The 280,262-nt window shown below is 42.8% G+C and overlaps 2 protein-coding genes across 3 annotated transcripts in view; one reads left to right on the forward strand and one right to left on the reverse strand.

Annotated features, from left to right (window-relative positions):
• The first annotated feature begins 58,301 nt into the window (after positions 1-58,301).
• PIK3CB (phosphatidylinositol-4,5-bisphosphate 3-kinase catalytic subunit beta) lies at positions 58,302-233,606 on the forward strand. 2 transcript variants are annotated; one of them, XM_056564542.1, is made up of 24 exons: positions 58,302-58,358; positions 119,915-120,048; positions 169,614-169,795; positions 170,618-170,843; positions 181,851-182,074; positions 183,418-183,600; positions 187,901-188,068; positions 191,220-191,303; positions 192,435-192,683; positions 194,904-195,000; positions 195,082-195,212; positions 197,283-197,336; positions 205,621-205,809; positions 213,888-214,009; positions 215,103-215,246; positions 219,379-219,478; positions 220,066-220,244; positions 220,485-220,594; positions 221,393-221,471; positions 225,847-226,014; positions 226,162-226,285; positions 230,254-230,399; positions 230,696-230,828; positions 231,837-233,606. In XM_056564542.1, the coding sequence occupies exons 3-24, from the start codon at positions 169,649-169,651 to the stop codon at positions 231,972-231,974; spliced, it is 3,195 nt and encodes a 1,064-aa protein (XP_056420517.1). In that variant the 5' UTR covers positions 58,302-58,358; positions 119,915-120,048; positions 169,614-169,648; the 3' UTR covers positions 231,975-233,606. The 2 variants fall into 2 exon arrangements, with proteins under 2 accessions (XP_056420517.1, XP_056420518.1); XM_056564543.1 differs by lacking the exon at positions 58,302-58,358 and adding an exon at positions 78,059-78,076.
• A 39,510-nt stretch (positions 233,607-273,116) lies between these two features.
• The window catches only part of LOC130360977 (uncharacterized protein C17orf50 homolog), a 112,932-nt gene continuing 105,786 nt past the window's right edge, over positions 273,117-280,262 (reverse strand). Inside the window, exons 2-3 of the mRNA XM_056563537.1 lie at positions 276,863-277,048; positions 273,117-273,336 (exon numbers count right to left, since the gene is read on the reverse strand). Of these exons, the coding sequence (XP_056419512.1) occupies positions 273,117-273,336; positions 276,863-277,048 (406 nt within the window). The remainder of the gene's footprint in view (positions 273,337-276,862; positions 277,049-280,262) is intronic.

The raw sequence follows: 280,262 nt of genomic DNA on the forward strand, positions 1-280,262 counted from the left end.
TAAAAGGGACACTGCGGAGTTGGAAAGGGTGCAGAGACGCGCGACTAAACTAATATGGGGCATGGAACATCTTAGCTATGAGGAGCGATTAAAGGAGTTACAATTGTTTAGTCTTGAGAAGAGACGTTTAAGGGGGGATATAATAAACGTATATAAGTATATAAATGGCCCATACAAAAAATATGGAGAAAAACTGTTCCAGGTTAAACCCCCCCCCCCCAAGGACGAGGGGGCACTTCTTTACCGTGAGGACTGTGAATTTATGGAACGGTCTACCTCAGGAACTGGTCACAGCAGGAACAATTAACAGCTTTAAAACAGGATTAGATACATTCCTGGAACAAAATAACATGAATGCTTATGAAGAAATATAAAATCCCATCCCTTCCCCAATATCGCGCCACACCCCTACCCCTTAATTCCCTGGTTGAACTTGATGGACATATGTCTTTTTTCGACCGTACTAACTATGTAACTATGTAACTATGTGACAAAAAGCCTGCCATTACATTGGCCAGGACAATAACTGGTCCAAAACGAGAATTGAATCTCCCTAAGATAATCAAATAACCCAAATTGACCCACAAGGGGACATACGAGGCCAATATACAATGAATCACCAAACCCTAGGGCCGTGGCCCAGGGTGCAAAAACACCTCAAGTATTCCCCTTTAAAAATTTACTTTTATTATATCCTCTAGTATAAAACATAATCCCAGCAAAACAAATATTTTAAAATCTCATGTGTCGAGAGGGATATTGACAGTAAACATGGAGCCAAAGGCCTCCAGGATAAAAACCGACGCGTTTCGTTAGCCTTTGTCAAGGTATGATACCTTGACAAAGGCTAACTGTCACGATGCCGGCTGGCAGGTAGTGGATCCTCTGTGCCAGAGAGGGATTGGCGTGGACCGTGCTAGTGGACCGGTTCTAAGCCACTACTGGTTTTCACCAGAGCCCGCCGCAAAGCGGGATGGTCTTGCTGCGGCGGTAGTGACCAGGTTGTATCCACTAGCAACGGCTCACCTCTCTGGCTGCTGAAGATAGGCGCGGTACAAGGGAGTAGGCAAAAGCAAGGTCGGACGTAGCAGAAGGTCGGGGCAGGCAGCAAGGATCGTAGTCAGGGGCAACGGCAGAAGGTCTGGAAACACAGGCAAGGAACACACAAGGAACGCTTTCACTGGCACTAAGGCAACAAGATCCGGCAAGGGAGTGCAGGGGAAGTGAGGTGATATAGGGAAGTGCACAGGTGAACACACTAATTGGAACCACTGCGCCAATCAGCGGCGCAGTGGCCCTTTAAATCGCAGAGACCCGGCGCGCGCGCGCCCTAGGGAGCGGGGCCGCGCGCGCCGGGACAGAACAGACGGAGAGCGAGTCAGGTAGGGGAGCCGGGGTGCGCATCGCGAGCGGGCGCTACCCGCATCGCGAATCGCATCCCGGCTGGCAGCGGAATCGCAGCGCCCCGGGTCAGAGGACGTGACCGGAGCGCTGCCGCGGGGAGAGTGAAGCGAGCGCTCCGGGGAGGAGCGGGGACCCGGAGCGCTCGGCGTAACAGTACCCCCCCCCCTTGGGTCTCCCCCTCTTCTTAGAGCCTGAGAACCTGAGGAGCAGACTTTTGTCTAGGATGTTGTCCTCAGGTTCCCAGGATCTCTCTTCAGGACCACAACCCTCCCAGTCCACTAAAAAAAAATTTTTCCCTCTGACCTTTTTGGCAGCTAAAATCTCTTTGACCGAGAAGATGTCCGAGGAGCCGGAAACAGGAGTGGGAGGAACAGATTTGGGAGAAAAACGGTTGAGGATGAGTGGTTTGAGAAGAGAGACGTGAAAGGCATTAGGGATACGAAGAGAGGGAGGAAGAAGAAGTTTATAAGAGACAGGATTAATTTGACACAAAATTTTGAAAGGACCAAGATAGCGTGGTCCCAACTTGTAGCTAGGGACACGGAAGCGGACATATTTAGCGGAGAGCCATACCTTGTCTCCAGGGGAAAAAACGGGGGGAGCTCTTCTTTTCTTATCCGCGAACTTCTTCATGCGTGATGAAGCCTGTAAGAGAGATTTTTGGGTCTCTCTCCATATGATGGAAAGGTCACGAGAAATTTCATCCACAGCGGGCAGACCAGAGGGCAAGGGAGTAGGGAGGGGGGGAAGAGGGTGACGGCCGTACACCACGAAAAATGGGGATTTGGAGGAAGACTCAGAGACCCTGAAGTTATACGAGAATTCGGCCCATGGGAGGAGATCTGCCCAGTCATCCTGGCGGGAGGAAACAAAATGTCGCAAATAATCACCCAAGATCTGGTTAATCCTTTCTACTTGTCCATTGGACTGGGGATGATATGCAGAAGAAAAATTTAATTTAATCTTGAGTTGTTTACAGAGAGCCCTCCAGAATTTAGACACGAATTGGACGCCTCTATCCGAGACAATCTGCGTAGGCAACCCGTGAAGACGAAAAATGTGTACAAAAAATTGTTTAGCCAACTGAGGCGCAGAAGGAAGACCAGGAAGAGGGATGAAATGTGCCATTTTGGAGAATCGATCAACGACCACCCAAATAACAGTGTTGCCACGGGAAGGGGGTAAATCAGTAATAAAATCCATACCAATCAGAGACCAAGGCTGTTCGGGGACAGGCAGAGGATGAAGAAAACCAGCGGGCTTCTGGCGAGGAGTCTTATCCCGGGCACAGATAGTGCAGGCTCGCACAAAGTCCACAACATCCGTCTCCAGAGTCGGCCACCAATAGAAGCGGGAGATGAGTTGCACAGATTTCTTGATACCCGCATGACCTGCGAGATGGGAGGAGTGACCCCATTTGAGGATTCCGAGGCGTTGGCGAGGAGAAACAAAGGTCTTTCCTGGAGGAGTCTGCCTGATGGAGGCAGGAGAAGTGGAGATCAGGCAGTCAGGTGGAATGATGTGTTGCGGAGAGAGTTCAACTTCTGAGGCATCCGAGGAACGAGAGAGAGCATCGGCCCTAATGTTCTTATCGGCAGGACGAAAGTGAATCTCAAAATTAAATCGGGCAAAGAACAGAGACCACCGGGCCTGGCGAGGATTCAGCCGTTGGGCAGACTGGAGGTAGGAGAGGTTCTTGTGGTCGGTGTAGATAACAACAGGAGAACTTGATCCCTCCAGCAGATGCCTCCATTCCTCAAGTGCTAATTTAATGGCTAGAAGCTCTCGATCCCCGATGGAGTAGTTCCTCTCCGCTGGAGAGAAGGTCCTAGAGAAAAAACCACAAGTGACAGCATGCCCGGAAGAATTTTTTTGTAGAAGAACAGCTCCAGCTCCCACTGAGGAGGCATCAACCTCCAATAGGAAGGGTTTGGAAGGGTCAGGTCTGGAGAGGACGGGAGCCGAAGAAAAGGCAGACTTGAGTCGTTTAAAGGCGTCTTCTGCTTGAGGAGGCCAGGACTTGGGATCAGCATTTTTTTTGGTTAAAGCCACGATAGGAGCCACAATGGTAGAAAAATGTGGAATAAATTGCCTGTAATAATTGGCGAACCCCAAAAAGCGTTGGATAGCACGGAGTCCGGAGGGGCGTGGCCAATCTAAGACGGCAGAGAGTTTGTCTGGATCCATCTGAAGTCCCTGGCCAGAGACCAAATATCCTAGAAAAGGAAGAGATTGGCATTCAAACAGACATTTCTCAATTTTGGCATAGAGTTGGTTGTCACGAAGTCTCTGAAGAACCATACGGACATGCTGGCGGTGTTCTTCTAGATTGGCAGAAAAAATTAGGATATCGTCCAGATATACAACAACACAGGAGTATAACAGATCACGAAAAATTTCATTGACAAAGTCTTGGAAGACGGCAGGGGCGTTGCACAGTCCAAAGGGCATGACCAGATACTCAAAGTGTCCATCTCTGGTGTTAAATGCCGTTTTCCACTCGTCCCCCTCTCTGATGCGGATGAGGTTATAGGCGCCTCTTAAGTCCAATTTAGTGAAGATGTGGGCACCTTGGAGGCGATCAAAGAGTTCAGAGATGAGGGGTAAGGGGTAGCGGTTCTTAACCGTGATTTTATTAAGACCGCGGTAGTCAATGCAAGGACGTAGGGAGCCATCTTTTTTGGACACAAAGAAAAATCCGGCTCCGGCAGGAGAGGAGGATTTACGGATAAAGCCCTTTTTTAGATTCTCCTGGACGTATTCGGACATGGCAAGAGTCTCTGGGGCAGAGAGAGGATAAATTCTGCCCCGGGGTGGAGTAGTGCCCGGGAGGAGGTCGATAGGGCAATCATAAGGCCTGTGAGGAGGTAGAGTCTCAGCTTGTTTTTTGCAGAAAACATCCGCGAAGTCCATATAGGCCTTAGGAAGACCGGTTACTGGAGGAACCACAGAGTTACGGCAAGGGTTACTGGGAACCGGTTTTAGACAGTTCTTGGAACAAGAGGACCCCCAACTCTTGATCTCCCCAGTGGACCAATCCAGGGTAGGGGAATGAAGTTGAAGCCAGGGAAGTCCAAGGAGAATTTCCGAGGTGCAATTGGGGAGGACCAAAAGTTCAATCCTCTCATGATGAGATCCGATGCTCATAAGAAGGGGCTCCGTGCGGAAACGTATGGTACAGTCCAATCTTTCATTATTTACACAATTGATGTAGAGGGGTCTGGCGAGACTGGTCACCGGGATGTTGAACCTGTTGACGAGAGAGGCCAAAATAAAATTTCCTGCAGATCCAGAGTCCAAGAAGGCCACTGTAGAGAAGGAGAAGGCAGAGGCAGACATCCGCACAGGCACAGTAAGACGTGGAGAAGCAGAGTAGACATCAAGGACTGTCTCACTTTTGTGCGGAGTCAGCGTACGTCTTTCCAGGCGGGGAGGACGGATAGGACAATCTCTCAGGAAGTGTTCGGTACTAGCACAGTACAGGCAGAGGTTCTCCATACGGCGTCGTGTCCTCTCATGAGGTGTCAGGCGAGACCGGTCGACCTGCATAGCCTCCACGGCGGGAGGCACAGGAACAGATTGCAGGGGACCAGAGGAGAGAGGAGCCGAGGAGAAGAAACGCCTCGTGCGAACAGAGTCCATATCTTGGCGGAGTTCCTGACGCCTTTCGGAAAAACGCATGTCAATGCGAGTGGCTAGGTGAATAAGTTCATGTAGATTAGCAGGAATTTCTCGTGCGGCCAGAACATCTTTAATGTTGCTGGATAGGCCTTTTTTGAAGGTCGCGCAGAGGGCCTCATTATTCCAGGACAATTCTGAAGCAAGAGTACGGAATTGTACGGCATACTCGCCAACGGAAGAATTACCCTGGACCAGGTTCAACAGGGCAGTCTCAGCAGAAGAGGCTCGGGCAGGTTCCTCAAAGACACTTCGGATTTCCGAGAAGAAGGAGTGTACAGAGGCAGTGACGGGGTCATTGCGGTCCCAGAGCGGTGTGGCCCATGACAGGGCTTTTCCAGACAGAAGGCTGACTACGAAAGCCACCTTAGACCTTTCAGTGGGAAACAGGTCCGACATCATCTCCAGATGCAGGGAACATTGGGAAAGAAAGCCACGGCAAAACTTAGAGTCCCCATCAAATTTATCCGGCAAGGATAAGCGTATCCCAGGAGCGGCCACTCGCTGCGGAGGAGGTGCAGGAGCTGGCGGAGGAGATGACTGCTGAAGCTGTGGTAGTAACTGTTGTAGCATAATGGTCAGTTGAGACAGCTGTTGGCCTTGTTGCGCTATCTGTTGTGACTGCTGGGCGACCACCGTGGTGAGGTCAGCGACAACTGGCAGAGGAACTTCAGCGGGATCCATGGCCGGATCTACTGTCACGATGCCGGCTGGCAGGTAGTGGATCCTCTGTGCCAGAGAGGGATTGGCGTGGACCGTGCTAGTGGACCGGTTCTAAGCCACTACTGGTTTTCACCAGAGCCCGCCGCAAAGCGGGATGGTCTTGCTGCGGCGGTAGTGACCAGGTCGTATCCACTAGCAACGGCTCACCTCTCTGGCTGCTGAAGATAGGGGCGGTACAAGGGAGTAGGCAAAAGCAAGGTCGGACGTAGCAGAAGGTCGGGGCAGGCAGCAAGGATCGTAGTCAGGGGCAACGGCAGAAGGTCTGGAAACACAGGCAAGGAACACACAAGGAACGCTTTCACTGGCACTAAGGCAACAAGATCCGGCAAGGGAGTGCAGGGGAAGTGAGGTGATATAGGGAAGTGCACAGGTGAACACACTAATTGGAACCACTGCGCCAATCAGCGGCGCAGTGGCCCTTTAAATCGCAGAGACCCGGCGCGCGCGCGCCCTAGGGAGCGGGGCCGCGCGCGCCGGGACAGAACAGACGGAGAGCGAGTCAGGTAGGGGAGCCGGGGTGCGCATCGCGAGCGGGCGCTACCCGCATCGCGAATCGCATCCCGGCTGGCAGCGGAATCGCAGCGCCCCGGGTCAGAGGACGTGACCGGAGCGCTGCCGCGGGGAGAGTGAAGCGAGCGCTCCGGGGAGGAGCGGGGACCCGGAGCGCTCGGCGTAACACTAACGAAACACGTCGGTTTTTATCATATTTTCCTGCCTTCTATGCATGTTTTTTACCTCCACGGAGATTGAATAAATTCTATACTTTTTTATCCACTCTGGAAGTGCTGGAGTTTTTTACTATGGATTTTTTTCAAGTGATCTCTTCCTGTATAATAGACTTGACTGAATATAGTGACAGCAGACAGAGATGACTTTACTTACTGACTTGTGGCTGTAATTTAGGCTTGAGGCCTCCAGATGTGCTGGACACTGGCTCTGAGACGTCTGGACTGGACTTGACCTCAGCAGAAAGTAAAGCACAAGAGAGAGATTGTAGAACCTCCCCCTCCCATAAAGGGGGACTGAGCAAGGAGCCAATAGGCTAGCTGCGGGTCATCTGGTCACCTGGTGCTCTCTTGGTAACAAAACATGTGACTTTAACATGTGACAACTATTATCATTAACCATGTGACCATATCAAAGGTCCTTTACACATAATATACAACTATACAGATTATAGGGGTACAGTGCTGGTGAGCCCTGGGGACGTGCAGGGACTCAAGCTGATAGGACTGTGAGATGCATATCCCGTACTGGGACATCACAGGGGGTTCTAACACTACAGGATTTCTAAAGAATCTCTACTGAATCACTAGGACCTAAGAACTGTTTGAAAAACACTGTTAGGGTATGTTCACACCCGCAGGATTGATGCTCAGGATTTGATGAACAGGATTTTCTGCTGCAGATTTCAATGTAAACTAAATGTCTGTGCACAGCTTCTAATCTGCAGTTACAAATCCTGTGTATCATATCTGCACAGGATCCTGTATGTGTGCATGTACCCTTATAAAGTAAAAATTGTGTAAAAATGTTTACAGTTAATCTCCTAACAGTTTTTACCTTTTTTTGTTTTGGTGTGCTGTACACTACACAACATGAGTGCATTACACTATATGAGAGCCACTTTGAGGCTAGGAAACGCCAGGAAAAAATGCCAGAAAAAATGCCAGAAAAACTGCCTCAGCTTTTTCCTGCATTTTGGCAGTTTTTCTGGCGTTTTCCCTGGTGTGTGGAAACAGCTAAATTTGTCCCCTGTGGCAGTTTTCTCACTGCCTTCTGGGTACCCTTCTGTGGGTCGGATGCTGAGTGCCGGTCCACAGAGTGTAAGGAGATGAGGGGTGATGTATAGCATCACTACTTACCTCCCCGACCGTATAGTATACAGCGGTGCATAGTGTACCCGTATATACTATACAGGAGCCGGGAATCCCATCACCAGACTGACAGGACTTCCTGCTCCTATAGCACCTTTGGGCGGTATACAGAATATACAGCTATCTATTGATAGCTGTATATAGTGTATACAGAAGACGAGGTCCACTTACCTCCCTCGCTCCCTGTCCCCGCAGGGTCCATGTAGCTCCGCCCCTAGTGATAACATCATCAGGGGGCGGCGCTACAGACGGGAGCCAGGCTGGTAAGGGTGTGAGGCTCTGTTCACGTTTTACGTTTTGTATAATGTGAACAGACCCTTCTGCTAGTGTCTTCCCAGACAGGGAGACTCCAGCTGTTGCTAAACTACAACTCCCAGCATGCCCAGACAGCCAAAGGCTGTCTGGGCATGCTGGGAGTTGTAGTTTTGCAACAATTGGAGGCTCCCTGTTTGGGAAGACAATGTATTATGGGCACTCTCCCCAGTGGAGAGTGGCAAAAATGTCCTAACCCATTTTTTGTGTTTCTTTTTTTTTTCTTCTCGTTTCAGATCCGTGTATGCAGAGGATTATGGCGGATTTGTAGGACTACTGTGGATGAACTGGATTTTTTTTTCTTTTAATAAAATGGGTAACAAGGGCTGTGGGGGAGTGTTTTTTTAAGTAAAATAATTTTTCCAATGTGTCGTATATTTTTTTAAGTTGAACTTTCAGGCTTAGTAGTGGAAGCCGTCTTATTGACAGCTTAGTAGGCTTTTCATGCTTAGTAGTGGCAGCCGTCTTATTGGCACAAAACTACAACTCCCAGCATGCCCAGAAGGCGTTTGGCTGTCTGGGCATACTGGGAGTTGTAGTTTAGCAACAGCTGGTGTCTCCCTGTCTGTGAGGACACTGGCAGAAGGGTCTGTTCACATTATACAAAATGTACAATGTGAACAGAGCCTCACACCCTTACCAGTGTGGCTTCCGTCTGTAGCTCCACCCCCTAATAATGTCATCAGTAGGGGCGGAGCTACACAGACCCAGCCAGGACTGGAGGGAGGTAAGGGGACTTCTTCCTCTTCTGTATACACTATATACAGCTATCTATAGAAAGCTGTATATGGTGTATACCGCCAAAAGGGTTAACCTACACTGTCCAGCAGTGTAAGTCAACTCTTTCCTTGCCAGGCTGGTGCATAGCGCACAGATCAGCAGTGGTTAAGTGAGCCAGCAATGTGTATACTGTATACACATTGCAGGATCACTGTAAGTTCTTGCTGTGCAGCAGATATACGACGTATATCTATTGCTCAGCATCAGATTTTCTCCGGGCTCTGTAGCTATGAGCACAGCTGAGTCCCGAAATTCAAATCAGGACGATCGCAACAGGTGACAGGAGTAACACTTGCTGTGATCTGTCCCTTACTGCAGGTACTACTGCTCCCAACATGGAGCACACTTCTGCTCCATGCTGGGAGCTGTAGTATCTGTACTAATAGACAGATGGCCCGGGTGTCACTTCTGAAACTGTTTTGATCTGTCTATTAATGCAGGTACTACAGCTCCCAGCATGGAGCAGAGTGTGCTCCAAGTTGGGAGTAGTAGTACCTGCAGTTAAGGTCAGATCACACTGGGTGTCACTCTGGTATAAGCTATAGAAGCAGGTGGCAGCCACACTTCTCCGCTTCACTGCCCGGCACTATACTCCGTTGTGATGTGAGGTTATCTTCACATCACAGATTCGTATATGCCGCTGAGAGCTGTGAGTAGCCAACACCATCTAGCCAATCACAGCTCTCAGCGGGTAATATTAATCTGTGAAGTGAAGAGAACTTCACATCACAGCGGAGTATAGTGCTGGGCACTGCTGCCCGCTTCTATAGCTTATATCAGAGGATCGCAGCGGGTGTAAGAAGTGACACCCGCTGCAATCTGTCTATTAGTACAGGTACTGCTACTCCCATCATGGAACAGTCTGTTCCATGCTGGGAGTAGTAGTACTACCTAAAAAATTAAAAGTTGAAAAAGTAAAAAAATAGTTTTACAAAATTAATTATAAAAAATATATTATTTTTATAATTAAATGGCTCCTTTCTAAATTTTTTACATTGCCGGCTAGATTTTTAGTTCTCTGCCCGCCCACATAAATTGATCCCTGTTTAAAAATGAATAAAAATTCTGTTCTAAAAAATATCAATTTAGTTAAATACAATTTATTCCATCACTACTGTATATATATATATTTTTTTATGGTACTGTAATGTCCCAGTAGATACCCTTAGGCCCTGTCAAGTTGAGTCCCTCAGTGACCTGGGGGCTCTCCTGCAGTGTCTCCCCTGCTGTTATTATAAGTGTCATTTATTGTCATAGGATTATAGTCAGTGCATTAATGTATAGCTAGTCTAAAGGTCCTGTGAGATGTCTGAAGGAGCTGTGAGATGTCTGAAGGACCTGTGGAGTGTCACATGTTATGTTGTCACATGATGTTACCAAGAGAGCACCAGGTTAACCTATGACCCGCAGCTTGACCAATGGGCTTTGGCTCAGCCCCCTCTATATAAGGGGGTGGCCATTACTGAACTAAAGTCTTGTGTTGTCCCCTACTGCACAGATGCGTTGTGCCAGAATTCAAGGCTGCAGCACACCTGTCCAGGTTGAGAGGGGAGGAGTTCACCTTGTGGTCACGGCCCATGATTGGAGGGTCATAAGGTGTACTCCCCATAAAAAGCCTGTACATACCTTATACCTTATACTCCAGGGCCGAAACGCATTACCTGTGTCTTTGTCATCTATGTGCTGAAGTTTCCACAATAAAGCATTACGTTACCACATACCTGCGCTGGACATCCTTTTGTTATACATTCCTGAACTAAAGTCTATTGCAATAACTACAAATCCCAGCAAGCTGCAGGGCTCTTTCCGTGTTACTGGTCGACTCTCTGGGAATCTGGCCTAGCTGTGAAGATAATAACAACACCTTACCTCAGTAAAGCCTCCGTTAAACCATAACTTGGTTGTGGACTCTCCTTTCACTGCCTAGCTATTGGAAAAGCGGAGATACTGTTTGTGTAGTTCCGGTACCCAAAATTCACTCTGGCGTCACGAACATTAGGGGTTAATAACACCTTGCCCATGGGGTTAACACCATCTTGCCCCATCCACCTACACCGCTACACCCTGTGGTCCCGTCATCACCGTGGGTCACCACAGTACCCTACGAAATTTTACAAAAAAAGGTATCTCCATCACTTTTTTGGATCGCTGCAAAACCGCCTGCAAAAACGCCAAAGTTAAAGCACACATGGCATTTTTCTTGGCGTTTTTTCACTCCCATTGACTTCCATGGGAGGAAAACGCCAAGATTTTCCCCCAAAAAATGCAATACTCTGAATTTGAGGGCATTTTTGAAAACCAGCCTCTGAGCCCAAAAGAGCTGAAAAACGAGGATAAAGAAAAAATGAGCGTTTTTGTAACTGCGTTTTCGCATGATAAACCTCAGTGGAATTCTAGCCTGACACCTCTTCCAATGATAAAACTGGTGAGGGACATTCATTTTGTGGGAATCACACCCACTTGTTTGGTTTCATGTTGGTCTCATCTCAATCTGCCCTCATTTTGGGTAATAAATGTGTAAAAAAAAAAAAAATAAATTATAAAATATCTTAGTCTTCCGTGGATATAACAAGTCTACACACCCTTATAAGATGTCAGGTTCTTGGCTGTTCGGGCATGCTGGGAGCTATAGTTGTGCAACATCTGGAGGGACACAGTTTGGAGACCACTGACAGAGAATATAGGACGCCTAACAACCTATGCAAGACCCCCTTTAGACCACCAGAACAGTCACCACCACCATCAGATAAACACTACAATGAGCTTTCAGCTTTGAACTATAGGAGATTAGTAAGATTCGCACCAGCTTCAAATCTGAGAAAATACACAGATGTTTCTGTACATCCTCCAAATGTGAGAAGAAGGATGTGTAGCTGTCAAGAACCTGGTATTGAGGAAAGGAAATAGAGGAGAAAAAAAAAGAACTGTTGATACCGAATAGATACTGGACATCTTTATTAAAGGGGTACTCCGTCCCTGAGACATCTTATCCCCTATGGCCGCTGGGGACCCCTGCAATCTTGTCACCTGTTTGAGCTGCATGCCGCGGTGCCAGCTCCCAAACAGCCGGGTGGCAACCATGGGGCCGGAGCATCCTGACATCATGACTCTGCCCCAAGTGACATCACCCCCCCGCTATGCAAGTCTATGGGAGGGTATGTGGGAGCGGCAAGACAACTCAAAATAATAGAGGTTGTAATAAAGGCAGAAGGAGGACACTGCAAGTCAAGGGCGAAACATTCTTGTTGTAAACACTTTGTGTAATTTTCAGCTTTTTAATAAACTATACTTTTCAATACAGTACAGAGTCCAGGCTCTCCCCTGGAGCGGCGTGTCACGACCCCTGCCTCACAGCTCTAGTGGAGAGCCAGGGCTCCTTACAGACCCTCCGTGATCTAAAGCGTATCCCCTATTTTGTGGATAGGGGATACGTTTTATTCAATGAGATATCTCCTTTAAGAGGACCTGTGGTTATTTTCTGTAAAGTGGCATCTATAGACAGGCAAGGGGCGGGGGGGGGGGGGGGGGGGGGGGGGTGCTGATCACATACCTGTACCCAGGGCTGTTTGAAGGAATTTGCCCCCCCCCCCCCCCGCCTTGATGTTCATGCACGTCACACTCTAGGACCGGCGTCAGGACGTAGTAACGCCGGCCCTTGAATTCTGGAAGCGCGACATGAGCGAACGTCGATACGGCGCCCCCACATTAGGTGCAGCAGAGTTCCCACCACATTAGATAGGCAGTGTTCCCCCCCACATTAGGTGCAACATAGTTCCCCCCACATTAGGTTGGCAGTGTTCCCCCACATTAGGTAGGCAGTGTTCCCCCACATTAGGCTGGCAGTGTTCCCCCCACATTAGGCTGGCAGTGTTCCCCCCACATTAGGCTGGCAGTGTTCCCCCACCTTAGGCTGGCAATGTTCCCCCACCTTAGGCTGGCAGTGTTCCCGGGACCGGAGAAGCGGTGGTCGGAACACCGAAGATGACGTCCCACCGATCACTTACCAAGCTGGCCAGCGCGCGTCTTCCTCCTCCTTCGGGACACAGGGATGTCCTTAATAGTGATAATAGGAATTGCCCCGTCGCTACAGGACGGGCAAGCACCGGCTCTGCTCGGGGCCCCGGGCCAGCTCGGGGCCCCAAGCAATTGCTTGGTTTGCCTGTCCTGTAGCGACGGGCCTGCCTGTACCTGTTTATGATATACTGATCAACCTTAATTGATGAATTAACAACCAAATACATGCAAACTGTTTTGGAATGCTTTTGGTTAGGAAAAATTCCTGATGTATATGTTATCGTTAAAGCCCAAATGTAGTGTGAACATAGCCTTACACTATGTTCACAAAGTGGAAATTCCACCAAAATGTACTGCCCATTGATCTGAATGGAATGCACTGAAATTCTGCATAATTTGAAGACCTGTCATTAATTTTTGCGGACTTCCACAGCGGATTCCCATTAAAGTCAATGGGGCTTTGAATTTCAGCAGAATTCTGCATTTTGACAACACAGAAATTCTGCGGAAATTCTGATCAAATTCCGCAAACCTGCCAAAATTCAGCCAGATTCTTTGCAGCGTGGATTTTGAGCAGAATAGCAGAATTTTCGCAGTGAAAACATACCCTAAGTGGGTATATCTGAGGATTTCCTCATGGGCTTCTTTTAAATGCACACACATGTATTTGTACTTTATTAAGGTCTTTAATTCTGTTTACATCAAATTGATAATGTTTATTTGCTGGCTATGTTTAACCCCTTAAGGACCCTGGGTATTTCCGTTTTTGCATTTTCGTTTTTTCCTCCTTACCTTTAAAAAATCATAACTCTTTCAATTTTGCAGCTAAAAATCCATATGATGGCTTATTTTTTGCGCCACCAATTTTACTTTGTAATGATGTCAGTCATTTTACCCAAAAATCTACAGCGAAACTTGATCTGAAGTTTTTAGCAGTACCATTTTTGTATTCATAGGACTTATTGATAATTTTTTCATTATATAAAAAATGACCAAAAAGACACTATTTTGGACTTTTGAATTTTTTTTGCGCGTACGCCATTGACAGTGCGGTTTAATTAATGATATATTTTTATAATTCGGACATTTCCGCACCCGGCGATACCACATATGTTTATTTTTATTTACACAGGGGTGATTCAAGGGGGGTGATTCAATCTTTTATTAGGGAAGGGGTTAAATGATCTTCATTAACTTTTTTTCCCACTTTTTTTTTTTTTGCAGTGTTATAGCTCCCATAGGGGGTTCTAACACTGCACACACTGATCTTTTACATTGATCAATGGTTTCTCATAGGACACTACTGATCGATGATTCTGCCGCTTGACTGCTCATGCCTGGATCTCAGGTAAGGGTAAGGGACCCTCCTGCTTTATGACAGCTGTTCGGGATGCCACGATTTTGCTGCGGACATCCCGAATAGCCCCCTGAACTAACCGGCAAACAATTTACTTTCACTTTAGAAGCGGCATTCATCTTTGAACGCCGCGTCTAAAGGGATAATAGCGCACGGCACCGCACCGTGGCCCCACGTTATAGAACAGGAGCGGACTCATGACGTATCGGTACGTCATGGGTCCTGTAAAGGTTAAATGGGGTACTCCGGTGGAATTTTTTTTTTTTTTTTTTTTAAATCAACTGATGTCAGAAAGTTAAACAGATTTGTAAATGATTTCTATTTAAAAATCTTAATCCTTCCAGTACTTATCAGCAGCTGTATGCTCCACAGAAAGTTGTGTAGTTCTTTCCAGTCTGACCACAGTGCTCTCTGCTGACACATCTGTCCATGTCAGGAACTGTCCAGAGCAGTTGAGGTTTCCAGTGGGGATTTTCTATTACTCTGTTCCTAAAATGGACAGAGGTGTCAGCAGAGAGCACTGTGGTCAGACAGAAAAGAAATTCAAAAAGAAAAGAACTTCCTCTGTAGTATACAGCAGCTGATAAGTACTGGAAGGATTAAGATTTTTTTACTTTCTGGCACCAGTTCATTAAAAAAAAAACATTGTTTTCCACCGGAGTACCCCTTTAAAAGGGGTATTCCGGTGGGAAAACATTTCTTTTTTATTTTTTTCCATATCAACTTGGTCTACAAAGTTAAACAGATTTGTAAATGACTTCTATTAAAAAATCTTAATCCTTTCCGTATTTATCAGATGCTGCATGTCCCAGAGGAAGTTGAGTTCTTTGTTGTTGTTCTTTTCAGTCTGACCACAGTGCTCTCTGCTGACACCTCTGTCTGTGTTAGGAACTGTCCAGTGCAGGATAGGTTTGCTATGGGGATTTGCTCCTGCTCTTGACAGTTCCTGAAATGGATAAAGGTGTCAGCAGAGAGCACTGTGGTCAGACTGAATAGAACAACAACAAAAGAACTGTACTTCCTCTGGATCATACAGCAGCTGATAAGTACTGGAAGGATTAAGATTTTTTAATAGAAATAATTTACAAATCTGTTTAACTTTCTGGCACCAGTTTATTTGAAAATAAAAAAAATTGTTTCCCACTGGAGTACCCCCTTAAAGTGTCTCCAAAAGTGAACATCAATATACTCTTTTATATTAGCCAAATGTATGTCTAAAAAATTAACTATTTCTTATCCAGTGAAGACTGTTAGGACATGATGGGAGTTGAAGTTTTCCAACAGCTGGAAAGCCACGCATTGAGGAGCGCTCATATAGGCACTAGGCCTGGGATTTGCATTTATTGACCCTTTTCAAAACTGTGCTATGGGCATATGAATCCAGAACACAGTGTGAACAGAGCCTTATCTAGCAATGGCTGCATAGTGTACAAATTAATAAATCAGTGGTGTTCAACCTGTGGGCCTTTAGTGTTGCAAAACTACAACTCCCAGCATGCTGGAAGTTGTAGTTTTGCAACCTCTGGTGCGTTACAGTTTGATATTCATCACTGACTGTTAAAGGGGTACTCCCGTGGAAACCTTTTTTTTTTTTTAAATCAACTGGTGCCAGAAAGTTAAACAGATTTGTAAATCACTTATGTAAAAAAAATCTTAATCCTTCCAGTACTTTTTAGGGGCTGTATACTAAAGAGAAATCCAAAAAAGAAATGCATTTCCTCTGATGTCATAACCACAGTGCTCTCTGCTGACCTCTGCTGTCCATTTTAGGAACTGTCCAGAGCTGTAGAAAATCCCCATAGCAAACATATGCTGCTCTGGACAGTTCCTAAAATGGAGAGCAGAGGTCAGCAGAGAGCACTGTGGTCATGACATCAGAAGAAATGCATTTCTTTTTTGGATTTCTCTTTAGTATACAGCCCGTAAAAAGTACTGGAAGGATTAAGATTTTTTAATAGAAGTGATTTACAAATCTATTTAACTTTCTGGCACCAGTTGATTTAAAAAAAGTTTTCCACGGGAGTACCCCTTTAATATGAGATATAAGATACATTTCAGTAACATTAGGCGTAGCTTCAAATAAATTTAAGGCCACGTTTAGTAGCAGTTTTCAACTCAATGTAGACTAAAAAAAAGTCTAAGTAACTAGCTAAGCAAATGTGACTTATTTTAGGACCCTTCAGTCATCACGTGTCATTATAAGGCAATTATTTTAACCGAGTTCGGCTTCACTTTGTGTCCCGGCATCACTTAATCTCATGTTAGGAAGAGGGATGGCCTTTGGGTACACTGATGGCTACGAGAGAACTTTTTGGGTTGGTACATGTTTGTTTGACGTAAAGTTGCTGAGTGAAATCCAGGCCACATCTGATGAACTTTCCAAGAATCTTTTGTTCTTTGAGACTTGTGGAAGTTCCTTAAAATTAACTTCCTGCTTCCGGAAGAACCGGAGTAAATGGACAAGAGAGAAAGAAGAGAGGATGTGGGGATGCAAGGAGGCTTGGAGAGAAGACAATGACGAAGAAAGAACACATGCAAAGATAACATTTTTACAGCGAAGAGTAATCATTGCTCAATGGGAGTCTAAAATAGGGTCTGTCGTAGCGTGGCTAATGCTCCGGAGTAATGAAAAGAAGGCTGCGGCGCCCCCCTCCACAAGTATTTATAGTTTACATCTCTTTCCAGCAAAGAACCATAAATGGATGTCAAACAGATCAGAGTATGAATATGCTGAGCTCCTGCTGCTGAAGACACACGGAAGAAGGAGAATTGTTTAGATCGATTGTAACGTAAGAATATATGGAGTAATATAAAACAAAACAACAGGCACGCAAAGTAACATACAAAACATGTAACATATGCATAAAGTAAGATACATAACAGGCAACATACATGCAAAGTAACATACACGCAAAGTAACATACATAACATGTACATAAAGTAAGATACATAAAAGGTAACATACATGCAAATTAACATACACGCAAAGTAACATACATAACATGTACATAAAGTAAGATACATAACAGGCAACATACATGCAAAGTAACATACATGCAAAGTAACATACATAACATGTACATAAAGTAAGATACATAACAGGTAACATACATGCAAAGTAACATACACGCAAAGTAACATACATAACATGTACATAAAGTAAGATACATAACAGGTAACATACATGCAAAGTAACATACACGCAAAGTAACATACATAACATGTAACATATACATAAAGTAAGATACATAACAGGTAACATACATTCAAAGTAACATACACGCAAAGTAACATATATAACATATAACATATATGTAAGGTAAGATGCATAACAGGTACATACAATCAAAGTAACATAAACGCAAAGTAACATACATAACACACATATATCAGGCGTCCGGCATAGTTTCTCTCAGGCGAGCATCGGTGGGAAACTGATGCTAGAACTGATCCCATTCACTTGAATCAGTTCACAATCATCCAGCGTCTCAATTTTGATGCCGGATGGTCTGACACGCCAGAGGGCACCGGACATGTAACATGTAACATACACGCAAAGTAACATACATAACATGTAACATACAGGCAAAGTGACATACATAACATGTAACATACAGGCAAAGTAACATACATAACATGTAACATACACGCAAAGTAACATACATAACATGTAACATACACACATTAACATACATAACATGTAACATACACCCAAAGATATTTCTCTGGGAAAATGAATACTTGCCCCCTGCTAAAATAATGGACACTAGTGCTGGAATAATTAAAGAAGTAATCCATGGAAAAAGTATTAATGGCCTATTCCCAGGATAAGGCTATGTTCACAGGTCAGGAATTTCTGTGTGGAATTCCGCATGAGCTTCCGGAGCCGTTGAGTCCCATTGCATTCAGTAGGATTCTGCTGTGCTGCGCACACGTCCGGAATTTCCACATTGGTGTTCATGATGCAGAAATTCCACATAAAGAAAGGTCATGTCCTAAATGTGTGAAGAATTCTGATGTGGAAGCACAGAAAATGTAACAAAAACAATGAATGTAAATCCCCTTTTTCTGTGCAGAGTACCTTAAGAGGACTCAGGGCGTACCTGTACACCCTGAGTCCTGTTACCGGGATTTAAAGCATTCTAACGAATGGAGAACGCTTTAAGCCCGGTGAGTCCTGACTGCTATCAGCAGCCAGGACCCAGAGTTAATGCCGAGTATCACCGATCGGGCCGATGCCCGGCATTAACCCTTTAGATGCCGCGATCAAAGTTGATTGCGGCATCTAAAATGAAAGTGAAAGAATCCCAGCAGCTCAGCAAAGCTGATCGGGACTGTCGCAACTAAATCGCGATGTCCCGATCAGCTGAGAGGAAGGCGAAAAGGCCCTTACCTGGCTCCTCGCCGTCTGATTGGTGATCTATTGCTCCAAGCCTGCCATGCAGGCTGGAGAAGCAGAGCACCGATAACACTGATCAATGCTATGCTATGGCATAGCATTGATCAGTATATGCAATCAGAAGATTGCATGGTATAGTCCCCTATGGGGGCTAAAAAAAAAAATTGTAAAACGTGTAAAAAAAAGTTAATAAATGTGAATAAGCTCCTCCCCTAATAATAGTTTGAATCACTCCCCATTTCCCAAATAGAATTATGTAATAAAAATAAAAATTATTATATGTGGTACAGTCGCATGCGTAATTGTCCAAACAAAGGTTAGCTAAACTGCATGGTTGATGGCGTACACGTAAAAAAAATACGTAAAAAAAATTATGCATTTTTGGTCACTTCATTTACCATAAAACTATTAATAAAAGTGATAAAAAATTCCCATCAAAACATAAATAAAAATAAAAAACTGCAGATCAAGGTGAAAAAAATGAGCTCCGTATGCGGAAAAATAAAATTATAGAGGTCACAAGATGACAATTTTAAAAATAAAAATGTTGGTGCATGTAGTTATAATTTTTGACCTCTTAAGGACTCAGGGCGTACCTGTACGCCCTGAGCCCGGTCCCAGTGTGAAAAACGGGGTCACATCGCATCACACCAGGTCGGTCACGGCTCCTAACGATAGCCGGGACCCTGGGCTAACAGCGTGCGGCACCGATCGTTGTGCCAAGAGCTGTTAACCCTTCAGACGCGGCGATCAATGTTGATCGCCGCGTCTGAAAATGAAAGTAAACGCTTCCCGGCAGCTCAGTCTGGCTGATCGGGACATTGCGATAAAATCGCGATGTTCCGATCAGCTGGGACGCAGGCGGAGGTCTCCTTACCTGTGTCCGCAGCGTCCGATCGGGGTTTGATTGCTCTAAGCCTGAGTTACAGACTTGAGCAATCGAGCCCCTATCTCACTGATCCGTGCAAAGCTATGGCTTTGCAGGGATCAGCTTAAGAGATCAGTGTGTGCAGTGTTATAGGTCTCTATAGGAGCTATAACACTGCAAAAAAAAGTAAAAAAAAGTTAACAAAGGTCATTTAACCCCTTCCATAATAAAAGTTTGAATCACCCCCCTTTTCCCATAAAAAAAACTGTGTAAATAAAAATAAAAATTAACATATGTGGTATCGCCGCGTGCGTAAAATGTCTGAACTATAAAATGATATCATTAATTAAACCGCACGGTCAATGGCGTACGTGAAAAAAATTCCAAGGTCCAAAATGGCGTATTTTTGGTCACTTTTTATATCATAAAAAAATTAATAAAAAGCGATCAAAAAGTCCGATCAATACAAAAATGATACTGATAAAAACTTCAGAACACGGCACAAAAAATGAGCCCTCATACCAGCCCGTACACGGAAAAATAAAAAGTTACAGGGGTCAGAAGATGACAATTTTAAACGTATACATTTTCCTGCATGTAGTTATGATAGTTTTCAGAAGTACGACAAAATCAAACCGATATAAGTAGGGTATCATTTTAACCATATGGACCTACAGAATAAAGAGAAGGTGTAATTTTGACCAAAAAATGCACTGCGTAGAAACGGAAGCCCCCAAAATTACAAAATGAAATTTTTTCTTCAATTTTGTCGCACAATGATTTTTTTTTCCGTTTCGCCGTGGATTTTTTGGTAAAATGATTAATGTCACTGCAAAGTAGAATTGGTGGCGTAAAAAATAAGCCATCATATGGATTTTTAGGTGCAAAATTGTTCTTAAGGGGTTAAAGTGGTAAATTTAAATAAAACCTACATAAATTGGGTATCCTTGTAACCGTATGGACCTACTGAATAAAGATAAGGTATAATTTTTTGCCGAAAAGTGCACTGTGTAGAAATGGAAGCTCTAAAACTTTGAAAAATTGCATTTTTTTCTTTTTAATTTTAACCCCCCATAAGTACTGAAAGGATTAAGATTTTTTTTAATAGAAGTAATTTACAAATCTGTTTAAAGGGGTACTCCGGTGAAAACCTTTTTTCTTTTAAATCAACTGGTGGCAGAAAGTTAAGCATATTTATAAATTACTTCTATTAAAAAATCTTAATCCTTCCAGTACTTATTAGCTGCTGAATGCTACAAAGGAAATTCCTTTCTTTTTGGAACACTGATGACATCACGAGCACAGTGCTCTCTGCTGACATCTCTGTCCATTTTAGCAACCAAGCATAGCAGATGCATAGCAGATGTATACTAAGGGCAGCATGGTGGCTCAGTGGTTAGCAGTGCTGGGGACTTGGGTTCAAATCCCACTAAGGACAACAATAAATAAAGTGTTATTATTATTATAATAATAACGTCAGCAGAAAGAACTGTGCTCGTGATGTCATCGGAGAGCATTCCAAAAAGAAAAGAATTTCCTCTGTAGTATTCAGCAGCTAATAAGTACAGGTAGGATTAAGATTTTTTAATAGAAGTAATTTACAAATATGTTTAACTTTCTGCAACCAGTTGATTTAAAAGAAAAAAGGTTTTCACTGGAGTACCCCTTTAACTTTCTGGAGCCAGTTGATATATATAAAAAAAGGTTTTTCCTGGATAACCCCTTTAATGCAGAAATGTATATATATGCAGAAAGATGCAGAATTCCACATCCGCATCATTTGACTGGAATTTTAAATTTTTATGCAGAAACTCCTGACATGTGAACATAGCCTAAGCCATTAATAGTTGATCCATGTGGTGCCAACACTTGACATTCCTACTGATCAGCTGTCCAGTGCTTGCATTGCTCTGAGAACAACGCTTGAAGTATTAAATGGGCACTGTCAGGTTCAAAAGCATTTGGCAAAACCTTAACCTTTCTAATATATTCATAAAAAAATGTATCTAATTTTCATCGAAATCATGCTAGTCCCCATACCAGAACCATAATCCTGTCTGGCTGCAGCATCGTCTTTTCCAAGCTGAAGCACAGGCGGTGGGCCAAGCACTCCTCTGTGAACTCCTCTGTGCTCACTCCTGTCCTATCATACTGCAGCATGAAAACAGAGAGGAGGGGGTTACAGAACTGCATGCAGTGATTGGATGAAGAGACCCAGGACAGCACAGCAGAATAAGGACTATGCATGCTGAGTGAAGGTAGACACTCCGCAAATAGCAGGCGTTGGCTGGAATCGCTAGGCCCGCTTGAAAATGCATTGTCCCTATAGACGGCAATGCATTTCAGAGTGGATTCTGCTGAAATAACTAACATGTGCAGCAGAATCCCATTGAAAACAATGGAAGTCTTCTGCAACGGACTTTGGATTCCACTGGATTGCGCCCGGAAATTCTGTCACGTGAACACAGCCTAAAACCCTTTTTTGAAGGTGCAGTTCATTATTGAAATGTATTTCATATAAAATGGACGTCTTCTTTTTTAATGATTTACACCTGTGAAAAAATACATGTTGGCAATTAAAAAAAAACTATTGTATTTATAAAAAAAAATAAAGAATGCATTTTCAAATGAGTAACATGTCACGAATTTTTGCTAAAGCAAAAAAATAAAAAATTACCATTTTTGTATGCTGCGTGAATAGGTGAGCACATTTTTAATAAATAAATAAATAAAAAAAAAAGGAAATTTGCCAGCACAACACCTTATACTTCAATATAGCTATACACCTTTAGTATTTGTACACTTTTTTTTATATGATGTGATTTGTAGAGCAGTAAAAGCACAGTGCACTTTGAAGTAGCTTGCTCCTATTGGTATACTCTACATCAGTGGTCTCCAACCTGCGGACCTCCAGATGTTGCAAAACTACAACTCCCAGCATGCCCGGACAGCCGTTGGCTGTCCGGGCATGCTGGGAGTTGTAGTTTTGCAACATCTGGAGGTCCGCAGGTTGGAGACCACTGCTCTACATAACATTGTTGTTTCTGAATAAAAACTCTGACAGTGATGTAGACCTGGTGGCATATTTCTGGATTCCTACTAAAATCTGGATGTATAATTTTTAAATAGGATTTTGAAAATAAAGTTGAAATTAATTTTTACAATGAGTGTTCAGAAAGACAAAAAATTTTCTGGTGTAAAAGCTTTGTGAACATAGCCTTACTCTTGTATATGACCTGAGACAACAAGGCAGGGGATGAAGAGCTAACTGGGAAGTGTCATTATATTATCAGTCACTAGAGGGCAGCAGACACCACACACTTACTGCTTCTTGAGGCATTGTTAGTGCCACTGTAGGGTCCTGTGCCACTTTATGTCCCATGGTGGGAACAAGCACAGAGGACACTACATGTAAAATAAAAACACTACTCCAATGAGAACATGTCTGTCCTAGCTGCAAAAAATATGTATTCCAGTATACTTCTAATAAGCTTCTTATTGTTCTAAGGAGAAGTAGTGGCATACAATTGTATTTGTCATAATGTAAATATCATGAATAAAATACCCAATACCCTATGCCAGTATTTCCCAACCAGGGTGCCTCCAGCAGTTGCAAAACTACAACTACCAGAATGCTGGGAGCTGTAGTTTTGCAAAGTATTCTATGGGATTCCGCACTCCCATTCACACTTCTGTGTAATTTCCACACAGATTCCGCACCAATTCCACAGAAGCGGAATTGGGGAGGATGAGCGGAAATTCTGCTGTGTGAATAGACCCTTAGGGTCTATTCACACGGGTAGAATTTCTGCTTGCGGAATTCTGCCTCAGATGAAAGCCCAATAGACTTCTATGGGATTCCGCGCTCCCATTCCCATCCACATTTCAGAATTTCTGCATGCGGATTTCCAGCATGGATCCTGCACTAATTCCTCGCAAAATCTACACAAGCCAGAAACCACCCGCAAAAGCGGAATTGGTGTGGAAATTCTGCTATATAAACAATTCAGCCCATCTAGTCTGCCCAATATTCGGAATGCTAAGGAGGGGTCCATTCAAATTACCAGAACTATGCTTGCAGTACTGTGACTGTACACATCTGCTACTAATCGTACGGTGATGCAAGCAGAAATATATATAGATCCTAGACAAAAAGCTGATCGGTATAGGTGATATGTATATCACCTATTAGGCATTAGGTATAGGTATATAGCCTATTCTGAGAACGGGACATCAGTTTTTAAAGGGGTTATCCACCATAAGGTGATTTTAGTACGTACCTGGCAGACAGTAATGGACATGCTTAGGAAGGATCTGCGCTTGTCTTGGGGCTAAATGGCTATGTTGTAAGATTACCATAACACTGTGGATAGCTTTTTGTGAACTTGTATTTCCTGTTTGACTTATGTTTTTTGACTACAAATCCCGAAATGCCATTTTCCTCCTTCCCACACATCAGCCACCCCACCCATTGAAACAAAAGACCTGTGGTTTTCAATCAGGGTGCCTACAGCTGTTGCATTAGCTGCAGATTGATCTCTCTCCCACCAAGCGATCCCTCCACCCATTGAAGCAGACAGGCTCCCTGTCATCAGCTGACTAGTGAGTCAGGTCTCGGCCGCATTGCAACCTGGGAAAAATCTAAGACAGCAGTCATTTTGTATGCTGATAAAAATAAATAGTGGGGTGAAAACCACAGAAGAATTGTGAGAAAACCCTCACACACAGGTACAGACACTGTATTATGAACTACACTAACTTTACAGCCCCTGTAGCATAGTCACATAAAAAAAATTCCTCGAATACCCCTTTAAGGTTTGATAACCTCTTAAAAGATAAAACCTAAACAAACCCCATAAAATACAGTTATTACACTGCTGGCCTCCTGATCAGTATTATTCAAAAGTCTCCTAAAATTGGGAGATTTCTCATCCGTTCCTAAAAGAGTCTTCCATGAACGACTGCAGAGAGATGCCACAGGGGGATGCTAGCCAGAACAGTAACTATACAGTGCTGGGACCCATGAGAAATTTTTGGAATATCTCTGACCACCCACAAAGTTCTGGGGTGCATATTTACATTGACAATGATGCACGGCTTGATCTTTGGCTGCATAATAAAAGCTAGAAACTGTACTAAATGGAGAAACATTTTAGTGGCCCAAGGAGCAATTTGTTTAGCGAAACTGAGCCAAATGACCCAGCTCCCTAAAAAGAACGGAAATTCCCATCACTATGTGGTAGCCCTTGGGGGGTGTATGGTAGTGGTGGTATGGTATAGGTATAGAAGGGGTTAATGTTAACCCTAGAGTTCGTGATGCCAGGCTGAGGGCTGGTATGCTGAATCAATGTTCCAGCCTATCGCCGCCCTTCCCAGTAATGATAAGTGCATAAAATAACTGAAGGTCCACAAGCAGATTGAACTTGAACTTGAATAACTTTTACTGAAGTGCTTGCAATATCCACGGCACAGTAACAGTCTCATATAAACAGTCCTTAGGTTGCTTAGTGACTGGCAGTTGTAGCGGACCTGGAGCTAGATATACAGTCTCTGAATTTAGGGAGAGATTTGCAGATCCGTCCGGATTGAGGGGAGTTATTAGGTCCGGTGATGCTGCAGAATGTCTGGGAATTGATACACTCTATTATTAGATTGTTCAGCCGTCGCCGCAAGGCTCAGGCCTAACTCACTGCGTTAGCTGCTGCGCAGAGCCTTCTCTCATGACAGCCCACGAGGTAAGAGAGATCCTTGCAGCTTGGCTGCGCAGGAACAAGAGAGTGAAACATGGCCGCCGCTCCCTTATATGGGCAGGGGGGGGGGGGCGGATCTGATTGGTCCGAACATCTGCCATTCACCATTACATGGTATAATGGGATTGTTTACATCACAGGGCCTCCAAAGGTCCTTAAGCTCAATACCATAGAGTTCACCTAGTCACATGACCCACGGGTCCTGCAACGCTATGGAAACAAGTAATTAACCATTTATTTACATATGTTATTCTATTTACATTAACCTTTGAATAACTTAGTGATTTATACACTAGAATAGAGGCGACTAGAGGTTAAATAAGTGACAGGGATCCCTATGTCCTAGGGACTCTGGCTATGGGGACCCATACATAAATAGGTACCGTATATAATGCGGTACCTGGACACCACAACTAGTTTTCTGCTTAGATTGGCGCTGCTTTTGTGATGTAACCCCTTGCTTGTTGTGAATTTAAGTTCTGCTAGGAATCCGATGACGGTCAGGTTAGGGTATGGAGGCCTTGTGGTCAATCCTGCGCCTTGGCTGTGGAGAGAAAAACACTGTCCCATCTGCTAGTGTGATGATCTGGAGGCCATCGCATACAACAGCCGGAGACCCCTAGTAGTGATAGTAGTATTGATATAAGGGACAGTAACATCATAGTGATATGTACAGGGAATTCTGCGGCCACATATGGTCCCATCTAAGCCTTTATCGTGGTTGTCTTATGTGTTTTGTTAAAACCACATCAATAATTTATTACCATAGGGTACCACAGTGAGGTGCAGAACATAAAAATAAGACAGAGACAGAATGGTTAGAATAAAAGCCACATTTCTTACATTAAAGGGATACTCCACCCCTAGACATCTTATCCCCTATCCAAAGAATAGGGGATAAGATGTCTGATCGCGGGGGTCCTGCCGCTGGGGACCCCCGCAATATAGCATGCAGCACCCACCTGTTTCTGCTCTTGAAGCGCTGGAGGGTCTGGGTCTCGGAAGTCCGTGACATCATGACTCCGCCCCTGTGTGATGTCACGCCCCGTCCTCTCAATGCAAGTTTATGGGAGGGGGAGTGACGTGATATACAGTACTGTGACTGGATAATATCCCCATACCAGTTAAAAGCTCAAAAGCTTTAGACTGGATAAAAGCACCATGATTAAAAGAGTTATACTGTGACTGGATAACAGGGTTGTATCATGACCAGATAACAGCGCAATATAACAACAATATACTGTGACTGAACAACACAGCCATACTTTTAATGGATGACAAAGCCATACCATGACCTGTTAAAAGCACTATACAGTGTACTAATACCAACGCCATACCGTGACCTGTAAAGAAAAATCATACTTTGGCTGAATACAATGACTTTATAACAGCATCATACCCTGACCTTATACCAGCAACAAATCATGACCAGATAACAGCGCTATACAGAGAACTGACAACAGCACCATACCATCACCTAAAAACAGTGCCATTCTGTGACCACATAACAGCTCCATCCCATGGAAAAACAGCACAATAATGTGTGTAAAAGCGACATACCATGACCTCAAAACAGCATTATATGGCAATATACTGTGTCTGGTTAAGAGCGCCATTCTTTTGTTGGATGACTGCGCCATACTTTTATCGGATGACAGTGCTGTGAATGGTTAACAGCACCATAATAGGACAGGAAAATGTTCCATACCAAGCAAAATACTGTGACTTGATAACATTACTAGATAACAACTACCGTGACTTGTTCACACCACCATTTAGTGATCGAATAATGCTGGGTTCACATATGACCAACATCCGGCATTGGTGAACTAAATCTTGACGCAACTGATGCCACAACTGATGACAACGTGCATCAGTTGTCATCAGTTGTATGGCATCTGGTGTCCATTGTTTCTGGCACTGGACAGGAAAACGCAGAAAGCTTTGTTCCTCTGTCTGGTGCTGTCCGGCATGTCCAACTCTTCAGCATCAAAATTCACATACTGTAAATGATTTGTGGTGAGGGTGTGATGAGGGCAGATGGAATTACCCTAGGGGCAGATGGCATTAACCCCTTGTGTTCATGATGCCAGGGTGTGGTTTATCCTCTACACCACCCGAAGGAATACCGCTGGATCCTGGGCCAGGCACAGGGGCAAATAATGACTCCGACACCAAGTTACGGAACAACGGCAGCTTTACTGAGTCAGACAGGTGTAACAGTCTATACAGCTTGGCTGGGCCCACGGAGGTGACCAGTGACTTTAGAGACCTCAAGGCTTGCTGGGACTTATGGTGACTGAAGACAGATTGACTTGGACTGACTTGCCTATGGCAGACTATGACTGACTTCACCCCTTCTATAGCTTACCAGGCTTTGACTTGACCTGTGGGTACTGGACTTTAGGATCTGTGGCTGCGTGATAGACTTCAGGCCTCCTCTGGACTCCAGACACACTCTTACAGGACTTAACCTTAATGCAACTCAGCTAAGCAGAAAGAGAGCGAGCAAAGGCTCCACCCAGGGCTTATATGGGGCAGTCTCTGAGTTGTCCCCTAGGTCACCCTGTAGGTCACATGGTCACTGGTACCTCACTGGGTTACAATCACATGACAAGAGGTCTTAAAGGTATAACACATTTTATATGCAATACACTATAAAACACAGGCACTTAGGAATATTCATAGGTTACAGGTGCAGGGGGGCCCAGGGGTCACACTGTATAGAGGCTGCCTGACAGGGCAGCAAGGGTACAGGGGTGCAACTCCTGTACTGGGCCACCACAGATTTTATCTTTTTTATTGAGACGCTAGATGATTGTGAACAGTCCAATTCAAATGAATGGGATCAGTTCTAGCATCAGTTTCCCTCCGGTGCACGCCGGACGTCTGATATATGTGAACCCAGCCTAACAGTGACATAATATAAACTAATAACAGTACCTTACCATAACCAGATAACAGCACCATACAATGACCAGATAACAGCGCCATACAATGACCAGATAACAGCGCCATACAATGACCAGATAACAGCGCCATACAATGACCAGATAACAGCGCCATACAATGACCAGATAACAGCGCCATACAATGACCAGGTAACAGCGCCATACAATGACCAGATAACAGCGCCATACAATGACCAGATAACAGCGCCATACAATGACCAGATAACAGCGCCATACAATGACCAGATAACAGCACCATACAATGACCAGATAACAGCGCCATACAATGACCAGATAACAGCGCCATACAATGACCAGATAACAGCGCCATACAATGACCAGGTAACAGCGCCATACAATGACCAGGTAACAGCGCCATACAATGACCAGATAACAGCGCCATACAATGACCAGATAACAGCGCCATACAATGACCAGATAACAGCGCCATACAATGACCAGATAACAGCGCCATACAATGACCAGATAACAGTTCTATAAATTGACTTGATAAAAATGTCTTTTGTAACTGGATAAGGACATTATACATTACCAGATAACAGCACCATACTGAGAACACATAACATTAATGTGACTAGAAATGCAGCGCTATACAATGGCTGAAATAAAAGCAACATATTGTCACCTGATTACAATGTCATAATTTAAACCGACAACAGCACAATACTGTGACTAAATAAAATCGCAATACTGTGACCATATACCTGCACCATAACAAAACCAGACAGCAACACCATACCTTAAATAGATGACAGTACCTTAATGTGACAGATAACAGCGCCATACCGTGAACAGATAACATCACCATTATGTAATTAGATAAAAGCGTCATGCCAGGACCAGATAGAAGAGACAATCTGTAACCTGATAACAATAAACTGTACCATTAATGATTACAGCACCATATTATGACTGGACAACAGTGATATACAGTGTATAGATAACACTACCTTACCATAATCAGATAAAAGTGCCTTACCATGAATAGATAAGAGTGCGATACTGTGATGTGATAACAGCGCCATATTGTGACTGCATAACAGCAACAAACTATGAATGGATAACATTTACTGACTATGACCAGATAACATCACACTACAGTTACCTGATATAAGGGCTATACAGTGAACTAATAATGGCACCATACTGTTACCAAATAACAGCACAATACTGTGACTGAATGAAAGCGCCATACTGTGAACAGATAACAGAGCCATAATGTGACTAGACAACAGTGTCATACCATGAACAGATAACAGTTCCATAATGTGACTCAATAAAAGCACCATACCATGACCGGTATAAGGGTCATTCCGTGACTGAATAAGAGGGCTATACTGTGAACCGATAAAAGCGTCATACTGTGACCAGATAACAGCGCTAGATCATGAACTGAGAACAGTGCCGTACTGTAAATGGATAACAGCTCGATACCATGACCTGATAACACATAGTGTGAGCTGCCAGCACTGCTTGTCCTCAGTGCACAGTTCCCTGCTTGTCCTCAGTGTGCAGATCCCTGCTTTTCCTCAGTGTACAGAGCCCTGCTTGTCCTCAGTGTACAGAGCTCTACTTGTCCTCAGTGTACAGGGCCCTGCTTGCCCTCAGTGTACAGGGCCCTGCTTGCCCTCAGTGTACAAGGCCCTGCTTGTCCTCAGTGTACAGAGCCCCGCTTGTCCTCAGTGTAAAGAGCTCTGCTTGTCCTTAGTGTACAGAGCCCTGCTTTTCCTCAGTGCACAGTAGTGTTGCTGGCAAATATTCGCAATGCAAATTTTATTTGCGAATATCGCATATTCGCAAATTCGCGAATATTCGTGAATATAGCACTATATATTCGTAATTACGAATATTCGTATATTATTATTATTTTTTTTTTCACAGTACACATCACAGTGATCATCCCTCTCTGCTTCCAGCTTGTGTGGTGTAAAGAAGGCTCTAATACTACTGTGTGAGACTGGTGTGCGAATTTTGGCATATGCGAAAATGTGCATATGCTAATTTTGGCATATGAGAATTTTCACTTATGCTAATTTTTGTATATGCAAATTTTCGCATACGCGAATTTTCGCATATGCGAAAATAAAACGAGAATATTACGAATATGCGAATGTAGCGAATATATGACGAATATTCGTCCATATATTCTCGTATATTCGCAAATTCGAATATGGCCTATGCCGCTCAACACTAGTGTACAGAGCCCTGCTTGTCCTCAGTGTACAGAGCTCTACTTGTCCTCAGTGTAGAGAGCCCTGCTTGTCCTCATTGTACAGAGCCCTGCTTGTCCTCACTGTACAGAGCCCTGCTTGTCCTCAGTGTACAGAGCCCTGCTTGTCCACAGTGTAAAGGGCCCTGCTTGCCCTCAGAGTATAGGGCCCTGCTTGCCCTCAGTGTACAAGGCCCTGCTTGTCCTCAGTGTACAGAACCCCGCTTGTCTTCAGTGTACAGAGCTCTGCTTGTCCTCAGTGTACAGAGCCCCGCTTTTCTTCAGTGTACAGAGCCCTGCTTTTCCTCAGTGTACAGTAGTGTTGCTCGCGAATATTCGCAATGCAAATTTTATTTGCGAATATCGCATATTCGCAAATTCGCAAATATTCGTGAATATAGCACTATATATTCGTAATTACGAATATTCGTATATTATTATAATTTTTTTTTTCACAGAACACATCACAGTGATCATCCCTCTCTGCTTCCAGCTTGTGTGGTGTAAAGAAGGCTCTAATACTACTGTGTGAGACTGGTGTGCGAATTTTGGCATATGCGAAAATGTGCATATGCTAATTTTGGCATATGAGAATTTTCACTTATGCTAATTTTTGTATATGCAAATTTTCGCATACGCGAATTTTCACATATGCGAAAATAAAACGGGAATATTACGAATATGCGAATTTAGCGAATATATGACGAATATTCGTCCATATATTCTCGAATATTCGCAAATTCGAATATGGCCTATGCCGCTCAACACTAGTGTACCGAGCCCTGCTTGTCCTCAGTGTGCAGAGCTCTACTTGTCCTCAGTGTAGAGAGCCCTGCTTGTCTTCAGTGTACAGAGCCCAGCTTGTCCTCACTGTACAGAGCCCTGCTTGTCCTCAGTGTACAGAGCCCTGCTTGTCGCCAGTGCCCAGAGCCCTGCTTGTCCTCAGTGCACAGAACCCTGCTTGTCCTCAGTGTACAGAGCCCTGCTTGTCCTCAGTGTACAGAGCCCTGCTTGTCTTCAGTGTACAGAGCCCTGCTTGTCCTCAGTGCACAGAGCCCTGCTTGTCCTCAGTGTACAGTAGCCGGCTTGTCCTCAGTGTACAGAGCCCTGCTTGTCCTCAGTGTACAGAGCCCTGCTTGTCCTCAGTGTACAGAGCCCGGCTTATAATCAGTGTACAGAGCCCTGCTTGTCCTCAGTGCACAGAGCCCTGCTTGTCCTCAGTGTACAGAGCCCTGCTTGTCCTCAGTGCACAGAGCCCTGTTTGTCCTCAGTGTACAGAGCCCTGCTTGTCCTCAGTGCACAGAGCCCTGCTTGTCCTCAGTGTACAGAGCGCCGCTTATCCTCAGTGTAGAGTACCCGGCTTACCCTCAGTGTACAGAACCCGGCTTATAATCAGTGTACAGAGCCCAGCTTATCCTCAGTGTACAGAGCAGCACTTATCCTCAGTGTACAGAGCAGCGCTTATCCTCAGTGTACAGAGCCCTGTGGGGTATGAGGGGGAGCACAGCGCTCCCACCTGTCTGATTGACAGGCGGGGAGCTGCACTGAGCTCTTCACATGCTCAGTCAGCGCTTCGATTTCGGACTCACTGCCAGGCTGGTGTTAGACCGAAATCAATGTAAAAGCTTGCGGCCAGGGACTCTTTGGGAGACCCCTTGTGGCCACATTTTCAAAATGGAAATACACATAAAAGGAAGCATTTTTTTTTTTTTTTTTATTAAATCCAATTACAAAGTTTTTTTTTAAAATTAAATGTACTCTTTAAATATGTGCCATTTGTACCTTAAAATGCCCAGAAGAAAATCTACACAAAGGGGGAGAATTATGAAAACCTGTCTAGAGGAAAAATAGCCCAGTTGCCCATAGCAATCAGGTCGTTTTTTTCATTTTTCAGAGGCCTTCACAAAAATGAAAGAAACAATCTGATTGGTTGCCATGGGCAACTCAGCAACTTTTCCTCTGGACAGGTTTTGATAAATCTCCCCTAAAGTCTTGTGGGGGTTTTTTTCTCCCGCAGATTTTGGTGCAAGTTCTGTAAATAAATGTGAAATATAACACACGTGTAGATTGTTCTGCAATACTACAAATTTATTGTGGATTGTGACCTCTCTATTAGACACATATGTCCACTGTAGGGACACGGATTGTACAGCTGATCTCATTCATTTGAATGGGGCAGTTCACATTCATCCGGCATCTCTAGTTGGACCCCAAGTGGAACACACTGCATGGGCACTGGACAGGGGAACCCATCTTGCTGTGTTCCCGTTTGACATGCACAAATAATGAACGCCAGATCTTAAATAACTTACGCACTTTTATCATCACTTGTGGCATCAGTTTTGGTAAGTTTAGGTTGGCTTCACTGAGCCTAACGCCAAACATATGTGAACCCAGCCTTATGGTACGTTCACATGAGCGGATTTTTTTGCGGGTTTTCCGCTGCGTATTTGAAAGTGGGCGGGCTCTTCTCGGCTGTCCCCAGCAGATTTTCCGCGGTGGAATTTACGCTGCATAAAATCCGCCGCAAGCCCCATTGAAGTCAGTAGGGACTGTGGCGGATTTTCCGCAGCGTAAATTCCACTGCAGAAAATCTGCTGCGGACAGCTGAGAAGAGTTCGCCCACTTTCAAATACGCAGCGGAAAACCCGCAAAAAAATCTGCTCGTGTGAACGTACCCTAATAATCAATGGCAAATACATTCTCTGCAGTGTGTGCATGAGATTTTTTAAAGAGTTAATATTAGTCATAAACTTTTGACTTGTCATCCAGACTTGTGAAAGGTTATGATCGGTCGGGGTCTGGATGTTTTAGACCCCCACTGGTTTAGTTGGGAGATGTTTTCTCCCCATGTCATTGTGGAAGATGGGCTCCTATTGAACACCCAGACCCCAACGGATCAATATTTTTGACATTTCTCTCTTTTTTTCTTGTAATGATAATAATGCTTTAAATCAGTAGTCTTGTAAAAGTATACAGTATCTCCCAGCATGCCTGGGCAACCGTTGGCTGTCTGGGCATGCTAGGAGCTGCAGTTTTGCAACATCTGGAGCGCCGCCATTTGGAGACCACTGCTTTAAATGAATACCATTGCCTCTTGAACGGGTAACTAGTGTTTTTTGATTCCTGACCATAGCCACTATACCGTCATACTTGTTTTATTTAAACTGGTAGATTTTTCCATGCTGTAATGACAATCATTTAGAAACCACTACAAACAGTCTCAAAATTACTTTGTCATGTACTGTACTATGTCTTTTGCACAAACAACCACATTTTATGGGTGGAAACATACAAAAATATTGATGGATACATGTTTGCAATTTCTTCTTTCTTCATACAGGAACAAGGCCAAGGCATAAGATGCCCCAGGCTGAATTATGTTTGTATTACAGATGGACAACTTTGATCCTTCATGGACTTGGAGTTTATTCAAGACTATCAGAGTACCCGTTGCCCGGTCTTCCAACCTAAACAATGATGCTCTTGTTCTCATATCCTGAACTTCTATCCCGACCTTACAGACAGTTCTTTAAACAAAAATTCTGACCCTTGCAATTGGGGGTTGGTTAGAGTTAATTTAACTATCCTATATTTTAGTTTACATAAGTAACGTGTACCAAGTTTCATTAAAATACGGTATCTCCAGCATTTGGAAATAATAAGTGATGCTGAAACATACACACATACATACATTGAATATGAACAACAATGATGCTCTCGACCTCATATCTCGACCTTGGGTAGCAAGCTGGACCGACAGTTGTGGAGTAAGGTGGGGCTAAGCTGTGATGAAGAGATTGTGGGACTTGTGATGCAGGTTTTTTTCTTTTATAGAAGTCGGTGGGTGAAAAAACGCCAAAAATGTCATGAAAAAACACCATACCCTCAGCATGTTGAGTTTTTGGAAAACTGCACTTAGGCTAAGTTTCCACTTGGGTTTTTTCTGGCAGTTTTTGGATATCTGAAGTTTTTGAGCCAAAGTCAGAAGTGGATCCATAATGGAGGAGACGTGTAAGTCCTTCCTTTATATGTCCTATTCCTTTTGAATACACTTCTGACTTTGGCTTAAAAACTGCAGTGGCAACTTAGCCTCAAGCCTAAAAATGCCACATAAAGAGTAATAAAAGGCAACACTCCCAGCCAACATCTGGCCACAGTGTTTTTTTGGCCTTAAAAAAAAGGCATGCAGCAAGTATCACATTTTTTGACAATAATGTCAAGTTTACTCCCAGCCTTAGTCAACTGACTGCAGAAGGAGCCTCTCCCCACTCACCTTGAATTAACTCGCCCTAACCCATCCACCAGCCAAAGCTGAAACAAATTGCAGTAACCAAGATGTCTAGCGGTATGAAATTTATCCCCTATCCACAGGATAGAGGATACATTTTTGATCGTGGGGGGTCGACCACTACGGAGGGGGGGTGAGGGGTGAGGGGGACACACACAGCTACGGGGGGTGTCGTCCAACCTGTTTGGTGCCCCCGCTCTGCCCATGGAAGTGACATTTCTTACCCAGCACATCAGCTTATGGAAACATGCCCCATCCATTGCCCCTCCATTCATCTCTATGGGAGAGGCAGAGACATGGTGTTCGCGAACCAAGCCGAGTCCCAGCCAGAGCCCCGTACGGGAGATCGCGGGGGTCGGACCCCCAGCAATCAGACATTTATACCCTATCTTGCGGATAGGAGATAAACTTCTTACTGCTGGACATCTTCTTTAACCTAGGCCCATATAGATCATACACTTGTTTTTTTTTTTTTTTTATCTGGCAGTTCTTGGATTGCTGCCACTGCAGTTTTTGAGCCAAAGCCAGAAACGTATTCAAAAAGAATAGGACATATAAAGGAAAGACTTATACTTCTCCTCCCTTATGGATCCACTTCTGACTTTGGCTCAAAAACTGAAGTGGCAGTATTCCAAAAACTGCCAGAAAAAAACCAAGTGGAAACTTAGCCTTATAGAAGTTAATTAATATTGGGGAACATTTGGTAAGCAGAGCTGGTTTATTCAGCCTCCAACATTAGTCTACAAGGGGCATTCCTGATGAATTCTGTCATTTTTTCATTCCCAAGTTATGTTTTTACAGCTGTTCCTACATTAAATAGTCACATGTAATCATCCTCCAAAAGACAAGCTGATGTCTATAAAGGGCAGTGAACTGTAATATAGTTAGAAATAAACTGTATTTGCAATAGCGACAGGTGTTTTAGCTAAGATTAATATAAATGTTATACATATGTAATAAATGTTTTAAAAGACAGCATATTACAAAATCAGATCTACTCTACTATTAGCCAAAATGACATTTGACTATTAGGCCTCGTTCACTAAGCGAAATTTCAGAGTTGTTTTCAGTGGGATTCTGCTTCACTACACACGGCAGAATTTCCGTGGCTGAAACATCTGCATGGATATTCTAATTCTGACCTCTGCAGAAAGAATTGACATGTCAGCATAATCCGCTCAGAAATGCATTGCCGTCTATGGAGGCAGAGAATGTCCAATAAAAAATAAAAGTCCCAAAAAAGGCCATTCTAGTTAGTTAGTTTTAGGCCATAAACACCAGAGCCACATAATGTTTATTCTTTTGGAATTTTTTTTCACCCTTTTGCTGCGTTTTTATGCTCAGTGTCAGTTCTCCAAAATTGCAGCGTGTTAAGGGCACGGCATTTATTTTAGGTAAAAGCCACAAGCACTTAGTCACAAGTATTTTTTAAGCCAAAGCCAGAAGTGGATCCAACTGGTAGGAGAAGTCCTTTCTTTTCCATTCCTTATGGATACACTTCTGACTTTGTGGAAACACAGCCTATAGTATCCCCTCATAATACAAATCATTTTTTTTTTTCATGATAAATGTGACTTTATTTTCATGTCATTTTATGTTAGTAATTTTTTATTTTTGTGATATTGGGGGAAACTGTGAAAAAAAATTATGGAAATATGTCTGTTTTTTTTTTGTTTTTTTTTAAAATAATAGCACAAATATGCAAATCATGAAAAAATAATGCTTTAGTTTGCATCCCCTTTCGGTTACAATCATTACTATATAGGGGGTGTATGTAGAGGGCAGGGCTAGGGGTCAGGACCATTTGTTTGTTTTTTATTTTCCTATATTTATTTTTTGTATTATTTTTCACTTTTATATATGTTTATATTCCTCATATGATCACCTGACTATGAAGCTGTATTGATTCCTGTAGGGCTGTATACAGCACTCATTGAGTACTGTGTATACAGCAGTCATTGTCAGCTGGTCATCTGCTGGTCATATAGCATCACAATTTCTGGGCTGCTGCGATACGTTTAAAATGAATTGCCAACCACCGAGACATAAAGAGGACCTGCCATAATCACATAGCTTTTTACAAGATATCAATAACACCTCTTGGCAATGAACATGGGACCCTCAGTGCACCACAAAGTAACCCCTAGGTAACATGCATGGGACCCTCAGAGCACTAGATAGCTGTCCTAGGCAACAAGCATGGAACCCTCACTGCCCTTCATAGCAACCTCTAGGTCAGTGTTTCCCAACCAGGGTGCCTCTAGCTGATGCAAAACTACAACTCCCAGCATGCCTGGACAGCTGGAGGCACCCTGGTCGGGAAACACTACTCTAGGTAATGAGCATGAGACCCTTAGTAAACTACATGGCAGCTCAAGGCATCTAGTATAAAACCCTTAGAGCACCTTATAGCCTCCTTGGGGCAATGAGCATTGACCCTCAAAGGACTACAGCACCCCTAGATAATGAGTATGGGACCCACCAAACACTACATAGCACCTCTGGGAAGCAAGCAAGAAACCCTCAGAGCACTAAATAGTTCCATGGGGCAACAAGCATGGCAGTCTCAGAGTACTACAGCACCCCTAGGGAAAAAGAATGGGACCCTTAATGCACCACATAGCCCCCGTAGACACAAGCATGGGACCCTCAGGTCAGTATATAGCCACTTGGCGATGACCCTTAGATCTGTTTATATCCCCCTAGGCATCAAGCATGGACACTTAGGGGGAGATTTATCATTGCTTTTAGAGCATTTTTTTGGTCTATGTTTTGGCGCAGTTCAGGCGCAAGCAGAATATTTAGCGACTTTTATGCGTCTTTTGATATAGACAGTTTCACTCTTTTTGCCTAACCATAGAACTTTTTCTTTTTGACCATGCAGTGGTCATGTATTTATCATTTGTGACTTTTGTCAAAAGTCGCTATTTTGTGTGCAAAGGTACTTTTTTTTTTTAGGTGCAAAGCTACACCACCTACCAGTAGGCATGAGAATCCCTTCTACCTTCCGAAATTCAACCTTTAACCTCTTGTGGATGACAGCATCCCACTCCCCTTCTATGACACGTGCTCAGGAGCTGAGTGCCGTTCATAGCTGGGTGGTCCTGGTGGCTATCTGCTACCAGGACCCATCTCTAATGCCAGACATCACCAATCACGGTGATGCCCAGCTTTAACCCCTTAGACACCGCAATCAAATTTGATTGTCTAAAATGCAAGTAAAAATGTCCCAGCAGCAGTGAAAGTAAGTAAAAACACCTAACCTGCCAAATTCAGGACCCAGGAAAGTGTCTACTTCCCTCCCTTACAAGCATCTAGAAAAAGTGTATGTGGTAGAGCTTTTCCCACAACAGCAGAACTGCGCAAACTTCATCATCCTGCTGCACCTTCGTGATAAATAAGATGCGCGCTAGTCAAAACCACCACCCAAATAAAAGTGGGCAAATAGCTCTACCGTAGACATTCTTTGATAAATCTGGGCCTTAGTGTACTACATAGCAACCCCCTAGGCAATGAGCATGAGGACCTCATAGCACCACATAGCGCCTCTATGAAATGAACATGGAACCCTCTGAGCATTAAAACTTCAAAGCAGTATACAGCCTCTTGAATCCTTGGCAACCAGCATGGGATTCTGGGGAGCAGTAGTGGTAATGATTTTGAGAGACCAAGTGCACTATACACGTCCCTTCAGGCAAATTCTCCATATACCCTCTTCCCCTTATTTTTTTGATCACTTTCTTTTTAGGCTAGGTTGTTTTTTTTGTTTTTGTATTTTTTTACTTGAAACACCTTAATTATTTTTGTTTTCAATTAATTAAATGGTCAAAAAGGGTTGTGTGGTTGTTTTTATTTCAATAAATTTATTGTTTTCTGGTGTGTTTTATTTATATGCACATTAAAGGTTTACTAGTGGAGTTATCTAATGGACAGCAAAGAATCAGTAACCTAAGTGCAATTCTGGGCGGGTGATGCTGGCTAAAAAGCAAAACTCCAGTTGTGCTATTGACAAATTTTTAGGGATAGATTTTTCAAAACTTGTGCAATGAAAGAATGATGCAATTGCACTTAGCAATCAAGCAGATTAATTGGTAAATTTTTAGGGGCCTCTTTTATCCCTTAAGGACACAGCCCCTTTTGGCCTCAAAGGGGTACGCCACTGATCTTTTTGATTTTTTTCCATTCTACCCAGTTGTAAAAATAAAAATAACAAACTCACTCCTACATCTCCCCCAGGATGCCAATATCGCTCTAATGTCTTCTGAGCCCCAGGCTTCTTTCATATTCTGGAGCCTTTTTTTAACCAAAAATGTGGGCTGAATAATCAATCCAAACTATATGGCGTCCATAAATCAGAACAGAAAAATCTATCACTGGACACTAAGACGTGTATTAACAATAGTGATCTTTATTGAACAAAAATATATACAGACACGATAAAAACATTAAAAAAAACAGCAACAGTCAGACTGCAAGACTTACTGAAGCAGAGGAAATACCACATAAGTAATATTGCACATAAATTGTTATTGCACAAATAGATGTAACACAATATTGCACATATCACACTATTGCACCTCCATAGAGAGCCCACGTATGGGCATATACACTATAGACTATTTAAAGCACCAGTGAGCAATAAATAAATATGTTAAGTGGTAACACAATGAGGGACACCAAAAGAAGACATGAAGTCCAAGGATGGAGAGAGTCACAAGTGTGAATAGGTCCCAGCTGAATGATGGAGCATACACTAGGCAACCCAAAGCCTGCCCCGTTCACATGTCTCCAGATTCCAGACTGAAATCAGTCAATCACTTGGGGCATTCACACAGGTAACTCACCACACTCCTAGGACAGGTCCCTCTTACCAACACACAGCAAGTCAACCCCTACACCGTTTTGCACTTAATGCTTCATCAGGGAGTATCATGGGTATTGATGTACACACGTATTTATACGCATCATGACCAATAAGAAACATAGAAAGAAAGCGGATCTGTTACGCCGAGCGCTCCGGGTCCCCGCTCCTCCCCGGAGTGCTCGCTACACTCTCCTCACTGCAGCGCTCCGGTCAGATCCACTGACCCGGGGCGCTGCGATACCGCCTCCAGCCGGGATGCGATTCGCGATGCGGGTAGCGCCCGCTCGCGATGCGCACCCCGGCTCCCGTACCTGACTCGCTCTCCGTCGCTCCTGTCCCGGCGCGCGCGGCCCCGCTCCCTAGGGCGCGCGCGCGCCGGGTCTTTGCGATTTAAAGGGCCACTGCGCCGCTGATTGGCGCAGTGGTTCCAATTAGTGTGTTCACCTGTGCACTTCCCTATATCACCTCACTTCCCCTGCACTTCCTTGCCGGATCTTGTTGCCATCGTGCCAGTGAAAGCGTTTCCTTGTGTGTTCCTAGCCTGTGTTCCAGACCTCCTGCCGTTGCCCCTGACTACGATCCTTGCTGCCTGCCCCGACCTTCTGCTACGTCCGACCTTGCTTCTGTCTACTCCCTTGTACCGCGCCTATCTTCAGCAGCCAGAGAGGTTGAGCCGTTGCTAGTGGATACGACCTGGTCACTACCGCCGCAGCAAGACCATCCCGCTTTGCGGCGGGCTCTGGTGAAAACCAGTAGTGACTTAGAACCGATCCACTAGCACGGTCCTCGCCAATCCCTCTCTGGCACAGAGGATCCACTACCTGCCAGCCGGCATCGTGACAGTAGATCCGGCCATGGATCCCGCTGAAGTTCCTCTGCCAGTTGTCGCTGACCTCACCACGGTGGTCGCCCAGCAGTCACAACAGATAGCGCAACAAGGCCAACAGCTGTCTCAACTGACCGTTATGCTACAGCAGTTACTACCACAGCTTCAGCAATCATCTCCTCCGCCAGCTCCTGCACCTCCTCCGCAGCGAGTGGCCGCTTCTGGTCTACGACTATCCTTGCCGGATAAATTTGATGGGGACTCTAAGTTTTGCCGTGGCTTTCTTTCCCAATGTTCCCTGCACTTGGAGATGATGTCGGACCAGTTTCCCACTGAAAGGTCTAAGGTGGCTTTCGTAGTCAGCCTTCTGTCTGGAAAAGCCCTGTCTTGGGCCACACCGCTCTGGGACCGCAATGACCCCGTCACTGCCTCTGTACACTCCTTCTTCTCGGAAATCCGAAGTGTCTTTGAGGAACCTGCCCGAGCCTCTTCTGCTGAGACTGCCCTGTTGAACCTGGTCCAGGGTAATTCTTCCGTTGGCGAGTATGCCGTACAATTCCGTACTCTTGCTTCAGAATTATCCTGGAATAATGAGGCCCTCTGCGCGACCTTTAAAAAAGGCCTATCCAGCAACATTAAAGATGTTCTGGCCGCACGAGAAATCCCTGCTAATCTACATGAACTCATTCACCTAGCCACTCGCATTGACATGCGTTTTTCCGAAAGGCGTCAGGAGCTCCGCCAGGATATGGACTCTGTTCGCACGAGGCGTTTCTTCTCCCCGGCTCCTCTCTCCTCTGGTCCCCTGCAATCTGTTCCTGTGCCTCCCGCCGTGGAGGCTATGCAGGTCGACCGGTCTCGCCTGACACCTCAAGAGAGGACACGACGCCGCATGGAGAATCTCTGCCTGTACTGTGCTAGTACCGAACACTTCCTGAAGGATTGTCCTATCCGTCCTCCCCGCCTGGAAAGACGTACGCTGACTCCGCACAAAGGTGAGACAGTCCTTGATGTCTACTCTGCTTCTCCACGTCTTACTGTGCCTGTGCGGATATCTGCCTCTGCCTTCTCCTTCTCTACTATGGCCTTCTTGGACTCCGGATCTGCAGGAAATTTTATTTTGGCCTCTCTCGTCAACAAGTTCAACATCCCGGTGACCAGTCTCGCCAGACCCCTCTACATCAATTGTGTAAACAATGAAAGATTGGACTGTACCATACGTTTCCGCACGGAGCCCCTTCTAATGTGCATCGGATCTCATCACGAGAAGATTGAACTTTTGGTCCTCCCCAATTGCACTTCTGAAATTCTCCTTGGACTTCCCTGGCTTCAACTTCATTCCCCAACCCTGGATTGGTCCACTGGGGAGATCAAGAGTTGGGGGCCCTCTTGTTCCAAGGACTGCCTAAAACCGGTTCCCAGTAACCCTTGCCGTGACTCTGTGGTTCCTCCTGTAACCGGTCTCCCTAAGGCCTATATGGACTTTGCGGATGTTTTTTGCAAAAAACAAGCTGAGACTCTACCTCCTCACAGGCCTTATGATTGTCCTATCGACCTCCTCCCGGGCACTACTCCACCCCGGGGCAGAATTTATCCTCTGTCCGCCCCAGAGACTCTTGCCATGTCTGAATACGTCCAGGAAAATTTAAAAAAGGGCTTTATCCGTAAATCCTCCTCTCCTGCCGGAGCCGGATTTTTCTTTGTGTCCAAAAAAGATGGCTCTCTACGTCCTTGCATTGACTACCGCGGTCTTAATAAAATCACGGTTAAGAACCGCTACCCCCTACCCCTCATCTCTGAACTCTTTGATCGCCTCCAAGGTGCCCACATCTTTACCAAACTGGACTTAAGAGGTGCTTATAATCTCATCCGCATCAGAGAGGGGGATGAATGGAAAACGGCATTTAACACCAGAGATGGACACTTTGAGTATCTGGTCATGCCCTTTGGCCTGTGCAACGCCCCTGCCGTCTTCCAAGACTTTGTTAATGAAATTTTTCGTGATCTCTTATACTCCTGTGTTGTTGTATATCTGGACGATATCCTGATTTTTTCTGCCAATCTGGAAGAACACCGCCAGCATGTCCGTATGGTTCTTCAGAGACTTCGTGACAATCAACTCTATGCCAAAATAGAGAAATGTCTGTTTGAATGCCAATCTCTTCCTTTCCTAGGATACTTGGTCTCTGGCCAGGGACTACAAATGGATCCAGACAAACTCTCTGCCGTCTTAGATTGGCCACGCCCCTCCGGACTCCGTGCTATCCAACGTTTTTTGGGGTTCGCCAATTATTACAGGCAATTTATTCCACATTTTTCTACCGTTGTGGCTCCTATCGTGGCTTTAACCAAAAAAAATGCCGATCCCAAGTCTTGGCCTCCTCAAGCGGAAGACGCCTTTAAACGGCTCAAGTCTGCCTTTTCTTCAGCTCCTGTGCTCTCCAGACCTGACCCATCTAAACCCTTCCTATTGGAGGTTGATGCCTCCTCAGTGGGAGCTGGAGCTGTCCTTCTACAAAAAAATTCTTCCGGGCATGCTGTTACTTGTGGTTTTTTTTCTAGGACCTTCTCTCCGGCGGAGAGGAACTACTCCATCGGGGATCGAGAGCTTCTAGCCATTAAATTAGCACTTGAGGAATGGAGGCATCTGCTGGAGGGATCAAGATTTCCAGATATTATTTACACCGATCACAAGAACCTCTCCTACCTCCAGTCTGCCCAACGGCTGAATCCTCGCCAGGCCAGGTGGTCTCTGTTCTTTGCCCGATTTAATTTTGAAATTCACTTTCGGCCTGCCGATAAGAACATTAGGGCCGATGCTCTCTCTCGTTCCTCGGATGCTTCTGAAGTTGAACTCTCTCCGCAACACATCATTCCTCCTGACTGCCTGATTTCCACTTCTCCAGCCTCCATCAGGCAAACTCCTCCAGGAAAGACCTTTGTTTCTCCACGCCAACGCCTCGGAATCCTCAAATGGGGTCACTCCTCCCATCTCGCAGGTCATGCGGGCATCAAGAAATCTGTGCAACTCATCTCTCGCTTCTATTGGTGGCCGAGTCTGGAGACGGATGTTGTGGACTTTGTGCGAGCCTGCACTATCTGTGCCCGGGATAAGACTCCTCGCCAGAAGCCCGCTGGTTTTCTTCATCCTCTGCCTGTCCCCGAACAGCCTTGGTCTCTGATTGGTATGGATTTTATTACTGACTTACCCCCTTCCCGTGGCAACACTGTTATTTGGGTGGTCGTTGATCGATTCTCCAAAATGGCACATTTCATCCCTCTTCCTGGTCTTCCTTCAGCGCCTCAGTTGGCTAAACAATTTTTTGTACACATTTTTCGTCTTCACGGGTTGCCTACGCAGATCGTCTCGGATAGAGGCGTCCAATTCGTGTCTAAATTCTGGAGGGCTCTCTGTAAACAACTCAAGATTAAATTAAATTTTTCTTCTGCATATCATCCTCAATCCAATGGACAAGTAGAAAGAATTAACCAGGTCTTGGGGGATTATTTACGACATTTTGTTTCCTCCCGCCAGGATGACTGGGCAGATCTTCTACCATGGGCCGAATTCTCGTATAACTTCAGAGTCTCTGAATCTTCCTCCAAATCCCCATTTTTCGTGGTGTACGGCCGTCACCCTCTTCCCCCCCTCCCTACCCCCTTGCCCTCTGGTCTGCCCGCTGTGGATGAAATTTCTCGTGATCTTTCCATCATATGGAGAGAGACCCAAAATTCTCTCTTACAGGCTTCATCACGCATGAAGAAGTTCGCGGATAAGAAAAGAAGAGCTCCTCCCATTTTTTCCCCTGGAGACAAGGTATGGCTCTCCGCTAAATATGTCCGCTTCCGTGTCCCTAGCTACAAGTTGGGACCACGCTATCTTGGTCCTTTCAAAATTTTGTGCCAGATTAATCCTGTCTCTTACAAACTTCTTCTTCCTCCTTCTCTTCGTATTCCTAATGCCTTTCACGTTTCTCTTCTTAAACCACTTATCATCAACCGTTTCTCTCCCAAATCTGTTCCTCCCACTCCTGTTTCCGGCTCCTCGGACATCTTCTCCGTCAAAGAGATTTTGGCATCCAAAAAGGTCAGAGGGAAAACTTTTTTTTTAGTGGATTGGGAGGGTTGTGGTCCAGAAGAGAGATCCTGGGAACCTGAGGACAATATCCTAGACAAAAGTCTGCTCCTCAGGTTCTCAGGCTCTAAGAAGAGGGGGAGACCCAAGGGGGGGGGTACTGTTACGCCGAGCGCTCCGGGTCCCCGCTCCTCCCCGGAGCGCTCGCTACACTCTCCTCACTGCAGCGCTCCGGTCAGATCCACTGACCCGGGGCGCTGCGATACCGCCTCCAGCCGGGATGCGATTCGCGATGCGGGTAGCGCCCGCTCGCGATGCGCACCCCGGCTCCCGTACCTGTCTCGCTCTCCGTCGCTCCTGTCCCGGCGCGCGCGGCCCCGCTCCCTAGGGCGCGCGCGCGCCGGGTCTTTGCGATTTAAAGGGCCACTGCGCCGCTGATTGGCGCAGTGGTTCCAATTAGTGTGTTCACCTGTGCACTTCCCTATATCACCTCACTTCCCCTGCACTTCCTTGCCGGATCTTGTTGCCATCGTGCCAGTGAAAGCGTTTCCTTGTGTGTTCCTAGCCTGTGTTCCAGACCTCCTGCCGTTGCCCCTGACTACGATCCTTGCTGCCTGCCCCGACCTTCTGCTACGTCCGACCTTGCTTCTGTCTACTCCCTTGTACCGCGCCTATCTTCAGCAGCCAGAGAGGTTGAGCCGTTGCTAGTGGATACGACCTGGTCACTACCGCCGCAGCAAGACCATCCCGCTTTGCGGCGGGCTCTGGTGAAAACCAGTAGTGACTTAGAACCGATCCACTAGCACGGTCCTCGCCAATCCCTCTCTGGCACAGAGGATCCACTACCTGCCAGCCGGCATCGTGACAGGATCAATTACCTACAGAGAGGGAACACAGGTGTGCGTATCATGGCGGCCGCCATCATTGTCAGGACTGAGCAGGTGCCCCCAATGTGACGGAGTGCGTCCACCCACGTCACCATGTACACACAGCGTCCGTCAGCAACGCTGTGTGCGATAGAACAGGTGGCGTATGCGCAGAGCCAAGCCACTCTGCCAAACTTTATTAAAACACCGCAAACGGAAAACACTGCTGCCTATGCTAAAACAGACAAGGATGGAAGTGGTGGAAAGAATTAAAAAAAGACATGAATAATTGAGAACAAAGCAGTGAAAGAACATACGTAAAAAACATAAAAACTAAATGTGACAGACACGATAAATAAGGTGGAAAACTAATAAGTGACTAAGTGCTCAATTGTATTGACAATATTTTTATTTATAGAGACAAAGAAGGCCCTATAAATAATATGTGTAAGGGGCAAATCACTAACAAAATGGATAGTAAAATTAATAAAAATGAAAATAAGGTGAAAAAATTCAGCTGGGACCTATTCACACTTGTGACTCTCTCCATCCTTGGACTTCATGGCTTTTTTTTGTGTCCCTCATTGTGTTACCACTTAATATATTTATTTATTGCTCACTAGCACTTTAAATAGTCTATAGTGTATGGAGGTGCAATGTTGTGATATGTGCAATTTTGTGTTACATCTATTTGTGCAATAACAACCAATTATGTGCAATATTACTTATGTGGTATTTTCTCTGCTTCAGTAAGTCTTGCATTCTGAGTGTTGCTGGTCTTTTATTGTTTTTATTGTATCTGTTTTTATTTTTGTTCAATAAAAATCACTATTGTTAATATTCTGGAGCCTGATGCATCAGACAGCATTTAGTTTATCGCCGGCCGCATTGATGTACCGCCTCATCCGGTGATATGCTCCGCGGCAGTGTCATATAACTGGCCCAAGCACCAAGAAGAGGGCAGGCCCTTTACCTGTTATTTTTATTTTTGCAGCACTGGCAGAATGGAAACATAAAAAAAATAACAATCAGTGGAGTACCCCTCCCGCACTGGGACATATGCATACATCCAAGTGATCTCCTGCTGGAGCTGGAGTCCTGCTGCAGCTGCCGTGGCCGCGATCACGCCGGTCCCGGCAACATTAACCCCATAGATGCCGTGATCAATCCTGATCACGGCATCTATGGTGTTGACAAGGGGTACAAACTCCCCCTGTTCACCAACGGCGGCGCCGCAATACGATCGCGGGTCGCGGTTGGTTGTTATGGCAGCTGGAGGTCAGATCATGACCTCCTGTCTGCCTGCTACGGAAGCCTGTGAGAAACAGCCACAGGCTGGTTCGCACAGGCTGTACAGTGTGCAGCTGATCGGGTCATACTGTGCTGTAGTACAAATGTAGTGCAGCATAGTATAACCTGTAAAAAAAAATGTCTTCAATCAAAGTATGAAGTGTAAAAAATAAAATAAAATAATAATGCCCCTTTCCCAAGAAAAGCCCTGTATTATCACCTAAAAAGATCAAAAACACAAATCATATACATAATAGGTATTGCCACATCCGTAATGACATGTACTATAAAACTATAATGTAAAAATTTATAATGTATGTATAATGTAAAAAAATCAACAGCAAAAAAAGCGCAAAATTCGCCAATTTTGGTACAAATAGCGGAATAAAAAAGATCAAAAGGTAGCATGTATCGCAAAAATTATACCAATGAAAAGTACAGCTCATCCCACAAAAAATAAGCCCTTACTCAATGGCGTCAGATGAAAAATATAAAAGTTATGGCTGATGGAAAATGAATGGCAAAAAAGTAATTTTGATCATAAAAGGAAAAAGAACATAGAAAGCTATATAAAATGGGTATCGCCATAATCGTACTGACCCACAGAATAAATATAACATCACTTTTACCGCACAGTGTACACAAAAAAAAAAACGCCAGAAATCTTTTTCACAATCTTTTGAAGTTTTTTACAAAAAAATGCTTCATGTGTCAACAAAAATGCACCAGTTATATAAAGTACAAAATGTCCCAAAAAAAGGATATCAGAATCGTTCCGCATTCTAAAGTTATTACCATTTAAAGAGACACATGTCAAATTAAAAAATAAAGAGCCTGGTCCTTAAGGTAAAAAATGGGTCCGTCCTTAAGGGTTAATAGACACAGACAATTTCATTTTTGCATTTTCGTCATTTCTTGTGCGGAGGGAAAGTTACCCATAGCAATAAGTCAGATCGCTTCTTTCATTTTTGAAAAGGCCTCTGAAAGAAGCAATCTGATTGGTTGCTATGGGCAACTGGTCATCTTTTTCTTTACACAGGTTTTGATAAATCTCCCCCCATAACTCTTTATTTTTCCATCTACAGACCCATATGAGGGCTTGCTTTTTGCAAGACCATTTGTACTTTGCAATTACATAACTAATTTTACCATAAAATGTACAGCTAAACAAAAAAATATATATTATTTGTTTGGGAAAATTGAAAAGAAAATCAAAATTTTGCCACTTTTTGAGGGTTTCGTTTTTTTTACGCCGTACACTTTCTGGCAAAGCTAATATCTTTTCTTTATTCTGTGGGTCAATCCAATAAAAATTACACCCATAGTTACATGCTTTTCTGCTTTTCGAAAACAAACTTTTTTATTTTTATTTTTTTAACAAAATAAGTATGTTTAAAATTGCCCTATTCTATTCTCATTCTAATACAGGCTGTATAAAGGCTCATTTTTGTGCTGTGATCTGTAGTTTTTATCGGTAACACTTTTGCGTATATGTGACTTTTTAATAACTTTTTTAAATAAATTGTAATGTTTTCTAAGAATTGTTATCAAACAGAGGAAGTACATGAGAAAAATAAGACGTAAATAACTGTAAAATGCACAGGAGCACATGACAGAAAGTCCCAAAATAAAGAGCATCTGAAATATACAGTATTCCATCTCAACCTAGTGAAAAGGGTAGGGTGATATAATCACAAATGAAGAACCAAGGAAATATGTAGAGGCAGACATAGAAAACATACACAGAAACAATACAACATAGACCACGTACACACACGATGACAGGAAGACAAAAAGACAAGACTTTTTAAATACCTTTTTATTCATTTTCTTGGGGATATAAGGTGACCAAAAAGCAACAATTTGGACCTGCAGGAACCTGCTTACTCTTCTAATAAACACGACTGAACTCACTATTACTGTGGCATTATGTGATCTAACCTCGGTGAATGCTTAAAGGGGTATTCCAGGCAAAAGATGAGATAAGATGTCTGAGCGCGGGGGGCGCGGGAGACATGAATGGAGGGGGCGTGGCGTGATGTCCACAGTCCCGGAAACTCGTAGGTTTCCGAAACTGGAGACGCAGCTCCCGCATAAAATGCGGGTGTTGCAGGGAGATCGTGGGGGGTCCCAGCAGCGCCCCCACGATCAGACATCTTATCCCCTATCCTTTGGATAGGGGATACAATGTTTTTGCCCTTGCCCGGAATACCCCTTTAAAGCCAGAAAGTCGGCTTCCAGGACCACTCCTTTACTCCGATTCTTGTCACCGCTCCAGAATGGACAGGGTACCATTGGCCAGCAGGTCCTATTCCCAGAAACAAATACATTGGTTTACAATAAAAGCTATAAACAGTGTTGTGCCTGCAGCACAACCTATAATGTGAGCACCTTTTACCATCTTTTACCATCAGAATCAATTTGGAAAAGGGTAAAGGCACTATAGAGCACCACTCTCTGTTCTTCCTTTTTTTGTACATTTGCCTGTTCGAACTTGTATTATATTCTTCCATAGGCCCCAGAACACAACCAGATTCCACCATTTGTTACTTTGAGGCCCGCTTGTGCACCAGTTTTGGTAAATCACCACCATTTCCTCCATTTTTATAGGAGCCAGGCTGAGTTTGCAAAAATCCTGCTCAATTCCCCACTGCTGCTGTTCTTACAAGCACCCGACCCCTGCCAATCTCCACTCTGCAGTGGCCTGTTTTTGGCTGAATGGGCATTTGAAATGAATTGGGAGTTTAAAGGGGTACTCCGCTGGAAAAAAAATTAAATCAACTGGTGCCAAAAAGTTAACCCCTTAAGGACCCAGCCATTTTACACCTTAGGACCCGGCCATTTTTTGCACATCTGACCACTGTCACTTTAAACATTAATAACTCTGAAATGCTTTTAGTTATCATTCTGATTCCGAGATTGTTTTTTCATGACATATTCTACTTTAACATAGTGGTAAAATTTTGTGGTAACTTGCATCCTTTTTTGGTGAAAAATCCCAAAATTTGATGAAAAATTTGAAAATTTAGCATTTTTCTAACTTTGAAGCTCTCTGCTTGTAAGGAAAATGGATATTCAAAATAAAAAATTTTTTGATTGACATAAACAATATGTCTACTTTATGTTTGCATCACAAAATTGACGTGTTTTTACTTTTGGAAGACACCAGAGGGCTTCAAAGTTCAACAGCAATTTTCAAATTTTCACAAAATGTTCAAACTCACTATTTTTCAGGGACCAGTTCAGGTTTGAAGTGGATTTGAAGGGTCTTCATATTAGAAATATCCTACAAATGACCCCTTTATAAAAGCTGCACTCCCCAAAGTATTCAAAATGACATTAAGTCAGCATTTTAACCCTTTAGGTGTTTCACAGGAATAGCAGCAAAGTGAAGGAGAAAATTCACAATCTTCATTTTTTTACACTGGCATGTTCTTGTAGATCCAATTTTTTTATTTTTACAAGGGGTAAAAGGAGAAAATTTATACTTATATTCGTAGCCCAATTTCTCTTGAGTAAGCACATACCTTATATGTCTATGTAAAGTGTTCGGCGGGCGCAGTAGAGGGCTCAGAGTACGTTTTTCTAAAATGGTTTTTGGGGGGCATGTTGCATTTAGGAAGCCCCTATGGTGACAGAACAGCAAAAAAAAAAACACATGCCATACCATTTTGGAAACTAGACCCCTTGAGGAACGTAACAAGGAATTAAGTGAGCCTTAATACCCCACAGGTGTTTCACGACTTCTGCATATGTAAAAAAAAAAAAATGTCACTAAAATGTGTGTTTCCCCTCAAATTTCAAATTTTTGAAAGGGTTAATAACAGAAAAGACCCCCCAAAATTTGTAACCCCATCTCTTCTGAGTATGGCGGTACTCCATAAGTTGACCTGAAGTGCACTATGGGCGAACTACAATGCTCAGAAGAGAAGGAGTAATATTTGGCTTTTTGAGAGCAAATTTTGCTAGGGGGGCATGTCGCATTTAGGAAGACCCTATGGTGCCAGGACAGCAAAAAAAAAAACACATGGCATACCATTTTGGAAACTAGACCCCTTGAGGAACATAACAAGGAATTAAGTGAGCCTTAATACCCCACAGGTATTTCACGACTTCTGCATATGTAAAAAAAAAAATCACTAAAATGTGTGTTTCCCCTCAAATTTCACATTTCTGCAAGGGTTAATAACAGAAAAGACCCCCCAAAATTTGTAACCCCATCTCTTCTGAGTATGGCGGTACCCCATAAGTTGACCTGAAGTGCACTATGGGCGAACTACAATGCTCAGAAGAGAAGGAGTAATATTTGGCTTTTTGAGAGCAAATTTTGCTAGGGGGGCATGTCGCATTTAGGAAGCCCCTATGGTGCCAGGACAGCAAAAAAAAAAAACACATGGCATACTATTTTGGAAACTATACCCCTTGAGGAACGTAACAAGGAATTAAGTGAGCCTTAATACCCCACAGGGGTTTCACAACTTTTGCATATGCAAAAAAAATTTATTTTTTCACTAACCTGTGTGTTTCCCCCCAAATTTCACATATTTGCAAGGGTTAATAGCAGAAAATACCCCCCAAAATTTGTAACCCCATCTCTTCTGAGTATGGAAGTACCCCATAAGTGGACGTCAAGTGCACTGCAGCGGCGCCACAATGCTCAGAAGAGAAGGAGTCACATTTGCAAACTTTGCTGAAATGGGGGGGACATGCCGCATTTAGGAAGCCCCTATGGTGGCATACCATTTTGGAAACTAGACCCCTTGAGGAACATAACAAGGGGTAAAGTGAGCCTTAATACCCAACAGTTGTTTCACGACTTTTGCATATATCAAAATTTTTTTTTTTGCTTTTTCACTAAAATGTGGGTTTTCCCCAAAATGTTACATTTTTACAAGGGTTAATAGCAGAAAAGACCCCCCACAATTTGTAAATACATTTATTTGGAGTAAGGACATACCTTATTTTTTGATGAATTTGGCATGGTGGGTGCACAGCAGGTTTTGCTTGAGTGGGAGCGCAGTCAGGGACCTTGAGCTTGATATGGAGCCAGGATGTGGGACCCCCCCTCAAAGAGCATTAATGGGGGGGAGCACTGAGCCCTAAAATAGGGGAACACTATGGGGGACAACGGGCCGTAACTGGGGTAGACAAGTGGGATACAGAGGCCCGTAATATGGGGTATAGTGGGCCATAAAATTATAAATCATAATAAAAAAAAGGATATATTCCCAGAATGATGACCCAGAGCATAGCCAAAACAGAGCTGCGCATTTCAGGCAACATAAAAAGTCCCCGATGATAGTGACTCAGTGACCTATGACCCATTTCTGAAAAAAACACCCCCAGAGGTCTTATCAGGTTTTTTTTTTCCTCAGGTTTTTTGGGGCAATTTATTGATTTATAGGGGTTAAAGTGTGTATGTGGTGCTTGGTGTAAACTTTATATAATAACGGTGTGTGATTTACAACCACACACTGTTATTAGAAACAAAAAAAAGCTGCGGCCCAATAAAAAAAAGGGGTGGCAAACGCAGCTCCCTGAACCCCTAATAGGACCCGGGGTAAGGGATCAGACCCTAATAGGACCCATGGGGACCTATTAGGGGGTCAGGGGGGGGGGGTTACTTTTTTTTTCACTTTTAATAACTTTTATTGACACTTTTTCACCTATCTATCCCTGCAAGAGACTATCCCTATTCTAACGGCTCCTGAGGGGGCTCCGGAGCTCTGATGGGGGATCCACGGTCCTCTCTGGGCTGCTGTACCCGCTGACTGAACGCAGCGAGCGGGTACAGCGGCGGGAAGGACCATTAACCCCTCCTCTGCCGCGCTACTATTGGCCAGACGATCGCTGGCCAATAGTAGCGTTGCTGGGGCGGTGACAGTATTGTCACCGCTCCCCAGCAACGGCAGGTGATTGGTGGTGTATGGTACACCCCTGATCACCCTGTATTTCGCAGTCATCGGGTCACAAGTGACCCCAATCGCCAAAGATCGCTTGCGTGAATTCCCGGGACCCCCCTCGGCATATGGACGGCAAGCCTGCTGAAAGATTTCAGCCGGCCAGCCGTTCCGATCTCTGCCCGGGGCGCGGCAGAGACCGGAGAAACACCAGGACGTACTAGTACGTCCTGGGTCCTTAAAGCCCAGGGTGCCAGGACGTTCTAGTACGTCCTGGGTCCTTAAGAGGTTAAAGGGGTTAACCAGGAAAAAAACTTTTATATATATATATATATATATATATATATATATATATATATATCAACTGGCTCCAGAAAGTTAAACAGATTTGTAAATGACTTCTATTAAAAAATCTTAATGCTTTCAGTACTCAGGAGCTGCTGAAGTTGAGTTGTTCTTTTCTGTCTAAGTGCTCTCTGATTACACGTGTCTCAGGAACCGCCCAGTTTAGAAGCAAATCCCCATAGCAAACCTCTTCTACTCTGTGCAGTTCCCGAGACAAGCAGAGATGTCAGCAGAGAGCACTGTTGCCAGACAAAAAACAACAACTCAACTTCAGCAGCTGATAATTATTGAAATTATTAAGATTTTTTAATAGAAGTAATTTACAAATATGTTAAAAGTAAATGAGGCTCAAGGGTCAAAGATATCTGGTTTAAAATAATTAGTATTTATTAATATAGAATGCAAAATAGATTAAATAGGGATGTACAGGGCCCTTGTACTCCCCTAATTAATTCAATACACAATAATAAAATATAATAATCCCAATATAAAAATAACAAAAAATAATAACAATTATAAAATTAATATGTGATTTGAGCCTGTGTTATCAATATGGCGATCTACTAATCCTGTGGAACAGCACAGTACAAATGTTCATTCAAATGTTCTTGTTCCCAGAGATCTTCAATATAAAGCAGATACAATGTAGCAGCTACAGATAACAGTTAGTCAATTGATGCAGTGGTATTGTATCTGTCCAGACAGTGGCAACTCAATCCCACCGATACAGTGATAGAATGTAGCGCTTTGTAACCAGTGAACAGTCACTTAAAATCAATCTTTAAGCATCTCTGCGTATACCGTATATCAAAATATCAAATCAGCCAGTTTGCAATAAGCTCCATACAATGCTCACCACTCCGGGGTGTCACGGATCTCCCTTCGTAGTCCTGGGGGCCGGCTGTATAGCGTCTTTTGCCCGGTGCCTTGCCTCAGTCAGGGATCGTGCTGCTGGAGTCTCGGCCAACTCCTAAGAGCGCAGCACTTGGTGGTGGGCACCGTTTGGCGGGGACTGCAGCGCTGTCAAGCTGAGTCCCTTGGTCGGACCAGCTGGGAATGATGGTGGTCTGCAAGCATCAAGTCCTTATTGTAGATGGCCCGATTGGCTTTTCACTAGTAGTTAATATAACGGCTGTATGCGGTAAGCAGAGTGAGTAACCCGGCGGCGTTCCTCATGCACAGGTCGCGCGCTCGGGAGATAGCGCACTGTAATAAATGCCTTGGATCTGTCGGATGATCGCTAGTATTGTCATGTCAGAAAAGTATTCTATATTGTCAGGCTCAATATCGCATATTTTAGAATCGCTGGATGCGTGCCGCACGTTCCGCTGCTGAAGAAAAAACCGAGGATGGTTTTGAAACGCGTCCAGTGATTCTAAAATATGCAATATTGAGCCTGACAATATAGAATACTTTTCTGACAATACTAGCGATCATCCGACAGATCCAAGGCATTTATTACAGTGCGCTATCTCCCGAACGCGCGACCTGTGCATGAGGAACGCCGCCGGGTTACTCACTCTGCTTAACGCATACAGCCGTTATATTAACTACTAGTGAAAAGCCAATCGGGCCATCTACAATAAGGACTTGATGCTTGCAGACCACCATCATTCCCAGCTGGTCCGACCAAGGGACTCCGCTTGACAGCGCTGCAGTCCCCCCAAACGGTGCCCACCACCAAGTGCTGCGCTCTTAGGAGTTGGCCGAGACTCCAGCAGCACGATCCCTGACTGAGGCAAGGCACCGTGCAAAAGACGCTATACAGCCGGCCCCCAGGACTACACCGAAGGGAGATCCGTGACACCCCGGAGTGGTGAGCATTGTATGGAGCTTATTGCAAACTGGCTGATTTGATATTTTGATATACGGTATACGCAGAGATGCTTAAAGATTGATTTTAAGTGACTGTTCACTGGTTACAAAGCGCTACATTCTATCACTGTATCGGTGGGATGGAGTTGCCACTGTCTGGACAGATACAATACCACTGCATCAATTGACTAACTGTTATCTGTAGCTGCTACATTGTATCTGCTTTATATTGAAGATCTCTGGGAACAAGAACATTTGAATGAACATTTGTACTGTGCTGTTCCACAGGATTAGTAGATCGCCATATTGATAACACAGGCTCAAATCACATATTAATTTTATAATTTTATAGTTGTTATTATTTTTAGTTATTTTTATATTGGGATTATTATATTTTATTATTGTGTATTGAATTAATTAGGGGAGTACAAGGGCCCTGTACATCCCTATTTAATCTATTTTGCATTCTATATTAATAAATACTAATTATTTTAAACCAGATATCTTTGACCCTTGAGCCCCATTTACTTTTAACATATTGTTCCTATTTTTATACACCGTGGCTATAGGTGTTTGTTGGGTTGCTCGGGTCCTTAGTGATGGTCAGACAGACAGGAGCCTCTCCATTGTGTTTATATTAATTTACAAATATGTTTAACTTTCTGGAGTCAGTTTATATATATATATAAAAAAAGTTTTTTTCCTAGATAACCCCTTTAAATTTTAGGCAGGTAGAGCAAAAAGACCCCAATAGGCGCTGCAGATTCCCATGAAGTAAACCAAACCAGAGATGAAGTGGTAATAGTGCAAAACACTGGAAGGTTTATTGTAGTAAAAACAATAAAATACAGATTACGCGTTTCGGGGGAGCCACCCCCTTCTTCAGATCATACTCTGATCTGAAGAAGGGGGTGGCTCCCCCGAAACGCGTAATCTGTATTTTATTGTTTTTACTACAATAAACATTCCAGTGTTTTGCACTATTACCACTTCATCTCTGGTTTGGTTTACTTCGTGGGAATCTGCAGCGCCTATTGGGGTCTTTTTGTTCTACCTGCCTAAAGTTTCATCAGGATTGGTTGTCTTTCCTCCCCTGTGACCTCCGGCTTGGCAGCAGTCCTACCATCTTTGCCACTTCTGGTAACCCCATTGTGGGTTGACATGCAAGTTTTCACTTGCTCTCAGGTGAGCAGCCACTACCAAGGGGTGTGTCTTAACCGACCCCCAAGTTTTTCATGTTGCTTACCCATACGGTATCACACGAGGCGCCTCCCTCCGGTCTCTCTTTTTTCTCTTTTACAGGCTAACCCCTTTAAATAGATTTGTAAATTACTTCTATTTAAAAACCTTAATCCTTCAAGTACTTATCAGCTGCTGTATACTATGGAGGAAGTTGTATAGTTCTTTTCAGTCTGACCACAGTGCTCTCTGCTGACACCTCTGTCCATGTCAGGAACTATCCAGAGCAGGGACAAATCCCCATAGCAAACCTCTCCTGCTCTGGACAGTTCCTGACATGGACAGAGGTGTCAGCAGAGAGCACTGGGGTCAGGCAGAAAAGAAATTCAAAAAGAAAAGAACTTCCTGTGGAGCACAGAGCAACTGATAAGTACTGGAAGGGCTAAGATTTTTAAATAGAAGTAATTTACAAATCTGTTTAACTTTCTGGCACCAGTTGATTTGAAAAAATAGTTTTCCACTGGAGTACCCCTTTAAAAATATAACCCCCCCAATAAAATTTTAATCCCCCTCTCTGATTGAAAAAAAAAATATCAAAAAAACACATATTTGGTATAGCTACGTGCGTAATTGTCTGAACTTTTATATTATTAAATTCCTAATCCTGCATGTTCCACATTCCTTAAAAAACTGGAATAAAAAGTGTTTAGAGCCAGAACTGCGTAAAAGTGGTACATTTACAAAATATAGCTCATAGCACAAAAATTAAACCCTGACAGAGTTATACAAAAAGTTATAGGCGTCAGAACACGGAAATTAACAGTTTTTTTTCTTTTCTTTTTAACCCCTTAACGACGCACAACGTATATTTACGCCCAACGCCAGCTCCCGTTATTTGAAGTGCGCTCAGGGGTTGAGCGCGCTTCATACCTGGTGGGTCGTGGTTGCTATAAGCAACCTGGACCTGCAGCTAATACCGGACATCATCACCGATCGGGCTGATGTCCGGTATTAACCCTTTAGACGCCGCAATCAAAGTTGAATCGAGGCGTCCCGAACAGCTGAGAGGACAGCGAGAGGCTTCTTACCTTGCTTCCCGCTGTCCGATCGTTGCTCTGCTGCTCCATGACTGAAATCCAGGCTGCAGCAGCAGAGCACCGATAACACGGATCAATGCTATGCTATGGCATAGCATTGATCAGTGTATGCAATTACATTGCATGCAAAAAAAGTTAATAAATATGATTTAACCCCTTCAGTCATAAAAGTTCAGCAATCACCCCCCCCTTTCCCATAAAAAAAAAATGTAAACAATAATAAACATATGTGGTATCGCCGCGTGGGTAAATGTCCCAACTATAAAAATATAATGTTAATTAAACCGAATGGTCAATGGCGTACACGTAAAAAAAATTCCAATATTGCATATTTTTGATCACTTTGTATAATCTAAAAAAAATTATAAAAAGTGATAAGAAAGTCCCATCAAAACAAAAATTTTACCGATAAAAAATTAGCCCTCATACATCCCTGTATATGGAAAAATAAAAAAATAAGTTATAGAGGGTCAATAGATGACAATTTTAAACATACTCATTTTGGTGCATGTAGTTATAATTTTTTTTATGTAGTAAAAAAAAAAAAAAACCTATTTAAATTAGGTATCCTTGTAACCGTATGGACCTACAGAATAAAGATTATGGTGTCATCTTTACCAAAAAAGTGCACTGCATAGAATAAGATGCTCCCAAAAGTTCAAAATGGCGTTATTTTCTTTCTCAATTTTGCCCCACAAATATTTTTTTCCTGGTTTCGCTGTAAATTTTGTGGTGAAATGACTGATGTCATTACCAAGTACAACTGGTGGCGCAGAGGTTATCAACAGCATCCCTAGCAACCGATAGTAAAGTTGCCCACCCCCTCATTAGAATACGCGAATATTAACATATGTAAATATAACGAATACGCGAAATTCGGGAATATAGGACGAATATTCGTCTATATATTCGAGAAATATCGCCAATTTGAATATGGGCAATTATCTACCCCTACTCCTGAAAATGGGAACGGTGTTCCTGCTGTGAAAAAAGTGCAGGAACTCGGTTCCCATGTGTTCCTGCAGGACTTGAGCCCTGGTTGTCACCCTCCAGCTTTCCTAGGCACCGATATGGCAGCAGGGGAAGGAGTCACTAACGCCAATCAGGAGCCTGAGAAAGCTGAGTGGAAGAAGTTACAATGTCCAGATAACCAAACACTGGTCACAGTGTAAGCATTGGAGACCCCCAGAATTAATTACACATGGGGGGGGGGGGGGGGGGGGGGAGATTCTATATGATTTCATGATGTCGCGGGGGATTATAAAAAAATAAGTTGTGTCACGACTACAACAGCAGAGCCGAAGCAGGAAGAGGAACAATGGTGGAGCAGGAAGAAGAAGAAGTCTGAGGAGACCGGAGCGAAGGAGCAAGAAGGTGAGGAGAGGAGGGGAGAGGCGGGAGCGCGCAGGAGGCGGCGCGGGGCGGGGACGCGCACAGACTCTTGAGCTCCGGTCTCCGCAGCTGCCGGTAAGTAGATAACCGGGGGTCAGTCCGGGGCTCCCCGGTTCTGTGCAGGCTCATGAGTGTGGGGATGTGGTGAGGTAGTGTTAGTGATACACTGTGTGTTACCCGCCCTTCATGTGGGACAGTGTCCGGCGGGCACTCTATGTGATTGTATGGTAAGGAAGAGCCTGGCGTGCCTGACAGAGAGAAGGGAGCAACCTGTTCCCTCTGTGCCCCAGCCAATGGCGTAGCTTCACCTGTGCGTCATGTGTGTGATCCTTGCTGCTGGGACTTGTAGTGCCCGGTGTGCGGCGGCGTTGGTCAGCCTTTACACTGTGGATGTGTTCACACACGTCTTGTACAGCTCCGCATTCCTGCTGTCTCCATGTTATGGTTCCCACACTGATGGTGCTCATCTATTAGTGTTACATTGCTTTATGGCAGGGTTTCCCAACCAGGGTGCTTCCAGCTGTTGCAAAACTACAACTCCCAGCAAGCCCGGACAGCCTTTGGCTGTCCGGGCATGCTGGGAGTTATAGTTTTGCAACAGCTGGAGGCACCCTGGTTGGGAAACATAGATATATACCATGTATCCAGTATATTTTACATTAGATGTTATGTACACAGTATTGTGTATATTACATTACATGTATCCAGTTATCTTATACATTGTATATGTTACCATGATGTGTACACAGTATTGTGTATATTACATTACATGTATCCAGTTATCTTATACATTGTATATGTTACATGATGTGTACACAGTATTGTGTATATTACATTACATGTATCCAGTTATCTTATACATTGTATATGTTACATGATGTGTACACAGTATTGTGTATATTACATTACATGTATCCAGTTATCTTATACATTGTATATGTTACATGATGTGTACACAGTATTGTGTATGTTACCATTACATGTATCCAGTTATCTTATACATTGTAGATGTTACCATGATGTGTACACAGTATTGTGTATATTACATTACATGTATCCAGTTATCTTATACATTGTATGTTACCATGATGTGTACACAGTATTGTGTATATTACATTACATGTATCCAGTTATCTTATACATTGTATATGTTACCATGATGTGTACACAGTATTGTGTATATTACATTACATGTATCCAGTTATCTTATACATTGTATATGTTACCATGATGTGTACACAGTATTGTGTATATTACATTACATGTATCCAGTTATCTTATACATTGTATATGTTACCATGATGTGTACACAGTATTGTGTATATTACATTACATGTATCCAGTATATTATACATTGTATATGTTACATGATGTGTACACAGTATTGTGTATATTACATTACATGTATCCAGTTATCTTATACATTGTATATGTTACATGATGTGTACACAGTATTGTGTATGTTACCATTACATGTATCCAGTTATCTTATACATTGTATATGTTACCATGATGTGTACACAGTATTGTGTATATTACATTACATGTATCCAGTTATCTTATACATTGTATATGTTACATGATGTGTACACAGTATTGTGTATGTTACCATTACATGTATCCAGTTATCTTATACATTGTATATGTTACCATGATGTGTACACAGTATTGTGTATATTACATTACATGTATCCAGTTATCTTATACATTGTATATGTTACCATGATGTGTACACAGTATTGTGTATGTTACCATTACATGTATCCAGTTATCTTATACATTGTATATGTTACCATGATGTGTACACAGTATTGTGTATGTTACCATTACATGTATCCAGTTATCTTATACATTGTATATGTTATGATGATGTGTACACAGTATTGTGTATGTTACCATTACATGTATCCAGTTATCTTATACATTGTATGTTACCATGATGTGTACACAGTATTGTGTATATTACATTACATGTATCCAGTTATCTTATACATTGTATATGTTACCATGATGTGTACACAGTATTGTGTATGTTACCATTACATGTATCCAGTTATCTTATACATTGTATATGTTACCATGATGTGTACACAGTATTGTGTATATTACATTACATGTATCCAGTTATCTTATACATTGTATGTTACCATGATGTGTACACAGTATTGTGTATATTACATTACATGTATCCAGTTATCTTATACATTGTATATGTTACCATGATGTGTACACAGTATTGTGTATGTTACCATTACATGTATCCAGTTATCTTATACATTGTATATGTTACCATGATGTGTACACAATATTGTGTATGTTACCATTACATGTATCCAGTTATCTTATACATTGTATATGTTACCATGATGTGTACACAGTATTGTGTATGTTACCATTACATGTATCCAGTTATCTTATACATTGTATATGTTACCATGATGTGTACACAGTATTGTGTATATTACATTACATGTATCCAGTTATCTTATACATTGTATGTTACCATGATGTGTACACAGTATTGTGTATATTACATTACATGTATCCAGTTATCTTATACATTGTATATGTTACCATGATGTGTACACAGTATTGTGTATGTTACCATTACATGTATCCAGTTATCTTATACATTGTATATGTTACCATGATGTGTACACAGTATTGTGTATGTTACCATTACATGTATCCAGTTATCTTATACATTGTATATGTTACCATGATGTGTACACAGTATTGTGTATGTTACCATTACATGTATCCAGTTATCTTATACATTGTATATGTTACCATGATGTGTACACAGTATTGTGTATATTACATTACATGTATCCAGTTATCTTATACATTGTATGTTACCATGATGTGTACACAGTATTGTGTATATTACATTACATGTATCCAGTTATCTTATACATTGTATATGTTACCATGATGTGTACACAGTATTGTGTATGTTACCATTACATGTATCCAGTTATCTTATACATTGTATATGTTACCATGATGTGTACACAATATTGTGTATGTTACCATTACATGTATCCAGTTATCATATACATTGTATATGTTACCATGAGATATATATGTATGCACACATTGTATAACTATCCTATAAATTGTATATGTTACTACACTGCTCAAAAAAATAAAGGGAACACTTAAACACCACAATGTAACTCCAAGTCAATGACACTTCTGTGAAATCCCACTGTCCACTCAGGAAGCAACACTGATTGACAATCAATTTCACATGATGATGTGCAAATGGAACAGACAACAGGTGGAAATTATAGGCAATTAGCAAGACACCCCCAATAAAGGAGTGGTTCTGCAGGTGGTGACCACAGACCACTTCTCAGCTCCTATGCTTCCTGGCTGATGTTTTGGTCACTTTTAAATGCTGGCGGTGCTTTCACTCTAGTGGTAGCATGAGACGGAGTTGACAACCCACACAAGTGGCTCAGGTAGTGCAGCTCATCCAGGATGGCACATCAATGCGAGCTGTGGCAAGAAGGTTTGCTGTGTCTGTCAGCATAGTGTCCAGAGCATGGAGGCGCTACCAGGAGACAGGCCAGTCCATCAGGAGACGTGGAGGAGGCCGTAGGAGGGCAACAACCCAGCAGAAGGACCGCTACCTCCACCTTTGTGCAAGGAGGAGCAGGAGGAGCACTGCCATAGCCCTGCAAAATGACCTCCAGCAGACCACCAATGTGCATGTGTCCACTCAAATGGTCAGAAACAGACTCCATGAGGGTGGTATGAGGACCCGACGTCCACAGGTGGAGGTTGTGCTTACAGCCCAACACCGTGCAGGACGTTTGGCATTTGCCAGAGAACACCAAGATTGGCAAATTCACCACTGGCGCCCTGTGCTCTTCACAGATGAAAGCAGGTTCACACTGAGCACATGTGATAGAGTCTGGAGACGCCGTGGAGAATGTTCTGCTGCCTGCAACTTCCTCCAGCATGACCGGTTTGGCGGTGGGTCAGTAATGGTGTGGGGTGGCATTTCTTTGGAGGGCCCTCCATGTGCTTGCCAGAGGTAACCTGACTGCCATTAGGTACCGAGATGAGATCCTCAGACCCCTTGTGAGACCATATGCTGGTGCGGTTGGCCCTGGGTTCCTCCTAATGCAAGACAATGCTAGACCTTATGTGGCTGGAGTGTGTCAGCACCACAGACTGTCCAGGAGTTGGTGGATGCTTTAGTCCAGGTCTGGGAGGACATCCCTCAGGAGACCATCCGTCACCTCGTCAGGAGCATGTCCAGGCATTGTAGGGAGGTCATACGGGCACGTGGAGGCCACACACACTACTGAGACTCATTTTGACTTGTTTTAAGGACATTACATAAAGTTGGATCAGCCTGTAGTGGGGTTTTCCACTTTGATTTTCAGTGTGACTCCACATCCAGACCTCCATGGGTTGATAAATTTGATTTCCATTGATAATTTTTGTGTGATTTCGTTGTCAGCACATTCAACTGTGTAAAGACGAAAGTATTTCATACGATTTAGTTCATTCATACAGATCTAGGATGTGTTATCTTAGTGTTTCCTTTATTTTTTTGAGTAGTGTGTGTGTGTGTGTGTGTGTGTGTGTATATATATATATATATATATATATATATATATATATATATATATATATATATATATAAATATATATATATTTTTTTTTTTATTGTGACGTATGGAAATGCATCTAAATGTGCAAAAATTTTGCAGCTGTTTCTGCAAAAAGAAATTGTGACGTGAACTTAGTCTTACCATGACGTGTATAGCATCATCTCTGGGTAAAGCTGGGTTTACACAGTGTTAATGGTTTACGTCCAAAAAGGAATTCTGGTGTATACTGTGGCGCACAATAGTGGGTCCATCTGCTGACTGTTTGGGCCGCTTCCCACTCCTACATGTTTGTTTTGCTGGGTTCACTTGCATGGTCTGCTGCGCAAATGACGACAGCAAAGTAAATCGGTGGTAAGTGGCCTAAATGTAATCACCGGTTGACTACGTTCTGGCTATTAGAGTGAATAAACCAGCTGCTGTGCACTACAGTATATGTTGGCATCCCCTTTTTTTTTGGGGATAGGATGCTGATGTATAGCTGGTAAGTACAGCATTAACACTGTAAACCCAACCTTACCATGAAGTGTGTATACAGCATCTTATACAGGTTTACCATGACATATCCAGTATCTTATATATTGTATGTGTTTACCATATGGTGTATTCAGTATTTTATTCATTGTTACCAAGGACAGATTTGTTTATTATTTGTTACTACTTGTAACAAGTTCCTTGGCGTGTTTATCCTTTTAGCACTTTTCTTTGTCTAGGCTCTGGGCTATGATTCCTTAGTGTCCATAGATTCCATAGATATTCAGCACTAACTATATATATTAGCAGGACCCAGCAGAAAAAGGTTTTATTACCTCCTACATACTGGCCTAAGGGAAATTTATCAGCAACATATAACAACCTGTGGCTCTCAAGCTGTTGTAAAACTACAACTCCCATCATGTCTTAACAGCTGATGTGGGGGACAATGCTGTATGCCAAGTAGTCCTGATGTACAGCTCCAATGGAAGGTAAAAGGATTTGGGGACATCAGATTGTACATGCTGCAGAAACCACTCCATTCCCTTCTGGAATGACTGTTTAGTTGTAGAAGTTTCTGCAACAAATATGCCAAACACAAACCTATTCTTAAAGGGATTCTTTGAGGTGTCCAGCGAGAAAAAACAACAACTTGTGTACAGTTTCAAAAAGTATACTAAAGCAGCTTACTGATATGTTATTAGCCATACTACACAGACCTCGCCATATCAGCTGAGCTGTCTGGCTTGTAGTTGTGCTTTCCTGTCACACTCTAAGCTCCCATCCCTGCTCCCCCTCCCCTCCTGTCTGCTGAGACAAGTGATGTAAAAAAGGGAGTTCATATAACTGCTCATTAGATGTTTAGGCAGCAGGAAGCCTTTCTCAGATAAGACGGCAGTGAGCCTGTTTTGACAGACTACTGTGACTGACAAAGGCTTCCTGCTGCCTTCAAAAAATATCTAATGAGCAGTAACATGAGCTCCCCTTTTCAAATCACTGGTCTGGTCCTGAATAGACATGAGGGGACATGGGAGCTCTGAGATTGATGTCTCGGCTACAAGGGAGAGAGCAGAGCTGATATGGAGAGATCTGTGCGCTATGGCTAATAACATTATATTAGTAAGTTGCTTTTTACATTTTGACACCGTACACAGGTTGTTTCTTTTGCTGGACAGCTCTTTTAAAAAAGATATCCTGAAGACTGGGAGTGACATAAAAAAAACTTTTACTTGCCTCTGCTGCCATTCCAACACTGTCACTGCTCCGAAGTGCTGCAAAGTACATAAGGCTTGTGATGCCTCAAGCCATTTACTGGTCTCGGGGAGGTCACTTTTGTATGTAGCGCATGTGATTGCAGCATCCGTGTATGGCAGTGTTTCCCAACCAGGGTGCTTCCAGCTGTTGCAAAACTACAACTCCCAGCATGCCTGGACAGCCTTTGGCTGTCCAGGCATGCTGGGAGTTGTAGTTTTGCAGCAGCTGGAGCCACCCAGGTTCGGAAACACTGGTGTATGGGATACTATTACTTCCGGTGGGCGAATCAGCGTAGCGGCGAGTTCAGGTGTGAATAGTGTTTTTATATTTTTTTCTATGCCACTCCCAGCCTTAAAAAAAAAAAAAACCCCTATGAAACGATAGCCCTGTTGCTGGTCCTGGTTGACCTTTTTGTTGTTGTTGTGCAGATGGGGTGATAACATGGTGTCCACAGAGGCAGGACCAATGATGTACCTTCCATAATACACAGGCCATATAACAGCTCTCAGAAGACTAGTCACCTAGCTTTTCTAGAATCCTGAGTGACATACTACTCTAGTTATGGAGCAGTAGCTGGGAAGAGGATGGGTTATATCACAAAAGCAATGTGGCAGCTGTATGTGCAGCAATAAGTTTTACCAAAAACATGATGAAATGACTGACTGGTTTTAATAAGAGGACAACTTTCAGAATGTATTTCTTTTCTGGGGAAATAATCTTAAAACAATCAGATATTTGGAAAGCAGAGATTTTTCGGGAGTTGAAGTGCAGGCTGTGCAATCTCTTCTATTCCCCCACCCACACAGAGAAGAATGGGCAGTCATTGTTCTGTGCCAACCAAAGTCCTGGCAGTGTTTGTCAGTAATGAATCCTATGTCACACAGGATGAGGTGGTGTTACCAAGTGCTTATCATCTTCCTCTCTTCCTCTGCTCACTCCTGCAGTCATACTTCCTCTTCACACTTCTTCTTTTCAATAAACATGTGTCTTAATGGAATTGGCTCAGAGAGAGATCGCTGAAGAAAGCTTTGCAAGTATCATAACCGAAAGTAACGTTCATGTAGTCCCACTGGGAACTGCATACTGCGCAAGTGCACTAAAACAGTGCTGTTTAAACTGGACAATTCTTTCCTACATGGAGGAAATAAAGGGTACCCCCCTATTCAAGACCCTTCTTGGTTAGCCACAGCAAAAAATCTCTTCATCTGGAGGGACGCTGTATTTAGGCCCCTTCCTTTCACACTATAAAATGTATCCATTTTAAAGATCCGTTTAATGTTCTGTTAAGAAAACCCTTAAAATCGGCCTTTAAACGGCCGTTACAAAATCCCATTATAGACTATGGGATTTTTACATTATCCGTTTTAATCCGTCATAGCCCGTTATTAAGGATGTTATTCTGTGACGGGAGAAAGTAACGGGAGAAATGATGAACAGCACAAGGACTTGCAGTCTCATCATTCCTCTAGTATCCAGCAACACTTTTGAGCCCCGTTCACTCAGAAAAATGTAGTTTATGTTTTCCAAATCAACATAGAATGTGTCTGCAAATAAGAGCTGATCGGCCCATCTAGTTTTCCCAATATCCTGAATAGTCCCTGGCTCTATCTTATCTGAAGAATAGCGGGTAGCAAGAGACAGAGAGCCGGCACTGTAGTGTGATGAGCAGTCTTTTAATGATGAGGTTAGCTGTGTTGGCAAAAGGGCGGGTGGTGCGGCAGGGTCGGGGGTGCGCTTACATGGAAGAAATAGTACACAACATAGGAGGAAGAAAGAAATGTCGCACTCACCCAGTTTATTGCCAAAGAAAGATAGCTTTATTCCATCATGTACATCAATTGAGCTCCCGTTTTCTTCTCCCCAACCTGAACCCTTATTCCTGATGTACATGATGGAATAAAGCTATCTTTCTTTGGCATTAAACCAGGTGAGTGCGACATTTCTTTCTTCCTCCTATTATCTGAAGAATAGCTTTATGTCTATGCTAATCTTATATGAAGAATAGCCTTAGGTCTATGCTTATCTTATATGAAGGATGGATAGCCTATCTCATGCATGCTTACAGGGGTACTCCAATGGAAAACAAGCAAATCCCCATAGCAAACCTATCCTGCTCTGGACAGTTCCTGACATGGACAGAGGTGTCAACAGAGAGCACGGTGGTCAGGCAGAAAAGAATTTCAAAAAGAAGAGAAATTCATGTGGAGCATACAGCAGCTGATAAGTACTGGAAAGATTAAGATTTTTAAATAGAAGTAATTTGCAAATCTGTATAACTTTCTTGCACCAGTTGACTTATTTTACTTTTTTTAATCCACCGGAGTACCCTTTAAACTCCTTCACTGTATTTGCAGCTACCACTTCTGCAGGAAGGCTATTCCATGCATCCACTACTCTCTCAGTAAAGTAATACAGTGACCCCCCGACCTACGATGGAGTAATACAGTGACCCCCCGACCTACGATGGCCCCAACATATGATCAAATCGACATACGATGGCCTCTCAGAGGCCATCGCATGTCGATGTCAGCATCGACATATGATGCTTTTTTATGTCGGGGCCATCGCATTAAGTGCTATCCGGCAGCGCAAAATGGTTAAGCTGCTGCCGGATAGCAGCTTAATGTTCCCTGTGTGGTGCGGTAAGTATTACTTACCCCTCCACGATGCTCCGGGGTGCCCTCCGGGTCCAGCGCTGGTCTTCCGGTGTCTTCTCGGCCCTCTCTGATGACGTCAATACGCTGCTGCGCACGTCATCCAATAGGAATGGCGTACGCAGCAGCGTTATGATGACGCTACGCAGGCCCAGTAAGGCCTTGCGGAAGACAGCAGAGAGCCCAGCGGAGGCCCGGGGTCACCATCGGGAGCGACGGGGACACCATCGCGAGCGGCGGGGACAGGTGAGTACAGCTTCCTATACTTTACATTGCACGAATCCCTCAACATACGATGGATTCGACAAACGATGGCTCGTTTGGAACGAATTACCATCGTATGTTGAGGGACCACTGTACTTCCTGATATTACTGCAGAAACCTTTCCCCTCTAATATAAAGATATGTCCTCTTGTGGTAGTTTTATTTCTTTTATATATACTCTCCTCCTTTACCGTGTTGATTCCCTTTGTATATAGAAAATTCTATCATCTCCCCTCCACCTCATCTTCTATACATGTTAAGGTTTTTTAACCTTTCCTGGTAAGTTTTATCCTACAGTCCATGTACTAGTTTAGTATCTTCTCAGAACTCTCTCCTACATATCTATATCCTTCTGGAGATACAGGGGGAGATTTATCAAAACCTGTTGCCCATAGAAACCAATCAGATCGCTTCTTTCATTTTGCAGAGGCCTTGTTAGATTGGTTGCTATGGGCAACATTTCCTCTGGACAGGTTTTGATAAATCTCCCCTCTAATCTCCAGAACTGCGCACAATACTCCAAGTGAGGTCTTATCAGTACTGTACAACGCATTGAGCATTTCCCTCTTTCTGCTGCTTATACCTCTCCCTATAAACCCAAGCATTCTTCTAGCATTTCCTGCTGCTCTATGACATCGTCTATCTACCTTTTTAAGTCTTCAGAAATAATGACCCCTAAATCTCTTTCCTCAGATACTGAGGTTGGGACTGTATCACATATTCTATATTCTGTCCTTTGGTTTTTACATCCCAGGCGCATTATCATGCACTTTTCTACATTAAATTTTGGTTGCCAGACTTCTGACCAATCCTCTAGTTTAGGGTGCATGCACACTACGTTTCTTAAGATACGGGAGCTTATACGACTGGGGAGAGGGGGGGCGGAGATTCGGGGGCGGGGCAACCGCACGCTGCCATATGCGGTCCCGTATCTAATGTATTTCAATGAGCGACCGGAGTGAAACGCTGCCACCGGTTGGCTCTGTTTTGCCCCGCATGCGGTTTCCCGACCGGACCTAAAAACGCTGTTGACAACAGGAAACCGTATACGGGCTAAAACGGAGCAAACCGGAGGCAGCGTTTCACTCCGGTCGCTCATTGAAATACATTAGATACGGGACCGCATATGGCAGCGTGCGGTTACCCCGCCCCCGACTCTCCGCCCCACTCTCCCCAGCCTTATACGGTCCCGTATCTTAAGAAACGTAGTGTGCATGCACCCTTACCTAAATCCTTTACACCTGTAAACTGCCTCCTGTTGATGTAGTGAGAAACATCTTGACAGTGCACACAGTGCCGATTGTTCTGTGTATTGTTTTGAAAACAGAGATACTAAATTGTAAAACGCTGAAAATATTAACCTGACATTATTGGGCTAATGTCCATATGGCTTTTTCCTATTAAAATTAACAGGAGCTTTTAAAATGTGTCAGAATTCAACATCAAAATTGGCATCCGACTGTTAAATGGGTCAAAAATCATCACAGAATTCATCTTATTTTCCAGCATGAATAATCTGCCATGAACATGACTTGTCTTGTCACTTTAGTGAAAAGCAAATGCATCACAGTTTTGTCTTGGAACACAAGTGATTTTGATGTGCTGGATATTTCTGGTTCCTGTTTAGTGTAGTCATTGTTGTATAAATCTGCCATACAAAGGACAGATCAGTGCTATCCACTGTGCACCGCTATTGTCACTTCCTCACTAATAACTTGTATCTCTGCCATGATCTAAGATTAAGAGCAGTGGTGTTTTAGTAATAAATAGCATTGTTATCCATAATGACATTGTAACCAGATTGACTACTATGAATGACTAATGTATGACTAGTTTATGGGAAACCTGTCTGCTTTGCTGACTTGTCTGTTATTATCGAATAATAATAATTCCCTGTAAAATAAAATTGTCTGAAGCCTATTTTTGTAGAGCTCTACATTGTGCAGCTCCTCTGTTATTCCCTCTGGAGCTGTATAAATAATTTGGTAGCTAGGTGTTAGTATTTCCCCTGTAGTAGGGGTATGTACCTGCACTGAATGCACCAAATCAGTATGTAAAAGGGCCTATACACCTGTTATACTTAAAGGGGTAGTCCAGTGCTGAAAAACGTATCCCCTATCCTAAAGTGGCGGCCAACGCGCCCCCTCAATACAGCGCTATGGCAAAGCCGGAGATTACCGAAGGCACCGCTCCGGCTCTGCCATAGAGTTGTATTGAGGGGGTTTGTCAGCCGCTGCTTCGTGTGGTGGTCGACACCCGCTATCTGGCCAGCGAGCCGGGGCCCCGTACAGGAGATCGCGGGGGACCACAGCGTTCGGACCCCCTGTGATCTGAAACTTAACCACCATCCAAAGGATGGGGGATAAGATGTCAGATCGCGAGGGTCCCGCCACTGGGGACCCCAGGGATCTCGGCACCCACCTGTTGCAGCTTCCGAAAACGCTGGAGGCTTCAGCTCCCGACTTGCATTGAGGGGCGGGGCGTGACGTCACACGGGGGCGGAGTCGTGACATCACGATCTCCCGTCACCGTGGTCGTGAGGTGTTAGGATGAGAGCCTGCAGCGCTGCCGGAAGCCGCAACAGGTGGGTGCTGCAGCCGAGATCCCGGGGGTCCCCAGCGGCGGGACCCCCGCGATCTGACATCTTATCCCCTATCCTTTTGGATAGGGGATAAGATGTCTAGGGGCGGAGTACCCCTTTAAATCCGACAGACCCACCCCTGACTGTATAAAGTGTATGCTGCCTGACCCTTTTGTTCTTAAAGGGATGAGCAGCAACCAGATCAGTCTGGCTGTTCCTTACCCCGTCCCCCTCATATGCCCCCCCCCCGGCCGAACATCGAACATTCATATGTATGCGGAGGTTGGGGGAGAGAGAACTATTGTCCATTTGGTCATCCATTATTAAAAATGTATGGGCACCTTAAAGGGGTACTCTGGTGCACCAGCGTTCAGAATGCTCAGAGCCAGAGGCCGTGATGCAGAGTTGTAAAGCCTCCTTCACGACGGCGTGTTCCTCTGGCACAGTATAAAAATCACTAGCAGTAAATATTTAATATAACTTTTATTTAATTCAATGAGACAGTTCGCATTCATTCTCCATCCCAATTTGGATGCCAAATTGTCGGATATGCTGTTTAAGTGCCAGATGGGGGGAACCCATGTTTCTGTGATCCCAGCCTAAGAAAAGCTGCTCCAGAATTATTTTCAGGCCTTTTAACACTACCGATTTTCCGAGTGGAATATCGCTCCGATGTTCCACTTGAAAAATATGATGTAGCAGTCTCCCAATGTTCTTAGTGGGCTTTTGCTGCACCATTTACACTACAGAATTTCTGCTACGGAAATTCCGGACGACAGACTACGCAAAAAGAACAGAGTTCATTATTTCGGCAACATCTGCTCTAAAAATGCATCGTCTTCTACTGAGACGCATTTCGAAGTAGTTCTAGTGCCTGGTTGTTTTACCAACGCCTGCTCCAGACAGAATCTTTGCCTGGAATATCTGAGCAGAGATTCTGTAGTGTGAATGAGTCCTTATAATGAATACAAGTTTAGTACAAATACTGGAACTGATTGTTTGGTGTGCGGACAGGTCTTTATATGCAGTCAGATTTACCTAGCCCTGTTTCCTGTGTCTTATAGACTCGCCATTGCTTTAACGCTTTGTTATATTGATAACAGCGGTTATACAAGTGTGCAGTGCCTCTTTAGATATTCTATTAAACAGTGGTCACAATATCTGGAGTGTGTTGCCCCTGATACCTCTGAGTATTGTACACAAGTGGCTGGTGCTTAGAAGATTAGTGGTCCCTTATCTGGGCTCTGTGTGGACGGATTGTTTGTTTGCTTCCTACATGATGAAGTGTTGTGACCCGCGCCAATTGTATAATACAGGCAGGTGGTGGTTATCAGCCCAGCAGCAGCACTCGTGGCTGGCATGTAGGACTTTATTGTGCATGTTTTCTGCCCTTTTACACTGTATTTATCAGACCTCTTGACCAGACTAAATATACTATGTAGAAGACAACACATGGGAAATGCCCATACAGACTGCCAGTTGAGTAGTATACAAGTGACAGCCTCTCTAAATGCCAGATTATCAGTATAAGTAAACTGAAGGGCACTGGCTGAGATGCAAATGCAGTAAATTTCTGTAGTCAATCAATGGAAGGACGACAGAAGGAAAATTGGATTGTCTTTGGTGCTTGTTCTTTATGTTAACCCTTAGGCTTTCTCTGATAAACCCACTAGTGCCAAGTCATATTTTCTCCAAACATAAGTGGAACAATACATTTAGCTGCGAAGCAGTGTGCGCCTGTAATGACGGTCCCTAGACTGCAGAACTAGGCTTTACCTTTAGCCATCACCTTAATAAAGTATCTGTAGTATGAACATCTTATGAAAAACTTCTCTTTATGCAAGATACCAAGTCATATTGCAGTCTTAGTCTATGTTCACACACAGCTTTTAACCTGAAGAAAAGAGGCCATGATTTTACAAGATAATCTATTGCGTTCTATTGTACGGTAACTGTAAAAAAGACAGATTAAGACAGACAGTTTTTTTTTTTGTATTTTTTTGTATGAAAGACTGGGGGGTTGATGTGTGAACATAGCTTAATATTGGATATTCAGATTCTAGATTTAAATGAATTGCCAGTCCTCATACAACCCCTTGTTTACCTCTATGATCCATCAAATGGGGGGTCCCAAACCTTTTGTTCTTGACCAGACAGCAGGAAGTGCATCCTTCTTCATAAAGATAAGTAGAAGTGTTGGATGAGGCCAAACAAGATCTCTATGACAAAGGGCATGAACTAACTTCATGACCTGATTTTATTGACAGGTCAAGTAAGTAAAAAATAAAGGAAATCCTGTCAGCATTGGTTTATGTCCCGCCATATAGAACATGTGGTTGGGAAATCACCATAGAAATAGGTGTAATAATGTTAGGCCCCTTCACGTATGTCCGGTGGCGTTTCCCTTCAGCATTAGAAAAAGCTCTGGACGGAAACAGATGATCCCATTCATTTGAATAGTATGACATATGACGGTTCTCATTCATCCAGGGTCTCAATTTGAACACCACGTAGAAAGGAACACCACACTGTGGCTGGACAAGTGGAAATGCATCTTGCTGCCTGGGGTTAGAAATAATGGACACTGCACCCTAAACAACTGATACATGTTGTCATCAGTTGCGGCGCGTTTTAGGCTGGCTTTTCTGAGCCGGACATATGTGAACCCAGCCTTAAAGGGGTACTCCGCTGTTCAGCGTTAGGAACAAACTGTTCCGAACGCTGGAGCCGGGTGATCGTGACGTTATTGCCCCGCCCCCTCATGAATTTACTCCCGCCCCATCAATGCAAGTCTATGGGAGGGGGCGTGACAGCCGTCACGCCTCCTCCTATAGACTTGCATTGAGGAGGCTGGGCGTCACATCATGAGGGGGCGGGGCTATGACTTCACGAACTCCCGACTTCAGCGTTTGGAACAGTTTGTTCCTAACGCTGAGCAGCGGAGTACCCCTTTAATGAAAATGTCCATCGGTAGGGAACATGTTACTTTCCCATCAGGACTTTTAGACACAAACTTTGATGTTTTTTGGCCAAAAATAAATAAATAAATAAATAAATAATGCCCTTTCTGCTTTCTCCTCCAAGATGCAGTTTTATGGCATTAAATTCCTAAATCATGTATACTGTATTATATAGGCATTTTTTTTACCCTCTCGGGTTTTTCCCATTCTGTCATCATGTGATTCAAGGATTTCTAATGAAGAATGTTGAGGGGGAAAAAAAACGCCCCCATATATGTACACCTATGTTTTTTTTTCTGGAATTTTTCTTTTAACCTATAGAGGCCTATGGGAGGGAAAAACTATAAAATCAATCTAAAAAAGAAATGCTGGAGCATGAGATAATTATGAAAAACTGCCACTGAGCAAAAAATGCCATCATATTCCTATTGACTCCCAGCTAACATCTGGCTACAATGTATTTGACCCCAAAAAAATAATTCAGAGCGGTCCTAGTACTGGCTTGTTCTGCTGCCATTGGCTGCCAATGGAGTCTCCGCCCAGGTCACGATTCTAATCTATAGTGTGAATGGACCCTTGTCTAGAGCCATAATACATTTTTTTTTATATTTCATCAACATATGCTGCAGACTGTTCTTGCTGTATCTCCATAAGCCTCCAATTTCATGGGGAGTTTTTATCTGTCACATTCCATACATATTTGACAGTAGACATAACTGTGGCACGATCCTTAGGATGTAAACGTATTTTCCTCTAGAAGTGATGCTTGTTTGGAAGAATATATCAGTGCACACAGCGGCACTTGGTGGGACCTGTATGTATGCACACAAAAAACAGGTGCATATAGGTTGTCACCTCCATGTGCTCCCGTACAGGCTATGAGAGCACAAATCTGCAATGTGCATGAACCTTAAAGGAGAACTCCAGAGTATAAAAAATTGTCGCCCATACTGCCGGCAGTAAAAAAATAAAGATGTACATACCCTCCTCCGCTCCCCCGGGGCCTCCGGCTCCGGTCTCCGCCGTGATCCACTTCCTGGTTGCCGGTGGTCGGATGAATCAGCCAATCACCAGCCGCAGCGCAGTTTGACTCGGCCGGCGATGGGCTAAGCGGCAGTGTGATGTTTTCGGCCCCGGCCGCAGGTGCCGGTGTAGTGAAAAATTTTGTGTCCTGAAGCGTTATCACACTGCCGCTCTGCCTATCGCCGGCCGAGTCGGATTGCGCTGTGGCTGGTGATTGGCTGATTCATCCGACCACCGGAAACCAGGAAGTGTATCGCGGCGGAGACCGTTACCGGAGGCCCTGGGGGAGCGGAGGAAGGTATGTACAGCTTAATTTTTCTACTGCCGGCAGTGTGAGCGACAATTTTTATATTCCGGAGTTCTCCTTTTAAAGGAAAAATATTCTATATTCAGGTGCAGTGTGAGGTGCCTGGGCCATGAGGCCACATATAATGTTTGCACTGAGCTTAAATTTACCAGGAAAATGCATGATAAACATTGGCTCATGATGTGTGCAGGTTTGATTTTGTTGTGTCGTTTTAATTCTTAGGACAGGCTGCAGGTGAAATGCAAGATTCACATCATGTTCTTGAAGTACTTGTATATGTTGGGACACTGGATAAGGGTATGTTCACACAGCATAAAATGTGCGGAATAATATTCCGGAGGGCACTAGGACCGCTCAGAAATGCGTCATCTCGGCAGTGCATTTCCGAGCAAAATCCACAGAAAGAATAGACAAGTCTTTCTGCGTATATCTGAATCGAGATTTCTGTGACAGAAACTTCTGCTGCGGAAATTCCACTGTGTGAACAGTTCAGCAGAATCCCATTAAAATCAATGGGACTCTGTTGCCGCAGAATGTCCATGCTGAATATTCTGGTGGATTACGGGACAGGCATTCTGCCATGTGAACATGCCCTAAGTGATAAGATGACCTATCCTGCAGCACATCATTTAATTTGGTCTCTTTCCTGAACACAAATATATATATAGTATGTTGTAGTAGAGAAAGTCTCTTAATCCGGCTTTATCACCCAGATCTCTTCGCCGGTATACAATCCCTATGCAGGAGCTAGTGGGGTGCTAAATTCTAGAGTGCACATATCGTAAATTCAAAATATACGGATATAGAAAAGGTCAGCACTCACCACCTCAAATTTCTTTGGATATAGTTTCTTTATTGCATGACGATCCAAAAGTGACGGCGTGTGGTGGACAGCCTAAGTGCAGCGGGTGCGGACGCCGTCCGCACCCGCTGCACTTAGGCTGTCCTCCACACGCCGTCACTTTTGGATCATCATGCAATAAAGAAACTATATCCAAAGAAATTTGAGGTGGTGAGTGCTATCCTTTTCTATATCCATATATATATATATATCGCAAAAGAAAACGTCCGGCACTCAGGGAGTTGCAGGTAAAACTTGTAGATGTCTTTATTCAAACGCTGTAGGCAGGACAAAATCTGATGCGTTTCGCACGCTCAGGTGCTTAGTCGACTAAGCACCTGAGCGTGCGAAACGCGTCAGATTTTGTCCTGCCTACAGCGTTTGAATAAAGACATCTACAAGTTTTACCTGCAACTCCCTGAGTGCCGGATGTTTTCTTTTGTGGTTTCTACTGAGCCGGGAGCGGTACCGGTGTCCGTAGCACGAGGACATGCAGTGGACGTAGAAGTGGCGAGCGGCTCTACCTTGCCTGTATCATATATATATATATATATATATATATATATATGTATATATGTATATGTGTTTTTTTTCTTTCTGCTAAAATGTTATGTAACCTACAAAGTATATGTTCAGGAAATAGACCAAATGCAGTCAGTAGTGCACTGGACAACGTTCGGCCTATAACATGGGGCCTTGTCCGGAGGTTACAAACTTGGGAACAGTCAATTCCCATGATTTTTTGGACTTCTGACGACGGTCTATGTCTAGTACTGCAGCTCCTGCCTGTTTATTCAGACAACCACTTTAAAAAAAAAAAAAATCACTTTATATACCACAAAGCATAGCAAGCAGCATTTTTGATCCACATTGTTAACTATAATACAGTAGTCACAGCCCATAGTAATATATTGAATTGCTCTAGGAGTGACATTAGGCCTGTATATACACATCGGGGGACATTTATCAAAACCCTCACTCTTGCCCTCACGAAGAAACATTGACGCTCCTTACCATCAGATCCTTGGCCAATATTTTAAACCACAGATTGTCAATGGTTAAAAAAATAAAAAAAAAAACATGATGGGGGAGACTTATCAAAACCTGTGCAGAGGAAAAGTTGCCCATAGCAACCAATCAGATCGCTTCTTTCATTTTGCAGAGGCCTTGTTAAGAATGAAAGTGATTGGTTGCTATGGGCAACTGGGCAATTTTTCCTCTGGACAGGTTTTGATAAGTCTCCGCCATCATCCTTTTTTTTTTTTTTTTTTTTAACCATTGACAATCTGTGGTTTAAAATATTGGCCAAGGATCTGATGGTAAGGAGCGTCAATGTTTCTTCGTGAGGGCAAGAGTCGCTAGTGAGCAATGCCTTTTTGTAAATGTTGCTGATCAAAAAAAAAGGTTTTAAACAAATAGTTATGGAAACTATATAAATAAAATGTGCATGATGAAATTCATAGTTAGTAACCCCTGAAGCTTTCATAGAGAATTACGCAGCAGATCCTGTACTCACAGCATAAATCCCTCTGGGGTACATTCCATCCAGGACACAGCGGAGCAGAAGGCTTGTGTGAACAAGTCCCAACATATTGAGCTGGTTCTTAAACGTCACATTTCTTCACGCATTTACTCCATCTTTTCATCAGCTGCAAAGCTCAGACCAGGAGTTCGATGCCAGCTGGATATTGTGTATGTATGTTATTAAGAGAACTTGTATGGTAATAGGTCAGTATATCCCAGTGCTTCTGAAATAGTGGGACGCAAGGCTCCGTAAAGGGCGGCTCATTTGACCTCGGCAAATACTGTCGCACACGGCGTCGGTTGCCTAGCAACTCTACGGCTGGATCTTACTTACGGCCCTGGGTTGTCAGTGTGGCTCCCTGGGAGAGGCGCTTTGAACTCCGGTGTGGCGCGCTGCTACGTTCAGACGTGAGGTCACGTCACCAGGGTGATGTGACCTCACGTCTAAGCGCAGCAGCCCACCATGTCTGAGTTCACTGTGCCACCGAGCAGTGCGCCCGCCGCCCTGCTCTCTCTTATACAGGCCCTGCTTGTCCTCGGGTACAGATCCCTGCTTGTCCTCCATGTAAAGAGCCCCGCTTGTTGTCAGTGTACAGAGCCCCGCTTGTTGTCAGTGTACAGAGCCCCGCTTGTTGTCAGTGTACAGAGCCCCGCTTGTTGTCAGTGTACAGAGCCCCGCTTGTTGTCAGTGTACAGAGCCCCGCTTGTTGTCAGTGTACAGAGCCCCGCTTGTTGTCAGTGTACAGAGCCCCGCTTGTTGTCAGTGTACAGAGCCCCATATACGTTAATAAGGATACAGTGTTATGCAGAGGTGTACTTATAACAATTTTATAGACAAATGATACTATTTACAGTCGCGCGGGGGGCGCGAAATGTTTTCTTCTTCTTCCTGGGGGGGTGCATGACACAAAATAATTGAGAAGCACTGGTATATTCCAACCTTTGTATCAGTCCCTGTTTCCTCAGAAGTTGGAAGATTAACATCTCTTCTGCAAAAGTTCATACTTTATAAATAAAAAAATACGGTAGGGGAGCTGTATAGGCCAGGGCTTGACAAATTTGTTATGAATCTAGGAGCCTGAATGCTGCAATGTGAACTTACACAACATTATATTATCAGTCATTAGTGTCCACTCATGTCTCCCAATTTGTCACAGGCATTTACTTACCTCCCCCAATCCCCTGTTTTTCCTATGCTCAGTGCTGCATGAGCAGCGAACGTCAGATGACTGGCCTAGAGCCCAAGAGTCTTGGCAGTCACACTCTATACTCCTAAGATGGAGGTAAGTAAAACAGTTTTTATTTTTTTGATGGACAACCACTATTGGAAAGGACTGACAAAAACCTAGGCGCCATGCCAAAATTCAAGACTTGCCTCCTGGGATTTGTCGAGCCCTGGTATAGGCTATGAGCAGCCATTTGACTATGCAGAGCCTTCAGGTGACAGCTATATAGTATAGCGGGGTTATCCACCATAAGGTGATTTTAGTACGTACCTGGCAGACAGTAATGGACATGCCCCCCCACACACATCAGCCACCCCACCCATTGAAACATAAATGAGCTGCATCCATTCAAAAGACCTGTGGTTTTCAATCAGGGTGCCTACAGCTGTTGCATTAGTTGTAGATTGATCTCTCTCCCACCAAGTGATCGCTCCACCCATTGAAGCAGACAGGCTCCCTGTCATCAGCTGACTAGTGAGTCAGGTCTCGGCCACATTGCAACCTGGGAAAAATCTGAGACAACAGTCATTTTGTATGCCGTAAAAAATAAATATTGGGGTGAAAATCACAGAAGAATTGTCAGAAAACCATCACACACAGGTACAGACACTATATTATGAACTACACTAACTTTACAGCCCCTGTAGCATAGTCAAATAAAAAAAAAAGAACAGAACAGAGCATTGGCCGAAAACTATATTTTACACTGAAGAAAATGTGAATGCCTCTCCCCCCATAAATCAAGATATGATTTCTCTTTTAAAATAACCATCCCAAACATAATGTGAATGGGGCCTTACTTCATCTAGACCAGTGTTTCCCACCCAGTGTGCCTCCTGCAAAACTACAACTCTCAGCATGCTGGGAGTTGTAGTTTTTAAACAGCTGGAGGCATGCTAGTTGGGAAACGCTGCTCCAGATACCAGGAAGGACTTATAGTGAGTCTCCACATTGGCTTTAGATTACAGACGCTATGCAAGCATTTCCCCATATCTCCGCTTCCTGGACCCATCTCGGTATTTACCAATACAATATTTGCCGGTTTGATGTGTTTTATTTAAGATAACTATGGCAGTACTGAAGGATATTGAGACTTCCATGAAGAATAGTGATGTCTATGTTACTTGGGGTACCAGGAGGGCACCAATAATCCCCTCTACTTTAGCGTAGGTATTCAGATATGAAGCTAGGATGGCAAGCTGGTTTCTTTGCTTTGGAGAAAGGATAGCCCCAGGTACGACTACATCTAATGACTGATAAATGTACAGTATGTTTCTAGTAAAGCTATGCAGGCCGTTCTATCTATGTACTGAAACTTCAATGTCCATGGAACCTGTGAGCGTGTTGTGCTCATTACACAGTCAGCTCTGCTCTGCCACTGCGTGCCTGCCATTTATTGTGCAGCGGCGCAGATACATACTGATTTAGATTTAACCCCTTTCTGAGCATTAGGTTTGGGATTTGGGGACCGAGCAAGACTTATGAGAATGAATTTATCAGCAGTGCAGCCAGAGCATAACCTGTATGTAACTTCAAGCTTCCAGAATGGTGCAAAGTCTGCTGGTTTCTCTGGCAGGAAGGGGGGGGGGGGGGTATAGTCATTTGGCAAAAGTTACTGATGACAACATAGTAGAGACTATGGGGGAATTCTATAGTTTCAGCCTCTTACATTGGTGGAGTATTAGTTAAATAGTTACTATTTTACCTGGAGCAACCGTTGTATACCAAAATGATATCAGGTGCGTGGTGGAAAGCTGCAAATTCTTCACATTCTTGTTTGCAATGCCAGGTTCTGTGTAATGAAATTGCAGAAAAGCAGGTCCTCCACCCAGGGCCCACATCATCAGTGGAGCGGATTGGAATGACCACATTGTTTGCAGCATGCCTGGAAAAACTTGGGTCTGGTAATGTCTCTCTATGCCGTGCTGCCAATGATTAACAATAGGCGCGCTGCGTCTATGTTAGTATAGCGTTAGGAAAACAGATTTCTTGGTTAAACATACTTAATTTGGTCATCCTTACTGCAGGGCTTGACACATTTGTTTTGAATCTAGGAGCCTGCAAAAAAAATAAAATAAAATTAAAGCCATTTTTCTAGTGGAGTTGCGTGGGGGCTCATTGGTTTGTGTTGTGAATTGTAGTTTTGTAACATCTGGTGGTCCACAGTTTGCAGACCACCGATCTATGTGATCAGTGCTCTGTTGGTACAGCCAGCCATAGGCTTTATCTATTGCCGGGCCACAGCAGGCACTGAGGCTTAGCTAAGGCCTCGGGCTGCCCTGAAAATGTGACCTCTGATGTGCACCATTACCGACAGGTGTCAGCTGCAGATAGCAAACGGTAACTGGCAGGTATGGCATGAGCTCACACTATCCATGACGTAAATGTATGTCATGGGTTGGGAAGGGGCTTTAATGGAAGGAGCTGACAAAAACCTAGGCGCCAGGATGAAATTCTAAGTCGCAATGGCGACCCTGACAACTGGAATTTATCAAGCCCTTCTTTACTGGTTGTCATCACGCTTCCTAGGTTCATGCGTATACAAAATCTGCTTAGATAGTTGCGGATCTTGGACTGGTGGAGTGATTGAGTGTCATACCATGCAGTAGTCTAGGCAAGTTGAGTGAGTTCATGTGAAATAGAAATAACTATGGTCCTGTTCACTGCATTGGAGGCATTATAACATTTTACATATTTAATCCCTACAGACTCCACTGTACGTCAGATTTAGCAAAGTGTTATGACCTTCTTTATGGACAAGGAAATGTGAACATAGCTAAAGAATTTGCTCAATAGAATGAGATAAATATTGTAGTCCGATATTGAATGGAGGCCATTGGTGCCAGTCATTTCTGGCTCTGCTTTGTGTATTCCATTATACATTATACTTTAAACAAAAGTTTTGGTCTCAGAAAATCCATGTGCCCTTATTGAGCACATGAGGTACTTCCCTAAATTAAAGGTGTCCCTTTACTGTAGGGAAGTCTACGGTCCCTTTTTTTTTTTTTGCCAAGTACCGTATTTATCGGCATATAACACGCACTGGCGTATAACACGCACCCTCATTTTAACAGGAAAATCTGAGTAAAAAATAAATAAATGTAAAAGTAATGACTTGGAAGCTCTGTACTTAATGGTGGAACAATATATTTTTCCACCGACAAAGCAGTATACCATGGTTTTAGGCCACGGTTATATTGCTCTATGTTATCTGGGCTTGATTGCTGAGGGCTGCAATCACAGCTTCAGTAATCACAGCCTTCAGAAATCACAGCCTTCAGCAGTTACAGAGCCTGGGGAGGATCAGTTAAGGCCTCGGGCTTACCCAGCAACCCATCTCCACCCCGTGATTACCGGTGCATCGTGGAGGGGGAGATGGGTCCACTAGGCACCAGGGATGTCCGGCATGTAGTGTTTAAATGCCATGATCGCAATTGATCACGGCATTTAACCATTTCAATGATGGACATCGGAATGATGTCCGTCATTACAGGCAGATGTCGCGGGCCAGCGCCATATTCTCCTCACCGGACCCATGACATACAAGTATGTCATGGGTTGGAAAAGGTTATTCACAGGTCGGTAAGGGGTTAATCGGGTCGGTAAGGGGTTAATCGGGTCGGTAAGGGGTTAATCAGGTCCGGAAGTGGTTAATCACTTTTACACATAATGAGCCCGGCCTTATGTGTAAAAAAAAAAAAAAATCCTTAAGAGTCCCGTACCTCTACCTCCTTTGGTACCGATGCCGGGGCTGGAGTGAGGTAACCTCCCACCTCCTGGCATCAGAGAGGGTGCGCGAGAGCCCTGTGCAGGGGAAGCCTGCGCAGCTCCTCGCAGCTTCACAGGACCGGCGCATAAAACACGCATTCAGTGCATATCGGCGTATAACACGTATTATCGGCGTATAACACGCAGGTAGTGTTTCTGGCTGATATTTTTAGTTTGAAAACTGCGTGTTATATACCGATAAATATGGTATATGTCATTGTCTGCACCTACCTGGCCATGGTAAAGGAATGGCTCATTCCACAGAGACTATGGGGGAGATTTATCAAAACCTGTCCAGAGGAAAAGTTGAGTTGCCCATAGCAACCAATCAGATCGCTGCTTTCATTTTTTAAAAGACCTGTGAAAACTGAAAGAAGGGATCTGATTGGTTGCTATGGTCAACTCAGCCACTTTTCCTCTGGACAGGTTTTTATAAATCTCCCCCTATGTTTGGCAGATCTTTCTCTCACAGCAATAGACTCCGCATTTTCCCCGATACCTGAATAAAACTCTACCGGAACATTGGCCGCACCAGAAAAAAACAATGTTGTTCTGGTCTCCACGATCCTCAGATCAAACACCCTGTGACTTCTTTCTGTGGCTACATCAAGGTCTCTGTGTATCTGCCCCCCCCCCAGCCACAGGATCTGACCCACCTGACGCAACGCATCACTAAAACACTGGCATCTGGACACAACTGGACCACCGCCTAGACATCTGCCAGATCACCAATAGAAATAACATTTGTAGGATATAGATAAACCTTGGATAGAAAGTTGTCTTTTTATGTTAATACATTTGTGTGATGTTATGAATACAAAGACTTTGCTTTTGCACCATCCTCTTTTGAATCACTCTGTATACGGAAACTCTGACACACAAGTGAACTTTGTAATGTAAACTTTGCTTCTAGTTTGCACAGTTTTCTGAATGCTCTCAGCAAGCATACTTTGGATGTTTCCAATCCTGTTATTATGACTGCATACAGACGTGTATATGTATGTATACCCTACATGTAAATATGCTTTCCAAAATGTGCAAAATATACTAACAGATACACAACATTAAATTCATGAAGGTTAGAAAGTGTTATTGTTTGTCACACGAGAAGTAGTATTGGAGAATGTAGAGCCCTTAAAGGGGTTATCCAGGAAAAAACTTTTTTTTTTTTTTATATATCAACTGGCTCCAGAAAGTTAAAGATTTGTAAATTACTTCTATTAAAAAATCTTAAGTACTGAAAGGATTATGAGCTTCTGAAGTTAAGGTTGTTATTTTCTGTCTAAGCGCTCTCTGATGACACGTGTCTCGGGAACCGCCCAGTTTAGAAGCAAATGCCCATAGCAAACCTCTTCTAAACTAGGCGGTTCCCAAGACACGTGTCATCAGAGAGCACTTAGACAGAAAAGAACAACCTTAACTTCAGAAGCTCATAAGTACTGAAAGGATTAAGATTTTTTAATCAAAGTAATTTACAAATCTTCAAAGGAAAAGTGTTATGTCCGGCACTGCTGCTGATATTCACACGGACTTGAACTATGGGACGTGTAGGAGTGTTCCCCAAAGTGACAGTGGTGCTCTGACTAGTGATAGCAAATCACATATCTTGATGCAGAAGAAAAAGTGAAAAAAGTCGGCAAACTCACCATCGACTTCTTTTTCAGGGTTGTTTCTTTATTGCATACTCGCATATAAAAACAGAATCTGTTTCGCTCGGTGCTCGAGCTTCTTCTGGCCAGAAGAAGCTCGAGCACCGAGCGAAACAGATTCTGTCACCAGACAGTGAATACCCCCCACTGTGATCCCTCTCTCCCTCCTTTTGCACCAGTTTTTATATGCGAGTATGCAATAAAGAAACAACCCTGAAAAAGAAGTCCATGGTGAGTTTGCCGACTTTTTTCACTTTTTCTTCTGCATCAAGATAATTTACAAATCTGTTTAGCTTTCTGGAGCTAATTGATATATAAAAAAAAAGTTTTTTCCTGGAATACCCCTTTAAACCTATTTTTTGTTCCAAGTCATTGAAAATGATGACTTTAATTTACCGAGTACAATGTACAAACAGTATAGAGTGAAAAATGTCAGGTATTTAATCCTCTTATTGGGTTTAGTTCCATTCATTATCAAGCTTTGTTGTGAATATTGTTTGGTTTGGGGAGAGAGAATGACTGACCCTATTCGGCCACCTAGTTACACCCTGCTTGAGAAATAGTATTAATGACCTGAAAGGGCAGTCCTATGCAAAAACCTGTCTCTAGTTTGCTCTGTCGTTCCTACATGTTTGCTTCCAGAATATCCTAGCGTTCCTCAGGGGAGATGGCTGACGGGAGGCAAAGGTCTGCAAAAATCACCACTTTCTTCTCTGAGCAATTCCAGGATACCCTATCGAAATGACACGTAAAGAACAATAGCATGCACTCACCACAGAAGATGTGTCTATGCGTCCGGAGGTCCCGGGTCACAGGGGGGCCTCAGGCAGATACCCAAGCGCTCAGAGGCTCTGCCGGTCGTTTTAACAACCGGCGTAGCCTCTGAGAGCTTCGGTATCTGCCTGATGCTCCCCTGGGAACTCCGGACGCATAGACACATCTTCTGCGGTGAGTGCATGCTATTGTTCTTTACGTGTCATTTAGAGTTACTGCCTCTTTACTGCATGCACCCCACAGGTGTCATTCATCTCGTTGGACCTGCATCCACCTCCATACATATATCCTTTTTCTTGCTTAGGGGGTATTTATCAATAGTGCTCTCCTCTATCTATCTAGGGGAGGACAGGGCAAGCAGGGACATATTAGGGACAGGTTCCTGCATAGGGCTGCCTGTTTATCCAATTTCTCAAGAAGGTCTTAAAGGGTACTCCGCCCCTAGACATCTTATCCCCTATCCAAAGGATAGGGGATAAGATGTCAGATCGCGGGGGTCCCGCTGCTGGGGACCCCCGGGATCTCGGTTGCAGCACCCACCTGTACGGCTTCCGACAACGCTGGAGGCTTCGGATCCCGACCACAATGGCGGAAGAGCGTGACGTCACGCCCTGCCCCCTCAATGCAAGTCTATGGGAGGTCCGTCAGGCCCCCTCCCATAGACTTGCATTGAGGGGGTGGGGCGTGACATCACACGGGGTGGAGTCATGATGTCACGCTCTTCCGCCATTGTGGTCGGGATCTGATGCCTCCAGCGTTGCCGGAAGCCGTACAGGTGGGTGCTGCAGCTGAGATCCCAGGGGTCCCCAGCAGCGGGACCCCCGCGATCTGACATCTTATCCCCTATCCTTTGGATAGGGGATAATATGTCTAGGGCAGAGTACCCCTTTAACTATTAGGGGGCAGAATATGTCAGTTTAGCACCCATTTTTCCTACTGCTCCCCAAGCCAAACAAGGTTTAGGACAAAGCTGGATAATACATGGATTGAAAGCTTTTCTAAAACACTGTATGAGGGAATAATACCCAGTCTTTTTGCCTTTTTATTGCAGCTAGTTGTTTATGCTATTCATCATACATATATATATTTATATATAGACTTATCTCAGAAAATAATGGTTGCAAATATTATCTTACTTGGCCAAAATAAGTTAGGCTTCATCTTATTTGTATTGCGTAGTATATATCTCCATCGTAATTGGATTTGGTTACCATTGTTTACAGTTATGGTAAGGCAATGTGCACACTATAGAGATAGGTGGTGCAGGTCCCACCTCTAGGTTTCTCACCTTTCGGGAGATTTTCCTGGTATATCCCTTTTAAATGTTGTTTTTGGTTCACAGTAATGGTTTGTAGATACTTTGTACATTTTATAATTTGGATCATTACTAGGTGTAATTACAGCTACAATCTGTCTATGGGATCCAGACTGATGTTGTAATACATGACTGGGAGTCAGTATATTAAAACTAGAGAACAGTGCTTATTTTCCTGCTATAAAACTGCTATGTTTAGGGTTCTCTAGTGCTGCATCACATGTACGAAGTTTTACTCATCTTATTATTCTGAGTACTTGTCTGGTACTTGCCTGGTTAATGCCCACCTTGAAATAGAATTTTGGGATGCTTTTAAAGGGGTACTCCACCCCTAGACATCTTATCTCCGATCGCGGGGGTCCCGCCGCTGGGACCCCCGCAATATAGCATGCGGCACCCACCTGTTTCTGGTCCGGAAGTGCTGGAGGGTCTGGGTCCCGACGTCGGGAACAAAAGTTCGTGATGTCACGACCCCTCCCATAGACTTGCATTGAGGGGACGGGGCGTGACATCACACGGGGGCGGAGTTGTGACGTCACGAACTTCCGTTCCTGTGGTCGGGACCCAGACCCTCCAGCGCTTATGAACCAGGAACAGGTGGGTGCCGCATGCTATATTGCGGGGGTCCCCAGCAGCGGGACCCCTGGGATCAGACATCTTATCCCCTATCCAAAGGATAGGGGATAAGATGTCTAGGGGTGGAGTACCCCTTTAAATGCCACTGGCATCAGTATGACTCTTTTTTTATGAGTAGTTAGATTAGTAGTGGTACATACTGTAATTTGCTTTTCAAAACCTTTCAAAAAAATAAAAAATAAAATTGACATAATTTGGCCCTCCTGGAGGGTTGGTCAAGGGCTCTCCTCTAGACTGATACCAAGCCACTCTTTGGAAGAAAGCTGTTGATAGGTTTATTCACCAAAACTGCTGTCCACATGTCATTTTAGAAGTAAGTGAAGTACAACCTCACTGTGCCCCAATTTGGGGAAGTGGACACTGCTTCTTCTATTGAGGTAGACATAGGGATACAGAAGTATGTGTCTCATCAAGGGCCTTGTGTCTAAATGGGTCCAAAAGTCCTTCTTAAAGTTACTGTTATCTGTCTCTAAGTATTGGCACGTTTTAATGTTTTGACCCTGTTATAAATTCCCCAATGGAACCTAAAAAGCCTCAAGTTACACCTCTGGGCATCTCATTGACGTCTGGATAAGATAAATGGGTATTTATCGTGCAAGTCGTGCTGTGATATGTTACAATATGATTTGTAGTTCATTCAGATGAATAATACTAGCCCTGGCCTTTCATGGCTTGATGGGTGGCTGTACCCCTGTATATGGGATATGGGGCTGATGTGAAGGATTGTTGCTGTTGTATAGTTCCCCCTTTGTTCCGGCAGCTGAATAGACAGGGTAGCTTTTAAATAGCTTATCCCTCATTGACCTTTGTTGGTGCTGCCACCTGCTCCTCCTGCTGCTTACAACACACAGCCACACAGACCTAGTGACCTCTTTTGTGCAGACCTGTCTGCCTGTCATACTTTGTTTGGCCTCAGGATAACATAAGACCTGAATGTGGCCATAATACCAGGAGATCAAAGGGGATCACTAGCTGTCTGCAAGGCAAAGTACAAGGCTATGGAGCAATAGGCTCTACCCATTCTGGTGAAGTCTTTAAATGTTTAGACATTTTAATTATGTATGTATGTATAGCTATATGTATAATATATACAGTGGTCTCTCAAGCTACAATATGAATTGGTTCCAGGACGACCATTGTATGTTGAAATCATTGTATGTTGAGTCCATAACTCTACGAAAACCTGGTAATTGATTCTGAAGCCACCAAAATGTCATCCACAAATAGGAAAAAGTGAGGATTAAAGAAAAATAAACAGATAACTAATACAGATAAAGCAAATCCTTACATATAAAAGTAAGAAAGATCTGCTGGGAGCTGTAAATCACTGTGTATATAGAAGACAGGAGCTTCTTCAGGGTCCATTACAGTACATACAGTGTCCTAAAAAAGTAAAATGGAGCCACCCTTACTTGGTGTCCAAAGGAGCAGCTATTTCTGGCACAGGTAGAGTACAGAACATGTAATACCTCCCTGTACTGTAGGGGGCGCTACCAGACAGGAATTCAGTACATACACTTCAGTTATACAGGTGTTTTACCAGTGAATGCCCATTCTGATTGGTCAGTTCCTCCAGCCATTGACAGGTTTTGCAGATCTGGACTGTCCGTACATTGTATGTTTGTCTGCTACATTCTTAGGTCCTCACCCTCCCACATAAATTGATCCCTGTTTTAAAAATTTATAAAAATGTTGTTATAAAAAAGATAAATTTCGTTAGATACAATTTTTTCTTTCACTGCTGTATCTTTTTTTTTTTAATGGTACCCTACGAAATTTTATTAAAAAAGGAATCTCCATCACTTTTTTGGATCGCTAAAGTCCAAAAAAGAATAAAAACCGCCTGCAAAAACGCCAACGTTAAAACCCACATATCTTTTTCTTCTGGGCGTTTTTTCACTCCCATAGACTTCTATGAGAGAAAAACGGCATGATTTTAAGTAAAAAAATGGCCAGTGGCTCAACATGCTGCGATTTTGGAAAACCGCCAAGGAGCTGAAAAACGCCAAAAAAGAGTGAAAAAACACCAAAAGGATTAAAAAAACGCCAAACTGAAAAACGCCAAGTGGAAAAAGAATTTTGTGATTTTTCATTGATTTACAGCTAACATCTGGCGGCAGCGTTTTTTGGCCGAAAAAACGCAATGCGGCAGAATTGGCGTTTTTCTTGGCGTTTAAGAAAAAACAAAAGAAAAGTAGGAACTCAACAAGGGCAAAAGAGAGGGGACAGAACCTGAAGGGTTAACCTAGGAGCCTGCAGGAAAGAAGGAGCAGTTCACAGACCTTAACCCCTTAAGGACATGTGCTGTAAATGTACGGCGCTGTATAGCGTCATTAAGCACACAGCGCCGTACATTTACGGCACGACTGTGACATGAGCTGTCAGCAGCCCCGGACCCGCCGGTAATGGCAGACATCAGCGATCGCGCTGATGTCTGCCATTAACCCCTCAGGTGCCGTGATCAATACAGCATCTGCGGCAGTGCGGCACTTATAATGGCTGATCTGATCGCCTGCGGCACTGCAGCGGGAATCAGATCAGCCAAGATGGCAGACGGAGGTCCCCTCACCTGCCTCTGTCCGTCTCCCGGGGTCTTCTGCACTGATCTACCTTCCAGCAGACCAGAGCAGAAGATCGCAGCTAATACTGATGAGTGCTATTCCCTATGCATAGCACTGAACAGTATTAGCAATCTAATGATTGCTATAAATAGTCCCCTCTGGGGACTAAAAATGTGTACAATAAATGTAAAAAAAAGTGAAAAAGCCCCTACCCCAAGATTAATACAAAAAAGCATAAAAAAAGATAAATAATAAACAGATTTGGTATCGTTGCGTGTGTAAATGTCCGAACTATAAAAAATAATGTTAATGATCCCCTATGGTGAATGGCGTAAACGTAAAAAATAAAAAAATAAACAAAAAAATTTCAGCTTTTTTGTCACATAAAATTTTTTTTATTTTGAAAAAGCGATCAAAAAGTCACATATATGCAAACGCGGTACCAAAACAAACTACAGATCAAAATGTAAAAAATGAGCCCTCAAACATCCCTGCATACGGAAAAATAAAGTAAGAGGTGGTCAAAATAGGGCAATTGTAACCCCTTAACGACGAAGGACGTATATATTTACGTCCCCGCGTCATATCGGGTCGGTCCCGGCGACCATCAATGGCCGGGACCCACAGCTAATACAGGACATCACCGATCGCGGTGATGCCCTGTATTAACCCTTCAGACGTGGCGATCAAAGCCTACAGCCGCGTCTGAAGTGAAAGGGAAGCAGTCGGGCTGTTCGGGACCACCGCGGCATCCCGAACAGCTTACAGGACATTTGGAGGGCCCTTACCTGCCTTCTCGGTGCCCGATCGGCGAATGACTGCTCCGTGCCTGAGATCCAGGCAGGAGCAGTCAAGCGCCGATAACACTGATCACAGGCATGTTAATACACGCCAGTGATCAGCATGAGAGATCAGTATGTGCAGTGTTATAGGTCCCTATGGGAGCTATAACACTGCAAAAAAAAAAAAAAAAAAATTTTAAAGTGTTAATAAAGGTCATTTAACCCCTTCCCTAATAAAAGTTTGAATCACCCCCTTTTCCCATAAAAAAAAATAAAACAGTGTAAATAAAAATAAACATATGTGGTATCGCCGCGTGCGTAAATGTCCGAACTATAAAAATATATAGTTAATTTAACTGCACAGTCAATGGTGTACACGTAAAAAAAAATCCAAATTCCAAAAAAGTGTATTTTTGGTCACTTTTTATACCATTAAAAAGTGATCAAAAAGTCAGATCAAAACAAAAATGGTACCGATAAAAACTTCAGATCACAGCGCAAAAAATGAGCCCTCATACCGCCCTGTATGTGGAAAAATAAAAAAGTTATAGGGGTCAGAAGAGGACATTTTTAAATGTATAAATTTTCCTGCATGTAATGATTTTTTCCAGAAGTGCGACAAAATCAAACCTATATAACTAGGGTATTAGGGTATAATTTTAACCGTATGGACCTACAGAATAATAAGGTGTAATTTTTACCGAAATATGCACTGCGTAGAAATGGAAGCCCCGAAAAGTTACAAAATGGTGTTTTTTCTTCGATTTTGTCGCACAATGATTTTTTTTTCCTGTTTCGCAGTGGATTTATGGGTAAAATGACTGTCACTGCAAAGTAGAATTGGTGACGCAAAAATAAGCCATAATATGGATTTTTAGGTGGAAAATTGAAAGGGTTATGATTTTTAAAAGGTGAGGAAAAAACGAAAATGCAAAAACTGAAAAACCCTGCATCCTTAAGGGGTTAAACATACTGATTTTGTAAAAAAAAAAAAAGGTTTTAGATTTTTTTTAAAGCAGTACAATAACAGAAATGTATATAACCATGGGTATCATTTTAATCATATTGACCCAGAGAATAAAAAAAACATATAATTTTTACCTTAAAGTGTACAGCGCGAAAACGAAACCCCCCAATCATTTGCAACATTATGATTTTCGTTTAAACTTCCTTACTTCCTTACACAAAAAATAATTTTGGGGGTTTACCATACATTTTAGGGTAAAATGAGTAATGTCATTAAAAACTACAACTGGTCACGCAAAAAACAAGCCCTCATATGGGTCTGGGAATGGAAATTTAAAGGGGTACTCCGGTGAAAACCTTTTTTCTTTTAAATCAACTGGTGCCAGAAAGTTAAACACATTTGTAAATTACTTCTATTAAAAAAATCTTAATCCTTCCAGTACTTCTTAGCTGCTGAATGCTACAGAGGAAATTCCTTTCTTTTTGGAACACTGATGACATCACGAGCACAGTGCATCTCTGTCCATTTTAGCAACTGTGCATAGCAGATTCATAGCAGATGCATAGCAGATGTATGCAAAGGGCAGCATGGTGGCTCAGTGGTTAGCACTGCTGCCTTGCAGGCAGTGCTGGGGCCTTGGGTTCAAATCCCACTAAGGACAACAATATATAAAGCGTTATTATTATTATTATTATTATTATATTGTCAGCAGAGAGAACTGTGCTCGTGATGTCATCAGAGAGCATTCCAAAAAGAAAAGAATTTCCCCTGTAGTATTCAGCAGCTAATAAGTACAGGAAGGATTAAGATTTTTTAATCAAAGTAATTTACAAATCTGTTTAACTTTCCAGAGCCAGTTGATTTAAAAGAAAAAAGGTTTTCACCGGAGTATCCCTTTAAAAGAGATGAATTTTAGAAGCCGAGGAGGAAAAAACTGAAACGCAAAAATAAAATTGCCTGTGTCCTTAAGGTGAAAATGGGCTGAGTCCTTAAGGCGTTAAAGGGGTACTCCCCTGGAAAAAATTTTTTAATCAACTGGTGCCAGAAAGTTAAACAGATTTGTAAATTATTTCTATTACAAAAACTTTAATCTTTCCTCTACTTATCAGCTGTTGTATGCTCCACAGGAAGTTCTTCTCTTTTTGAATTTCCTTTCTGTCTGACCACAGTGCTCTCTGCTGACACCTCTGTTCATGTCAGGAACTGTCCAGAGTAGGATAGGTTTACTATGGGGATTTGCTCGTACTCTGGACAGTTCCTAAAAGGGACAGAGGTGTCAGCAGAGAGCACTGTGGTCAGACAGAAAGGAAATTCAAAATGAAAAGAACTTCCTGTAGAGAATACAACAGCTGATAACTACCGGAAGGATAAAGGGGTATTCCAGTTTGTTTTTTTATTTCACTATGCTTCAGGGGCTGTAAAGTTAGTGTAGTTTATAATATAGTGTCTGTACCTGTGTGTGTGTGTGATGGTTTTCTCACAATTCTTCTGTGATTTTCACCCCAATATTTATTTCTAACAGTATACAAAATGACTGTTGTCTCCCAGGTTGCAATGCGGCCGAGACCTGACTCACTAGTCAGCTGATGACAGGGAGCCTGTCTGCTTCAATGGGTGGAGGGATCGCTTGGTGGGAGAGAGATCAATCTGCAACTAATGCAACAGCTGTAGGCACCCTGATTGAAAACCACAGGTCTTTTGAATGAATGCAGCTTATTTATGTTTCAATAGGTGGGGTGGCTGATGTGTGGGATGGAGGAAAATGGAATTATGGGATTTGTAGGCAAAAGAAGAAAACTCAAACAGGAAATACCAGTTCACAAAAAGCTAACCACAGTGTTATGGTAATCTCACAACATAGCCATTTATCCCCAAAGACAAGCGCAGATCCTTCCTAAGCATGTCCATTACTGTCTGCCAGGTACGTACTAAAATCACCTTATGGTGGATAACCCCTTTAAAGGGGTACTCCGCCCCTAGACATCTTATCCTCTATCCAAAGGATAGGGGATAAGATGTCAGATCGCCGGGGTCCCGCTGCTGGGGACCCCGGGGATCGCTGCTGCAGCACCCCGCTATCATTACTGCGCAGAGCGAGATCGCTCTGCACGTAATGCCAGGCAATGCAGGGGCTGGAGCATCGTTACGTCACGGCTCCGCTCCTCGTGACGTCACGGCCCGCCCCAGTCAATACAAGTCTATGGGAGGGGGCGTGGAGGTCGTCATGCCCCCTGCCATAGACTTGCATTAAGGGGACAGGCCGTGATGTCATGAGGGGCGGAGCCATGATGTCACGCTGCTCCGGCCCCTGTATCGCCCGTCATTATGCACAGAGTGAACTCGCTCTGTGCAGTAATGATGGCGGGGTGCCACGGCGGCTATTCCCGGGGTCCCCAGCAGGGGGACCACGGCAATCTAACATCTTATCCCCTATCCTTTTGTATAGGGGATAAGATGCCAGGGGCGGAGTACCCCTTTAAGATTTTTTTAATAGAAGTAATTTACAAGTATGAGTAAGGATCAATAGATCTGTTTGGGACCCCCATCTTTTTGTGTAATATTTTATATTTTGATATGTCCGTTGTTTGTCTGCCACCGTGAAGGTTTTTTAAGGAAGATACCTGAATAAAGATTTATACATTTTTTACTTCTACTTGCTGGCTTTTCTACAGATTTTCTAATTTACAAATCTGTTTAACTTTTTGGCACCAGTTGATTTAAAAAACATAGTTTTCCAGGGGAGTACCCCTTTAAAGTGATGGCTGTCCTCCTGCATCAGCTTCTGGCCAGACAGGTGGGCTCCCGTGATGTCAAAACTGAAGGCCTCATGTCACCAGAGGCACCGAGGACAAGGAGGCGGGCCGGCTTCCTGAAATCACTCCAGGTGGTGGTCTCAGTGGTGCAGGTGGGCCGCAGGCCTGCAGCTTCTTTAAAAAAGCACCAGAGGGGAAAAGGAGGCATCGGAGGGTTAGAGGAGAGTGGGGGGTGGGGGACATGTAGGGGCAGACTGAGGGGCTAAAAGGCAGGAAAATTATAAAAAATAGTAGTAATACTGTGTTAGGCCATGCTCCTTAACTACTGATTATTTGATAACAGGATTCTTTGCATTGATATTTTATCGATGAAGTTGATTACTGTAATCGTTGCAGCTCCAGAAGTAATAGATAAATAGATAGAAAAGCACCAAACCAGAAAAAAAAACACAAAAACGGAAATACCAGTGCAGGACCTTCTGCTGTAAATTTTGCGCAAAAGTTTGCCATTGATTTCTGTAAAAGTCCACAATAAATCTTCGGTTGTGTATAATCTGCAATGAAATCTGTACAATTTGGTGCAGAATTTCTACTGTGTATCTTAGTTATCCATCTCTTCCCTTTAGACTTCACAAATGGTGCATGACTACCTTCCTCCCCATGCTATGTAATGGGGGGGGGGGGGGGGGCATATTTGTTCTCCTTTTGAAATTGATGGTAGTTCTGGAAACCTTTGGGACTTGGCTCTGGGATGTTTGATTGATTTTTATGGCGTGTTTGATAGAGAGGTTATAAAATGTATTGTGGTTAAAGCTCTGTGCAGAATAAAGCAATTGCATCTATATCAATTTTATGATCCTTGCAGAATGTGGAACTACACTAGTGTTTCCCTGCCAGAGTGCCTCTAGCTGTTACAAAACTACAACTCCCAGCATATCTAGTTCTTGCCAACCAACCATACTGATTGTGTTCATAGCACACAATCTCATGTCAAATATTTCAACTATGTTCACACCAGGTTTGTGGTGTATGTTTACCAAGCATAGTCAATAGCAGCGGGCCTAACATATCCAAAAAGAGTGAGCTTCTGGCATATGCAGGTGTCTTTCTTATGGTATTATACAACAACAAAATGTGTGTATTTATTTATTTTAACTAAAAATATATATATAAAAAAAAATACATGTGTGTATATAGTTTCTTTTTTATAGCTATTGGTGTTTTATTTTTATTATTGTTATTATTATTATTGTTATTATTATTTTGTGTGTGTGTGTGTGTGTGTGTGTGTATATATATATTTATATATATATAAGTCCATAAAAAGCAGCACATCCAGAATAGTGGAATGGGTGCAAGCCTATTGAACCTCGGTGCTCCGGTTCTTACTAAATATGCAATGGATAAAGGCAGCACACCATGATAATGTAATCCAAAAACTGTGAATTTATTCCATGATGTAGAAAACAACGTTTCGGCGATCTCTCACCGCCACTTGAAAATGGCAGTGAGAGATCGTCGAAACGTTGTTTTCTACATAATGGAATAAATTCACAGTTTTTGGATTACATTATCGTGGTGTGCTGCCTTTATCCATTGCATATATATATATATATATATATATATATATATATAATATATATATATATATAATATATATATGTATGTATATATATGTGTGTATATATATATATATATATATATATATATATATATATATATATATATACACGCAGTGGGGATCAAAAGTTTGGGCACCCCAGGTAAAAATGTGTATTAATGTGCATAAAGAAGCCAAGGAAAGATGGCAACATCTCCACAAGGCATCAAATTACAGGTTAGACATTCTTATAATATGTCAACAAAAGTTAGATTTTATTTCCATCATTTACACTTTCAAAATAACACACAAAAAAAAATGGCATCTGAAAAAGTTTGGGCACCCTGCAGAGTTAATATCTTGTACTGCCCCCTTTGGCAAGTATCACAGCTTGTAAATGCTTTTTGTAGCCAGCCAATAGTCTTTCAATTCTTGTTTGAGGTATCTTTGCACATTCTTCCTTACAAAAGTCTTCCAGTTCTTTGAGACTTCTGGGCTGTCTGTCACGCACTGCTCTTTTAAGGTCTATCCATACATTTTCAATTATGTTGAGGTCATGAGATTGTGAAGGCCATGGCAAAACCTTCAGTTTACGCCTCTTGATGTAATCCCCCGTGGATTTTGAGGTGTGTTTAGGATCATTATCCATTTGTAGAAGCCATCCTCTCTTTAACTTCAGCTTTTTCACAGATGGCATCAAAGTTAACATCCTAAATTTGCTGAAATTTTATTGAATCCATTTTTCCTTCTGCAATACAACCCCAAAGCATGATTGATCCACCCCCATGCTTAACAGTTGGACAGAGGTTCTTTTCATTAAATTATGTTCCCCTTCTCCAAACGTACCTTTGCTCATTTCAGCCAAAAAGTTCAATTTTAACCTCATCGGTCCACAGAACTTGTTTCCGAAATGCATCAGGCTTGTCTATATGTTCATTTGCAAAGTTCAAACGCTGATTTTTGTGGTGAGGACGTAGAAGAGGTTTTCTTCTGATGACTCTTCCATGAAGACCCTATTTGTACAAGTATCTCTTTATAGTGGAATAGTGTACCACAAGTCCAGTGTCTGCCAGATCTTTCTGGAGGGATTGTGCAGTCAAACATGGGTTTTGAATTGTTTTTTTCACAATCCTGCGTGCTGTTCTGTCTGATATTTTTCTTGGTCTTCCAGATCTTGCTTTAACTTACACTGTTCCTGATGACTGCCATTTCTTAATTACATTCCGAACAGAGGATATTGACATCTGAAAACATTTTGCTATCTTCTTATAGCCTTCTCCAGCTTTGTGGGAGTCAACTATTTTCAGTTTCAGATTTCTAGACAACTGCTTAGAAGAACCCATGGTGCTGATTGTTGGGGCAAGGTCAGATGAGTCTGGGCATTTAAAGCCTTTGAGATTGACATCACCTGGTCTTCCCAGATGATGATTGAGAACAATCCATGACACTGGCAGGTCTCAGCTTTGCAAAGGGGGCAGTGCATGCTATAAATTCTGCAGGGTGCCCAAACTTTTGCAGATGCCATTTTTTTTTTGTTATTTTGAAAGTGTAAATGATGGAAATAAAATCTAACTTTTGTTGACATATAAGAATGTCTAATCCATAATTTGATGCCTTTTGGAGATTTTTCCATCTTTCCTTGGCTTCTTTATGCACATTAATACAAATTTTTACCTGGAGTGCCCAAACTTTTGATCCCCACTGTATATAATTATTATTATAATAAAAAAATGTTTTACATACAAAAACAGGCATATACAGTTGTAAACATTGGGGCTAAATGTTGTGCATATACATTGATTTTCCCAGGGTATATACTGCACCTGCACAAGTGTAAGGCTGCATTCACATCTCGTTTTTGCAATACGGTTCCCGTATTCGGCTTCAGTGAAAAAAACGTATTGCAAACCGAATGTATAGACATTTTATAGAAGACTGTATGCCAACCGTAGCATCCACTTGTGTATGTTTTGCACCATTTACGGTTTTAGCCTTTTTTTTTTATTTTCCCGTACCCAAAACCGTAGTCTACTATGGTTTTATGTCCGGGTGAAAAACCGTATACAACCCGTATACGTTTTTTTAAAAATGGTGGTCTATGGGAACCGAACTGAACCGTATGTGCGTACAGTTCCATCAGGTTTGCACAATACAGTTTTGCAGTTTGCACATGCGCAGTGCACTCCGAAAGTTCTTCCCACAAATAGAACAAAAAGAACTTTATTTAATTAAGACAATAGTGCACAATGCTGGTACCGCTCACTCTCCCAACCAATTTCTGAATCACCTGTGCAGGGACGTGCCGGTCCTGCCCTCGGCCTGGTACACACACTTGGAAAGTAAGGATCGTGCAGTGCAAGGTGTGCAGGTAAAATCTTGCTTTTACTAGGATATTCCAACAGAAGTCCCATACAGAGGATAGTGTCTGATGCGTTTCGCACCTGGGTGCTTAATCGATTAAGCACCCAGGTGCAAAACGCGTCAGACACTATCCTCTGTATGGGACTTCTGTTGGAATATCCTAGTAAAAGCAAGATTTTACCTGCACACCTTGCACTGCACGATCCTTACTTTCCATTTATTTAAGGACAAACCTAAAACCATATCCGTTTTTTTTTCTACAAAAAAGTATTAAGCTGTATGCAACCGGACAAACCGTATACGGTTTAAAACCGAACAGAGGTATATATGGTTGTACACGGTTGTATATGGTTCGGTCCGGTATTGAGACATACGTTTTTTTTTTTTTTTTTTTTACAAAAAACCTGATACGGGAACCGTATTGCAAAAACGAGATGTGAATGCAGCCTAAGTTTTTATTGGCCAGTGTAACGAATATTGTGTTGCCCGTACAGTGTGAACACAGAATGGTTTTATGGATCTTTGATACATTTGATTGTTTTGTTATGGGACAGTCCCAGGGCTAAGATTATAGGAAATGGATGTTTGGATAGTTTATTTAATTTTTTGCCCATGTTTAGCAATTTGTAATATTTCACAATGGAATTATTGGAATATACAGGAATTCCCCTATTGGTTTATAACCACAACATACTTTCCTATGACCTCTTCCTCCTGCTGTTTGTGGGAAAAAAGGATGAGCCTAGGTTTTTATAAAGGAATTAATTCATTCAGCGCTCAATTTCTGCGAAACTAGATGAGATATAAGCAGGATTTATGGCCAATAACTGTGAAAATTTGCGTAATACGGACCTGCAGTACGACTATTACGGATCCTTATTACATCCATGTTATGGATACATACGTGAAGTACAGATGCAGTGCTGAGGCCATACTGTTACATTGGCCTGCATACTTATTTGTAGACTGTTCATAGACTTCAATAGGTGTCCTTACTCATACTGTGGTTTAATACAAGCATATACAGTGATCCCTCAACTTACAATGGCCTCAACATACAATAGTTTCAACATACAATAGTCTTTTCTGGACCATTGTAAGTTGAAACCAGACTCAACATACAATGTACAGACAGTCCAGATCTGTGATAGACGTGTCAATGGCTGGAAGAACCGACCAATCAGAATGGGCATTTTACTGGGAAACCTCCTGTATTACTGAAGCGTATGCACTGACTGGTGTCTGGTAGCATCCCCTACAGTACAGGGAGGTATTACAAGTTCTGTACACTTTACCTGTACCAGGGTTAGCTGCTCCTTTGGACACCAGGTGAGGGCGACTCCATGTTACTTTTTTAGGACATTGCGTGTACTGTACAGGACTCCGAAGAAGATCCTGTCCTCAACATAGACCAGTGTTTCCCAAGCAGGGTGCACCCAGCTGTTGCAAAACTACAACTCCCAGCATGCCCGGACAGCCTTTCACTAAATGCATAGCCGTTTATAAGTCATTGAAGCTATGGAAATGGAGAGGCTTGAAGGTTTCCATCAAAACCATTTTGTCATGGGGGATAAAAATGATTAAAGTGTACCTGTCATTTTAAAAAACAACAACAAAGTTTTCAAAGGTTTCAAAGTTTTTTTTACAGATGGGGTCTGAGTGTTTAGACCTCAACCAATTGTTAGAACAAGCTGGGAGAAAAGCTTGGCTGACTGAGACAATCCCATGGACTAGCATTGTACTTGTTTGTCTTGCTTAGTGCCCTCTACCACTGCATCCTCCTTCATAACGGCAACAAAATGGAGGTTGCTTCTCCCATCACTGTTGGGACAGGAAATAGAGAGGGTTAAAAGGGCCCCTCCCCAAACACACCCTAGTGTTTTTCCTGTCCTTTCAGAGATAGGGATGAGAAGGTGATGCATGGAAGAGTGCGGGGACCGGTCGATAGGGGTCTCCCTTGGTCTCCTTTGTTCTGGACAAGAATCCTCCCTGGGCCAGTACCCTTGTCTTGGGGGTTCCCTGTCCTGGGATCCGTGGTCCCTGAACCAGCTCGGCTGCTCGGGGGGGGGGGGGGGGGGGCTCTGCAGGTGCCTGAGTGGCTGCATGTCTCTCAAGGCTTTAGCTGCTTGCGTGTCCTGCGATGTGCGTCCTAAGCTGAAGGGCTCACGTGGAGGGCACCAGCGTGGCCTGTAACAGTGAGCCTTGCTCACATGGAAATGAAATGCCACTGCGGTTTGCTTGTCTCAACATGCGCTCAGACCATGCCAACCCTGCAGAAGCCCTGAAGACGTCAGTGAGTATGGTGGTTTTCCACCCACTGTTTATTTCTGAGGTCTCTCTCTGTCCCTTTTTTGTAAGGGTTCAAGGAGCCTCTAAAGAGGGAGAAAGGAGATAAGAGGGGGCCAACAGTTGTGCAAGGGGCGTGGCTGTGTTGTCACAACCCCCACAGCCCACACCCAGAGTTCAGAACAAAATGTTCTGAACGCTGGGGCAGTGATTTCTTCATCATGGGCCGAAAAAGCAGACTCCTCTCCTGATTGGATCTGCAGGGTGGCGACGTGGTCAAGACACACATTCATCTGTCATTTAGGGTTGGACATATTAACTAATAAGGACTGCTCTTTTGGACGCATGGTCCTTTATATACTGATGATGTTCTCCATCTCCTATATTTGAAATCCACTCTTTATTTTAAAGGGGTACTCCACTGGCCATAGACTTGCATTGAGGGGCATCGCCGTGGCGTCGCAAGGGGCGTGGCCGACCCCCAAAGCGGGAAAACAGCGCTCAGAACATTTAGTTCGAATGTTGGCAAGTGGAGTACCTCTTTAAGTATATGATGCCAGTCAAAAGGTACGTTTACACAGGGAAAAATAAATATTGTCATATTTTCAGGCAATCAGGGTACAAAGAAAATAAATCAATTGAATTGTTTGTGGATGAAGATACAGCCTTAAATAAAATATATGTCCGTATTGGTTACCATGTGTGAGCATACCCGTATGGTAGCTGCCTGACATCAGGCGTTAATCTGATAATTCCCCTCAGATGGCGACCTACAACTCTCATCTTCCATTCTACCATTCTCTTACTCCCATCTGCCGGATGTCTCTCCTGCTGCACCCATCCCGACTCTCTGCCCTAAACCATCAGCCTTGCTCCTGCCATTTCCAGTTAGAAGTGTTTAAAGTCTATTACTTTAGGAGGTCTGTGTTACACACCCATTGTCCACCACCCATGTCCTGATCAGATATCTCCATGCTCTCCTCTGCTGGCTGCTGTTGTCACCTCTCTGCTTTTAGTCAGATGGACTGGGTGATGGCTTTGTGCAGCTTTATTTATGTTTCCTACATCAACACATGGCTGGTCACCTGGTCAAAGCAATAAATGTGTCACTCTTCCCATGCCATTTGGAGTGTAAGAATTCTCTCTTATTATTTATCTATTTGTGTTGATCACTCAATATTTTACTTGTTTTCTTCATCAGCTTTTGTAAAGTGCTTCAGAACTCATTGGCGCCATATAAAGCTTATAATTTTGGATTTATTCAACAGATATGTCTTGTGTATGGCCAAATTTACTCTGAACTTGTCCTGCATAGGTTTTTTTTTTATTTTGTTCCCATGAGTTTTCTTTTAGACTTGCATTGCTGTTTCTCATGGCCACAAACAGGAAGTAACGCAGTAGTATAAACATTTGGATAACTTCTATTATAGCTCTATATCTTGTATCTGAAGGTCCATGGTTATTATTTTGGTCTTGGACAAGGACAAACAAAGACGGCTAATACTGGTTACTTTGCAGCGTGCCCTGTAAGCATTATATTTTTGCACATATAGGTAGGTTCACAAAAGTTGTATTTGCCAATTTCCTGCTGCAGATCTGCTACGAGCAGATACACAGGGTTACCACATGTACCATATGCTACGTGTGACCCTACCTTAAAGTTACATTTTAGATATTGTACATATCAGCAGCAGGTTATCTTGTTTATAACAATGGGTGAGTGTTACCTTGAGCTTTAAAACAATCTCGGACGCACTTTTTATGTATGGTCATTTCTAGTGCATTAATTATCTATATGTGCTGCCAGCTCCACTGGGACTGACTAGTATGTATATATATTTTACACTTACCTACAAGTGATTGTCCTTATATGAAACCATTGTTGTATATTATTGTCTTATGCTACATATACCTATTATCGAATTACCTCCTGCCCATTCAGTTCTCTGTAACTTTTTAACTTATGGAATTTTAAGAAAAATAACAATAAAATATATATGTTTTAAAAATAATTTTGTTTTGGTAGTTGACTTAATCTATAGTATTCATATTGTACATACAGTAGCTTTAGGATTAGATGTGTTGAATTGTAGGAACTTCAGCCAGTTATTCCCACTGGCGTTTCCTACCTATCAACACATCTAAGCCTGAAGAGCTCAACTCTACCCAACACGTTGCTGTAATTGGAATTTATGGTGGTGGGCATAGTAAATTTACACAATTGTATAAAGTCCTGGTGAGAAAACTACCCTTTATGGGAGCCATATTCCCTGATAAGGCATGTGGATAGGTCTTATTCCTGATGAGATCTCCCAACTAGTGCTGGCCGATATACTGGTTCATACCGAATACCGTTTTTTTTAAATTCTGTACGATATGAATTTTTCCTATTCCGCAATACCGGTCGGGCCCCTCCCTTCGAATGAATGAATTATCAGCCGCAGCAGCTGTCCCCACATCGGGGAACTAATCATATGTGACCCGCGGGCTCTGCTCCCCCCCCCCCCCCCCCCCCCCGTCCTTCTGTGAGCTGCCGGCACTTTAAATTAATGAGTTGCGTGCCGCAGCGCTGGAAATGTTTAATAAAGGACATATGTATTAATTAATTTTACATATTCCTGTGCCCGGGCTGCAAAAATAATCAAAATAAACTTTGACTCGCCTTCCTACGTTCCCCCGTTGCTTCGGTATCGGCCTCAATGTTCTCTCCTGTGATCTTCATGCTGCTTCCTTGGGATGGGAACGTCACAGAGCCATCAGCGTATCACTGGCCGCAGCGATGTCCCACCTGGCCGGTGATAGGCTGAGCGCACTGTCATGTAAGGAGCCGGCCGGCTCCTTACATGACATTGCGCTCAGCCTATCACCGGCCGAGGCAGGACATTGCTGCGGCCGGTGAAATGCTGACGGCTCTGTGACGGGGTATTAGAGAAGCAGAGCAGTGCCTGCGGGTCACATATTAGTTCCCCCTCCCCCCCCCCCCCCACGCGCGTGTGTGTGTGCGCGCGTGTGTGTGTGTGCGCGTGTGTGTGTGTGTGCGCGCGTGTGTGTGTGCGCGTGTGTGTGTGTGCGCGTGTGTGTGTGTGCGCGTGTGTGTGTGTGCGCGTGTGTGTGTGTGCGCGTGTGTGTGTGCGCGTGTGTGTGTGCGCGTGTGTGTGTGCGCGTGTGTGTGTGCGCGTGTGTGTGCGTGTGTGCGTGTGTGTGTGTGTGTGTGTGTGCGTGCGTGCGTGTGTGCGTGTGTGCGTGTGCGTGTGTGCGTGTGTGTGCGTGTGTGTGTGTGTGTGCGTGTGTGTGCGTGTGTGTGTGTGTAGGGGGGGATACTGTTAAATATTGTGGAACCGCCATAACTTACAAAAATACCGTGATATGCATTTTTGGTCATACCGCCCAGCACTACTCCCAACCTTACAATCCTTTAGAGCTTGTGACAAAGACCCCAGTTGAGATTGTACCTCCTACACTGCACTATGTCCATACATAGTGGATATAATTTATTACAGAGTAGACTGAAGTCTGTTGCAAACTCTGTGTATGCTTGGTTAAACCCTATTCACATGCATGAACATTGAACTTTAGTTTTGATTGTTTGGTGTAGAACTTAAAGGGGTACTCCGCCCCTAGACATCTTATCCCCTATCCAAAGCATAGTGAATAACATGTCTGAACGCTGGGCTCCCGCTGCCGGGGACCCCTGGGATCTCGGCTGCGGCACCCAAGACATCCAGTGCACGGATTGAACCTCGCTCCCTGTCAAATGACTGGCGATGCAGGGCAGAGGCTTGTGACGTCATTGTCACGCCTGCTCATGATGTCATGACCACTCCCCCTCAATGCAAGTCTATGGGAGGGGGCTTGACGTCCGTCACGCCCCCTACCATAGACTTGCATTGAGGGGGCATGGCCGTGACGTCACGAGCCTCTGCCCTGCATCGCTAGTCATCCGACTTTGTTTTCCCCAAGCTAAGTGATGCCCATTGTGTCTAACAGCCTGTTAGGCTCTTTTTTTACACTACGGTTTTTTTGTGTCCAGTGGGAGATTTCCAGATGCAAACTAGCACCACATAGAGGTGTAAAAGTGTCTTAGATTAGAAGTGACATGCCAATTGACCAAGTTTTTGGCTGCCAAAATGAGAGATTAGTGGAATATTACATTGGTTGTGCTGCGCCTACACTTTGCCCAGGAATTTACCAGCTTTGTTCAGACCTTTATTGTGCCTATAACTGTTTATAGAGCTACCAATAGATGAACTAGGGTGCCCATGAATAAAAACTAGTCGGGTCACCTCTAACCCAAATTGGCATAGAGATTCAGATTGGTAATGTCTTCACTATCTTTCTGCATTATTTTGTGGTATAAGCGTTGGTGTCATTGGGCTGTATGGCAGTGGTTTCCTTTTGACTGTCACACTGTTTTATTCCCCAGCCTTACATGAAGACGAGGAATCTGCTGCTATTCTCTGTAAGAATTTTTGGGTCAGATACCATGCACGAGAGAAGCATGTAAAGAGAATCTATCTATTCACTGCATTGTCTGTCACTGCAGCAGGCTGGCAAGAAGACAGGGTGGCACAGATTCAGCGCCATGCAAAGTGCCTGGCACCTGCCATAAAATCTTGTCATTCGCCCTTGTTCTTACAAGCAGATGTTCGGCTCAGCTAGATGATTTTGTTTTCATTCTTTAAAAAAAAAAAATAACTTTTAATAATGATACATATGTCTAGATGTTGTATAGATGGACACTTTTATTGCCCACGTTTTCATTCTTGTTCAGTCTCAAGATGACCATAAACAAATAATGCACATATACATTATAGATAAATTTATTTTTACTGTATGCATCTTTAGCCTGTTATGGGACCCATAGCATCCATATACATCCAATACACACCTGTCAATTTATTATAATTATATGTCCGGCTGTTCATTCATATATTCATATAGTAAAGTCGATGGTGATAATGGGTGTTCTAGGGTCTAGACCCCCCCCCCCCCCCAGTAGATAGCTGTTTGCGGAGGTGGTTTTCTTTAGGGAAAGGGTTGTTTTTGTGAAATATTTTGCCACATTTTAGTCTTAAAGGGGTGCTCCACTGGCCAGCGTTTCGAAGTAAATGTTCCGAACGCGGTTTTTGCGCTGCGGGGGCTGTCCATGCCACTCGTGACATAATGACCATGACCCCTTAATGCAAGTCTATCTGAGGGGGCGTGGCGGCCGTCACGCCCCCTCCCATAGAGGGCGTGGGCTTGATTTCACGTGGAGCGTGGCTGACCCCCTCAGCGCTAAAACAACGTTCGGAACATTTGCTTCCAAACGCTGGCCGGTGGAGTACCCCTTTAACGCATGCATGTAGAAAATTCTGAAGACTGATAAACCCTATGAGCAAGTGTATTTCTTGTTTGTTTGTTTTTCTATTTAGACCGTTATCATTCTTATGTGTTATGGAATTGAGTTGTGTTTCACTTTTTTTTTTCCTTTTTCTGGTACAGTAGAGTACTACACCACCCACTGACTCTAGAAATAAGCCGCACATAATTGTTTTGCATTAGCGGATATGTTTTTTTTCTTTCTGTCTGTTCAGGTGGCCATTTTCTCACGTTTAGGTTCTTTAAAGTCTAAATGGTCAAATATTAGGATATTATAATTAGAATCAGTGGGTCTGTGCTCAGCCATATGCGAGGCCGTGTGCAGGAGGCTTTATGCAGGCACAACGGGGGAAATTTATCATTGCTTTTACCCCAGTTTTTGTGGTGTTGATTTGTCTCACGATTTGTCTCAGGTGTAGCAATGCCATAGTCTGGTTTTTGCAATGGTTTAATATGTGCGATTTGTTGTACAATTAGTCACAAAGTCCTCAAATTGTTGCAAATCTACACCAGCCAGGACCTGGCTTATAAAACTGGCTGTGGACAACATTTATTTATTTAAATTTTTTTATCACACTTTTTGGCGCAGCGGGTTCAAATGTTGCAGAGGAGGAAACCTACAAAGTGGTGTACTGAAGTATAATTAAAAATAAAAAAGTGTACTAGCACCATATTTATTTCATACCGATGCAGCCACTTAATACATTTGGTGCACATGCATACAAAAGGCTGGACTCACTTGGCACCATATGGCTAATCCCCAAGGTTAGCCATATGATGCCAAGTGGAGACAAGGAAAGTCCCCCCCCCCCCCTTCTTTTTCCTTGTGCCTTTCTGCGTCAATGTCACTAATTCCTAACAGGTTTTTTAGTTCAGTGGTGGCTTCGGGGATGGAGACGTGGGGAGTGGGGGGAATTAGGGAGCAGCACTCTGTATAAGGCTGGGTTCACATGGCAGAATGTCCACACATAAAATCTTTGTGTCTACATTCTTAAGACTGCGGGGACCACACGGGAATGCGCTGTCTCATAGACTCATTTCGTGCAGAAAAAAAGGACATGTTCATTTTTTGGTGGACAGCAGAATTTCACTGTGTGCACAATGCAGCAGAATCCCATTGAATTTTGCTGCTGCAGAATTAACGCATTGACATTCCGCACAGATATTCTGCCATGTGAACATGGCCTAAGGTTGAAATACCCCTCTGATAATCTGTAAGGAATCTTTTTGGAACCCCAAAGATTTATTGCAGATTCCGAACTAGATATATGATTAACTGCATTCCATAATAGATTAAACCATAACCAAACTCTCTATTTTCTATCTACACATTTTTATTTTGTTCTTATATATTTAGTATATATTTATATTTTCTTGATTTCCTTACTCCTAACCTGTACTTATCAAAAAGCAACCAAGTGTTAATGGCTCCTATATGTGTATGCACATAGTTTTTTTTGGAGGTAGGTCAAGTTTGGTCATTGCTATTATAATAAAGAATACATGTGTATATTTATTTTAGACAGCCGTGTTCCCTTATATTTACTATGGGTAACTACAACTACAAGCCGTATGAATGCATCACATGATGCGTCTATCTATTTTGGGGTCTATGTGATTTAGACTAAAAATATGTTGTGAACAGAGCCTAATAGATGTAGGATAAACTTAACATTCATGTCTAGATGACCTCAATTATTCCTTATAGGTTTGTTTATATGACAGCAGCAGACAATTGTTTACCAGTCACACTATGATAAAAGCGACAACATTACTCAGGCCTTGTCATACAAATCTCATGATTTATTATTCTTGTTGTTAAATAACAGAGGCGTTGAGTTGCTTGCAGTCAGACCCAAGTGCACTGAGGAAATTCAACAAGGGAATTCCTTGCTGAATTTCCCCAGGAGATCCTCTTCATGCGGAATCAGCACTTATTGAACGGAATTTTACCTTGCAAATAAGCAATCCGGATCCATGTTTGAGGTTCTGCTATAGAAGGTGTGTGAACAGATCTGGAGATTCCCAATGAAAGCAATAGGAGGCTGCTGCAAGTTGATTCTGCTCTGAATTTCCTCTTGGAATCTTTGTAGAGTGCATGGGCCCATAGGGTATATTCAGAATTGCTGCAGATTTGCACAGGTGAAATCCACAGCAGATTACAGCAGCGGGCAAGTGGATAAAATTTGCTGCGCTCACTTCTTGTTTGAAAATACAAGCGTGCTGCAAATTTGTTGTGGATTTGACCACTTTTGTTGTAGCTATGAGTGGCTTGCAGTGAATTATTGCAACTAAGGCCAGGTTGACTGCTAAAAATAAGCTTAAAGGAGTACTCTGCCCCTACACATCTTATCCCTTATCCAAAGGATAGGGGATACGATGTCTGATCACGGGGGTCAAGCTGCTGTGACCCCCCCACGATCTCTGTGCCACCATCCTGGCTTTCTGAACATTATGTTCGCGTGGTCACGCCATGCCTCCCTCATGATGTCACGCCATGCCTCCCTCATGATGTCACGCCATGCCTCCCTCATGATGTCACGCCATGCCTCCCTCATGATGTCACGCCATGCCTCCCTCATGATGTCACGCCATGCCTCCCTCATGATGTCACGCCATGCCTCCCTCATGATGTCACGCCATGTCGCATCGATTCAAGTCTATGGGAGGGGCGTGATGGCATCACAAAGGGAGCGTGACATCACAACCACGGTTGTCTGAACCTAGCGTTCTGAACATATTGTTCAGAACGCCAGGGTACAGGTACGGATATCGCAGGGGGTTCCAGCGATAAGCTGTTTGGGGCGGAGTGCCCCTTTTAAAATATACTCCCATATAGAAAAACCCCTCTTCCTCTACACAGGTTTTGATAAATCTCCCCCAAAGTGTGTAGTTTAGAGTGGTGCAGTTGTCCATAGCAACTAATCAACTCGCTGCTTTTTTTTTTTCTTTGGTGGCCTCTTTAAAAATAAAAAAAACTCTCTGGTTGCTCCAGGCAACTGCAGTGCTTTTTCTACTTATGATAATACATGTTTTCATCTGGTTGCAATGTTTTCTCCACTAGTTGTTATTGCAGATAACTGTGAGGCGTGAAATCTCCTCTGAATATATCCATTAACTTTCATGGATGGCAGCGTCGTTCTGATGACTGCCTATGTGGGGAATGAGGCTTCCTGTACAGCACTGTGACTAATGTTTATGGATGTCCTTGGAGTTTGCTCAGAGCATGGGGTGATTTTTATTTGTTTTATAGTATGTTTGCTCTTTTTACTGTAAAAACTTTGGTGACAAATATTGTTGGTTGTGCAGCCTGCAGAGATATATGGAAAGTATTAAAGGGGAACTCGGGTATGTAACAATGAATCCCCTACCCATATGGGGTCTGACCAATGAGACCCTACCGCAAGCACTTGGTGGGAACAATGGCTCTTCCCCATGCACTGAGCAGGCAGTGCATGGAGCTGTGTTGACCACCGCACAAAGTGGTGGTCGACACGCCCCCTCCATGCAGTGCCAAAGACATGTGAGCCCTCCCCCTGCAGCAATCCTTTTTCTGAGCAGCTGCATGACTGTCAGGCCCAAGAAGCTTAGTATGTCACACTGCTTCTCAGCAAATCAGTGGCTGAGGAGGGGCATTGCTGTGGCCTGTGATTCGCTGAGTGGCAGTGTCACACACTAGACCTGGGTGCTTCCCGGGCCTGACACGTCATGCTGCTACTTATGAAGACTATTGCTGCGGGGGACCAGAGAAGAACAATGGAGGCATTGTGGGAGCAGAGGAAGTGAGTAAAGGTTTGTTTTGTTGTATACCACAGAACAGCATACCTTTTGAAATCCCCCTACCAGCTGCTGGATAACTCCTTTTAGGGCATGTTCCCACTTGGCGTATATGCAGTGTATTTCACGTTGCGCAAAATCTGCAGCAGCAGCCGGAAATGCACTGCGTATCCCTCGCTCACCACACACACAAGGCTTTCCGGTGGCAGCCCTATGTGTGCAGTGAGTTTTGGAGGCGGGCCGTGTGCCGGCTTGACTGTGACTCGCTACTCCACCTCTAAAACTCACTGCACACATAGGCCTGCCGCCGGAAAGCCTTGTGTGTATGGTGAGCGAGGGATACGCAGTGTATTTCCCGCTGCTGCTGCAGATTTTGTGCAGCGTGAAATACGCTGCGTATACGCCAAGTGGGAACGTGCCCTTAATCTGTAACTTTTAGTTGACCTAAGCTAGTAAGTGGAGAGTAGCCTCTATAATGTTTACAATGCACTGTACACACATTTAAGTGAATTCCACTCTAATGTTTTTCTATAGCAAACCCTCAGAAGCAACAGCATGGGGGATATTATGGCGCTGTACTGAGCTGTGTAAGATTTGACTGTAACACTGGTGTGAGATTAAATGCATAATGTAAACTACAAGGGATGTCCTGATATCGGTATTGGGACAGATACTGGACATTTGCATGAGTACTTGTACAGAGGAGTGCTATCAGACAGGAGAGAGCACAGAGGAGTGCTATCAGACAGGAGAGAGTACAGAGGAGTGCTATCAGACAGGAGAGAGCACAGATGAGTCCTATCAGACAGGAGAGAGCACAGAGGAGTGCTATCAGACAGGAGAGAGCACAGAGGAGTACTATCAGACAGGAGAGAGCACAGAGGAGTACTATCAGACAGGAGAGAGCACAGAGGAGTGCTATCAGACAGGAGAGAGCACAGAGGAGTGCTATCAGACAGGAGAGGGCACAGAGGTGTGCTATCCGACTGGAAAGAGCACAGAGGAGTGCTAGCCCACCCTCATCTTCTGGACTTAGTCCATGCCTGTGCTTCAGCTTGGACAAATAATGATTTTATAAGTCATGATTTCTATTAAAAGGAAATAACATTTTCTTATGAAGTATATTAGAAAGGTTAGTGTTTTGCCACAATGAACAACATATAAAAAGTTTTTGTATCTGACAGTGCCCATTTAAAGTTGTAAACTTACGCACATGTATGCATGAATGACAGTACATGTGGGCCATTGAATACAGCTTCTGGAGTCCATCTTTTCCATTGTATCATCTCCTGTATTATCAGTTTCTCTTGGTGTATGAATTTTACACTTTCCTTAATTCAAAATGCAAAGCTGAACATTGGCCGGATTACTATATCATAAAAAAGTACTTGAACTGGTATAGTAGCAACACCTGCTTGGAACATTCATCCTCTCTTATTCTCAATGGCAGGAAGTGCTTCTGAAATACCATGCGTGGCCTCTATCCTGGATTTTTCTGGATAATATTCATTCATATTCCAGTCCTGTTACAAATGGTAGATTATTTAGCTTGTAAATTCTGTTTAATATTAAGATATTTTATTTTCTCACACCAGCATATATAGTAGTTATGACATCACTGCCTTGGGGTTAGGGTTGCCACCTGGCCCGGTATTTTACCGGCACAGCCGGTATTTTGGCCACCCTGCCGGTATTTTTATATTCGAAATACCGGCAATGCAATGGTTGGTATTTATTTAACCAATCCTCTAACTCCCAGAATGTTACACCATATACCAGTGTTTTCCAACCAGAGCGCCTCCAACTATTGCAAACAACAACTCCCAGCATGCCAGGACAGTCGTTAGCTATCCGGGCATGCTGGTTGTGAAACGCTGACCTATACTATAAACTATTATATATAGTCCAACATGCTGAGAGTTGTAGTTTTTGCTTGGGGCAGCTGCTGAGCCACAGGCTGTATCAGGGCATGCTGGGAGTTGTAGTTAGTAACAAATTGCAACTCTTGAATTATAATACAAAAATGCCATCAAAAGGTCACATCACAACAAAAATGGTACTGTTAAAAACTTCAGATTGGGGTGCAAAAAATGAGCCCTCATACAGGCGCATTTAAGGAGAAATTAAAAAAGTTTATAGGGTCAGAATAAAAAAAAAATTCCCCCGCATATGTGTATCCTGTGATGTTGCGCATATATATTTAATTCTGCAAATTTGCATGGCCGGTATTTTTTGCAAGGAAGGGGGCAACCCTACTTGTGGTGCTAATGACTGTTGTGAAGCCTTCATACTGGCATACAGACATTTTCTGTTGTCCCCTTCAGACCTTAGAATGGGTAGTGTTGTCATTGTTGCCAGTGACATCACAAAGGGGACCAACTGTGTACATCTAGTACTTGGCCTTTAACCAGGGAGGAGGGTTCCCCCATGCTATTTGTCATGATGTCACTGTTTTTGCTGAGGTCACTGGGGGGAGGGGTACTGTGAAGCACATAGGCTGATGTGTCCTTTGTAGGGCACTAGTACCTAAGATGGCACAACAGAAGAGATGACTTCAAACCTAATCATGGCTTAAATCAGTCGCATTGCTTAACGTGTTCTTTTTAATTTACAAGAATGGGTCCATTAAAATGTGTGGCGGAGTGTGGGGCATTTAATGTTGCAGATTGCGCTAAACCTATAAAATGATATAATAAGTGTCAGGGCCCACAGTTTGTTGGTTGTGGTAAAACTAGAGATGTACCGTACATCTTTTTCCAGGTACTCTGTCTTCCTAGCAGTATTAAAAAAAAAAAAAAATTCTTATTACCAATCTTGAGTTGTGTTGAGTTTTGCTTGGAGTAATATATACTAGCTGAGCACCCGGCGTTGCCTGGTTTTTCCTTCCTCATCCTTGTTGGGAGGAAAATAAACAAAGGAGGAAGCTTTTGACTTCATATCCCGTCCTCATATATTGTTGTCCTATCCCAACCCCCATATCCCGTCCTCATACCCTGTCCTCATATCCCGACCTCCTATCTCAACCTCCTATCCCGACCATCCCGTCCTCCTATATTGACCTCCTCCTATTTCGACCTCCCATCCCATCCTCATATCCCTGTAATATGTGTACCAGGTATTGAAATATCTCCAGCCGTACAGAAGTTATATGGGAACATACATTTCCTATTGATTTGCATGGGACTTTAAACAAAAACCTCGACCCTCACAAATGGGGGTAGTTAAGGGTTAAATTAACCATCCTATATTTTAAGTGGACATATAAGTAACATGTGACCAAGTATTATCGAAATATCTCCAGCCATTTGGAAGTTATGCAGTAATATATAATTCCCATTGACTTGTATAGGACTTTAAACATAAACCCCGCCCCTGGCAAATGGGGGTGAGTAAGGGTTAAATCACCTATCCTATGTTTGTTGTTGACATATAAGTAACATGTGTGCCAAGTTTCATGTTAATATCTTTAGCCGTTTGGAAGTTTTTGTGGAACATACACACATACATATATATATATATACATACATACACATGTTGAGATATATATATATATATATATATATATATATATATATATATATATATAGATAGATAAATATATATCTCACCATGTGATTGTACTGTATAGAATGTGAAATGTTATAGGGAACAGACATTGCATTGTCAGCTGGATGGATAGACATCGCATAGTATCTATTCCTTAGTCACATGCTATTTGCTTTAAATGTCAAACTCATTTGCTCCAATTTATTTCAAGCATACTTAATATTTTTTTTTCTGCATGCATAAATGAGTAGTGCTTATGAATACTTCAAATATTCTTGTAGATCTCATAAAGGTAGAATGATCTATTATCTCTGTAAATCCACTTTAGTGCCTGCAGATCTCTTTAATAGTCAGGGATTTTCCCAACCCCTCAAAAATGTCTAAATTGTCAGGAAGAAGGCAGCTGAAGTTTCATTGTTTTTTTTTTCTCTGTGCCATGTTGGGAAAGGGTAGTGGGGAACAAATTTTTGTAGTCATTTAATTGGATTTGGTTCACAGTGAGTGGCCAACCCAGTCATCAGGTGCAACTGGAGATGTAAAATTTTCAAAAGTTTTGAAGCCATGGAAAAAATGTTTTCCCCCTGGAAAAATAGAGATTTAAAAAAATAAAAAAAAATATGAGTGCAGTAGCTTTATAAGTTTCTAAAATCATTTCAGCGAGAATATTATCTGTGATGGGGGGAGAACATTATCTGTGATGGGGGGAGAACATTATATGTGATGGGGGGGGAGAACATTATCTGTGATGGGGGGAGAACATTATCTGTGATGGGGGGGAGAACATTATCTGTGATGGGGGGAGAACATTATCTGTGATGGGGGGAGAACATTATCTGTGATGGGGGGAGAACATTATCTGTGATGGGGAGAGAACATTATCTGTGATTGGGGGAGAACATTATCTGTGATGGGGGGGGGAACATTATCTGCGATGGGGGGGAGAACATTATCTGTGATGGGGGGGGGGGAACATTATCTGTGATGAGGGGGGGAGAACATTATCTGTGATGGGGGGGGAGAACATTATCTGTGATGGGGGGGGAGAACATTATCTGTGATGGGGGGGGGGAGAACATTATCTGTGATGGGGGTCGAGAACATTATCTGTGATGGGGGGGGGAGAACATGATCTGCGATGGGGGGGACATTATCTGCGATGGGGAGAACATTATCTGCGATGGGGGAGAGAACGTTACCTGTGACGGAGGAGAGAACATTAATAGAAATCAAATACATAAATATGAATTAAAGACAATTTGGGAGAACTGAAACATCAACTACTGTAATACCAACAAAATGAAACCCAGCCACAACCAAACTGAACTGAACTTTTTTCCCTCCAGCGCCCCTACAGGCAGAAAGGCATATTGCTCTTAAAAATGGCTTTTTAAGTATTTTTGTATTGTATTCCAGGATTTGCTTGTCTTCAGGTGAGACTGGAGAACTTACAAAGATTCTCAGATGTCTTCCGGGAAGATCTATATCTTTACATAGTTTGAGTATCAGGTTATAAACAGATTATTTCAGTTAAAAAAAAAAAAAAAAAAAAACATATTCCTTTGTTATTTTTTACTTTTCCCAGGGAGATAAAACAAAAGACGTCTTTGGCAAAAAAAAAAAAAAAAAGTGTTTTTCCACTCAGTTTTTCTGTTTGTTTCCCTCCAGGCTTTCCCATCCCTAGGCACAAGCCACCCAGTGAGCAGCATCCAGTTTTATGTGTAAGAATGAAAAAAAGGGGGATTTTATAAAGGCTGTACATCACTTTTCTGGCATATAAAAGTTGCACATCTTTGTGCTAGCCATGGATTTGTGCAGACATTTGCGACACTGCCTTCTGCATCATCTACACTGCTTTTATGAAAAATTGGCAGGGCTAACTGGAGGGGTGTGGCCTTCCACAGCCCAGCAGATTTATCATAACTTGCACCAGAAATGTATGCCACAAATCTAATCCATTTCCTGGCATAGATTTCTTACTCTGGCATAACGACAGAGGCTTGTGCATGTCACGCCAGAGGACTTTTACTAAAGACTGGCGTCTTGTGTTACTGCATGTCCTTGCATCCCTATGTTTAAGAAAAAATACCTGCTCGATAGAGCATCAGTATAATTCTTACACTTTTTTTCATAAGCTGTATATTAGATCAATCCCTGTTCGTTTTATACATATAATAGAGTGAACAGTTATCGTAAAATGTGTGTAACTCCCTCAATGTAAAGTACACGCCTATTTGCTATTGGCCGCTGTTCGTGCTCTAATAATTTACAGCAGAATGTAAAGTGTTTGCACATGATAAACTTTCTATGAACCATTATATCTGCACAGAAAATGATAAACTTAGTTTATGAAAATAAGCAAGCTGATCAAGACCTACATTGTGTATGCAGAGTATTGGCAGCTTCAGCATTGCTAAAATATGGACTGCTAAAATCTGTAGAGAAATAAGGTCATAGAATTGGTACACGGAGCTCTAGATTTTCCTTCCTTAAGCCTTCAACTTAAGTTCATTTTATAAGATACTGGGTCTGTTCATCCACTTTTTTCACTTCTCCAAAGGTCACATCTGTTGATGCCAGGAACAAATGGGGTTTGCATTAATTTTCAAAGATGGTAGCCATCTTTAAAATGGGCACTGTCAGATACAAAAACTTTTTATGTTATACATCTTGGCAAAACTTTAACTTTTCTAATATACTTCATAAAAAATGTTTTCTTTTTTATAGAAATCATGTTTAATAAAAAAAAAAAAAAAGACAACTAGGGGTCACCATACCATCCATAACATAATCTTTTCTGACTACATCTTTGTCCCAGCTGAAGCACAGACATAGAGAAAGATTAGTATGTGAGGGTGGGACTAGCACTCCTGTGCTCACTCCTGTCCTATCAGACTCCTGTTTGAAAACAAGAGAGGGTTACAGAGCAGCCTGCAGGGATTGGACAAAGAGATCCAGCAGAGCAGACTCGGGGAGGAAGAGGAGTCATTCAGAGTAAGGACACGCCCCCTCCAAAGGACAGAATGCCAAAACAAATGAACAACAGTTAGAAGGTATTTGTGAGAGAAATATATGTGCTAGGCACTTAAAAATGATATACACATGATCAGAATTAGGTACTGAGTAACATATATACCACTTTTATGTATTTTTTTTTGTAGGATTTATGGGCAGCAATAACTGTCTCATACACATGACTTTACTTTGGACCTTTTTTTTATGTCCTCTTTCCTTGATGTGGAAGGACACAAGAAAGATATATACACAGTAAACACAGTAAATAGTAGCTCCTCCTTCACACCTTCCTGGTTGATGACTGATCTATAAAGATGACTGATCTATAAAGAAAGATCTGTAGGATGGATGTCATCAGATGACTGATTCAGTAAGGGCTTATTTTTGATTTCTTTACAAAGGTTCCTTCTAGGAGTTTTCCTCAGAGAACATTCTTCAGTAGGCAGATGTATTGGCTCTGCAGATTTGCATAGCGAAAACAAGCAACAGATTGTGTGGAGAACAGATCGGCTTCTATAACATGACAGCTTTATGTTGAGGAATTTGACCATTTAGATCTTAGTCTTTACAACAGGTAGAAAGTAGGACAGCAAGGCTAGAGGTGACACAGTAGTAGACTGTAAGCTGCAAAGTCTTGGTCTGGTCACGACCATCCAAACAAGATTAGCCACTCAATGCTAATGTGATGATCAGCCAGAGCCGCAGACTGCTCAGAAAGCCAAACCAGCTGGCAGTGTGGCACGACATGTGGGAAAATATGATAAGGACATAAGCTGCTCTCTGTAAATATTTGTATACTTTTTATTCAGCTGTCTATTTACAAGGCTGGCACAAGGCACTGCTAGAAGGCAGCTAGAGATCATGAACTTAGTAGAAACACTTGGCATTTGTGAGTCCCAGGACTCTGGCTCGGTTTGTTTCCTGCCACTGAAAGCATTGTAGACTTCTGGTAAAGAATAATATCAGCTATCAATAACCGAACTACCTGATCACAAGATAGAACAGATCAGGCCTAGATAGGAAAAGCAGTGTAATGAAAACACCAATAAAGTCTACAACAGCAAAAGTTACCAAGTCAAGGAGAAAACGGTAATACAGATATAGATAGCAGAGAGATCGGAGGGATCGGCACCACCTGTATACTAGTGCAAGAGGAGACAACTCACCGTTTATGTTGGAGCTCTGCCGGGTGAAATTGCAATTTGTAGAAGAATCTCAACACTCGATTTGTCTGATGCACTTAAAAACTCTTTTATTGCGGCACAGGTATTACATGGGAGGAAATGTGGAACGCAGTGCGTTCCACATTTCCTCCCATGTTATACCTGTGCTGCAATAAATGAGTTTTTAAAGGAGAACTGTCACATGTTCATATGCAAATGTAGCTGTAACTGGCACGGGTGGGGTTTTCAGGACTGGCACGGGGGGTTTTCAGGAGCCTAGTGGCACTGGTATGTCAGTGCCGCCCGTCCGCAGCGCTGCCCGCTTATGAATATTTATTCCCCCTCTCCCCGCCACTCCTAACTGGTCTTCAGTGCGCATGTGCTGCTTCCTGACATGCAAAGTGAAGTCCAGTTAGGAGCGGCGGGGAGAGGGAGAACCAGAGGGAGGGGGAATGAATATTCATAGGCGGGCGGCGCTGACGTCACAGTGCCACTAGGCTCCTGAAAACCCTGCCAGTGCAAGATTGCGGGTGAACGGCTCGACTGATCCGGGCAAGGTAGGGATCATATGAATCAGCATCCCCCTCATTATCTGTTAGTACCTGTGGTTAATGCGGGAGTGAACATGGGACAGTTGTGCATCGGACAAATCGAGTGCCGTGGTTCTTCCACAAATGGTAATACAGATATGATCATCATGGCCAGAGACCTCTACACCTAAAAGGATATATTCTAAATAATCCACCAAAATAAAGACATAGTCCATTCACCTGCTTATATTCATCTATAGTAGTAATTTGACTGTAAATAGCCTGGTCCCTGACCAGTAAAACCTATATACTTTTTACCATTTTGTATTGTTAATGTAGTTTAGAAAAGAATCACAATTTTTCAGTAGCTGAGGCTTATTTAAGTGGTGTTTTTTGGCAGCTCAAGGCCCAGACACAGACATGACGTACTTGGCGTATTGATAATTTCACTGCTCTGTTGGGAGCCGCAGGATGAAAGAGATTCCGATCGATGCTGTATGTCCTAACAGGAAGACATTTGGGCTCTTCAATAAAACAAGCCCCAGTGTTCACTGTGCGAGTAATGGAGCAGAAGCATTTGTACCAAAAGTTATCCCACAGCTCAGCTGTTTATCATACAGAAATGAACAGTGAGGTGCTGTGCGAAGCCCCAGGAAAGATACGTCTGTTGGAGAAATCCTCTGTACTATTCCTGTGTGTGTTACAGATCCATTAAGAGACAATTAGATCTTCTTCGTGCTGACACATCAGCTGTTAGCGCCCTAGTGCTGCCATACACAGGGATACAGGCCAGGATGCAGGTGGCTGCATACATTGTGTAGTGGCCATTTTGATTCACTTTAGCCTAGTCAAAGGGGGTACTCCTCCCCTAGATATGTTATTCCCTAGCCAAAGGCCAACCCCTGCAATCTCTGGGCCAGCGCTGCAGCGTTCCTGAACACTGAAGCCTGGTGCTTACATGTCCATGATGTCACGCCATGCCCCCTCCATTCATGTCTATGGGAAGGGGGCATGATGGCTAGAACATAGCCGTTACGCCTCCTTCCATATACGTAAATGGAAGGGGCGTGATGGCTGTGGCCATCCATCATCCAGCACGGCGTGGCCTTCGCTCCGTACATGGGATGACTGGGGTCCCGCGCCTTTGCATAGGTGATAACATGTCTAAAGGCAGAGTACCCTTTTAGCGTTCACTTCAGTTGAAACAGAGGTGCAGTAACCCAGCACGACCACTACACAATGTATGGAGCTGTCTGCTTCCTGCTCTGTTTCATTGTGTGTGGCTGCTTCATGGCTCTGGCAAACAACTGATCAGCAGGGGTGCTGCGATTCGGCATCCTGCTGAACTGAATTTGGTGGCCCCTCCATTCATGTCTATGGGAGGGGGTGCGACGGTCGTCACGCCCCCTCCCATAGACATGAATTGAGGGGAGTGGCGTGACATCACTAGGGGGCTTGGCCGTGACATCACATCCCCGCCTCGGAGGCAGTGCCTCCCACAGAATGCGAAGGGCTGCACAGAGATTGCGGGGTCCCCAGCGGCGGGACCCCTGCAATCATACATCTTATCCCTTATTCTTTGTATTAGGGTTAAGATGGATAAAGCCGGAATAACCCTTCTCCTCCTTCTCTTGTTGTTAGACCTCCATGCACAGTCACCTCTCCACCTGGATGATGTCACGACTCTGCCCCCGTGTGGCATCATGCCCTGCCCCCTCAATGCAAGTCTATGGGAGGGGGTGTGATGGCCGTCACGCCCCCTCCCACAGACTTGTATTGAGAGGGGGGCGGAGTCATGACGTAACGATACTCCGGCCCCGTGGTCGTCACGCTTAACACTTGGATAAGATGGGGATAAGATGTATTAGGGCCGGAGTGCCTCTTTTAAGCTGTTTTGTAGGAAGATTCGTCCCACTAAGAAAAATGTTTTTTTTTTTTTTTTTATTAATCTGGCCACAACATGCGCTTTATATAATACACATGTTGTTACTATGATCGTGTATACAGCATGAATAGTAAAAGTCGCTGGACTACAAGGAACTGCCCTTTTCTTAGTAGGACAGGTCTTTCCACACTTCAGTCAGTTTAGTTAAAACCCTTGGTGAAACATTGGTTGGGTTCGAGTGGGTTCCAGACAAACCCTTCATACCATATGATAAAGCCCATCAGAGAGTTGTGCATTCTATAGTGTAGTTGACACAGGTAAGTAGGTGTGCCAGAGGGAACGTGTCTTGGAGGGCCTGTTTGAAAATATACCCTACTTAGGGGCACCCTTAATGCATTACCATATTTTTTTTTCTTTAACGATATCAGAAATGGTTGGGATACCTTCAAAGCCGTTCATATTCTGATGACCCATCACCTTCTAATTGTTGTTAGGTCCCATATTGTCAGGACTCAAATATAATAAAATAACATGAAAACCTCTCTGATCCCACATTGATCCAGCAAACAGTTGGTGGGTGGGGTGCCCTGGTCTTTCTTTACTGGTAGCCGGCATGTAACCGCTGCAACTAGTCATTGGTAGGAGCCATAATACAAGTAGTATGGCACATGACTGAAGCCTTTATGACTGGCAACCTCTGTCAGTACCTGACTGCTGCATAGCCAGTGTATATGCCATTAATGCTTAAAATGGAAATAACCTTGTAATGGTCTTTTTATAAAAGTCTCCTTTAAGAGGATTTGTGCTCTTCCAGTGGCTGTTTATTGTGCTAGTCCTGATCTGCCGTATCCATCAATCAATAGTCGTCTTTTTGTTTTTGTTTCTCCATTGTCACAAGATCATATAAATTAATGAACGGACAAAAAAACTATAATTATTTCTGTACCTGTTCCTCCTGTCTTGTTACGGGAAGATGTCTTACCGTAAGTTTGTATGACGGAATTTTCATAGTTCAAGCCCTTAAAGTGAAGATGCCTTAACCATTTGTACTCTGGAAATTAGTGGAGGAAATGGCTCTCTAACTATTTATATGTAAACATAAATTCTACCTCTTCAATAATGTGGACATGTCACTCATTTATTTACATACATTTTTGTCTTCCTTATAGAGCCCAATAATTTCCCTGCTGAGTCCATTTGGAGCTGGGTTTGCTGCAATGCTTAGCTGACCACATGACATGAAGAGAAAAATGGAGACCAGGAACTATTTTTCCTGAAGAGGAGCCAGAACCAAATGCAAACTGTAAGTCTTATTATTTACTGCATAATGCTTTTTCTGTAGATAAGACCACAATATACCCTAAAAGAACTTGTTATATTAAGTTATTAAAAGAACTTGTTATATTAAGAAGGATCCCCTCCCCAAGATCCTTTCTGTAAGGTAGGGGAATACATCTAATGATTTTCTCCCCTTGTAAAGTCTCACTGCCACTTAAAAGAGGTGAAAAATTGATTGGTCATGGTCTCCATTCTGAGATCCCCACCAATTTCTAGATATAGCTAGGGGAAGTGTTCTATTGTGGTCTTCACATGCCGCTTAATCCAATTTATTAGAATAAGTGAGATTAAGTGGCAATCTGCTGAGTGAAGCACAACGCCGTGACTTCTGGCCCTATCTTGTGATTTGTGGGGGCTTAGCACTGAGACCCCAGCCAATCAAAACTTTAGACATATATCTGTGTGACACATCAACTTTTTTTTTTTTTAAGTAATCAGTGGGCTCTGTACTGGAGTCCCCTGAACCCCAAGTGAATGGAACGGCATTGCAGATTTTTTTAACCACCACTCCATTTACTTGCTACAGGACTTATGAAGATAGCTGAACACTGTACTTTTGGCAGCTATTTTGGCAGCTCTTGATAAGTTTGAATTTTGCGATAACTCCATAAAGTCTTAATGCTTAGACTTATGTTTGTATCCTAAGGAGTCCACCGGTATTACTCTCCATTTTGGTTCATAAAAGGAGAGGGCGGGGTACACCCCTCTTCCTTCATAAGATCACCCCTGTGGGCCATTTAGATGTAAGAAATAGCCACACCAGGCTTACCAGGGCAGCACTTCATTCGGGTATTTACTGTATCATATATGTAGGTGACAGCTGTCAATGCTTGAATGTGAATAAAACCTCACTAGATGTTACAATGTATCTATGGGTTCATGTGCATTTTTATGCTTTTCTGAACTGCGCTGTTCATGAACCTTCATGGGAAGCAGCACTGAGGACCTTTTTAGACCTTATGCACTCAGCCATTCCCTTCTGCCTGGACTTGGTTTATATTAAGGTGCTAGAGAATTCAGAACACTTAGTTACAATGTAACAGGTAAGGAATGTTCTCATAAATCATTGGGAGCATTTATTGTTACTATAGTGCATGATTGTAGTTCTAGCATCTAAACTTGGTTAACTTCTCTTGTTTCTAATTTTGCAATGTAAAAAAAGACTTAAATGAAAAATCTGTCACCAGTGTCACATGCACTAACCTGCTCCCTGCTGGGCCCCGCTTCTAGAGAACAGCAGCGGTGACGTCACTAAGCTCCGCCCTTGCACCAAGTCGGGCCTGGAGCTTATGCTAACGGAGATGATTTCCGGAGATCCCCTGCACGGACCGGGATTAGGTGAGTAAGGTGTCGGTACTGACAGGTTAGTGCAGGTGACACTGGTGACAGATTTCCTTTAAAAGCATATCTTAGCAAAATCTACGGGCCAGCTTTAAAGGTACAGAGCGACAAATACAGCCTGTAGGGTCATGCAACCCCTTAAAGAAGTTGTTGAAACATATAAAGAAATGGATTTTGACACAAAGTATGTAACAGGGTTGATGTTCCTGGAGGGATACGCCAAAATGGCAAATGATTTAGGTAAACTAGAAAAATGGTCCGAACTCTGGCGACTGACATTTAATGTGGACAAGTGTGAAATAGTTCACATGGGACATAAAAATCCAAGGGCAGAATATAGAATACGTGATACAGTCCTAACCGGAGTTTCTGTGGAAAGGGATTTAGGGGTCATTATTTTAGAACAATTTAAAGGTGGGCAGACAATGTAATAGAGCAGCAGAAAATGCTAGCAGAATGCTTAGGTGTATAGAGAGAGGGGTTAGCAGTAGAGAGGGAAGGGCTCCTGGATGTATAGGAAGAGGTATTAGCAGTAGATTGGGAAGTGGTCATGGGAGTATAGGGAGAGATATTAGCAGTAGAAAGATAGAAGTGCTTATGGCGTTGTACAGAACACTGGTGAGACCTCACTTGGAGTATTGTGCGCAGTACTGGAAACGGTATCTCCAGAAGGATAAAGGTACTATGGACAAAGTTCAGAGAAGAGCTACTAAACTAGTCCATGGATTGCAGGATAAAACTTACCAGGAAAGGTTAAAGGACCTTAACATGTATAGCTTGGACATGTAAGATGAGACAGATGGGGATCTAATAGTGAGGGTAGTGGATGCATGGAATAGTCTTCCTGCAAAAGTGATAGCAGCAAATACAATGAAGGAGTTTAAGCATGCATGGGATAGGCATACGGCTTTCCTCCATATAAGATAGGGCCAGGGACTATTGATAGGATTCCGAATATTGGGCAGACAGATTTGTAAATTACTTCTATTTAAAAAATCTTAACCCTTCCAGTACTTATCAGCTCCTGTATGATACAGAGGAAGTTGTACAGTTCGTTCCTGTCTGACCACATTGCTCTCTGCTGTCACCTCTGTCCATGTCAGGAACTGTCCATAGAAGAAAAAAATCCCATATAGCAGACCTTTCCTGCTCTGCACAGTTCCTGACACACAGAGGTGTCAGCAGAGAGCACTGTGGTCAGACAGAAAAGAACTATGCAACTTCTTCTAGAGCATACAGCCGCTGATAAGTACTGGAAGGATTAAGATTTTTAAATAGAAGTCATTTACAAATCTGTTTAACTTTCTTGCAGCAGTTGATTAGGAAAAAATAGTTTTCCGGATCACCCTTTTAACTGCTAAGACTATGTTTTTATAAAAGACATTGCAGGACTCCAGCAGAGCCCACCCCTTTCAGTAGCCAAAAGTCCACTCCCTCTTATTAGGACTCCCCTATCCTTGAGCCCACCCTCCTTCTCAGTAGTCTCAGTAGAACTCCTTTTCAGTACCTACCAATGGTTAAAGCTTTCCCAACCTAGGGGTATTGGGGGATTTTTAGTTATTTATTTATTTATTTACTTTAGAAAATTCTTGCTGCTGTTCTCACTGAATCCTTGATGCTGTTCTCACTGAACTTCTGCTGCATGACACTTCTGGGATCAGGACCCGGATGTGCAGTTGCCCTCTCAACAAATCAGTGGCTAAGGCGGGACACCACTGCGCCCACTGATCGGCTGTACAGGCACCTGCATGTACTGACCCTAATCCCAGAGGTGCTGCATAGCGGGACCAGGAGCTTTGTGAGAAAAGCGGTTGGTGGAGCTGGGAAGGTAAGTATATGTTGTTTTTCTATTGCATCTATATGCCTGGCCATAGTACAAAAAAAGTAATGCTAATTTACGGAACTTTCTTCAAAAACCCCCCTACTGTAAACACTCATGTACTCTACATACAGTTGATGGTGCATTGTCTGCTTGAAGGAGGTGACATACAGAAGTGTATTGTCGATTGCTGTGTAAAGCTTCTTGCATTGATCTCTACTAGAGATAAGCGAACTTGTAGTAAATTAGATTCGTCACGAACTTCTCAGCTCGGCAGTGGATGACTTATCCTGCATAAATTAGTTCAGCTTTCAGGTGCTCCCGTGGGCTGGAAAAGGTGGATACAGTCCTAGGGGACTCTTTCCTAGGACTGTATCCACCTTTTCCAGCCCACCGGAGCACCTGAAAGCTAAACTCATTTATGCAGGATAAGTCATCAACTGCCGAGCCGAGAAGTTCGTGACGAATCAAATTTACTGTAAGTTTGCTCATCTCTAATCTCTACTTTCAGACTAATATGAGAGGATTTACACATGGCAATAAATATGTAAAGTATAAGTGGAAAAATCCAGTGGTCAGGGCTGAATTTCTAGTTGCCATTTTTAAAGGGGTTTTCACAGGCAATTGAACAATCCCTTTTAAAATTGCATTAGGGTCAGATCAGCTTGTGTGGGATCCAGCTGCTAAGATCCATTACATCCAGCTACCGTCACAGGGGAGAATCCATGTAATTATTCTTCTTGCTTTCTCTGCGCATATTGGGAAAAATAATTATTTGTGCTCATTAACATCAATGGCTCTGAACAAGAAATTCTCATCTCCATGCTCAAAACATATCCTATTTGTGCTTGTAAACCTTTTTTAGATTGTTCATATTTTTTAACTAAATATGTTAACCCGTGCTTGTAGTCACTATGAAGATCACCTCATTTCTGCACATCGGCTTTGGGAAATGTCATCCTTTTTCCAGAATTGCCAACTTTTGCCATTGAACATCTCTTGACGTGTCAAATTACCTCATTGGTGAAGGTTTGTGTCTTGTGATTCCCCCCCCATCAGTAGCATTGTGCTTCCAAATGTTATGGCCCTTTGTCTTTTGAAGACTTGTTGTGTTTAGTCGGAAGCTCTGATTCACTATGAAACTGTAATTTATCAGAAGACAAAGGAGACATTGCTTAGAGGAGCCCCCCGGCTTTTTGTGCTAGTGATCAGTAGGGAGTCATGGGACACAAACATGCATTAATGACAACTTCAGACGTGTCCTAGTGACATACCAGGAGTTTTTTTTTTTTTTAAGGCTTCAAACTTGGATGTTAATATGTTTATGGCCCTTTTTTATATGCTGTTTTTAGTCACTCTTTGTATGACTTAGTTAAAGATTTGCAGAAAGTCACCTTCACGCACCTTCGATCTTAGCATAATTTTTTAACAAAAGTTTTTAGTATCATTACATGCCATTCATGTTCTACCTGCTGAGGAGGTCAGTAGCATGTGCAACGGGATGTGTGTAAGCTACATGTCCCATTATGCCTCAGTGTATCTGTGCATGCTGCCAAGCTGGGTCCACAGTTCTACAACAAAACAATTCAGAAAACTAATTTATCATTCTTACTGATTGAAGTGATGGTAGAAGCTGAACGCATTGGAGCACAGCCTCTCTGGGCATAACCATTGGAGCTGATCGCTACTGGAGGCTTAGTGGTGATCGGAAAAAACCTAGCAGAAAGCTGACAGTACATACCAGTGTTTCCCAACCAGGGTGCCTCCAGCTGTTGCAAAACGACAACTCCCTGCATGCCCGGACAGCCAAAGGCTGTCCGGGCATGCTGGGAGTTGTCGTTTTGCAACAGCTGGAGGCACCCTGGTTGGGAAACACTGGCACATACAATCTGTTAGTAAGCCATGACATTTCTACTTGCTGACTTGGACAGTTTTATATATACCAGGAATCCTGTTATGTAAACTTGGCCTATGTCAGTTTTGTCAGGCTCCATTTTTTTACATAAACTGTTGACAACTGATGGCACGACTGATGCTCAAAAAGTGCATAAATTGTTATCAGTCAAAACAATCAGTTGCCATCAGTTGCCTGACAGGTATATACGGCAGGGACAGGTGAACGCAGCACAATGCATTCCACTGTCTGTGCCGGTCCGGCGAGTCCAATCATCCGGCGTCTAAACTGAGACGCCGGATGATTTGTGAACGGTCCCGTTCAAATGCATGGGATCGGTTCTGGCTTTGTTTTTTTTTTTGCAACACCGGAGGGAAAAGAAAGCTGAGGATGCATATATGTAAAGGGGGCCTTAGCTAATTTTCTTAACAAGAGCATGCATATCAAAGAAAGAGCCCATGTAGCTCCTGTTGAGTGCCCTTGAGAAGATGGCTATTTCTTACCTGCAGGAATCTCCACAATTTCGGTGATGTAAGCCAAAAAAAAAATAAAAATACACATAAGGAAATGGCCTAAGGGTAATGTTTCTCTCCCACAAAAGATGCAAAGGGGGTGTCATGGTGTGAAACAGCAGAGGCATAACAGACATAAATGCCAAATAATGGGTGGTAAAACAGTGTAATTGTGCAGATGCATTAAATAGAGCAGCTTTCTATGAGGTAAGGACATCAGCATGGAATGACTAAGGCTCCTTTCACACTATGAAATAGTTCCGTTTAGGAACTTCCGTCAGAAGTTCCGTCACTATATCGGGGAAAACCTGCTGTTACAAAACCCCTGATGGCCGTGACTAAATCGCATTGCAGCCTATGGGGTTTTGTAACTGCCCGTTTGCACCCGTATATGCCCGTAATTCATTACGGACGTTATACAGTGACGGGACATCAGTTTTCCCCGATATAGTGACGGAACTTCTGACGGAAGTTCCTAAATGGAACTATTTCATAGTGTGAAAGGAGCCTAAGCAGTACTTTACATGCTGAGTTCTGTTACATAACATGACCTGGTATTCCTTAGGTATTCTGTGTATGATTTGTTACTTCATGGTAGGCAATGTCATTTTATTCCTCTTGGTTAAGGCCAATGCTGATTAACCTCTTAGGTTCATGTACATTTTATACATTTTCTCTGCTCTCCAACAGGAGAAGAAATATTAACAGTTAGCATATTTAACTTCATATGCCGCCATTTATGTTATCATTTATATCCATTTCAGATAAGTTGTCAATGCCTTTCTATAGTTTAGCTTGACGTTCTCTGACTATAAAGTTTGTTTCTGGCAGTCTGGTTGCCCCTAGTTTCAGCTATGATTGACCGCCTGCCCTGTATGTAAATATAGAGAGGAGAGAAAAAAAAGGCAGAATACGACGCTATATAGTGCGGTTACTTGGGGTGTTAGTTGGTTGTAAGACTGGTGGACTGGTTTGCTCACCTTGGGGTGTTGTGCTGGCAGGCACAACACTGGGAAGCACGTATTAATAGATTGGTTTTGGGAGGCAGCCAGCTGTCTGTACCGTTGGCACTACGGTGCAAGATGCAGGTAAGTAATCTGGTGCAAGGGTAGCCTGGCTGGGTTTTCCTTGTGCCGGGGAAGAAAAATTCGACTTCTCGCTCAAGGCGCATTCACCGAGGACACAATTGGTGCAAGCAAAGTGTCTTTTATTTAGATAAACAAAGGCTTGAAGGACAATGCCTTTCAAAGGGTTAACCCTTCTTCCTCAGGTTGCTTGCACCAATTGTGTCCTAGGGTGAATGCGCTGTGAGCGAGAAGTCCGATTTTTCTTCCTTGGTCCCTTGCATCGGACAACGTACCTGTATACATTTATGGGAATCTGTCAGTCACTACTTGAGGATAAACTGGGGGATCCTCGAGTCATAGAAGATGTAAAGCTCTGTATATAAAGTCATTCAGAAGAATAATTCAAAAATGAATTCACCATTATGCAACCTTCTCAGATATGACAGAGGCAGGTTTACTGTAATATAATAGGGGTGTATAAGTTGCACAACTAATACATAACAATACGTTAATTTAAAGGGATGTATAGACAGATATGGCTCTGTTTTAGGAAATCAACCAACTTTCTTTTTTTTTCCTCTTTAATCTTAGACAATCATTAGTAAATCGATATCCTCTGGGTGGAAATAGCAAACATGGCACAATGAATATCACTGGTTATCAGCTGGTATTCCTTGAAGGTAGAATCAGCAAGACCAGGGGCGGCTCTAGACTTTGTGAGGCCTTAGGCAACACTCGAACAAGAAGCTCTCACTGACAAGATGCCATAACGTAGTGTGCGTTTGTAGCACCCAGGGCAAGGCAAAGTATTAGCACAATGTTGGCCACTTTCTGGATACAGGTATCACTAGTTCCATGTCCCCGAGCGGGTCACTACAGCGCCTCCAGATTTACAGTCTCTTGCATTTTTTTTACCTGTTTTTGCACCCAATGGAAAAACTGTTTAGTAAACTTTTGCACCTGCACATAAAATGCTAAATTCCAGAATCAATAAAATATACATAAATCTTCTATACTGATGACAAATGATTAAGATGTTACCCTGGTGCCAGAAAGTGTAACTAAAGTACTCACCACTGCATGTCAAGCCTGCGGGGTGCTGTAAGGTGCAGCAGAAACAGGACCAAAAGAGACCTCATAGTGACAGATGGGGACGCCCACTAAGGCTCTGTTGCCGTGTTTGTCCTCCCTGACACTCCCCTGAAGAACCTTCACTTGTCCTGCAGCTCTTCACCTGCGACCACTATAAATATCTGGTCACCCACCTACCAGAGACTCCCCATCCTCCTCTCTGTATGGATGCCTCCTCCTGATCCTACTCTAATAGGTTCCCTCCTTGCACCCCACATAGACTCATCTTTGCCCCTTCATAAATGTGCTCCTTCCCTTCTGCCCCCTCCTTATTCACACTCTCCTTACCTTTTTTCCCCTTATAAATGCCCTCCACTCCTCCTTTTCCCCCTAAAAGACCTATCTTCTCCTTCTCTCCCCTCTTCAATACCCCTCCTTTCCTGCTGTACACCCTTATATAGAGCCCTTTTCTCCTCATGTTCCCCACTTAAAAAAAGGCTGCCTCTCCCCCATTTCAGACTCCTCAAACAAATCCCCCACCTCTTTCCCCTGAGTGAACTTGTTCCCTTTTAATATGCTCCTCTGTCTCCTGCTTCCCCTTCTTAATGCCCCACTGTTAGTGCCACCTCTTCCCCTCCTGCTTTGAATAATAGTCCCCTGGTTCTGTGTTGCTCTCTCGCCTACTGTCCAAGGCTCGCACTTTTCTCTGTCTGGTGCAGCAGCACTCAATGTGTGCTTCGGAGCTGCTGCACCTCCTTTGCTCCCCCTCTTTGGACTGTGCCTGTCCTTCTGGGGCAGTGTGCTGAGCAGGACTTCAGAAGTTCTGTGCCGCATGCCACACCAGACAGATAGACACGGGATTGGCCACTTGCACCCACTGTAAGTGCAGCAGAGCTCTGGTAAAGTACGGGAGCAGGGATTCCTGTTTCTGCAGAATGAGTGGCGATGCATACATTGTACACATGGCCACTCATTCTACTTTCTTATGGGCTAGAGTTAGATGGCCGCCTAGCTCGCCTAAAAGTAGAGCCGCCTCTGAGCGAGACTGAATTTGTATTTTCCGCATGCCATCATTTATTGGATCATAAAACTGAGTATGCAGCTTTTAAAGATGGTAGTGAGAGAAACTATAAGTAGTGTTGCATAATGGGTGCAGGAATGCAGCCAACTTTCCGCGAGGCCTATGCACTAATAGATGCTGAAAACATGTTACCTCATGTTCCCTTCATGCACATCAGCAGAGACATACTAAAGCTTTCTTACTGCCTTGGGGACATTGCAAGCAAAATAATCTGGATTCTTCCCATCAGCAGGTTTTCCTGGTAGTGACGTCTGAAAAATTTAGTTATTTACCGAAGACTAAAAGTGTTCTGAATACATACACTACTAAAAAAAAAAAAAAAAAAAGGGAACACTAAGATAACACATTCTAGATCTGAATGAATTAATCGTATGGAATCCTTTCGTCTTTACATAGTTGAATGTGCGGAAAACAAAATCACACAAAAATTATCAATGGAAATCAAATTTATCAACCCATGGAGGTCTGGATATGGAGTCACACTCAAAATCTAAGTGGAAAACCAAACAACAGGCTGATCCAACTTTGATGTAATGTCCTTAAAACAAGTCAAAATGAGGCTCAGTAGTGTGTGTGGCCTCCACATGCCCGTATGACCTCCCTACAATGCCTGGGCATGCTCCTGATGAGGTGGTATATGGTCTCCTGTGGGATGTCCTCCTGGACAGTCTGTGGTGCATGGAGCGAGACATGATGTCCGAGATGTGCGCAATCAGATTCAGGTCTGGGAAACGGGTGGGCCAGTCCATAGCATCAATGCCTTCCTCTTGCAGGAACTGCTGACACACTCCAGCTACATGAGGTCTAGCATTGTCTTGCATTAGGAGGAACCCAGGGCCAACTGCACCAGCATATGGTCTCACAAGAGGTCTGAGGATCTCATCTTGGTACCTTATAGCAGTCAGGCTACCTCTGGCAAGCACATGGAGGGCTGTGCGGCCCCCCAAAGAAATGCTACCCCACACCATTACTGACCCACAGCCAAACTAGTCATGCTGGAGCATGTTGCAGGCAGCAGAACATTCTCCACAGCATCTCCAGACTCTCACATCTGTCACATGTGCTCAGTGTGAACCTGCTTTAATCTGTGAAGAGCGCAGGGTGCCAGTGGCGAATTTGCCAATCTTGGTGTTCTCTGGCAAATGCCAAATGTCCTGCATGGTGTTGGGCTGTAACCACAACCCCCACCTGTGAATGTCAGGCCCTCATACCACCCTCACGGAGTCTGTTTCTGACCATTTGAGTGGACACATGCATATTTGTGGCCTGCTGGAGGTCATTTTGCAGGGCTCACGCAGTGCTCCTCCTTGCACAAAGGCGGAGGTAGCGGTCCTGCTGCTGGGTTGTTGCCCTCCTACGGCCTCTTCCATGTCTCCTGATGTACTGGCCTGTCTCCTGGTAGCACCTCCATGCTCTGGACACTATGCTGACAGACACAGCAAACCTTCTTGCCACTGCTCGCATTGATGTGCCATCCTGGATGAGCTGCACTACCTGAGCCACTTGTGTAGGTTGTAGACTCAGTCTCATGCTACCACTAGAGTGAAAGCACCGCCAGCATTCAAAAGTGACCAAAACATCAGGCAGGAAGCATAGGAACTGAGAAATGGTCTGTGGTCACCACCTGCAGAACCACTCCTTTATTGGGAGTGTCTTGCTAATTGCTATAATTTCCACCTGTTGTCTGTTCCATTTGCACAACAGCATGTGAAATTGATTGTCAATCAGTGTTGCTTCCTGAGTGGACACAGTGTGATTTCACAGAAGTGTCATTGACTTGGAGTTAAATTTGTGTTGTTAAAGTGTTCCCTTTTTTTTTTTTTTTTTTCTTTTTTGAGCAGTGTATACTGAACCTGCCAGGGACTAGAGACTTGTGCCCAAATGTTGTAAAAAAAACATTTAGACAGATGTGGTAGGTCGCTTGTTCCCTGGCAGTAATCCAAATTCTGAAGTTCTGTAAAGTGGCAGTACAGTATTCCTTTGTTTTTGTGTCCTGTGTGGAGAATATGTTGCGCTGTATACACTGTGTACACCTAAAGTATATACTCCGTCAAAAGTTTTGATTTGATTTGAAAGTTTTGGTCGGGGTCTGGGTGTTAAGACCATGACAGATTGTTAGGGTTTGTTCACACTGCTTAACTCCCCAGCTTGCTGCATTGTCATTTTTCTGCAGACTTGCTATATAGACTCACAAGGAAGCGTCTTCTGCAGTTAGATGGAAAAGGCAGCAAGCTGTGAGCTGCAAAGTGAACCGCTTAACCCCGCACTTTACCAAAGTAGTTCTGACATGCCTGTGATTTGTCAAATGTTTTTTTTTTTTTTTTTTTTTTAAATGACAGGGACTGACATGCTTTGAACAGCCTCTGCTTATAGGCTTAGGGTCTGAGGACTGTGAAGACCAAGGAAACAAGGCAAACATTCACACCACCATTCCACAACCTACACACCTAAACCTACACACCATTCCACAACCTACACATCAATGACACCTGAAGGGTACATTGATTCATGCTGATTTTGCCAAATTCGAGCCCACCTGTCAGTATAATACAACCTGGATTTATCTGAGCATTCATTGTATTCTTTACATCCTTCTCTGACCCTTCTTTACGTCCACAGGAGGACTTGCACAAGAACATCCTGCAAGGTGTGCAGTTTGCTCAGGCCTGGCTCTGGCAAGTCTAGCACCAATGACTAGGGATCGACCGATTATCGGTTTGGCCAATACTCACGATTTTGTCCGTTATCGGCAATTACCTTGCCGATAATGTCTATAATGCACCGCGCCGCCCCGGCCAGAGACCGCCGCCGCTGCCCCATTGCCTCCCCGGTTTTATAATTACCTGTTCCCGGGGTCCGTGCTACATCTGGCTCCTGTGGCATCCTGCGCTATTGCTGTGCACTGCGCAATGACGAGTGACGTCCTAAACGCAACGTCACTGCGTACAGTGACAGCTCAGGATGCCGCCGGAGCCAGAAGTAGCACGGACCCCGGGACCCAGGAACAGGTAATTATAAAACCGGGGATGGGGGAGGCAATGGGGCAGCGGCGGTGGTTGGAGAAGCAGGTGGCGGCGGTCTCTTGCCCCGCACCGCAAAAGCCTCTGCAGTTCATTGATTTAAAGCGCCCCTTTTAAATGATTGATCTGCAGCGGCTTCTGCGTGGGCGGGGGGTTGTAGTGGAGAAATAGCCGATAACTTAAACAGATATTCCGGTATAAGTTATCGGCTATCTGCCTGAAAGTTAACAGATTATCGGTATCGGCCCTAAAAATCAATATCGGTCGATCCCTACCAATGACCACCAATCAGAAGTGTCCCTGTTTAAAGAACAGTAGATGAGTTCTAGAACAGGGGTTCTCAACCAGGGGTATGCGTACCCCCAGGGTTATGCCAAGTGTTATGCGGGGGTATGGCAATTCGCTGGCAAATACTGGCCACGCATTGGCCAGTATTTGTTAGCGCAGAGCTGGGATTGGACGCCACAGTCGTCTGGGACTGACGTGTGACGTCCCTGACATTGTGCGGAGGTGCTGGCACAACGCAGAAGGACGTCACGCGTCAGTGCACCCCTCAGACTCCTGCTGAATGGGATACACACAGGCCTGGTAAGCATGTTAAACTAAGTGTAACACCTCAGTATGGGAGGGCGTTATTGTATGTATCTCATATATTGGCCAGGGGGGGATTGGAGGGGGAGAAATGGCATTTTTGTATGTTTTTCATAAACACAACATTGCACTGTTCTGTCACATTCACAACTACCAGTAAGTACAGTTCTGCCTGGACCACTTCTGTTTGTTGTGTAAAGTGACATGCATGGATAAGTGTTTAACCATTAGCTCAAGTGTTTTCACTGTAAGATATATACAATTATTTGCATTGTTACAGCCATTATTGTATTCCATGGAAAACGTAGAGATAAGTGTGATTCCAGTTAGTCATGTACTGTAACCTATTCAGTCCTTACTGATATCAGCAGCTGCAAACGCACTTTCATGTCTGTGGGGACTGACTCTTTAAAACCTTCTAAGTCTTAAAAAAAACTTTAAATATATATTCATTATCCGTAATGTTCAGTCATTATCATACAGCAGCTGATAAGTACTGGAAGGATTAAGATTTTTTAATAGAAGTAACTTTACAAATCTGTTTAAGTTTCTGGCACCAGATGATTTGAAAAAAATAAAAAAAATGTATATATAGTTTTCCAACGGAGTAGTTAAAGGTTTGTGAAAACAGATATTTATATAAGTTATAAAGATGAAGCTTTTTAGGGGAGCTGGAAATATATTTTACAGATGTAAACACAAATCCTTATGGACTTTCTCAGAACCAGTGAATATATGAGCTATAGTAGTCACTATTTGGATGAAGCAGTTTTTCTGCACTTTGTTAGTTATCCCTCTAAAGAATAATAATCACCAAAATTTGGACCCAAATCACTTCTGATACAAAGTTATGTTATTTCATCGCAGAGAAGGATAGGCTGTGCCAGCACTCTACTGAAATATTTGGCTCCTACTTGACATATTTTCGTATCTGTTGAATTCTTAAGCCCAGAAATGACCATTGCTCTTTCTGTGAAGATGTTATTTCAGTGAATCAGCAAAACACCAGCTTCTCCTCAACCTCAAATAGATAATATCAGGGAAATATTGAATTCTCCTGCCCAGCAAATGAAGATAAGTCAGTATGAATGTGGCAGGTCCCAGGTATGTTGGGGTTTGGGCGACAGTCCATGTGACTACCTTGCCCCTGACGTGCATACAGCGTGTTTTCCTAGAATGTTTGAATGGGACAGTGGGCGCTTGGTGTGGAATGTGATATGGTTAGCTGCCCAAAGACCAAATTAGGACCACCAGCAGCTGATGCCAGTTCCAGGGGACACCAAGTAACAGTCAGACACAGAATGCAGTTTTCTTGTTTCTTGAAGTATATTGTGAAACATCAGCCGGCACATGTTTGATAATTTGCTGAAACAATATTTCTCCCCTTGCTTACCCCCATGGGGCACCAGTCATATCTGCTGTGGCAAAACTGTAGATCTGTTTGACAGTTTCTCTCTCTCATTAAACTCCGAGATAATCATCTGTAGCAATAGAGTGCTTTCCTGGAGTCTCAACAGCATTTGACCTAACATGGGCTCTCCTGCCCCCCAAACGCCCCTTCTTGTCACTTGATGCTGCCTTGCAGTAATTTCTCCCTAAAATCATATGTTCTGCCTCTTTTTATAAACTTTGTTGGAAAAGTGAAAAGACTAAAACACTTTTCCAGCACGTTAACAACCTGTGGCTCCAAGATGGCTCAGGACCCAGCCGTAAACTCACAATGATGACAAGCAACCCTTAAGGGTAAGCTGGACAGCAACATTACTCAAGATACTGCTTAAATGTTTAACATAACCCATATAAAATACAGATATAGGTATAATGCATAAATAAGACCACAAATACATTTGCATGAACAGAATGATATAAGGCACAAATGAGGCATTAGGGACCGCCATCACCTTGGTGCTCCTTCATTCTCTTACATGCCCAGTTTTGTTTTGTGCTATCAAAATGTTTTTTATAGACCAAAAAAAAATATATATATATTTCATAGCTTAGGCCACTCATTCACTTTTAATGTAGGAGTATTAACATATTTATGAATTATAAATTATTAGTGTTGAGAAGCTAACATGATCTTGTCCCTCATGCAAGTGATGCAGAATCCTGCTGGAGAAACGTACGATCCGCTGCTGCCAGAACATGAAACATTAATGTGACTCTTATACCCGTTTCCTCTATTAGTATCTCCACAATGTCCTGCTGTTAATACCTCTGCTGTGTTTGTGTATATAGCATGTCCCGGAGGAGGAGCTGCACTCTGTACATTGTGCTGTTCTGATATACACCCCACAGCAGGAGCTGCGGCTCACACTGAGCCATATCTGTTTAGTCTCTCTATAACCCCAGTCTTATGGAGAAAAGCATTATTTCTCGAGTGTTTGTCTTAACCTATTGACTGCCACGTGACCCCACCACAGGGAGAAGAGCACTATAGTGAGTTACACAAGCCTTCAAATGGCCATTCAGTGCCGCAGAGTTTACGCTTTGCACACAGAGCCTCTTTGTTACCGCAAGTCTCGCTGAAATGGATATTTAAAGAACCTAAAGTATGCTGTGCAACTGTGTAATTCCCTTAAAATGTCCTGTTGTTGTATATTCAGCTGGGATATGTCATCTGAAGACTGCGGAGATGCTCATCACCCATCCCATGCTGACATAATTACAAGGCTCTGGGTAGAAAACTGACTTTTCCAGTTAGGGAAATGGGGGAAAAACATCATAGAAGAAATTACAGCTTCCACATTGCTCCGCTAAGTGCTCTCCAACGAGCTCTGGAAACTACTGGAGCAGAATACACCGTGCCACTAGGCACCCAGAAATGGGCTATTGATCTGTTTTCCCGTCATTTTCCTTTTTGTTTTGTTTTCTGCTCTATGGATCAGCACATTAATAATAAATGAACTACTCCCACATTGCTCGTATGTCAATTGCTATCTGGATTTACTCTTCTCTGTCCTCAGTTATGCTGCTTTCTCTAAAGGAGATTCTAGTAGGGATGCAGCTTTGCTTCCTATTATACTACAGAGTATATAGAGTCATCACAGCAAAGCAGAATTCTGCTTCAAATCTGAAAATTTGTAGATTTATTTCCTGTTCTATTTGCTGGGGAAACAAAAAAGGCCACATAGGAATTTATGCCAGTTCTGTGGAACGTAAGGAAGCTCTGAGATGCTGTAAACCAGTGGTTCTCAAGCTTTTTCAAAACTGTACCCCCAAAGGGTGAAAGTGTGTCCGCGGGTACCCCTCGTGTGGAACTTATGCGTGAGGGGTACCCGTGGACAAAATAGGTAATAAAAGTACTTAATTTCATAATGCCATGTGCTTACCTTTCTAATGCAATACTAATGTGATACCCTTGTGCCATTATCCCCCCCCCTCCATCTTAATACCCTTGTGCCATTATCCCCCCCCCTCCATCTTAATACCCTTGTGCCATTATCCCCCCCCCTCCATCTTAATACCCTTGTGCCATTATCCCCCCCCCCCCCCCTCGGATCCCCCTAGGACAATATATGGAGATACATACAATAACATCCTCCCATACTGCAGTGTCACTTAGTTTAACATGCTTACCAGGCCTGTGTCTATCCCGTTCGGCGGGAGTCGGAGGGCCGCACTGACGGGTGACATCCTTCTGCGCTGTGCCGGCACCTCCGCGCAACGTTAGGGACGTCACACGTCAGTACCGGCAGCCACTGCAGCTCAAGTAAAGTGGCCTCGGCCGCGGTACAATATAGTGAGCTACCCCGGCGACTGTGGTGTCCAATCCCTGCTCTGTGCTAACAAATACTGGCCAATGCTTGGCTAGTATTTGTCAGCAAATTGCCGTGAATTACCCCTGGTTGAGAACCCCTGCTGTAACAGCTCCATAGATCAAAACTGACTGAACCTAGACTAGGCCATACCACTTTTCTGCAATCTTACAATAACTAGACATTACACCATGCAACAAACTTTGCATAAATCAATAGTACAAGAGAATCTAAAACTATGTAATACATCTTAACAGAAAAAATATCCAAGAATATTCATTGTCTGAAAAACTGCTCAAGTACTTCAGTGAGTGGATCTGATGTTCTGATGTTTTGTGAATCCATATCAACTTCTCCATGTGTTAAATGTGGATTTTAAGCATACATACATTTGCCAATATTATGTGCGACACTGCTGAATAGGACATAGTATGTCAGTTATTTCTGGTAACTGGCTGTTCTACAAGTGGCTTGAAGGTCGTCAACTAGTTTTATTAAGACTTAATGTGACATGCTTACTTCAGAAAATGAATAGAAGATAAGAATGAAATACTGTTTTTAAAAGATGCTGTCATAGGCTCGGTTCACACTGCAGTTTTTTTCCGTTTTTGGAAAAATGTTTTTCTATTTTTTGCACTTTGTAGAATAGTGTACTAGATTTACGCTATTGTGTCTAGTAAAAACATAAAAGTATACATTGTAATGTGTTTTTTTACTTCTATAATGTAAGTAGTTGTTATCAAATACATTTTTATTCATGTCTAGAGTAAATATATATAAATTAAATGTAAACAAAAATCCTGTGTTAACCGAGCAATAAGCTTACCTTGGGGAAGAATTTCCCACTGTAGTGATGGCACCAATGTTTTGAATGAAGGTGGGACAGTAGAGCCCTGCATCAGGATTGGGGTCCGGACGGCGGGTGAAACCTAAACATACAGGCGGGAGCGGACAATCACAGAACATACAGCGGGTCATGGAAAATCCTTCGCTGATATAATGGCACAGGGGGGTGATGAAATTGCACAAGGGGGGTGATGAAATGGCACAAGGGGGGTAATTAAATGACATGGGGGGGGGGGTAAAAAAATGGCAAGGGGGTACTATTTCTAAAAAAGTAACAAAATGTTTGGGGGATTGGAAACACGTTGCAGGAGTGGGCGGGAGTGGAACACGCTCCTTGCGGAAGCAGGTGGTAATGGTCAGAAATCCAGGGGGAGCGGAATCAAAAGGGTATTCTGCTGAAAACATCGTATTCCCTATCCAAAGGATAGAGGATAAGCTGTTAGATCGCAGGGGTCCTGCCGCTGGGGACTCCCGCAGTCTCTGCTGTGGAACTCCTGTAATTAGGTGCACGGAGCGAATTCCACTCCGTGCCCGATGACTGGTGATGCCAGACGCCACGTCCCCTCCATTCACGATTATGGAAAGAGGTGTGATGGCTTTGAACTAGCCGGCATGCCCCCTCCCATAGACATGAATTGAGTGGTGTGATGACAGGACCCCCACGATATGGGATAAGATTTTTCAGCAGAGTACTCCCAAAAACAATCCGGCGCAGGGCTCTTTTCCACAACTTTGGAACGGAGCTATATTGCAGGTCCCTGCTCGGCTGGTGGCCAATAGTACCAGTGTGCATGAAGAATACCAAAGGGACTTTGGCCTCTGTTATCAAGACTGGCAGGGGTCCCAGGGGTTGATCATAATGTTATAGTACATCATAGGAGTATGCTGTAACATTATATGATTGGAATACCCTACATTAACTCTACGGTTTCCTCAAGAAGAAGGTTTTTGTCTTCCGTGATATTGATTTTTCACAGCATTTCTGTGTTTGATTTTGTGTGTTCATATTGTTTAGTTGCTTTGAGACTACTTGTTCACTTTTCATTTAGAGAAGTTGCACAATTTCCATCCATTTCCTCTCTCTGCCTTTTGGTATAGTTACTGTTCATTTAAGAATGCCCGACAGTGTTTTCGGATTGAGAAAGTCACAAGCCAGCTTTGTAATAGGTGACTCAATGCAGCGGTGCAGACGGAGATTATATGCTCTGCACATACTGTTCCGCTGAGAAATTGTGTGAGTTACTGCTGGTATACAAAGGCGTCAACATACATAAGCATCAACAAAAAAAGGTTATGTCTGTAGTACCATGTATTATACTTAGTTCCCCTACAACCATATGGACAGCAACCACATGCGTTTCCAAACCACGTGAAATCGTATTTACATACATTGTATATGTAACACGTGGCAGCTGATATATAAAAGCATTGTCTGAAAAATGTATTTGCCAACAGTCATCGGTTAGCTATATTAGTCGCCACAGGGGAAATATACTTTGTACGACCCCTGGCAAAAATTATGGAGGATGTTTCTTTTCTACTTCTATTTAACACAGTGTTTTGTAAACAGTGTGTCTCCAGCTGTTGCAAAACTACAACTCCCAGCATGCCCGGACAGTTGTTGGCTCTCTGGGCATGCTGTAAGTTGTAGTTTTACAACAGCTGTTTTATTTGTGTTTTGAAAAAGCTGCCACAATGTGTCTCCCTACTTGTCCAGAGCACATTTCCCCCCATCTCTTGCAGAGACTTTGGACTCCTGCTGGCCTGGCAGAAGTCCAAAATCAGGAAATACAGTCTGGAGTGCTGGGGGGGGGGGGGGGCGCAGCCTTAGCCAGTCCTAGCTCATCTCACACTGGACTGCTCAGGGCTGTGTGTAGCAGCATAAGGGAGGAAGTTCTCCCCTGTATGGCTTCAGATGATGTCACACCTGCTGGGTAACGCCCCTTCCCAGTCGGTGAATCTGACTGAGACTTAGTGGAAAATACAGAGCAATATCAAGGTAGAAAACTAAAAAATAATAAAAATAAAGGCAGGGGTGATTTATCATAATTTACAATCATGTCGTAAAGTAAACACAACCTAGGTGTCATGAACGACTGCAGGGACAGGGAGAATGAGCCCTAAACTGACCCTAAATCATCTCTCCCTGCCTACTTGCCCATCCATCCTAAACGATGGATCGACAACTGGGCACCGGTCCCTTCCAGCGCTAAAAATTGCAGTGGCATAAAAACACAAAATATACATAGTCGGTCACAGGCCAGAACAAAAACGGAAAACTACTAGACAACCAGATATACCAAACAAGATACAAATACTAACCAGGCAGAATATAAACAGGCAAACTGATAAGGAAACATAAGACACTGTTCACACTGGGACACAGAACAAAGAAACTGGACACCCCACTACACAAAAGAAGTAGCCATTAATAATAAAGCCAAATAGGCTACTGGCCAGCGGACACACTCCACTGTGTGGACAAAATGCTGACCCAGTAGGAAACGGAAATATAATACATGAAACAGTAGACTAGAACCGGATGAGTCTGAATAGACTCCAGAATACCAAACAGGAATAGAACATACAGAGCACAGGGTACAAGCTAGACTCAGACATAGTGCAGACACAGACAGAGCAGAACGAACAAACATAATCCTAAAACTGACTAATGTAACACAGACTAAAATACAAGGAGCATGCTATATAACCATGGCAAAAAACCCAGATAAAATTAGAAGATAAATACAAGGTAAATGCTCAAGCATACAGTCAGAATATATAGCACAAACAGACATAGTGGTATTAAACTAAATAACCAGCACCAAAATGCAGGAGAACTCTGGTTCAATAACTCCACTCGAGTTCTCATCCGCTCAGAGCATTATCCATTCCCTACCTAGGAAGAATAGAAAACGGCTCTGAACATCCTTGTATGTGAATACACACCTAAAAAGAAAAATACAAAAACAAATGAATGGACATTACACTAGGTAAGTATATAAATAAAATAATGAAAAGTGGGTAGGATGTGTTATTGTGTGAGGGGAGGATAAGAGGAGTAAGTAAAGGGGGAAGAGAGAGCAGAGCCTATACAGGGGGAGAGAAAAAAGGAAAGTGTACAAAAGCAGGCGAAAAAGAGAGAGACTTACCTCGTGGAGAGTGCATACATCGCAGACCCCCCCCCTTCCCCCTCCCCCCGAGTCCAGCGACTAGAGTTGAATAGGAGATAAGTAGATAAAAGAGGCTAATTTCCTAAGATTATAAAATGTAACAAGATCATGACAGGTACTCTTTAAGGGGAAATTCAGTACACCTGTGGATAGGAGATAAGGCCGGGTTCACACTGAAAATCTCCGTCCAGAAAAATTCAGTCTGGATATTCTGAGTGCGGCCAGGACCGTGGATTCCTCCAGAACATTGAGCAAGTTCAGTGTTCTGGCAGAATTTTTAGATCGGTATTTTCTGACAAAAATTCCGACCCAGAAAACTCTGCAATGTGAATGGGTTAAAGGAGAACTCTGGACGCTGGGGAGCGGAGTAACCCTTTAATCAAATTTCCAACATACACCTGAAAGTAAATTTATTTTAATTACACAAGTTGTTCCAGATCAAGTAGAGGAAAGAACTATGGAAACATAAGCAACGAAAATCCGAATTATTACTTTATTTCTCCTCCTCCTGACTTTTGTGACATTTTGAATTCTTTGAGGCCTAGACTTCACTAATGATGATAAAGAATAATCTACATCAATGTAGAGCGGTTGACTGTTCAGTTTAACAGAATGGAGCATTGTCATACGTCAATGATCTGGACTGTTGACTTTATCATCACCAAACCTACTGTCTATAAAAAGTAAAATTTCTTTGCGTACCTGTGTGCTGCCTGTTAAGATAATGATTGCCATGAACCTTCATAATTAAAGGGGTACTCCAGCCCTACTAATATATCTTATCCCCTATCCAAAGGGTAGGGGATAAGATGTATGATCGCAGTGGTCCCGCTGCTGGGGACCCCCGCAATCTGGGGGATCAGACATCTTATCCCCTATCCTTTTGGATAGGGGATAAGATGTCTTAGGGCCGGAGTACCCCTTTAATGAATCATTCTGAAGACACGGGTTGTACACCTTGTTCCAAATGATTATGCAAATTCTATTTAAGTGTCGCAAAGATTAAATATATTGTTTTTGAGTTTAACTCATGGATGGCATTGTGTCTCAGGGCTCTTTTGATCACTGAAAACAATCTCGGACACCTGTGATAATTAGATTGCCAGGTGAGCCCAATCTAAGGAAAAACTACTAAAGATGGGTGTTCCACATTATTAAGTAGAGCACCATTTTCAAGCAATATGGGGAAGAAAAAGGATCTCTCTGCTGCCAGTAAGAGTGAAATAGTCCAATGCCTTGGACGAGGTATGAAAACATAGATATTTCATGAAAACATGCTTGAAAAAGGCAGTTTATTGCCGAAACGTTGCACATGGATGGCAAATAAAGTCTTGTTCCATCTACTAGCCTGAGTCCTCAGCTATTTGGTGCTGTATCCACCTTGAACTTCTTCATGAAAACATTAGATATTTCACAAAAAATTAAGCGTGGTCATCGCACTATTAAGAGATTTGTGGCTGATTCAGAGCACAGACGGGCTCATGCAAATAAAGGAACATGCATCAGATTAAGAGAGCAGCTGCTAAAATAGCATTACATAGAAGCAAACAGATATTTGAAGCTGCTGGTGCCTCTGCAGTCCCACGGACAACAAGGTGTAGAGTCCTCCTGAGTGGTCCAGATGGAGTGGTGTGTGGCCACCCTGTTCCAACAAGGCTGCGACGTCAGTCGGTGGTGGACCCCTTTAGGGTCCCCGAAGGTGTAAAGATTACCTCTGCAAAGTATGTGGAGTTTCTGACTGACCACTTTCTTCTAGGGTACAGAAGGAAGAACCATCCCGTGCTGCAAAGAATACCTCTGCACCAATGGCTGCTATGGGGATTCAATGAGATAAAGTCATGGAGTGGCCTCCATCCTCCCCTGACCTCAATCCTATTGAGAACCTTTGGAGCATCCTCAAGCAAAAGATCTATGAGGGTGGAAGGCAGTTTACGACCAAACAGCAGCTCTGGGAGGCTATTCTGACATCCTGCAAACAAATTCTAGCAGAAACTGTCCAAAAACTCACAAGTTCAATGGAAGCTGCTATGAAATAAGGGGTCCTATGTTAAAATGTAACCTGACCTGTTAAAAAGTTAAAATGTTGTTAACATAGCTTTTGATTTCAGTAAATATGCTGCAAACACAACAAATGACAATTTTCAGTTCTAAATTATTATGCACAGTAAGTTTTTTATGTGTATAAAATAATAGTGTTATTATTAGGAAGTTTGTTCAATAAAATTTGAATTGTACTCTTAAAGGGGTACTCCGCTGCTCAGCATTTGGTATAAACTGTTCCGAAAGCTGGAGCAGGCGCAGGGAGCTTTTGACGTCAGCCCCGCCCCCTCATGACATCACACTCCGCTCCCTCAATGCAAGTCTATGGGAGGGGGCGTGACAGCTGTGACGTCACGAGCTCCCGGTTCCACCGTTCGGAACAGTTTGTTCCTAACGCTGAGCAGCGAAGTACCCCTTCAATGGTTGATGACATGAGAATTACGCTGACTGTTATTTACATGAATTATTTAGGTAAATGAGAAAAATATCATTTGCATAATAATTTGGAACAGGGTGTATATGTAGAAAGACTCTAGTGCACAGCCGTTGCAGCCTCATGGACATGTGTATCTATCTATGCGTATATTACCTTTTTAATTTACTTTGCCATATAGCTAGGATATCTAGTGGGACAGCTTGATGTGCAGCAACAACTAGTGGTGGAACATTTTGTTGCAGGAGCTGCGGTATTATAACTTTTTCTTTATACATGGTCTATAGTTATATCTGTGAGCATTGACACAAGTCACAATACAACTTCCCCATTATCTGTCTTTATCCACATCCTAATGGCCGCAACCCATTTCAGTGAAATAACGCTCTCCCATGCTGTAACAGTGTACAGTGCAGCCCCAGCAGTCTCGGATAAAACCTGTCGTGTTGTGTAAGGAATCCAGTATCCATTTCCTATTAATGTCCTGAGTGCGGGCTGGAAATGCATGCCCACATTATTACATCGGCTTAAGCACTTGGCAGTGGCAGGTTTAACTCTTTCCTAAAAATTAAAATCGCATTATACAGTGGTCCCTCAAGTTACAATATTAATTGGTTCTGGGACGACCATTGTAAGTTGAAACCATTGTATGTTGAGACCAGAACTCTATGGAAACCTGGTAATTGGTTTTAAAGGCACCAAAATGTCATCCAAAAAATAGGAAAAAGTGAGAATGAAAGAAAAATAAGTAGATAACTAATACAGATAAAGCAAATCCTTACATATAAAAGTAAGAAAGATCTACTGGGAGCTGTAAATCACTGTCTATGTCAGTGTTTCCCAAGCAGGGAGCCTCCAGCTGTTGCAAAACTACAACTCCCAGCATGCCAAAGGCTGTCCGGGCATGCTGGGAGTTGTAGTTTTGCAAAAGCTGGGGCCACCCTCCTTGGGAAACACTGGTATATATAGAGGACAGGAGCTTCTTCGGGGTCCTGTACAGTACACACAACATCCCAAAAAAGTAACATGGAGCCGTCTCCTCACCTGGTGTCCAAAGGAGCAGATAACCCTGGTACAGATAAAGTGTACAGAACATGTAATACCTCCCTGTACTGTAGGGGGCGCTACCAGACACCAGTCAGTGCATATACTTCAGTAATACAGGGTTTTTACCAGTGGATGCCCATTCTGATTGGTCGGTTCTTCCAGCCATTGACATGTTTCACAGATCTGGACTGTCTGTACATTGTATGTTGAGTCTGGTTTCAACTTACAATGGTCCAGAAAAGACCATTGTATGTTGAAACTATTGTATGTTGAGGCCATTGTAAGTTGAGGGATCACTGTACAGGGGCTGGGGATTATGCTGTGTATTCATTTTTTAGTCTATACTTTTAGTGCTTTCCGAGCCTGTAAGTCTCCAGATGTTGCGAAACTACAACTCCCATCATGCCCTGACAGCCTGCGGCTGTCAGGGCATGATGGGAGTTGTAGTTTTGTTACTGCTGGAGATGAATCCGTTGGGTTGGGGGGTACATTGCTGCAGAGCCCTGGTTGCAGTGTGCAGTGACTGACAGCAATGAACTCCTGCCCCGGAACGGGCTCCCATGTCTCCTGTCTTCCTCTCCTCCAGTGAGTCAGTTTCACACTATGGGCTCGTGACTGCCCTCATTCTATATTAAGGATAGAGCTTTGTAATGTCCCTGGTGTGCGGCTGTGACTTGACTGTGGGTTATGTGCTTTCTTATTCAGCTTTTCCGCTTCCCAAAAACAAAAAACAGAAAAAAAAAAACATCCTTGTGAGTCAGGACTATTTTTGGTTCCTGGAAATCTTGTTCAGCAAAGTTTTTTTCGCCCCCGCAAAATCAAATGACAACTAATGCTAAGGTCAATAGTCACTGTCACCTCCAGCTCTAGGGGGGGTCGGGCTGATGATTTGGATATTGCGGTACTGTCAGAAGAAAACTGTAATAGACAATTCTGTACACTTCATATATATATATATATATATATATATATATATATATATATATATATATATGTAATATTGCATATTGCAAGCAAGAGTATCTGTAGTCCAGCTCACTCCCTCAGCTCGTCGTGCCAGGACCGGCGTGGGCAACACCGACTGGAGACAACGTACAAAGGCAAGGTGTCCAGCGCGAGTATCAGAAAACAGCATATTTATTCCAATAAAAGCTACAAAGACCAGGAGAACATGACAGGGTGACGCGTTTCGGTCCTAAAACTGGACCTTATATACACATACACGGCATATAATATATAATGTATATCTCAGAACTGCCTATTTATATACATGCATATTGGTTGAATCCATGACTTTGACCATTGGACCATCACAAATTTTTATTACCCTGTAGCAACTCCTTTGACAACCCCTGGCTTTGCTTTTATTTCTCAAGAGTTGTGGGGTTAGCCAGGATTAGAAAAATAAAGATTACTTAAGAAAAAAATAGCACCACACCTGTCCTCAGGTTGTTTGTGGTATTGCAGCTCCGTTCCATCGAAGTGAATGGAGCCAAGTTGTAGTTCCACACACAGCCTGAGAACAGGTGTGGTGCTAATTAGCTTTGTTTGTCTATTCCTGGATAACCCTTTAAATTGGAGTTTCCCTTTGTAATTCAGATAGACAGACAAGTAGATATTTGACAGGTAGATACTAGATTAATAGATAAATAATACATAGCATTATATAAAGTGCAATACATTTCAAATGTATATATTTTCTTTCTCAGATTATAATTCTACATATTGTAGATTGGCCAATCAGGTTCCCAGCTCTATGCACATATCTGGCATCTGAATGGGATTACGCATCATCATCCTCATCACCATCATCACTTTTGTTCATTTACTCCATTTGTTCATTTACTTAGTATTGATCGGAGTAATTGAGCTGCAGGGAAGCCATTTGATAACCTGCCAAATGTTGATAGGCCATAAGGCTACAGCTATTCAGTGACAGGACTTTGTGGTTGTCAGTTTGTTTATCCTGTTTGCTCATTATTTGTGGCTTTCTTTCTGGCTTAGAGTGCACTAAATGCTTTTATTACTAGTTACTCTATTTTACAGAATTATGTTTGACAAAGTACCCCTTGGCAGCCCATTTCCTAAAACTATACCCCCTATATCAACAGCATGTTTGTAATTAATATAGTAATTTGTTATTTCGAATGTGAATGCTTTTCTTTACTCCATCCTCTCCCCAAGTCTCCTGCTCCTCTTACTACATATGTACAGTATAATACAGATTGTAATATATGATCAGTACAGGATAAGTAATGAATGTACACCAGGCCTGGACAAATGCCAGACGCCAGGTCACCTGCGATCTCGTCAGCCTGTTAAAGACAGTTGTGACAGCCACCCACTCCTCCGCTCATATTTCAAACATTCAGTCACCAACCAGTTGGAATTGAATTTAATGGCAGGCTCTGGCTCTTGAATCTTCCGCCATTTTTTAGAGCGCCAGTAGCTGCTCGTTCCGCCGGAACCGCGCTGTTCCTGAGCGGATGTCTGATAGCGCGGGCTCAGGATCCCAGGTAGTTTCAGCTGGCTTCCTCTTTCTGGTCTCCCATCAGCCGAGTGGTAATGTATGGGGTGCTTCAGTTACAGGCTGGCTCTGCCCGTGGTGGTGGCGAGATCCAGGAACAGCAAACGAGTATAAGTAATTTTGGGTCATGTTTGCTTTTTGATTCCTATCGGAGAGGTAAGTTACTAAAAGGCCGTAGCGGCTCAGCGTGCTGTGGGGACCTGGTGCGGCGGGCCCGAGACGGTCTGTGATGTCCGCTGTGGAAGTTTTATTTGGTGCCCTGCGGTGCTTGGTTGACCCCGCTGGGTCGCGGGTGTATCAGCAGCGGGAACGGCGCTCTGTTTGTGTGCTTAGTATGGGTACTCCTAATAAGATTGCGGGGGCAACAGGGTTTCATGCCCCAGTCTGTAGGTCAGCTCCTATTCTGATTGTAACGTAGTGGAAGTACAGAGATTTACAGCATTTGACAGAAGCAGCGGGTCTAGTCTGTCAATCATACAGTTTAAGGCAGCTCAGCTCTCTGTTTCAAACAGCATTGTGTCTTTGAAGTTCTGGACCAGACATCAGGTGCAGCACTAAGAAGGATGTGGTGCTGGGAAGTCTTACAGTCATCATCAGTCATAAAATAAAGTCTGTTTACTGAAATACACCAGTTGCATGGTACCTTACACAAGATCTTGGTTTACTGTACTTACGTTCGTAGCGTCGTTTGCTTACAGCTATACCGTACATACGTTAGTTGTCATACTGCATATACGCTTGTACCATTTATACCGTACATATACTAGTACCAGGTATACCATTCATACACTAGTACCATTCATACCGTACATACGTTACCATTTATACCGTACATACGCTAGTAGTTTACTGCACATACATTTGTACCATACTGTACATATGTTAGTGGCTCTACTGTAGTTGGTTACTGCACATACGCTGGTACTATTTATACTGTACATATGCTTGTACCATCTATATGTACATATGCTAGTAGTTTACTGTAGTAGTTTTTATGTTGTACATACGCTAGTAGTTGGTCACTGCACATATGCTTGTACTATCTATACTGTAGATACGCTAGTACCATTTATACTGTGCTTACGCTAGTAATCACTGTAGTAGTTGTTATACATATGCTAGTAGTTGATTATTGCACATATGCCTGTAACATTTATACTGTACATAGGCTAGTAACATTTATACTGGCATACGCTAGTGGTTTACTGTAGTATGTTGTACAAATGCTAGTAGTGGGTTACTGCACATACGCTTGTACCATTTACTCTTTATACACTAGTAATTGTTTACTGTTGTAGTTATACAGTACATACGCTAGTAGTTGGTTACTGCACATATGCTTGTACCATTTATGCTGTACATACGATAGTGGTTGGTTTACTGTTGTAGTTATACTGTACACACGATGGTAGTTGGTTACTGCACATATGCTTATGCCACTTATACTGTACATACGCTAGTGGTTTACTGTAGTAGTTATAATGTACATACACTAGTAGCTGTTATACGGTACATACGCTTGTATCAATTATACTGTACATATGCTAGTGGTTGTTACTGTAGAAGTTGTTATAATGTACATATGCTTGTACTATTTTACGCTAGTAGTTATACTGTACATATGCCTGTACAATTGATATGGTACACACGCCAGTATTTTTCTACAGTACATACGCTTGTACCATTATATTGTACATACGCTCATACTATTAGTACTGCACATAGGCTTGTTGTTATACTGTACATATGCTTGTGCAGTTATACTGTACATATGCTTGTGCAGTTATACTGTACATACGTTTGTGCCATTGTTACGGAACATGCGCTCATAGCTGTTACTTTTTGCTTGATACTGTATCACTATACATATGTGCACAAATGTATACTGTCCACACGTTCAAAGCTTGATACCGGGTGTACTATATATACACGCTTGTAGCTTTCATACGATACAGAAGTTCGTAGCCTCAGACGGTACATTCACTAATAATTATACTGTACACACGCTTGTGCCATTATACTGTGTATACGCTTGTGTTTTCTTTTCACTGAACATACGTTCGCAGCAGTTTACGGTACTTGCACTTGTAGCATCTTGTGATGCATAGCATTTCCGGTAAGTAGCAATTACGGTATAGTATTTTATACTACAAATATGCCATAGCAGTATATTGTACCTACATAGCATTCTCTCCAGTCATGTTGCATAGGCTCGTAGCGCTTATATGATATATGCACTAAGTCTAGCATTAATGTGATGCATATGGTCATAGTTTATTCATGCATTTTGTTCATAGTTTTACTTTGTGCATATGTGCGTAGTTTCACAGCAGGTCATGTTTGTTATGTATGTATGTACCTAGAGTACGCTTAATGTGCTTAGTTGCTTCTCATGCTTAGAGAATTTAATACGTTCAGTAGATTCCGTACATTCGTACATGGCATAGTCTGTGCATATATTTGCTGTCCACATTATAGCCTTGGTCGGTGCATACTGTGGTAGTATTTTAGGTGCATACAGTTAGCATGTTTAAATGCAATAGTAGTCTGTTAGTTCTTGGTACTACAGCATGCTCGGTACATACATTACAGTATTAGTCTGTGCTGTTCAGCATTAGTTTTTGGTGCATACGGTTTTGAAGTTGTTGGGTAGGTACATACGGTTATAGAATTTTTCTGTGCATACGGGTGTAGCACTTAGGCCGTGCTCATTGCAAGCACTTGGCGGTACACACGGTTTTGGTCACCTTGTCTGAGCAAGCGGTTCAATAGTATTCTGTGCATTTGGTCTGACTATGAAGTTGATATGCTGGGTTCACGTCATAGCTTATATTGCACATAAGTTGGTAGCTAGGCATGCTGCTATGAGAGTTCACAACATGCTTCGTTACTATAGAATTTTACATGCATTTTGAGAGAGAGTGTCATGCAATGTCATGTCAGTTATATTTCATTACTCTGTACGCTGCTACAAATTAGCATATTTATGTGCTAGACGGCTCATTATCATCTTCACCTCACATAGCGTCGCCACAAAGCTCAGACTATAGCTAACATACCACGCATACGTTAGTTTCACTACGCATATATTACACTTGTCCATTTGTGTGCTTACGTCACTACAGCTGATTATACCCACTACTGGTTCCTGTAGCTGACAAGTCACACATACGTTACTGTATCTTGTCATTTTATACTCTTTTAACCTTTGTCCAAGGGCACGCGCAAGGTTACTGTTGCTGACATTTCTTCTGCTTAATAATATCACAACAGATAAGTGCGCAGGTGTTGTTACAGACACGTCTTCAGATCAACTACATCACAACACGTAAGGTGGTTGTAAACCCTTTATACCTGCCACGTCTGCAGGGGGAATGCACTTCTCAGTTATTGTTGTTACTGACACGTTTTCAGAGCACCAACATCATGACACATAGGTGGTTGTATACCCTTTATACCTGCCAAGTCTGCAGGGGGATACACTGCGTAGTTATTGTTACTGACACATTTTCAGAGCAATAACTTCATGACACACAGGTGGTTGCAAAAAGAACTATGGTTACGCAAGACCTGTCACGTCTACAGGCACGATGGTTAAGCAAAGACCTGTCATGTCTACAGGCATGATCACGATGAAGGGATTGGTCACTCGCAGTGGGACGCCACTCCTAAGACCAGTTTTGAGTAGGAAGCTTGGCAGTTTTAGGTATGGTTTAGTCTTTAGGTAAGGTGGTTATTTGAAGTTAGTTTGATTTACAGGCGATATGGCACCACAGGTTATAACCACCAAGGTCTGTCATGTAGCTCTTGTTGTATGTCATTTTTCTAACAGTTCATTTTTGCCGCTTAATAGCAGGGACTAAGATACTTGTCAGGCATAATATGAAACTATCCATCTGTTGGTTTCCTTCTTGCCAGGATGTCATAGGCAAGTATGACAAAAGAGGCATTTATCTGCTTGTGTGTCAGCTTGATATTGTTTCAGTGCCGGCTCATTCATTACAGAGTGGGAATGACTACCACAGCTCTTCGGTACCAGGCATCGATTACTAGGCTAGGTAGTTCACAGATTCTTTATTTTCTGTCTCAAGTTAGAGTCTAAATTGGGTTTTGTGTTAGGATTCTGGTATTGGTTCATGATTATAAATTCTGTTATTTCCTACTAGGTTCATTTTTGCTCACTAAAGGCGTGTCCTCCGTCCCGGTTATGGGCACAAATCTGACTGCTTTATTAAGTTTAATGTCTTCCATACAGGTATGTATGTATTGTTGTAATCACGAGCACGAGTGTGAAGCCTCAAACACAAGTGTAAGGCTAGCAGGCTGTATTTGTGTGAGGGGCGTGAGTATTTCCACGCCATGCTTCTAGGCGGGGCGTTAAGGAATTGTGGGTAGGGATGGGGGTATATAATGCCCCTGCAACTACTGATGGGGCATACGTGACATTTGCAGACCCTCCCAACCCTCCTCTTTTATTTTAATTCATCCACTACAGGGTATGCCCACTAAATGCGTGCCCTCTGGGCACAAATCTGACCGCTTTTTTAAGTTTAATGTCTTCCATACAGGTATGTATCGTAATCACGAGCACGAGTGTGAACCCCCAAACACAAACCCAATAGTTTGTTAGCAAATTTGATTAAATCTCAAGGGACTAGTAAACCGATCACTTCAATCTGAAAAGAGAATGAGGAAGTTACTCAGGAGAGGACAGCAATAGAAAGGGTTTTTTGCGATTATTTTACAAAATTATACACCTCTGGGCATCAATCCTCTGATAGTGAGATAGCTAAGTTTTATGATAAACTTACCCTACCTAAAGTTTCAGGGAGTAGATCGATTGAATTTAGCCCTGTCATTAAAGGAAGTTAAGGAGGCAATTTTTGGCCTCCCCTGAAAAATCAGCTCCAGGACCTGACGGGCTACCCTTTGGCATTTATAAAAAGTGGCCCCAATAATACTTAAAGTCTTTAAAGGGGTACTCCACTGGAAAACATTTCCTTTTAAATCAACTGGTGCAAATAAGTTGAACAGATTTGTAAATTACTTCTATTAAAAAATCCCAATCTTTCCAGTACTTATCAGCTGCTGTATAATACACAGGAAGTTCTTTTCTTTTTGAATTTCCTTTCTGCCTGACCACAGTGCTCTCTGTTGACACCTCTGTACATGTTTGTAAGAGCAAATCCCCATAGCAAACCTCTCCTGCTCTGGACAGTTCCTGACATGGACAGAGGTGTCCGTAGAGAGAGCACTGTGGTCAGGCAGAAAGGAAATTCAAAAAGAAAGGAACTTCCTGTGTATTATACAGCAGCTGATAAGTACTGGAAGGATTGGGATTTTTTAATAGAAGTAATATACAAATCTGTTCAACTTTTTGGCACCAGTTGATTTAAAAGGAATTGTTTTCCAGTGGAGTATCCCTTTAATGAATCCTGTAATGGGGGATCTCTCCCAAAATCAGTGTCTTGTGGATACCTTGTGGATCAGTATCTTGTGAATACCTAAAAAAAAAAAAAAAAAAAAAAAAAAGGATATCCTGTCAGTAGAATCCTACAGACCAATTTCTCTTCTAAATTCTGATCTAAAGATCCTCTCCAAAATCTTTGCTAAAAGACTTGCAGGGGTGGTCGAAATGGTTGTGAAGGAGGATCAGACTGTTTTTGTCCCCAGGAGGTCACTATTTGCAAATATAGAGAGAACTTTTGTGAATATTCAGAGGGGTGAGGGGGATCTCCGCTCCATTCTGTCTCTAGATGCCACTAAAGCATTCGACAGCTGTGGACAGCACATGGGCCTTTTGGGTTAGGGGAAAGATTCATTAAGTGGATTCAAGTGCTATACTTAGCTCCAAGGGCCAGGTTGATACTGGGAAGTAGCCCGTCCATACCGTATGAATTAACGAGAGCTACGCATCAGGGGTGCCACTTCTCCCCCCTGCTATTCGTTCTGTATGTGGAGCCGCTGGCAACTTTGGTGAGGAATCTCGAGGGGTTCCAGCTGAATGGAGTAGAAAACAGAATTGCTCTATGTGCGGACGATTTGCTCCTTTTTATACAAGATCCGGCTAAAGCAGCTCCGCTGATTATAAATTCATCTGCAGAATTCGGACATATCAGGGTTGGAGATAAACTGGAGCAAATCATTTATTCTTCCACTAGAGGAACAAGTACTGGAGGGGGAAGTGCCTTTAAAGATCATAGAGAAGAATGAGAGATTGGAGTATTTGGGGATTAAAGTTATGAAGGACCCAAATAAATATGCTGAGTTTAATCTTAAACCATTAGTGAATAAAATAAGGAAAATGATGAAAATTTGGGAGAGATGCCCTTCTCAATGGCTGGCCGGATGGCTCTCATAAAAATGATTATTTTACCCCAAGTGATGTTTTTTTAAATGCCTTTCAAATATGGATTACATAAAATTGGTTCAATCTCTTTCACAGAATTTTGAATAAATTTATCTGGGGAGGAAACACCCCAGATTTAAATATGAGGTTTGGTATACTTTATCCAGCAAGGAGTTTCTTTGCCAAATTTTAAGGTATCCTTTTTGTCTAGAATAGTTAAGGATATAGCTCAGGGACATAGTTATAGTAGTATAGCACAAGGTCTTTTTGTGCTTAAAGGAAAGGGGTACTCCGCCCCTAGACATCTTATCCCCTATCCAAAGGATAGGGGATAAGATGTCAGATCGCCGTGGTCCCGCTGCTGGGGACCCCGGGGATCGCTGCTGCGGCACCCCGCTATCATTACTGCACAGAGCGAGTTCGCTCTGTGCGTAATGATGGGTGATACAGGGGACGGAGCAGCGTGACGTCATGGGTCCGCCCCTCGTGACATCACAGCCTGCCCTCTTAATGCAAGTCTATGGCAGGGGGCGTGACGACCACCACGCCCCCTCCCATAGACTTGTATTGAGGGTGGCGGGCCGTGACGTCGCGAGAGGCGGAGCCGTGACGTAACGATGCTCCAGACCCTGTATTACCCGTCATTACGCGCAGAGCGAACTCGCTCTGTGCAGTAATGATAGCGGGGTTCCGCAGCGACGATCCCGGGGCTCCCCAGCAGCGGGACTTCGGTGATCTGACATCTTATCCCCCATCCTTTGGATAGGGGATAAGATGTCTAGGGGCGGAATACCCCTTTAATTCGAATTTTTTGGTGGTGGAAGGTTTGGAAGCAAATCAAATAGATAATACACTCTCCTATGGGAGAATGATGGGGAAAGGGGGGAAACTTTTGAAGAAAATGTTAAATACTCAGGGGAGCACAGTTCTCACCCCCTTGTGGAGTAATAAGACTCACAGAATTTTTGACAGTGCCGGCTGTATGGCTTAAGTTTGGGATTAAATACATTGCACAATTGGTGGAGGAAAATAACCTCTTGAGACGTTACAAAATTTGTATGGGGTTAAAAAAGTAATTTTTTTTTTTAGATATCAACAAATTAAACATGCTTTTTCTACAGTACTCAGAATATGATATCACTTGGTATACAAAGCAAATCACCTATTGGAATGTATTTTTAGAATTACGCTGGATAAGAAATTTATGGGGAAAGTATATAGAGCTATGGTTAGAGAACTCTCGCAAAGGTATATCTTTAAATTTAGGAGACATCGATCAAGAGAAATGGGTGATCTGACGCATAATCAATGGGGAGACATTGAAAAGAATACAAACAACATTTTGGTAAATAGTAGCTACCAAATAATACATTAAAAGGTTTTATACGATGTATATCTGTCACCTGAGCAGATGGCGGAGTTTGGGTACTGGGCAAATTCACAGTGCCCTAGGTGCTCAATGGAAGGTACAGATTTCTTACATATAATTAGGGGTTGTTCTATAATAAGTAATTACTGGAGTGAGGTACTTCACTTTATTAATAAAAATCTTGGGGTAGAGTTTGAAGTTGGGAGCCGTCAGGTCATATTGGGGAAATCTACGGAATTTGGGAGTCATCGCATACTGGTTACTAAATTATTATTTTGTGCTAAGCTCCTAATTCTACGAGTTTGGTTGTCAGATAAGAGGCCTAGTAGTTTAGAATGGAGATGTTGAGTAAAAAAAAAAATGAAGAACTATGAATATTTAAGGAGGGAACTCCTGTGGAAAACTTTTTCTTTATTTATTTATTTTAAATCAACTGGTGCCAGAAAGTTAAACAGATTTGTAAATTACTTTTATTAAAAAAATCTTAATCCTTCCAGTACTTATTAGCGGCTGTATACTACAGAGGAAATTCTTTTCTTTTTGGATTTCTTTTCTGTCACGACCACAGTGCTCTCTGCTGACACCTCTGTTCATGTCAGGAACTGTCCAGAGCAGGAGAAAATCCCCATAGCAAACCTATCCTGCTCTGGACAGAGATGTTAACAGAGAGCACTGTGGTCATGACAGAAAAGAAACCAAAAAAGAAAAAGATTTTCCTCTATAGTATACAGTCATCAATAAGCACTGGAAGGTTTAAGAATTTTTAATAGAAGTCATTTACAAATCCGTTTAATTTTCTGGCACCAGTTGATTTAATTAAATAAATAAATAAATAAAGTTTTCCACCGGTGTACCCCTTTAAGACATTGTGTGCTGAAAGCTTACAACCACTTTACACTTCTCCTTTCTGCTATTGACAAGCTGTCATCAGGAGCAATGATTGTTACAATGTATGCGGAAATTAAACCCCTTCCTTGTGTGCCAACAGATGCCTCTTGTAATTGGCAAGTGTTTGGTTTGTGGTTTGTATTATTTCAAAGACTTTTATTCAAGATCCGGCCTCTCGATCATGTTAAGAATGATGTGCTCTGCAGGACTCCAGTGTGTGTTTTAGCTCATGTATCCAACACTTCCTTCCTTTTTTATTCTGCAATACCAGAAAAATGTTTTACTTTTCCTGGAAGTATGTGTAATCTTTTATGTATGAACATACATAACATACCTTTCCCTTAGTGCATGCAAGATTATCCGCCCGAGGTGTAATATCCTTTACTGTGCAAACTAGATACCGTATATAGCAGGTGTCAGGTAGGTGCTGATGTATAACTGTACAGGTGATTTCTACTTGTATCTGCCTTCCCAAAAAAAAAAAGTTTTTGCCCTCCATTGCTGTAAGTAACATCTTGAAATATCCTTGTCTAGTACTGGCACCATCTTCTACAATCCTGTTGGAGTTCTACAAGCACTATATAGTAAGCGTTTTAGTGTTTTTTTTTTTTTTTTACCAAAGGTGCGTGTAATGCTTATACTGCACAGTATGGTGGTAAGAGTAACCTATACTGATCTTATGTAGGGTGCATTGATAATTTTTTTTTTTTTATGTTTTCACTTTTAAGTCCCTTTTTCATTTATAATTAAAATTACACACAAATCCACAGTTGGCACAATTGGTTCCTTAAAGGGGTACTCCGGTGGAAAACAATTTTTTTCATGTCAGCTGGCTCCAAAAAGTTAAACAGGTTTGTAAATTATTCTAAAAAATCTTAATCCTTCCAGTACTTTTTAGCTGTTGTATACTACAGTAGAAGTTGAGTTGTTGTTTTCTGTCTGGCCACAGTGCTCTCTGCTGACACCTCTGTCCATCTCGGGAACTGTCCAGAGCTGGACCAAATCCCCATAGCAAACCTCTCTTGCTCTGAACAGTTCCCGACATGAACAGAGGTGTTAGCAGAGAGCACTGTGGTCAGACAGAAAAGAAATACAAAACTTCCTGTGGAGCAGACAGCAGCTAATACGTACTGGAAGGATTAAGATTTTTAATAGAAGTAATTTATGAATCTGTTTAACTTTCTGGGACCAGTTCATTTGAAAAAAATTGTTTTCCACCAGAGTACTCCTTTAACTCCTTAAGGACCAAGGATGTCCTGTACGTCCTGAGTCCGCTCCCGTTCTATAACGTGGGGCCATGGCGTCATAGCGGGTTGAGCCGGGCACCTAGCAACGGCCAGGAACCGTGGCTAATAGCGCGCGACACTGATCACGGTGCCGCGCTATGCCGCGTCTAAAGTGAAACTAATCTACCCCCGGCTAGCTCAGCGGGCTATTCAGGATCGTTGCGGTGAAATTGTGGCATCCCGAACAGCTGTTGGACAGCAGGAGGGTCCCTTACCTTGCTTCTTGTTGTCCAATCGCCGAATGACTGCTCAGTGCCTGAGATCCAGGCATGAGCAGTCAAGCGGCAGAATCATTGATCAATGGTTTCCTACGAGAAACCATTGATCAATGTAAAAGATCAGTGTGTGCAGTGCAGGTCCCTATGGGAGCTATAACATTGCAAAAAAAAAAAAGTGAATAAAGATCATTTAAACCCTTAACAACCAAGGAGGTATATTTACGTCCTTGGTCGGCTCCCGCAATATAACGCGGGGTCACGCGGTGACCCCGCGTCATATCGAGTCGGTCCCAGCATGTATCTGAAGCGGGACCCGGTTCTAATAGTGCGCGGCAGCGATCGCGGTGCCACACGCTATTAACCCTTTAGACGCGGCGTTCAAAGTTGAACGCCGCGTCTAAAACTAAAGTGAAAGCTGCCCGGCTGCTCAGTGGGGCTGATCGGGACCACCGCAGGGAAAATACGGTGTCCCGATCAGCTGGGACAAGAGCGGAGGTCCTCTTACCTTCCTCCGGCGTGTCCCTTCGGCGATTGATTGCTCCAAGCCTGAGATGCAGGCTTGAGCAATCGACCGCCGATAACACTGACTTTGCAGTGAACAGGGTATAAGATCAGTGTTTGTGTAAGTGTAAAAAAAAGTTAATAAATGTTATTTAACCCTTTCCCTAAAAAAAAGTTTGAATCACCCCCCTTTTCCCATAAAAAAAAAAAAAAAACAGTGGGAATAAAAATAAACATACGTGGCATCGCCGCGTGCGGAAATGTCCGAATTATAAAAATATATATCGTTAATTAAACCGCACGGTCAATGGCGAACACACAAAAAAATTCCAAAATAGTGTATTTTTGGTCACTTTTTATATCATGAAAAAATTAATAAAAAGCGATCAAAAAGTCTGATCAATATAAAAATGGTACTGCTAAAAACTTTAGATCACGGCGCAAAAAATGAGCCCTCATACTGCCCCACACGCGGAAAAATAAAAAAGTTATAGGGGTCAGAAGATGACAATTTTAAACAAATAAATTTTCCTGCATGTAGTTATGATTTTTTTTCCAGAAGTACGACAAAATCAAACCTATATAAGTAGGGTATCATTTTAATTGTATGGTCCTATGGAATAATAAGGTGTCATTTTTACCGCCAAATTTACTGCATCGAAACGGAAGCCCCAAAAGTTACAAAATGGTATTTTTTCGTCAATTTTGTCACACAATGATTTTCCCGTTTTGTCGTAGATTTTTGGGTAAAATGACTGATGTCATTACAAAACAGAATTGGTGGCTCAAAAACTAAGGCATCATATGGATTTTTAGGTGCAAAATTGAAAGAGTTATGATTTTTTTTTAAAGGTAAGGAGCAAAAAATGAAAGTGGAAAATCCCCTGGTCCTTAAGGGGGTTAAAGGGATGAACAATATTACATCTTACATATCATTTTTGACATTTTAAATAAATTAGTAGCTAAGATAGTAGTATTTCATATTAAGATGGTGCATAATGTTTATATATAGATGGTATTTTATATTCATTCAGAATTTGTGAATGAAGAAATGAATGACTGGTTTCCCAGTCCATATATATGTGATATGATGTTTAAAATGCAATATATTATATATTTAAAATACACTGCTCAAAAAAATGAAGGGAACACTAAGATAACACATCCTAGATCTGAATGAATAAACTAATCATATGAATACTTTCGTCTTTACATAGTTGAATGTGCTGACAACAAAATCACACAAAAATTATCAATGGAAATCAAATTTATCATCCCATGGAGGTCTGGATATGGAGTCACACTCAAAATCAAAGTGGAAAACCACACTACAGGCTGGCAAGCACATGGAGGGCTGTGCGGCCCCCCAAATAAATGCCACCCCACACCATTACTGACCCACCGCCAAACTAGTCATGCTGGAGGATGCTGCAGGCAGCAGAACGTTCTTCACGGCGTCTCAGGACTCTGTCATGTCTGTCACATGTGCTCAGTGTGAACCTGCTTTCATCTGTGAAGAGCACAGGGCGCCAGTGGCGAATTTGCCAATCTTGGTGTCTCTGGCAAATGCCAAACGTCCTGCACAGTGTTGGGCTGTAAGCACAACCCCCACCTGTGGACATCGGGTCCTCATACCACCCTCATGGAGTCTGTTACTGACCGTTTGAGTGGACACATGCACATATTTGGCCTGCTGGAGGTCATTTTGCAGGGCTCTGGCAGTGCTCCTCCTGCTCCTCCTTGCACAAAGGCGGAGGTAGCGGTCCTGCTGCTGGATTGTTGTCCTCCTACAGCCTCCTCCACATCTCCTGATTTACTGGCCTGTCTCCTGGTAGCGCCTCCATGCTCTGGACACTATGCTGACAGACACAGCAAACCTTCTTGCCACAGCTCGCATTGATTTGCCATCCTGGATGTGCTGCACTACCTGAGCCACTTGTGTGGGTTGTAGACTCCGTCTCATGCTACCACTATAGTGAAAGCTCCGCCAGCATGACCAAAACATCAGCCAGGAAGCATAGAAACTGAGAAGTGGTCTGTGGTCACCACCTGCAGAACCACTCCTTTATTTGGGGTGTCTTGCTAATTGCCTGTAATTTCCACCTGTTGTCTGTTCCATTTGCACAACAGCATGTGAAATTGATTGTCAATCAGTGTTGCTCCCTGAGTGGACAGTGTGATTTCACAGAAGGGTCATTGACTTGGAGTTACATTGTGTTGTTTATGTTCCCTTTATTTTTTTGAGCAGTATATTTAGATTATAATACATATATTGTATAAATACAACGGGGGAGATATATCAAAACCTGTCCAGAGGAAAAGTTGCTGTGTTGCCCATAGCAACCAATCAGATGGCTTCTTTCATTTTTAACAAGGCCTTGGCAAAATGAAAGAAGCGATCTGATTGGCTGCTATGGACATCTCAGCAACTTTTCCTCTGGACAGGTTTTGATAAATCTCCCCTATTCACATATAGTTCATATGTTCTTTCAAGGATAAGTATCATGCAGAAAAACGTATTCCCTACAAAAAGGACCCCCTGTGATCTAAAACATAACCTCTATCCTTTGGATAGGGAATACGTTTTTCTACATAATACGTCTCCTTGAAAGAACATATGAACTATATGTGGATTGTGTTTACACAATATATGTATTATAATCTATATATTTTAAATATATAATATATTGCTTTTTAAACATCATATCACATATATATGGACTGAGAAATCATATGTATGTGTTAGTTTTGTGACCTAATATTACTAGTCATTAATATACTAGTCATTAATTTCTTCATTCACTAAATCTGAATGAAAATAAAATACCATCTATATATAAATATTATGCCCCATCTTAATATGAAATACTAACTATCTTTGCCACTAATTTATTTTAATATAAAAAATGATATGTAAGATGTAAGAGTGTTCATATAGAAACCACATATATAGGATTTGCTATTCATGCATTTCTTTGTGTGTTATACCCTGCCCTGCATAAAATGTTTTTTTTTCTTTTTTGCTTAAAGGGGTACTCCGGTGGAAAACAATTATTTTTTTTTTTAAATCAACTGGAGCCAGAAAGTTAAACAGATTTGTAAATGACTTCTATTAAAAAATCTTTACCCTTCCAGTACTTTTTAGCGGCTGTATGCTACAGAGGAAATTCTTTTTCTTTTTTCATTTCCTTTTTTGTCTTGACCACAGTGCTCTCTGCTGACACCTCTGTCCATGTCAGGAACTGTCCAGAGCAACATAGGTTTGCAATGGGGATTTTCTCAGCATCAGGTGTCAGCAGAGAGCACTGTGGACAAGACAAAAAAGAAATTCAAAAAGAAAAGAATTTCCTCTGTAGCATACAACTACTTAAAAGTACTGGAAGGGTAAAGATATTTTTTATAGAAGTCATTTACAAATCTGTTTAACTTTCTGGCACCAGTTGATTTAAAAGAAAAATGTTTTTCGCCCGAGTACCCCTTTAATGTATCTGGGATATAAATGGTCTAATATATTAGTTCTGTGATCTACTCATTGTGTTTTTTTTGTTTTTTTATTTTTTTTAAATACACCCATGTTTTTAATTTTTGTAAAAATTAGCTTATCTTTGTATATTTCAGCCATGAGTAAGAACTAGAAGGTGCAAAATGCGTCAGTATGGAGGAATGTTTTTAAACCGATTACAATAAATGTTATGAATTTTTCTTCACTCTATATGAGATATTATTATTCCCTGTGGATCCAAGGTGGGCCGTACATGCTCTAAACTAGAAGCAGGAATTTTACTAAAAAGGGAGAGACCCTGTAAACACATGAACGTATCTGTAGCAATAACCTGGTAAATTTCATCTTTAGATATTGGGAATGGCTGGTAGCTGTGATGGCAATACTAGTTTTCCTGATGAGACCCCCCCCCCCCCCCCCCTTTTGATTAATAAATAAAAGCAGATACGGCTGAAAGTCTTTTCCTTTCATTAGAAGGAGGAGCCATGTTTCTATAATCTTTAGCGTGGCACCACCTGACGTAGATCTGTGTTTCTTTTAATCAGACCGGTAATTAGTTAGATAATGAAATGTCACAGTCCTATTCTGCAGGAACACTAAAAATATCAGCTACACAATGGGGAGGAAATAGGCCGTCCCCGCGCCATATTCTGGATCTCGTGTAATCATCGTTCGTCCTGTTATTTGCCACATTCTCCTGCAACCAATTAGCTCTGCTGACAACTGCGTCTGAAAGGAGGAATCGGCGTTTGATGTCTGCGCTTTGATGCTGCAACAAAGGACCTGGATCTTGTGGTTTTCCTTTCTCTACCGGCTGCATTGAGAAATGGTGAACTGTGCTGTCATAGACCCCAGTCTGCACAAAGAAATCTCCAGAGTTCAACTAGATTGAACCCAAGCTTTGTACTTATGTGAGGCTGAAAATGAGCTCAAGACCTGTGTACAACAGCGACAGCACCACAGCCTCTTATTATAAGGAGACAAGTGTCTCCTATGATTTCATGGAGAACTAATGACTGAATAATTCACACGATCCACTGAATCATGGCTATAACATGTACTGTCAGTGCTGATGTAGGGCTCCATTCTTTGTATTTTGGGCCCAGTCCTATTTTTGGCTTAAACACTGACCAAAATACTAGGCCTTATTCCAGCCTTACCCGGTTTTTAAAGCATGGTAGACATGTAATATATGCAACATGTGCAGATGTATAGAGCGCTACTACCACCTTTTAAGCATAAGACTTCTATAATAGGGCTTCTGTTCAAGTGCATGGGGTCTATTGTACCTCTATATGCCAGCAGTTTTGTCAATTAGATGCATTGCTTCTAGGTAGGAAAATCTGGCACCAAACAGAATCTATTGACAGCACTTTTTTTCGTGTACATATAGGGTTCAAGGATATGCAAATCAGCTCTGATACCACCTTTTTGGAGGTAGCTTTCCCTGTATCTCACTGTTTCCTTTTGAAAAAGAGAAGAAAAAAAGGCTTAGGACATGACTGGGGATTTAATTAGACAAGCCGGAAATTCCCTGAAGACACCTGTTTAAGTGTTTTCGTCCCTCATTTGTACAGTGTAGGGTGCTGGCTGGCTGTGTGTGTGTGAATGCTCCCTTAGCCTGTTTTCTGCATAATTGACCAACCATGGATAAATAGACCCTATTGCTGCACGAATGTACAGAAAAGCTGCTTGCAAAACCAGACTGAGCCTAACAACACATTTTCAGTTGCATTACGGCATCATCTTGGTGGCCTAACTATTGCACTATGAGACTCTACCCTTATAGTGTTATTTTCTATTGCAGTAGACAGCCTTCATTATGTGGTAGGGCAGATGTTGTTACCCTAGGGGCAGATAGCATTAACCCCTTGTATTCGTGATGCCAGGGCATGGTTTAGCCCCAAACCACCCAAAGGTATACCGCTGGATCCTGGGCTAGGCACGGGAGTAATAAAGACTCCGACACCAAGTTACGGATAACGGTAGCTTTACTGAGGGCAGACAGTTGGTAAAGTCTATACAGTTCAGCCAGGGCCCAAGGAGGGGACCAGTGGCTCAGAGACCTTAAGGGCTTGCTGGGACATGTAGTAGGACTGGACAATTGAATGCAGACCACGCTGACATGACAGATGACAGGGACTGACTTGACTCATAAAGCTATGACTTTATCTTACTTGACTTGATGGTGGCTGCAGGACTGGACTTTGAGGTCTCCAACACTCTGGACCTCAGCAGGAAGCAAGATCTAAGAGCTCCAGGAGCAAGAAGCTAGCTCCACCCAGGGCTTATATGGGGGAGACTAGCAGGGAGCCCATAGGTCACTCTTGGGATCACCTGGTCACTTATACCTCCTGGGTAACAATCACATGACATAACTCTTAAAGATACAACACATTTTATAATACAATACACTGCAGAACATATGTACAGGGGGGGGGGGGGGTGGGGGGGGGGAACAGGAGCAAGGGGCCCTGGGGACACTGAAGGAGGCTGCCTGACAGGACAGCAAGGGTACGGGGTAAAATCTCCCGTACTGGGCCATCACAATTAGAGATGTGCTCCTGAGAGACAAGTAATAATTCTATTTATCAAGAAGCATGGAATGATACTATAGAACAGTGTTTCCCAACCAGGGTGCTTCCAGTTGTTGCAAAACTACAACTCCCAGCATGCCCGGACAGCCAAAGGCTGTCCGGGCATGCTGGGAGTTGTAGTTTAGCAACAGCTCAAGGCACCCTGATTGCTGGGAGTTGTAGTTTTGCAACAGCTGGAGGCACCCTGGTTGGGAAACACTGCTCTAGAAAGATGGTTTGATACTGTTGTCATGGTACAAGGATGGTGCTTGCATGGTTTACTGTAATAAAACTTCATTCTGGTGTAATAAAGTATTTAGTTGCATAGCTTTAATGTTTACCTGTACCACATTTCCCTTCTTTCCACATTTCCAAGACCTAACTTTGGTGAAGTAAGTGTGTTTGGATACAATAAACAAGATCATGGGACCTTTTGAATCATGGAAAAGCTCTAGTTCTGAACACAAGGACCAGGTTTATTAATGTAAACCAAAAATGAGTTTTGACTCAGATAGCAACCAATCACAGCCACCTCTATGTCAGGAACTGTCCAGAGTAGGAACAAATGTGTTTGCAGCTGCCTTGTGCTTTTAGCTTGATGTGAATCGTCACACATGGCCGTCTCCATTCTCTACCGGCAGTTATGTAACAGGTACTGGTTACGTGGGCCGGAGGGCACTGTGCCTGCGCAAACCTGAAACGAGGCAGTGATTAATACAGAGAATCTGCACGCCATCCCCATAGGGTTACCAGTCACTCACTGTGCAGACTTCACACCTTACCTGAAATAATATGGAGCTTTTAAACATGATAGTCGTCCGCTATAAGAACAATGGATTGTCAGGTGACTTCTTATCACCTGATCTTTACAGTCTCTTGTATACTGAGAGATTTCATCTTGTCTCTATTAAATGGGTTTGTGAGATGAGGATGGGGTGGAGGGGGCTCTATAGTGAATGGTATATGTCGTCTTTTGTGGTTCCTATACGCCCCCATGGTCTCTACTCTTAATCTCACGTATTCACTCACGAGCTCTGCCTCCGATTGTATGACATTTGCTCTGTGGGAGCTTGGCCCCGGACCAGGATCACTCCTCGTCTCGTAGCCTAGGACAATGCCGGTTGTGTTCAGCTGACATGATCTTGTTTGTTGTCGTACACAATTAAGGGAAGTGATATTATTAGTATTACCTCGTGACTGGGTGACGCATTAACCCTTGCCACATAAGGTCAGGCAGCAGCTACCAGAGTTCAGCAGTTCTGTCCATCTAAGTTATTGCTGTCGTCCACTATATTTTATTATATTATGTAAAGTGGAATTCATTTCAGATTTGTTTGTTCCTCAAAGGGAAACAGTCAGCTGTATTTACTGCGAAGATCTGCAGGCACCATTGGATAGCTGATGGGGTATGAAAGCTACCCTTTCTGCAGCTCATTATTTATTTTTCAGGTAAGTGTCAAGAAGGTGGAGCCAAACTACAGAAGTGCCACAGCCTGGGACATCTTTGTCCCTCCTTGATTGACCTACAGAGCCCTGTACATCAGTTACGAGGGGATTGGGATATGAGCGAGAAAGTGTGCCAGACTGTGTCACTTCAGAAGCCTAGTCCCGCCTCCTTGACACTTGTTTTATACATTTGTCAACCACTAGCAGCTCCAGGAAAGGTACAGCTTGCTTTGGTACCCTAAGAGCTGTATTTGCTGCTGCTGATACCAGTTAAAGAGGTACTCCGGTGGAAAAAAATTTTTTTTTAAATCAACTGGTGCCAGAAAGTTAAACAGATTAGTAAATTACTTCTATTAAAAAATCTTTACCCTTTCAGTACTTTTTAGCAGTTGTATGCTACAGAGGAAATCCTTTTATTTTTGAATTTCTTTTTTGTCTTGTCCACAGTGCTCTCTGCTGACACCTGATGCCCATATCAGGAACTGTCCAGAGCAGAAGAAAATCCCTATAGCAATCCTATGCTGCTCTGGACAGTTCCTGACACGGACAGAGGTGTCAGCAGAGAGCACTGTGGACAAGACAAAATAGAAATTCAGTAAGAATAGAAGGTCCTCTGTACCATATAGCTGCTAAAAAGTATTAGTAAAAGGATTTTTTTAATAAAAGTCGTTTACAAATCTGTTTAACTTTCTGGCACCAGTTGATTTAAAAAAAAATATATGTTTTCCACCAGAGTACCCGGAATTGGAAAACTACTCATTCTTTCTTTCAAAAAATAGCACCACTCCACAGGTTGCGTTTGGTAGTGCAGCTCAGCTCCATTGAAGTGAATGGGACTGAGCTGCTGTACTACACACAACCAGTGGACAGGACTGGTACTGTTTTTGAAAAAAAAAAAGCAGTATTTTTGTAAAAGGGCTGTCTGAGAGGTAGAGGTAATGCTATGGACATTTGCCATCTAAGAGCCCTTTTAATACTCTGAAATCCGATGTAGTGTGCTTGAGACTTATGACTGTGTTCACATGTTATGGTTTTTGTCGCATGGGAGCTGTAGATTAAAAAACTGTAGGAAACATAAACAGGATTATATGCAAAATTGTTTCATTTTTTAAAAATTACATTTGAGTAATAGAAGACCGTTGTGAACATGTAAGCATTTGATGTATAGTGCATGTATGATACCAGAGGATATAAGTACTCACTGTGGGGCAGCGTTTTCCAACCAGGGTGCCTCCAGCTGTTGCAAAACTAAAACTCCTAGCATGCCCGGACAGCCGAAGGCTGTCCGGGCATGCTGGGAGTTGTAGTTTTGCAACAGCTGGAGGCACCCTGGTTGGGAAACACTGCTGTGGGGCATAGGTTTCACTGTGAGAAAAGGAACACTGGATGTATAATGCCTGTATATCCTAGATCTGTGAATATTAGTATTTTTATAAATTCTTATTTCCTCAAACTTTCTGTCATTTTACCTGCAGTAAAATGGATTTAGCGCTGAGCCAGGGAGTGATGTTCACAGCTGCATACAGCTCTGGCTGTATCTAGTGAACGTGGGGGTCTCTGCACTGAGATCCAGCAATCAGAACTTTTGGCGTGTATACATGACATATATGTCTGGCATCCTCTCCATGCATCTTCTTTTATCTAAGCAGCATACAGTCATTTCCGTAAATGTTGGCACCCCTGAAAATGAAGTATTTGTCACAGAAAACGATTGCAGTAACACGTTTTGCTATACACAAGTTTAGTCTCTTCGTGTGTATTGGAACTAAACCAAAAAAAAAAAAAAAAAGGAAAAAAATTAAATTGTACATGATGTCACACCAAACTCCAAAAATGGTCTGGACACAATTATTGGCACGCTTAACTTTATATTTGGTTGCACACCCTTTGGAAAAAATAACCCTCCTATAACCATCAATAAGCTTCTTACACCTCTCAGAGGGAATGTTGGACCACTCTTCCTTTGCAAACTGCTCAAGGTCTCTCTTATTGGAAGGCGCCTTTTCCCAACAGCAATTTTAAGATCTCTCCACAGGTGTTCAATGGGATTTAGATCTGGACTCATTGCTGGCCACTTCAGAACTCTCCAGCGCTTTGTTGCCATCCATTTCTGGGGGCTTTTTGACATATATTTGGGGTCATTTTCCTGATGGAAGACCCAAGATCTCGGAAGCAAACCCAGCTTTCTGACACTGGGCTGTACATTGCGACCCAAAATCCGTTGGTAATCCTCAGATTTCATGATGCCTTGTACACATTCAAGGCACCCAGTGCCAGAGGCAGCAAAACAACCCCAAAACATGATTGAACCTTCACCATATTTCACTGTAGGTACTGTGTTCTGTTATTTGTAGGCCTCATTCTGTTTTCGGTAAACAGTAGAATGATTTGCTTTACCAAAAAGCTCTATCTTGGTCTCATCTGTCCACAAGACATTTTCCCAGAAGGATTTTGGCTTACTCAAGTTCATTTGTAGTCTTGCTTTTTTATGTCTCTGTGTCAGCAGGGGGGTCCTCCTGGGTCTCCTGTCATAACGTTTCATTTCATTTAAGGGTTGACAGTTCGCATTGACACTACTGCTCCCTGAGCCTGCATGACTGTTTGAATGTCTTTGGAACTTGTTTGGGGCTGCTTATCCACCATCCGGACTATCCTGCGTTGACGCCTTTCATCAATTTTTCTCTTCCGTCCATGCCCAGGGAGATTAGCTACAGTGCCATGGGTTGCAAACTTCTTGAGAATGTTGCGCACTGTGGACAAAGGCAAATCTAGATCTCTGGAGATGGACTTGTAACCTTGAGATTGTTGATATTTTTTCACAATTTTGGTTCTCAAGTCCTCAGACAGTTCTCTTCTCATTCTGTTGTCCATGCTTAGTGTGGAACACACAGACACACAATGCAAAGACTAGGTGAACTTCTCTCCTTTTTATCTGCTTTCAGGTGTGATTTTTATATTACCCACACCTGTTACTTGCCTCAGGTGAGTATAAAGGAGCATCATATGCTTGAAACAATCTTATTTATCCACAATTTTGCAAGGGTGCCAATAATTTTGTCCAGCCCATTTTTAGAGTTTGGTGTGACATTATGTCCAATTTCCTTTTTTTCCTCCCTTTTTTTAGTTTAATTCCAGTACCGTATATACTCGAGTATAAGCCAAGTTTTTCAGCACGATTTTTCGTGCTGAAAACACCCCCCTTGGCTTATACTCGAGTGAACTCTCCGCCCTCAGTGGTCTTCAACCTGCAGACCTCCAGATGTTTCAAAACTAAACTCCCAGCAAGCCCGGGCAGCCATCGGCTGTCCGGGCTTGCTGGGAGTTGTAGTTTTGAAACCTCTGGAGGTCCGCAGGTTGAAGACCACTGCGGCCTTCGACATCATCCAGACCCCCCCACCCCCTTTAGTACTGTACTCGCCTCCGCTCGGCGGGACGTTAGGGTGCGCTGGTCCGGTGCTGCAGGACTGTCCGATGGGGAGGTCGTCCGGTGGAATAGTCGTTCCGTGCTGTCCATCTTCACCGGGGGGGCCTCTTCATTAGCAACGTCCCTCTGCGTCGTCGTCAAGGCAACGCCTCTATTCCGGGCCTGAAGCGCGGAGAAGATGGACAGCCCGGAACCACTATTCCACCGGATGACCTCCCCACCGGACAGTCCTGCAGCACTGGACCAGCACACCCTAACGTCCCGCCGAGCGGAGGAGAGTACAGAACTAAAGGGGGTGGGGGGTCTGGATGATGTTGAAGGCCGCAGTGGTCTTCAACCTGCGGACCTCCAGAGGTTTCAAAACTACAACTCCCAGCAAGCCCGGACAGCCGATGGCTGCCCGGGCTTGCTGGGAGTTGTAGTTTTGAAACATCTGGAGGTCCTCGGGTTGAAGACCACTGTATCAGACATTGACAAGCGGTGATGATGAAAGAGGGGGGGGGGCTGATGACATGTGGTGATGATGACAAGGGGATGATGAAGGGGGGTGTGGGATGATGACAAGGGGATGATGAAGGGGGAGTGTGGAATGATGACAAGGGGATGATGAAGGGGGGGTGTGGGATGATGACAAGGGGATGATGAAGGGGGGGTGTGGGATGATAAGGGGATGATGAAGGGGGTGTGTGGGATGATGACAAGGGGATGATGAAGGGGGGGTGTGGGATGATGACAAGGGGATGATGAAGGGGGGGGTGTGGGATGATGACAAGGGGATGATGAAGGGGGAGTGTGGGATGATGACAAGGGGATGATGAAGGGGGGATTATGACAGGCAGTGATGACGGGGGTCTGGATGATGACAGGGGGGATGATGTATTTCCCACCCTAGGCTTATACTCGAGTCAATAACTTTTCCTGGGATTTTGGGGTGAAATTAGGGGCCTCGGCTTATATTTGGGTCCTCTTATACTCGAGTATATATGGTACACACAAAGGGAATAAACGTGTATAGCAAAACATGTGTTACTGCAATCCTTTTCTGTGAGAAATACTTCATTTTCTTGAAAATTTTCAGAGATGCCAACATTTACGGCCATAACTGTATACAGGATAAACAACTTTATAACCAATATAACATGTAGATCTTTGTCAACTTGTTATATGGGTAGATGCAGTGACAGGATGCTGGACTTTTCTCTTACTTTATTGCTGAGGTTTGGAGTCCATCTGGCTTTTCCTCGGCACGGTCTCACTCATGTTTTTTTTTTTTAAATGACAGTAGTTCTTTAATTTTGAGTTGAATGTGGCCCACATACTTGGTAATTCATTGAAGTAAAAAAGAGAGATCAGAGCACTCTTCATGGAATCCTTCTGTGTAACTTTATTGATAGAAAGTCCATCAGTATATACATGTATACCATTCCCCGTGCAGAGAGCAGAGCTATGCCGGCAGGAGCATGCACCCGGGCGACAGGCACGGTTTCTCCCTGCTGCTTCTTTATAGGAAACGCCTATTGGCGAGAATTAGAATCGCCCGGGTGCATGCTCCTGCCGGCATAACTGTACTCTCTGCACAGAGTTCCATGGTGAGTGCTCCAATCTCCCTTTTTGCTTTCATGAATTATGCAGTTGCTGTCTCATCCATGTAGCACACCGAGAAGACTCTGCAGTAATATGCCTTATCAGCGTTAGTAGCACTCTCTATTTGTGATTGTATCACATACTGACACCTGTGTGTCTCCTTCCAGGGCCATGTTTCACAGGTAGTACCTCATCCTAAAATATGCCTCCCACTGTGTCGGACTCCATGGACATCTGGGCGGACGATACACATCTTTCTCCAAAAGTGTCTGTGGATATCTTACTCCCCACTGGAATCTATGTGCAGATGAAGGTGCCACGGGATGCTTCTATATCGCAGATTAAACAGGTAACTTTAAAAGAAGCTTTTTCTCCTATACTCAGATGATTTACTGTAGACTAAATGTAACGCAGGTCTGTTTTCTTAAGGTCTTGCCTGGTAGTTCTTTTGATCAGGAGAGTACAGTTTTTAGGGAATTCAGTGGATATTTATGTAAAGCTAAAGAATGGGCTAGATAGCACACATTGCATTTGGTTGTGACCATTCCTGCAGGACTAGGTACAGCCACAAAACATAAGGTGCTTTAACTGGGTTAACAATAAGGGGCAGTATGCTGGAGTGCCATGGTCCATTCACTAAGTTGACTTACGGAAGTTCCAGAAGTCAGATCCCCACCATCAAATACTAAGGATATTCCATAAAATTAAAGGGGTACTCCACTGCCCCAGCGTTCGGAACATTTTGTTCCGAAACACTGTGTGCAGGCTGCGGGGGTTGTGATGTCACAGCGATGCCCCTTATGATGTCACACCACACCCCCTCAATGTAAGTTTATGGGAGGAGTGAAGTACCCTTTTTAAGTTTCTGAAAGGAACTTATAAGCCAATGTTATTAACGCCAGCAGATACACAATTTGGTCTTTTTGGGCCATTATCTGGGTTTGTATGTATGTTAAATTTTAATATGCTCACATACCTGAATAACAAGTGTATGCACACAAGAATCTTACCCCTAACCATTGGTTTTTAATGTAATGTTATATTTTATGGGTTACAAAAATTTCTATTTGATTTCCTGTGTGTTCTTGACCAATGCACATGGCCATTTATGTAGAATGCTCCTTTTCTGCACTTTGACGTTATAACAATATTTAACCTATTCTCTTCACAGCTTGTGTGGAAGGATGCACAAAGTTACCCCCTCTTCCATCTGCTCCTGGAAATTGACTCATATATGTTCAAATGTGTCAACCAGACAGCTGTCCACGAAGAACTGGAAGATGAGAGCCGGCGGCTCTGTGATGTACGACCATTCCTGCCTGTCCTAAAACTGGTGACCAGGAGCTGTAATCCTGCCGACAAGCTAGATTCCAAGATAGGAGTCTTGATAGGAAAAGGTAATGTGTGTTTGTAGGCTTTAAATATCGAGTGATGTCATGCCATAGAATCAGTAGTCTTTATTGTACCATGTAGATGATCTAGGTCCTCACATGTGTGCTGGATCTTGTGATTCTTTATATCTGTAGATCAACTCTATAAATAGAACAGTAAAAGATTTGACCTTCCTACTTCAAGACTTTAAAAGTTACTGCAGTAAATGATTTGCTGCTATGCATATAGTCATTGACAGTACTCACTAGACATAGCATTTCTTTATTAAAGTACTATTTCTCCCCTCTGTGTCTTCCTGGATTAGGACTGGGTAAAACCCAGCAGGGTCGGGGAAGCACCTACTACATATAATGCTTTCTATTATTGTTAAGAATTCCTTCTCTGTCAGGTCCTATTGTGTTTCAGGTTTTACAGCTTAGAACCTGAATACTGCCCTATTTAGCGTAGTCATGTCCTTTTGTCTGCCTTGGGCTATTGCAGCCTTTAGGATTTTCCTCTGTCCAGTATCCAAAATGCTTTCATTTTATAGATTGTACAATGTGTAGAATCGCAACACAAATTAACTATATATCTGGCAATTTAGTCTTGTTGTTGGTTTCACCTTTTAAGAAAGTCTCTGTTACAGTGTCACCTCGCTGGGGTGTAGTGCCTCCAACCCAGTCTACCCTCCTGCATTCCTACAAAGCTCCCAGGAAGAGTTTTCTGCCAGGTCACCCCTTGAACCCCACCCTTTGTACTTACAAAAGATAATGATTAAGTATTTGACCAATCATCTTTTAATCTCCTAAAATAATTCTGCCAAGTCGAGGAAATACTGTAAAAAATAAAAATTAAAAATAAAACTGCAAAGGAGAGAATGCACAAGTGACTGAACAGAATACAATGGCTGCAAAAACACAATAAACACAGTCCAACCATTGAGGTCCAGTTGATAGTGGTTCACTTCCAAAAACATCTGAAAACAGCAAACTTCTCTCTAAAAAAATGTTCTCCCACTAAATTCTACTCACTAGTTATTGCAGGTTTGTAGATCTGATGTCACTACATGATCCATCCTGGGGCCACAGTATTAAGATGCAGGGATGCAAAAGAAGTGGGTGGCAGACCCCTGCTTTGAGGTGGACTAGGGTACTGTGGGTGACTCTTGGGAATGTGGCTGATATGCCAAGGTAATGGTGCCCCAAGTTTAGGATTTTCGGCACCTAGTTGACATTGAGGTTATCCACCATCCTTTCTGTCTTAGGCTATGTTCACATGTTGGAATTTCCGTGTGGAATTCCGCAGCAGCAGTGTCTGATTGATTTCAATGGGATTCTGCTGCGCTGTTCATATAGCAAAATTTCCACGCCAGAAACATCTGGCGTGGAAATTCAAATTCCGGTGTCCTCAGAAGAAATAGACATGTCTGTTCTTTTTACGGACTTTGCATGGAAATGCAATGGTGTATATGAGACTGCACATTTCTGAGCAGTTCTAGCCCCGACATGTTCTACCTGTGCTAAGCTGTAAGGGGGGTGATCGCACAGAGATTTTCTGTGTGAACATTGTCACTGTGTGAACATAGCCGTACACTACCCCCTCCCTCATGATTGTACTCAGTCAATTAGTCTTTCCCTCTGCAACGCCTCCTTAGGTTGCAGTGACATATGGAAGCAAGAGGTGCATGAACTCTATTAGGAATAAAAAGGGGTGATGCCTGCTTGACATCAGATGCAGTATCAATAGTAGTCAATGTCCCATTTGGTGGGGGTCTAATCGGTGTGACCCTGCAAATTTGTGGAAAGAAATGACAGCAGTTTTTGGAAAGTTCTTTTTGGCTGCTGTGAGCACTTGCTATGATAAATTTTCCCTGTGGTGGCGCTGCAGGGGAACTAAACACTTTTTTATGAGGTTTCTTGCAGACTACACCACACCAGCAGGACCCCCCTAGTGATCAGCATGTGCTTTTTTTTTTCTCATTAATTTTTTTGTTAAAGAGTACCTGCCACAATCTCCATTTCCTTATATTATGCTGGTATGTTGCCCTCTTCATTACCTGTCCCCCGCAGTTTTTTCTTTTTCCTTTTCGCCCAGTATTTCCTTCATAATCCTCTTTCAAAGCTTGCTCACTGCAGGCAGTGTTCAATCACTGCGCCATGACCCGCTCCCGTTTGTCTGATTGACAGGCAGGGAGCTGCGCTGTGCACGTCAGTGTCCAGGCTGCACTATGAGAGTTAGGACTCATGCAAGAGTCTAAACTCTGTAAGAGACTTGTGGCCGGTACATGTAGGGAGACCCCTAGTGGTAAGTTTATACAAGTCAAAATAAATATACATTTAAATTTTTTAATGACATGGTATTAGAAAGTTGTTTCTAATACATTAATTAACAACTTGTAAAAAGTTTTTGTGATGCCAGGTACTCTTTAAGGGGGATGTATTCTAACAAAAGGCAACTGTGCAAAGAAGGCAAGGTGATCTTTGAGTGCTCGAATATAATTGGAGTTTCCCTTAAGAGTTTTTTAACAGATTGACACATCCAGCGAGGCAGGTGATGGCATTCATGTGGGCTCTACTGGATGTACAGCTATTGATTTGAAAAGAATATGTGACTGAAACATATTTCCTAGTTAAACATTCCAGAGACCTTTAGTTTATAACCTTGTGTACTGTGTCAGCAGTCAGACTCCAGCGAGTTCTCAGGTTAGTGGAACACAGTGAAATAAGTCTGGCGCGTTTCCCACAATCTCCCTGAGATCTGCAGGCTCTGCCCTGAATGACAAGCTTTGACTTGACTTTGGCAGATGAAGAAGAGAACATTTGACTTCCCAAGCCTCAGCATGATCCTCTCCCAAATCTATTCTCCCTATAGATGGCCTCAGATTTGGAATCCACTGCTAAACCTGGCTCGGCTTTGCACACAATGAGTGACATGTGGTCTTATATATAAACCATAATAAGTGTGATCTAATAGACTTCCTAACCATGGGCCCTGTGAGAGGTTTTATGGTTTTCATTTGTGTGCTGCTTCTGAAGTTCAGCTACAGTTTCAGTCTTTTGCTCAGTCTGTGTTTTGTCCCCATTTTAACTGACATAAAATGAAAACTAATACACTTACATATTAGAATGTTGTCACCAGGTTTCAGAGCCTTTAGCGGATGCATCAGGGGCATCACACATAGCTAGGTGACGGCTCCTGGGAGGATAACAGTTGGATGGGTTGGATGTTTTCTGGACTTTTTAATTGTTTTCTCAATGGATTAGAGCAGCTCAGCCCTCCATTCTTCATACGGATTACTGTGAAATACTGACTCACAGTTGTATAGGTCTGTAGTATTTCACCCATACAAATGATTCCAGTTTCATTGCATTGTTTATAGGGGACAAAAGTATCATGTGGCACTTGGCTAAACATGCCGGTATTATGGCCACCCTGCTGGTATTTTTATATTGAAAAAAAACGGCAATGCAATGGCCGGTATTTATCCAACCAATCCTCCAACTCCTGGAATGTTGCACCATATACTATTCCAGTGTTTCCAAACCAGAGTGCCTCCAACTGTTGCAAAACTACAACTCCCAGCATGTCCAGGCATGCTGGGAGTTGTAGTTTTGCAACAGCTGGAGGCACCCCTGGTTGGGAAAAACAGACCTATACAATATACTACTGTATAGTCCAACATGCTGGAAGTTGTAGTTTTGCAACAGTTGGAGGCACCCCTGGTTGGGAAACACAGACCTATACTATATACTACTGTATAGTCCAACATGCTGGGAGTTGTATTTTTTTTGGTTTGGGGCATCTGCTGAGCCACAAGCTGTATCAGGGCATGCTGGGAGTTGTAGTTAGTAACTAACTGCAACTCTTGAACTTAATATAAAAAAGCGATCAAAAAATTACATCAAAACAAAAATTGTACTGTTTAAAATCTATAGACCGAGGCGCAATAAATGAGCCCTCATACAGGCCCGTATCAGGAGAAATAAAAAAGTTATAAGGGTTAGAATAGGACAAAATTTCCCCCCACATATGTGTATCCTGTGATGTCACGCATATATAATTAATTATGCAAATGAGCATGGCCAGTATTTTTTTTTTGCAAGAAAGGTGGCAACCCTAGGTATGACTGTACTCCAAAACAATTTTTCAGTTTTGTGCACATGGCTCTGGAAGGTGTCCCTAAAGAGTATCCTACAGAGCCATAGGTGCTCCACGTATAGTGTCTTTGTGGAATAGAAAAAAACTGTGTATATATCAGTGTCACTTCAGATACACACAGAGGTGAGGATGAGACCCATAACCATGTTACAGATCTGTACAACATGTATTAAAATTGCTCATACACAATAGATAAATTACAAGTATAGATCAGTAATCAACTCGGACCGGGATGGACCATGATCTCACCGCAAGTATCCAAACAGAGAAGGAAGGTCCAGCGCTTGCTCCGATACAAAAAAGTGCCTTTTATTAAACTTCTCAGGACATGACAGATGCGCAAGTGTGACCTAAGGTCGCAGTATGCAACCAAAACGAGTCACATTTGTTCATCTGTCATGTCCTGTGAAGTTTAATAAAAGACACTTTTTTGTATCTGAGCAAGTGCTGGACCTTCCTTCTCTGTTTGGATACTTGCTGTGAGATCATGGGGCAGTTATGTGGGTGATAATCATGGGGCAGTTATGGGGGTGATAATACAGGGTTTTATTGGGAATGGGGATTTTTTATTTATTTTTTTACATTTAATTTATTGAAAACCATTTTATTTTAATATTTTTCACTTTTTACATGTTATACTATGCTGCAGTACATCTGTACCATAGCACAGTATAACTGTCAGTACTACAGTGACATTCAGCCTGTGCCATCCAACGTATGGCTGGACCTCACAGGCTGCCAAACTAGGCAGACAGGAGGCGATCAGCCAGCTGCTATGGCAACCAACGGGACCCTGCGATCACATTGCAGGATCACCGTTGGTGAACAGGAGGATCCCCCATCCCCTGTCAATGCCATAGATTGGATGAGGAAGGAGAAAAAGAAGGCCCTTGGATCCGGCGCTGCTCGGTCCAAAGATTGTTCAGGGAAGACGTAGTTTATATTTAAATAGTTTATTTAATATTAAAACTATTTTAAAAAGCATGCAGGCAATGATGCGTTTCGGGATCAGCATATCCCTTCTTCAGATTGCAGATGTATATAGGAATAATAAAAAAGGACATTAAATAGACAGCAAGTGGGCACCAAAGAAGATAGACACGCCCTCTGACCTGGAATATCTTCTTTGGCGCCCATTTGCTGTCTATTTAATGTCCATTTTTATTATTCCTATATACATCTGCAATCTGAAGGAATATGCTGATCCCGAAACGCGTCATTGCCTGCATGCTTTTTAAAATAGTTTTAATGTTAAATAAACTATTTTAATGTAACCTACGTCTTCCCTGAACCATCTTTGGACCGAGCAGCACCGGATGCAATGGCCTTCTTTTCCTCCTTCCTCATCCAAGCACCTTAAAGGTTCCTGCACAGGACACCGGTCTAGGCACCTTCAGCTGCAGCACGGACACCAACAAATACCCCTCAAAAGGGGAGACACGCTTAACCCTCAAGAGGGTCACCAGGTGAGAGCACACCCTGTTGGGGGATCCACTTGGGGTCACTTGATTTACGGTATCACAGGAGGCACTGTCCTCTTTTCTTTTATTTCCTCATTCTCTTTTTAATGCCATAGATTGGAGGCCAGGGTCAATGCCAGGGATTTGGACTGATCACGGCATCTATGGGGATAATGATGCCAAAACCAGAACAATATCTGTTTCAACAGCTGCGACAAGACCCTGGCTGTAACTGACAGCCTTGTCCTGCCGCCGATTTCCTGCAGTGTATCGCGCTGTGCAGGAGATCACTAGGGCATACGTCCAGTTGTACGAATGTGTCAGCAACTGGAAAGTATGCATACGTCCTAGGGAGGGAAGGGGTTACATTTTGTGATCGATCATTTGGGTTGAAATTGTCTATTGTCAACAATTTTAATTTAATTTGTATGGGCCCCTGTACAGATGGTACTGACTAGTCTATGGTGACCGCCAGTAAAGTATAGTAAAGTATGGCCCTGTTTACATTGTGTAAGCAAATGAAAAAAATTTACTTAGCATAACACTCATATAAATAAATGCCTACATTTTTTTGTTCCGTTCATTTGATACAAATATTGCCCTTTGTATGTCCCAGACACATGACTAATGCAGTTCATTACTCTGTTCATACAGACCGTAAGAAAAAAATGCAAGCTAGGCAGATTTGCTGTGGACCAATCCGCAACAGATCTTCAGTGAAATCCGCAAGACAAATTAACACCACATTTTATCCACAACACATCACAACATAACACGACATTTTATCCGCAACACATCACAACATAACACCACATTTTGAGGAGTTTTGTCAGCAGAAAATCCACCTTGTGTGCACTTATATTGCATTATATTGCATTTTCACATGGGATGGACAGGATTTCGATTGTCCACTGTAGATTTGGATTCAGAAACTTTGCAGTAGATACAGTAGTAACATTGAGAATAAGATTTTAAGAAATCTGCTTGGAATCAGAGCAGAAGCTCAGACACACTCTTAGTTTTAGGGTATGTTCACACATGTCATGTTTTGCTGCATATTTTCTGCACCTTATGAGAAAGAAGATAATTGGCACTCACCAGGTTTCAATGCAAAGATACATACATGGCAAAGGGAGAGCACCGACGCCGCCCATGCTGGCAGTGAAAGCTATTTTGTGCGCCCAGTACACAAAATAGCTATCACCGCCAGCATGGATGGCGTCTGTGCTTTCCCTTTGCCATGTATGTATCTTTGCACTTTCATTGAATAAACCTTACCTTCACATCTGGAACCTGGTGAGTGCCAATTATCTTCTTTCTCTTATGACAAAGACTGTTTTCTTGTGGATTTGAGCACTCAGTATTTGAAGGTTGTGGACTGGTGTCTAGCTATCTGCGGAGGCTTTGTTGTATGGAAATCTGTAGTGATGTGCAGTGCCGAGCATGGTCTCTTTAAATGGTGTTTTCTGCAGCTGATTTTCCTACCCAATTAAAGTTATTGGGTAGCAAAATCAGCAGCATAGAACACAAAGCAGATACTAGTAGTTCTATGAGAAGCAAATAAACCGGCACATACAGCACTAGTAGTCTCAGTGATCACCAGGATCGAATGCCAAACTTCAAGCACCTCCCCTGATTGCGGCGGTGCACGTTGCCGATCAGGGAGTGAAACTGCAAAAAATAAGAAGAAAACAGTAGCCAGCACTAACTATTCGGGGGTAATTTATTGTAGGAATCGGTGCATGTCATGGTGTGTCTGACGTACTTAAATTAGGTGCGTGCGTCCACGCCAATGTATCAGCTTGTGGAAGCGCAAGAGGTGCGCGAAACAGTGCAGTCTTGAGACCCCTGCTCCCCATACCTTGCCCGCCGAAGTTGTGTACATGCACCGATTCCTACAATAAATGACCCCTGAATAGTGAGTGCTGGCTACTGTTTTCTTCTTATTTTTTACAAAGCAGATACTGTATGTGTAAACATTTCCTAAAAAAAAAAAAAAAAAAAAAAAAGATATAAAAAAAATCCCAGAAAAAAATGCACACAATAGTGTAAAAAAAAAAAAAAAAAGGTGGAGGAGGCCTTAGGAGACTTAAGTTTCAACTCCCAGTCCACATTGCGCTGGTTTGTTTCTAATAAATGCCTATTTCCTCTGTCCAGCCCCCCACCCTCCTCTACCTTCAGGGTGCTGTCAGAAGTTTGAAATCACTTAAAACAAGCTTCATGGAAATGAGTGCGTGATCTCTCTTTGTGCCTGAGAGGGAAATGGTGCTGGTTATCCACAGCTCTGGGTTTGGTTTATTGCGAAGCCGTGCCACAGAGCTGTCAGGACTTGGGGGAGAAAGATCATATAAAGGAATGCATAGATCAGGCCCCAGATGCTCGGAACACTGCAAATACAGGGTCTGGAACTACTAGGAACATGCACCTGTGTATAAGCTTTTGCTATAAATTTTAACCCCATCAGGTAATAAAGTCCAAAATGCTATATCTGTGCTCCTTCATCAGTTGTGATGTGATATTACCATTCAAAGGTCTGGAAAAGCTGGGTAACCCCTGCAGGGGGAGCAGTAATGATTGCCATATTTGTTTGTCTTTTAGCATAAAAACCAGATAAAAATAATTTAGTTTTTGGAACCAATGCAAATTTTCTCAGATTTAATAGAAATATTATTAATGTGTGCAGTGTGTCCATTAGTTCTCCAACTGAAATATTTTATCCCCCGCTGTGCCCGGCCTGTAAAACTATACATAATAAACTTTCACTTACCTGCCTACGATCCCCCGTTGTTCCGATATTGCCGCCCGTGCTCCGGTCCCTGTCAGCTTCCTCTTCGGGTCGGTGACTTCACTCTGCGCTCAGCCTATCAGCGGCCGCGACGGGACACTGCTGCGGCCGCTGATAGGCTGAGTGCAGAGTGAAGTCACTGACCCGCAGGAAGTGAAAGAGAACGGGACCGGAGAATGGGACGGCGATATCGGAACAACGGGGGATCGTAGGCAGGTAAGTGAAAGTTTATTATGTATAGTTTTACAGCCCGGGCACAGCGGGGTTAAAAGTTTTAGCTTAGAGAACTCCTTTAAACTATGTATAAACTCAACAAAACCCACTGTAATTCAGCGGAGTCCATCGGCTCGGTGATTGTGCGACTGATTTTGCGCTGTTACAGTTTTGGTAATTACAGATGTGAACAGAGCCTTAGATGATTGTAGAGGTCAACTTAAAGTGTTATTTGTCTTTTATTTTTTATGCGTTATGCCAATCTAATGGAAAAGCTGCATTCACCTGCACAATCCCTTATTTCTGCCGTTCCAGTGCTCACTAGTTACCTGTGGATATCCTCTTTCTATCTCATCACTAGGAAAGCCAATCTGTGGTGGGTCACTACTGCAGCGGGCATTTTCTGTGTGACAAGATGGAACCAGGACACGGTGATCATTGGGGACCCAGTAAGCACTGGTATGGCAGGGGATCAGGCAGGTGAGTATTGCTTTTTTATATTCTGAAGTGTACCTTTTAGGCATCCTCTCCTGCCTGATATGACACTATGCCTGTAGATCACAGTTACATGCTGGATAGTACGCCCAGTATATATATATATATATATATATATATATATATATATATATATCAATCACGATATATTGGGTTGGGGATAATCCTTGGAGGGACAATTTAAAGGGGTACTCTACTGGCCAGTGTTCGTAAATAAATATTCCGAAAGCTGTTTTCGCGCTGTAGGGGGTCGACCATGCTCCTCTGACATCACGGCCATACCCACTCAATGCAGGTCTATGGGAGGGGGCTTGACAGCCGTCACGCCCCCTCCCATAGACTTGCATTGAGGGGGCGTGGCCATGATGTCAGGAGGGGGCGTGGCCGATCCCCACAGCGCAAAAACAGCATTAAAAACATTTACTTCCGAACACTGGCCAGTGGAGTACCCCTTTTTAATCCTGCCATTTGCCTGTAGGGTTATAATATATCTATTATCATGAAACAACAAATATATTTATAATTCTAAGATCATCAATTTAATATGAGTACTTTTCCTTTAAATTTTATATCTCTAAGACTAGTGTGTTTTTAAGTGCGGTTTAAAATGGTTTAAACATCTCTGCAATGTCACCCCAACTCATATCCTAGGTTACGTATTGTAACCATATGGATGGAATCTTAGTCCAAGAAACCTCTTTGAAGTTTGGGACCCACAGCAAAATGCCCTTTCTATCTAACCCCTTAAACCATCACAGACTAGCTATTACTCATAAGAGCTGTCAATAATATTGAGATCTGATTACACAATGGTCTTTATTAGCAGTTTGTATAAGAATAGCTAATACAGTTTGCTCTGAAGCCAGCTCCTATTGCTCGATGTCAGTTAATGGTTCATAGCACCGATATAGTACATATGTTTATCTAGTAACTAGGTTATTTATTATTAATGCCTGAATGCATTATATTACGTCAATATGCTATATTTTTCGCCGTACAAGACGCACTTTTTCTTCCCCAAAACTGGGGGGGAAAAGTTGGTGCGTCTTATACGGCGAATACACACACCTATCAGGTCGGTCCCTGCGGCCATCAATGGCTGGGACCCGCGGCTAATACAGGACATCACCTATAAAAGCTGACCGCCGCGTCTGAAGCGAAAGTGACAGTAGCCCGGCTGATCAGTCGGGCTGTTCGGGACCGCCGCTGTGAAATCGCGGCATCCCAAACAGCTTACAGGACACCGGGAGGGAAGTTACCTGCCTCCTCGGTGTCTGCTCCGTGCCGGGATCCCCTGCATGGCCGGCGCTCTCCTTCGACGTCATCACGCCGTCGCGCACGCTGTCCCGTCATCCAATAGGAGCGGCGTGCGTAGCGACGGGATGACGGCGACGGAGAGCATGGATCCCGGGGAAGAAGACGTCCGGAGCGTCGGGGACACCACGGGGACGCAGCGACAGCGATGGAGCGACATCCAGGGCAGCGGTGACGGGTCCGGAGCGGCGGGGACACGTGAGTATTACCTCCTATCCAGTGGTCTTCAACCTGCGGACCTCCAGATGTTGCAAAACTACAACTCCCAGCATGCCCGGACAGCCGTTGGCTGTCCGGGCATGCTGGGAGTTGTAGTTTTGCAACATCTGGAGGTCTGCAGGTTGAAGATCACTGTTGTGTGCACAATCTTTTTTTTCTAGATTTTGCACCTTTAAAATTGGGTGCGTCTTATATGCCGGTGCATCCTATAGGGCAAAAAATACGGTATATACTTTTTGGTCAGAACTCTCACTTTGTCAGTATAACTTCTGTCATTAATGTACATTGTTAAAGTTATTCTTATTCTTAGTATGCCAATTAGCTCTCCTCCAGGAGGAAACAAAAATATATATTTTTCCTTTTTTTTTTTTTTTTTTTTTTTAATACAGGTCTCCATGAATTTGATGCCCTTCAGGACAATGAAGTCAAGGAGTTTCGGAGTAAGATGAGAAAGATCAGTGAAGACAAGATCCATTCCATGCTTAGTTTGACCTGGGTGGAATGGCTTAAATGCACTTTTCCTCCTGAACTCGAGCCTTCCATTCAGGATAACATTCAGGACAAGTTGTCTGGGAGAAACCTGGTGGTGGCCATCCACTTTGAAAACTGTCAGGTACAATGAGGCTTTTTTTCTGGCAAACCAAATAATTGTATGAATGCCATAATCAAGAACTGCAGAACAGCAACGTATGCACAGTCATAGAAAGGGAAGCTTATGTGCCCTCGCTCCGGACTCCAGAAGGGGTTCATTGATATTATATGGCTCGTAAGATAATTGTACTGCATTGACTGGATAGAGCCCCACCCATAAACTTGGCCTAAACTGAATCACCAAAGGATCATGGCCGACATTTATCAATGAGTTTACACCTTGGCGCACTGTGTGTTATTTTGTGCCTTTTGGTGGTAGAATATTTTAGTCATTCCAGATGTTTTGGAGTAGCAGTACATGCTTTTCAATTCAGCGTATGCCATGGACTGAAATTTATGAACTGCGCCTTTTTATAAAAAGGCGCAAAGCCACTGAAAAGTGTCTAAAACGACACCATCCCAGACCTGGCGTAGCTTTTTGGTGTATGTGAAGAGAGAAATTTCAGAAAATGTGACCTGCACAAAATGTATTAAATGCTCTGTGAACATTTAATACATTTGGTTCATTAACAGCACACAAAAAAGGGTGTAAAAAAAATGCTTCACTTACACTGTAATGATAAATGTGTGCCCATATGCCCTATTTTAACTGGACTTAAAAGTGCATCAAACCACACTTTTAAAGGAGTAGTCCAGTGGGGACCAAGTGGTGAACAACTTATCCCCTATCCTAAGGATAGGGGATAAGTTTGAGATCGCGGGGGGTCCGACCGCTGGGGCCCCTTGCGATCTCCTGTACGGAGCCCCGACAGCCCGCAGGAAGGGGGCGTGTCGACCTCCGCACGAAGCGGCGGCCAACACGCCCCCTCAATACAACTCTATGGCAGAGCCGAAGCGCTGCCTTCGGCAATCTCTGGCTCTGCCATAGAGATGTATTGAGGGGGCGTGTCGGCCGCCGCTTCGTGCGGGGGTCGACTCCCGCTATCTGGCCGGAGAACCTGGCCCCCGTACAGAGAGATCGCAGGGGGCCCCAGTGGTCGGACCCCCTGCGATCTCAAACTTATCCCCTATCCTTAGGATAGGGGATACGTTTTTCACCACTGGACTACCCCTTTAAGTCCGGTTACAATAGCGTATATGGCCTGAGTGGAGTGACTAGGTAACCTTGTTCAGGCCACTGAAATGAATGGCATCCACTGCTCTTCGCCACGGTATACAGCATGTTCTCGACAGGATGCTGGCAGATACCTGTGAAGGTATGAACCTAGCCTAAAACTTTGGTTCATTGAGATTGAATGATTATATTGACCTTAGTCAATTTAGCATTTTCATGTTGACTATAGTGTCTTATTTTTATCTATGCAGGATGTCTTCAGCTTCCAGGTATCACCAAACCTAACCCCTGTTAAATTGATTGAACTAGCTATTCGCAAGCGGTTAACCATCCATGGCCGTGAAGATGATGATGTGGATCCAGAAGATTATGTGCTCCAGGTCATAGGAAGGTTGGAATATGTATTTGGGGACCATCCTTTAATACAGTTCCAGGTGAGTGTTTACATAGTGATAGTACAGAGTTATACTAAAGGGGTTATCCAGGAAAAAACTTTTTTTGTTATGTCAACTGGCTACAGAAAGTTAAACAGATTTGTAACTTACTTCTATTAAAAAATCTTAATTCTTTCCAGTAGTTATCAGCTGCTGAATGCAGTTGTTCTTTTCTGTCTGACAACAGTGCTCTCTGCTGACACCTCTGCTTGTCTCAGGAACTGTCCGAAACATTAGAGGTTTTCTATTGGGATTTGCTCCTACTCTGGACAGTTCCAGTGAGATCCAGGCTTGAGCAATCGGCCGCTGATAACACTGATCAATGCAATGCCATGACTTTGCATTGAACAGTGCTGGCAATCAATGTACTGCATGTTATAGTCCCCTATGGGAGCTATAACATTGAAAAAAAATATATAAATTTGTGTAAAAAAAAAAAAATAAAGTTAATAAATGTGATTTAACCCCTTCCCTAATAAAAGTTCAAATCACCCCCCTTTTCCCATAAAAAAATAAAAAAATGTAAATATAAACATATGTGGTATTGCCGCCTGTGTAAATGTCCGAACTATAAAAATATATTGTTAATTAAACCGCACAGTCAATGGCGTACGCGCAAAAAAATTCCAAAGTCCAAAATAGCTTATTTTTGGTCACTTTTTATACCATAAAATGATTAAAAAGCGATCAAAAAGTTCCGATCAAAACAAAAATGGTACCGATAAAAACTTTAGATCACGGTGCAAAAAAATTAGCCCTCATACCGCCCCATACGCAGAAAAATAAAAAAGTTATAGGGGTCAGAAGATGACAATTTTAAACGTATAAATTTTCCTGCATGTAGTTATGATTTTTTTCAGAATTAATACAAAATCAAACTTTTATAACTAGGGTATCATTTTAATCGTATGGACCTACAGAATAAAGATAAGGTGTCATTTTTACCGAAAAATTTACTGCGTGGGAACGGAAACCCCCAAAATTATAAAATGGCGTAATTTTTTCAATTTCGTTGCACAATGATTTTTTTTTTTGTTTTGCCGTAGATATTTGAGTAAAATGACTGATGTCATTACAAAGTAGAATTGGTGGTGCAAAAAATAAGCCATACTATGGGTCTGTAGATGCAAAATTGAAAGGGTAATGATTTTTAAAATGTGAGAAATCTGAAAGTGCAAAAACGGAGTCCCCAAGGGGTTAACTTTCCAGAGCCATTTGATATATAATTTTTTTCCTGAAATACCCCTTTAAATAGTAGATAATGTGGCTTGGGCAAGTATTTTGTACCTCAGAGAGAAAAGATTTTAGAAGGGAAATAGGTTTTACTCTACTTAGGGCATAATCCTCATGAAGCCACACTGTGCACAATCCCTTGTATGCAGTGACCCTATATGAAGCATTACACAGTGCTCCTGAACCTCATCTTCATCAGCTCAAAAGGCCATAAGAGAACATAGTAAAAGGAGTAATTTAACTTCATAGAACCCTGTTCAGGTATTTAACTATTTGGTCATGTCTGAGTAGTAATGAGAGTGGGAAGAGTTGGTATAGATGGATGTGTTGTGGAATGACCCACCTTAAAGGAAAAATGTCAGCCTGTTCACCGACACGAAACCCAATACACTGGATTATATTGTGGGTGAACAGGAGTCCAACAAGGGGTCACTTACTTAAATATGTCCAGTGGGTCCTGAGATATGTCCCCCAGACGATCCTCTGCTTAATTTAGTGAATTGCGCGCAGGGGCGGGGCTCCACCGACTCAATTTACATATTCATTGTCTGTGACTCCACATTCTAGTGAAGTGGAGTGGCGGGGGGTGGGACTTCACCTGCTCAATATATATATATTAATTATTCCACTTCACTAGGATGTGGAGTCACAGACAGTGAATATGTAAATGTAGCAGGTGAAGCCCCGCCTCCTGTGTGCGATTCACTGAATTTAGCAGAGGATCTTCTGGGGGACATATCTCATATGTAAGTAAGTGACCACTCATTGGACTCCTGTTCACCCGCATTATAACCCAGTGTGTTAGGTTTAGTGTGGGTGAACACTGGTTTGCCTCTTGAGAACGCCGTTGTTGCCACTGGTTTGCCTCTTGAGAACGCCGTGGGGACGGCGAAACATGTAGAGGCGGCAATCTAGGTTTTTAGTTAATGTCAGAGTAGGCGTATTGGGCTACTGCAGAACCCCTTATAGTGGAGCAATGTTGCTCAGATCTCACAGACACTAACCTACCTGACATTCTGTTTTAACATTGATTTCACTGGGTTTATAAAATTAAAAAAATTTTATTTTATCTGGATATACAATAAAAGTTATGTTTTAGGGGGTACTATTTAGAGGTGTATTATACCCCAGGCTACGGCCTTGGGGTTAGGTAATTAGCAGTGTGGGTGAACAGGCTTTAAAGGGTAGCTCCCACCATCCTATATTTTTTTTTCTGTCCCTGCCTATTGCACATCTATCCCTAACCCCCTCCCTGCTTTTAATTTTTCTTTTTACTATATTAAAAATAACTTTTTGTCTGCCTGGTAGTATGCTCACTACCAGGCAGACTTCCTCAGCAGCAAATAACAAGAAAGAGAAAAACGGAGTCACTTATAAAACATATATCATTTTATTAATTCCGTAGAATGTAATTACATAAAAATTGTATATATATATTAGTTAAAACTACTATTTTTCAAGGAGGAATGAGGCTAAAAGGTGGTGTCACCGGCTCTGCAATGAAGGCTGGGTTGTATATAGTGTATATATTACTGGATCCACCACAATGAGATAGAAATGATACAATAATCTTGCACACAAATTTGCAAAAACAAAATGTTTAGCAGCATGTAGAAAACATGTATATAAATCTCACAGTGAGAGCAAAAAATATTGCATGCCAAATAAAGTGCAGTGTGCATGTAAACAAACATAACATTGCAGGGATACAAAACAGTATGGCGATATACCAGAGTACAACCGGGACAGCACCACTCCAACGTACGTTTCGGTACGCAACCTTCGTCTGATGCCTGCTGGGGAGGGGACTTCCGCCCTTAGTTCATCTACACAGGGTGCCTCCAGCTGTTTCACCACTACAACTCCCAGCTTGCCCTGACATCTATTGGCTGTCAGGGCATGCTGGGAGTTCTAGTAGTGAAACAGCTGGAGGCACCCTGTGTAGATAAACTATAAGTTAGTGCCATACGGCGCTACCCCATTCCCAACGTCACCCCCCCATACCCTGTTCCCTCCATTACACCCCCCCTAGCATACCCCGTTCCCTCCGTTCTGATACTGCAGAGTCCAGCAGCAGGTTTGCAGGGGCAGCGGCGGCGACGACATGTGCGGGAGGAGTGGCCTCCCAGCCAGTGGCCGGGGAGCCAATGCGCTCGCTCACGCCTGTCTGATTGACAGGCAGGGAGCGAGCGCAGTGTAAATGAATTAGGACCGGTTGCCCGGCCGCAATCAGTCCGAATTCAGGCATGACGTCATGCCGTGCTGCAGTCGGCCTCTAGGAGGGAGACCCCTAGTGGCCAGTTTTCAAACGTAAAATTCATAAAATAAAATAAAAAAATAAATAATGAAAATATATTACAGATATGTTGTAGTACATAAGCATTACAAAATATCAAAAAATAAAGTTGGTGACCCTATAGTAATAATACACCAATCATGTGGTTACATGGTTGTAGGCACAGCTTTTCTTATCTTAGGCTATACTGCTTTTGAATAATAGCCATGGCCTCTGTATTAATTTCATTCAGGCTGGTTTCACATGCTGCAGTAGTGTACTGTCTGGGAAAACCACATGCTTTTGCATCATGGTTATTGGCCACATGGTATATGGTTAAACATGTTAAAAACATGTTTTAAATGTAAAAATTGTGTGGCAAAATACTGCACCACAAAACCACATCACTTTCCAGTAAAACGCTTATACAATTTTGCTGTACAGTAAACGCCTTTGTAGCAAATTAGGTTGTGTAATGGTCATTAAAATGTCCATCATTTGAAACTATTTTTGACTTGTCACAGAAATATATCAAATGTTGTGAACAGATGGTGCCCATTTGTTACAATGAGCCGGGAGAAGTGTGCGGCTGTGCACTTCACTCCCCAGCCCGCTGCCTTTTCCCTCTCGCTGCAAGAGACAGACTCTATTGTAAGCCTATGGAGCCTGTCTCCTGCAGCTAGTCAGGGAGAGAAGCACTCCGCCGAGCACTTCTCCCGTCTTCTCACTATCAGTGGGGATCATCCTTGGTTCACTAGAAGCTGCAACAATATGTGTCCATTTGCTTTCCAGTATATCACAAACTGTGTAGTGAACAGGACACTCCCACGACTTATGCTTGTCGAGTGCTGCAATATTAAGAAAATGTTTGACCAAGAAATGAGTGCCATTGAACTAGCAGTGAAGAGGAAAACATCAGTGCCACCTTTGCCATTGCCTCCCAAAACACGTGGTGCCTCTGTAAGTATCTGAAGACTTCAATGTGCTTATCCTTATAGAATGATGAGCAGGGTTTCCTGAAGCACTTGTTACGTTTTCTATATTTGTGTATATTTCCACATCGGTAGAGTATTTGGCCCCTGAAAGACGTTCAAGCAAAAGATGCACTTAGTTTTAGTAAATGGTTTTCATTTGAGTATCACATTTTATATAGAAGCTGGCCTGTAGATCAGTCAATAGCCGCAAATCCAGCTTCAAAAACCCTTGGCAATCATGTGGTACATGGACAGCATGTTCGCCAGAGCAGATCGGCCATCAGTATCAGAGTCGTGAAGGTCTGATTCCCCACAGCCCACTGATCAGCTCATTGAGGGGACGCTGGCATTCTTACAAGTACTGTAGCCTCTTCATTACTGTTTGTTTTGTAGTGGCTGTTCCTGGTAGTGCATGAGAGCTTTGATCAGCGTTAGGCTGCATTCACATCATGTTTGCAGCCTACGGCTGCCGGATCCGGCTGTAGGATGGAAAAACCGGGCACTCCCGTACCGCAGCCGGACCGGCGCCGAAACCCATTCACTTTTAGGAGCCGACCAAAGTCAAACAGTGACTCCGGTTGGCTCATTTTTGCCTCGTATCCGGGTTTTTGTGACCGGACCTAAAACTCTAGTATGCTACGGTTTTAGGTCCAGTCACAAAACTGGATACGAGGAAAAAATTAGCTGTACGGAGTCACTGTTTGACTTTGGTTAGCTCATTAAAGTGAATGGGTTTCGGCATCGGTCCAGCAGGGGTATGGGAGCGCCTGGTTTTTCAATCCCCCAGCCGGATCCGGTAGCTGTAGGCTGCAAACATGATGTGAATGCAACCTTAAGCTGCAAAACCTGGCACAGCTGCTAGAAAATGTACTCAGCCTTAGTCCTTGACCGAGTGCTGTGGCAGAGTCAGTCAGTTGATCAATACTTGAGACAGACTCCCAGCAATCTGGTATTGGAAGCCTATTCTAAACATAGGTCATCACTATTATAGGGGTTATACAGGATTAGGAAAACATAGTTGCTTTCTTCCAAAAACACCATAACAGTGCTCAGGCTGTGTGCGGTATTAGTACTATGCTCTATTCACTGTAGCGTGACTGAGTTGCAGTCCCACACACCAAGGACGAGAGTGGTGATTTTTCTGGAAAATAGCAGCTATGTTTTTCTAATACTGGATAACATCTTTAATGTCCCCAGAAGCCCTTTAAATGCAGCAGAACTCGAGTGTGTGTTATAGTGAGAAACATGTTTCTTCTTTCTGCTTAATTTATAAAGGGAAGTGTTTGTTACATGTAGGTTGGGTTTATTAATAGGGAATTACCACATTTACTGCTTGAATAATGAATAATAGAACACATGACATTAATAGAACACATCATAGACGATTTCACCAAACCTAAAATATCTTAAAACTTATCATTATGTGAAAATCGTTGTAACAGTTCAGATCCTCGGACCATATTCTGGAGGGTTGGTTCAATGGGAGCTTCAGTGCTGAAATGTGCTAAAAAGAGGTGACCCTGATACTTTTGACTTTAATGGGAGCAGGGGAGACTCACTAAAAAGTAGTTGAAATGTGCTAAAGCTCCCAGTGAGCCAACCCTTAAGAATATGGATCTGAGGATTTTCACGTTGTCATCAATGTTGAGATATTTTAGGTTTGGTAAAATCTCCTTTGCGTTGTTATTTCATGTTTATCCCACCTTATTAATAAACCCAACCTACGTGTAACAAACACATCCCCGTATAAAAATGCAGGTGTGAACTTTCCTATAAGGTACCTCCAGCTACTGCGTAGGAGCTATTCAGGAGAGGCTTCAGATAGTGTTAAGGGGTAATTTCACCTTGAACATTTATGGCGTTTCTTGTAGATATGCCATAACATTTCCAATAGATATAGGTCCTACTTCTTAGACTTACATCTTTGTGGGGAACAGGGTTCTGCTGCCCCACCTGGTTAACACCCATGAGACTCCATTGACTTCTGGGGGAGTTCAGGGACTTTTGTAATGCCTAGAATTCACAGCAACCTAGGTGCTGTACCCAGAGGTGAGACCCAGAGTTATCAGATATTTATGACATATACTGGTGAATAGCACTGTAAACTGCTGCAACAGGTTACCACCAGATTTAAACTTGTGGCAGGCGATGTGAACAGCACCAAACTTGGGAGCAGTATTTAAGTGCAGTATTATATTGGGCATTCTTGATGCAGAAAAGATTCTCAGCCAACTGGATAAGATCATGGTCTGAGTAGTGATAACTTCTTTTTAGAGACAACATTTTGCTCATAATAGTTCTTTCCCTACCAACTTGTTTTGGTGTCACACAAAGTGTATTACCCAGGTGGCGAGCCCAGTGAGCCCGAAAAGCGCCAACCATGTTAAAGAAGGCATTTGAATACGATTTTTTTTTTTCAAAGAAAAGAATTGTTAGCGGACACTGCTATATAAGGGGTACTCCAAAGGAAAAATCTTTTAAATCATCTGGTGCCAGAAATTTATAAAGCTTTGTAAATGACTTCTTTTTTGAAAATTTTAATCCTTCTAGTACTTATCAGCTGCTGTATACTACAGAGGAAGTTGTGTGGGTCTTTCCAGTCTGACCACAGTGCTCTCTGCTGACACCTCTGTCTGTTTCAGTAACTGTCCAGAGCAGGAGAGCTTCTCTATGGCGATTTTCTACTACTCTGGACAGTTCCTGACATGGACTTCCTCTGAAGCATACAGTAGCTGATAAGTACTGGAAGGATTGAGGTTTTTAAATAGAAGTAAATTACAAATCTGTTTTTGCCACCAGTTGATTTGAAATTTCTTTTTCCCTCCGGAGTACCCCTTTAAAGCAGAGGCTCAAAATTGAGAAACAGAGTTGTCTGTTCTTCTTGCATTATGTAAAGCTAGTGGAATTTTCTGCTAGAAGGATTAGTTATACAGTTATGTAAATGCAAATGAATGTCTTTAGTCAACTAAAGTAGACTATATCAATGAAAAAAGTCTCCGAAACATGCTGGATCAATGTTATAGATGTTAGTGACAACTTACCCATTTATTGTGCTTGATTTAATAAATTACATGAAGGCCAAGTCTATTGCTATAGAAATGAACTTTCCTAATCCCTCTCTTTGGTTGCTCCTGTAGATGGCGCCTAAGAATGTGTGGAATTTATATGAATCATACAAGATTACTTTGATAAAAGGGAGCAAGCTTAACACTGAAGATACAGTAAGGCTGATCTCATTTATTCTTCTATATGTTACTAGACCAATAAATCTGTTGATTTGTGTTTTTAGTCTTTACTGTGATATTTTGCATGCTAGATGGATTACTTGTCTTCACCAAATCAATCTAGTGTTTATTTACCTTAAGGCTATGTTCACACGCAGAATTTCCATATGAAAATCTGCATTGGAATTCCATACGTAGATTCCGCAGCAGCAGAGTCCCATTGATTTCAATAGGATTCTGCTGCGCTGTTCACATAACAGAATTTCTGCGCTGGAGACATCTGGGGCAGAAATTCTAATTCTGGTGTACGCCCCAAAAAATAAAAAAATAAAAATACACATGTCTATTCTTATTTGACTTCACACTGAATTCATTGCCATCTATGAGGCGGCACATCACTGAGAGGCCCTAGCACCGGCTCTCCGCATTTAGGGGAATTTCCATACGGATATTCTCCATGCGGACATTCCCTCGTGTGAACATACCCTTAACTTTTAATCATGGGATAACCTTTTATCTCCTATCCTGTGTATAGGGGACAACTAGCTGATTGGGAAACTGAGTTTTAGTGAATGGAGCAGTTTACATGTTCAGCAGCTGCTCCCTTCAATGTTTATGGAGCAGTTGAATTCACAGGAAACCTATTAACACCTCTTAGTCGTGTCACAGGGCACTAAGGGGTGATAAAAGGTGTCCCCTCTATTGCCATTCCTCAGATAGATGTAAACTGTATGACAATTTTAAGCAATATGCCAACAAAATATAAAGTTGCATCCAGTGGATAACACAGAGCTGGGTCCAGACCATCAGCAGCTGGTGCCGGCTGTAATATACTGCGGACATCCTGCTGCAATCGGGAAAACCTCTGATTCACATTGAAAGTGACCTCCAGTTGAATTTATTTCCAAAAATGAGAGTGTGTGTATGTATGTGTATTCATATATATTATTATTATTATTAATCATAATAAATATATGTATGCTTTACATGAGAATCAAAAATGATTTGCTGCATTTAATTGTGTTTTAATTTAAGGAAATGTCTGTTTTGTTACAATTGCCAGAAATCGGCTTAGCACCTCAGCTGATCTCACTGTATTGAATAATGGAAACTGTTATGTGTCCTCAGGTTGTGGTACGGGCAGGCTTATTTCATGGCACTGAATTACTGTGTATACCCATCATGAGCTCTGAAGTGCCAGGGAAGAATGACCATCTGTGGAATGAGACACTTGAATTTGAAATTAATGTATGTGACCTGCCCCGCATGGCTCGTCTCTGCTTGGCTGTCTATACCGTACTGGACAAGAACAAGACAAAGAAAAGCAACAAAGCTTCTAACCCCAAATACCAGACCATTAAAAAGTCTGGGAAAATGGTAACTCTCTCTCTTATCCCTGGTTTCTGAAAGTAAAACTAATTTAAATTATTTTGCTAATCTTAAAGGGGTATTCTGCCCCTAGACATCTGAAAAGACGTCTGATTGCGGGGGTCCCGCCGCTGCGGCACCCCAGACATCCGGTGCACGGAGCGAACTTCTCTCCGTGCCGGATGACTGGTGATGCGGGCGGAGGCTCGTGACGTCACATCCCCGCCCCCGCTCGTGACATCACAGCCACGCCCCCTCAATGCAAATCTATGGGAGGGGGTGTGACGTCACAAGCGGGATGTGGCCGTGACATCACGAGCCTCCTGCGCTGCACCCGACACTCTAAATAAATGCTGGGTGCAGCAGGGAGATCATGGCAGGACCCCTGTGATCAGACATCTTATTTCCTATCCTTTGGATAAGGGATAAGATGTCTAGGGGCGGAGTGCCCCTTTAAGGCATTACTATTTGAGCATAGATCAACTTTGTATTCTTCAAAATATCTCATTCACATTTCCTTATTATTTATTTAATGATTTTGTGTACTTGTTACAATAATTTGCAAGATATTCCTTCAGGCTGCAGTCCTGTCACATAGGAAGGATGCCTTAATATTTGCCAGTCTTCATTTTTCAAACAATTCTTTTTGTCATGAGCAATGTTGGCCAGGCATGGTCATAAAGAATTAGAACACCCATGGACATCTGTTCCCAGCTGCTGCACGCTTTTCAGAACAATGTGCCGTTTCTTGCTCTCTGTGAATCCGCTTTCATTTCTTGAACATGATGTGGATAGATACAGCCGGGGCCAATCCTTGACTGGTGTACGGGGTGCAGTGCACCCAGATGCCAGAATAGTGTAGGGAGTAGGGGGCGCTGAGCGTGTACTGCAGGACGCTGGAAGGTGGAGGTCAGTCAGTGCTATCCTCCATGTCTGGTAACGTGCTTCCTTCTTTTTTGCCGACTCCTCAACTGCCCAAAAGTGCTCCAGTCTTCAGTTAGGCTGGGTTCCCACTACGTTTTCTCCCATATGGGAGCACATACGGCAGGGGAGCGCTAAAACCTTGCGCTCCCGCATGTAATTCATTTCAATGAGCCGACCGCAGTGAAACGTTCGGTCAGGTCGGCTCATTTTTGCCACGTATGCGCTTTTACAACCGGACCTAAAACCGTGGTTGACCACGGTTTTAGGTGCAGGGAAAAAGCGCATACGGCAAAAATGAGCCGACCGGACCGAACATTTCACTGCGGTCGTCTCATTGAAATGAATTACATACGGGAGCGCATACGAAGGCAAACGGGAGCGCAAGGTTTTAGCTCTCCCCTGCCGTATGCGCTCCCATATGGGAGAAAACATAGTGGGAACCCAGCCTTAGTCAGTCCATTCACTGCTAATAGACCAGCTTCTCCCAGCATTGCAGACAACAGGTTATGTGCGTCAGGTATAGTCAATAGGCTTATGTGTTTCAGACTATTACACTTCATGTTCACAACAAGGAACAAGGATTTGCAATAGTGCGGTGAACAAGGACTCAAATACTCCTATATTTTGGCATGTTTTTATGGATCTCTTTAGGAACCGCTGAGGAGACATCATGACCGGACATCCTGGACCTTGGTGATAGGGGTCCAATAGATCATCTCTGGGACCTAAGTGAGTGGTCCAATCTTGGACCTATTTAGACAGATCCTGCATAGCATGTTTTGTTTTCAATTGTATCAGGGCTATGTTGGCACAAATTTGTGTATTTCTTTGTTTACACACCGTTCAGTGTAATTCCCTGATAAACCGCATCAGGATTTTTCAGTATGTCACAGCAGTCTGTGGTTTGGGGGTCACTGTTGAGATAGTAGGAGCAGCATAAGCTGCTTCTGTCTTGCGAAGTTTTTTTTAACCTATTACAGTTACTATTGTTTGCCTTTTTGTTTTGCATCACAATGGCCCCTTGTTTCTGAATATTTTATTACATATCTAATAAAAGTTATATTTCAGGTAGTAACCATTTCATTGATATGCAATTTTAGTAGGTGCTACTGTTACTATTTGTATATTTGTAAATTTCTTGTTGTAGAATGGGTTTGATCCTCGGTCTTCTATCTTTATATAATTACGTATTACTATTGGAGATTATCTTGTCACTGTAGAACCTGTCCATATAATACATTATAGTTGACAGCATAAATGTCCTTGCTAGAAGTCTTTCCAATGTATGACATATCTCGTTCTCAGCACTCTCCTGTGGCCTGGGTGAACACCATGGTGTTTGACTATAAGGGACATCTGAAGACAGGTGAACATGTGCTGCACGGCTGGTCATCATTTCCCGGTAAGTGTGAACTGTTCTGGGAATATCTTCTTGTCTCCGTTTGCACAACTTGTCAACCTTCGTTTGTCTTGTTCTTTGCAGATGAACTTGAAGAAATGCTGAACCCAATGGGAACTGTCCGAACTAATCCTTTCACTGAGAACGCCACAGCACTGCATATTAAATTCACTGAGTATTCTAAAGTAGGCATTTATTACCCTCCGTTTGACAAGGTAAGGATTTTGGTCTTACTATGTTTCTTATGAGGATTTATCCTTCTGCTTACTGTAAAGCAGTATTGAACAACCAGGGTGCCTTCAGGTGTTGCAAAACTACAACTCCCAGCATGCCTGGACAGCCTTTGGCTGTCCAGGCATGCTGGGAGTTGTAGTTTTGCAACATCTGGAGGCACCCTGGTTGGGAAACACTGCTGTAAAGAGATATTGAAGTCACCATAGAGTTCCGTGCCATATTCTTCCCATTCCAATGAGCAAATGATCTGAATATTTTTATTAGCATTTACAGCTAAATAATGAAAGTCTATGGAAATCCTTAAAGCATACCGGTCAGATACAACAAAAATATATTTTTATTAAATATATCACTCAATACCTAATCCTGACCATGTACATTTAATTGTTATGTATCTAGCACCTTTATTTATTTTTTATTACACTTTTAATTTTACTCACTAGTCTGAATTCCTCTCAAAGGGAGGGGGCGTGGCCTCACAGTGCAGGTCTCCGCCCCCTCCCTCAGTTGCTGTTTGCTAGCATTAGCAAAACTACATCTCCCAGCTTGTCCTCATTGACAGCAGCACAAGCTGACAGTGGGAGGATTTTTCCTCCAGGTGTGAGCCCTACACTCACAGCTGTCAATCAAGGAAGTGTGTCCATGACATATGGACACAGCAGGACTAGTATGTGTCCAAGCAGGCAGGGGGGTCAGTTGTTTGACTGGCTTTTTCAGTCTGAAATACAGAAAATTTTCTAATGAAAGCAATTGCAAAACCTATTGGTTTTGCATGCTTTACAACATATCAAAAGTTTTTGTATCCGACAGTGCCCAATTAAGGTGTCATCTTCTGTGAAACTTGAAAATGCCTGTCATGCAGTCCAATTGGCAGGCATCATGTTATAGTACCGGAGGAGCTGAGCGGATTGATACATTGTTTTGTTGGTAAAGTTCCACTGGTCATTTATTCATAGAAACCTGTGTTCATTTTGTGCTAAGTAGTCATGTGGGCGGTCCAATTCAGTGTCTGACAGCTATCTGTGTAGAAGAGTATTTATAGAGAGAGCTGTCAATCACTGAGTTGCACCGCCCATCTGACTACCCAGAATGAGCAGAGATTTACATGAAGAAATGACAAGTTATCCTACAACTTTTCCCACACACTATCAATCTGCTCAGCTTCTCCTGCTCTATTGTATAACATTAGGTCAGCTTATTGCACTGTACTTTCTTCGGAAAAGGTTCCCTTTAAGACTTGTAACATAATGTAGGAAGGGTAATGCTGAGGCTTGTATTTCCACCATACAATCACTGAACTGCATCTCCATGGGTGTTATTGAAACTGAAAGCTGCGTTGCTTGATGAGGATGCCTTCTATCCTGTAGATTACACAGGGGCTATGTATGAGCTGGTTTTGCGTCCCTCTGTAAATTGTAATATTGTGTGCTGTTACAGTTTGAGGAATTGCTGTCATTCTTAGGGTAATTTCTGCCAGCGGAATTCTGCCTCAAATGATACATTTCTATGGGATTCCGCACTCCCGTGTGAACGGGAGTGCGGAATCCCATAGAAGTGTATTGGGCTTTGATTTGAGGCGGAATTCCGCCAGTGGAAATTCCGGCGTGTGAATAGACCCTTAGGCTAGGTTCACACCACAGAATCTCTGGGCAGAATTTCTGCCAGAGATCGAGCCAGCGGCACTAGGACCGCGCGGACTACATTGCCATCCCCATAGACGGCAATGCATTTCTGGGTGGATCTTTTTGGAGATCTGCTCAGAAATGCATTGACTTCTATGGAAAGGCAATGCAGTCCACGCAGTCCTAGTGCCGCCGGCTTGATCTCCGGCAGAAATTCTGCCCAGAGATTCCACAGTGTGAACCCAGTCCTACTCCTTTCCTGTACTATCCTCCTCCTACAGGTCAGCACATGAAAGAGAACAGGTTAATTAAAGTTGTGTCACTATTCATGTCTATATGACCTGCTAAATGTATTAGATAGAGGGATCTGTCTAAGTATCAATGTATTACTGATTTTCATTGTCTAAATAAAAACATTTCTTTGTGCAGATACTTGAAAAAGCTGCAGAGATTGCGCGGCAGAGTGACTCCATAAGTATGTCGGTGAGTTCCACAACATTATGGGATATAATAACTTTCTGCCCATGGGGGGGATATATACCACACTGCTAGAATAGAAAATAGATCTGTGTGTTTGCTTCACTGTTTTATTATATTTATTTTTGCTGTATAACAAGTCTACTACACTATTTAATACAGCAAAAACATTGTATACATTTTAATGCACTTTTTTTTTATGTCATTGGGAGGCGGATTGGAATGTATGGTGTTCAACAAAATCTTGGCATAGAACAAAAAGTTTTAAGCATCTGTTAACACATACATTTAATACTCTTAAAAGTAATAAAAATGTATATAGAAAACATAAACAAAAAGGCTCATTTAAATAAGAATGAGCATCTTCCACTATTGCTGTAAACTGTGAACAGCTTGTTAATATAATATATATATATATATATATATATATATATATATATATATGTATATATATATATATATATATATGTATATATTTATTATTGAATATTAAAAACTATTTTTGATCAGTATGTTTTATTTTTGTCATCGACAATTAGTAAACATACAAATTGAGATATGGAATCTGTATGCGGTGCATTGCCTTCTGTAGACAATCATATGAGCTTGTTATTGTTCCCATGATGCACTGTTCCCTGGTAACTGACAGAATGTAGCTTTGGGTCTGAAGTGTAAAATGTCATATAAATACATGTAAGAACAGCATTTGCGAAGGTCTTCAACATGTTTTGTATATTTTATGTGCAAAAGTGATTTTTTACTTAAAAGTTTAACCTTGACCATCCTTGTGGTGTGTCTGTATATAAACAATCTACATAAACCTCTGAGCAATTGTGGAAAAACACTGAAAACACTGCTTTATTTATCCTTCTCGCGGTCACAGCTCCAGCATGTTTTCTAGTCCAGAGCTACAGTCTCATTTTTGTCGGCCGCTGGGACCATCACCATGTAGTTCTTTGGTCACAGACCTGACATTCTTGACAGCTTTTTCCCCTGACACTGCTTTAAAAATGTCAGAATTGGCCAAGTAGCGCAGTATTTGTAGGGCAGGAGCAGCGATGCTTGACTGATCGCTGCACGAACAGTCTTTCTGATCTCTTTTTTGTCCCGACACAACAGGAGGCTGGTTACCATAGACATGTGATTGTTGGCGGATCCTAACAGATATCTCATCCCTTTCAATGACTTTAGAATTTTCCTTAGTCATCTCTTTGTATTATAGCCAACGATAGTGTTTCCCAACCAAGGTGCCTCCAGCTGTTGCAAAACTGAAACTCCCAGCATGCTCAGACAGCCGCAGGCTGTCCTGGCATGGTGGGAGTTGTAGTTTTGCAACAGCCGGAGGCACCCTGGTTGGGGAACACTGGCCTAAGAGATTTAGTTTTACTTCAGAGCTCTGTACTGCATCACTCTGTGGTGGCCCAGTACGGGAGGTGTTACCCCGTACTCCTGCTGGCCTGTCAGGCAGCCTCCCCACATTGTCCTCTGGGCCTCCCTTGCATCTGTCCCCCCATGTAAATCTGTTTCTAATGTATTCTACCATGTAATGTGTTCCGAAAGCATTGTCACTTTAAGACTGTTTACCATGTGACTTGTCATGTGATTGTTACAAGTCCCAGAAAGCCCTTAAGGTTTCTGAGTCTCTGGTCACCTCCTTGGGCCCTGGCTGAGCTGTAAAGACTTTACCAACTGTCTACCCTCAGTAAAGCTACTGTTATCCATAACTTGAGTCATTATTGCCCCCCGTGCCTAGCCCAGGATCCAGCGGTATACCTTCGGGTGGTATCGAGGATAAACCGCGCCCTGGCGTCACGAATACAAGGGGTTAATGCCATCTTGACCTAGGGTAATTCAGTCTGCCCTTTGCATCACACCCTCTACCACAACTCCATCAGTACTTTACAATTATTGGTGGAAATACTATATTTACCCTAGTAAAAATCAGCAAAGACAGCTTAAAGGGGTCATGATGGGTTGGAATTTTTTTTAAAGGGGCACATTTATCACCTGCCTGATCCCCCAGTGAGGCCATTCCTGGTCCAGTGGGTAAGTGGGTACCCCCTGTAAGCACAGAACATTAGCGGCAGGATTTTTGTATTGTATTGTTTTTGTTATTGTATTTTGTTCATGGTATGGCTGGCTTGGTTTGCTGCACATTATAGTCCCACAATCAATTGTATATTTACAGGAAAACCTTCTAGACTACTTCAGGGCAATTAAACTCAATGGACCACTGACATTACAGCACAGTATATTCCCTTTTGGCAGAATGCCGACATATACCCCTAACTAATTGTCAGATACTCCCATTGGATCAAGAATCATTACCTTCCAAAAACCACTACACAGACATGCACAGCAGCCAGGACAAACCCAGCCGGGAGCTCTTGCTCCTTGTCAGTACACAGTATTCTGGTCAATATTCAATCCTTACTTTAGTCAGTATTTTTAACAAACCCGGGAATGGGTCAAAAACACAGAAAAAGGTGCTAGTTTTCCCACCATATTTTCCTGCCTTGGTTCCACTCCTAAAATCATCACTGGTTTCACCTTTTTGTCGGTGTGAAAAAGCTTCAAGTTTTTACACAATCAGTGGAAGTTGCACAATGTTTGCGCAAATCATTGACCCTCCAAGAGAACAACCTGAATGTAGTCTGGCATCGTTCGCTTTCCGAAGTGATTTATCAGCTGCAACTTTGAGAAATTGTTGTGCAAACTCACACCACCTGGACCACACATTAAAAACTGCTAACATCTAAGCTGATTTGCTATTCATAAAGAATGTGCACCTCTCTGATAAATATGGGGGAAATATGGGAGGTACACGCAGGGGGAAAAAAGATTGATTTACACAGACAACGAAGGATAAATTGTGCTAATACTTCACCACATTGAGACCCAAAATACATGCGTCTGTGGTTTGACTGATAAGCCCATTAAAGGGGTACTCCAGTGGGAAAAAATTTTTCAATCAACTGGTGTAAGAAAGTTAAACAGATGTGTAAATTACTTCTATTTAAAAATCTTAATCCTTCAATTACTTATCAGCTGCAGTATACTACAGAGGAAGTTGCATTGTTATTTTCTGTCTGACCACAGTTCTCTCTGCTGACACCTCTGTCCATGTCAGGAACTGTCCAATGCAGGAGAGGTTTGCTATGGGGATTTGCTCCTACTCTGGACAGTTCCTGACATGGACAGAGGTGTCAGCAGAGAGCACTGTGGTCAGACAGAAAAGAAATTCAAAAATAAAAGAACTTCCTGTGGAGCATACAGCAGCTGATAAGTACTGGAAGGATTACGATTTTTAAATAGAAGTAATTTACAAATCTGTTTAATTTTCTGGCACCAGTTGATTAAAAAAAAAATTGTTTTCCAGTGGGGTACCCCTTTAAAGAGCCAGATATTTACTTCAAGTAGCCTCCTATAGGTGGCCCTAGAGAGACCACTTTCTTCCCACTGGAGGAGAGTTATTTTGCATCTGGGTGGGTGACAACCCCTTCTAGCCAAAACATAGCAGGATAGATACTGGTCACCTGAAGCCTCACACGGAGACACAGGATCCAATATACTTTGAGGAATGTGTTACAGTTTTGTTCCTTGCTGAGCCCCATGGTTACAGATAAACGTGGTGTTTAATGGTCCACCGAAAAGTTAATTAATAACATGGCCCGGGGGCAGTTTTGTCCCACTGAGGGCAAGGAGTCCGATCACTCCTGCTGAGCACTTCAGGCTAAGGTTACCATTAGGATTTACAATGCCAAAGGGAAATTCTTTTTGAAAAAAATAAAACAATAAACAAAAAAAGTAATAATGGTAAGTTTGGAGTCCATTGTCTGCCCATAGACACTCATGCTCAAAATACCGTAGCAGCGCATTAACAATACAGACTGACCTGTGCATTGAGGTATAGAACTGAATGCAAAACGCAATAGATTTCACAATAAATAACAGCCACCAGATTAGGCTGGGTTCACACTACGTTTTTCATCTACGGTTCCCGCATACGTTTTCTATCAAAAAACGAATGGAACAGTATGGGGAAAAGTAAACCGTATGCGTTTTTAAACAGTATACTGTTTTTAAAAGTGCATACAGTTCCGTCAGTTTTTATAGAAAAAAAACACATACGTTTTTGAAAATGTTGTCCATTTTTAATGGGAGGGGTCTTTGGTGGGGACTTTAGGATTCAAATGCGCATGTGCAAAGTAAAAACGTATACGATTTTCCCGTATGGAACCGTATACATGTGCGTTTCCCATTGATGTCCATGTTAAAAAAAAACGTATGTGGTTGCAGTGCGGTTTTTAAACTGGAGTCAAAACAGTGGTTGACCATGATTTTGTCTCCAGTTTAAAAACCGTACTGCAACCACATACGTTTTTTTAACATGGACGTCAATGGGAAACGCACATGTATACGGTTCAATACGGGAAAAACGTATACGTTTTTACTTTGTACATGCGCATTTGAATCCTAAAGTCCCCACCCAAGACCCCTCCCATTAAAAATGGACAAAACTTTCAAAAACGTATATGTTTTTTTTCTATAAAAACTGACGGAACTGTATGCTCTTTTAAAAACAGTATACTGTTTAAAAACGCATACAGTTTACTTTTTCCCCATACTGTTCCATCCCTTTTTCTCCCATACGGTTTTTGATAGAAACGTATGCGGAAACCGTAGTTGTAAAACATAGTGTGAACCCAGCCTAACACTGTGCTCATGACAGTGTTTCCCAACCAGGGTGCCTTCAGCTGTTGCAAAACTACAACTCCCAGCATGCCCGGACAGCCTTTGGCTGTCCGGGCATGCTGGGAGTTGTAGTTTTGAAGCAGCTGGAGGCACCCTGGTTGAGAAATGCTGGCTCATGAAGGGGCTTCTCCACTCTCACATCACTTGGCATAGCATAATAGAGTGAAGAAGTGTAAAACATTCATTATAGATATATCTATTCCTATGGTTTTCAAGCACTCTGTTTGCTGTCATTGAACAGAAACTTCCACAGTTTTGTCCCAGAGAAGTAAAATCTCTCCTGGACGTGTGGGAGCATCACATCTCCATCCTCTGGGAGTAAACAGGCTTCCTATTAGAGGGCAGGTAACAGAAGTGAAATGGTACAGAAAATGATGGATATTTTTATTGTAGAGTGAGCTATCTAAAATATGATTGTACAGCTCAGGGGGTCTTAAAGGGGTACTCCTCTGGAAAAAATATATATATTTTTTTAAATCAACTGGTGCCAGAAAGTTAAACAGATTTGTACATTACTTTTATTTAAAAATCTTAAAGGGGTATTCCGGCAGAAAGATCTTATCCCCTATCGAAACGATAGGGGTAAGATGTCTGATCGCGGGGGGCCCACCGCTGGGACCCCCCGCGTTCTCCCTGCAGCAGCCCGCATTCTATGCATCTGCGTCTGAAGTTTCGGAAACCTCCGGGCTTCCGAGACGGGGACGTGACGTCACGGGCGCAACGCCCCCTCCCATAGACATGAATGGAGGGGGCGTGGCGTGACGTCTCGGAAGCCCGGAGGTTTCCGAAACTTCAGACGCAGCTACGCATAGAATGCAGGCTGCTGCAGGAAGATCATGGAGGGTCCCAGCGGCGGGTCCCCCGCGATCAGACATCTTATCCCCTATCCTTTCGATAGGGGATAAGATGTTTTATGTCCGGAATACACCTTTAATCCTCCCAGTACTTATCAGCTTCTGTATGTTGCACAGAAAGTTCTTTTCTTTTTGTATTTCCTTTCTGGCTGACCACAGTGCTCTCTGCTGACACCTCTGTCCATTTTAGGAACTGTCCAGAGTAGGAGCAAATCTCTATAGCAAACATCTCCTGCTCTGGACAGTTCCTAAAATGGACAGAGGTGTCAGCAGAGAGCACTGTGGTCAGACAGAAAGTGACCATTATAAAATGAGATAGTTATAGACAAGAAGAATGAATAAGTATTACTGCATACAATTCATCTAAAGAAGCCCTCGACTTTATGTAACCTAGATGATATGGCTTTAAAATTCCAGGTGCCTGACACAGCCATTACCCCATATGGGAGACCACTTTTTTTTTTTTTCTTAAATAGTTGCTGACCCTTTATTGGTTTTGAGGCTGAAGATTGTTAAAGGGGTACTCCGTTGCCCCAGCGTTGGTCCAAATTGTTGCGGGCAGCAGTGGAGTTGTGATGTCATACCACGCCCCCTCAATGCAAGTCTATGGGAGGGGGCGTGGCCCCCTCCCATAGACTTGCATTGAGGGGGCGTGGTGTGACGTCATGAGGGATGTGGTCGTGATGTCACGACCCCCGCCGCTGGCATCCAGCGTTCTAAACAAATGCTGGGTGCTACACAGAGATCGTAACGTTACCCAGCGGCAGGACCCCCGCGATCAGACATCTTATCTCCTATCCTTTGGATAGGGGATAAGATGTCTAGGGGCAGAATACCCCTTTAAGCTTGACTTCTAGTCTCTGACATGTTCCCCCTGTGCTTTGTTTTGCTTTGTGAAAGTGACAAAATGTTCTCCTAATTCTCAGCATCAGTGCTCATGTGACAAGAGATGTCTTAGTATACTTGGCTCAGCAGTGCTAAGTGGCGGCACAATTTGTTCGTTTCTGGGAAAAGTTGACAGTGCTGATTTTATCGAAAACTTTTTTTTAAGTCTTATTCTTCCAAATGTTGCATAGCAGTAACAACACACCAGATCATGCTGTCATAGGAAAGAACAAACCTAAAACAAAGAAAACATGGATTTCCATGAACGTTCCACTCACTATAAGAATTTTTTTTTGGTGCCGAATAAGACAATAAACTCTTAATATACTGTCAAAGTTCATGGCGTAACTACTCATACATTGCTGGAACGTATTTTGAATCGGTCCATATTCCTGGAATTTGCATTAAACTGCCCCTTGATTTGTATATCTAGAGAGAGGGAGGAAGGCGCCTCATGTGCGGGATCAGTAGATCAGATGCAGGTGGGGGTAGGGGACGGTAATTCCCAAGCCACTTACCAAAGTTGGTTGTGCGCCCACACACAACAAGGTTAAGAGCAGAAGAGATGTAGAAGAAGGTCCACTGCAGCCCTCCTGGGTAAGAGTAAAATCAAAACCGAATGACCAGGGAGTCAGGAGTTAGTCTGGCGCAGAGAGGAACCATCAGGCAGCCAAGTAAAATCAATGGATTTATTAGATGCAACGCGTTTCGCTGCGCATGCGCAGCTTCATCAGGCAATGCCCCTTGATTTGTATAGACACTATGCAATGTTTAATTTGCCCTGTGGTGGCGCTGCAGGCTAATTTACCATCTTCCAAGGTTTCTCCACAGATAACAGCTGATCGCTGGGGCCCCACCAGAGGGCCCCCTGTGTGATCAGCTTACTGAACTAACAGCTTGCCCCTTTTACCATACGTTTGCTGCTACACAGATCGCATACCTAGATACTACCTATAGAATTATATGTGTTCATATCATCATACGTGATTATGAGTGTCATATCTGGGTATACACAGCAGTACAGTGTTTTATACTTTAAATATGGCGTGGTAGCTTGGTACATCGATTTATTTGCTATGAAAAAACTCTTTACGTCATATCGCATTTGTTCTGCATTTTTCTAGCATGTGGCTTTTTTTTTTTTTTTTTTGCTAGATCCTAAATCAAACATAGCATCTGTTTGTGGATTAAAAAGAAAAAATGCACCAAGACTGTGATGTGTGAATGCATATGTCCAAGTGATATGAGACTAATTGGAAGACAATAAATCATAATTTAAAAACTTTTTTCAGCTTTTTTATTGTTTCCCATATTTGATTCATAGGAGACATACAGTATAAACCAGTGGTCCCCAAACTGTGGCCCTCCAGATGTTGCAAAACTACAACTCCCAGCATGCCTGGACAGCCAACGGCTGTCCAGGCATGCTGGGAATTGTAGTTTTGCAACATCCGGAGGGCCACAGTTTGGGGACCACTGGTATAAACAGTATTGTAATAATGATATAACACTGCCACCTAGTGGAATGTCTTGATTACTATGGCCAAATACCGTAAATGAACGTTGTACCTATTTATTTTCAGCTGCAGTTAGTTCTGTTCTTGTTAAATGCAGAACTATTTTCTGAAACAATCAATAACTTTATTGAATATATGTGAAAATTCTTTTAGCCAGGTGTGTTTTTTTTTTTCCTGTTGGGCCTAGGAGGGTTGTCCATATGTCAAGAGCTAATAAATGTTTATTAATAAGATATAAGCTGACATGATCCTTTAAACATTAATATGTCCATATTATAGGGGCGTGGAGGAAAGAAATTTAATATAGAGCTGAAGGAGATCATGGAGAGGGACCCGCTGTGCCAGTTGTGTGAGAATGAGAAGGATCTGATTTGGACTTTGCGGTATGACTGTCGGGAGAACTTTCCTTGCTCGCTTCCTAAATTATTACTGTCTGTCAAATGGAACAAGATGGAAGATGTTGCCCAGGTGAGTAAGAGGCTTAAAGAAGCTTTTTAGGTTTTGTTTTGTTATTTTGCCTGTATCCTGCACACTCACCATCACTATTCCTACAGCTCCATCTGTTTTATTCCAGCACAGCTGCATCCTTATGTTTTATTACTGTAACTAAGCACTGTCATTCTCTGTGGGTCAGGCTGGTGATCTTTTGATCCAAAGTGATGGAGGAAATGGTATGTTCTGGGTCAGCTGACTTCCGACTGGATGGCATCATCACCTATCAGATCTCTCCTGGCAGCTTACAGACCCCTCCCCTTTGTGTATGCTCTCTGCTGCTGCTTTCTCTATGATTATCTGAATATATAGTTCTACACCTTCCTTGTTCACATATTGCGTTTTTGGTAGCTTTCCTTCTGTATTTTTGCTGGGATTTACCTGATATTGCCACAAAATGGCACTATTTTGCCCCTATTTTGGAAATTTGCAGCAAAAACAACCAAAACACAGTGGCCCTTATTTACGAAGAGTGGAGTGTAGTGCTTTGTGGGTTTATTTTCCACAGTATTTACTAAGGTTTCCCTACATTTTCAACTTTCCCTACACTTTGCTTTTTTTTTTTACACATGCTCTGATCGGTCTGGTTTTCCTCAGATTAAATCCACCACATTTTATGTGGAAACCTTAGTAAATATGTTGGGTTTTTGTGAAAATGTCAGGAACATGCCCCTTTTGGAGACCGCGCCCCCTTTTCTCGGTAGCCGCGCCCCCTTTTTCTGATTTTCTTAGCAAAATGGAGAGTTAGTCTGGGTTTTTGCAATTCTGGCGCAAATTCTGCCGCAAAATCTGGCGCAGACAGAATTTCTGGCGCAATGTGACAGAATCTGGCGAACAACCCGACAAAACATGTTGGGTTTGCAATAGTAAATGAGGGCCAGTGAGATGTCAAAATGGCCCATATTTATCAATCAGTCTGAAACCCTTATTGTTTTTTCTCATAGCAACCAATCACAGATCATCTTTCACTTTACAAGAGCTTGTTAAGATTTGAGCTGTGATTGGTTGCTGTGGAAAAAGACAATTGGAAAAAGACAATTAGGGTTTCGGGCTGATTGATAAATCTCCCCCAATGTGTCAACGCTGCTTGAAGACTTCAGAACTTCATAAAACACCCAATTTGTGATTATAGATCACATCATGTTGTCCTCATGGCAATATTTCTCCAAAAAATGCACATCAAAACACATCAAAACTGCATATAATGTGAACTGACACTAATACAATTATAAGTCTCACCTTGCTGAACTCCAGCAGCCAGCCTGATTTAGGTTGGTCTCATTAGCTGACCTGCAGTGATGAGACTCCACCTTCTCTCCTGTCTCTCTCTGAAAGTCCAGTGGATTCATAGGTAGCATAAGAAAAGCATTTTAGTGGGAAAATTCGGATCAGTATGGCTGGAAACTTATCAGCTAAAACAAGTAAGCACAAGGCGTGTTCAAGAACCTCTACATTATTCTCCAATAGTAGCCTGTACTGCACTCTGTGGGGGAGAGTTGTCATTGCCTTCTTGACATTTTATTGGCTGAAATTTGGCGCAAATTTTTTGCGTAGTTTTTGCTCAAGAAAATGTGCAATTTCAAAATAGACAACTTTGGCAAAAGTGACTGTGAAATGCAGTGCTTCATTCTTGACTATGCAGTGGACGAGATTTATTAACTGCATCTTTTTTTAAAAGGCGCAAAAATAATGTGCAAATGTTTAAAAAAAAAAAAAAAACGCTAATTCATACCACTTAGAAAAGTGACCTCATACAGCAAGTTCTGAGGTGATTTTTCATTTGTACAAAATTTATGTGCACAGTTTTGATAAATTTGGCGCACATAAGCCAAAAACCCAGCAAAAAAAAGGCTGTGAAGTGGTTGCACACAGACACGTATTGATAAATGTCCCCCCATAAGCATAAAAAAATATTTTGTGGAGTGTTTATTTAAGGAGAACAATCAGCTTTACTTCTGCTGACTGTATGAATAATGTTTTAGGCCTTCTGTATTTTCTTAGATTGGGTTTTTCAATCTTATTTTTTGAATCTTCTTCCTTTTTACTATTTCAAGCCTTCCAGGTTCAATGACTAACCAACATGTAGGAATTTTCCTTGCATGAGGGTGAATGTTACACAGCATACTGATATAGAGAAAAATGCTGGTGTACAAACACTTCCTTCCACTCTGCTGGAATTCAATAACTTGCCTTTTTGTCTCAGGCCAGGAATGATTTAACTCTTTATTGAATGAGGGTTAGAGGAATGCAAGTGATTGTTAAAGTTTCCCTTTTATTTGAAAACATTTTTTGACATGTCACAGAGACATGATCGGTCAGGTTGTCGGTGCCGCATTAGAACGAGCTGGGAGAAGCATACAGTAGTGCACTTCACTCCTTGCCTTGCAGCTTCACAGAATGGGCCCATAGTCTTATGATGGGGCTGTCCTGTGAAGCAAAGTAGAGATTGCTGTGAGCTGGGGAGTGAAGCACATTACCTCACGCTTCTCCCCACTCGTTCTAATGGGGGTTTCCAGCACAAAGCCCCCTACCGATCAAAATTTTTGACATGTCTCTATAAACAAGCTAACTTAAAAGGGCTTATTTACTATGGTTTACAAGGGTTGGTCATAGGTCTCCTACATAAGAGGTAGTGTGTCCCAATAAGATAAAGCTTTAAAGCCACATCCATTGTAACTCAGAGGGTCCAATAATTATAACCCCTGATGTGGAAGAAGACCTGCTGATCATGAAGGATCCCTGCAGTGCACAGGGCAATTACTGTAAGACCTAGTGCAAACAAGACTAGTATGAGGTCAGATTGTTGTACAATTGTCTTAGAATATTTGTGTTATTGCTTAGTTTATCATATTTCCAGCTTTCAGTATTGTGGGTTATTCTTAAAGGCACATGGCACTTACTTTTCAGTCTTTGTTTTTTAACTCTTCAGATGATTTGATGTCAGCAGAAACAAAGAAATTGGCATTTAACATTAAAAGAAAACACAGCTGGAATAGGCTTTTATAAGGTGGTTTCCTGTCTGTGCTCAATGATTGGAGGTCGTATGGGTGCAGAGCTGTTTTTAGACATCCTTTGGTCTCCGGGCGTCCTACGGGCTCGCGTTTTGATGGCTGATTATCTCTCCTGGTCACAGAGCTCCTCTCTAGCCTTAACTTCCCTTCCAGATTTGCAGCAGTGGAATGTAAACATGTTGCAAGCTGTATTTTTGGAATTTCCGAGCGCCTGTCAGGTCACTTAGACCTCTGCTTCCTTCCAAACCACGGCTTGCCGACGTACTTTCTAAAAGACGTAAGAAACCATTTCCTCCAATCACAGTTTGCCTCCGTTTTGTACTGGGGGTATAGAAGACGATAATCCTTCTTTGCTAAGAAGTATTATTTACAAGAATGGTTAAAAGTAACTTGTCAGCATAAAGATGCTGCCCAGTCTACAAGCATCATGTTATAGAGCAGGAGCAGCTGGGCAGATTGGTATAGTTTTGAGTAAGAAGAGTCAGTATAACTTGTAGATTATTTATTTAAATCTGGGCCTATGAGTCTAGTAGGCCAGGGCTGGACAATTCCCAGGTTGCCATAGCAACTAAAAATTTCATCATGGTGCTTTGGATTTTGTCAGACCCTTCACAACCCATGACTGATCATTCCTATGGCCATCATTTAATTGGCCCAAGCCAATCCTCCCCCCCCTCATTCCTCCAATTGTGGGCTGAGAGGTTTTCAGGGAAGCCAGAGGCCGTGCCAGCAGAGCACCAATAACAGATAGATCAGTGTAAATGCATTATATTCGTGTTGGCTGTAAAAAAAAAAATAAAAAAAAATGTATAAAAAAATGATAAAATATATATATATATATATTTTATCATTTTTTTATACATTTTTTTTTTTTTACAGCCAACACGAATATAATGCATTTACACTGATATATATATTAAAATCGCCCCACTTCTTCCATTTTACAACTAAAAAAATAAACATATTTAGTATGCCACATGCAGAACTATTTATTTATTACATTGCATTGAAAAAAATGAATTAAAGAAGTGATCAAAAAGTCCCATCAACTTCAAAGTTAATACTACACAGAAGGAGTACAAATAAAAGCTACACTGCAAATATTGAGCAGTCACTCAGCTTCGCAAGTGGCAAAATGAAAAAGTTATAGTGGTCAAAATCCTGGCTCAATAGGCGGTCCTACTGAGTAATTTGTGGTCTTCCCTATATCAGCATGCACACAATGATAGGTGTCAGTACCTCACTATGACCACCCACTTGACTCCTAAACCCAGAATGAGCAGAGATGTACGTGAATAAAATAATAAATATGCTGACATTATTCCCACAACACGCTATGTCAGTCTGCTCGACTCCTCCTACACTTTAACATGATAGATCAGACTTCTTGTTCACTGTGACGGATAATAATGTTATAGAGCACCAACCAATTTGGCAGCACTTTACAAGTTTTAAGATACAAATAAAGAGAAGTATCAGACTTTACAATATTACACATTTCGCCCTGCTCACAAGAGTTTACAGTCTATAAGGAATGGGGTTGAGACAAAGGGTAGAAAGTGCTTTATTAATACAACAGCCCAGCCTTGTTTTATACAAAGGGAAGGTTACATAATGTAGGGTGAACCAGTCTCCAACTTCATTTTAAATATCTAAAATGCATAGAGGAGGGGGGACGCCAAATATAGCAGTTTTGATGTCTCTAAGACCCGGATGACTCAAAGGGAGTAAAGTGATAGTAGGGGAGACCAATTAGGGAATGTCCTACACCTGCCTAAACAGATGTGTTTTTAGGGCACATTTCAAACTATGGGTATTGGGTATAAAGCTGAGGGTTTAGGATATTGTGTTCCAGAGGTGCAGCACTGTGGAGAGCTTTGTGGATGAGAATGAGGGTTTTGTACGGTATTCTGGACTCAATGGGTAACCAGGGTAGTGACTGACACAGGGGGAGGCATTGGTGTAACCACTGGAGAGGAAGAGGAGTCTGGTTTCTGAATTTAGGACGGGCTAGAAAAGAGAAGGTCTATTTGTAAAGAGTTACAATAATCTAGATGAGAATAAATCCAAGCAACAACCAGATTTTTAACTGTTTTAGTAGAAAAAAAAATAGTGGATTCTGAAGATGTTTTCAGGTGCAGGTGACAAGAAGGTGAAAGGGTCTAGATATAAGAAGTGAAAGATAGATAGCATAACTGCAAGAGAGCGGACTTGCTGCCAGGGAGTTATGGTCGTACCACATGCCAAGATGGAAATGTCAAGTTTAGGTAGATTGGTTGATGGAGAAATTATGTTAATACGTTAATAGAAAATTTGTTTTAATAAGATTTTATTGCAGAATTAGGAAGGACATGGTGTTACAGACAGCAGAGAGACACTTGTATTTGTAGGAGTGTAGGGGTGATGTTACGAGAAGACGTATAGAGCTGGTACTGGAAACCAGATCTACTGTTTTTTCCAATGGGTAATGTATAGAGAGAAAAGAGGAGAGGACTCAGGACAGATTCCTGAGAAACTCTGACAGCAAGAGGAAGAGGGAAAGAGGTAGAGCTGGAAACTAAGGCATTGAAGTCATAGAGGTAGGAAGAAAACCAGAGGGCAGAGTCCTTAAAGGGTACTCCGCCCCTAGACATCTTATCCCCTATCCAAAGGATAGGGAATAAGATGTCTGATCGTGGGATCCCGCCGCTGGGGACCCCCGGGATCTCGGCTGTGGCCCCCTGCTGTCATTACTGCACAGAGCAAACTCGCTCTGTGCGTAATGACTGGCAATACAGGGGCTGGAGCATCGTGAACTCACGGCTCTGCCCTCGTGATGTCACGGTCCGCCCCCACAATACAAGTCTATGGGAGGGGGCGTGGCGGCCACCATGCCCCTCCCATAGACTTGTATTAAGGGGGCGGACCGTGACGTCATGAGGGGGCGGAGCCGTGACATCATGACGCTCTGGCCCCTGTAACGAGTTTGCTCTGTGCAGTAATGACAGTGGGGTGCCGCAGCCGAGTTCCCAGGGGTCTAGTGGCGGAGTACCCCTTTAAGACCAATGGAGACCGCTGAGGAGGAGTTTGGGATCTACAGTGTCAAATGCCACAAAGAGATGAAGAAGAATCAGTAGAGAGAAATTGCCATAAGATTTGGCCACCACGAGATCATTGGTGACTTTGGTTATGGGGTATTTCTGTGGATTGTAGGGAGCAGAACCCAGTCTGTAAGGGGTCAAGGAGCAAGTTCAAAGGAAGATAGTGGATTAAGCGAGAATAGACCAAGACCAGAGATGTTTTTTTCAGTAATAAGATTATGACAGAATTTTTGAAGGAGGAGGGAAAGATACCGGAACCCCTAAGCCCACAACAGTTTTTATGAGCACCTTCTGGTGGGATTAAGATGTATGTCATTCTTAGTTTTTAGTTGATATTGAGGTTTAATGACTCAGGGAGAGATCGCTTCTTTATGTTTCAGAGGCCTTTTGAAAAATGAAGGAAGTAATTTGGTTGGTTGCTATGGGCAGCTGCACCACTTTTCCTCTAGGTTGTAATAAAGCTCCCTTCTTACTTTCGCCCCTACCATTTCCTTGCTGTAATCCCATTAGCCTGGTGCCAGTCATTTTATATTAGGCTAGACTGGGTACATAACACCAGCACTGTTCAGAATATTACTTTTGTGTTTTTGTGGTTGGAAGCAGAATATTGTGCCCTTTTTTAGATGCGGTGTGGTTCTATATCTAGATATCCAGGTGCAATGAAAGGAAAGTGTGGCCAGATTTTCTACACAACAACTTCCTGACCTGTCTGCGATTAGACATCCAGACAATGAACTGATAAACAGGGAAGTTAAAGGACGGTCAATGGGGTCAATGAACGTTTCTCTGGAAAATTCCCTGATCGTTGTGCGTCCATCACATTCAGATACTATTGCTACATTCTGTGTATAGCAGGATAGCTAAGCTGTAATACATTACTGGTAAGGCTTGGTCCTTATTCTTCTACATCACTGTTTCCCAACCCGGGTGCCTCCAGCTGTTGCAAAACTACAACTCCCATCATGCCCGGACAGCCAACGGCTGTCCGGGCATGATGGGAGTTGTAGTTTTGCAACAGCTGGAGGCACCCGAGTTGGGAAACACTGTTCTACATTATGAGGATGTATTGGCTGTACTACATGATGGGGATATTTTAGCCATTAGCACTCTTATATGATGAGAATGTCTAGACCAGTGTTTCCCAACCAGGGTGCCTCCAGCTGTTAAAAAATTACAACTCCTAGCATGCCCAGACAGCTAAAGTTTTGCAATTTGTGGCTTTCTAGCTGTTGCAAAACTACAACTTCTAGCATTCTGGGAGTTGTAGTTTTGCTGTTAATTGTAGATTACTGGTACTCTGTTAATTCAGGGTCTAACAGAGTACCCCAGGATCCTTTTGTGGAACCAGTTTCTTCTCCAATAATAAGCCTGCAATGCTACAGAACCTATATGTGATTTTTTTTTTTTGTGTGTGTGTGTGCAATATGAAAGGGGTATTCCAGGCCAAAACTTGTTTTTATATATCAACTGGCTCCGGAAAGTTAAACAGATTTGTAAATTACTTCTATTAAAAAATTTTAAAATCCTTCCAATATTTATTAGCTTCTGAAGTTGAGTTGCTGTTTTGTGTCTAACTGCTTTCTGATGACTCACGTCCCGGGAGCTGTGCAGTTCTTAGGGGGATATTCTCCCATCATGCACAGCCCCCGAGACGTGACATCATCATTGAGCAGTTAGACAGAAAACTTCAGAAGCTAATAACTATTGGAAGGATTAAGATTTTTTAATAGAAGTAATTTACAAATCTGTTTAACTTTCCGGAGCCAGGTGATATATATAAAAAAAAAAGGTTTTTCCCGGAATACCCTTTTAATATTACAATGAGAAGTGACTAAGTGGTGTGCACGGTTGTCCTGCCACACAGGGGACATGGGTGCAAATCCAGTATCATTAGTATTTCCACTATGGATGGATTTGTTATATTTTCCTAGTCATTTTTTAATCAGTCTTTTGCTTCTTACAGCTTCAGGCATTGCTGCAAATTTGGTCTAAACTTCCCCCCAGGGATGCTCTAGAGCTGCTTGACTTCAACTATCCTGACCAGTATGTAAGGGAATATGCTGTAAACTGTCTGAAGTCCATGAGGTAGGTCCATCTATAGACCCATATGTATTCATGCAGATCATACATAGTGATAAGGTCTAGTAACCTAATATGCTTACCACCAGTGCACGTTTATATGTGTGTGTTATTGGGGGATCAAGTGCAGTTGATAGCATTACATAGTCCTCTCTGTGATATTAACCATTATGCACCTCCTGACCATGAAAAAAAGTTTGATTCTGCTTAGTGTAATTTTAGTTATTAGTAATACAACAGACTAGTCCTATCATTACACAATTCTCAAATACTTCATAAGAATCTGTTGCCTGCTTAGAAGATCTGTATCGATAGCTTGTCTGCCAGTTTCGTTAAAGGGGTACTCTGCCCCTAGACATCTTATCCCCTATCCAAAGGAAAGGGGATAAAATGTCAGATTCCAGGAGTCCCGACGCTGGCGACCCCCGGGATCTCGACTGCAGCACCCCGCTTTCATTACTGCACAAAGCAAACTTTCTCTGTGCGTAATGATGGGCAATCATTACCCGCCCCCTCAATACAAGTCTATGGGAGGGGGTGTGGCGGCCGCCACGCCCCCTCTCATAGACTTGCATTAAGGGGGCAGAGCCATGACATCACAAGGGGGCGGAGCCGTGACGTCACAATGCTCCGGCCCCTGTATTGCCTGTTATTACGCACAGAACGAGTTTGCTCTGTGCAGTAATGACAGCGAGGGACTGCAGCTGAGATCCCGGGGGTCCCGCTCCTGAGGATATCTTATCCCCTATCCTTTGGATGGGGGATAAGATGGCTAGGGGCGGAGTACCCCTTTAAGTTAGCAAAAGTCTGAGCAGTGATTGAAGATTTTCCCACATTTTTCCCCATTTGAATTTATAGGTGCCCCCTCCTTTGAAATGTCTAGCTTTTAATAGCGAACTACACCGGGAAATAAGTCGCCCTTTGTCCGCTTCTTAACAATAGACTAAAAAATTAGCAGCATTCACAAAAAAACAAGGTTTTGAGCAGAAAAGAATGCCCCAGTAAGATTGAACCCTAAATATTATGTGAAGCAATTGATACCTAATGTTTTGTACTGATGTTTTGTCACTTTCTTACACTTCCTTCTGTGTCTTATCAGTGATGAAGAGTTATCCCAGTACTTGCTACAACTGGTCCAAGTTCTTAAGTATGAACCATTTCTGGATTGCGCACTCTCACGTTTCCTGCTTGAGCGGGCCCTGGCGAATCGCAGAATTGGACAGTTCCTCTTCTGGCATCTCAGGTTAATTTATATCTTAAAGGGTTACTAAAGGTTTAAAAAATGTCAGACCTGTAAATGCCACATATCAGAAGTGCTGAAACAAGGGGGTAACAGTGCTCAGTTAAGCATTTTGCCTGTTCATGTCTTGCTCTTCACCGCTCGGTTCTGCTCAGAGCAGTGTATGGATTTACAGAAGTCAATAGAATCCATACACCGCTTGTATTGCTCCCTGGGCAGAACTGAGTGGTGTTGAACATACATGAACTAGCACAGTGCTTAACTGAGCCCTGCTGCTACTTCCTGTTAGCAAGTGGTGGGGGTGTTTTAATAATCTATATTCACTGCCTTAACGACGCAGGATGTAACTGTACATCCTGGTGCAGTGGTACCTAATGCACCGGGACGTCCATTTACGTCCTGTACATGACTGCTACCGTCAGACCGATGCTCAGTCAGGAACCTGCCGGTAATGGCACACATCAGCGATCATGCTGATGTGTGCCATCAACCCCTCAGATGCCATGATAAATACAGATCATGGCATCTGCGGCAGTGCAGTCACTAAAATGTATGATCGGATCACCCGCAGCGCTGCCGCGGGGATCCGATCATCCAGCATGGCGGCCGGAGGTCCCCTCACCTGCCTCCGGCCGTCTTTAGGGGTCTTCTGCTCTGGTCGGAGATCGAGCAGACCAGAGCAGACGATGACCGATAATACTGATCAGTGCTCTGCCTTATGCATAGTAACACAAACCTGAGGGAACCCCTCAGGGATAACTCTAATCTAAACATCCCCCACTAATATACTTTTAAAAGTTAAAGTTTATTAAACTCCGTAGAGTATATCGCCCAAAAAACACAAACCATTAAAAACACAGTGTGACTCTAATGTTGTGCCTGTGTACTACTGCTCTGGTTAGAAATGCAGGTCTCACTTCCATTGATTGCCGGGTTCACTATGCAGTTGCTCTGTATGCATAGTGATCGTGGAAGGAGACCATATTATGGTTTACTGCCCTGCAGTTATTATCTTTATTGATGTTAGAGTACACACTGCTAATTAAAAGACGCACTGTAGCCCCCCCCTCCAACGTTTCGCCGATTTGAAACGGCTTTGTCAAGGGCTCAGAGGCTAATTAGATTAAAAAAAATAATTATTTAAAAAAATGTATAAACATATTTGGTATCACCGCATGCGTAAATATCCAAACTATTAAAATATAAAGTTAATGATCACATACGGTGAACATAAAAAAAAGTCCAAAATTGCTGTTTTTTTGTAACATTTTATTCCCCAAAAAATTTATAAAAAAAATATATTGAAAGTTTTTTATATATGCAAATGTGGTATAAATAAAAAGTACAGATCACGGCACAAAAAATGAGCCCTCATACTGCCGCTTATATGGAAAAATGAAAAAGTTATAGGTCAGCAAAATAGAGGGATTTTTAACGTACTAGTTTGGTTAAAAAGTTTGCGATTTTTTTAAAGCGGTACATTAATAGATAAGTATGTAATAATGGTATGATTTTAATCGTATTGACCCAAAAAATAAAGAACAAATGTCATTTGTACCGTAAATTATACAGGGTGAAAACGAAACCTTCCAAAATTCGCAAAATTGCTGTTTTCTTTTCGATTTCCCCACACAAATAGTATTTTTTTGGTTGTGCCATACATTTTATGGTAAAATGAGTGATGTCATTACAAAGGACAACTGGTTGCGCAAAAAACAAGCCTTCATACTCGCCTGTAGATGAAAATATAAAAGAGTTAAGATTTTTAGAAGGCGAGGACGAAAATACTAAAATGTAAAAGTAAAATTTGCTGAGTCCTTAAAGGGGTACTCCGGTGAAAACCTTTTTTCTTTTAAATCAACCGGTGGCAGAAAGTTAAACATATTTGTAAATTACTTCTATTAAAAAATCTTAATCCTTCCTGTACTTATTAGCTGCTGAATACTACAGAGGAAATTCTTTTCTTTTTGGAATGCTCTCTGATGACATCACGACCACAGTTCTCTCTGCTGACGTTATTATAATAATAGTAGCGATTTATTTATTGTTGTCCTTAGTGGGATTTGAACCCAAGTCCCCAGCACTGCAAGGCAGCAGTGCTAACCACTGAGCCACCATGCTGCCCTTAGCATACATCTGCTATGCAGGTTGCTAAAATGGACAGAGATGTCAGCAGAGAGCACTGTGCTCGTGATGTCATCAGTGTTCCAAAAAGAAAGGAATTTCCTCTGTAGCATTCAGCAGCTAATAAGTACTGGAAGGATTAAGATTTTTTTAATAGAAGTAATTTACAAATATGTTTAACTTTCTGCCACCAGTTGATTTAAAAGAAAAAAGGTTTTCACCGGAGTACCCCTTTAAGGCCAAAAGGGTCTGAGTCCTTAAGGGGTTAAATTCTTTGTAATACATAGACATGTTTGCTCCTCCAGAAAGAGGTGATATTTGATAAGGTATCCTATTTCTATTAACACTATTGGAAAAATAGTTTTCAGTACCAAGCAACCCTCAACTATACAAAGGTGAAAATAGCAGCTTAGACCCATACATCTGAGTCTTCAATAAGTCACTTATACTCGAGTATAAGCCGAGTTTTTCAGCACGATTTTTTCGTGCTGAAAACGCCCCCTCGGCTTATACTCGAGTGAACTCTCCGCCTGTCAGTCCCTTCTGAGTGGTCTTCAACCTGCGGACCTCCAGAGGTTTCAAAACTACAACTCCCAGCATGCCCGGACAGCCGATGGGCATGCTGTCCGGGCATGCTGGGAGTTGTAGTTTTGCAACTTCTGGAGGTCCGCAGGTTGAAGACCACTGATGAGGGATTGACAGGCAGTGATGATGAAGGGGGGGGGGGGTGATGACGAAGGCCGCAGTGGTCTTCAACCTGCAGACCTCCAGAGTTTTCAAAACTACAACTCCCAGCATGCCCAGACAGCCGATAGCTGTCCGGGCATGCTGGTGGTTGTAGTTTTGCAACAGCTGCATGTCCGCAGGTTGAAAACCACTGATGAAGGGATTGACAGGCGGTGATGAAGGGGGGGGGGGGGGGTAATGATGACCAGGGTCTGGATGATGACATGGGGGGGATGATGTATTTCCCACCCTAGGCTTATAGTCGAGTCAACAATTTTTTTATGGGTTTTTGGGGTGAAATTAGGGGCCTAGGCTTATATTCGGGTCGGCTTATACTTGAGTATATACGGGACCAGAAAACTGACCATACATTTAGGATTGAACCCTTAGGTCAGTCTTGAATCACTTCTTTCCCTTTACTGAATGGACAGGACATCCCTTATTACATAAACTGCAACGTTGACAAACATGTTCCCTTTAAAAGGGGTATTCCAGGCAAAACCTTTTTTTATATATATCACCTGGCTCCGGAAAGTTAAACAGATTTGTAAATTACTTCTATTAAAAAATCTTAATCCTTCCAATAGTTATTAGCTTCTGAAGTTTTCTGTCTAAATGCTCAATGAGGATGTCACGTCCCGGGAGCTGTGCATGATGGTAGAATATCCCCATAGGAGCTGCACAGCTCCCGGGACGTGAGTCATCAGAGAGCAGTTAGACAGAAAACAACAACTCAACTTCAGAAGCTCATAACTATTGGAAGGATTAAGATTTTTTAATAGAAGTAATTTACAAATCTGTTTAACTTTCCGGAGCCAGTTGATATATAAAAAAAAGTTTTGGCCTGGAATACCCCTTTAAGGATTTCTTTTCACAAGGTCTGAAATGTACGTTTTGCAATGATTATCCAAATTTAATGAGAGATAAATTCTGCAGATTATTAAAGCGGCCCTCATGTAACCAGAGTGTGCCCATCGCCACGTAGCCCCTACTTGATTCCTCTGTCTTTGATGGATAGACCCCTATGAATTACGGTGAAGCCCACATAATCACTGGAATTCAAGAAATGTTTCTTTGTACTTGACTTGGCAAGTCATATAAGCTTTTTAGCACGTGGGAAAAGGAATGAAATAGAGTGAAATAGAGCTGTATATACAACCTGTGTGGACAGAAATGGAGAACACTGATTTCTGGTATAATACTCTATGAACATGATCTTCTTGTGATAGAAGGATATTGGATCTCATACTTGCTCTTCGTTCTTTGCTAATGTTCCTGTCTGTAGGGCTGAGATGCACATCCCTGCGGTGTCTGTGCAGTTTGGGTTGCTGTTGGAAGCTTATTGTCGAGGCAGTGTGGCTCACATGAAGGTGCTGTCCAAACAGGTAACCACCACAAAGTGCATGACATGTGATCTCCATCTATGCCGCTCAATCTATTACTACCACACTCTGTAACTTGTTCCAAAATTCAGCATTATTTCCTCTGAGCTCTGCAGATAAAATTATCTATTTTTATCAATATATAAATTGCGTCTTATGTTAAAACCCTCTGCCTTCGGGACACATTTTACTAGATCTCTTCTTAAAGGGGTTGTCCACTGAAAATTTTAGTTTAACCAATGTGCCCAGGTTGTATAATAAAACAAAATAAAGCTTCTACTCTCCTTCCCCACAGCCTCTGGTATCGGTGCCCAGTGCACTTTACGGATCTCATGTCACTTCACTCAGCAAATCACTGACTGGGCCTGGACATTGCTGTGGCCAATGGCGATGGAGGTGGCGTCTGTAGCTCTGTGAAGTGCCGTGCCAATACCGGAGGGTGTGAGGGAGGAGAGTAGAAGCTTTTTTTGTTGTATTATGCAGCCGGGGTTCATTGGTTAAATTAAACATTTCAGTGAACCACCTCTTTAATGTAAGCAATGGGCTGAATTGCATCTTCAATAACTTGTGATGGCATATGTTGTTCTTAGGTGGAGGCTCTAAACAAGATGCGTACATTAAATGGCCTGATCAAACTGAATGCAATAAAGCAAAGCAGGGTGAAGAACAAGGAAACCATGCTGGCCTGTCTGAAGCAAAATGCCTACAGGGAAGCCCTCAGTAATATCCAGTCACCCCTCAATCCCAGCGTCACCCTCTCTGAACTTGTGTGAGTGCCCACTTTCTTGTAGAATAGCTGGTTTACAGAAGTAGACTGCTTCAGCAGTGCTGGAGACTAACTTCCACATACATTACTGTTGGCATACCTACGTGTAAGAAATGGAAGAAATTAAGAACGTTGTAGTTTTGTACAGTTTTCCACTTGAGGTGGTGGGGACAACAATGGCAGAGGTTAACATTAAAAGATTATCTCTGCCCACATCTTCTTTTTTCCATCTAATATTAACAGGATAGACAAGTGCAAGTACATGGACTCCAAGATGAAACCTCTCTGGATTGTATACAACAATAAAGGCTTTGGAGGAGACTATACAGGGATCATCTTCAAAAATGGAGATGGTGAGCGAAGATTTTGTGTGTGTGTGTTTGTAGGTTTAGTAAATCTGGCCATACACATTAGATACATTTCGGCTTATCCCACCAATGTCAGTGGATCCTGATGACCATCTAATGCAGGGGTCCTCAAACTGTGGACCTCCAGATGTTTTAAATCTACTCCCGTCATGTCCGGACCACCACCGGTTGTTTGTGAATGCTTGTAGTTGTAGTTTTGCAACATCTGGAGTTCCACAGTTTGGTGAACACAGATCTAAAGTAAATGGGGGGGGGGGGGGGGGGAGCCTCCTGACTCTCCAGTGATGCCAAATATTGGGGGGGAGAAAAGGGTTGGGCATGGATTTCAAGTGTATGATCCTTTTGTTTTCAGAGAAGGTCTGGCAGCAGCTGTCCTCCCCCTTTCTCTGAAAACACATGCATGATGTGCCAAGCGGAGAGTACATATGTATGTAAAATTAGGCAATCATAGTGTTCAGGCAACAACTATATAATTTGTATGGCCAGCTTTACAATAGACTGTAGGTTGGCAAAAAGATGAGGTGGTATCAGACTACATTTTTTTTTGGTTACCTTTATAAAGAGTCTTGTAAGTTCTTGTACTATGAGGGAATTTCATATTTCTCCCATGAAAAATGGAAGGGGGGGAGCAGTGGCAATTGCTTTATTTTTCTTTCATTCTAGTAGAAAGTTAGGGTTAAGTTGTAGTTTGTTATCTAGTTGTTTTGCCAGTTCTCTTAGTGACTAGTTACCCCATCTTGTGTGTGGCAAAGAAATCCACTTTACATGTGTCTCTATATACAGATCTGCGTCAGGATATGCTGACTCTTCAATTACTCCGTCTGATGGACATGCTGTGGAAAGAGTCTGGGCTGGATCTCCGGTAAGCGACTTCCTTTAGGAGCCATTATTGTATTTGTAACACACAAGCAGAAGTAGCCAACGTCATCTTGATCTTTGGTGCATTAAGATATTGTACTGTACCCCTGAAGTTGAGATAAGTTATCCTAATACATTACACAAACTTACTGAAACCAAGGTCGCTATAACATTAATAATAATAATGATTATTATCATCACTGGTACATTACGATATCCCAACACAACCCATTGCTGTCTTGGGTTAATACATCCTGTATGTCATCTTTTTTTTTTCCATATGAGAAAGGGCAGCATCATTTTTTTTCTTTTGTGGTTGGAGCGCAGTTTAGTTAGCAGATCATTCCTCTTGAGGTCTTACAATCTCATTGAGAGTCATGTGCATCAATAGTATTCACTGCAGCCTGACAGTGAGGTCCAAACACATAGGAAGCTTCTATAAAGATATCATATTTGCTGTCCATGCACATAGAGCAGTTTCCTAATCTATAGTAACCTGACAGGTGTGAAGTGTCTTCGCTCAATTGAGTTGTCTCACCCCCACATGTATGACTTGTCCTCCCGCTGACTCCTGTCAGAGCCGCTCTTGACAAGGATGTTTTTATACTCCCCTCCTGCTGCTTCTCTTGGGAGCTCGGCTGTCAGCGCTTGGCCTCTGGAAGGGAAGTAACTGGCTGTACGCCCACAGCCTTCATAGTATGGGTGTGACAAATGACTGTGGAATAAGGCCAAGTGACCCAATGACCCTGGCAACACTTGGCACCAAGTTGTCACCTCCGCAGAGCACTGTATAATGCTCACAGCACTGACACCCCTGTGCTCATAACATTATTTCCAAAAAAAAAGGCAGATTCTCTACTTTTGAACTTTCTTTCAGCCTAACCTAAACAGCCATATTGTCACCAATATACAACTATATACATATTATTACAGTTTCATCTCTAGATCTAAAACAACTTTCAAACTTTCAGCATCCCTCTCAGACATTCCTAATACAGAAGATAGATTGGTTATGGTGTGTAGAATGTAACCTGTGCTGCCTCACAATTTCTGCTACCACCACTGAGAGATCCTGTAGACCCAGTCAGTCATTTTAAGACCATCAGTTACATTTAATATAATACAGTAAAACTCCCAATAGTGGACAGTTTTTAATTCCCCAGCAGAGTCTCCTAAGCCTTAATGTATTTGCACCCTCTGAGTGTCCCACTCCTAATAGCGGTTGCGGACACACCCAATAAAGGACAATAGGGAGCAAAACACTCCCATTAGGGGACAACCAGGCTTATCTGCTGGCCCTAATTTGTACACAGGGCCGCTGTCAGGGGGTACAGCCAATACCCCAGTAAGGGGCCAAGGCTTCCAGGCCTCCGCTGCAGCAGCCCCAGCACAGATGCAGAAAACAGTTCTTTAAAGAGTACCTCTCATAATCTTGTTAAATTTGATAATCCTCCCAGTTTAGTGCCCCCATCATGATAAGTCACTCTCTGCCTTTATTTTTATTATTGTTTAGTTTTCTACCTTGATATTGCTCTGTATTTTCTGCTGTCAGTCAGATTCACAGACTGGGAAGGGGCGTTACCCAGCAGGTGTGACATCATCTGAAGCCATATAGGGGAGAACTTCCTCCCCCATTCTGCTACACACAGCGCAGAGCAGTTCAGTGTGTGATGAGCTATGATTGGATGAGGCTGCACACCCCCCCCTCAGCATTTCCTCATTTTGGACTTCTGCCAGGCCAGCAGAAGTCTGAAATATCTGCAAAAGATGGGGGGGAAATGTGCTTTGGACAAGTAGGGAGACACCTAATGGCAGCTTTTTTAAACACAAATCGAACATAGAAAACTGATTTTTTTTTTTTAAAGTACATAAGAAAGATTTTTTTTTTTTAACCATAAGGAGTGCTATAGCAAAAATTTGTTTTAATGAGAGTGCCCATTTAAACAGTGGTCTCCTGCTTCTGTACGTCCGTCGGCCACATCATTCACCCCCCCCCTCCTTTCCTGATCCCCCTGTGCCAAATCATCCCCCCTTTATTACCCCCTGTGCCACAGCATTTCCTCTTGATCCCCCCCCTGTGCTATTTCATTCCCCCTTTATCACCCTTTGTGCAAATTAATCACCCCCTCCTTACCACCCCCTGTTCCAATTCATTCCCCCTTTATCCCTCCGTGCCATTTCATAAAGAGAGGGGTGATACATTTAAACAGAGGGTAATAAAGGGGGAATTAAATGGCACAGGGGGGATCAAGGGAAACTATGTGGCACGGGGTAAGGGGGTGGGATAATTTGGCACTAGGCACGGGGAATAAGGAGGAACAGGGTATAAGGGGGGGAATAAATGATACTGGGGAGGGATAAGGGGTGATTTAACTGCACTGGGAGTTTCTACTGCAATATTGCTTTTAATCATGTTTTATAGGTAACTAGCTGAATACCCAGCGTTGCCCGGTTCAACAAAGGAGGAAGCTTTTGACTTGATATCCCATCCTCATATATTGTTGTCATATCCCAACCCCATTTCCCATCCTCCTACCCCGTCCTCCTATCCCGTCCTCCTATCCCGTCCTCCTATCCCGACCTCCTATCCCGACCTCCTATCCCGACCTCCTATCCCGACCTCCTATCCCGACCTCCTATCCCGACCTCCTATCCCGACCTCCTATCCCGACCTCCTATCCCGACCTCCTATCCCGACCTCCTATCCCGACCTCCTATCCCGACCTCCTATCCCGACCTCCTATCCCGACCTCCTATCCCGTCCTCCTATCCCGTCCTCCTATCCAGTCCTCTTATCCAGTCCTCTTATCCAGTCCTCTTATCCAGTCCCCTTATCCCGGCCTCCTATCCCGACCTCCTATCCCGACCTTCTATCCCGACCCCCTATCCCGTCCTCTTATCCCGTCCTCTTATCCAGTCCTCTTATCCAGTCCTCTTATCCAGTCCCCTTATCCCGACCTCCTCACCCGACCTCCTCACCCGACCTCCTATCCCGACCTCCTATCCCGACCTCCTATCCCGACCTCCTATCCCGACCTCCTATCCCGACCTCCTATCTCGACCTCCTATCTCGACCTCCTATCTCGACCTCCTATCTCGACCTCCTATCTCGACCTCCTATCTCGACCTCCTATCTCGACCTCCTATCTCGACCTCCTATCTCGACCTCCTATCTCGACCTCCTATCTCGACCTCCTATCCCGACCTCCTATCCCGACCTCCTATCCCGACCTCCTATCCCGTCCTCCTATCCCGACCTCCTAACCCATCCTGCTATCCCGACCTCCTATCCCGTCCGCCTATCTCGTCCTCCTATCTCGACCTCCTATCCCGACCATCCCGTCCTCCTATCTCGACCTCCCATCCCGTCCTCATATCCCGACCTGTATGTGTACCAGGTATTGAAATATCTCCAGCCATACGGAAGTTATGTGAGAACATACATTTCCCATTGATTTGCGTGGGACGTTTAACAAAAACTCCGACCCTCACAAATGGGGGTAGTTAAGGTTTAAATGAACTATCCTATATTTTAAGTGGATATATAAGTAACATGTGAGCAAGTATTATTGAAATATCTCCAGCCATTTGGAAGTTATGTAGTAACATATATTTACCATTGACTTGTATGGGACTTTAAACATAAACCCCGCCCCTGGCAAATGGGGGTGAGTAAGGGTTATGTGTAGACATATAAGTAACATGTGTGCCAAGTTTCATGTTAATATCTTTAGCCGTTTGGAAGTTTTTGTGGAACATACACACATACATACATACATACATACATATATACATACATACATACACACACACACACACACGTTGAGTTATATATATATATATATATATATATATATATATATATATATAGATTACACTCTGGAGTGAGTACAGCATTTGGTCATTTATAAAAAGATTTTTGAGGTTTTTTTTTTCCCCACTAGGGGACAACTCTCAATAGCGGACACTTTTTTATTCCCTGTGAGTGTCCGCTGTTGGGAAAAAAAGTGAGACAGTGCCCCCTGCTGGTGTCACATAAAATGTCATATTGTGTTAGATTTTTCATGTATTCACAACATGGACAATATTTGCCATGAAAACAAAACTTATTTTATGAAGGAAGTGTTTGCATTGTGTACCTTGTGGGCTCCTATAGAGAATGCATGGTGCAATTGCCGACCACACTTTTCACGCAGCAGGGAGAATTGAGGCCCCGTTCTGGAGATAGCGGGGCTCCCAGAGGTCGGACCACCTGCCATCAGACACTTATATCCTATCCTGTGTATAGGGAAATAGGGGATAAGTGGTAAATGCTAAAGTACTCTTTTAAGCTTTTTGATAATATTATTTTAGGTCTAATTGAGACTTTTGTGTTTCAGGATAATACCGTATGGATGCCTGGCAACAGGAGATCGATGCGGCATGATAGAAGTGGTGTCTGCAGCAGAGACCATTGCAGATATCCAGCTTGACTGCAGCAACTTGGCGGCAGCAGCTGCCTTCAACAAAGATGCTCTGCTAAATTGGATCAAGGAGTACAATGCAGGGTATATTTTCTTTTTTTATGCTTTTCATTGCTTCTGATGTACTGTGTTTTACTTTCACATAATTTTGTAACAAATCCTTTATTATTAGTAGTATTCTGTACAATGACTCCTTAGACATCATTAAACTGTTCTTGCTCTTCTATATAGAGATGACCTCGAGCAAGCTATTGAGGAGTTCACCCTATCCTGCGCTGGCTACTGTGTAGCTACTTATGTGCTTGGGATTGGGGACAGACACAATGATAACATCATGGTCAAAAAAACAGGACAGGTAAGAAATTGCAGTCTTTTCTGTTTGAAAGTGTACCCATTGTTAGCAAAAACTTTTTATATAATGTAGATAATACCATTATATGTATATTTGTAATATACATTGGTTAAAATAAGTGTATATTTTGGCGGAAAAATGCAGCATATTGCCTGTGTGTCTCTGTGAGGAGACCAAATACAGGAAGTGAGGGCAGAACATGCAGGGCTCTGTGCAGTCAATCAACCTGCTATGCTTGTCACAGAGCCTCACTGCATAGAGCCCTGCTTGTCCTCAGTGTACAGAGCCCTGCTTGTCCTTAGTGCTCAGAGCCCTGCTTGTCCTCAGTGCTCAGAGTTCTGCTTGTCCTCAGTGTACAGAGTTCTGCTTGTCCTCAGTGTACAGAGCCCGGCTTGTCCTCAGTGTACAGAGCCCTGCTTGTCCTCGGTGTACAGAGCCCTGCTGGTCCTTTGTGTACAGAGCTCTGCTGGTCCTTTGTGTACAGAGCTCTGCTGGTCCTCTGTGCACAGAGCCCTGCTTGTCCTCGGTGTACAGAGCCCTGCTTGTCCTCAGTGCACAGAGCCCTGCGTGTCCTCGGTGCACAGAGCCCTGCTTATCCTCGGTGTACAGAGCCCTTCTTGTCCTTAGTGCTCAGAGCCCTGCTTGTCCATAGTGCTCAGAGTTCTGCTTGTCCTCAGTGTACAGAGCCCGGCTTGTCCTCGGTGTACAGAGCCCTGCTTGTCCTCGGTGTACAGAGCCCTGCTGGTCCTCGGTGTACAGAGCCCTGTTGGTCCTTTGTGTACAGAGCTCTGCTGGTCCTTTGTGTACAGAGCTCTGCTGGTCCTCTGTGCACAGAGCCCTGCTTGTCCTCGGTGTACAGAGCCCTGCTTGTCCTCGGTGCACAGAGCCCTGCGTGTCCTCTGTGCACAGAGCCCTGCGTGTCCTCTGTGCACAGAGCCCTGCTTGTCCTCGGTGCACAGAGCCCTGCTTGTCCTCGGTGCACAGAGCCCTGCTTGTCCTCGGTGCACAGAGCCCTGCTTGTCCTCGGTGCACAGAGCCCTTGTCTTGCATTTCTTTTGTATAACACAAAGAAACACTTATGATGATGAACAACAAGAATATCACAGTGATATGGAACAGCATAAGAATAATAATTACAGGGATAGTAATTGCAGTGATGTCACAACACAGGTATGATGAACACTGTGATGTCACAGACAGGGATAATAATTGCAGAAATATTATAAGGCAGGGATAATGAAAACAGTGATGTCACAGACAGGGATAACAATTGTAATGATGTCACAATACAGGTATAATATTTGCAGTGATGTCACAAAACAGGAATATTATTTGCAGGGATTTCACAGTACAGAGATAATAAACAGCTTAAAGATAATGCAAAGTTATGTCACAATGCAGGGATAATAATTAGTGATGTCACAGGTAGCAGAATAAACACTGGTATGTAGCCTCCGCACCTTCTGTAGTTAATTCCCTGGTGTCTGCCATTACGGGCGGGTCCCTGGCTGCGATCAGCAGCCGGGACCTGCCGCGCATTATCCGGGCATTGCTCCGATGCTCGCGGTTATGCTTAGGACGTAACTGTACTTCCTGGTGCATTAAGCAGCAGCTCACCAGGACGTACATTTAAGTCCTCCGTCGTTAAAGGGGTACTCCGGTGGAATTTTTTTTTTAAATCAACTGATGCCAGAAAGTTAAACAAATGTATAAATGACTTCTATTAAAAAAATCTTAATCCTTCCAGTACTTATCAGCTGCTGTATACTACAGAGGAAATTCTTTTATTTTTGGATTTCTTTTCTGTCATGACCACAGTGCTCTCTGCTGACACCTCTGTCCATGTCAGGAACTGTCCAGAGCAGGAGAAAATCCCCATAGCAAACATATGCTGCTCTGAACAGTTCCTAAAATGGACAGAGGTGTCAGCAGAGAGCACTGAGGTCATGACAGAAAAGAAATCCAAAAAGAATAGAATTTCCTCTGTAGTATACAGCTGCTAATAAGTACTGGAAGGACTAAGAATTTTTAATAGAAGTAATTTACAAATTTACTTTCTGGCACTAGTTGACAAAACAAAACAAAAAAGTTTTCCATCGGAGTACCCCTTCTAGATCCTAGTGTTCTTCTAAAGAAAGGGCTATCCTTTTTATTTTTATTTATTTTTATTTTTTTATTCTTTTTTTTACTTTCATACTTGTTGCCTCTAAATGTAGTTAAGGAAGCCTGTCTGTCTGAATGAACATGTGTAAAGGAAAAACTCAGGGGTGCTCCTAGTGTAGTAACTTCAACACTGGATCAATAAATGGGTCACTCACCTGTCAATGATGCAAGATTATAGGCACAACACTGTCAAGATCCAACAATATATGTCAGAACTTGAACTGCTTTCCCAACCCAAACTAAAACTCTATTGAACCAAATAGCCCAGAGTCTTATCACAATGTTCTCACCAAATCTATAAAACCAGAGTCCCAATGGACACAGCTGTTCCACTACCAATACCAATAGAATTCATTTCTGAGTTTCTTATTATTTACCCCTTAAGAACATTGGATGTAAATGTACGTCCTGATGCTATGTTACGTAACGCCCCAGGATGGTCCTGGCTGCTCTCAGCAGCCAGGGACCTGCCGGTAATGGCGGGCATCAGCGATCACACTGATGTCCGACCATTTACCCCTCAGATGCAGTGATTAATACAGTTCACAGCATCTGCGGTAGTGCGGGTGTTCTAATGGATGATTGCATTGCCTGTGGCACTGCCGAAGGATTCATTCATCTAAGATGGCAGACGGAGGTCCCCTTTTCTGCTCCGGCCGTCATCCCGGGGTCTTCTTCTCTGGTCTGAGATCGAGCAGACCAGAGAAGATTGCTGATAATACTGATCAGTGCTATGTCCTACACATAGCACTGAACAGTATTAACAGTCTAATGATTGCTAAAAATAGTCTCCTATGGTGACATAAAAAGTGTTAAAAAAAAATGTAAAAAAAAGGTGAAAAAGCACCTTCCCCAATAAAAATGGCTCCTTCTTCCCATTTTACCCCCAAAAATGTATTGTCAAAATGTAATGGTTATGATCCCGTACGTGAATGGCGTAAATGTAAAAAAAAAAAAAAAATCCCAAATTGCTGCTTTTTGGTCATATCACGTCCCAGAAAAATGAAATAAAGGGCGATTTAAAACACACTAATTTTATTTAAAAAGTTAATTTTTTTATTTATTAGATTTAAAGTAATACAATAATAGTAAAGCATGAAAAGATAGGTATTTTTTTTATCGTATTGACCCACACAATAAAAATACATTTGACTTTTACCGTAAAGTGCACTGCGTAAAAACGAAACTCTCCAGCAGTTGCAAAATGGTGGTTTTCTTTTCAATTTCCCCCCTCAAGGTAGACATTTTATGGTAGAAAAAAAGGTGTTATTACAAAACAAGCAAAAAATAAGCCCTCAAATGGACCTGTGGATGGAAAAGTAAAAAAGTTATGGATTATAAAAGGCGAAGAGGAAAATATGAAAATGCTAATAAATTATTGGCTTTTTCCTTAAGGGGTTAATACTGGTATTGATGGGGTTTTTTCATGAATAAAAATGCCATAAAAACCAGCAACCCTTTTTTCATGTGATTCACTCAGGTTCCAAGTTCATTTTCAGGCACTACAATATGGACATTGAGAAAAATGTGAAAAATCAACACTGATGTTTTCTAGGAGCTGACATAATGTGGAATTTCTACAAATGTATTTATCTTATGCTTTGTAAAGACCAATTAATTTACGCTATGCAGAAAGCTCTTTTTATGTCCCAATAAAAAGCTTGGTGCATTCCCTGTGGTCTGTAGAGGGCAAGACCCCCCCCCCCCCCAGTACTGTGTTATCAAAGATCATGAAACATATGGAATAATGGACAAAAACTAGAGATCTATTTCATTTTAATAAATCATTCTGTCTTGTGTTCTTTCAGCTTTTCCACATTGACTTTGGTCACATTTTGGGAAACTTTAAGTCCAAGTTTAAAATAAAGAGGGAACGAGGACCCTTTATTCTCACATATGACTTCATCCACGTCATTCAACAAGGGAGGACAGAAAACACAGAAAAATTTGGCAGGTAAATCTCTGTCTGATTGTGAAATAAAATGCAGCGCACATTTTCTGCCGTTCTATCCCCACCGCTTGCTCCGCTGTTGTCAAGGACAGATTGCAAGCCATGTTCCAGCAGACAGCTTGGATGAATGTATGTATCTTCCTGTAGAGCGGAAATGTCTCACAAAACGAAATGTAGTGTGAAGACAATAGTGCTTTAAATTGGTCTAAGATGACAAATCTGTTCTTGCCTCTGCTCTGCTAACTCTCAGTATATTGTGAAGTGTACAAGGCTTTCTCTGATTTTCCACTTGCACGCAGGTTTCGGCAGTGCTGTGAGGATGCCTACTTGATCCTACGTAGGAATGGAAACCTCATCATCACGCTGTTTGCACTCATGTTGACAGCAGGACTCCCAGAACTTAGCTCTGTAAAAGATATCCAGTATGTCAAGGTAATGTGAACAGAGCCTGGGAATTTTTTTTCATGGAGAATATATGAATCAAACATGTTGCAACCTAGATGATGATAGGCTGTGGCACTCCAAAGAACCAGATATACAGAAGCTCCAGGCATATATACCGTATTTTTCGCCATATAAGACGCACTTTTTCTTCCCCAAAACTGTGGGAAAAAGTCGGTGCGTCTTATACGGCGAATACACCCCTATCGCGGCGGTCCCTGCGGCCATCAACGGCCGGGACCCGCAGCTAATACAGGACATCACCGATCGTGGTGATGCCCTGTATTAACCCTTCAGACGCGGAGATCAAAGCTGACCGCCACGTCTGAAGGTAAAGTGACACTAACCCGGCTGTTCAGTCGGGCTGTTCGGGACCGCCACGATTTCACTGCGGCGGTCCCGAACAGCCTGACTGAATAGCCGGGTTAGTGCTTACAGGACACCGGGAGGGACCTTACCTGCCTCCTCGGTGTCTTCTCCGTTCAGGGATCCCCAGTATGGCCGGCGCTCTCCTTCCTCGTCATCACGTCGTCGCGTACGTGCGTCGGCGTGCGTAACGACGTGATGGCGGCGACGGAGAGCGAGGATACCCGGCCGGCAGCAGAGACGTTCTGGAGCAACGGGGAAAGCGATCCTATAGGGCAAAAAATATGGTAATAGACACAATTTGTGTGCAGTTCTTCACCTCATATACATTTCTACTTTTTATCAAAAAGTACAACTGAATGCTATCTTACCACAACCTATTGTAAATTGTTTTTCATCTGTTCAACAAGTTTTACCTGTAAAAAAAAAAAAAATAAAACATGTTGTTAAGCAGGAACTACTCTATTTTGCGAGTATTTTTGTCAACAAATCTGGATAGAAAATCTGCAGCAAATCCACTATGTGTGAACCTATACAAAGAATATTCAGTGGCAGCTTCATAATCTACAGCTTCTTTGCAGTAGACCCAGAGAATCTATAAATATAATTTCTTTTCTCATTTTCCCTCTTAAGGACTCCTTGGCTTTGGGAAAGACAGAGGAGGAAGCACTTAAGCATTTCCGACAAAAGTTTGATGAGGCTCTAAAGGAAAGTTGGTCAACCAAAGTCAACTGGATGGCGCACACTGTGCGTAAAGATTACAAATCCTAGCAGCACATCGATGGCCTGTTCTTTGTCTGTAATGGCCTGGTCCAGATTTGTATCCTGGTCCCGAAAAGATGCAATTGTTCTATGGAATAGATGGCCAGGAGCTATCACGGTGCAATGGTGCCGTAATGCGTAACACTGGTTGTTGTAGTTCACCCTGACTGAGGGAAACTGCAAAAGAACAGCTGGTCAGAAAGGACTGAATGTGATACCCTATGTGCCCAGTACATTAATGTCAATAATTGTACAGTAGAGGATGGTGCGGACACTTCTGATGGACATAAAAGGGATATGACAGCGATTGCTTGGTTAACAAGAGTTGAGGCATAGAAACTCCTTGCATCTTCGCAAGGCTATGGTTTTGCACACTTTCAGTTTTAATATCCTACTTGAGCCCTATGTTTCATAATCTATTTTTTTATTCAAATATTTTTTTTTTTATATGACTGTGCTTCCTACGTGGCTCAGCCCTTAGAGATGGTCTCAAATGATTTGTATTTCACGTCTTCCTGAGCTCTGCACTGCCATACCTTTATTCAATGGGGAAACCATATGGAATTATAGTGTCAGGTGCTTACACCAATGGGTGACCACGAACGTTATCCATTCATTATTCCATTTCCATAGTGGTCTATACCAATTTGTTGGGTGTATTTCCTGGTATTTTTGGCATTTCTGCCTATTCTTTTAGCTGAATATCACTACATATTGGTATAGTCTGGTTGCTGTTCTGCCTTAAATTTAAATCTATACCCCTTGCTTGTATCATTGGAGACAGCACTGTGGCTATAGATCTTTCCATTAGGGAGCCAGTGTCAGTTCTTTCATGCAGGCTTTACCTGACCTGGTGAACCAGTGTTAACTAGGAAAACACCTGCTTTGTCAAAGCATTGACTAGCCATGATGGTACGGAAGGGGTATAGTCCATCGGTAATGCTAACATTTTACTATTGTTGTATTCTATTGCTGCCATAAACCTTCAGGTGCTGCGGTGTCACACCCTGGAGAAAATGGTGGACTGCCTCATCACTCTTACCAATAGACACAGTCCCAAACTTACTGAATATATATATATATCCTAAGTTGCTTGGGTTCCTTCCTCTGCAAAGATGGGAGACAGAGAAGTTCAAGTGATACTTGATATGAATATGCAATGTAAAAGACATCATATCTGCTGCCAGTTGTTAAACATGTCTGTTTAATGTGCAATGTGACTACCAGTTACATTTTTATAAGGCAGAATATAATGGAAAAGAGAGATTTATTTATTCCAACTTTTTTTTTTTTTTTTTAAGACAAAGACTATTTTATTATGATTTGACGGTTGTCACATGACTCCTCTATTTATTTAACGCTCGGAGGTTGCAGCTTTGCTGCGATTTTCTAAGTGATAGAATGTTGTATTTTGTACAGAATTCGTTCCCGGCAGCAGCCGCATTCATACCGTGCATATGGCACTGGAGGCTCCATGGCTGCTGCCTGCTTCTGTTGCACATGTCTTACACTGGAACAACAAGTCTTTGTACATAGGATGGAATATTCCACTGTTTTAATGAGAATGTATCCGCGTTGATTTTACACTGTATGCAGGACACAAATCTGATTCAGACACTGAATAAAACGTGATGTTCTGTACTCTGGGGCGGACGTGTTACCTTTTTATTTGTTTTTTTTTATCAAATAGTTTTCTGTCATCCACTAAACGGATATTGACTTGTCGTTTTCCTTATTTTAGAACTGTGGTCTCAAACTGTAGCCCTCCAGATGTTGCAAAACTTCAACTCCCAGCATGCCCGGACAGCCGTTGGCTGTCCGGGCATGCTGGGAGTTGAAGTTTTGCAACATCTGGAGGGCCACAGTTTGAGATCACTGTTCTAGAGCATAGTCCATAATCACCATAATCAGTGATTCATTACTTAAATTAGTTTTCTCATGGAACATATAGTAGCATTTTTACCAGTACCTAGATTGTACTCTAAAACACCTTTAGATCTACTTAGATATACTTGAACTGACACAGTACTTCTACGGTACACCAGTGCTGTCTCTTCTTTAGAGGTCAGACCTCTACCAAATATAAAGAGATGGTATATCCTAACAATATGCCGTCAGGATATGAGATGGGAATACCCCCTTTACATCTTCAGCCACAGGAGAATAATTATTTAAAATAGGGTCACATGGAATGGATCAGCAGCGTATTTTACATTGTGGATCCGCTGACGACGGACCCTACAGTGTGCCTGCTCGTAGCAGCTTCCCTCCACTACGAACAGACACAGTGTTCTGCGAGTCGCCACGCGCATGTGCAGTGTACTCACACAAATCGTGGCTGCTGCCGGCCTATCTCAGGGAGCTGGGTGGAACAATGTCTGCGAGTACACTGCGCCTGCACGTGGATGCAGATCGCTGTGTGTCTGCTTGTAGCAGGCACAGCTGGAGGCATACTGTATTTTTTTTTATGTTTGAAAATTTTTATTCATTTCCAAAATAAGACAAACATACAATAAGGTAAGCATATGAACAATCTGAGGCAATCACAAGAGCAACTGAGCGTGCTCAATCACAGACAGGAGAGCATGCAAAACATTGTGAGCCAATAACCAGTCAAAACAGGGTACAGGGGCAGTGGCTAGGGGCCGCCACCTCGCCAAAGGAGGGTTATGTGAAAGAGTGGCACAACATGGTGGAGGCCAGTAACGGGTGCCACTGGGCCCTCCCCTGTCAAAAACTAGAACATAGAGCTAGGGCACAGGAGTCGGATAGCGTGTCTCCAATCCGAGCAGTAGTGGGAGAAGGATAAAGAAAAGAAAGAAAGGTGGGGGATAGGGGGGGGAGCTGAGAGGAAGAGTAGGAAGGAGTAGGACAGAGAGAGAGGAGAGGCATGAGTATAGGACAAAGCAGTATAGGCATACGTACCTCGTGTATGCGGTGGATCCAGCGTCTCCACGACACCCAGGTGGATATGAAAGTACAGGGCTCGAAATGTGTAGGCAATGAGAGAGAGCTTCGGAGTGGGCAGGCAAGGGCTACGGGTATTGTGGGCATTTTAGGAAGTCTAATTGGTTAGGTAAAGTTGTTCATAGTCTCTGGAGGAAATGAAGTCCAACCAGGGGCGCCAGATCGCGAAGTATTTCTCTGATTGTCGCCTAGAGTCAGCTAAGAGTTCCTCCATGCCGCTTAACTGTGAGACCTCTTGGAGCTATGAGGCAATGTAAATATTTTTAAACATTTTTAATAATGCAGCAGGTGTTCCAAAGAGATTTTTTTTACAGGTACTTTAGTGACCAGTCCAGGCAGCTGCTGTCAAGGCAAAAATCATTGGATGAATGAAAAGAGAATAGAAGCTCATGAGGAGAACATAGTTTGGCCTCACATCAGATAACACATATATAAGAATTACAAGGCTAAACTAGAGTGGGTGCATTGGAAAGGCGACCAAAAAGGTAATCTGGTTACAATGTACGTATGATGAGTACAGAGATCTCTCTAGTGATCATTTTCTTTTGAAATATGTGGTTAATAGGTTTCTGGAGATAGGACGTTAATCCAAGGACCCAGGATTTTATTTGTTAACCTTATCAGCTATGTAACTACTACCTATAGCACAATGACATCCAGAAGTGAACTTCTGAACCACACAGTAAGTACAGCAGATACAGTAACATATGTACAGAGTGTCAAAAAGTGTAATAAATTCAAATAAGAAAAGAAAAAACACTCCAAAATGGCACACACCAAATAATGAAAAGTACAATACTTTATTAATTACACATGATACACAATACATGGAAACCCTCTAAAATCTATTAAAAGATGACCATTAAAAGGCAAAAAAAAACCTCCACATGGGGTGGGGGCCATGGATCCCATCCCCAGGGTGCTCAAACTCCAATACTGTATGTGACACTATCCCCAATAAACTGGCTGTTTAGTATTCAGTCCTATGTAAACCCGACTCCTGCCTAGTAGAACCCACTCACAGTTAAATAACTACAGATTCATTCTAATGATATACAACCTCACAATTGCAGGGGTCACAAAATAGTAGACATCAGACCAGTAGGGGCAGTTCAAAAAGTGCACTGGTAGTTGATCTATGTTTCTGTGATCGTCCAGCTGAAACCTCCATGTGTTCCGTTTTCCTAATACAACTTCTTCAGGAGTAGTGTGCACCCATATGTTTTTTATTTGGTTGAGCCCCCAAAAAAATGAGACAAAAGTGTAATAAATGACATACTCAGGTTTTTGCTGTCATGTTATAAACACTTGTAATGCTGGCCACACATTGCAGTAGGGCTTCACAAGCATAATTCAGGCACATCTTTGGAGCTTTGGATGTTTTATATTAATAAAAAACGTTTTTTAAGGTATCCAGGAGTGCGAGAGAGGCAGGACTTGGGGTCCGCTAGGCTTCAGGGGTGCATTGCCTCTCTCCAGTTACAGGTGAAACTCCAAAAATTTGAATATCATGCAAACTTCATTGATTTCAACAATGCAACTTAAAAGGTAAAACTATTATATGAGAGAGACTCATTACATGCATAGCAAGATATCTCAAGCCGTAATTTGTTATAATTGTGATGATTATGACTTACAGCTCATGAAAACCCCAAATCCCCAATATATGATATGATTTGGGGAGCCATGTCATCTGCTGCTGGTGGTCCACTGACCCTCCGTCTACCAGGAGATTTTGGAGCACTTCATGCTTCCTTTCCTTTTAAGTTGCATTAATGAAATACAATGAACTTTTGCACAATATACAAATTTTTCAAGTTTTACCTGTACATCACACCCGCTCCTCCTGTTGATTGATACACAGGGCTGGTCTGTCCATGGCAGTCCTGTATAGTTGTCTTGTGCATGTGCTGTCACATATGCTGGAGATCAAAATTAGAGAACAATTTATGAACACTTGATTTTTTTCAGAAATAATGTAATCTACATTGATCATAATTTGAAGGATTTTTAGTAAGGGGTACACCATGCCATTAGAACAGTGTTTTACAAAATAACCAAAGTATATCAACATAAAACCTTTATTTAAAAAAAAAAAATGTGATGATCATAATTAGGGAACAGCAACAACTGTAGCACACAGAGATTGTAAGTAAATTTTCTGAAGGTTCCAACAATCACCAATCAGTAGGAAGTGTACAGGCCTTTGCTTTGAATGACTTCAGCACATCTGCGCCCCCCACAGGACATCACTAGTCTGTCACATTGCTCTAGTGGGATTTTGGTCCACTCTTCTTCCATTCTCTTCCACAGTTCTGTGACTGTTGTGGGTTTCTTGGCCATAACTTTGTAACCAAGGATTTATCAAAGGTTTTCGATTGGGTTTTGATCAGGACTCTTGGCAGCCATTTCATTGTTTCAATGTTTTCAACCTTTACCCGTTTTGCTGTGTGACAGGGGGCATTGTCTTGCATGAAAATTGATGCTGATTGAGTGATGAACATAAGGAAGGAACCATGTGTTGTTGAAGAAGGTTCTGATACACACTTGCATTCACTCTACCATGTAGCTGTATGAGAGGTCCAACTCCTGCTGCAGAAAACATTCCCCAAACCATGACATTTCCTCCACCACCTTTCACTGACTTCTTTACACACTTTGGGTTCAGTCTTTCCCTAGTTTGTCGACAAACATAAGACCCATCAGACCCAAATAAATTAAACTTGCTTTCGTCACTAAAATGAACTCTGGACCACTTCACCTCTGTCCACACAACATGCTCCTCAGCAAAGGTGAGTCTAGCCTTTTGATTCTTTCTGCTAATGAGAGGTTTGGTCACTGCAGAGTGGGCTTTCAGTCCAAATGCTCTAAAACGTCGAGACACTGTATGACGAGACAGATCCTTACCCTGTTCAGTGCTGAACTGTGAGCAATTTGAGCTGCAGTGTTGAAACGATTACCCATGGCGATTCTCTGCATTATCCTGTCCTGTTTGTGATGTTGTAAAGATGCAATATTCTAGAAATCACAAACTTGGAACGACCGACTTCTCTTGCTATGACCCCTTTGGCCTTCATCTGGACAACCTGCTGCCAGAGGATTTCAGTCACTTTGGAACGGCACACAATTTTGGCAAAGTCACTTAAACTGGAAAGTTAGGCTGCTAGTTATAGTTTGTCAGATCATTAAGGAAATTAGCACCAGTTGCCAGATTAACACCAATAACTTGGTATCTGATTTTATTTTGTGCTTTAGAATAAATACAACTTATGAAATAAGATTAAAATACTGCTATTGTACTCATGTTAGGATATATTCACATAGGACTACACAATGACCTTGACATTTAGGAAATTGTGTGTTGTTCTCCAATTTTTATCTCCAGTGTAGGTGGTGTGTCTGCGAGTGATTTAGTACCTTTTTTTGTGGATATAAGGCTTCTAAGGCTTGGAACAAAGGTATGTCTGGATTATGCATGTAAAACCCTACTGCCATGTCTGGCCATGCATAACAAGTGTTCACAATTCTGAAGAGTAACCTGGCACTGCGTTTCAAATGTGACTCTTTCTGCACAGTCCCAATGTCCGTTCTGTGGTCGGTATAAATGTGGTGGTGCTCACTCTGTGTGAATGACAGTCACTGCATATACATACGTGGAATGGAGAAGCAAAGAGATGCGGATCACTCACAACTAATGCAAAGCTGTATGCTTTATTCCATGCACATCGGCTAAGGAAACACAAAAACTATCAGGTTTGCAGGTCAGGAAAGAATAGATCCTCTGGAAAGAGACGGTGACAGACACCGTGCTCTATTACAAAGAGAAGCTTGCTGGATCGCGCAGCTTGATGCTACAGGTGCTATTGGTCTAAATGAGCGCAATGAATTTTCAGCTTTTCTATAGGTTTCGGGTTTGGTCTAACTGCTTTATTTGGATACTATGTATGTGATGTTATGCACTTCGTTTTTGTTGGTTTTAACTCACCTATGTTACTAGTATACACGTACTATTTAAGAAGGCTCTACCTGTGATATGATGTCAATTCCCGGCCTGAAGAAACACCTTGTAGGCATGAAACTGTGCCGTCTCTCTGGATGGTGCTCCAAGCACCTACTGCCCTGCCGTAACATCCATTTGTTATTAGCCATCTGAGCCGATGTGGAATAAAGGACACAGCTTTGCATTTGTTATGAGTGATCCGCGTCTTTGTTTCGCTTTTTCACGTATGTATATGCAGTGACTGTCATTCACACAGCGTGAGCACCACCACATTTATGCCGACCATAGAACTGACATTGGGACCGTGCAGAAAAAGTCATATTTGAAAGCGGTGCCAGGTTACTCCTCTTCAGAATTAGTGATTTAACCCTTTACTTGTCTTCATACCTTGAGCATGCAGGGCTTTGTATATACAATATGGACTGCAACACAGGTCAAAGTGAAGTCAGTGCTACAGAGATGGCTATATGAATCGGCAGAGGCAGGAGCTTTTTTCATGTCTTGTGAGCTAAAAGAAGAGTTTGGACTAATTAGCACCAAGACTCTAGAACAACGGGTCACAACTCTTTCAGAAAAAGAAACACTCCTGTTTTAGACCATACAGTCACTTGTGGCCTATACCAAATGCGGACGGACACCCAGGGGTCTGAGGCCATATAAATCCCTGTCTCAATTCACAGACTATAGTGATTTCCTAACAGCTTGGGATGAAGCACACCTTTAACATTCCCTGAGACGCCAACAGATAGTACTAGAGAAATGTGAAAAAGATCATGATTGCATCACGATTGAATTGAATAAAGCACAATCTGAATTGAGAACCAGATTATCGAAGCACAATATGCATCATTTACAAAAAATCTGGAAAAGAAAATGCTTATATTGCAAACCACGCTAAAGGGAACAAAGAAGGATAACTATCTACGAGATAAAAAAAAAAGACTTGGAAAACTACATGGTCTTTACCTGGAATAAAAGTCAAGGAAAAAACCTAAATAAAAACACCAGGTTTATAAGAAAAAGAAATCTGCACCAACGGATTTTATGACAACTGAAGCAGAATCTTTAGCATCAGATGAATCTATGGAAGCAGGGGCACCTAGTGTGCAATTCGAGATCACCCAAATAGCAACCACTGTCCCTTTAGGAAAAAGGTTAGAAGAGGAAGCAGATGGGGACCCGGGAAAAAGAAGAAACATGTGGAGAAAGGCGAGGAAAATGAAGAATGTGACCTGGAATCAGCAACCCAAAAAGTAAAGACTAATAACATCGTCATTAATCTCACTGAAATTGACCTTACGGAATAATGTGTAGCAGCCCTGAGCAAAGGGTTGAACTTTGGACTAATGGAGGCATTTGATCTAGTGCAATTTTTGAAATTGACCTATATAAAGCAATTAGGAAAATTTAAAGGGGTATTCCAGGAATTTTTTTTTCTTTTATTTGATTGTTACAGGGGCGCTAAAGTTAGTGTAGTTCATAACATAGTGTCTGTACCTGTCTCTAACGGCTGGTCTCTTATTCTTATGTGATCTTTGCTCTGGATGTTCATTTTTAACAGCATACGAAATGACTCCTGTCTCTGGTATTTCCCAGGATGCAATGCGGCCAAGACATGACATCACTAGTCAGGTGATGACAGGGAGCCTGTCTGCTTCCATGGGTGGAACAGCTGGAGGCACCCTGATTAGAAAGCACTGACCTTTTTCATTGAATCTAGCTTGGGTGGGGTGGCTGATGTGTGGGAGATAGGAAAGTGGAATTCTGGGATTTGTTGTAAAAAGAAAACTTCAACAGGAAATACTGAGGTTCACAAAAAGAGAGCCACAACTTTATGGTAATCTCACAACACAGCCATTTAACCCAAAGACAAGCGCAGATCCTTCCTACTGTAAGCATGTCCATTACTGTCTGGCAGGTAGGTGCTAAAATCACCTTATGGTGGATAACCTCTTTAACCCCTTAAGGACCAAGGACGTACCGGTACGTCCTTGGTCCTGCTCTTCTGATATAACGCGGGGTTACACAGTAACCCCGCGTCATATCATGGCGGGCCCGGCGTCATAGTGAAGCCGGGACCCGCCTCTAATAGCGCGCAGCGCCGATCGTGGCGCCGCGCGCTATTAACCCTTTAGCCGCGCGCTCAAAGCTGAGCCGCGCGGCTAAAAGTGAAAGTGAAAGTTCCCGGCTAGCTCAGTCGGGCTGTTCGGGATAGCCGCGGCTAATCGCGGCATCCCGAACAGCTGACAGGACAGCGGGAGGGCCCCTACCTGCCTCCTCGCTGTCCGATCGCCGAATGACTGCTCAGTGCCTGAGATCCAGGCATGAGCAGTCATCCGGCAGATTCGTCGATCACTGGTTTCCTATGAGAAACCAGTGATCAATGATGAAGATCAGTGTGTGCAGTGTTATAGGTCCCTATGGGACCTATAACACTGCAAAAAAAAAGTGAAAAAAAAAAGTGAATAAAGATCATTTAACTCCTCCCCTATTAAAAGTTTGAATCACCCCCCTTTTCCAATAATAAAAAAAACACAGTGTAAATAAAAATAAAAATAAACATATGTGGTATCACCGCGTGCGGAAATGTCCGAATTATAAAAATATATCATTAATTAAACCGCTCGGTCAATGGCGTGCGCGCAAAAAAATTCCAAAGTCCAAAATAGTGCATTTTTGGTCACTTTTTATATCATTTAAAAATGAATAAAAAGTGATCAATAAGTCCTATCAATACAAAAATGGTACCGTTAAAAACTTCAGATCACAGCGCAAAAAAATGAGCGCTCATACCGCCCCATACACGGAAAAATAAAAAAGTTATAGGGGTCAGAAGATGACAATTTTAAACGTATTAATTTTCCTGCATGTAGTTATGATTTTTTCCAGAAGTCCGACAAAATCAAACCTATATAAGTAGGGTATCATTTTAATCGTATGGACCTACAGAATACATATCAGGTGTCATTTTTACCGAAAAATGTACTACGTAGAAACGGAAGCCCCCAAAAGTTACAAAACAGCGTTTTTTCTTCAATTTTGTCGCACAATGATTTTTTTTCCCGCTTCACCATAGATTTTTGGGCAAAATGACTGACGTCATTACAAAGTAGAATTGGTGGCGCAAAAAATAAGCCATCATATGGATTTTTAGGTGTAAATTTGAAAGAGTTATGATTTTTTAAAGGCCAGGAGCAAAAAACGAAAATGCAAAAACGGAAAAACCTCCGGTCCTTAAGGGGTTAATCTCAAAAAATTATTTTCAGGTCCCAATAAAATTGATTTAACAACCGATAAAAAGATAAAAGAGGGGGACTTACCTTGTGTTGTGGGAGGCTGGGTTTCTCCTGTAATTAAAGAGCTCTCTCCTGCAGAGATGGAGATGGTACAGATGTTAGAGGACCTAGCAAGTGGTGAAACAATCCAATCCTGACAATATGTCAGAGACCATTAAAGTGAAACAATTCACAAAGGGGAATAAATCAAAATTCAATCCCCCAATTGTGGGAGGCAGTGCTATAGATATCTTTCACAAAACTGTACTCAGCAACACATGTGCACTCCTTTATCCGCAGCCTTAGCCAAATATTCCAAAAAAGGAAGATGCATTAAAATGGCTAGCTAATAAAGAAGAGATTGTAGTCTCAAAAGTGGATAAAGGAGGAGCAGTGGTCGTCTGGTATAAGAAGGACTATTCCATGGAAGCCGACCTACAATTGGGGAATATCATGGTCTATGAAAAATTAAAGAGTAATTCCACCTGTAAAATAAAAGAGAAATTGAGGAACCTTCTTAGGAGAGACACAGAGAAAGGGGTCCTATGTAACATCACAGCAAATAAACTTTTTCCCGAGTCCCCATGTCATCCACATTGGTATATCTTACCAAAAGTTCATAAATCACTGAGCCAACCCCCAGGCCGCCCTATAGTGGCCGGGATTGGCTTGGTGACAGAGCCTTTCTCAAATTATCTAGCTTGGCTGTTGTCCCCAATTTTGATTACTATGCCAACATATCTAAAGGACACAGGGGACCTGATTCAGATTTTGGAGAACTTTGTCTCGCAAGAAGGCGATCATCTCACCTCCAAAGATGTTGAAAGCCGATACACCCGCATCCCTCATGATGCGGGTGTACAGGCAATTTGGGAGGTATTCAATGGTTTAGAAAAGTCGTCTGACTTTGTCCAATTTATAGATGAATCATTGAGATTCATCTTGAAGAATAACGCTTTCCAGTATGAGGGGACCTGGTACAGACAGAAACAGGGTACGGCTATGGGGACTCTGGTCTCCTGTACATATGCCAACCTGTTTCTATCTGTACTGGAGAGAGACCTAGTCCTAATAACTAAAAACCCATACATCAGGAACATCAAGTGGTTTAAGCGATTTGTAGATGACATCATAATGGTCTGGGAGGGATCAAAAGAAGCATTCAGTTACTTTAATTATCTTAATCAAGCTAGCAGTGTCAACATGACATTTGAAGATGCCTCCTTGGAATTTTTAGATATTGAGATAATTATCAAAAACGGTCAGGTAGAAACCAAAGGATTCAGGAAAGAAATAGCGAAAAACGCGTTGTTACACTATTCCAGCTCCCACCCAAAAAGTACTAAAAATAGTGTGCCCTACAGCCAATTCATCAGACTTAAGTGAATTAATTCTAACCATGAAACATACGTACAGTAAGCATGAGATCTAAAAAAAACTATTTATAGAAAGGGGCTATCCCGAGGAAATAATTGAAAGGGCATACATAAAAGCAGAAAAATGAAAATGATCTACTGCATAAAAAGAAAACGGGCCCTAAAAAATAAGTTAATTTTTTCCTTTTTGTAAAAAAACTGCAGAAAATAAACCAGTGATCACATTTAAGCAGAATTGAACTGTTGGAGATTTTATCAAAAACACTGCTAGAAAAAGAACAAATGAAAAATCAGATTGGTTAACAGAGAGTAGACCGAAAGGTAATTTTAAGTGTGGGGATTGCTCCATTTGTGATCTGAACCTAGGTAAGAGTGTATTCACACTAGGACCCAAATTAGTCGAAGTAAAACACCTTATTACGTGTAAAACTTTTTTTTGTAGTTTATTGCCTTTTGTGCCCTTGTGGAAACTATTATATAGGCAACACTAAGCGCAGGCTGTTTGAAAGAATAAGGGAACTTGTGAGGTCTGTGAAAACAAAACAGGGAGCCACCAGACTTATTACACATATAAATGAAGTCCATGGAGGAAACACAAAAACTATCAGGTTTGCCGGTCTGGAAAGAATAGATCCTCTGGAAAGAGGAGGTGACAGAGATCGTGCTCTATTACAAAGAGAAGCTCTCTGGATCGCGCAGCTTGATGCTACAGGTGTTATTGGTCTAAATGAGCATAATTCATTTTCAGCTTTTCTATAGGTTTCGGGTTTAGTCTAACTGTTTTATGTGGATATTATGTATGTGATGTTATGCCTGTCATGTCTGTCTTGGTCTGTGTTCAGACATGGCTATTGGATTTGCTTGTGTTTTAACAGTGATATGTTCCCCGGTCAGGGAATAGTTAAAGCCTTTGGCTTTCTATCCAATGGCTCTTAGGGTGTGTCTACATAAGGTGAGCCCAGTCTAGATTCTGGGCTGGTGATTACAGATTTACATCTTGACTTCCTGACATGCTGCTATGGAGCTCTTGGTGAAACACTCCTTGTTTTGAGCTTTTAATCTACAATCTATGTTTTAGCATGCACCTTGCATTTATCTTTGATATGTTCTGGGCTTTTACCTATGGTTAGATAGCATGCTCCTAGTAGATTTTAATCTGTGTTTGTATAGTCGGTTTTAGTATTTGTATGTCCTTTCTGCTACGTATCTGTTCACACTGTGTTTTCTCTTGTATCTGTTTTCTGTGTTTCTATAACTAGATATCCCTGTTACCGGTCCATGGGGAGTCTGGGAGATTGATCCTGTGTCTACTGGAGGTTTTCTGAGAGATTGTGATTATTCCTGTCTTGAGTTCAGTGGGAACAGTGTTCTATAATTATATCCTGTTGTATCCTTTTTTTCTGAGTTGTAATTTGGCATCCCTGTTACCAGTCCATGGGTACTCTGGGGGATTGATCCTGTGTCTACTGGAGGTTTTCTGAGGGATTGCAATTATTCCTATTTAGCAATAGATTCCGTTTACCTTTGTGTGGGGGACTCAGAGGGTATTGTTATTCCTGTGTCTACCGAAGGTTGTCCAGGGGATTATGTTATATTCCTGTCTGTTCCTGGAGTCTGTTCAGACTCATCCGTTTCCTTGTCTGGTGTTTTGAACTCTGTTTTAGTTCTTTATTCAGATCTATGGAGTTTTTGTACATGCACTGATCATAGAGTACATGATCACTTAGCTAGTGTTTTCCTCTGTCCTTTACCATTGGTCTATAGTGTCCTCTGTGCAGCTCACTGATCTGTGTCCTCTGAACTTAACGTTATTATAGAGTTCCAAGTTCCTGTTATGTTTTCTGGCTTGTGACCGACTGTTTATTAGTATGTGTTTCTAAGGCCACTGCACTTTAGTTCAGGGAGGGACCGGCGGCCAGTTTAGGGTGGATGGGCAAGTAGGCAGGAAGAGATGTTTTAGGCTCAGTTTAGGGCTCACTCTTCCTGTCCCCTGGTTGGTCCCTGACAATGCACTTAAGTTTATGATGGTTTTAACTCACCTATGTTACTAGTATACATGTACTATTTAAGAATGCTCTACCTGTGATATGACATCATTTCCGGGCCTGAAGAAATGCCTTGTGGATGTTAAACGGTGCCGTCTCTCTGGACGGTGCTCCCAGCACCTACTGCCCTGCCGTAACATCTGTTTGTTATTAGCCATCTGAGCCGATGTGCATGGAATAAAGGATACAGCTTTCCATTAGTGGTGAGTGATCTGCGTCTCTTTGTTTCTCCTTTCCACGTAACAAGTGTTTATAATGTGACAGATACACAACATCAACAATTCACAATCTCAACAATGACATAACCTTTGCACGAAGGGCACCTATTATTCCCAAGGTGTTCTTGCATAGGCCACTGGTTATCCTGTTTTACCCGCATTACACTCAACCTACAATGAAATTGAGAGCATCAGAACTGGACCATGGAGGAGGGAGCCTGGTCTTCATTCATGCTTTATTTTACAGTATATGGCAGCTGGGTGCATGTGTGTCGATTGTAAAGGAGATGGTACCAGAATGGGCTATGGGAACAAGTCTCGCATAGTTATAAGCCTGTAATAAACCTGAAATCTTACAAATATACAGTGGGGCAAAAAATTATTTAGTCTGCCACCAATTGTGCAAGTTCTCCCACTTAAAAAGATGAAAGGCCTGTAATTTTCATCATAGGTATACCTCAACTATGAGAGACATAATGAGAAAAAAAATCCATAAAATCACATTGTCTGATTTTTAAAGAATTTATTTGCAAATTATGGTGGAAAATAGGGATGTCCCGATACCGATACTAGTATCGGTATCGGGGCCGATACTAGCCATTTCCCTGGTAACGGGGACTCGTTCAATGTCCCCCGATACCAAATCTGATACCTGCTGCCACTCCGCTGCCCCTTTCTCCTGTCCTCCCGTCCACATCATGGCGTTCCATGGAGGAGCATGTGACACACAGGTCACTCCACCTCCTCCACTGCACCCAGCGTAACGCTACAGAGGAAGGAGAGTGACGTGTATGTCACATGCTCCTACATAGAACACCATTATGCGGACGGGAGAACGGGGAAGCAGCAGCACCCATCAGAGGACAGCCGCAGATGAGCTGTTTACAAGGGTGGGGGCTGCGGTCTACAGGGGGCCTACTACTAATGTCTAAAGGGGGTCCTACTGTTTACAAGGGGGGCTGCGGTCTACAGGAGGGCTGCTACTAACATCTGCAGGGGGGCTTCTGTCTAAAGGGGGCTGCGGTCTACAGGAGGGCTACTACTAACATCTGCAGGGGGGCTTCTGTCTAAAGGGGGCTGCGGTCTACAGGGGGGCTGCTTTCTACAAGGGGGTGCCTGCTGTCTACAAGGGGGGCACTGTCTACAAGGGGGCACTGCGTTCTACAAGGGGGCGCGCTACTAATGTCTACAGGGGGTGCCTGCTGTCTACAAGGGGGGGGCTGGGTTCTACAGGGGGGCTGCTAGTGTCTGCAAGGGAATACTACCTAATATTAAAGGCAATCTTACAGCAGAGTCACCTGCACGAACTTGAATTTATAGGTAGATATGGTAGATTGGTAGTGCAGGTGACCCGGTTTCTACCGCTGCTCACCATATGGTCATCGGTCTCGCGGCCAATGCAAATTTTTTCTGCCCAATGGAGAAAAGAGAAATCTTGGCTAATATTACAGCAGCTGCCTCCATTGCGCACAACAAGGAACCCACATATCATACGGAAAGCAGCGCCAGAGACCGGGTCACCCTGGTGTCAGATTCCCTTTAAAATAAAAGTACTCGAAGTACTAGAGTACTAGAATTAAAGTATCGGTACTCTTACTCGGTCTTAAAAAAAATGGTATCGGAACATCCTTAGTGGAAAATAAGTATTTGGTCAATAACAAGAGTTCATCTCAATACTTTGTAATATACCTTTTGTTGGCAATGAAAGAGGTTAAACGTTTTCTGTAAGTCTTCACAAGGTTTTCACACACTGTTGCTGGTATTTTGGCCCATTCCTCCATGCAGATCTCCTCTAGAGCAATGATGTTTTGGGGCTGTCGCTGGGCAACATGGACTTTCAACTCCCTCCTAAGGTTTTCTATGGGATTGAGATCTGGAGACTGGCTAGGCCACTCCAGGACCTTGAAATGCTTCTTACGAAGCCACTCCGTTGCCCGGGAGGTGTGTTTGTGATCATTGTCAGCCACATTTCATCTTTAATGCCCTTTCTGATGGAAGGAGGTTTTATCTCAAAATCTCACGATACATGGCCCCATTCATTCTTTCCTTTACACGGATCAGTCGTCCTGGTCCTTTAGCAGAAAAACTGCCCCAAGACATTATATTTTCACCCCCATGCTTCACAGTAGGTATGGTGTTCTTTGGATGCAACTCAGTATTCATTCTCCTCTAAACACGACGAGTTGAGTTTTTACCAAAAAAGTTCTACTTTTGATTTCATCTGACCATATGACATTGTTCCAATCCTCTTCTGAATCATCCAAATGCTCTCTAGCAAACTTCAAACAGGCCCGGTACTGACTTAAGCAGGGGGACACGTCTGGCATGGCATGATTTGAGTCCCTGGCGGCGTAGTGTGTTACTATTGATAACCTTTACTTTGGTCCCAGCTCTCTGCAGGTCATTCACTAGGTCCCCCTGTGTGACTCTGGGATTTTTGCTTAACGTTCTTGTGATCATTTTGACACCACGGGAGTAAAATCATGTGTGGAGCCCCAGATTGAGGGAGATTATCAGTGGTCTTGTAGGTCTTCCATTTTCTAATAATTGCTCCTATAGTTGTTTTCTTTACACCAAGCTGCTTGCCTAATGCAGATTCAGTCTTCCCAGCCTGGTGCAGGTCTACAATTTTGTTTCTGGTGGCCTTCGACAGCTATTTTGTCTTTTGGAGTGTGACTGTTTGAGGTTGTGGACAGGTGTCTCATATACTGATAACAAGCTCAAACAGGTGCCATTAATACAGGTAACAAGTGGAGGACAGAGGAGACTTTTAACCTCTTAAGGACCCAGGACGTACGGGGACGTCCCCGCACCCTGGGCTTTAAGGACCCAGGACGTCCCCGTACGTCCTGGCGTTTTCCGATCCCTGCCGTGCGCCGGGCAGAGATCGGAACGGCATGTCTGCTGATATCCTTCAGCAGGCATGCCGTGCAAATGCCGAGGGGGGTCCCGGGACCCCCGCATGTCGGCGATCGCCGGAGATCGCTTGCGAAATCACTCAAGCGATCTTCGGCGATTTGGGTCATTCGGGTCACTTCTGACCCGATGACCTGGAAATAAATGCTGATCGGCGGTGTACAATTACACCGCCAATCACCTGCAGTTGCTGGGGGCGGTGACAATACTGTCACCGCCCCAGCAACGCTGCTATTGGCTGGCGATCGTCCAGCCAATAGCAGAGCGGCAGAGGAGGGGTTAACGGTCCCTTCCCGCTGCTGGACCCGCTGTTTTCATTCAGTCAGCGGGTGCAGCAGCAGGAAAAGGACCGTTGATCCCCCCTCAGAGCTCCGGAGCCCTTCAGGAGCTGTAGAATAGGGAAAGATGAGTGCAGGGACAGGTAGGAGCAAATAAGTTACACAGTGTAATAAAAGTTTATAAAAAAGTACCCCCCCCCCTGACCCCCTAATAGGTCCCCAAGTGTCCTATTAGGGTCTGATCCCTGACCCCGGGTCCTATTAGGGGTTCAGGTAGCTGCGTGCGCCACCCCATTTTTTTTTTTTTGGCCACAGCTTTTTTTTTTATATTACTGTTATTACACTTTTTACACCAAGCACCACACAGTACATACTTCCCCGCCCCATCCCCGCACACACCCCCTCCCCCCCGCCACTGACCCCCCCCCCCCCCTCCCGCCAACATAGAAAAAAGGCGATGGCCCGCCGGGCATTTTCGCTAGCGGAGGCTTACGCTTTTTTAGCCTCTGACTCCGAATCTGCCAGTGAGGACGATGAAGATCCAACTTTTTTGTGTTCTTCATCGCCCTCCTCATCATCTAGTAGTGATGATGAGTCCCCTGTACGGCGGCGGAGACACCGCCAGGCGAGGCCACGCACCCCCCATGAGAGTGACCCAGTGGCCGACACTAGTACGAGTGGCAATGCCGCTCGTAATAGGAGTCCGGCCCCCCAGACAAGTGCAGCGGAGCCCTCTTCCGCTGACCCTGTCTGGAGCCCCCCAGAGGGTTATCAGCCACGGATTCCTGAGTATGTTGGCGACTCAGGAATCCGGATTGACACGGCTGGGTTCACTGATCTGGACTTTTTAAATTTTTTTTTCAGTGACAGCCTGGTCAATCTAATGGTGGAGCAAACGAACTTGTACGCCCAGCAGTTCATTGCCCACCACCCCGATTCCTTTTTGGCCAGGTCCAATGAATGGCGCGCCATTGATGCAGCGGAAATGAGGACATTTTGGGGCCTCACGCTGCATATGGGCCTGGACAAAAAAACAAGTGTCCGTCATTACTGGAGCGGGGACGTCCTCTATCAGACCCCGCTTTACAGTATGGCAATGACACGGAAGCGATACGAGGCGATTCGGAAATGCCTGCATTATGCAGATAATGCGGCATGTCCGCCCCGAGGTGATCCCGCCCATGACCGGCTTTACAAAGTGAGGCCGGTCATCGATCACTTTGGGGCCAAATTTTTGGAGGCCTACGTACCGCTCAGGGACCTCTCGGTAGATGAGTCTCTCATCAGTTTTAAGGGGAGACTCATCTTCCGCCAGTATATTCCCTCAAAGCGGGCGCGGTATGGCGTGAAGCTCTATAAACTTTGCAAGAGTACCTCTGGGTACACTTGCAGGTTTAGAGTATATGAGGGACGAGATTCCCGTATTGAACCCCCAGATTGTTCCCCCACTCTGGGTGTTAGCGGGAAAATTGTTTGGGACCTTATGCACCCATTGCTGGATAAGGGTTTCCACACAACAACTTTTATACCAGCATCCCTCTGTTCAAATCCCTTTCCGCCAGATCCACGTCTGCTTGTGGGGCAGTGCGGAAGAATCAGAGAGGCCTCCCTCTACATTTTGTTAAGACGCCTATCCCCAAGGGTGAGTCCCGTGCCCTGACCCATGATAACCTGTTGTTGGTCAGGTATAAGGATAAGAGGGATGTCCTTATACTCACCACTATTCATGGGAATGGCAGCACCCCTGTCCCTGTGCGAGGTACCGCGGGACCGGTCCTCAAGCCCGATTGTATTCTGGACTACAATCGGTATATGGGGGGAGTTGATCTCTCTGATCAAGTACTCAAGCCATATAACGCCATGCGGAAAACACGGGCATGGTACAAAAAAGTTGCGGTCTACTTGGTACAGGTTGCCATGTACAACGCTTTTGTACTATCCCAGTACGCTGGCAACACAGGGACATACCTCCAGTACCAAGAAGAAGTCCTAAGGTTCCTGATCTTTGCTGACCGGGAAAGAGCAGGCCGGACTTCCCAAGGGTCTGGAGTTATAGGCGCCAGGATCGTCCCAGGCCAACACTTTCCAGGTGAGATCCCCCACAGTGGAAAGAAGGGGCGATCCCAGAAAAAATGCAGAGTGTGTTACAAGAGGGGGATTCGGAGGGACACCAGGTACCAATGTGACCCTTGCCCAGATAATCCGGGCCTCTGCATAGGCTGCTTCAGGAAGTATCACACTTCCATGGAGCCCTAAATTTTTCCTTTTCATTAGAATTTTCCATAATTTGACCAATGTACCAAGTCCAGAGTACATTCCAAAATATAACCCCCATAAATCACTAAATTGCCCCAAAAAAACTGAAAAAAAAAAAACTGATAAGACCTCTGGGGGTATTTTTTCAAAAATGGGTCATAGGTCACTGAGTCACTATCATCGGGGACTTTTTATGTTGCCTCAAATGCGCAGCGCTCTCTCTCCACCTGAGCGGGGTGCGCATTTGAGGCAACAGGTTAGGGACGGCCACACACATCACATTCCCAGAATGATGACTCAGAGCATAGGGTTTGGGGCGGGCATATTTTTTTTAGTTTTGGCTATTCTCTGGGTCATCATTCTGGGAACATATCCTGTTTTATTATTTTACGATTTATAGTTTTCTGGCCCACTGTACCCCATATTACGGGCCTCTGTACCCCACCTGTCTACCACAGTTACGGCCCGTTGTCCCCCATAGTGTTCCCCTATTTTAGGGCTCAGTGCTCCCCCCCATTAATGCTCCTTGAGGGGGATCCCACATCCTGGCTGCTATAATAAGCTCAAGGCCCCTGACTGACTTCCCACTCCAAGACCTGGTGTGCACCCGCGGAGCGAAAATCATAAAAAATTAAGGTATGTCCATATTCCAAAGAAATGTATTTACAAATTTTGTGGTGTCTTTTCTGCTATTAACCCTTGTAAAAATGTAAAATTTGGGGGAAAACCCACATTTTAGTGAAATTTTTATTTTTTTATTTTACATATTCAAAAGTCGTAAAACCCCTGTGGGGTATTAAGGCTTACTTTACCCCTTGTTACGTTCCTCAAGGGGTCTAGTTTCCAAAATGTGATGCCATGTGGTTTTTTTTTTTTGCTGTCCTGGCACCATAGGGGCTTCCCAAATGCAACATGCCCCCCCCCCCCCATTTCAGCAAAGTTTGTAAATGTGACTCCTTCTCTTCTGAGCATTGTGGCACTCCTGCAGTGCACTTGACGTCCACTTATGGGGTACCTCCATACTCAGAAGAGATGGGGTTACAAATTTTAGGGGGGAATTTTCTGCTATTAACCCTTGCAAAAATGTGAAATATGGGGGGGAAACACATTTTAGTGAAAACATTTTTTTTTACATATGGAAAAGTCGTGAAACCCCTGTGGGGTATAAAGGCTCACTTAATTCCTTGTTGCGTTCCTCAAGGGGTCTAATTTCCAAAATTGTATGCCATGTGGGGTTATTTTGCTGTTCTGGCACCATAGAGGCTTCCTAAATGCGACATGCCCCCCTAGCAAAATTTGCTCTCAAAAAGCCAAATATTACTCCTTCTCTTCTGAGCATTGTAGTTCGCCCGTAGTGCACTTCAGGGGAACTTATGGGGTACCTCCATACTCAGAAGAGATGGGGTTACACATTTTGGGGGGTATTTTCTGCTATTAACCCTTGCAAAAATGTGAAATTTGGGGGGAAACACACATTTTAGTGGAAAAAAAATTTACATATGGAAAAGTCGTGAAACCCCTGTGGGGTATTAAGGCTCACTTAATTCCTTGTTACGTTCCTCAAGGGGTCTAGTTTCCAAAATGGTATGCCATGTGGGGTTATTTTGTTGTTCTGGCACTATAGGGGCTTCCTAAATGCGACATGCCCCCCTAGCAAAATTTGCTCTCAAAAAGCCAAATATTACTCCTTCTCTTCTGAGCATTGTAGTTCGCCCGTAGTGCACTTAAGGGGAACTTATGGGGTACCTCCATACTCAGAATAGATGGGGTTACAAATTTTGGGGGGTATTTTCTGCTATTAACCCTTGCAAAAATATGAAATTTGGGGGGAAACACACATTTTAGTGAAAAAAAAATACAAAAATTTTACATATGGAAAAGTCGTGAAACCCCTGTGGGGTATTGAGGCTCACTTAATTCATTGTTACATTCCTCAAGGGGTCTAGTTTCCAAAATGGTATGCCATGTGGGGTTATTTTGTTGTTCTGGCACCATAGGGGCTTCCTAAATGCGACATGCCCCCCTAGCAAAATTTGCTCTCAAAAAGCAAAATATTACTCCTTCTCTTCTGAGCATTGTAGTTCGCCCGTAGTGCACTTCAGAGGAACTTATGGGGTACCTCCATACTCAGAAGAGATGGGGTTACAAATTTTGTGGGGTATTTACTGCTATTAACCCTTGCAAAAATGTGAAATTTGGGGGGGAAACACACATTTTAGTGGAAAAAAAATAAAAAAAATTTACATATGGAAAAGTCGTGAAACCCCTGTGGGGTATTAAGGCTCACTTAATTCCTTGTTACGTTCCTCAAGGGGTCTAGTTTCCAAAATGGTATGCCATGTGGGGTTATTTTGCTGTTCTGGCACCATAGGGGCTTCCTAAATGCAATATGCCCCCCAAAAACCATTTCAGAAAAACGTACTCTCCAAAATCCCCTTGTCGCTCCTTTGCTTCTGAGCCCTCTACTGCGCCCGCCGAACACTTTACATAGACATATGAGGTATGTGCTTACTCGAGAGAAATTGGGCTACAAATACAAGTATAAATAAAAGTGTAAAAAATGAAGATTGTGAATTTTCTCCTTCACTTTGCTGCTATTCCTGTGAAACACCTAAAGGGTTAAAACGCTGACTGAATGTCATTTTGAATACTTTGGGGGTGCAGTTTTTATAATGGGGTCATTTGTGGGGTATTTCTAAGATGAGGACCCTTCAAATCCACTTCAAACCTGAACTGGTCCCTGAAAAATAGTGAGTTTGGAAATTTTGTGAAAAATTGGAAAATTGCTGCTGAACTTTGAAGCCCTCTGGTGTCTTCCAAAAGTAAAAACTCGTCAATTTTATGATGCAAACATAAAGTAGACATATTGTATATGTGAATTAAAAAAAAATGTATTTGGAATATCCATTTTCCTTACAAGCAGATAGCTTCAAAGTTAGAAAAATGCTAAATTTTTCATCAAATTTTGGGATTTTTCACCAAGAAAGGATGCAAGTTACCAAAAAATGTTACCACTAAGTTAAAGTAGAATATGTCACGAAAAAACAATCTCGGAATCAGAATGATAACTAAAAGCATTCCAGAGTTATTAATGTTTAAAGTGACAGTGGTCAGATGTGCAAAAAATGGCTGGGTCCTAAGGTGTAAAATGGCTGGGTCCTTAAGGGGTTAAAGAAGTTGTTACAGGTCTGTGAGAGCCAGAGATCTTGCTTGTTTGTAGATGACCAAATACTTATTTTCCACCATAATTTGCAAATAAATTCTTTAAAAATAAGACTGTGATTTTATGGATTTTTTTTCTCATTATGTCTCTCATAGTTGATGTATACCCTATGATGAAAATTACAGGCTTCTCTCATCTTAAGTGGGAGAACTTGCACAATTGGTGGCTGACTAAACACTTTTTTGCCCCACTGTACAATACAGATATGTTGTATTTGCTGCAGTGCAGAATAATAGGTATTCATTAGCTGCTCTGCTGCTATACTGGAATATATATTATTGAATTCTTTAATAAATTACACAGTTTTCTCTCTGGTGCACTGGTTATCTGCCTGGACATCTACCTCCACATGACTTCCCACCAGTTCCATTGTAGATGTTTGTTATAGGACAGCCCCGGTCACTTTCCAGCTTGCTGTCCAAAGGTGTTATCCAGAATTAGAATCTGTCTTCTTCCAAAAACACTGCCTTTCTTGTCCTCGGTAGAGATGGGAAGGCCTGGTGAAAAAAAAAAAAAATGAAAAATTGGGATTTTTTTTTTTTTTAACCCCTTAACGACGCAGGACGTATATTTACGTCCTGCGCCAGCTCCCGCGATATGAAGCGGGATCGCGCCGCGATCCCGCATCATATCGCGTCGGTCCCGGCGCTAATCAACGGCCGGGACCCGCGGCTAATACCACACATCGCCGATCGCGGCGATGTGCGGTATTAACCCTTTAGAAGCGGCAGTCAAAGCTGACCGCCGCTTCTAAAATGAAAGTGAAAGTGACCCGGCTGCTCAGTCGGGCTGTTCGGGACCGCCGCGGTGAAATCGCGGCGTCCCGAACAGCTGATCGGACACCGGGAGGGCTCTTACCTGCCTCCCCGGTGTCCGATCGACGAATGACTGCTCCGTGCCTGAGATCCAGGCAGGAGCAGTCAAGCGCCGATAATGCTGATCACAGGCGTGTTAATGCACGCCAGTGATCAGCATTAGAGATCAGTGTGTGCAGTGTTATAGGTCCCTATGGGACCTATAACACTGCAAAAAAAATGTAAAAAAAAAGTGTTAATAAAGGTCATTTAACCCCTTCCCTAATAAAAGTTTGAATCACCCCCCTTTTCCCATAAAAAAAATAAAACAGTGTAAAAAAAATAAACATATGGGGTATCGCCGCGTGCGTAAATGTCCGAACTATAAAAATATATCATTAATTAAGCCGTACGGTCAATGGCGTACGCGCAAAAAAATTCCAAAGTCCAAAAAAGAGTATTTTGGTCACTTTTTATATCATTAAAAAATGAATAAAAAGTGATCAAAAAGTCTGATCAAAACAAAAATCATACCGATAAAAACTTCAGATCACGGCGCAAAAAATGAGTCCTCATACCACCCCATACGTGGAAAAATAAAAAAGTTATAGGGGTCAGAAGATGACATTTTTAAACGTATAAATTTTCCTGCATGTAGTTATGATTTTTTCCAGAAGTGCGACAAAATCAAACCTATATAAGTAGGGTATCATTTTAACCGTATGGACCTACAGAATAATGATAAGGTGTAATTTTTACCGAAATATGCACTGCGTAGAAACGAAAGCCCCCAAAAGTTACAAAATGGCGTTTTTTTTTTCGATTTTGTCGCACAATGATTTTTTTTTCCGTGTCGCTGTGCATTTTTGGGTAAAATGACTAATGTCACTGCAAAGTAGAATTGGCGACGCAAAAAATAAGCCATAATATGGATTTTTAGGTGGAAAATTGAAAGGGTTATGATTTTTAAAAGGTAAGGAGGAAAAAACGAAAGTGCAAAAACGGAAAAACCCTGAGTCCTTAAGGGGTTAATAGCCCTTTTTTGTTTTTGACCCAAAAAATTGAAATTTTTTTATATTGATAAATAATCTGTTTATTACATGGTAATCAAAATATATAACATTTTGATCTCCATGAAATACATGTGAAAATATTTGTAATTTCTACAATCCCACATAAAAACAAACAAATCCTGGATTACAATCACAATACTGTGATGACTGGTTCTGCCAGAACCCATAGGGTTAATGATTTCTAGCCCTATTGTTTGTTTGTTTGTTTTGGATGCTGGGATGACGCCTCTGTGCTCCTGGGTGTGGTTAAGCTTGCTGAGCCAATTAGTGTCGTCCTGGTTGCAGCTCAGGCATATATAAGGAGGGCCTTTTCAGTCCTTCACTGCTTGTGATAGTTCTTAGTAACTGATCTAGAAATCTCTGTACTCATTCTGTTTATTCTGGTTTTGTGACTTTTGGCTTGGCTTTTGACTTCCATTTGATACTGTTACTGTACTTCGTGCTCTCCAAGTTTAGACTCGGCCCTCTGACTGACTATGTATTTTTGTGTGTGCGTGTTTAGGTTTGTTTTCTGTTAGTTGTGTACCTCCAGCCTTTCCCGAACTTTTGTCTGTTTTTTAGTTTATTGTTTTGACCTTTGGACTGTCCCTCACATATTTAGGAAGGGACGGTCATCGTGGTCGTCTAGAGCAGGTACGTAAGTAGGCAGGGACAGGGAAGTGGGTGAGAATAGTGTGCATGCCTTCCCTGCCCAGACGTGACGAATACAATGCAATTTTTAAAGAAAAGCAATTTGCATTTCTGCCTCTAGGGGCGCTGCAAGGAAAAGGTTTCAGATAAGTTTGGGTGTGGCTGGGTTCCATCTTGTTAATATCCAGTAACTTATTAACTTATTGTTCCTGTCCCCTCAGGTTGGCCTTATAGTGGTTACCCAGGAATAGAAAATCATAGCTGATTCCTTCAAAAAACAGCACCACACCTTGTCCTCATGTTGTTTGTGGTTTTGCATCTCAGTTCCATTAAAGTAAATGGAGCCAAGGACAGGGTGGTGCTGTTGTTGGAAGAAATTAGCTTTGTCTTACTATTCCTGAAAAACTCCTTTAATTGGCATTTATCTATCTGATTCCTGTGTTCTTCCCCATCACAGGTGATGTTTGTCTGGCTGACTGGTTCATCAGTTTTTATTTTACTTCTCTCAGTATAATGGTGAGACAAATATCTATGACTGCTGGTTCTCCTAGTAATATAGGTGGTGGAATCACTGATGGTGAATGTTATTGATTCCTCCATTCTGTCCCCATGGTAAATGCACATGACATTATAATAATCTACATCCATGTTACTGCTGATCACTAATCTCACAAAGTCCTATGGAGAAATACATTATTGTATCTGTCCGGTTGTGTATATGAGGCATGGAATCTGATTGGCTTTGGTTCCCTGGGGGGCTCACTACTCCATGCCACCCCCCGCCTTTAATGACGCATACCTTTCCCCTTGCTCACATTGAGTGAGCTCCTGGCAGCAGAAAGTGAGCGTTCCCCAGTAGGCGCAAAGTCACTGAAGCCTCTGAGAGCTGTGCCTCGCCATGCCCCACACACACTTTTTGGAGTTTGGTCTCCTGCCAGGTCGGGAGGAGACCAAACTAACAGTTTGACTTGCGCAAGGAACAGAACAGAGCCACCTAGTAAAGAATTTTAACAGCAAGTAAATAGCCAAGTGTCTTTTAATTACATAAGGAACAATATATTAAAAGTTTAGTTTGGTGACAGGTACTCTTTAAGAACTATTATGGACATTTATCAACGGGTTTAGTCAGGTTTTCTTTACTATAATTGTCACAAAATTGTCGCAACTGCGACTACGCGATTTTTCGTGCGACATTTTGACTGGAAAGCGAGAAAAGCACGTTTTCCAAAAATTAACTACGTAGTAATAATTTTAAAATGGACTACGGGTAGTCAGGTATTTATTGACAGGGTTAAAAATTGACTAAATTTACTCCAGCTCAAACATGGAGCAGAAAAAGTTACTACCAAAGTAAAAAAGGAAAAATTGCTTACGTGAAAGAAAATTATCAACAGGCTGAAACCAGTTGATAAATAAGTCACACATAAGCAAAAAAAAAAAAGTAAGGAAAAAATTACTAAAAAAAAGAATACATAAGCAAACATTGATAAATGTCCCTCTATGTGAAAAGAGAAAACTATGGAGCGGGAGCACGAGGAAGAAGAAAAGATGCTGCATCCATATTATATGTTGTGGATTATATTTATATACTGTATTATTGTATAGGATTGTATTATCATAGTGTTGTATATATGGTAAGGCCTGCGCAGCTGGCCTGTAATTGTGGGAGGAGCGGGATGACCATAAAACCCACGGCTCTCCCCCCTTCAATGACGCTGTGGGTTCTTCGCTTGAGGGTTTGTCACGTGATGTCGGCAGGAGGTGGAGTCACGTTCCCACCGGTCAGCTGACTGCACGAGTCAGCTGACTGGAAGGTCGCTTCAGCCGGCATGGTGGTGGTAAGTGGCCGTGGCTGACCGGGGGTAACGCTGGCTGTTCCCGGACTCCGGAGGTGAGCCGGAGTTCAGGGAAACCCTTGGTCAGCCCGGCCCCAGGTTATTGTATTACATATCGGCATTCGGCTGTATATGATTACTTACGGCTTGCTGCGCATGTATATGTTTACTTTGTTATGCGAACAGCCTCCTGCACGTGCATATCATTACCGCGCCATGTGAACGGCTTGCCGCGCATGTATACGATTACTTTGTTATGTGAACAGCCTCCTGCACGTGCATATCATTACCGCACTATGTGAACGGCTTGCTGCGCATGTATATGATTACTGCATTGTGTGATCAGTCTCCTGCACATGCATATCATTACCGCACTGTGTGATAGGCTTCTTGCACATGTATATCATTACCGCACTGTGTGAACAGTCTCCTGCACATGCATATCATTACCGCACCATGTGTTAGGCTTCTTGCACATGCATATCATTACCGCACTGTGTGAACAGTCTCCTGCACATGCATATCATTACCACACTATGTGTTAGGCCTCTTGCACATGTATATGATTGCTGCACTGTGTGAACAGTCTCCTGCACATGCATATCATTACCGCACTGTGTGAACAGTCTCCTGCACATGCATATCATTACCGCACTATGTGTTAGGCCTCTTGCACATGTATATGATTGCTGCACTGTGTGAACAGTCTCCTGCACATGCATATCATTACCGCACTATGTGATAGGCTTCTTGTACATGCATATCATTACCGCACTGTATGAACAGTCTCCTGCACATGCATATCATTACCGCACTATGTGAACAGTCTCCTGCATATTTTATCATTTCCGCACTATGTAAACAGTCTCCTGCACATGTATAACATTGCCGCTCTATGTGAACAGCCTCCTGCACATATATATCATTATCACATTTTGTAGTTCTGTGCCGCTGGGAGGATCTATATGTGTCTCCGGTATACTGAGACTCGCACACCTTTACACTCAATCGGACTCACCGCTCCGCCCCACCCTGTGGGCTTATGCTTCACCCCCACAGCTGCCAATCTGGTCAGTCTAAGGCACGCTACACCAACAGCTGTGCTCACCTCCAACCTTTGTCTCTTAACTAACTTCCTCACAGTTTTCTTTTCATTTATTTTATATTTATACTTCTGTGTTTCCGGGCGGTGTGCCTCCAGCTGTTGTGGAGCTACGATTCTCACTTATAGGAATCATGCCGTAGGGTTCATGCTGTACACATCCTGGTACCCATGCACGTTGGTAGGATTCATGCCGGTAACATTTATACGCTACACGCGCTTATAGGGTTCATTCGTTCTCTACGCGCTTGTAGTTTTATACCGTACACACGCTTTTAGGGTCATACTGTACACCCCCTTTGTAAGGTTTATACTGCACACATGCTTGTAAGATTCATACAGTACACACTTGTAGAGTTTATGCCGTTTACTTGCCTACAGGTTTCATACTGTACACTCGCTTGTAGGATTATATTGTACATTCACCCTTAGGATTCATGCTGTACGCTTGCTTGTAGCATTCATACTGCACTCACGCTTGAGCATATTTGTGGGGTGCATGCTTGTAGCATTTACTCTATACACACGCTTGTACATACTTGTAGCATTATGCTGCGTACACACTTATAAGATTCATGCCGTACACAGTACACACTGGTAGGATATCCTGTACACACGCTTGTTGGATTCTTACTTTACACGCGTTAGGATTATGCAGTACATTCGCCGGTAGCATTTATACGGTTCACTTGCTCGCATAATTCATAAAGTTCATGCGGTGCATACCAATGTAGCATCCATACTGTACACTTGCTCGTAGGTTTACGTGGTATACACGCTTGTACTCGCTTGCAGGGTTCATACTACACACGCTCTTGTAGGAGTCATGTTGTACACACTCATAGGAATCATACTATGTACACACTCATACGTGTCACACTGTACGCACGTTTATAGTATTACATGGCCCACGCTCGTAGGATTACTACTGAATATGCACTCATAAGGATTGTGCTGCACACCCGCTCGCAGGACTTGTATCACGCGTGTTTGTAGGGTTATATTACTCGGGTGCACGCGGGAATCAGGCTGCGTGTGCACTCGTGGCATGTGTTCTGTACATGCACTTGCGCTATTTGTGAATTTCGTACGCCCGCAGTTTTGTGCAGCACACATGCTCATACAGCACATGGGGTGTGGCCCCGTACGCAGGTATGTGGTCATAATAGTTACTACTTGCCGGCATATTCTCTGCCATCAGGTCGTGGTTAGCTTCAGGCGTTCACTGGTGGTCTATACGCGTATATGGTTGGCCCGAGTATAGGTTCATCAAGTTGGTGGTACAGCCATGCATAGCGGTTCACGACAGTTTCACACGTAGTCGTTCTGCACGCATCTTTATATAGGCAGGGTGATACATAGCAGTTGTCGCTGCTGACACATATTCAGAACGACAATTACACGACGCACAGGCGGGGCTTACCCAGTAAACCGTTGCAGACGGGGTATGTTTCATTATCGTTGGTACTGACATGCCTTCTGAACGACACTGACATTACGCATAGGTGGTATTTACCTGTTAAGCCTGTCATGTTTCAGAAAGGGTACGTCGCATAATTGTTATGACTGACACGCCTTCAGAACAGCAATAACACCACACATAGGTGATGTATACCCATCATGCCTGCCACGCCTGCAGGGGTACGTTGCACAGTTGTTACTGACACGCCGTCAGAACAGCAATAACGCCACACATAGGTGATGTATACCCATCATGCCTGCCACGCCTGCAGGGAGTACGTTGCACGGTTGTTACTGACACGCCTTCAGAACAGCAATAACGCCACACATAGGTGATAAGATTTGTTTTATTATCCAAGTAATCACCTCATGAACCTGACACGTCTTCAGGTTGTGTTTACTTGTGTTGTCGGTGCACCTCTTTTACGATATAGTCACGTTCTCAAAAAACGGAATTCACGATGTTATGGGTTGTCATGGTACTCGTATAAACTTTCGCACTTACCACTGGGCACACACTTATCTAGACTCAGTTACGCATACAATTCTCGTCCGACACGTCTTCGGATACTTTCCCTCTCTCATGGTTTAAAGAGTTATTTATTGTTGTCCAAGTAATCACCTCATGAACCTGACACGCTTTCAGGTTGTGATTGCTTGCGTTGTCGATGCGCTCCTTTCTCTGTGTAGTCATGTCCCAAAAATGTACTCCATGGTGTTCTAGGTTGATATGGTACTCGTATAACGTTTTGCACTTGTCACCGGGAGCATACTCGTCTAGACCCGGTTACGCATACGATTCTTGTCCGAAACGTCTTTGGATACTTTCCCTCTGTTCTGGTTTAAAGTGTCGTACATTGTTCTCCAAGTAATCACCTCATGAACCTGACACGCTTTCAGGTTGTGATTGCTTGCGTTGTCGATGCGCTCCTTTCTCTGTGTAGTTATGTCCCAAAAATGTACTTCATGGTGTTCTAGGTTGATATGGTACTCGTATAACGTTTCGCACTTGTCACCGGGCGCATACTCGTCTAGACCCGGTTACGCATATGATTCTCGTCCGACACGTCTTCGGATACTTTCCCTCTGTTCTGGTTTAAAGTGTCGTACATTGTTCTCCAAGTAATCACCTCATGAACCTGACACGCTTTCAGGTTGTGATTGCTTGCGTTGTCGATGCGCTCCTTTCTCTGTGTAGTCATGTCCCAAAAATGTACTTCATGGTGTTCTAGGTTGATATGATACTCGTATAACGTTTCGCACTTGTCACCGGGCGCATACTCGTCTAGGCCCGGTTCAGAAAGGGTACGTCGCATAATTGTTATGACTGACACGCCTTCAGAACAGCAATAACACCACACATAGGTGATGTATACCCATCATGCCTGCCACGCCTGCAGGGGTACGTTGCACAGTTGTTACTGACACGCCGTCAGAACAGCAATAACGCCACACATAGGTGATGTATACCCATCATGCCTGCCACGCCTGCAGGGAGTACGTTGCACGGTTGTTACTGACACGCCTTCAGAACAGCAATAACGCCACACATAGGTGATAAGATTTGTTTTATTATCCAAGTAATCACCTCATGAACCTGACACGTCTTCAGGTTGTGTTTACTTGTGTTGTCGGTGCACCTCTTTTACGATATAGTCACGTTCTCAAAAAACGGAATTCACGATGTTATGGGTTGTCATGGTACTCGTATAAACTTTCGCACTTACCACTGGGCACACACTTATCTAGACTCAGTTACGCATACAATTCTCGTCCGACACGTCTTCGGATACTTTCCCTCTCTCATGGTTTAAAGAGTTATTTATTGTTGTCCAAGTAATCACCTCATGAACCTGACACGCTTTCAGGTTGTGATTGCTTGCGTTGTCGATGCGCTCCTTTCTCTGTGTAGTCATGTCCCAAAAATGTACTCCATGGTGTTCTAGGTTGATATGGTACTCGTATAACGTTTTGCACTTGTCACCGGGAGCATACTCGTCTAGACCCGGTTACGCATACGATTCTTGTCCGAAACGTCTTTGGATACTTTCCCTCTGTTCTGGTTTAAAGTGTCGTACATTGTTCTCCAAGTAATCACCTCATGAACCTGACACGCTTTCAGGTTGTGATTGCTTGCGTTGTCGATGCGCTCCTTTCTCTGTGTAGTTATGTCCCAAAAATGTACTTCATGGTGTTCTAGGTTGATATGGTACTCGTATAACGTTTCGCACTTGTCACCGGGCGCATACTCGTCTAGACCCGGTTACGCATATGATTCTCGTCCGACACGTCTTCGGATACTTTCCCTCTGTTCTGGTTTAAAGTGTCGTACATTGTTCTCCAAGTAATCACCTCATGAACCTGACACGCTTTCAGGTTGTGATTGCTTGCGTTGTCGATGCGCTCCTTTCTCTGTGTAGTCATGTCCCAAAAATGTACTTCATGGTGTTCTAGGTTGATATGATACTCGTATAACGTTTCGCACTTGTCACCGGGCGCATACTCGTCTAGGCCCGGTTACGCATACGATTCTCGTCCGACACGTCTTCGGATACTTTCCCTCTGTCCTGGTTTAAAGAGTTGATTATTGTTGTCCAAGTAATCACCTCATGAACCTGACACGCTTTCAGGTTGTGATTGCTTGCGTTGTCGATGCGCTCCTTTCTCTGTGTAGTCATGTCCAAAAATGTACTTCATGGTGTTCTAGGTTGATATGGTACTCGTATAGCGTTTCGCACTTGTCACCGGGCGCATACTCGTCTAGGCCCGGTTACGCATACGATTCTCGTCCGACACGTCTTCGCATACTTTCCCTCTGTCCTGGTTTAAAGAGTTGTTTATTGTTGTCCAAGTAATCACCTCATGAACCTGACACGTTTTCAGGTTGTGATTGCTTGCGTTGTCAGTGCATTCCTTTCTCTGGGTAGTCTCGTTCCTAAAGATGCTCTTCAGGGTGTTCTAGGTTGTTAAGGTACTTGTATAACGTTTCGCACTTGTCACCGGGCACATACTTGTCTAGGTCCAGTCACGTATACAATTCTCATCCGACACGTCTTCGGATACTCTCTCTCTGTCCTGGTGTTAGACGGTCAGCTATGTTATAGATAAATGAGCTTGGCTAGACGGTTAGTTTGGCTGTCCCTACTACATACATTTACTTTCACATGTGCTCACATTGAAGGAGTCCAGAATATTGCAGCAGATGCCTTATCTAGGAACAACCTGTCACATTTCTTTCAGGTGATGCCAGAAGCCGATTCCATAGGGGTGCAAGTTCCCCTGTTCCATTCACTAGTCATGAACTGAACCAGCACCTTCGGATAGCCAAACGTTTGGTCAGTGATTCCTTGTCCGCAAATACGCGAAAAATTTATGGTACGGCGTGGAACTCATTTTCCAAATTCAGATCCAAGCACGCCGAGGGCGACAAGATTTCAGTTCCCTTCCTATTAGCATATGTCGGGTTTTGCCATACCACACTGCATTTAGCCCACAATACTATTAAGAGTTATCTAGCCGGTATCCAACACCATTTATCCTTGACCAATACCCGTAGTTACTCTATACTCTCTTCTCGCTTGGTGAAGTCCGCTCTGAAGGGCATCCTTGAGAAGGAAGTCCCTCGCAGCCCAGTCAGACAACCAATCACAGGCAACATGTTCAGGCAGTTGTCCGACTTGTTAGACTCCACACCATTGGGTATTCGTGATAGCCTCACATTAAAAGCGGCCATGTACCTTGCCTATTATGGGTTTCTCAGACCGGGTGAGTGTACTGCTCGGACCATTAACGCGCCCTTTCCTAAGGTCAGTCAGCTGTCACATGTCTCTGATCATTTCGAGCTGTCCCTCAGTCAGACCAAGACCTCGTCTCCGGGTCAAACTGTGATTGTCCGGTTTTCCCCACCGTGCACAAATGGTGTCCTGTCACAGTCCTCCGTGAATTGTTGAATGCCTGTGTTAACCTATCAGCTGACGACCCTTTACTCCATTTCAGATCCAACCCGCTAACTACTTCTCAATTCATCAAACATTTACGCATTTCGGTCAGGTCGCTGGGAGGAGTCCCGACTTCATTATCCGGTCACTCCTTCCGTATTGGCGCAGCTACAGCCACTTCTAAGCACGGGGTCCCAACCCACGTAATCATGAAATTAGGATGTTGGAAATGCGGATGCTACATGCAGTATATCCCTAACCCTCGCAAAGAAATGGCTAGCGCATTCCAGTCTCTTGTGTTGTAATCTGCAATAAACAAATGTTTGTTTAAATCCGGGTTTTGCCCTCTTTTCCAGGCATATTCTTTACGCCGCAGTTATGGCACACTTCAGACTGCTTAGTTGAGGTTAATAGGTTATTGGTTACAGTCGGTTGTTAGGGTAGTACTAGGGTTGTACGCATATCAGTCAGGTAGCAACGACCACAAATGGTAAGGCCTGCGCAGCTGGCCTGTAATTGTGGGAGGAGCGGGATGACCATAAAACCCACGGCTCTCCCCCCTTCAATGACGCTGTGGGTTCTTCGCTCCCACCCACCCCCCCTTCTTTTCATTTCATCACACTTACCACAGGGTATGCCCTCTTTTCCAGGCATATTCTTTACGCCGCAGTTATGGCACACTTCAGACTGCTTAGTTGAGGTTAATAGGTTATTGGTTACAGTCGGTTGTTAGGGTAGTACTAGGGTTGTACGCATATCAGTCAGGTAGCAACGACCACAAATAACATTATTACCATTGTGGAAATCTATCAATGTGATCTCCAACACAACACTTTATACTCACTATTACTAAACAGTACTACTCTATGGAAAGCTCTGCACTGTCTTTTTACCCTCAACCAGATATGCACAGTAAGTAACTGTTATCAAATCACGTTATAGGTCATTGTATGGCGCAGTTATCTGGACACACTGTTATCGGGTCATAGTATAGAGCAGTTATCCGGTCCTGGTAGGCCACATGGTCACTCTGTGTTGTTGTTTTTGGTCACTTATGGCGCTGTTCTCAGTCCATGGAATTGTGCTGTTATCAGGTTACAGTATGTCGTTCTTATCAGTTCCCTGTACAGCTCTGGTATTGCACTGTTTCAAGGCACAGTATAGCACTGTTACAGTATAGCGCTGTTGTTTATTTACTACATGGCGCTATTTTCAAGTCACGTTGTTATCAGTTCATGATATGGTGCTGTTATCAAGTCATGGTATGGTGCTGTTATCAGGTCATGGTATATCGCTGTTTTCAGGTCATGTGTTTTAAATTATTCCCAGGGCACAGTATAGTTGTTATAAGGTCACAGAATAGTGGTTTTATCAGGACATGGTGTGGCGCTGTCATTAGGTCACAGTATGGCGCTGTTATCAAGTCATGGTATCACGCTGTTCTTGTGTAACGGTATGGTGCTGTTATCAGACCACAATATGGTGCAGTTGGCTGGTCAAACGACGGCGCTGTAATCAGGTAATGATATAGCACTGTTATCAGTTCACTTTTTAGCGCTGTTGTCCGGTCACGGTAAGAGTCTGTTATTACATCATTGGCACTGTTATATAGTCACTGTATGGAGCTCTTATCAGGACATATTATGGCAGTGGTATGCAGCTTTGATCTGGTCACTGTATGATGATGTTTCCAGGTCACTGTATAGCACTGTTACCGTGTCACAATTTGGCACTCTTATAAGTTCACTCTATGGTGCTGTTATCAGGTCACAGTATGGCCCTGTCATTAGGTCACCTTAGTTGCTGATATCCGTTCCCTGTACGGCTCTGTTATCTTGTCTCTGTATGGACAAGATATCCAGTCATCTTATAGCGCTGTATTCAGGTCATGGTATGGCACTATTGTCAGGGCATGGTATAGTGCTATCATCAAGTCACAGAATAGCGCTGTTATCCCTTAACTGCATGGCACTATTATCAGATGACGTTATAGTGCTCCTGTCAGATTATGGTATGGCACTATTATCAGGTGACGTTATAGTGCTCCTGTCAGATTATGGTATGGCACTATTATTAGGTGACGTTATAGTGCTCCTGTCAGATTATGGTATGGCACTATTATCAGGTGACGTTATAGTGCTCCTGTCAGATTATGGTATGGCACTATTATTAGGTGACGTTATAATGCTCCTGTCAGATTATGGTATGGCACTATTATCAGATGACGTTATAGTGCTCCTGTCAGATTATGGTATGGCACTATTATCAGATGACGTTATAGTGCTCCTGTCAGATTATGGTATGGCACTATTATTAGGTGACGTTATAATGCTCCTGTCAGATTACGGTATGGCACTATTATCAGGTGACGTTATAGTGCTCCTGTCAGATTATGGTATGGCACTATTATTAGGTGACGTTATAGTGCTCCTGTCAGATTATGGTATGGCACTATTATTAGGTGACGTTATAGTGCTCCTGTCAGATTATGGTATGGCACTATTATCAGGTGACGTTATAGTGCTCCTGTCAGATTATGGTATGGCACTATTATCAGGTGACGTTATAGTGCTCCTGTCAGATTATGGTATGGCACTATTATCAGATGACGTTACAGTGCTCCTGTCAGATTATGGTATGGCACTATTATTAGGTGACGTTATAGTGCTCCTGTCAGATTATGGTATGGCACTATTATCAGGTGACGTTATAGTGCTCCTGTCGGATTATGGTATGGCACTATTATCAGGTGACGTTATAGTGCTCCTGTCAGATTATGGTATGGCACTATTATCAGATGACGTTACAGTGCTCCTGTCAGATTATGGTATGGCACTATTATTAGGTGACGTTATAGTGCTCCTGTCAGATTATGGTATGGCACTATTATCAGGTGACGTTATAGTGCTCCTGTCAGATTATGGTATGGCACTATTATCAGGTGACGTTATAGTGCTCCTGTCAGATTATGGTATGGCACTATTATCAGGTGACGTTATAGTGCTCCTGTCAGATTATGGTATGGCACTATTATCAGATGACGTTATAGTGCTCCTGTCAGATTATGGTATGGCACTATTATTAGGTGACGTTATAGTGCTCCTGTCAGATTATGGTATGGCACTATTATTAGGTGACGTTATAGTGCTCCTGTCAGATTATGGTATGGCACTATTATTAGGTGACGTTATAGTGCTCCTGTCAGATTATGGTATGGCACTATTATTAGGTGACGTTATAGTGCTCCTGTCAGATTATGGTATGGCACTATTATTAGGTGACGTTATAGTGCTCCTGTCAGATTATGGTATGGCACTATTATTAGGTGACGTTATAGTGCTCCTGTCAGATTATGGTATGGCACTATTATCAGGTGACGTTACAGTGCTCCTGTCAGATTATGGTATGGCACTATTATTAGGTGACGTTATAGTGCTCCTGTCAGATTATGGTATGGCACTATTATTAGGTGACGTTACAGTGCTCCTGTCAGATTATGGTATGGCACTATTATTAGGTGACGTTACAGTGCTCCTGTCAGATTATGGTATGGCACTATTATTAGGTGACGTTATAGTGCTCCTGTCAGATTATGGTATGGCACTATTATTAGGTGACGTTATAGTGCTCCTGTCAGATTATGGTATGGCACTATTATCAGGTGACGTTATAGTGCTCCTGTCAGATTATGGTATGGCACTATTATCAGGTGACGTTATAGTGCTCCTGTCAGATTATGGTATGGCACTATTATCAGGTGACGTTATAGTGCTCCTGTCAGATTATGGTATGGCACTATTATTAGGTGACGTTATAGTGCTCCTGTCAGATTATGGTATGGCACTATTATCAGGTGACGTAATAGTGCTCCTGTCAGATTATGGTATGGTATTGCATTTTTATCAAGTCCTGATATGTTGCTGCCATCAGTTTTCTGTATGGCGTTATCAGGTTATAGTGTAGCGTTATTATTAGGTCATGGTATGGCATTGTTCTGAGTTTCCAGTATGGCGCTGTTACCAAGGCACAGTGTAGCGCTGTTATAAAGTCTCTTTATGGCATTTTTATCAGGTGACTTTATGGTGCTGTTATGAATTCATGGGGTGGTGCTGTTCTAAGTTCATAGTATTGCACTGTTCTCAGGTCATGGCATTGCACTGTTACAATTTTTTTCTCAAAATGGACATATTCTTGTAAAACTGCTTAAAATATATTGTTTTAATAAATTGTATTATTACTGTATTTATATTTCAGGCCCCAAATACCGAAATAAAAGGGCTCCATCCAGTGTGGCCTCTGCAGTGAACCAGGGATTAGCCGATCGACACATTTGGGGTCTATCAGGGTTTTATATTGTCTTCCTCTGCTTCAAACTTTTAATGCAGTAAGGCTGTATTCACATTTTGTAGTTTTAGTGCAGTATTTGCCCATATTGAGAATAAATCCAATAAGAAGGGCATACAGCTTCACTTCCCTTTGGGATCCGTTCCTAGATTTGGCTAAAACTGCCCCAAAACTGCACCGTATGACCACAGCCTAGATTCTATGATTTTCCACTGGATGATTTAATTGCTATTAATTTAATAAAAATTGGTTTTTATTTGTTATTCATTCTGTCTCTGCCTTTTTTTATGTGTGGCACTTCACTGTGATATATGTGCAAAATTCATAAAAATGTGTAAGCGTTGTCATATGTTTTGCTCAAAAAATTCACCCCTTTTTAAAAAGGCCTAGGAAAATGAAAGAAGCAACTGATACTAAGACTTTAGGAACCATCAGTAATGAAGGTGTAGTTGTACAAGGGCCTCACAGCTCTGGACTAGTGAGTTATCTTTTGCAGGTTACCCCGGTCTATGGCTAGTTACTTGCAGGTTACCAACAAGGGAACCCCAACTTTCATCAACCAGGAGAATTACAGACTCGGAGGGTCTCTGGGAAACAATACTTTCACCATCCTAGTGTAACCCCCTCATCATTTTACCAGCCCAAGAATTGTGGGAGGTCTGGTGGAAGAACTACAGCCACCATGACTAGAGTGAACCCTACTGGGGCCAGACTGTGACATCTGAGGACTAAGGCCTTCTTTATCCACCTATACACCCCACTCAGCCTCTGTCAGCTTGCACTCCCCCTGGGCTATTGCATATATATCTGCATCTTATTCCAGAATTACTCAGGATCGCTATGAAATAAGAGTTGACTATTACATGCTTGTTCTTTGTGGCCTTTCCATCTGCACAACGCAACACCTGAATCCTGCCTAAATGCTGGCTGAGAAAGAAAGGTATGGCAATACACAATTCATCACAGCATGTTATGTATGGGGCTGCACATCTACAGACCACTCGTCCAGCTATACAGACCCCCCTGTCCTCAGCCAAAAGCACCTGCTGTGGGCATCAGAGCTGGACCAAGGAGCGGGGGCGAAAGGTGCCCTGGCCTGACGAATATGTTCTCTTCTACCTAATGTGGGCATCTAGGTGCATCTGCACAGGGACGTGAACAGACATTTTTGGAGGCAGGGGCTTAAGTAGAAAAGAAGGGCACTTCTAATTAAAAAATGTATGTAAAAACCTTACATATGTTAACACAACACAATTGATGAGGTAAGGGACCACCAGCAGTCATGTCAGCTGAATTGGACCTGCATCACCCTAGGGAGTAAGGGCATTATAGGGCAGGTGCAATAAAAGGGCAGGGGCTTAAGTCCCCTTTTGAGTCTATGGGGGGGATTCATCAACATCAGTGTATGGTAGAGCTTTTTTTTACCCCTTTCTGCTGCGTGTATTTGTCATTTAGCTGCGCAAAATTTACTAAAGTTGTGCACGGGTCTCTGTGAATCATGTGCAGTAATAGAATCCAGCCCATCTCAGCTCTTGAAAAAAATATAAGGCAGACTTGTACGTGTGCTCGGAGCTGGTGTATATTTGCGCAAAAAAATGACATTTGCGTTCTTTTTGTGCAGAAAAAAAAAAGACGCAGTTAGTAAATTCATGTCTACCGGAAAAATGGCTCTATGGTACACCTGAAGTTCCACCAAAAAAAGACGCACAAAAAGAACGCAGGAAATATCTCTATATAGATTGATGAATCTATAAAATTACTCTATATAGATTGATGAATCCCCCCCTATGTGTATACTTCCCTGCATGTGCATCACTTACCTGTGGAAGGAATTACAGCAGAATGCACAATAGAAAGAAGGCAAGCAGATGGATGCAGTGAGGTATTCTGGGTAATGTTAGTTGCAGTAAGCATACAATCACTTTTGTAGCCATTTTTTATTTTGCTTATATAAGTCATAAATAAAAAAAAATGAATGATAAATATCCTTCCATTCTGTTTATACGGTTTCTATGCAGACCTATATGATGTACCTGATATAGCATCAGTAGTATCCAAATAGATTCTCACAACAGCTCTCACCTTCACCTGTGATCGCTCCTGCACACGGACTGGTCCGCAGCGTCTCCAATCCGCAATACAAGTCCAGAAAAGTAATGTCCAGCGACAGTGATGGGATAAAGCTGGAACTCTTTACTAATCATATAACAGGATAGTAATTCTGACTCGTTTCGGGCATCCAAAGTCCTTAGTCATGGCAAGTTCTTGGATGATCCAAAACGCATAAGCGTTACTGTCCTGCTATATGAATAAAGAGTTCCAGTTTTTAACTAGGTTTCCACACAGGTTTTTCTCTGGCGTTTTTTGGAAAACTGCCACTGCAGTTTTTGAGCCAAAGCCAGAAGTGGATCCAGAAGGAAGAAGAAATGTAAGTCCTTCCTTTATATTTCCCATTCCTTCTGAATACACTTCTGGCTTTGGCTCAAAAACTGCCAGAGAAAAACCTGTGTGGAAACCTAGCCTAATACTGGTGCGTTCTTATAAAAACATAGGGGCCCTTAGGCCCCTCATTCACCAGTGCCACTGTACAGCTGTTACATTGGCATCCCTTGTAGGATACAGGCTAGAGAAGTTTTTTCTAAACAGTGTGCCTCAAGCCAGGGCCGGCTCTGCCTATACGCAAAATAGGCAGCCACCTAGAGCACCCTCTTGACAACCAGCAGCCAAACCACTCGCTCAGCCAGCAGCATGAGGAGGAGGTTTGTTAGTGTGTCACCCCGGTAATAAGCTAATTACATGAGGGGGCTTGTTAGAGTGGGCGTCACCCCAGTAGTAAGGTGGGGCGGGCCAATCGGCGGAGTCAAGGGGGTGGCAAAATTACATTTTGCCTAGGATGGCAAGAATCCTTGCACCAGCTCTGCCTCCAGCTGTTTCAAAACTACAACTCCCTGCATGCCTGGACAGCCAAAGGCTGTCCAGGCATGCTGGGAGTTGAAGTTTTGCAACAGCTGGAGGCACACTGTTTGGAAAACACTGGCATAAGGAAAGAGAATACTTCAGGGGGACAAACATCAAATATGGCAAAGAAAACTAATGCAAAACCTATCCAGCTACATAGATACATATCTTAAAATATTTTTATATATTTATCATAACAAAGGTTATCACTTTAATGCTGCCTGAACCAAAAGTCATAGGGGTGGTACCTGGTGGCTTCTCCCCGCCCGTCAGTCTTGCTTTATAGATATCTCCCTGTTTGGGTATAGGAAGATATCTGTCAATCAAGGCTGGTAGGACGGGGCTAAGCCACCAGGAACCACCCTGATGACTCGTTCAGGCAGCATGAAAGTGATAACAGGTCCCTTTAAACCAAAAGATTTTATGTCTTGTGTTCACCAGAAATTGATGTCACTATGATGTTCAGTAATCATAGTGATCTAATAAACTGTGGGCCACAAACAGGGAGTTTGCATGCAAAGTGTCACATTTTCTGCAGGTGACAATCTCACACTTGGGGCACATTGTCTTAGAGTGTCCTGGCTGGTGGCAGCAGGTTTCTTCCTTGGAGACCTTTGGTTCTTTGGGTCCAGCTCTTCTCATTGGCTTCTTTTTATTCTCGTCTGGTAAACGTTTCCTCACTCTGTAGAGAAGATTGGTTGTCATTTAATTGAATCTACCAACAATGTTAAATGGGCACTTTCATAAAACAAAACATAAAATGTGATATATTTTTCCTTTTCTCATATGAAAAATATTTGTAATATACTTCGGAGTAAAAAATGTTTAATATTTAAAGAGTACCTGTCACCAAACCAAACTTTTACTGTATTGTTGCTTATGTAATTATAAGACACTTTGCTAATTATTTGCTGTAAAAATTCTCAACCTGTACATGTTTTTAATGTAATCGAAAAAATGGCCACTAGGTGGCTCTGTTCTGTTCCCTGCACAAGTCAAACCATTAGTTTTGTCTCCTCCTGGCCTGGTGGGAAACCAAACTCAGGAAGTGTGTGTGGAACATGGCCAGGTACAGCTCTCGCAGGCTTCATTGACGTCGTGCCTGCTGGGGAATGCCCACTTTCTCCTGCCAGGAGCTCACACAATGTAAGCAAAGGGGAATGGTATGATACACAGCTTTTTAAAGCTTGGAATTTTTCAGCATACAAAATTACTGTTGTCTCAGATTTTCCCAGGTTGCAATGCAGCCCAAAACATTACAAAACTAGTTAGGTGATCAGAGGAAGCCTGTATTTGCTTCAATGGGTGGAGGGACCAATGGGTGGGAGGAAGATCATTCTGTTTTTGCAACAGCTGGAGGGACCTATGTCATCAAACACTGGTCTATTGCAATGAAAAGGTGTTTCAATTGGTGGGGATTGAGGGGTGGGGAGGTGCTGATGTGTTGGAGGGAGGAAAGTGACCTCACACTTAGAAACAAGGAATCATGGGACTTGAAGTTTAAGGGAACGAAATCCAACAGGAAATACCCATTACACCAAAAGCTAGCCACAGCGCTATGGTAATCTAACAACATAACCATTTAGCCAAAAGACAAGCACGGATCCTTCCTAAGCATGTCCATTACTGTCTGGCAGGTATGTACTAAAATCACCTTATGGCGTATAACTCCTTTAAATCCACATATCTGGGAAACCAGTGGGGCCAAAGAGGGGTCCTCCTTAAGAGGTTAAAGGGGAACTCTGGTGGAAACAAGTAGAAAACTAATGTTTTCAAATCAACTGGTGCCTGAAGGTTAAACAGATTTGTCAATTACTTTTATTTAAAAAAAATCTTAATCATTCCAGTTCTTATTAGCTGCTGTATAAAACAGAGAAATTTGTGAATTTCTTTTCGGTCTGACAACAGTACTCTCTGCTGAGACCTCTGTCCATGTCAGGAACTGTCCAGATTAGAATCATATCCCCATAGAAAACATCCCCTGCAAAAACAGTTCCTGACATGGACAGAGGTGTCAGCAGAGAGCACTGTTGCCAGGCTTGAAAGAATTTCACAAATTGCTCTGTAGTATACAGCAGCTGATAAGTACTAGAAGGGTTAATATTTTTAAATAGAAGTGATTTACAAATCTGTTTAACTTTCTTGCACCAGTTGAGTTGAAGAAAAAACAAAATCCACCAGAGTTTCCCTTTAAATTCAACGATCATAGTTATATCTGATCCTACCAGTTTCTGTAGGAGCAGAGCTGTGTATGACCATTTACAGTGGGGATCAAAAGTTTGGGCACCCCAGGTAAAAATTTGTATTAATGTGCATAAAGAAGCCAAGGAAAGATGGAAAAATCTCCAAAAGGCATCACATTTTGGGCACCCTGCAGAATTTATAGCATGCACTGCCCCCTTTGCAAAGCTGAGACCTGCCAGTGTCATGTATTGTTCTCAATCATCATCTGGGAAGACCAGGTGATGTCAATCTCAAAGGTTTTAAATGCCCAGACTCATCTGACCTTGCCCCAACAATCAGCACCATGGGTTCTTTTAAGCAGTTGTCTAGAAATCTGAAACTGAAAATAGTTGACGCTCACAAAGCTGGAGAAGGCTATAAGAAGATAGCAAAACATTTTCAGATGTCAATATCCTCTGTTCAGAATGTAATTAACAAATGGCAGTCATCAGGAACAGTTGAAGTTAAAGCAAGATCTGGAAGACCAAGAAAAATATCAGACAGAACAGCTCGCAGGATTGTGGGAAAAACAATTCAAAACCCACGTTTGACTGCACAATCCCTCAAAAAAGATCTGGCAGACACTGGAGTTGTGGTACACTATTCCACTATAAAGAGATACTTGTACAAATATGGTCTTCATGGAAGAGTCATCAGAAGAAAACCTCTTCTATGTCCTCACCACAAAAATCTGCGTTTGAACTTTGCAAATGAACATATAGGCAAGCCTGATGCATTTTGGAAACAAGTTCTGTGGACCAATGAGGTTAAAATTTAACTTTTTGGCCGGAATGAGCAAGGGTACGTTTGGAGAAGAAGGGGAACAGAATTTAATGAAAAGAACCTCTGTCCAACTGTTAAGCATGAGGATCAATCATGCCTTGGATGTCGTATTGCAGCCAGTGCCACAGGGAACATCTCACGAGTAGAAGGAAAAATGGATTTAATAAAATTTTAGCAAATTTTGGATGCTAACTTGATGCCATCTGTGAAAAAGCTGAAGTTAAAGAGAGGATGGCTTCTACAAATGGATAATGATCCTAAACACACCTCAAAATCCACGGGGGATTACATCCAGAGGCGTAAACTAAAGGTTTTGCCATGGCCTTCACAATCTCCTAACCTCAACATAATTGAAAATCTATGGATAGACCTTAAAAGAGCAGTGCATGACAGACAGCCCAGAAATCTCAAAAAACTGGAAGACTTTTGTAAGGAAGAATGGGCAAAGATACCTCAAACAAGAATTGAAAGACTCTTGGCTGGCTGCAAAAAGCATTTACAAGCTGTGATACTTCCCAAAGGGGGCAGTACAAGATATTAACTCTGCAGGGTGCCCAAACTTTTGCAGACGCCATTTTTTTTGTTTTCTGTTATTTTGAAAGTGTAAATGATTGAAATAAAATCTAACTTTTGTTGACATATTATAAGAATGTCTAATCTGTAATTTGATGCCTTTTGGAGATTTTTCCATCTTTCCTTGGCTTCTTTATGCACATTAATACAAATTAATACACATTAATACAAAATGCTCACAAGATTATCGCAATGAAAATGGTATAGCATCAGACCCTGAACAAAAAAATTGCCTTAATTTTTTTTTTGGGAGGAAAATTGTAGCTCTGAGACTTTATAAAAAAATCTTGTCCAAGACTGGGCATTCATTTTACCGAGCCAATGACTAGGCTGAGACTATAGCGACCCAAACATGGATTTGCTGGAAGTCCCACGACTTGCATGTTTCTTACAACAAATAGGTCTTCACATCACAATAGCCTCGGGACAAGTCTTGGGCACAGAAGTTGCCATGATTATTTAAACATATACCCAGCCGCCGAGGCCATCATGAGAGTTATTGAAAAGACACTGAAGAAAAGAGCCCATGTGCGGCAGTACTCATATAATAGTTGAATATTACCACAATGAATCTACCCCAGGACCCACAATAACAATGACAAATGTATCTTTAGAATTGGAAATAGTACTTGTGTTTCTTCAGTGATCCACAGATTGCAGCAATGGAAGACACTTTCTTGCGCAGGAGCCACTCCTGTTTCTTTCTAGCACTCCTGTCTAAGGACGTCACCTCCTTGTCCCTTTCCAGATTCTTCTTATTCTTATTGCTCATGTCCAGCGCAGCCAACAAATGTGGGATCAAAATCCTGTGACAGCTGAAATAAGGTTTTATTTAGTAGCGAGTGTGTATATCCATTCACCTCAGCCTAGTAAGGTTAGATACATATCACTGCCATTCCCCTAGGACAATACATACAGACGATGTAGTAATTGTGAATGCCATTAAAGGGGTATGCCGGCCAAATACATCTTATCCCCTATCCAAAGGATAGGGGATAAGATGTCTGACCGTTGGGGGGGGGCCCTGCCGCTAGGATCCCCCGCAATCTCCATGCAGCACCCGCATTCTATGTTGGGCTGCGTCTCCAGTCTCGCAAACATCTTTGTTTCCGGGACTGGAGACATGACTTCATGCCCCCTCCATTCATGTCTACATGTCTTCATCTACAGTCCCGGAAACAAAGAGGATTCCAAGACAGGAGACACAGCCTTGCATAGAATGCGGGGGTCCCAGCGTAGGGCCCCCCATGATCAGACATCTTATCCCCTATCCTTCGGATAGGGGGTAAGATGTGCATGTATTTGGCTGAAATAACCCTTTAACTGTAGTACTATAAGCCACCCCGACAAACAGAACCAATTTTTGGGAATTGCCCCTTGTTCCGAAACAGTCTCCATATGTCCTGCTTCTCACTGAGACATCCAGGCTCTGTACTGTCAAGTGTCTCTTATGCTAAGTTCACACTGCCCTTGTACTTATCCCTGTTCTGGGTCGGTTTGGGTCTTTTTTTTTGCACCGAACGGATACTGAACAGGTTTGAGCACAACTGAAACCACTGAGTTTGGCGGGGAAAAAATCGCATACAGAATTTTTTTCTTCACTAAACTTCCAGCTTTCCAACGGACTAGTCAATGGAGCTCCATTTACCGAAATACAACAGAAGTGTGAACGAGCCCATACTAGGTTGTGCTCAACCATGATCTGGGATGTTACATACGTAAATGAACAACCTGTAGGATTTTATAATGTTCCTAACATAAAATATTCTTTCCTGACCATCATCTCCTTCTATTACAGTATAATAATCTGTCCTGGCCATCATTTCCTTCTATTACAGTATAATAATCTGCCCTGACCCTCTCCTTCTATTACAGTATAATAATCTGTCCTGACCATCATCTCCTTCTATTACAGTATAATAATCTGTCCTGATCATCTCCTTCTATTACAGTATAATAATCTGTCCTGGCCATCATTTCCTTCTATTACAGTATAATAATCTGCCCTGACCCTCTCCTTCTATTACAGTATAATAATCTGTCCTGACCATCATCTCCTTCTATTACAGTATAATAATCTGTCCTGATCATCTCCTTCTATTACAGTATAATAATCTGTCCTGATCATCATTTCCTTCTATTACAGTATAATAATCTGCCCTGACCCTCTCCTTCTATTACAGTATAATAATCTGTCCTGACCCTCTCCTTCTATTACAGTATAATAATCTGTCCTGATCATCATCTCCTTCTATTACAGTATAATAATCTGCCCTGACCCTCTCCTTCTATTACAGTATAATAATCTGTCCTGATCATCATCTCCTTCTATTACAGTATAATAATCTGTCCTGACCATCATCTCCTTCTATTACAGTATAATAATCTGTCCTGACCATCATCTCCTTCTATTACAGTATAATAATCTGTCCTGACCATCATCTCCTTCTATTACAGTATAATAATCTGCCCTGACCCTCTCCTTCTATTACAGTATAATAATCTGTCCTGATCATCATCTCCTTCTATTACAGTATAATAATCTGCCCTGACCCTCTCCTTCTATTACAGTATAATAATCTGTCCTGATCATCATCTCCTTCTATTACAGTATAATAATCTGTCCTGACCATCATCTCCTTCTATTACAGTATAATAATCTGCCCTGACCCTCTCCTTCTATTACAGTATAATAATCTGTCCTGATCATCATCTCCTTCTATTACAGTATAATAATCTGTCCTGACCCTCTGTCTCTATTACAGTATAATAATCTGCCCTGATCATCATCTCCTTCTATTACAGTATAATAATCTGTCCTGACCATCATCTCCTTCTATTACAGTATAATAATCTGTCCTGACCATCATCTCCTTCTATTACAGTATAATAATCTGCCCTGATCATCATCTCCTTCTATTACAGTATAATAATCTGTCCTGACCATCTCCTTCTATTACAGTATAATAATCTGCCCTGATCATCTCCTTCTATTACAGTATAATAATCTGTCCTGACCCTCTCTATTACAGTATAATAATCTGTCCTGATCATCATCTCCTTCTATTACAGTATAATAATCTGTCTGACCCTCTGTCTCTATTACAGTATAATAATCTGCCCTGATCATCATCTCCTTCTATTACAGTATAATAATCTGCCCTGACCATCTCCTTCTATTACAGTATAATAATCTGTCCTGATCATCATCTCCTTCTATTACAGTATAATAATCTGCCCTGACCCTCTCCTTCTATTACAGTATAATAATCTGTCCTGATCATCATCTCCTTCTATTACAGTATAATAATCTGTCCTGACCATCATCTCCTTCTATTACAGTATAATAATCTGTCCTGATCATCATCTCCTTCTATTACAGTATAATAATCTGTCCTGACCCTCTCCTTCTATTACAGTATAATAATCTGTCCTGATCATCATCTCCTTCTATTACAGTATAATAATCTGTCCTGACCATCATCTCCTTCTATTACAGTATAATAATCTGTCCTGACCCTCTGTCTCTATTACAGTATAATAATCTGCCCTGACCATCATCTCCTTCTATTACAGTATAATAATCTGTCCTGACCATCATCTCCTTCTATTACAGTATAATAATCTGTCCTGACCATCATCTCCTTCTATTACAGTATAATAATCTGTCCTGACCATCATCTCCTTCTATTACAGTTAGTGTTGAGCGGCATAGGCCATATTCGAAATCGCGAACATTCACGAATATATGGACGAATATTCGTCATATAATCGCGAATATTCGCATATTCGTTATATTCCCGTTTTATGTTCGCATATGCGAAAGTTCGCGCATGCGAAAATTAACACGTGAAAATTAGCATACTCGAAAATTCGCATATGCGAAAAGTAGCATGCACTAATTTTCGCATATGCGAATTTACGCACGCCAGTCTCACACAGTAGTATTAGAGCCTTCTTTACACCACACAAGCTGGAAGCAGAGAGGGGTGATCACTGTGATGTGTACTGTGAAGAAAAAAAAAAAAA

The sequence above is a fragment of the Hyla sarda genome, chromosome 3 (genome assembly GCF_029499605.1).
Source record: "Hyla sarda isolate aHylSar1 chromosome 3, aHylSar1.hap1, whole genome shotgun sequence".
NCBI classification, from domain to species: domain Eukaryota; kingdom Metazoa; phylum Chordata; class Amphibia; order Anura; family Hylidae; genus Hyla; species Hyla sarda.

What these genes read in the sequence shown, in the direction of transcription:
- PIK3CB (XM_056564542.1), top strand. Translation starts at nt 169,649, where the DNA reads ATGCCTCCCACTGTGTCGGACTCCATGGACATCTGGGCGGACGATACA. An exon ending in CCAAAACACGTGGTGCCTCT is followed by an intron (nt 188,069 to 191,219) that starts GTAAGTATCTGA and finishes TTGCTCCTGTAG; the next exon opens with ATGGCGCCTAAGAATGTGTG. An exon ending in AAGATATCCAGTATGTCAAG is followed by an intron (nt 230,829 to 231,836) that starts GTAATGTGAACA and finishes TTCCCTCTTAAG; the next exon opens with GACTCCTTGGCTTTGGGAAA.